The following is a 288,358-nucleotide window of genomic DNA, read 5'->3' as shown; positions in this document are numbered from 1 at the left end:
AGCTGCCAGCACTTCAGTCTCTTTGTCTGAAGTCCTCTTAGCTAGACCAGGCTCTGCCCCACTCTACTGGCAGTCAGATAGGTCCCTGAGCAGCCCTCAAGTAAGAACTAGTATATGAATACCCCAGCTCCCTCAGGCCTGGGGGGAGGGGGGGCTCTCTCTAAAGTGATTGTTCTGTGCTATCTCCAAAAAGACTCCAGTAGAATTAAGCTTAGCTGTCCACAGTACCTTTCCCTAACAACCAACTTGCCCTTTATTGGCTTCCTTCCCTTCCCTGTGTCCCTTCCCTACTTCCCCATCAGTGTTTCCTGGGATCTTGTCCCATATAGACTACTGGCACTCAGAGTCCTCTCAGAGTCTGCTTCTGAGGGAGTCAACATGAAGAAAGTTACACCTTTCCGATGCTTGGTAAACTCCAATCTCTCTGTATGATTTGCCTGTATTCAGGACATGGTTGAATTGCCATTGGCCGAAGTGGTTTAAACTCAAGCCATCAATGTATATTTACAAGCATAAAAGCTGTGATAACCACTCTGACATTGAACCAGTGTAGTTAAGCTCTTCATTTTATTCTCTACACAGTTGTTTGTATTTTAAAGATAACTCTCCAAAAAAATGTCCTTTTCAATAGATCCTGCAGATAAAGGGATAAAGGACCTCTTGCTTTAAAAACAGCTGAAAGCATGCGTGCATTTATAGAATCAATTATATAAACAGCATTAGTGTGAATGAAGCTGGAATATATTCCCACATGACAACTGAGAGTCCCACAGAAATATGTTGGATGAAAAAGTATTTACTGCGGCTTAGAGAGGCTCTCACACACGGGAGGACAAGAAATAAGATGCCTCTTAATAAGCCAATCCACAGTCTACAAACTAACTGCACCTAACGCAAGACTGTGAGTGGCAACCAGAGCCTCAAAACAAAGAGGAATCGCCAGATGGTCCTAGCATGGGAAGACCGCTGGGTCCTGCTGGTCTTATCAGTGACACCTGTTCTCCCAGCTGGGGTGCATTACTGGTGGTGTCATCTTCAAAAGCAAAGGACAGCAAACACAATCCAAAGAAGAATCAGAAATGTGGGCAGATGGGGCTGATGGCTTGATTAGCAGGTCCCTTTACTTAGGGAGCTGGACTGGCGCCATCATATCCTCTGTTTCCTGTGCTGGTGGTCCCCAGCACTCATCTTGGCAGTGACCCATCACTTGCAAAGTTGTTGCAGATGGCCAGGAACTTCCTCTCTCACTGCAATCTTCTCCCTCCCCACCTTCCACTACTCTTACCCAAAACCACAGCATCTAGGGTTCACTTAACCAGATGCCACCATTGCTTTATGGATGTCCTCAGACCTACTTGCTCTTCTACCCTAATTTCTACCATTATTTATAGAATATCAGAGTTGCAGACCTCCTTAAAATAAAATGAAAGAATTATGTGAATGTATATATACATATATATATATAAACATACACACATACTAGGCAGGTAAGTAGATAATAGAAAGAAAATAAGCAAATGCAGTAAAAACTTTAAAATTTTTTATTTTATTTTTATAGCTTTATTGAGATATAATTGACATATGACATTGCCTAAGTTAAGGGGTACAATGTGTTGGTTTGATACACTTACATATTGCAAAATGATTACATCATAGCATTAGCTAACACCTCCTGGCTAATACCTCTATCTCATCAGATAATGACCATTTCTTCTCTGTGGTGAGAACACTTAATATCTACTCTCTTAGGAACTTTCAAGTATATAATACAAAATTATTAACTCTAATCGTCATGCTGTACATTAGATTCCCAGAACTTATTAATCTATTTCTTAATCTACTTAAGGGCAGAACACTTAAAATCTTTTTTAAAAATTATTTTCCTTTACTCTTCATTTTTATTGAAGTGAGATTCACATAGCATAAAACTAACCATTTTATTTTATTTTTTTAAAATTTTTATTTATTTATTTAATTTATTTATTTGAATGAGAGAGAAAGACCCCAAGCAGGGAGGAGCGGCAGAGCGAGAGAGAGAAGCAGCCTTCCCACTGAGCAGGGGGCCCAACTTTGGGCTCCATCCCAGAGCCCTGAGATCATGGCCTGAGCTGAAGGCAGATGCTTAACCGACTGAGCCAACCAGGCACCCCAAAACTAACCATTTTAAAATGAATAATTCAGTGGCATTTAGTACTTTGACTATGTAGTGCAACCACCATCTCTATCTAGTTCAAAATGTTTCATCACCCCAAGAAGAAACCCCATACACATTAAGCAATTACTCTTAATCTTTTCCTTTTCCCAGCCTTTGGCAATCTAGGCTCTGTCTTTATAGATTAGCCTATTGTGGATATTTCATATAAATGGATTCAGTCAACATTTGTCTTTTTGTGTCTGGTTTACTTCATTTAGCATAATGTTTTTGAGGTTCATGCATGTTGTGCTACGTATCAGTACTTCAGTTTTTTTATGGTTAAATAATACTCCATTGTATACATAAATGACAATTTGTTTATCCATTCATCTGTTAAAACATCTTTGACCTGTTTCCATCTTTTGGCTGTTGTGAGTAGTGTTGTTATGAACATGGTTGCACATTTATTAGAACGCCTAAAATCTTGTTGGCTGTTAATATCTATTGGTGACTTAAAATATAATTTTATGCTTAAGCATACCCAAGCTTAGACTTCTCAGATCCATGAATAAATTCTCTTTTGTGCTTGAGCTAGATTGGGTTGAGTTTCTGTCAACTTGACAGAATCCTCACTGATACAAAACTTTAAAATATCTTTCAAAATGCATGGGGGGGAAAATCTACTCATTAAGAATATCTTTTGAAAGCAAAGCCGAATTAAATTTTCTGAAGTGCAAAACTCCCCTATCCCCAAACAACTTGAATAAGAATCTGAAATATTTCTGAATAGGAACAATGAGCTCAGCTAAGCACAGAACATTTCTGAACTGTCTGCCACCACAAGGGGATAATCATAATGCAATCTTGAACCAGAGGTTTTTGTGTGTGCCAGGTTTAAGGAAATTCAAAGCACTTTATTTGTGAAAGAATTTTAACTTTAAAAACCAGATCTTTCCTAAATCAATGGGTAATCATTTTAAGCAATTCATCTGAACAGAAGTCCCTAAATATGAATGCTACTCTTTATTTCTTCTTTTACCATTTGCTTTCTGCCACTCATCTTTCATCTCTTGTGGCCATAGGAATTTTAGTATTTTCTTTTCAAAAGGCTTCTAGGAATTGCCTTTGGTTTACTTGATGAAATCTTGCACCGCATACACTTCTTCAAAAGGACATCATTTCATCTGATTTTTGTTGAAGAAAAACCAGGTAATTGGAAAATTTATCTGCTGACAAGCGATCTTCCACTTAAAAAAATATGTCGTCACCTTCACTTCATTTTGATCTTGGGGTCCTTGACTCGGCCAATTTATTAGGATACAAATTTGGTCTGAGTTTTGTCCAGCTTCCCTCCGTGTAACTGCTGCGGTGGATCTATGGTGGGACTTGTATCTCCTTCTTGAATCTGCCATTGTCTTATTCTTCTCTCAGGGCTACTGAGGATCGAGCCAATCAAATCCCTGATTTCCAGAAATGTAATGGGGGTGCAAGACATTCTAATTCAATCGGGACTGTTCACTTGAACTGAGGTGAATCTAGAAACTATCGGTAATTTTGGAGAACCATATTTGGCTATATGGTCAGTAAACATGGTCTGGAGAGTAAAAGGAAAGAGGAAGGGAGAGACGAGAACAAAAATGAGGGGGAGGAGCAGGGAGAGAGAGGACAGGGGAGGGAGAGAAAGAGAAAGATGGTGAGGAAAGAAGGGGGTACGGGGTAGGCGGGACGGGTGAGAGAGATACTTTCTTGGTTTATATTACTGAAAAGACAGAGCAATCTGTTTTCAAGTGAGACTTAATCAAGTGGGTCAGTGATATCCCCAAGGACCTGGCTTTTTTCATCCCTTCTCTATGATAAGGTCAAAATGGTTGCCACAGCCTTCAGAGCCATATGCTTGCTTTCATCCAAAAGGAAAGAGATCCAAAATTCCCACTCAAGTCCCATCGGTCAAGCTAATTAGACTGACATAGATCACGTGTCCATCTCTAGGTCAATCACTGTGATGGGAGGGAGGTTGGGGGTCAGAAGTGAGATGGCTTGTGTCGATTGGATGAGTCTAGGTCACATGTCCCACCCCTAGAGTAGAGCCAGAGTCACAGCCCCAGATCCATACAGATCCTCATGTAGAAACCTGGAACTATTGATAAGGAGGCAGAAGGGAAGTGCATGCTGGGAAGGGAACCAATGACTGTTCATCATGTTCATTCTCTTGTTTGGCGTCTGATACTTGCAGCCGAGGGATGTTAACTAAGACATCTGACTAGAATAGTGAAGACAGAAAAACTAAAGGTGGCTTGTGGGGGTGGTATCACAGGGGCTCTTAGCTTACACAAAAGGACAATACAGCTTAAGTGGTTTGGGTGGCTCTGCTCACCATTCCACTGTCCATCTGAGATGGCCAATGTCAGTGGCTCTTCCCTTGGCCGGTCTTGGCTCTGTCTTTCCTCCAGAGGTGCGAGCATCTTGTCAAACATAATGGGATTCTAGTGAGCACGTCGTAAAAGGTGGCCCTGTGTCAGCCACTGCTTTAACTGGTAGTCAAGAAAAGGGACAGAAAGGGTGGGACGAAAAGACGCACTGAGCAGCCCTTGCTGAGAACGTCAGTCTCAAACATACCATTACCAGAGGACTTTTGAAGGTAACTTACCGAAAGGGCTTTCAAGGAACATTTGTCTAAAACACTGTTGAGAGGGGCGCCTGGGTGATTCAGATGCTGAGCGTCTGCCTTCCGCTCGGGTCATGGTCCCAGGGTCCTGGCATCCAGCCCCACATCGGGGTCCCTGCTCGGCGGGAAGCCTGCTTCTCCCTCTCCCACTCCCCCTGCTTGTGCTCCTGCTCTCACTATCTCTCTCTCTGTCAAATAAATAAATTATTAAAAATAGTAATAAAAAAATAAAACACTGTTGAGGGAAATGTTGCTGATTTATAAGAGAGGACTCCATCTTATCCAAACAGATAACTATCATCCATGTGAAGCGGGCCAGTGGGAGACAGAGAATATCACTGTGTCTAGGAACATGGCCAGTTTGATCCATATTCACCAATTATTTACATAGGTCTCAGTACTTTGCACATGGTTAAAACTTAATAAATACTGCGAAATACACATAGCTGATTTAGGCAAAAGGGCTATACCCGGTGACATAGCTTGGTGAGATAATCTGGACCTAGCGTGCTGGAATGTTTGGGGGCATTTCACGGTTGTTTGGACAGAGAAAGGTATCCTAATTTCTAAATTCCATTTCTACTATAAACTATTCTTGTGACCTGGGAAGAGTTACGTAATTTCTTTGAGTCTCAGGTTTCCCCCTGGTGGAATGGGAAGAAAAATGATTACTCTACTTGTTTTTTAGTGTTCTTAAAAATCAGTGGCCTGTGCTCTCTTGGGCAACTTCTCTATGTCTTTTAGGGCAGAATGAATGCTATACAGAAGGAAAACCATTCAGATGAAAAAAAATGTTGGTGTCTCTAGAGATACTCAGTGAATGATTTATCTTGCCTAATGCACCTTTGGATGTTAAAATATAACCCAGTACAAAAATACAACCCAACAGTAAGCACAAATTCTCCAGAACTTCACAACAGTCCTAATAAATACAGGATTTCTAGTGCTCTGTTGCCAGCTCCTAGCTTATGATCTTCAACCCCGAAAGCTCAGGAAGGGTATAAATTATGAAAAGTAGTCTGCTCTCCAGAGCAAAGCATAATGCTGAATCAAACAATGAAAGGGACATGAGGAGCTAACCACCCAGCTCTAAATTTTCCAAGCAGAAAAAGTAAATATAACGGGACATATTTGTAGTGGATTTGGATGTCATGATGTATCATGATGAGATGTAGGTTGTCCCAAGCAGAGCTCAGTTCTGGGGTTACTGAGCCTCTTCTTCTGGTGAATTTGTTTTACATGTTAAAAATCAAAAATTTATATCTTTTCTGCCTCAACCTAAGTCCTGTCCTCAGGTAATCATATGCCTCTCTCAAGAATCTGACAAAAGTGTGGCTCAGTCTGTTAAGCATCTGCCTTTGGCTCAGGTCATGATCCCAGGGGTCCTGGGATCGAGTCCTGAATTGGGCTCACAGCTCAGCAGGGAATCTGCTTCTCCCTCTCCCTCTGCTGCTCTCTCTCTGTCAAATAAATAAATAAAATTTAAAAAAATCCAACAAAATCTTATGAAGTTAACAATCTGTTTTCTATTAAAGGGACTGGTTTCATCACTTTCCATTGTTCTGAGGGATGTAGCTAAAAGTATGTATCTCCAGGGACCCAGCATGTCCTCTCTTGGTATGAACTGAGCAGAAAAGGTTGTGTATGTCTACCAGAGACACATCAAAAATGTTTTTAACAGTACTATTTTAACAGCCCCAAAGTGGAAACAGGTAGGTATTTTTTTTTATTTAAATTCAATTAGCCAACAAATGTGTCTAAGATGTAGTGTTCAATAATTCATCAGTTGCATATAACACCCAGTGCTCATCACATCCCATGCCCTCCTTAATGCCCAGCACCCAGTTGCCCCATCCCCCCATCCACTTCCCCTCCAGCAACCCTCAGTTTGTTTCCCAGACACATGAAAAAATGCTCACCATCACTTGTCATCAGGGAAATACAAATCAAAACCACAATGAGATGCCACTACACTAGTCAGAATGGCTAAAAGAAACAGGTATTTAACTCTTCAGCTTTATTCACTATTATTTTAGCATTTGAAAACTATAGGAAATTAGATTAGTTGTACAGAACCCAAGGAAAGTGACTGAGAATGTAGTTAAATGGAAAGTTTTATCTGGTTCTAGAATGACTTATACAATTTTTTTTTCTGAAAATGTAGCATTTTCAATAAACCCACATCCATGTCATGGGTAGAATTACCAGCAAATTTATTAAGAACTGACACTATTTGACAGTCACAGAAACCAAAGAGAAGGAACAGAAATCTCCCCAAGCTAACTCAAGTAAAGTTGGATTTATGTGAGGACACCAAGAAACCTCAAGGACCTCAACTGCAGGAAAAACAACTTGGCAGTGACTTCCTTTCTGTTTCCTGAGTTGCATGGTGGCTCATCGTTGCATCTTTCTGTTTATCTCATTTCTCATAAAGTATTAAAAGTAGTCTCTGCTCTCCAGAGCAAAGCCTAATGCTAAATGTTTCAGTTCATTTCTCGTTGATGCCTGACTCTCACCAATTGCTTATTAGCCAGCATATTGCCAACCAACACCAAACAATGGTTTTCCCTGAGTCTATATGACCTGCCAGCCTGGCTGATTGACTTCATTTCTCTCTCCCAGGAGCTGTTTTGTAGACACTTCATAAAAATTAATTTTCATGAATCCCTTGGTAGACAATAAATATTAATTTTCTTTCCCCCTTCAGAGGATGAACACCATTTGAGTATAAAAGAATGTTTGTTTGATAATGGACTAGTGAAGTAATATTCTTTTTCTTGCCCCCGACATATATAAGGTAGATAAAAAGTTTTAGATTGGGTGAGGCACACTTCTAGAAAAAGACTTGAGAATGGGTTAGCCTGGTGATGGGTATTAAAGAGGGCACGTTCTGCATGGAGCTCTGGGTGTTATGCACAAACAATGAATCATGGAACATTACATCAAAAACTAATGATGTGGGGCGCCTGGGTGGCTCAGTCGTTAAGCGTCTACCTTCGGCTCAGGTCATGATCCCAGGGTCCTGGGATCGAGCCCGCATCTGGCTCCCTGCTCAGTGGGGAGTCTACTTCTCCCTCTCTCACTCCCCCTGCTTGTGTTCCCTCTCTCGCTGTCTCTCTCTGTCAAATAAATAAAATCTTAAAAAAAAAAAAAGCTAATGATGTAATGTATGGTGACTAACATAACATAAAAAAAAAGACTTGAGAAATTTCCTGACTAATATGGGAAGTCTTTGAGATTGAACCAGGTCACTACTTTTTCTTATATCAACATACTCTTGTGTCCATATAAAGGTTTTTATTTTCATATCCCAAAGGTTGCAATTTATGATTTTATTATTATGGTGAAAGAAAGAGGAATGAAAAGCATTTGACCTTCAACCTCAGGTGAGGGCTTTGGTTTGCCTTTGCATGGCTCTGCCATACGTACAAATCTAAGTCTTTGATTAAGACTGAATTGAAGTGGCTCTTCCCATAAGCAGCCTGAGGTGATCTCTGAAAATGGTTTGCTATTCACCTGACCCAGAAAACCCTACAAAATCATGCAAATCAAGAGGCTCAAATCTTCATGTTCACTTTCAGAACACACGTGAAACTGCCCAGGCCATCAAGGGTATGCACATCCCAAAAGCCCCCAAGTGCCTCAAGGATGTCACTTTGCAGAAGCAATGTGCGACATTCTGTTGTGACAGTAGTGGAATCGGTAGATGTACCCAGGACAACAATGGGACTGGACACAAGGTTGGTGGCCCAAAAAGGGTGCTGAATTTTTACTGCACGTGCTTAAAAATGCAGAGTCATGCTGAACTTAAGGGTTTAAATCTAGATTCTCTGGTTACAGAGCACAGCCAGGTGAACAAAGCCTCCAAGATGCGGAGTAGAACTTTCAGAGCTCATGGTCTTCATAACCCACACAACTCTCCCTGCCACATAGAGATGATCCTTACTGAAGAAGAGCAGTAAGGACCTTCCTAAACCAGAAGAGGAGATTGCACAGAAGTAAAAGATATCCCAGAAGAAATTGAAGTAACAAAAACTATGGCCCAGGAGTAAATTGTGCATAAATAAATGCAAATAAAAGTAAAAAAAAAAAAGAAGAAGAAGAGTGAATTGAAATGGCATATAACCTAAATGCTCAGCTCTCGTGATGAGAGGCGGGTTACTATGGGAGCATGAAATAGGATGTCAGTGACCTTCAACACCTGTTCCAGAGATGACATATATGGCAATTTCCATTGGCCTACAGACTAGTTCTGTAAGGTAAATGGGTGTAAGTCTATTTGGTGAGGCTATTCACTCTGCTCCCATCCATTCTCCACCCTTCTTTTCCCTTCTCTGTGCCTGGGAGTCTGACCCTTGCTGACCAGAGCTTCTTGCAGCTGCTTCTTGTCAGGTTTTTTCAATGGGAGCCACTGGTAGTACAGCTCTTAAACCCAGGCAGTAGTGGCTAGCCTTGCACCTGATACTCTAGAAAGCATTGCATATCATAGACACACGCAAAGATACATATACATTAAAGGACACAGGGGCATCTCTGTCACTTGAGATAGAGCACCACCAATAGTGCCAACAATCTTGGAGTGTGGGACAATTCAGTGGCAGAGTTTAGTTAAAAGACCTGTGAATTAACTTGTTAAACCCTTCCCCTCTGCAGGGATACAATTGGTTTTGAAGAATGAAGTATTGATTTCTAATAGTGCTCAGTATCCATTTTCTTGTTGCTCTTTGGATGCTCCAGTTCTTGCTCTAGAAGTACTCACTATTTTAAGTATGGTATTTACAATAGTTTTGCATGGTGGCTAAGGAATATTTATTATATGTTGTGTATATGCAGTCTAGATGTCACTTGAACTCAGCACGATACCAATTCTTTACATTTGGCAACTGGATGGACATCAGATACTACAACTGTGAATAGATCTATAGATTTTTAAATATTTTTAAACGTTTTGTTAAATTTTAAGAAGTAAATACAAACTTGACTTTCATGTAGTTTGATTTAAATTTGAAATTAATTAATAATTTGCTTATTTTTAAAAATTGAATAAATTCTGAATATTCTAGAACAAAAAACTTTTGAAGCAAAATATGAAAGATAATTTAAAATTTACATTTACTTTGCAAGTTTTATGAAAATTTATTTAAATATTGAACACTTCTATTAAGGAGGGCATGTACTGCATGGAGCACTGGGTATTATACAAAAACAATGGATCGTGGATTACCACATCAAAAACTAGTGATGTACTGTATGGTGACTAACATAACATAATAAAATAAAATTAAAAGGAAAAATAAATAATTAATGAACATTTCAAGTACAATTATGTTTTATTTTTAATTCTTCAATCATTACTATCAATAAAACATAAATTATGTGAAATCTGCATTACAGAATAGTGATTTTACTAAAATTGAGACAAAAATTAATTTTGTGGAATATGTGAACAGAGTATTATGGGATAAATTCTTTATTACTCATCCAAATCTTGCTGGCCTTAGCACAAGACCAGTCATATGAAATAATAGTTTAATTTAGTTGTCTTTAATATTTTGTTTACTTTCAAGTATATATTTACATATGCTTAAATATTCATATATACCTAGACTATACATTTGCATATATTTACATATTAAATATTTGCATATTTTTTCTATTTTGTGGTGATAAAACTATATTTGTTGTTTGAGGGCAGGGGTTTGCAAACTTCTTCGTTAAGAGACAGATAGTTATTTGAGGCATTGTGGGCCAGGCAGTTCCTGTTTACAACTTCTTGACTTTCAGCTGAATGGGTGAAAGCTGCCATGGACCATATACACGAATGGGCCTAGCTGTGTTCCAACAAAACTTAACTTACAAAAACAGGTAGTGGGTTCCATTTGGCCTGCAGGTTATTTGCTGACCCCTGTGTCAGGTGAAACGGACTCTGAAATGGAGATCTGTGTGCAGGAGGCTTCTTGAGGGTACCATCAGGGGACACCTTTAGGGGAAGCAGGGTTGGCAGAAAGAGAAGTGGGATTGGGGTGAGGGAGTCGCAACAAACACCTCAGCGGATCCCATGGAGAGCTCAGCATCAGGGGTGGCCCTTTAGTATTATCCCAACTTGAGGCAAAGGAAGCTGGTCTTTGTACCTTGACATGCCCTGGGCGGGAAGGGCAAGGTGTGACCTTAGACAAGGCAGCTCCCTTAAGGAGAGAGCAATGCCTGGAGATGGGCTCAGCTGTGAGCTGTCAGTGCCTCAACCTACCAGCTGCTGAGGAGCAAGTGCCTTCATCTTAAGGAGGGATGTGATGGCTAATGGCCATGGTGCCCAGACATTTGCTCAAGCATTCTTCTGGATGTTTCTGTGAGAGGGTTTTAGGATGAGTTTAGCATTTTAATCAGTGAACTTTGAGTAGAGTGTCTTCCATAAGCACAAGGGTGGGCTTCATCGAATTAGCTGAAGTCCTCAATAGAACAAAATAGACTGATTCCCTGAGCAAGAGGGAATTCTGCCAGCAAACAGCCTTCAGACTTGAATTGCAACACTGGCTCTTCTCTGGGTCTCTAGCCTGACAGCCCACCCTACAGATTTTGGACTTGCCAATCTCCATAATCACATGAACAAATTCCTTAAAATAAATTTCTGTATACACACACACACACACACACACACCTCATTGGTTCTGTTTCTCAGGAGAATTCTGTCTACTATAAGGGATCTGGGTGATGCACCATATTAACTATGATTATCAAGGTAGGAGAACAGAACACACACAGCATGTAATCTTGCTTTGTAACATTTATATATTTAAACACATGGTCCATGGGTCTCCATTTGCACTCTTGCTCCAGTCAGCTCATGCCAGAGTCAGCTCATACCAGATCTCCATAACCAATTGCATGCATCTCTTCTCGACTCTGTGTTCAGTGACATTAGGGTGGTAGCTTGAAATTGTTATTGTGGGAGTATTTATACCAGAGAAATCAGCAAGCACTACAAATCAGGGCTATTTTTTTGTTGCCAAGCAGCTGATTGTTAAACATTTACCTGCATTTGGCTGCCTAGGTTCTACAAATATTAGAAGGAGGCTTGCCTCCATTCCAGCAGTGTCACCAGGAAGTCCCTGCTCTGGTTCCATCTCTGCTGAGCTCCTGTGACTGCATTTCCTCTCCATGACCTTCCAGAACAGAGAAGTGACCACTCCCCACTGTTGATTTTCTCTGAGTGCTTTCCCACTCCTTGATTTTTCCCTGTTCAGTAGTCCCTGCATGATAGCCTCCTCATTTGAACCATCTGAGATGAATTCTTTTTCCTGCTGGGACCTTGACTGATACAAAAGGTGGCTGGTAAAGCTGTCTCTTACTTTACACTCACCCTAAGATTCAGTGGCCATCTCCCTCTCCCCATCTCCAGTTCCACCTTTAGGATCAACAGCTGGTAAGCTGTTTCATTTTTCATCATCCTTCCTTTATACCCTGTCCATTCATCTCTCTTTGCCAAACATAGAGATGTATCTGTGCTATGGCTTAAGTCCTGATACAGACTTCCAAGACATACTCCAGTGGCATAGTGCCATAGCCTGTCATTTTGTTTTTTGGCCACCCTGGTTATTTAAAATATGTCAGTGTTGCTTAGTGAGGTTATTTTTGGAGTTCCCAAATATATAAAAAGAATACAAAAGCCAACTATCACAATTAATTGGAAACATGACATTTAGTTTCAGAAGACCAAAGTCAGAGAAATCACTTGTTCATCTGTTTGTCTCATCTCTTTATTTTAAAAATCAAAAGCTCTTGTAGTTCCAACCTGTAATGTTATATCCCAGCATGTCCTGACTTACACATTCAGTAAGCACTCCTAACAATCAGCCTGGGCTTAGGACAAGAAGTGCTGCACACAGAGCAGATCATGGAAGCTGTCTCATTGCCATGCAATAGCTCAGGAGTTTGGGATTTTTTCAAGTTGCCTCTACTTTTCCAAGTTTTGTTTTCCTAAAGTTGCATTATTGACGGTAGACAAAACAAAACTTTAGTGAGGTTTAATCAAAAGGCAACAAAGAGGAACATCTTTCTCTCATTTTCATTAGGTTTTTGCTAAGTACCCATGCTTTTTTGCTTTAAAGAAAGAGAGAAAGAAGAAGGAAGAAGGAAGGAAGGAAGGAAGGAAGGAAGGAAGGAAGGAAGGAAGGAAGGAAAGAGAGAGAGAGGAAGAAAAAACAGAGAGAGAGAAAGAAAGAAAAAGACGAAAGAAAGAAAGAAAGAAAGAAAGAAAGAAAGAAAGAAAGAAAGAAAGAAGAAAGAAAGAAAGAAAGAAAGAAAGAAAGAAAGAAAGAAAGAAAGAAAGAAAGAAAGAAAGAAAGAGAAAGAGAAAAAGAAAGAAAGAGAGGGAAAAAGAATCAGTTGGGTGGGTCTACCAAGTTGTCTCAATAGGAGGGTTGTAATATGATGTGATAGTGGGAGATATCTCACAAGTAGGTCATCGTAAGAAAAATGCATTCATATAAACAATAATAAATAATATACATTTTAAATATTAATCAAGTTCTCAGAGGAGAGAGAGGCTTTCCTTGTAGATACATACAGAAGACGAGGATGAGGAAGGAAACTGAGCTCAGAATGGCAGAGGTTGGGGGAATGAGGTATGTCTATCGGCAGGATGGGCTAGGTTATTTGCAGAAACAAACAACTTTGGTCTCAGTGACTTAAAGCATGGTTTATTTTTTACTCATGCTACATGAGCAATGGCTGTTGATCTGGCTACCAGAGTGATGCTGGGAAGGGGGAGGAGAACGTAATAAATTCTATGTTAGTTCTTTATATTTCTGTGTGGGAGTGATGCACATCTCTCCTGCCACAAAAAAACTTGAAAAGGCATGAGAAAGTTCCCTGCCATGTGCGCAAAAGATGGAGGGCCAGAAATAGGGTGACCAGGACTCCTAATTCAGTGACCTGTGGAAGATAAAGACTTAGGTGTGAGAATGGCACAAAAGTGCCCATTGCCTTTCCTTCCTTGCCTGTCCCTCTGTGAATGAAGAGAACATACAGAGATACCAGAGACTGTCTGAAAAACTTCTACAATTGATGAGCATTTCGGGGAAGGAGACACTTCAGAATATTTGTGGAACTTTCCATTTTGTAAAGGAAGTTTTTTTGTGGCTTGTTAAATGGCCACACTTGATTATGTCAAATAATTTTAAATGTATTTGAATAGTGATGAAACACAACGAGTGAGGATCATGATTTCCTGAAAATTTCGTGTAAAAACCAAGAGCAGGAAAATCCTTGCTGTGCAGTGGTTTCTGAAGTTCCCAGGGAGACGGGAAAGGAAATCTCAAAGAAAATTAGAGGGGAAATGGGGTGGCAGAGTAAAGCTCAACCAATGGATACCTCAGTCCTATGAACTGATAAACATTCATGACTTTCTCATTCTTGTAGTACTCTAAAATGGTCCACTGCCAAGGTTGGTTCTTGTCTAGGCAAAGATTATGATAATGCACCATGATAGAGCATTGTCTCCAGTCACGGATGGGATTTTCATAAGGAGAGCAGAGGTCATTACAGCGTGTCTACCACCTGGAGTTCCATATTGGACTCTACTTTGAGGCTAGTTGCAGATTCTTATTGCCTTTCATATGTCTAGTCCACTGCCCCTCCCTTCTTCCCAAGGAGGAAAAGAGCTAGAGAACTGACAAGATTAATTCGTAAATACTGATGGGTTACCAAAAAATCCAACAGTGTAAAACCATTGTCGGGGCAGTGGACATCTATTGGCTCATTTCTCCAATTTCTGTTTTAGAAACTGTTGAAAAAACTGTCTCCCGGCTCCCATTGACTGTAGCTGTTGGATGGGCAGGGGACGAAAGCTGGGCCTTAACTTTGGCCACTCATACTGTTTCTCTGGAAATTTCAAGTTTAGACTATTTAAAAAGGGGATTAAAAAGTTTTTTTATCAGAAACAATTTCAGATTTACAGAAAAGTCATAAGACAGTACAAAGGTATCTATTTGCCCCTAAATCATATGAGAGCAAGCTGTCAACATGATGCCTCCTCACCATTAAATTGTTTAGTGTTCATTTCCCTCAAATAAAGACATAGTTTTTTATAACAAAAACTAAACCATCAAAATCAGGAAATTCACAGTTCTACCATGGTCTCAGAGATGTCCTTCCTGTATAGCAAAAGGGTCCAGTTCAGAATCATTACGTCTCCTTATTAGAGATTAGACTATTTAAAGAAATTTTAAAGTGGCGTACAGTAAAACAAAGCCATATAAAAAACTATCTAGGGAAAAGTAAGTCTCCAGTTTCCCCTATTCCCCAGAGACAATCTCTGTTACCAGTGTCTTGTGCATACTGTATTACAGATAGTCTACCATACACAGCCTATGTATGTACATTGTTGAAAAGGGATGTCAAAGTTCCTCCAAGCTCAGGGAAGAAATAATATCAGAGGTAAGAATTCCTCTTTAAGAATGTTAGATATCCAAGGGCGCCTGGGTGGCTCAGTTGGTTAAGCGACTGCCTTCGGCTCAGGTCATGATCCTGGAGTCCCTGGATCGAGTCCCGCATCGGGCTCCCTGCTTGGCGGGGAGCCTGCTTCTCCCTCTGACCCTCCCCCCTCTCATGTGCTCTCTCTCTCTCATTCTCTCTGTCTCAAATAAAAAAAAAATTTTTTTTAAAGAATGTTAGATATCCAGGGGTGCCTGGGTGACTCAGTAGGTTGGGTGACTAACTCTAGGTTTCAGCTTGGGTCATGGTCAGAGGGTCATGAGATCAAGCCAGCAACAGGCTCTGCACTCTGCATGGGGTCTGCATGGGATTCTCTGCTTCTCCCCCTCTTCTCTCCCTCCCCTCTGCTCATGTGTGCTCTCTCTCTCTCAAATAAATAAATAAATAAATAAATAAAATCTTTAAAAAAAAGAAAAAGAATGTTAACTATCCATTAGGAACTTTGTTGCTTGCCATCAAGATAGAGGTTAAATAAGTTTCCAAGTGAATACATTTTCCAAGATTTTGAACATGAAAGTCTTTGATCACCTAGAAGAGATAAATTTCTTCTGTTACCAATATTAATATACTGTCAATTTAATATTTTATTTCTCTCTTTGTAGACATTAAGGATCCTTTGTTGTTTAGTTGTTTCAAATGCTTTGAATATATTTTAGGTTATTATATAAATAATAAAATAATAGTGTAAAAATTGTTTTTTAAACTGTATTGGTTGGTATATAATATTCAAAAGTAAATTTATTAAGCTGTTTTTAATATTGCAATTTAATTGTATGCAATCATATAAATGTTTTTATTTATTTATTTAAATTCAATTAATTAACATATAATGTATTACTGGTTTCAGAGGTAGAGGTCAGTGATTCATCAGCCTTATGTAATACCCAGTGCTCATTACATCATGTGCCCTCCTTAATGTCCATCACCCAGTTACCCCATCTCCTCGCCTCCCTCCCCTCCAGCAACCCTCAGTTTATTTCCTATGATTAAGAGTCTCTTGTGGTTTTTCTCCCTCTCTCATTTTGTCTTGTTTTATTTTTCCCTCCCTTCCCCTATGATCCTCTGTTTCGTTTCTTAAAATCCACATATGAGTGAGATCATATGATAACTGTCTTCTCTGATTGACTTATTTTGCTTAGCATAATACCCTCTAGTTCCATCCACATCGTTGCAAATGGCAAGATTTCTTCAAATGGCAAGATTTCTTTTTTTTGATTGCTGAGTAGTATTCTATTGTGTATATATATATACATATATATACACACACACATATATATTCTATTCTATATATATATATATATACCACATCTTTTTTTTTTGACAGAGAGAGACACAGTGAGACAGTGAGAGAGGGAACACAAGCAGGGGGATTGGGAAAGGAAGAAGCTCCCTGCCGAGCAGGGAGCCTGATGCGGGGCTCGACCCCAGGACCCTGGGATCATGACCTGAGCCAAAGGCAGACGCTTAACAACTGAGCCACCCAGGCACCCCTACACCACATCTTCTTGATCCATTCATCTGTCAATGGACATCTGGGCCCTTTCCATAGTTTGGCTGTTGTGGACATTGCTGCTATAAACATTGGGGTGCAGGTGTCCCTTCGGATCACTACATTTGTATCTTTGGGGTAAATACCCAGTAGTGCAATTGCCAGGTCGTAGGGTAGCTCTATTTTCAACTTTCTGAGGAACCTGTTTTCCAGTGTGCAACCATATAAATATTTAATTAATCTTTATTTTAATGATGAAAAATTTAAAATTCATTTCTGAATCTTAAACATAAGGCAAAGCCTCTTTTTCAGTAACATAAAAAACAGGCCTGTGACTTAAAACATGGAAACTCTGATGTGGTCATCTTATTCCATTTCCCAATGGGCTAAAGAGAGAGGCTTGTTGGCAGCAATATGAGTAAAATAAGATGTGTAGAAGAAAACAGAGATGGGCAAAGTAGAGTTTCTTAGGACTTTCTAGTTCTTTGCTCCCATTCTCTTCCTGAGAAGTGGTTACTTTCTTACCTTTGGATTCTGTGCTATGAGATCCCACAGGGTCCTTATAATAAATATCCACCCTCAGTCTTTTGAAATTGTTGCTTAAGCTAGTTTGAGTTGGTTTATGTTACATGCAACATTCCTAAGTTAATGGATAGGGGAATAGAGGTTCACTTGAATGCAAAGAAATCTGAAGGAACACAACAATTTCTGGATGGTTTCTGATATTGCTTGAGCTCTCCAAAAGAATACTGAGATTGTCCTAGCACAAGTCCAGATAACAGACACAAATGGAGGAACATATAAGTACTCAAATAATTGTTTCCAGAGTTTTTCTTTAGTCAAATAATGAGCTACTGTTTATAGATTAAACTCCTTCTTTAAGAGTTGTTCCACTTCTAACTTAAAGGTCTTTCCTAACTAATTCTTAGTTAGGAAATTTTTCCCCCCAAATTTTAAAATTGTTCATGTGCTTTATTAGCCATTATCTGCCTTGCTAATCAGCTGAACTATTTGAAATATGACAGAGTTTATTATTTCTTACTGGTCTAAGACAAAAGACACTACCAATTAATTTTAGATTTTTGTAAAAGGGGTTAAAAACTCATGAGAGGCTACTCAAGACAAAAGCGTGAACGGTGATAAAGGATAGTGACTCAATTTTAATTATTTTTTTTTAATTTGACAGAGAGAGACACAGCGAGAGAGGGAACACAAGCAAGGGGAGTGGGAGAGGGAGAAGCAGGCTCTCCGCAGAGCAGGGAGCCCGATGCGGGGCTCGATCCCAGGACCCTGGGATCACGACCTGAGCCGAAGGCAGACGCTGAATGACTGAGCCACCCAGGTGCCCTGACACAATTTTAATTTCAAAAAATTCATGAAAACAGCTCATAACCCCAAAGCTAGCATTTCTCACAACTTTCCCTAACACAATATAATTTGTTAGTCTATTTGCTTTGGCACTGTCATAGAGCATGGGGTTTTCACCTCCACATTTTGGCAAAATTTGGGCAGCGATATTTAAGGCTAGACACTGAATCTCATTCACGCTTTGTCATTTTCCCATGGGCCTGGTTCTGGCTTGCTGTTGGCAACTGCTCCTTCATAAACTTTTCAAGGAAGTGATAATGTGAACCCAGAGATGCTGAAAATAGAGTTTGTAACTCTAATGTCAGTGGGACTTGTAGAACAAAGGGTCCCAGTTGCCTTCTAAGGGGGTTTGTCTCATTTCTCATGACTCATGTCATTTCCAGAAATCCAGGAAGCTTACACTACTGAGCATTCTATTCTGCAACTTCAAGTTGCAAACACTTTGACTGTAATGTACTGTCAAGAGTTTCTTTCTTTTTTTTTTTTAAGAATATGAAGAAATTGGGACACCTGAGTGGCTCAGTCATTAAGTGGCTGCCTTCGGCTCAGGTCATGATCCTGGTGTCCTGGGATCGAGCCCTTTGTCGGGCTCCCTGCTCAGCAGGGAGCCTGCTTCTCCCTCTTCAGCTCCCCCGTTTGTGTTCCCTCTCTCACTGTCTCTCTCTGTCAAATATATAAATAAAATCTTTAGAAAAAATAAGAATATAGAGAAATAATCCACAACAGTCTCAAACTAGGGCAAAATAGTCCATAATGACTATGGCCCAGGGATGCCTGGGTGGCTCCGTCAGTTAAGCATCTGTCTTTGTCTCGGGTCATGATCCCAGGGTCTTGGGATCGAGTCCCGCATCGGGCTCCTTGCTCAGCAGGGAGGCTGCTTCTCCCTCTGCCTGCCACTCCCACTGCTTGTGCACTCTGCTCTCTCTCTCTCTGACAAATAAATAAATAAAATCTTCAAAAAAAAGATTATGGCCTAATGCCACTGTTTTTGTCTTTGTATTAGTTAGGATACAGGTAGATTAGGAAGTAACAGAACCTGAGAAAATAGTGACTTGAACAAGGAAGTATTATATTTTCTGTCACATAGATGTCTTGAAAAAAGACAGCCCATGGATGATATGGTGGTTATTCTCCACAAAGTCCTCAGAGATCCTGGCTCTTTTCAGTTCACCATACATTATTTCTGGATAATGGAGTGCAGCATTTTTTTTTTAAATTGAAGTATATTTGACACACAATGTAACATTAGTTTCAGGTGTATAACATAGTGATTGACGAGTCTCTATGTTAAACTATGCTCACCTCAAGAAGATGGAGAGAACAGACGCTGGGGAAAAAACCTTTAGTCTCACTCATAGTCACATAAAGTTCTTTGGGGAGCATGAACAGTCTTTCTCTTAATCTGACCTACTTAATGATCTCTCTGCAGTCTTGCCAGCATTTGGTGTCACTATTTTTTATTTTACACATTCTGATAGGTATGTAGTGATATCTGATTGTGGTTTTAATTTGTATTCCACTCACGGCCAATGAACTTGAACATCTTTTCTCAAGCTTGCTTGCCATATGTATGCTCTCTCCTGTGAAATGTCTGCTCATGTCTTTTGCCTATTTTCTTTCTTTCTTTCTTTCTTTCTTTCTTTCTTTCTTTCTTTCTTTCTTTCTTTCTTTCTTTCTTTCTTTCTTCCTTCCTTCCTTCCTTCTTTCCTTCCTTCCTTTCTTTTTACAGTGCCATACTGTATTTATTGAAAAAAAGCCCTTCTATAAACAGACCTGCGCAGTTCAAATCCATGTTGTTCGAGGGTCAACTATATATTCATTTCAGAGTCACTCCTTGCCCAGTGCCATCTTAAGAATATGTCAGTCAATAGCCAAACTGTGGAAAGAGCAAAGATGCCCTTCAACAGATGAATGGATAAAGAAGATGTGGTCCATAGATACAATGGAATATTACTCAACCATCAGAAAGGATGAATACCCACCATTTGCATCAACATGGATGGAACCGGAGGGGATTATGCTAAGTGAAATAAGTCAAGCAGAGAAAGACAATTATCATATGGTTTTACTCATATGTGGAACATAAGGAATAACATGGAGGACCACAGGGGAAGGAAGAAAAAACTGAAGGGGGGGAAGTCAGAGGGGGAGACGAACCATGAGAGACTATGGACTCTGGGAAACAATCTGAGGGTTTCGGGGGGGGGTGTTGGGGGGATGGGTTAGTCCTATACTGGGTGTTATACACAAATAATGAATCATGGAACACTATATCAAAAACTAATGGTGTACTGTATGGTGACTAACATAACATTAAAAAAAAAGAGATGTTGGTCACTCCTAAATTGGGGACCACTGAGCATCAGGAAGAGCCACCAGCAGATGGCAGCCCAGCTTGGAATGCAGGACACTCAGGCCCCTCCATAGGTTCCCCTCTGGCAGGTTATTCTGGGTGATGTGTTCATCCATTGGGACTGCCCTAACAAAGTACCCCGGACTTGGGGGCTTGAACAGCGGACATTTACTCTCACTGCGCTTGAGGCCTGATGGCCAACATCAAGAGGTTGGCAGTGCTGGTTTCTTCTAAGTCCTCTTTCTCTGGCATCCTTCTCCCTGTGTCTTCACGTGATCTTCCCTCTGTACATGTCTGTGTCCAAATTCCCTCTTTTTATAAGGACATCAGTTACTGTGCATGAGGGCCCACTGTAGTGACCTCTAACTTAGGTAAAGACCCTACCTCTGGATATGGCCACTTTTTGAGGTCCTGGGGGCTAGGACTTCAACATATGACTTCAGGAGCCACAGTTGGGTGCAACAGATTTTTGCCTATTTTCTAATGAGATTTTTTTTTTTTTTAACTGTAGAGTTCTAAGAATTATTTATATATCCTAGATGTTAGTCCTCTTTTGGATATGTGGTTGACTAAGTATCTTCTTTCAGTTTGTAGCTTATCTTTCCATTCTTTAAGAGCATTTTCACAGAGTAAAAAATTTTTTTTGCTGATGTAGTATTTTTTTTTCTGGCTATATTTCCTCCATTGAATTATGTTTGTACCTGTGTCCAAAATCAGCTGGGCATATTTGTGTTGATCTATTTCTGTGTTCTCTATTCTGTTCCACTAATTTATGTGTTTGTCTCTCTGCCAAGGCTATATTGTCTTGACATAGTAGCTATATAGTAAGTTTAATATACCCTTAATATAGGGTAGAGTGGTTCCTCCCACTTTGCTCTTTTTTAAAAGATTATTTTAATCATTCTAGGGCCTGTAACATTAAAATTTTTAGAATAAGTTTGTATATGTATATAGAAAACCTTTCTGGGATTTTGGGGGGTGGGAGGGATGGTGTGGCTGGGTGATAGACACTGGGGAGGGTATGTGCTATGGTGAGCGCTGTGAATTGTGCAAGACTGTTGAATCACAGATCTGTACCTCTGAAACAAATAATACAATATATGTTAAAAAAAAAAAAAGAAGAAGATAGCAGGAGGGGAAGAATGAAGGGGGGAAATCGGAGGGGGAGACGAACCATGAGAGACGATGGACTCTGAAAAACAAACTGAGCGTTCTAGAGGGAAGGGGGGTAGAAGGATGGGTTAGCCTGGTGATGGGTATTAAAGAGGGCACGTTCTGCATGGAGCACTGGGTGTTATGCACAAACAATGAATCATGGAACACTACATCAAAAACTAATGATGTAATGTATGGTGATTAACATAACAATAAAAAATTTTTTAAAAAGAAATTGCATTATGTTACACAGTGGAGGAATTCATCAACAAAAGGAAAAGGTAACCTACTGAATGAGAGATGATATTTGCAAATGATATATCTGACAAGGGGCTAATATCAAAATATAGAAAGAACTTTATAGAACTCAGCACCAAAAAAACCAATAATTGGATTAAAAATGGGCAGAGGGACGGGGAGCTAAGTTGGTGGCATAGGACTGCAGGCTTGCTTCGACCCTCAAACACAGCTAGTTAAGCAATAAATCATTCTAAATACTCGAGAAGTTGACCTGAGGACTGATAGAACAGACTGCACAACTAGAGGGAGAGAGGAGGCCACTTGGAGGAAAGTAGGAAGTGAGCAGAGTTGGTTTGGGGGAGAAATGGATGGCGGGTGCTGTACGCAGGTACCCTTGGTCACGGAGAAAGGCAAGAGAGTGGAGTGCACAGGGACAAGCCCAAGAACACTTCCCCCAAGTCATTGCCTGGGAAAATGAGTTGGGCTGAATATCATGAGTTTTTGCAACCAGTGGCGCTCAAAGACTGGAGTTTCAGAGGTCAGCAGGCTTGGATGTGATAGAGACCTGAGGGTGCTGCCTTCCTCCTGGAGCAGAGCCGGGCAAACAACCCCGGGGGACAGACTGCGATCTAAGGATCGCCTCGGTGGCATAGAGAGAGACTGTTCGTTCTTTCTGGAGCACATCTGTGAGAGGTCGCATTGCCTCTCTGGGGACAAAAGAGCCCGGGAGGGGGGCACTTCCCTCCCCCACCCCTCAGCATCGGCGCAGAGACACCTGCTGAGGGGCTAACAGGGACACTGGCTGTTCCACCCGCTTGCTTCAAACCCCATGCCCCTGTGCTTCTGGGTCAAACCCGTACCAGTCCTAGCACGGTGAGATCCTTTCCCAGAGGACCAGTGCAAGTCCCTGCCACACAAGGTCCCTGAAGTTTGGAATTCTGAAAGTCAGCAGCCTGGCTAGGGTAGAGCCTAGGGTGCACTGCACTGCTCCAGGTGGGCAAGCGACCTGGAGACAGACAGTGTAAAATCAGCAATCTGAAAACCACCTGTGACCCAGGAGGGGAGATTGTTCGTTCCTCTGAGAGGGCCTCCCTAAGAGCAGCAGGTATGCACTGCCATTGCCCTCCCCCACCCCTTAGCCCCTTAGCATAAACTAACTCAGTAAACGGCACAGGGCCAACACTGGCCTAAACTGCTTACACCAAGTCCCACCCCCTGCCTTCTGCAGGTGCTACTTTTCTTGGGCAAGTGTGCCTGAGAACCAGAGCAGTGGGCCCCTCCCCCAGAAGACCAGCACACCCCCACCCAACCATGCACCACAACTACTGATCAGAGTTCGGCAAAGCTTCAATTTTAGTGGAAATAGCATCGGTTCTCTTTTAGGAAGCAGACCAGACAACACCTAGTTAAAATTGCCATACTCTGGTCAAGGTCCTAACATTCCCCACTGCAGGCAAGGAGACACTCTGCAGAGGACTGACCTGAAGGATAGAATAGCCATAACACAGCAGCAGAATGCATGCAGCACACATCAGAGCCACTTCCTGAAGCACCAGGCCCTGGACATTACAAGACTTCATCTTCAAAAGCCATTACTCTCAGGAGCAGGAAACGTAACAGTCTTTCCCAACACACAGAAGAAGACAGACATCTAGACAAAATGCCAAGACAGAAGAATTCATCCCAAAAGAAAGAACAAGAAAAAGTCATGGCCAGGGATCTAATAAAAACAGATATAAGTAATATGCCTGATCCAGAATTTAAAGCAACAATTATAAGGATAGTAGCTGGGCTTAAGAAAAGCATAGAAGACATCAGGTAGACCCTTACTGCAGAGGTAAAAGAACTAAAAACAAATCGTGCTGAAATGAAAAATGCAATAACTGAGATTTGAAACCAACTGGATGTAATGACAATAAGGATGGAAGAAGCAGAGGAACAAATAAGTGACAAGATAGAATTATGGAAAAACTTCTAAACTCATTCTATGAGGCCAGCACTACCCTGACTCCAAAGCCAGACAAAGACTCCACTAAAAAAGAGAAATACAGGCCAACATTCCTGATGAACATGGATGCAAAAATTCTCAACAAAATACTAGGAAATCAAATCCAACAGTACATGAAAGGAATCATTCACCACGATCAAGTGGGATTTATTCCTTCATTGCAAGGATGGTTCAATATTCACAAATCAATGTGATACACCACATTCATAAAAGAAAGGATAAGAACCATATGAACCTTCCAATAAATGCAGAAAAACCATTTGACAAAGTACATCCATTCTTGATAAAAATCCTCAACAAAGTAGGGATAGAGGAAACCTACCTCAACATAATAAAGGCCATATACAAAAACCCTACAGCTAATATAATCCTCAATGGGGAAAAAACTGAGCGTTTTTCCTCTACAGTCAGGAACAAGACAGGGATGTCCATTCTCATCGCTATTATTTAATATAGTACTGGAAGTCTTAGCCTCAGCAATAGACAACAAAAAGAAATAAAAGGCATCCAAATCAGCAAGGAAGAAGTCAAACTTTCACTTTCTGCAGAAGGCATGATACTCTATGTAGAAAACCTGAAAGACCACCAAAAAATTGTTAGAACTGATACACAAATTCAGTAAAGTCACAGGATACAAAACCAACGTACAGAAATCTGTTGCATTTTTATACACCAATAATGAAGCAACAGAAAGAGAAATCAAGGAATTGATCCCATTTACAATTGCACCAAAAACCAGAAGATACCTAGGAATAAACCTAACCAAAGAGGCAAAGGATCTGTACTCAGAAAACTATAGAACACTCAGGAAAGAAATTGAGGAGGACACAAAGAAATGGAAGAACAGTCCATGCTTATGGATTGGAAGAAGAAATATTGTTAAAATATCTATACTACCCAAAGCAATCTACACATTTAATGCAATCTCTCAAAATGCCACCAGCATCTTTCATAGAGCTAGAACAAACAATCCTAGAATTTGTACGGAACCACAAAAGACCCTGAATAGCCAAAGCAATCTTGGAAAAGAAAAGCAAAGCTGGAGGCATCACAATTCTGGACTTAAAGTTATATTACAAAGCTGTAGTGATCAAGACAGTATAACCCTGGTACAAAAACAGACACAGACACATAGATCAATGGAACAGAAAGTGAACCCCAGAAATGGACCCACAGCTAAATGGTCAAATAATCTTTGACAAAGCAGGAAAGAATATCCAATGGAAAAAAAGACAGTCTCTTCAACAAATGATGTTGGGAAAACTGGACAGCGTCAGGCAGAAGAATAAAACTGAACCACTTACTTACACCATATACAAAAATAAAATCAAAATCAATGAAAGACCTAAATGTGAGACAGGAAACCATAAAAACCCTAGAGGAGAACACGGGCAGCAATCTGTTTGGCCTCGGTCATAGCAACATCTTACTAGACACATCTCCAGAGGCAAGGGAAACAAAAGCAAAAATGAACTATTGGGGCCTCATCAAGATAAAAAGCTTCTGCACAGTGAAGGAAACAATCAAAACTAAAAGACAACTTACTGGACGGGAGAAGATATTTGCAAATGACATATTGGATAAAGGACTAGTATATAAAATCTTTAAAGAACTTATCAAACTCAACACCCAAAAAGCAAATAATCCAGTTAAGAAATGGGCAGAAGACATGAATAGACATTTTTCCAAAGAAGACATAGAGACGGCTAAAAGAAACATGAAAAGATGCTCAACATCACTCATAATCAGGGAAATACAAACCAAAACCACAATGAGATACCACCTCACACCAGTCAGAATGCCTAAAATTAACAACACAGGAAACAATGGATGTTAGCGAGGATGTGGAGAAAGGGGAATCCTCCTACACAGTTGGTGGGAATGAAAACTGGGGCAGCCACTCTGAAAAACAGTATGGAGGTTCCTCAAAATTTAAAAATAGAACTATCCTATGACCCAGCAATTGCACTGCTAGGTATTTACCCAAAGGATACAAAAATATTGATTTGAAGGGATACATGAACCTGATGTTTATAGCAGCATTGTCAGCAGTAGCCAAATTATGGAAAGAGCCGAAATGCCCATTGACTGATGAATGGATAAAGAAGATGTAGTATATATATATACATATATATATATGTATATGTGTGTGTATATATATGTGTGTACATACACATATATACATGTATATATATACATGTGTATATATGTATATATGTGTGTGTATATATACACACGTATATATGTACGTGTATATGTGTATATATATATACACACACACACACACACACACATACATACACAATAGAGTATTACTCAGCCATAAAATAGAATGAAATCTTGCCATTTGCAATGGCATGGATGGATCTAGGGAGCATTATGCTAAGCAAAATAAGTCATTCAGAGAAAGACAAATACCATATGATTTCACTTGTATGTGGAATTTAAGAAACAAAACAGGTGAACCATAGGGGGGATGAAAAAGAGAGAGGCAAACCATAAAACAGATTCGTAACTATAGAGAACAAATTGAGGGTTGCTGGAGGAGAGGTGGGCGGGGATGGGTTAAATGGTGATGTGTATTAAGGATGGCACTTGTGATGAGCAGTAGGTGTTCCATGTAAGTGATGAATCACTAAATTCTACACTTGAACTAATATGACACTGTACGTTAACTAACTGGAATTTAAATAAAAACCTGAAAAAGAAAAAAAATGGGCAGAGGATTTTGAACATTTTTCTAAAGATACACAAATGGCAAACAGACACATGAAAAGATGCTCAACATCACTGATCATCAGGGAAATGCAAATCAAAACCACAATGAGATACCACCTTATACCTGTCAGAATGGTTATAGTAAAAAAGACAAGAAATAGGAGTACCTGGGTGGCTCAGTCAGTTAAGCATCTGATTTTGGCTCAGGCCATGATCCCAAGGTCTTGGCATTGAGCCCTGCTTTGGGCTCCCTGCTCAGCGGGGAGCCTGCTTCTCCCTCACCCTCTGCTGCTTCCCCTGTTTGTGCTCTCTCTGTCAAATAAATAGATTAAAAAAGATAAATAACAAATGTTGGGGAAGATGTGTAGGAAAAAAAATATGATGCACTGTTGCTGCGAATGTAAATTGGTTCAGCCACTATGGAGAACAGTATGGAGGTTCCTCAAAAAATTAAAAATAGAAATACCACATGATCCGGTAATTCCACTACTGGGCATTCACCCAAAGAAAACAAAAACACTGATTTGAAAGATATATACATCCTTATGTTTATTGCAGCATTATTTACAATAGTCAAGATGTGTAAGCAACCCAAGTGACCACTGATAGAATGCATAAAGAAGATGCACACACACACGACACAGATAGATGGACACACACACACACACACAGGAATACTACTCAGTCATAAAAAGGATGAGATCTTGCCATTTGCAACAACATGGATAGACTTCGAGGGTATTATGCTGAGATAAGTCAGACAGAAAAAGACAAATACATATGATTTCACTTATATGTGGAATCTAAAAAACAAAACAAATGAATAAAAAAACAAAAAGCAGAAACAGACCCATAAATACTGAGAGAACAAACTGATGGATGCTAGAGGGGAAGGGGGGAGGATGGGCAAAATGGGTGAAGGGGAGTGGAATACAGAGGCTTCTAATTATGGAATGAAAAAGTTGCAGGAGTAAAAGGCACACAGCATAGTGAATACAGTCAGCCGTATTATAATAGCGTTGTATGGTGACAGATGGTAGCTACGCTTGTGGTGAGCACAGCATGACATATAAACTTGTCAAATCACTATGTTTTACCCCGGAAACGAATATTATGTGTCAACTGTACTTCAGTAAAAAGGAAAAGAAATTTACATTAATCTATACATCAGTTTGGGGAAAAATTGACATCTTTACTATGTTGAGTCTTCTAATCTCTGATCATAGAATGTCTCTCCATTTACTTGTCTTCCTTGGTTTCTTTCACCGGCTTTTTGTAATTTTCAAGCATACAAATTCTTTACATGTTTTGGTAAGTGTTTACCTAAGTACTTTCTTTTCTTTGCAACAATTGTGTTTTTAATTTCAGTTTCCACATGTTCATTGTTAGTACAGTATATAGAAATGTGATTAATTCTTGTTTGCAAGACATTGTATCCTGTGATCTTGCTGAACTCATTTATTAGTTTGAGGCTTTTTCTGTTTTTGTTTTTGTAGGTTCCTTGGGATTTTCTACATCAGCAATCATATCATCTGCAGATACGAAGTTTTACTTCTTTCTTTCCAATCTGTATGTTTATTTTTATTCCTTTCTTGCAGTGGCTGGAACTTCCAGTATTGTGTTGAATAAGAGTAGTGAGAGTGAGTGGACATTGTTTGAAGGGTACCTGGGATTTGTTTATACAGATATGGTAAGACAAGCACACATGGAAATGACTGCCATGATGGAAGTTTTTGTACTCTTATTCCTTAGAAAGAGGAAGGATAGCACAGCACATTACAGAAAGGGGCCACAAAGAGGAACACTGGGGTTAGTCAGGAGGCAGAGAAAGCAGGGGAAATGTGGGCAAGAGCTTTATTTGTGGTTTCTTTATGGGAGGAATGAGTGAGGCAGAGTAAGCAGGTTTAGCATTTGCAGGTTTGAATTTCAGTAGGCTCTAGAGTATAGGGCTGTTCCTAGTTGGGTCCCTGGCCCTAGAGTGATTAGGGTAGGGGGATAGAGCCCTGAGTGTGAAAGCCCAATAAAGGAGGTGATAAGGGGGTATGGACTCTGGATTGGTAGGTTTGCATTTGAAAGGCATGCTTGCCTGCAAGTTATTTACTATCCCCAAGAATTGGCTAGCCCTGGGAGGGGCAGTTTCTCAAGGGCCAGCAAGTCTCCACTGGTCAAAGCATCAGAATACAGAAAACTTCTAAAAGACAGGGTTAAAACAAGACAGCCTTGGTTCGTTCTCAATCTCAGGAGGAAAGCATTCAGTCTTTTACTAGTTTATGTTTAGTTTTTTGTAAATGCTCTTTATCAAGTTAGGTAGTTTCTCTCTATTCCAGATCTATTATTGATTATGAATGGATGTTAGATTTTTGTCAGATACTTTATCTCATCAATTGATATGATCATATTAATTTTTCTTTAGCCTGTGAATATAGTGGATTATGTTGAGTTTGAATGAACCAGCTTTGTATACTTGAAATTAAACCCCACTGGTTACGGTGTATAATTCTTTTTATAACGTTGTTGGCTTCAATTTGCTCATTTTGAAGATTTTTACACCTAAACTCATGAGAAGGACTCTCCAGAAGCAAGCACATCTCTAATACTAACAATGCCAGTCTCTAGTTTTATTTGTACTGTCTTTGTCTGGTTTGGGTATCAAGGATACCAACAACAAACAACAAACAAATCAAATAAATGTGAACTTATGGGTCACCCAAACTACCCTCACCCTGTTTGCTGAATTTTGACAGTGGCCATTTTTTTATCCTGAGTTTTACTGTCAGCAATTATTTATTGAGATCTTCACATTCTTTGTGTGGAATATTTATTTAATGCTGCACCTGACAATGCTATTTTTTTTTCCTACCTAAAAAATATCAACTCTTTTGAGAAAAGGAGCCAGGGCTATGCATAACTTACAAACAAACTCAATTTATTTGGTATAAGCAATTATATGCCTGACTGGTAAAATGAGATTTATAATTAAAAATAGTGACTTAAAAACAGAACTCAAAAACAAAAAAACAAACCAAACTAAACCAATCAAAAAACCAAAGGGCTAAGTTTCACAGGAATCTTAAAATCAAACTCTGAGTAATCCCTACATTATGATTAAACAGTTTAAAGGAAATACGTCTTTTTCCTTGCATAAATGAAATGTGAATAATTATAAAACTGTTTATATACTGTATTCATAAACATATTAGGATTCATGGTCTTCTCAATGTTGAGTAGATAAATACTGGGAATTTCACAGATGGATCAATAGGAATGCTGCTCTATTTGGCTGAATTACCTAACAATGCCAGTGCTTTATGAAAAAAAAACAAAACAAAAACAAACCACAATTTCCTGCATTTTCCTGTTATAATGAACAATTTACATGTTCTTTTTTTCTCCTTTCAGAGACTGTTTATACACCCTTATTATCTTCATATCCCTCTGAGTTTTACATCCTTTTATTCTTGAAAAAACATACTACATTAGTAGGCTTGAATTTTCATACCAAAAATGTCAAGTTTACTATTAACCACAAACCTAGCTAAACTCCTACTGCCTTTCAGAAGCTACCATATTTATCATTTGTTCTAAGTGACCATTTTGGTTTTTATTTTCATTTATTTATATAGCACACCTAATTCTCCTCTCTAAATGGTTAATCGTTTGTAAAACCTAGACCAGATGAGATCCAGGAGTATTAAGGCCTTAAAGATGTGCTTTAATTTTAAAAGGAATTAAAATTCCTTAAACTCTATAGCAGCATATCCACACTTCTAAGCATTCCAAAAATCTGAAGGGTAGACAGAAGAATTTTCTGTTACTACAAATAGAAAAATCATTGCAGAGCTCATGAACATTTCAAATACAATCATGAGCAATGCAAAGCTGGAACTGCCTCTTCATAGAATTGTCCTCTTAAACCATGAGAGACGATGGACTCTGAAAAACAAACAGGGTTCTAGAGGGGAGGGGGATGGGAGGATGGGTCAGCCTGATGGTGGGTATTGAGGAGGGCACATTCTGCATGGAGCACTGGGTGTTGTGCACGAACAATGAATCATGGAACACTTCATCTAAAACCAATGATGTAATGTATGGGGATTAACATAAGAATAAAAAAAAAAAGAATTGTCCTCTTAGTCAAGTGTTCAGGTATTTTTTTCAGAGGTGCATAAAATGAAATAAATCAGTCCTACACAAAATAATAAAAATATTTTACACTTTTATTTACAAATTAATTTCATAAACTATAATAAACATGAACAAACAATAAAGAAAATTACTGGCTTCTATCCATTATGGCTAGAAAAATAATTTACATAGATACCTAAATCTGCCTCCTGTTTCAGAGAAATTAATGTATGGCATATATATATTTTCAAATTGTAATTCTTATTCAGACTTAAAAACTGGGCACTGCTCTATTTTTTACATAGAATTATAAACAATCTTTTAAAAAATTAGGCTAAGAGTAAGTTTCTACTAGAATGGCTGAATTGCATAAAATTCAAAAATTTTATAAATTCCGTATTTCAATTTAATTAAATTAATTATGATTAATCTGTGGAAATATACAGAACAAATCTGCCAATCATCCACAATTAGGTCAAACTGTTATATAGGGGGAGAAATTTTACAATGGTCAGAATAAGATTTTATTCTTATTCTTGAAAGATAGCTTTGTTCCCAGTAAGTATTTCCTCTATCACTTCACTATACTTTAGGAGAACACATTCCCAATCCAAAAAGAAACAACATAGAGCTATTTGACTTTTTGTTTTTTTCTTGCTTGAAACTGCTCTGTTTTATTTTTTACAGATTTGATCAACATTGACAAGGCAGGATCGATGGATCTCTTCTGTGATTCCTTTTGAATTTCACTCTCTTTTGTCTTCATTGTCTGAGTAAGTTCTTGTTCTTTTTGTTCTCTCTGCCGGGCTTTCTCCTCAAGGATTTTTTCCATAGCTTTTGTTTTCTTGAAATTAGGATCTGAAGGATCCAAATTGAACAAGTGGGAAGTATACATTGCTTGAAACCGTGCATCCTTAACATTTACCTGCAAATCCAAAACGGAAACGAATAATTAAATTAGTAAACCAAAAGGACCAGAAACGGGGCCAAATTTTGAAAGTGAGCTGTCGATCATATAAAATACAATGTGAGTGTTTTGCATTGATTCATTAGAAAACTGTTTTCCCACAGATCTTCAATGGAGTTTTTTTTTTAAAGATTTTATTTATTTATTTGACAGAGAGAGACACAGCGAGAGAGGGAACACAAGCAGGGGGAGTGGGAGAGGGAGAAGCAGGCTTCTCGCTGAGCAGGGAGCCCGATGTGGGGCTCGATCCCAGGACCCCGGGATCATGACCTGAGTCGAAGGCAGACGCTTAACGACTGAGCCACCCAGGCGCCCCTCTTCAATGGAGTTTTAAGGCCTGCTCTTGGAAGTCATTAAGTAGTTGCTGACATCAGTTTGTAGACTTTTTTGTATAGGCTCAAACTCACACATAGGAGTGAATGGCCTTTAGGAATAAGTTCTTATTAGCAAAAAGATGGAAAAGAGGGAGTGACAGAAACAAAGAGCTGTAGCAATAAAAAAAAGCATGGCCTACTGCAGTGGCCACTGTACACAGTGTATGTGTGACACGATGTGACATGAACCTGCTCTTTCTCAGTCAAGCTTGAGTATGTATATCTTTCCCATCATGAGCATCACATTGCATATGATTCTAACATTAAAAGCTAGGTATTTAAAAAAAAAAAAAAAAAAAGCAGCAAAGCCATAGCTTTGGTGCAACGAAAAAACAAGCCAATACTTCACCTGGTGCTCAACTAAACAGTGATTTGATCCACCCTGGATGAACTGGCTATTTTGGACTAAAAGATGGCAGCTTTGGCTCCACTGTGGGCCTTTCCTAAGACATTTCAGACTAACTTTGGCTGTGCTCAATGCTCATCTCCAGAGCCAACTTTAAATTCAACCCAGCTTTAAGAGGTGTCCCTGGTTACCTCAAAGTCATCCTCTAATAATTCCTTCTTTTTCATAAGCTGTTTTTTCTTCTTTTTGCTCAGATTCTGGTGCTCTACAATCTTGTTGTAATTGAAGTGTTTCTTACTCTCTTCCTCCTCATCCATCACGAGCAAAGCCATTTCAGCCTGTGGAGGGAAAAAAAAAAAATCAAATATACAACAGTGCTTTTTTTCCCCAAACTGAAGTATGGGGCACAGATAGCCCCTCTAGGAAAGGAGAACCCAGTCGCTAGTGCTCTGGGATGACATCTGTCATCCATAAACTGATTGTGGATTACCAAAACTCATAAAGAAACTCAGAGATCTTTGTAGAGCAATGAGATAAAATTTTTAGAAGCAACATCACCAAGAGCAGGAGAGGAGTGAAAATTTGTATTTAAAACCAGACCAAAGGGGCACCTGGGTGGTTCAGCCAGTTAAGCGTCTGCCTTTGGCTCGGGTCATGATCCCAGCGTCCTGGGATCGAGCCCCGCACTGGGCTCCCTGTTCGGCGGGGAGTCTGCTTCTCCCTCTCCCTCTGCCTGCCACTCCCCCTGCTTGTTTTCTCTCTCTCTGTCAAATAAATAAATAAAATCTTAAACAAAACAAAACAAAAAACCCAGACCACATTTCACTTCATGTAACTGGTTAATAGGCTATAGAAAAGAGTCCTCAAACCCCCAAATAAAAATTTCTCATTTTCACTTCGGTCTTTTCAGGCAATGACACTAAATCTAGCAAACATGTAGTATTCTGTGAAACAACCTACACTTTCCAAACATGTGCTTTAACAGCAAGGAATTTTTTTTCTTTTGCTTTTTTTGCCTTTACTTTTTCAAAATTGATACATTTCTATGAAGGCAGAATCTTAATATTTGCTTCTGAAATATGTCTGTTTCCACTAAACAGTGGAATTTTCTTCCAACCATGGGATTAAACATGAACCTTTAGGAACCAAGTAAACAACCATGTGTACGAGAGAAAATACAGAGTATACTGCCAAACCTTTGTGAATCTTTCTATACTACCACTTTAGATTATTTTTTTTAAAGATTTATTTATTTGTCAGAGAGAGAGAGAGCACGCACACATAGGCAGAGGGAGAAGCAGGCTCCCCACTGAGCAGGGAGCCCGATGCGGGATTCGATCCCAGGGCCATGGGATTATGACCTGAGCTGAAGGCAGATGCTTATTAACCAACTGAGCCACCCAGGCGTCCCTAGATTGTTCTAATTTTCTTTTACTTCCATCACTGGCACCTGCAGTTGCCTTTCTTTTAAGAACCATTTTCCACAAAAGAAAGATTTTTTTTTGCACTCCTTTACTCTATGAGCATTACTGTATGTGCAATAAATAAATGGAGGATAGAAAAGGTGCATTAGCATGCAGAGTTTAGGTGACCAGTTAGGCTCACTCCCAGGCAGTGACATGAACATTGGTCATTGGGACATTGTTGACTCCAACTCCTGCCTCAGCAAAAATACATATTAATCTGTGCCATGGATCTTTGGAGTCAGTGAAGCATAAAGGTCACTGCATTTCCAAGAAAGACTTTAATTTTGCACATTACATTTATGTTGTTTGCAATAGTAAGAGAGAAATTAGCACTTGATAACAAAAACAAAGTTTGAATTATAGGGCAGATTCAGATTGAATTAAAACTTATGGCAATATTTTCTTGTGTCTGTTGGCCATTTTTATGTCTTATTTAGAGAAATGTCTGTTCGTGTCTTCTGTCCATTTCTTGACTGGATTATTTGTTTTGTGGGTGCTAAGTTTGCTAAGTTCTTTATAGATTTTGGATACTAGCCCTTTATCTGATAAGACATTTGCAAATATCTTCTCCCATTCAGGTTTCTTTTGGTTTTGTCAACTGTTTCCTTTGCTGTGCAAAAGCTTTTTATCCTGATGAAGTCCCAAGCTCAACATCACTTGGCATCAGGGAAATACAAATCAAAACCACAATGAGATACCACCTCACACCAATCAGAATGGCTAAAATTAATAAATCAGGAAACGACAGATGTTGGAAGAGATGCAGAGAAAGGGGAACCCTCCTACACTGTTGGTGGGAATGCAAGCTGGTACAGCCACTCTGGAAAACAGTATGGAGGTTCCTCAAAAACTTGAAAATAGAGCTACCCTATGACCCAGCAATTGCACTACTGGGTATTTACCCCAAAGATACAAATGTAGGGATCCGAAGGGGCACGTGCACCCCAATGTTTATAGCAGCAATGTCCACAATAGCCAAAATATGAAAAGAGCCCAGATGTCCATTGACAGATAAATGGATAAAGATGTGGTGTATATACACATGGAATACTACTCAGCCATCAAAAAAAGAAATCTTACCATTTGCAATGAACTGGATGGAATTAGAGGGTATTATGCTAAGCAAAATAAGTCAATCAGAGAAAGACAATTATCATACGATTTCACTCATATGTGGAATTTAAGAAACAAAACAGAGGATCATAGGGGAAGGGAGGGAAAAATAAAATAAGATGAAATCAGAGAGGGAGACAAACCATAAGAGACTCTTAACTATAGGAAACAAACTGAGGGTTGCTGAGGGGAGGTGGGTGGGAGGTTGGAGTAACTGGGTGATGGGCATTAAGGAGGGCACATGATATAATGAGCACTGGGTATTATAGGCAAATGATAACTCACTAAACTCTACTTCTGAAACTAGTAATATACTATATGTTAATTAATTGAATTTAAATTTAAAAAGTAAAAAAATTTAAACTTATGGCAATATTATTTCAAGGTTTTAATAGCATTTTTTTGTCTTAGTTATAGTAAGATTTTTTTTTTTAGGATTTTATTTATTTATTTGACAGAGAGAGACACAGCGAGAGAGGGAACACAAGCAGGGGGAGTGGGAGAGGGAGAAGCAGGCTTCCCATGGAGCAGGGGGCCCCATGTGGGGCTCAATCCCAGGACCCTGAGATCATGACCTGAGCTGAAGGCAGACACTTAACTACTGAGCCACCCAGGCAACCCTATAGTAAGAATTTTTAATAGTGACTGATTTTCCTCTAAATCAAAAAGGGACATGACCTGGGTTTGAGATAAAATTTCAACTTTGTATTAGCTGGAAAAATGTCTGGTAAAAACTACACTGCTAGGAGCACCTGGGTGGCTCAGTTGGTTAAGCATTTGACTTGATTTCAGCTCAGGTCATGATCTCAGGTTGTGAGATGGAGCCCCCACATCGGGCTCCCTGTTAAGCAGGGAGTCTGCTTGAGATTCTCTCCCTCTGCCCCTCCCCTCCATGAGCACGACCTCTCTCTCTCTCATATAAATAAATCTTTTTAAAAAATCCTACATTGCTAAAACATTTAATTATGTGTTTTATAATTTATTTATAAATTTCTTTGCTAAAATCAGTTATTTTTTTATTAGGGACATTAGAAACTCATGTAGACAACTTCATTTAAATTGTACATATCAATTATCCACTAGGAATGTAGCAATGATCATGTTTTACCTTTTGTCTTTCTATTTCAGCATCTTCCACTAGAGATGTGCAATCTTTTGTAGATTTCATTGATTTTTTCTTTTCTTTTATACCTGGCACAACAAACCAACACAGAAGGGTGAAAAAATTACAAGACTATCCATGACATTCTATTTACACTAGGAAGTCAGGATTATTCCTAGGTATCTAGGAATAATCTTATAAATAAACGTAGAGAAACTAAAAGAAGTAAAAAATGTCAGTGGAGATAACTACGGGTATGAATGAAATAAATACATCTGGATACGGTGACTGAGTATTATAAAGAAGGGATTTCTTCTGAAAGTAGTGCATAATTACATCATTAAGTAAAAAAGAAAAACCATGAGATCATTTGAAAAGATACAGAGTAAGCACTGGATAAAATTCAACATCCATTCATACAATAGAACAGTATGGCTTAGTGTGTAATAAAATGCACTATCATACATTGTTGGAAAAAGAAGGGATTATTCAATAACTGGTGCTGGGAAATCTGCTTTATTCTGGGGGAAAAAATCGAGTTATAACCTCACCTCATAATGTACAGGGAAATAAAATGCAAATGGACTAAAGAGTTAAACATTAAAAAAAAAAAACAAAAAAACAAACCTATGAGAATTCCAGAAGACTAGTTACCTGATCTTAAATAGAAGAAATATTTTCTTAGAGTAAGAATAATAGAAGAAATCACAAAGAAAAAAAAAGTGATTTTAATACATAAACTCTTAAAATTCTATATATAAAAAACTCACCTGGAAAATGAAAAATTCATCTCTACAATAAGAATTTCATAGTAAAAGTTTAACAATTTTTCCTTCTCTAAAGACAAAAACTGATCTTCAATTAACTTACCAGCCCTATTATTAAGCAAAACTACTTATGGTAAAAGTGGCTCCTGATTGGTAACACTGCTTGTATCTCCGGGGACTCTGGGACTTCTGGAGACCACAAGATGTTAGAGGAGATGTTCTTGTCCTGAATGAGAGGTAGTCATGTGCAAGAGTTAAGGGCACTTGAATCTGGAGCAGTTTGCCTGGGTTTAAGTTCTAGCTATATCACACTTACGCTGTGGCAGTTTGGGCCTGTGCCCTCATTTGTAAAATGACAATTCTAATAGTAGCACCTACCTCACAGGGTTATTGTGAGGACTAAATAAATTGGTAAATGTGAAGAGCTCAGTTAATGCCTGACACATGGTGCTATAAAGTGCTTGCTATTACTACACATAAATAAGATGTCCTGGGGGGCACCTGGGTGGCTCAGCTGTTAAGCGTCTGCCTTCGGCTCAGGTCATGATCCCAGGGTCCTAGGATCGAGCCCCGCGTCAGGCTCCCTGCTCAGTGGGAAGCCTGCTTCCCCCTCTCCCACCCCCTCTGCTTGTGTTCCCTCTCTCGCTGTGTCTCTCTCTGTCAAATAAAAAAATAGAATCTTTAAAAAAAAAAAATAATATGTCCTGGGTTCCTCAGTGATCATGCTGATGCCTTATTTTTTCTTCCTTTTTCTTGTGTCTGTTGGAGCAGGAGGGGTGCAAAAGGGATTGGCATCAGGATGCTAAAGTATGAAAGACTAGTCTAATGAGTAAGACGTTTCAGAATCTACAAAGACATGTTGTATTACTCTAGAATATTATTACACAATGCCAATCTTCTCTACTGAACGCTGTCCTCTTTGGCTAAGAAACCAATGGTCTCTAAGGTAATAATGATTAATGCTTACATAGCACTTACTGTGTATCAGGCAGTAGCATTGTTCTACTCACTTTACATATACTAACTAATATAATCCTCACAACAATGCTATGAGGTAGATTCCATTATTTGTTATAATCTTCATTCTGTGGATGAGGAAACCAAAGCACAGAGAGATTAAGTAATTCTCTCAAGTTTAGTAAGTGAAGAAACCATGATTCAAACCCAAGCAGTCCAGCTCAGGCTCTCTATTGTTAATCACTAAACAACACTCCTTTTTTATCGAATGTCCTTCTCCTTTTAACAACTCTTTCTGTTTAAAATACATTTTGTCGTGAAATAATAAATAAATTCACAAAGCATATAATGGTTGAATAACTGCAGCTGATGAGGGGTAACAGGAAAAACGAAGCCTAAAAGTTGAGAGAGGCTTTAGAAACTGCTCTGTGAGCACTAAGTCCCTGCCGTACTTTTGCAGACGTGCCCAGCTGAGAGAAAATGCCAGCATACAAGTGCTGCTTAGGATCACCCTTCAGTGCTACCAAGGCATCTGTCTACACTTCCAGGAAGAAATAGTTGTAGACAGCCCTTTTTCCTAAAGTGAAAGCCTTTACTGTTCCTATATCAAATGTTTTTAAGGAAATGATATATCTACTTTCAGATTATAACTTTTTCTCTATTTTAAAATATGTGTATATTTATATATAATATCATCAAGGTTCCACTTTCTTAGGGTCTGACTTCTACACCCTAAGTTTACTTCTGCTCCTATGTTCTCAAGGCAAGAGCTCCTTTTGAAGTGAATAGACAAGTGACATATGCAGAAGATAGTTCTGTGGCAGGAAAAAAAACCAGGCTGTATATGATTAATACATAAAGGAGATAAAGATCTTCATATACAGCTGTGGGAAATAATTTCAAAGAACCCACAATGAACTGTTCCTGATTTTATAACAACCTGGTGAAAAGTCATAAAAATAAACTTGAAAGAAAGATTGTAGGAAAGGAGGAAAAAAAGAATCTCCAAAATGGTCAGGGCTAAAAATGATATCCAATTTTAACATGATGAGTATTTCTTTACTCACAAAGAATTTACTCTGCTGGTCCAAACTGTTTAGCCAGAAGATAAATAATGTGCAGAGATCTTTTCTGCACTGTTAACAAGATCATATTAAGAGGGCACATCTTAATTTCTTTTAAAAAGCATTTTTTTTTCTCTTTGGAAAGCTATTAGACCTAAGTTAGATAAAGAGTACTAGGGAAATGAAAATTCCTGTTCTGAAAGGTAATCTTTATTTTTCAGTAAATCTTTTGGCAAGTAAGAGACCACGTGTCCTGGGACTGCTGAGAAAAGGACATATGGTTGATTCTAACACACTGAATACTAACAGAGATTCCAGATCAGATATGGATTAAAAAAATAAATCTAAAAATCCTTACTGAGGCTACTATCTCTTTAAGCAAAAGATGTAACAGAATATATTTATGGAAAAAGATGTGTTGCAAAAACTTGATCTGTAAAAGGAGTATCTGTAAAGGAAGTTCCATTTTCCATTACTTGTAATGTCCGAGAAGTATTCTCATAAAAAACTTCCTCCAAAGGGTTTAGCTGAGCACTTCGTACCAGAATAGTTAAAAGAATTCACTGGAGGGCAAATGCGGTCTCAGTACTGACCAGACTGGAGTGGTAAGCCCCCTTGCAATTCACTGTTTTTTGTAGCAAGTTCCAATGCCCATAATTAGATACAGTCTGTTAATCGTCCTCTGGACCTGGGCATTCTGGCTTTGCTTGGAAATCCAGCAATTCCCCAGGTCCACCTCTTATACACATGGGTCCTGGCTCTGGCTTCGGTCTTTACAACATACTTACTTTGAGGGTGACAAAAAGTAAAGAGAGTCCATTAAGACTCAAGTTCTACCATCTACCACTGACCGTTGTACAATTCAGCTATGTTTTTTGAGCTCCAATTTACTCATCTATAAAGTGGGCTGAAGTTTAGAGGACAGGATACAAATATAAGCATTTTTAAACTGTAGACCAACATATACAAGCAATTTGATATAAGCACTCAACATACTGACTAAATGAATCAAGTATATGTAGCATATTATCAGATTTTCATGGTAGTTTATCAAATATCTAAAGTTGTCAAAGGATACATTTTAATAGGGTATATTTACATGTGATATACTTTATTTTACTCCTACTTCTTCAAAAACAAAATCTTATTAAGGAGTTTATGTGATTAGACAGACATAAACAAATTTTTCCAATACAGCTGATCCTTGAACAACACAGAAGTTAGGGGCACTGACCCCCCACAGTTAAAAATCCACATATACCTTTTGACTCCTCCAAAACATAACTACTAATAGCCTACTGTTGGCCTGAAGGCTTAATAACATAAAGAGTTGATTCATACATATTTTGTGTATTTGTTAGTATCTATTTTTACAATAAAGTAAGCTAGAGAAAAGAAAAATGTTATTAAGAAAATATAAAATACATTTACAGTACTGTACTGTATTTATCATAAAAAATCCACGTAGGATGGAACTGGAGGGTATTATGTTGAGTGAAATAAGTCAAACAGAGAAAGACATGTATCATATGATCTCACTGATATGAGGAATTCTTAATTGCAGGAAACAAACTGAGGGTTGCTGGAGTGGGGGGTGGGGTGGGAGGGATGGGGTGACTGGGTGATAGACACTGGGGAGGGTATGTGCTCTGGTAAGCGCTGTGAATTGTGCAAGACTGTTGAATCTCAGATCTGTACCTCTGAAACAAATAATGCAATATATGTTAAGAAAAAAAAAAAGAAGAAGAAGGTAGCGGGAGGGGAAGAATGAAGCGGGGGAAGTTGGAGGGGTAGACGAACCATGAGAGACGATGGACTCTGAAAAACAAACTGAGGGTTCTAGAGGGGAGGGGGGTGGAAGGATGGGTTAGCCTGGTGGTGGGTATTGAGGAGGGCACATTCTGCATGGAGCACTGGGTGTTATGCACAAACAATGAATCATGGAACACTTCATCTAAAATTAATGATGTAATGTATGGGGATTAACATAAGAATAAAAAAAAAATCCACGTAAAAGTGGATTCACGGTTCATAGTGCAGTTCATACCCATGTTATTCAAGGGTCAACTGTATTTCATTTCTAAGAAAAAAGTAACTTTTAACTCATTCTAGAAGTACATTATATTTTTGAAACTCTCATTTGTTATCAAGTTTGCAGTTTAGGAAAAAACAGAAAAAAAATATAGCAAGTTTATAGTGTAGGGGGAAAAATGAGAAAAGATTTCTAGTACTCACACTGGCTCCTAACCCAAGCCAAACACCAGGTCTGGCATTAATTAACGAACTCAATTCCTCCATAGTTTGAAGAGTATGTAAGTTTAGCTCTACGGGAATGCCAAGGGCAAAGGTGTTATAAATGTATCCAAGTCCATCTGGCTTAAAATGTCTCTGTCCTGCTCAACCATGGGGTTTGAACTATACACCCTTCCAAACACTAATGCTTTTCTTCCTATTCCACAGCTGCTCCTCAGTTTCTTCAACGTTCCCCCTACCTTCCAAGTAGTACCTTCGCCAGTATGACAGAGTAATAGTACCTTGTGTAGGCTTTACCCAACCTCGGAGCCCAATCCTGCATCCTCATCTCTTATCAATGCTTTTCACCTCCAGTTCAATGGTTTGAAATACTATTTATATGCTACTAATTCCTAAGTTTATATCTGCACTGACTTCTCAGCTGATCACCCAGACTCCTTTATAAATGTAACATAACACCTCCAACCATCTCAAAGTGATTATAACCAAAATGGACCTACTGACCTTACTTCCCACCCAAACCTATTGTTCCTACATTCCTTCCTAACTCAGTAAATGGAAGAATATTCTTCCAGAGACTCAAACCAAAAATCTAGAGTTATGCTAAATTACTTCCTTATTCAAGTAAGTCAGCAAGTCTATATCCAAAATATATCTAGAATTCCATTTACTTTTCTCCTTCCAATTCCATTACTGGCATGCCATCTAAACCAACCATCATCTCTTGCAAAGTCTGGTCTCCCAGTTCTCACCAATGCTTCAATCTGTACTCTTCACAGGAACCAGAATACATACCAGATCATGTCATGTTCTTGCTTTAAAGACCCTTCAGTGGCTTCTCACTGTCAGGAGAGCAAAATCCAAATGTGTTGCCACGACACAAAACCCTGGGTTGATTCTGTGTCCAGCCTGGCCTCATACCAAACTCCTCTGACCATGCTCCAGCCACATCAGGGTCTTTCAATTTCTCCAACATGACAATTCTTTCTCACCTCACAGCCTTTCTATCTCTTACCTCTCATTTGCAACATTCTTTATGCAGGACTCCTCATTCTACAGGTCTCAGCCAAATGTCATCACCTCAGAAGTCTTTTTTGCCTACCCTATGTCTACAGTAAGCTACTCTCCTTCCTCTCAGTTATATCCTCTATATTACCCTATTTTCTTTAAAACACTGACCATATTCTCATAATATTCTTATTTGTTTACCTGTTTAGCATGTCTTCCCTAATACCATAGACTTCTCAAGAAACATAACCTTGCTTATATTATTACTGCTCTACCTTTAGCTTAGCAGAGTGTCCAGCACCTAGTAGGTAATACTTATTGTTTGAATGAATAAACAAACATGGCAAGATACTATTTTTTGGCCCTAAATTTTATTAAAAAAATTCTCAGCCTTTTTGTTTTTCTTTTTCCTTTAAAGAAACAACTTCAGCCCAGATATAAATAATTACTCCTAGGATATACTCTGAAATCAAAAGTATATTGAAAGCAAAAAATTTTATCTATACTTTCCCTTGGAACTTTTGCTACTACCTTTCGAGGAAGCTTATTCACAATTTAAATGTGCTGATTCCAGGAAACAAGCTACCCCAAGCCATCAAAACATTTTTAACTTACTCTTTGAATCCTACCCTGAGTTCTAAAGTCTGACTAGAATGTACATGCCAAATGAAGCACTTTGGAATGAGAACAAGGAAACTATAATGCTTTGCATTTCTCCATTATAAATTTGGTTTCCTGAAATCAGAGGATAAGGCTAAAATCCATCATCTTCTAGAAATGACCACTCAGGTATGATAAAAAGCAGAATATGCTAAGTTTCCATTTCCCTTTCCAATTCCTAAGAATATGACATCCTATAATAGACTTTATTCATCTTGATCTCCTTTTCATCAATAAAATGTCAGTGCTAAAAGGCTATAAAAACCAGGAAATAATTTTGAGCAATTTTGACTTTCCTGTTGAGAACTATTCTGGCCCACTAGTCACAAGGGACAAGAAGCAGGGAAATTTCATAAAATCCTTCTCTTTACAATGCCAGCTTGGAGTTGCTCCAGGAGCAAGTCTTTTGGAGTTCATGTGTGTGGTATTTAGATCAGGGAAAGGCAAAATGCATGAAAACAAATGGAAAATGCTTACAGTAGTCTCTGCACTGACCTAAGTACGGCCTGAACCTTACCACACACATTTACACATACCAAAAAGGTAAGAATGAAAGCATTCAGGAAAGAATGAGCAGTGCATATGCAATGGAAACAAAGCTCCTTGGATATAGGAAATTGAATGCCCAGATAGTTCAGGGATCCAAGGAAAAAGGGGAGGAAGCTGGCTTTCATCTATAATGATGAAGTAGGATAAATGTAAAATGGATAAAATGGAACATAGATGTTTTTGTATATTTGAGCAGAGAAGTTTTTATACGTTATATAACACTGTAAAAATTAAAAGAAATTTATATACACATCCACGTGAACATAAACAAATTTTTCACTTTCACTTTTTCACAGCCTTCGCAAAGACCTAGAGTAGATGCATCATAAAAAAGCAGTGAAAGCACACAAGAAGCTGACTTCCTTTTTCTTTCATCCTTTCTCTCATCAATCCTTCTACAAGGATATTTCTGAGAAAGGAATCCCTGGTAAACCATTAAGTCAATCACATCACCAAAACCCTCCTAATGAAATTACCCCTTGTATGTATAGGAGGCATGCCGACCCTTCCTGAGCTGAGAGATATTTATACCCCATTGGACAGACTGCTTATAAGCCACTAAAAGAGCTACACAAATTCTAGGATTTTAAGAGAATGAGTAGTTTATATTGTTTCTACCCATGACACCTTTTTAAAAAAAATTCCAATTAAAAACTCAAATATGGGCTGGCTTACCTATTTTTGTAATTTCTTCAGCAAAGTATGGGTCATTCAAATCAACATCAGAGGGAAGTTCATCTTCACTACCCTCTTCAGCAAGAGCCTTAAAGTTGAATATAAAAATACATGTAGTTTATTACGAAGACCATGAAGGAAAATCCTATCATTTCTTTTAAATCAAATAGTTCAATCTAGAATTACACCAGTTTTTAAAATGGATTGGTTTGTAAACTCCCATCTGAGTTATTCTTTTGTTTGTTCAACAAATATTTATGGAATATTTAATAAATATAGAAAATTATGTAGGGTTTTTGGAGAAATGAAAGCTATCAGATACATGGTTTCTGTCTTTAAAAATTTTACAATTTATAAGCAAAAGCTAGACACATAAACAGACACATATGTCAGTAATAGTAGTTCAAGATAGGAAGTGCTAGAAGAGGCAAAAATGAAATGATACAGACATTCAAAAGAGAAGAACACTTTTATGTGGTTGACAGCGAAAGGAGGTGGCCTTTTCTCTCACAAAACTGAGAAATTGCAGTGACTATCAATAGTTTGAAGTAGTACATTGTGGGTTATCATTTAAATTATTTAAAATAATTTATTTGCAGGTTAAAAAAAGTGATCTTTTATTATGACAATTAAAACATATACAAAAGCAGTAAGGACAGCTTAATGAAGCTCCTGTTCTTATCACCCAATTTCAACAATTATCTTGTTTTATCTGTAATCCACCCCTGAAAACCCTTTGGCTATTTTTAAGAACTGTTGGTTAAATTTTTCCTAATTAAATTTGAACAAACGGTCTACTAAATTAGAATATTTAAATTAAAAATCAAACCTATAAAATAAATAGAACATATGAACTAAGATCATACTAACCAGACTGAGTTTTATTCCCAGGAACCTAAAAAATGAGTCATTTTAATAAAAATATTTAGAGTATATATTGCTAAACATCACCCTGCATGCTGAAAAAGACCCACCAAGCCCTAAAGAGCATTCATTTGGATATTAATATCCTTTTTAAAAAATACTTAATTATTTATTTTGGAAAGAAAGAGAGAGAACACAAGCGAGAGGGGCAAAGGGAATCTCAAGCCGATTCGGCGCTGAGCAAGGAGCCTGATGAGGGCCTCAATTTCACGACCCTGAGATCACGACCTGAGCTGAAACCAAAAGTTAGATGCTTAACCAACTGTGCCACCTAGGTGCCTGATATTAATATCCTTTTAAGAACAAGAACTAAAAATTTTTCACCAAACTCTTACAACAGATTCAGTAATAATATGATGTTTCTAACAAAGATTATGTAATACCTACATATCTAACTAAATATCTATTCACGTATTTCTTTAACTGCTTTTAGAGCTAAATTATAGCTATATCAACTTTGACACATAACCATGTATTCATTTATTAATAATTTCTCAATTTCAGGGCGCCTGGGTGGCTCAGTCGTTAAGCGTCTGCCTTCAGCTCAGGTCATGATCCCAGGGTCCTGGGATCGAGTCCCACATTGGGCTCCCTGCTTGGTGGGAAGCCTGCTTCTCCCTCTCCCACTCCCCCTGCTTGTGTTCCCTCTCTCGCTGTCTCTCTCTCTCTCTGTTGAAAAATAAATAAAATCTTTAAAAAAAAATAATAATTTCTCAATTTCAAAATTGAAGTCACAGAGAGGAAAAGGGGAAAAATATTTTTAACATGAAGGAAATTCTTGAAACTCTTCTCTATATGAAAAACTGTGGATGGAAGGGATCTGCTGGAATGCAGCACCAATCCAGCACAGAGCACTGAGTTTAGAACAAACTGGCTTTCAACAGATGTATTTTTAATGGCAATAATAAAACGAGTTGTCTTAGCCCAATGAAGGGAAAGAGTAAAAGCACAAGATAAGCTCAAAGTGCCCAGCAAATGAAAATCAAAAAGAATAGCTGCTGAAGGTCTCAGAAACAAGTGACTACTTTATTGACCCAAAAAGGACCCACTTGTAAATTTTACAATAAACTGATGGTTTAATAACTTATGAGATTATTCCATTTAGAAGATATTTTACTGCTTACCTTAGTTTTAAAAGAAGTTCTAAGGAAGAAGAGAGGCAACCTATCAATGGGGACAGGGCTCTTACCCTCTATTCTCATTTTATTATCTATTTCCAGAAACACTGACTAAAATAGAGGAGTATTAAAAATCCCTCCAGTGCATCATTCAATTTTGCAGCCCTCTATATTTACAAGCACTGAAAGTCACAGCTGTACCAAAAGCACAAGCCTCTGCAGGACAGAGAGAAATAATACTGTACAGTAGAAAGGACACTGGAGTGAGAGATCTGGATTCCGGTCTCAGCTTGGTCATTAACAAGCTGTGTAGCTGGAGATAAATCAGTTATTTTTCTACAACTATAAAGCATCAGGATTGGACTAGAACAAATCATTTAAGATTACTCAAACTGCAAAATTCTGTGATTACTGATACTATCTTAAGGCAATAACTATACTGTTAGAATGCTGAATTTTAGTGATAAGATAGAGTATTTTTAGTGGCAAAAACTGTTAAGTGGTCTCTGCTATTTCTAAGGACTCTGATGGAAAAGATGTTATCCTCAAATTATGGGAGTCAAATTAGATTTTTCAAGACAACATATTAGTGCAGAGGAAATATCCTTAATTAAAGGGATTTAATGACAAGATGTTAATAGATCCATATAATACTGAAACGTGAAAAATGCAGGTTGAGAAATGTAGAGAAAAAAATTTCACTCATGTCAAAAATTTCTATATGTAGGGGCACCTGGGTGGCACAGTTGGTTAAGTATGCGACTCTTGGTTTTGGCTCAAGTTGTGATCTCAGGGATATGAGATCGAGCCCTACGTCAGGCTTCGCACTTATTGCGGAGTCTGCTTAAGACTCTTTCTTCCTTTCCCTCTGGCCCTCCTGCTTGTGCTCTCTCTCTCAAATAAATAAATCTTAAAAAAAATTTCTGTATGTATATATCCTCAAGTAAAAAATTCTGTATGCATCTTTCTTCCTCAAAAACACAAACAGAATTGAACTGTTTTATATCTACGTATCAACTAAACTATGTATCTTATAGGTGACATACTTAAAGGTAAAATTCTAGAACATTGTAGTTAAAGTGGCTCTGGTCTTTTATTAGGATTTGTACCTCATTACATCGCTTTGCAGAAAACACTTAAGCTACTGGGTTTTTCCCTTCCTCTTTCTTAAAATTGTGATGATAACAAGGCCTATTCTACTGAGTGGTTACCTTATGAGATAATGGATGCCAAGCACCTGGTACCTTCTGATACATGGTTGTTGTTCAATAAGTATTTGCTTAAAATATCATTGATACCGGGGCGCCTGGGTGGCTCAGTTGGTTAAGCGACTGCCTTTGGCTCAGGTCATGATCCTGGAGTCCCTGGATGGAGTCCCGCATCGGGCTCCCTGCTCAGCAGGGAGTCTGCTTCTCCCTCTCCCGCTCCCCCCCTCTTGTGTTCTCTCTCAAATAAATAAATAAAATCTTTAAAAAAAAAAAATATCATTGATACCTTCTGTTTCTTCTTCAGTCTTTTTTTCTCTTTCTTCTTCTCTAAAAATTGTTCCCAAGGGGTCAATTTATCTTTTCCTTCCAATTTGTTTTTGACCATTTCTTCTGCACTTTCTTTCAGACCTAAGAAAAAACACAGAGTTCAGTTTAAAATGTTGTATCTTCATTCATTAAAAATGTAATTTACCCAAAAAAATAATTTACATATATTTACCAGAGTAACAAAATAAAATGCAACACTAAATTGTGTAATACTCCCAAATCAGAGAAATATAGGATCAACTCATATCAAAGCTATTTCCTAATAAAAAACAACAATAAACTTAACCAAACCAAAATAAATAAACAAACCTAGCAACTTGATATATAGTCAGGCCACTGAAGAAAAATCTTTTATTTAGGTTCAAATTTCATTTCTATATACTTAATTGCTTTGAGACACTAGGAAAAATCCTGGAACAAAATCTTCTCAGGATATGACTACTAATTCATTTTTGATGGCAAACAGGTAAGTAGTCTTTAACATAATTATCTCTAATTGCTTCTGTTGCCCAAATAAAAGCATTCCTTGGAAACCATAGGAGACTAACAAAAATTGATTAGTAAGGCAATCCTTGTTGAAATACCCCCGGAGGAAAGAATTCTCATAATCTCTCCTCAAGTACTATATGAGATACATCCTTATGATCAAAAGGACCACCAAGGTCAGATTCCACTTTGTATGGTTTACCTCTTTCAATGTTATTTGCTCTTTTTAAAAAAAATTTTTTTAAAGATTTTATTTATTTGAGAGAGATAGAAAGAGAGTGAGAGAGCACAAGCAGGGAGAGTGGCAGGCAGAGGGAGAAGCAGGCTCCTGCTGAGGAGGGAGCCAGCCCACCATGGGACTCGATCCCAGGACCCTGGAATCATGACCCGAGCCGAAGGCAGACGCTTAACCGACTGAGCCACCCAGGCAGGCACCCTCAATGTTATCTGCTCTTGTACTTCATCTTTAAAGGTCCTTATTTCTTATATTCTACAGTTCCTAATTTGTGTTTCTAGGTGGCTTATGTAATAACTGGACTAGATGAGTGAGAAGGAAAAAGCCCTGAGGCTGATGTATCAGTCCGTGAAGACCCTCATTACTGCCAAAGTAAGGAAATGTGATTATTGTGTTGTTACCTTTGGTAATAAAGACGTTTCTTTATTTTGTAGTATTGTTTGGACATCACAGTTTGGTTTGGGGAGGAGGCAGCTTCACTATTTATATGACATAATATTCATTTCAGAAAAACAATACTTAACGGAATGATTCAAAATGCTTTTTAAGAGAGACATGGTCAATCCAGATCATCTTCCCAGATATACTCTAAATTCTAAGGTGAAAGCAATCCTAAGGATATAACAATTTCTTTTTTACCTGATGAGTATACTGAGACTAAGAGCATTCAGCAACTTGCCTAAGAACATGCAGCAAGGAAGTCACACGACTGTAATTGCCTAGTTATCCTCTATAATATGACCAGATACATCTAAAATGCTGGTTTGACCCAGAATAAAGAAATGTATAAAGTATAAAATGAATAAAGTCAAAAGCTTTTGGTCTCAGGTTCCTTATCTGAAAAAGGAGGTTGGTCTAGATCAGAAGCATATAACCCTCCCACCCACATACACCTCTCCCCCACCCCCAAAGAAAATATTTGGTAGAAGTCCAAATATGTAACAACTAGAAGTAGTGTTTTGGGTCTTGTGCCTCAAAGAACAGCCTGAAACAGCTGGAATAGATGATCTCTAAGGTCCCTTCCTTGGCTTTTAAGCCAAGACTTAATCTTAAAATTTCTATGACTTAGAAAAGTATTAAATTATCTGCATACTCAAGGTTATGCAGATTTGTTTTTATGATGCACTGCTGGTAAGATCTCTAATTTATTGAATGCTAAATCAGAAACACAACTCTCAATTCAAAGATGTTTCTTATGAGAAAAATACAATTCTCTTTACTAAACTGTTTTTAAGAGAAATGTGACCTGTATAAAATGATGTCCAGATCTTTGACTGAATCAACAGATCAACAGCATTTAGGAAATGTAAACTGGGATCCTTACTTGGGAGAAAGCAGCAAATCCTGACAAAAGAAGTTGATTTTAAATCACAAAATAATAGGTTTATATATTATGCCTGTGGGTTAGCATACAATCAGGCCAGTCTAATTCTACATGTACAGTATTGTATTATTAGATATGATGTTTAAATAATCTTTAAGGCATTCTTGTATAATTTCCTCAAACATTAAGAAAGATTTTATTACTCCAAAATACTAAATTAATATATTTAAACTTTTTTTTTCACCAACAAGTATTCTGTTTAATTTTGATCCTTGAAACTTACTACAATGATAAGGAAAGTTCTGTATCATTGTCTCTTTCAGGTGACTAGGACATTGCTTTGATGTGTCTTAATCACTATGAACTTCTACTCCACATGTAGGGTCTGAATCTTTTTTGGGAACATGGATACCTTGAGAATTTGATAAAAGATACGGCATCTCTCCCTGAAACACTGTACTGGAAAACTTGCATACAGCATTCAGGGGTTTACGGATACTCAATGCTCATTTCGATGTAAGAATCTAAGGGTCTCAGGCAAAGAACATTTACAGGGGCACTAGAGGTCTACATGAAGATGGGGGGCCAGCTCCCATAACTTCAAAACTTATTAGCACTGACATGTGTAGATTCTACAGCAGGGTTCCTCATAACAGCACTGTTGTCATTCGGGACCAGATAATCCTTTGTTGTGAGGAATTATCCCGTACATTGTAAGGAGTTTATCAGTATGTCTGCACTATCCACTAGATGCCGATAGCCCCAGTCATAAAAATAAAAAAATGTCTCCAGATATTGCCAAATGTCCTCTTGGGAACAAAATCACCTCTAGTTGAGAACCACTGTTCTAGACAATGATTAGAAGGCATTTCTGAAAAGAAGGGCTATTTCATTATTTGCATCACATAAGTTATGTGTTATTTTATTTGGTACTTGATTATATAATGTCTTTTTCACTTTAGAGTTTTCTCCCAACTAAACCAAAGGCAGCTAAAGTCACCTTCTTTTGTATTCCATAATATTTAACATAGTGCCAGACACATAGTAAGTACTTAATAAACACTTAATTGATCTGTCTTGAAGGAAGAATTCTTATTTCAAGCCAACTGTTTGATCTTGCAAGTTTGGAACATACTCTCTCCAACAGAAAATGAATCAAATCTTTAGGATATAAATATAAATGGCCTTTATCCCAAAGTGGTGTGTGTGTGTGTGTGTGTGTGTGTGTACATGTGTGTATGTAAGAACCTACAGCTCTAGAATAATTCATGAAATATTATTTTCAGAAAATATATTTTCTTTCTTTTTCTTTTTTTTTTTTTTTTGGTATTTAGCTTGTTTGTAACAACAAAGAAAGAGTTATCTTCAGTTAAATACAGTCTGAAATTTTTTGCCTGGCTCTCACTTAAACATACCAAATGTGTATTAAGTAGAATGACAAACACATTGCAGTGAATTAACACAACACCATGATAACTTAAAAATGCTTTGTTCTCATTGTCATCATGAGGTCATTTAAATCTCTTGCCACAGATCACAGTTGTTTATGTTCTGGTTCTTAAAAATATGTCCATCCCAGAAGTCTCTTGGCATATGCACAAGAACATTCTTCAGACAGTTTCAGCCTCACTTGAGAGCAGCCACTATGTGACTAAAAAACAACTTCGTTATAGCTGTTTTTAAGTTTTGCACAAATTTGTTTTAAAAAATTGTAAGTGTATAGCCAAAGACTGCCGCATTAAATATAAATTAAATACAATAAATATAACATATTTATATATAATATATAATAAATATAACATCAATAATCCTACAAATAAGTGGTAAAAAACTCTTTCAAAGCCAACCATGAACACAGATGACTCAATGATGACAATAATTTAAGTGCAATCCATTCAGAATGATTTTGGCAGTTTGCATACATACAAAAATACTTTAAATTTGCTTTCAAAATCCACTAAAACAAAAGTATACATTTCTCCTGACCTTACTACTCATGTGAAATATTTGGAAAGTCTTCAACAGGTAGGACATGAATAACTTAACTCAACTAGGTACTGTAGTTGGTTTTGTTTATAAAAACAAAATGCATGTTTTAAGATTTCTGATATAGGCTGAACTGGCACTTTTTATTTAAGTGAGGACTTAGGGTCCATTGAGAATATTTATGAACACTTACGGCTCTATCTTTATTTATGGTTGCATGTTTAAATCAAACAGTATAACACTCAATTCCAAAAAGAGCTTTTAAAATGTAACTAACTACCACCACCACCACTGCACGGGAACTCCCAGCTTGGAATTCACTCTGGGTATAAGGGTTTTAGAGGAAAACCACCAACCATGTCCTGAGGAACACTGAGGTCAAAGGCACCCCTTCAAACTGGCCAGTTATCCCCAATGGTGTGGAGAGAGGGAAAAACACACTTACTTATGTAACAGAGGTCACAGGAATACTTGTTCCCTATGAGTAATGGTGATCTTCACCAGTGGCATTTTTTGGTGATTCAAGTGATTATGTACTTAGGATATCCTCAAAGCATACTGGTTAAGTCAACTATCAATCTTTATAATGAGAAAAATGAAGATGTGAAATGTTTTGAACTTGGTTCAGGACTTGTTCAGAACAAGAAATTGTTTAGAACATGTTCAGAATTTGGTTCATTATTTCTTATTTTAACTTCTGTAATCCCTCTCTCTTAAATTCTTACAGTACTGTGTATATTCTTTTATTCTGTACCATTTATCACAGTTGCAACTTCATAATTTGTGTGATTTTTAAAATTATTATTAACAGCTATCTACTTTATTAGCTTGCAAGCTCCATGAGGGTAGAGGCCATTCATAGCTTGTCTCCCTGAACCAGTCCCAGTGAGAGTCACCCTGGTGGCTAGTGGAGGGCCATCATATACATACCTAATAAATGTCTGTTGATAAATGAAAGGATAAACAAGTCAAATTTGTTGCCAACCTTACGGACAGAGGGCAACAATGCATGAAACTAAAAAAGTAAAATAACAACTAGTTTGAGGAACAATAGTAAACAGTAAAAATTACCAGTCAGCCAGAACCAAAATTGCTCTTCTTATTCACTTAATACTGTTAGAATACTATTATACCTACTATATGGAAACAACACAGACATCTATAATAAAGATAATAACGATGAGAGTATAGGTAAGCTACTTAGATTGGAAATGGTTTCTCACATAACATTTAATTTGGTATCTCCCAAAACATTCAATGAGGTATTCATAGAAGATACCGCTAAAGTATGTACTGAATGAATAAATGGTAATGCTTTTTGCCACTGCTGATTATCTAAAAGCTATTTCAGTGGGTAGCAACTGTTTTATATTTGTCTTGAATTTGAGCTTATACTCTAAGCTCTTCTAAATCTCCTTCTACTCTCCCTTAGAGTGACGCCTTCCATTTGTTAAGTATTTTCAATTTACTGTGAACCAAGCTGTCCTGCTTCTTAGAATTGAATGTTCTTAAAAAACTGACTTCAAATACAAGACATTTGGGCCTCATTAGGGAGCTACTGTTTTCTGTATTTGTTTGTAATTATTTGTATTTTTTTTTTGTCTTTTAAATAGTTTGTAATCACAATGTACATAATAACAAGCTGTCCTAATAACAGAGCAAAATTCTGGCTGAGTTTGATGAAGCCATTCTGCTATTTAATTTATGGCAAAGAGAAATGACAACTGTCTATCCTACTTTCAAATAGTTATTTTTGGGGCGCCTGGGTGGCTCAGTCGTTAAGCATCTGCCTTCGGCTCAGGTCATGATCCCAGGGTCCTGGGATCGAGCCCCGCATCGGGCTCCCTGCTCCGTGGGAAGCCTGCTTCTCCCTCTCCCACTCCCCCTGCTTGTGTTCCCTCTCTCGCTGTGTCTCTGTCAAATAAATAAATAAAATTAAAAAAAAAAAAAAAGAATGAGAAGTTACCACACATATCAAATAGGATTTCTAGAAGGAAAAAACAGAGAACATGAGGAAAAGACAATATTTTAAGAGAAAATGACAGAAGTTTTCAGAACTGATGAAAGATACTAATTTTTAAGACTCTGGGTATCCAATTAACTCTGCACAAGATTGAAGCTACCAAGCAAAAGTATGACTTAGATAAACCTTAATGAAACTCTAGAACATTAAAGTATTTTAAAAGTCAGGGACAAAAAACAGCCTGCAGAGCACAGCTAGTGTGTTCTTTAGTTATATTGATTTCCTCACCTGTAACTGTCAACAGGAGTCAAAGGGGGACCCTCATGAGCTCACAGTAAATTTGCCTGTCCCCAGAAAGGGGTTAAGAAGGTGATTAGCTTGGTGCATCCACAGCAACATCAGATACCTTTCCATCCCTAATCCTCAACACTTGCAGCCTCACCACCAAAATCTGCCTTATGCTTACCAGAAATAATCTCTGCCTTTTATCCCTATTCATTTTGGTCACCACAAAAAGCCCTAATCATCAGGTTCCCCCTAATCTTCCATGTTTTTATCCTCAGAAGTTAACTATACATCCACTCTTCTACCACTATTTCTCTTCCCCTCCAACTCTCTACCACTAAATTCTCTGGAACTCACAGTGCATTATCAGTAGAAACTCAATTACTGTATCTCTGAACATTTTCTTCATCTTCTTGCTCTAATTGAAACCCGGCTTTCCCCTGAAGATACTGCAAACTATAGCATTTGCAAGTGGTTTGTTGGTGTTGGAGCTTGTTTTCTTCAAAGAGCCCTCAACCGATTGTTCTGGGAGGGGGTGGGATATTTTTGGTGGTCACTTGTGCTCTTTTATCCAGTTTAAGAAGTATGGTACGGGTCCAGGGATAGACAGACTAACTAACTAATGAAACAGAGAGCCAAGCAAAAGATCCATGCAGTTTTTTTTTTTTTAAGATTTTATTTATTTATTCATGAGAGACAGAGAGAGACAGAGAGAGAGAGAGAGGGAGAAGCAGGCTCCCAAGGAGCAGGGAGCCCAATGCGGGACTTGATCCCAGGACCCTGAGATCATGACCTGAGCTGAAGGCAGACGCTTAACCATCTGAGCCACCCAGGCGCCCAGATCCATGCAGTTTTGAAATGCTGGTACATGACAGAGGTGACATGTCAGATTATTGAAGTGAGAGATGATTCAATAAATGGAACAGGATAAAAAACTCCATGTAGAAGAAGATGAAATTGGATGTCTACCTTAGATCATATAAAAAACCAACTCCTAATGAATCAAGGACTTCAATGTCAAAAACATTAAAACTTTCTACCTTTACTAGAAAATAAAGATGAATATCAGTCTCATCTGTATACAAAAGGATTTCATAGATGAAACACAGAAATCACTAATTAGAAAAGACTGGCTTAACAATACTAAAATCAACAACTTTTATTCATTAGATAAACCTCCAAGAGAGTGTATGTGGCAAGGGTTGGGGTGGGGAAGAGTTTCATATAGAAGAAGATATTTACTATCCTATGAAAGACAAAGGACTAGTATCAAAGATAAATAAAGAACTCCTAAAAGTCAGCATAAAAAGCACAAACAATATAACAGAAAAATGGCCAAAAGACATTTATGAGTATTTCACTGAGGAGGAAACATAAGGCCAATACATATATGAAGAGATATTCAATTACATTAGTGAAAAGAGAAGTGCAAATCAAGCATTGCTGGTAGGAGTGTAAACTAATGCCAACACAAAAGAATTTAGTATTTCATCTTGTAAAGTTGAACATTCACACACCCTATGGCCCAGCAATTACACTCCTTGATAGATACCTAGAAAAACTTAAACACCTACCAGAAAATGCATTGAAATGTTCATAACAGCATGATTCATCATACTAAAGGACATCCCAAATGCATATCCAACAGGAGAATGGATATATAAACTGTGGTATATACACTCAAATGAATGAGCTACAGTTACACAAAATATGGATAAATCTTAGCAATATAATGTTGAGTGAAAAAAAAAATCAGTCCCCAAAGATTTTTTAAGTATCTAAAACAAACCCACACCCCTTCCCCCATGTGAACAAAGTTAACAGCTTTAATTTATACAATTTAATAGTTTTTAATATGCTCACAAGTATGTACAACCATCACTAGTCAATTTTAGAACATTTCCTCAAAAAGACACTCTTATCTCTCTCCCCAGCAGGATACTCTCAAATACCCCCCTCCTCCAGCAACCAACAATCTATTTCCTTTCTCTATAGATTTTCTTACTCTGGATATTTCATATAAAATACGTGGTCTTTTGTGATTGACTTCTTTTACTCAGCATGAAAATTCAAGGTTCATCCACTTTGTAGCATACATCAGTACACCTCATTCCTTCTGATCCACTCACGCTTTTTATAAATGAGATGAAAATGTACAATGGAAAGCCAAGGAGTGAATACTGAAATCTGGATGATGGTTATTAACAGGTATGGGGAAGTAAGGGAGATCAAAAGGATAAAAGTAAGCTATTGTATGGTTCTAGCTTCTGTAGTGGGTTCACTTATTAATTACTAAAAATAAATAAATAAAAGGGCCAGGCTGGACCAATGATGAGAGTGTCCTAATCCAAGGATTATAATTAACTTAATTATATGAACCAGAGGTACAAAAGAATAAAGGAACAAGTTTAATAAAGTTGACTACACCATTTTTGTTCTTCAAATGGTATTATAAAGAATAAAAAGACAAATTACAAAGAACATATTTGTAAAATATAGGACTGATAGACACCAGTCCAGAATATATGAAGAACTACTATGAATCACTAAAACAAAGAATACTACATAGAAATGGTCAAAAGACTAAACAGGCATTTCACAGATGAGGAAATAAAAAGAAATGTTCTTCCTCATAAGTAATTAGGGAAATGCCTGAGCAAGCCTTTAACTTAAGTCAGGTCATATCCTTCCACTTCCCATTTCATTTACAGTAAAAGCTGAAGTCCATTCAGAGGTCTCAAAACCCTCTGTGATTTGGCCACCTCTCTACCCTCATCTTCTACTACTGTCCATTCCCTGGCTCATTCTGCTCCAGCCACTGCTGTTTTTTAAATGTTCTTGGACAAATCAGAAATGCTCCCCCTCAAGGCTTTTGCATTTATTGTTTCCTCTGCTTGAAATGCTCTTCTGCAGGGTAACAACTAGTATGTACTGTCCTTTCTATTAGGTGTTTGTACAAATGTCACTTTCTCAATGAAGCCTTTCCTGACCTATTGAAATTGCTACCTACTCTCATCCCTGAACTTCCTACTCCTCATTCAGGCTTTGTCCTTTTGTTTCCACAGACCCTAATCACCATCTGATTATTTTACCTATTTGTTTTTTTAGTTCCCTTTCTCACCTTTCTCCTAACCCCCCCACACTAAAATGTAGGGCCTCATAAACGTCTGTTCAGTGTTCTGTCTCCAGAGAACAAGAGTCTGGCACACATAGCAGGAACTTAACAAATATTTGAGAATAACACACATATTAAAACTATAATGAGATACCATTACTTACATATTCAGCAGAAACTGAAAAGCCTGATAATATCAATTAATGATGAGAATAATGAGCTTTGGGAACTCACACTACTGGTTAAAATGGCACATGCACCTGGGAAAACAATTCAGCATGACCTAGTTAAGGTAACTCTGTGAGCAGGCTCTACAACCAACAAATTCTACACATATCCAAGACATTCTCTCTATATATTCCTAGGTAAGAAGTCCTAAGAATATTCACAAAGACCTTGTTTATAACAGCAATGAACTATAATAAGTGGCAATAGAACAGACATGTGATATATCTAAAATGGAACTCTGTGTAGTAGTGAAAATTAATAGACCATATCCTTACATATTGATAACTTTCAAAAACAGAATGTTAATAGCAAAAAGCAAACAGCAGAAGAATATAGAGAGGATACTTTTTATAAAGATCAAAATTAACAAGACTGTTTAGGGATATATGTGGTAAAACAATTATATAGAAAAAGAGAATGATTAACATGAAATATAGTTTGCTTCCTCTGGTAGAGAAAGGAAGAGGGCGTAACTGGGGAGTCTCATAGGTGACTGCAGACATTGGTAAAGTTCTTTCTTAAGCTGGGTACACAGGTGTTCATTTTATTATTTTTCTTTAAACTGTATAACTCACTGTGTTTGCCTTTTGTATCTTTTGTTGCCTGCCCCCCCCCATGGTAAAGCATAAAAAAAAAAGGAGTGCTTACTCTTTGACAAGTATGTGCAAAAATGGCTTTCACCCTCCTTTTGTCATTTACTCCCCATCCAAATAATAAATACTTGAACCCAGATTTTCTGACAGCAAGCCCTCTATGCTCTTTTCATAATCACAGTAAACTATTAATGCTATCCCAAATTTCATTGTAAGTAGGTCCCAATCTATACACTGTATTTGAAAAATCCACCTATAAATCAGTGGCTTGAAATTAAGCCTGTTCTCCTCCCTGGAAGAGTTTCTGACCAAAGAAGCTGTTAATATATAAGGACAATTTGAGGCTGGAGTCCAACCAAAATGGCATTTCTAAGTCAATTAAAGAAAAAAACTTCATATTATAAAAATAAAAGGAAATGAAAAATATATCAACCTCCCTAGTATTTCAGTATTTAACAACTTTTCAAGCTAGATTTTTCTTGCTGCAATCTAAGTGTTTTCTTCCACATTTACTGGAGTTTACATATAAATAAACTATACATTCTGATTACTTCTAAAAAGATGTCACAAATAACTATTAGGAGAGCAAGAGCCTACCAACCTTCTTCCTATTATGGTAAATAAAAAAAAAAAATGGTAAGACTTATATAGGACACTGGAGTAAATGGAGGAGGCAACCAGAGAAGGAAAACAACCTGAGGGCTCTGGTTGGCCTAAGGGCTAACGGGATCAATATACTGGTTGGGAATCTCTGACAGACTATCATTTAAGGTTTACTTTTTCAACTTTTCCAGTATTTGTAATTAACTCAGAATTTATTTCATTGGCAATTGTCCTCTATTGCAACATTAAAAAAAATTACAGAATGAGAGTAATATAGAATGAAAGTAACATTAAAACTTAGGACTTCAATATTTCCACAGCTTGTAAGTAAGCACTGTTTCTATTCTTTGGAATTCTCTGGTGACAGAGTCTCCTGAGGAAATCTGTAATAGGCCAAGCATTCTTAGGTCCCAAAAGATAGAATCTTCGAATACCAACTAATAACATGCATACCCCCCAGAAGCCTGCAGTGTTCCACATTGTGCGAAATGTTTTTTTGCCTTTTCTGTTTGTTTGTTAACCTCCAGAACAGCTTATTAATCAGAAGATAGCCCTCTCTGACACTGTCACACAGGTTACCCTGGCTGCAGACCAAAATGTTCCCACATCTTGAGAAATCTGTAATAGCACATACGGGGTCATCCCCGGTAAATGCTTGTTTTTTATAAAATTTCTCCAAATTCTCAAGTAAAATTCACGGAACATCTTTATGTATCTTTGTGCACACAACAGTAAACACATGCAGATTGAGAAAAAGCACTAAATGAAGACAATGGACCCAGACTCAATTAGTAATCCAGGGAAAATACTCTAATGGGTACAGAAGTCAGACATATCAAGGTTTGAATTAGTTCTTCTAGCTCCTAGTTTTGTGATCTTGAGTAAGTCTGTGCCTCAGTTTTTTCTTCTGTACAGTGGTCTAATAACCACTTTACAGAATTGTTGGAAGAATTTAATATAAATTTTTTTGCAAAGCACCTAGCACAGTTTCTGATAGAGCACAGGCATCCAATATGTGCAAATTTCTCCTCCCACCCCTAAAGAGCATTTTAAAATGTAATTCTTCTGGATCAAAATTATACTTCCAAATAAATTACTTTTAAAAATATTTTTAAATCTCCCTACACTTCTACAGAAGGGAGCAATGGGAATCTAAAAATGAAATGTATTTTATGACAATGTAAGCTGAAATGCTTAGGAAAATCTTGGTTAAGTCCTTTGCAGACAGAATTCCCTATTTTACACAAGCCAATTCTTAGGGAAGCACATGCCTTCAAAGTACACGCTTCAACTTACCTCCAAGGCATATTATTCCAAACACCAGAGGGAACTCACCCAAGTCAAATTATTGGCACTCATCTTTTGGCATACATAGGATCAGGCTATTCCAAACTATGCCAAATAATTTTACAGGTACAGGTTTTCCATGTCACTGAATGAGCAGATTAAGCTAAGGATATATCTCTTGACAGTTCATCTGATGAGTGCTATCCCACCCACCCTCAGTGGAGATGATCCTAATGGAGAAAGTTCCCCTACAACCTCTTTCTCTAACAGATTACATCAGGAAAACAATGTCAATGTGAAATGAATAATACAGAGCCCTTCCCACACGAAGTCGGCAGATTCAGCCTGCCTAGCCACCAGTTCAAGCCACAGACATTTTACTGGCTTTATCTTGGACCTCACAGCTGAAAATTATCATTGCATTATAATCAGTGAACATTTGTCTACAATGGTCTAAAAGGGCACTGAGAAAGGCTGGCAAATGTTTCAGAGAACAAAGATATGGCATATGGTCTCACAGTGGGATTGAGTTTTGCATCAAACCAGAGATCTGCAGAAAGTACGTATGCCCTTTCCTTTATGAGGCTTCCAAAACCTGAACCTATTGTAGAAGCTAGATTTGATTTTGTGTAAAATGTTATCAGCATTTCTATTTTTTTTTTATTTAAACCTCTATCTGTAATATATTTATTTGGGAAAGAGAGAGACAGAGCGTGTGCACGCAGGAGTAGGGGGAGGGGCAGAGGGAGAGAGTCTTCAAGCAGACTCCACAAGGAGCGTGGAACCCAGTGCACGGCTGGGTCCCATGTCCCATGAGATCATGACCTGAGCTGAAACCAAGAGTCGGACACCCCTGTTATCAGCATTTCTGAGGCACCTTGATAAATTAAAAAATGTTTCCCAGTTAGCAACATGAATTAATAGAACTATTTCAAGGTATATGATAAGAGACATGGAGATGTTCTATTAGGAATTTACCTTAAGAAAATCCAATATAAGGTTATTATGTTATCCACAATAGCAAAACATTAGAAAGAGCCTAAAACACAACATCAGGGAAGTGATCCATAATTTATAAATCAGAAACACAATGGAATGTGATACAGGCATAATGATTATAAAGATTATTTACAAATACGTAAAAATAAGTATGGGAAATGAAATAAAAAAAGGAGAACTCAAAATGGGGGTCTAATCAATTATGTCTGCTTATAGAAAAGGTAATATATAGTTAAAATATGAAAGCAACCCAAGTGACCATCAATGGATAAATGGATAAGCAAAATGTGGGGTGCGTAGTAAGATACCATTCAGGTTTAAAAAGGACAGAAATTCTCACATATGGATGTGAGATCTCAACATGGATGAACCTTGAAGACATTATGCTAACTTAAGTAAGTCAATCATAAGAAGACAAATATTGTATGATTCCACTTATAAGGTACTTAGTGTGGTCAAAATTATAGAGACAGAAAGTTGAATGATGGTTGCCAGGGGCAAGGGAGGGGGGAATGAAGAGTTACTGTTTAATGGATATACGTTCAGTTTTGCAAAGATGAAAAACAGTTCTGGAGATGGATGGTGTTGATGGTTGCACAACAACATAAATATACTTAACACCACTGAACTGTGTACACCTAAAAGTGCTTAGGATGGTAAATGTCATATATATTTTATCACAATAAAAAAATCAGGAAAAAATTAATGTGTTCAAGTAGTAAATTTAAGATCATATGATTTTCCAGTTTCTAGAAGAAAAGAACAATAATGAAACCGCTGAAAGTAGTGTGAGTGGATTCTGTCAAAATAACATATGGAACATGTGTGAGAAAAATGATGGTTTGCTAGTCAGGCAGTTAGCATACAGAATGATGACATGGGACAACCTCAAATAGAATAGGCAAAAATTCTGCTTTAAAGACCAAAGAATTCACAACTTCAAACAAATCAGCATAGCTGTGGGCTGTGGGAAAATAATACATGAAACAAGCTCACTCTTCTTGGACTGACTTCAGGCAGATTATAAATCTATGGCAAAGGCAAAAAAAAGTACTACTGTCTGGAAATAGTGGCTACAGATGCAAACAGTACAACCGATGTGATGTATGGGCAGAGAAGGAAGGACTGATTAAAAAAATCATCCTAGATATTTGCAACCATCCTATGACAGCAGACCAATTAACCTGAAACTTCAAAACATATGGGCATTTTACACTTTCTGACACTATGACTGGTATAAAAATATCAATTTTAAAGCTTTTTGGAAAGCTCTTTTAAATTAAGTCTTAATATTATTGAGAGAGAAAATAATTTTTAAAATAATCCAGGAAATTTGGAGACATTTACTGGCAACTCCATGGAGAAAATGTGCTAGCAATGTTGTCAGATAACCCTAGCTGCTTTTCATTTTCATTACACATTCCACAAATGATTCAAAAAAATTTTTTTTTGCACAGTAAAAAGTTTCAGCTTATTACCTTACAAAACCCTTACAGTAAACCTGTTAACTGGATGATTCAAGGAAGGAGCACACACCTAAGTTTTAAAATTCTAGCTGTGTACATGATATGAGAGTGCACTACAAACTCATTTCCATCCCATCATCAAAATACAAAGCAAACTGCAAATTTTTTAGCTTAAAGTTCAGGTTTTCCATTTAATGCTCTCCTCTCCCCTCAACTCAAAACTTTAAACATCTGGTTACTTTATTCTTACCAAAAAAACATTTTTGTGAATGTATTTCAAATATATTTCAAACATATCCATAAGGTGGATACCTTAACAATAAATGGAAATATTGATATAGCCAAAAGTAAATAGTGAACAGGTTTTGAGATGTCTGAAAATTAAAATGTTTGAAACTGCGCTGCCTAGCAGAAAGAATGCCCAACTGATTCAAAAGCATTTTTTTTCTGAATAGAGAATAAATAATACAATGGCCATAAATACATGTTATTAATGTTTCTGTGTTTAAGCTTCCCAGTGGGACACTAAACAGAGGAATGAAGATGGAATAAAGGGTAAAAAAGGAAGGACAAAGGACAAAGCAAACACCAGAATAAACATAGAATTAGAACTGTAAAGAGTGGAAGAAAGATTAAGTTGAGTAAGGAAGAGCTGCAACCATACCTCCTGCCTCAGTGAGCTGGCTTAGATAGTTCGAGGAGTCCTTGCTGCTTCTCCTCTAACTTCCATGTCTCCTTTGAAAAAGTATCCTATAGCTCTAGGTTCCTGACAAGAGCTCCCTCAAGACATTCAGTCTCACTACTATTAGGCGCCTGGATGGCTCAGTCAGTTGAGTGTCCGCCTTTGGCTCAGGTCATCATCCCAGGGTCCTTCCTCAGCAGGGAGCCTGCTTCTCCCTCTCCCCCTCTCCCGACTCTCACGCGCGCGCTCTCTAATAAATAAAATCTTTTAAAAAAAGTAAATAAAGCTTTAAGGCCATCAGCACTAATCTCATCATGCCCTTTATCCCTATTTAAAACTGTCACAAGAAGTCTTTAACTTCCAAATCATTCTTCTAATAAGGTGGTAAACATTTCCATTTCTCACCCTTCCTAAATGAAGCCCTTCTAAAGTCAGTCATAAACACACTCATTAATATTCATTAACAGAATCCTCTTCATTCACCTGTTAGTCTGAGTCTCACTGAAACCTGGTTCTCCTCTGGGACATATATTTCTATATCCTTTTTAGGTAGTTAATTTTTCTCTCCCACAGTTTGTCTTTCTTACTACTCACTGCCACCTTCATTCCACTGGCTGGCCCTGCTCCCTAAAGCCTCCAACTTCGAATATCATGTTATGAAACCATACCACCAAAAAGCCCTTCTTATTGTAGATATCTAATGACTATAGTCTCTCCCCTCATTTCTTGAAGAACTAAGCCCTTGGCTCACTGCCACTCTTTTTGATAGTAGCCCTGTCATAATTCTTGGTGATTACAATATCTACACAGATGATCCTTCTAACACCCTGGGCCTCCCAGTTCACTGACCTCCTCTTCTCCTATCACTCTATACTCCATATCTCATCTTAGAAACTTACTCCCAGAATCATAACTAGATCATGTCATAACCCAAAATTGCAGTCCCATCATAATCTTAATTTCAAGTATCCTACTCCTCAAACACTAGCTCCAATCTTTCCATTTTATTCTAATATGCCAAGGCTAACAAGGCTAATCTTATGTCTCATAGGGACCTACAATCCATCAATCCTCTCACCTCTTCCCCATCCCTCACTCTCAATGTGCCCTCATTTTCCTCCTAACCCAACATAGATACCCTGGTCCATCATTACAATCAACCCCTTGCATATAACCTTCAATTCCCTTGCCCCTCTCTTGCTTGGTCATACTTGACAAATCTTCTAAAGCAGTTTAATCCAACTCTCTCCTTACTCCATGATTGCACATCGTTAAATATGGCTGAAGAAAAACATAATTATGTTGATTCATCTAACTTTACAAGACCATGAACTACAAGTGCACCCTTACTGCTGCTCAGCAGTACTATTAAATTTCCTTCACCACTCTCTTAAACAACTATTTCGTATCTTTGTTTTTCAGATCTCTACCTCCTCCCTCATTCCTGCTCTCACTGATGACCTTCCTGTGACACTAATACGAGCAAATAGAAGAGTACTACAAGCTCTCACTACCATTTTTATCCATTATCCTGTGATCATATTCTTTGCCTTCTCTCCTGTGACAATGGATGAAATGCCCATGTGCATGGACCAAAAGCCACTTCCTCCACTTGTGTAAAAATATTCTAACTCTTTTTGCCTACTTTAGAACATAGTTATCTGCATCATCATTTTTTCTTATCCCTGGTGGATCATTCCCAGAAGCATGCTGTTATTTTCTCCATATGAAAGAAAAATGCTCTCTTGATCTCACTTTCTCCTCCAGTTTCTTTCCCATTCCTCTGTGACCCATTATAGGAAAATGCCTCAAGATCTGTCAATCCATTAGTGCATGGTAACTTAAGAAAGGGGTAGATGCTAACTAATAAATGTAGAAGGAATGACAGAAAATCAGTATTTTGCAATGAATGGTATAACAACTTGATTCAAGCAAGGATCATCAAAGAATGCCAATGGCATCAGACAAAATGTTGGAAAATAGGACATTTACACACCCCACTCACTAACTCACCAATTACAAAAAACAAAATGTGTCTTTAATGGAAAAATCAGTCAGACTCCTCCTTAACTGAGTGAGCAAAGTTAACAGCACAAATAATGGGACAAATTAACATCAGGGACCTCATGATGTGAGGCAATGGGAAATATACAACATCATTTATGGAGAATTCTTGCCAAAAACTTTTTATCAGAATTAACTGTGAAGAAAACAGATAAATCCAGACTGTGGATATTCTATAAGCCACTACAGTAGACACTTTAAAACTGACACTGGACCATGAAAGAATTATAAAGAGCATTACTGGAATGAGTAATATATCTATTACTGCATCAATATTAAATTCCCTTAGTGTGATAACAGCACTGCACTTATGTAGATGACTGTCTTTGTTTTTGGAAGTTACATGTTGAAGTACTTTTTAGGGATGAAGTGTCACAATGCCTGCAACTTTTGAGCAAATATTTTAAGAAAAGGGAGTTGTCTGTACTCGTCTCAAATTCTACTCCTCATTCTCTCTTGAACCCACATTAATCTTATCCCTTCCATTCCACCAAAACAATTCAAAATTACTGATCTGATCATCTCCACACCAGTCATTCTTAGTCTGTATTTTATTGACCCATCTTCTCATTGAAATGCTTTCTTCACACTTGGATGTCTGAATACCCTACAGCACTGAATTTCCTCCTGTGGTTTTGGTAGTTTCTTCCCAGCCCTTTGAATATGTTTTCCTCAACTTATAAATGCTGGAGTGCTCCAAGGATCAGTTTTTGAACTTTTCTTTTCTACCTATATTCACTCTTTTGGTGTTCCTCACTTTCAGAGACATAGACAACGAAGATCCCCCAATTTAGATCTCCAGTTCTGACCTCTTTCCCAAACTCTAAATTGTATATCCAAATGTCTTCTTGATATGTCTATTTTGATATCTAATAGGCATCTTAAAATTAACATGTGTCCAAAAGAGAATCTGAGGTTCCTTTGCAAACCTATTCCACCCACAATCTTTGTTATCTTAAGAATACTGCAATAGCCTCATGACTGATTTCCTCAATTCTGTCCCTACCTCCTAACTTAATCTACTCTCAAGACAGCAGCCATGGTGATCCTGTTAAAAAATAATTCAGATCAGCTCAAAACTCCAATGGCTTATCATCTCACTCAGAGAAAAAGTTCAAGTCCTTAAAATAACCTAAAAGACCTTCATGATCTGGTTTCATGTTACCGCTCTAACCTCATCTGTTATTCTTTCCTCCACTCATTCACTATCACACTGTTCTCTTTTTGCTATTCCTTAAACAGGATAAACTACAGCTTCAGGGCCATGTACTTACTATTTCCTCTGCTCTCACACTCTTCTCTGCATGTCTCACTCCCTGACCTCTACTAGTTTCTGCTCAAATATTTTTTTTATTAGACTCATCTGTCTCCCCTTCAACTGAACATAAGATTTATGAGGTCAAGGATTTATATTTTGTTCACACTGTGTCTAGAATAGTTTCTGGCATTAAGAGGTGCCCGATAAGTATTTAAAGGAAAGCTGGGGTACTGAAGGATACTGAGGAAAAAAAAAGACCAGATATCCTTTTCACTGGCATCTATTAAACCAAAGATAACTATGAAAAAGAGGACTCTTATCATATCTAGTCTCTTTTAAGATTATAAATGAAGAAACATTTCATTATTTGTTCATATTCTGGATGGAATTTCAAAGATATTATTTATATATATCTTGTATTATCTACAACAAAAACTGTTAATTTGAACTATTAACGTAAGAGAAGTTATTTAATATATGAGATAAAACTGAATATTCTTTATTTGTATTTATGTTACAAATTCCCTAATGGGGCACATTCACTGATGAAAGCCCAACATGCATCACCTATCTATTTATCAAAGTGAGTCAGCCAGGATACCTTTTCAGCAGCACACTGAGATGGAAAATATTATTCTACAAACATTAAAATACTGAATTAGAACTTTATTTAAAAATCTTATAATTTAACATTTTTACTTATTTATAATCCTAACTAATGTGATTACATGATCACATTTCTATAAGGAACTAGAATATCAAGAGAAAGACTAGTTTAGTCTAGTTTTTACACCTATGTACCTGTTATCTGCCTCCTTTAATACTCTACTTTTAAGGAATTAAACTCCTGATGTTACAACAGTATATAATCCAATGTAAAAAGATAGGAAGTTTAAATAGTCTAAACTAAAATTCCTTTTAAAAACCAAACCAAACCGAAGCATATTCCAACAAGTGTTAGTGATTAAGGGTATTTATTTTTCTGAAGAGCTTAATATTTTGGAAATCAAGCCACAGAAAAACCGATGAACAATATAGTATAATCTCATACTGACCCTTTGTGGTTTACTGAAGTACAGCATCATAAAAGTCCTGAGGTTCAGGATAATTGTTACTGGGAACACACATTTCGTCAGACACAAATCCACCAAAATACACATATGACATGAATAATACTCTAGCTTATTTAGATACCTTTATAAATAACTCAGATTCAGCAAGAAAGATATTATCAGTGCCACTTTCCAAACAAACTGAGATCCTAAAAGATTAGCTCATTTATGTCATTTAACATGTGTAGTATATAAAAGACCCTTTACATTTATGCACACACATGCACATACAAAGTTGTGCAAAGATTCACAAATAGCAATACCCTAACTGAGGCCATCAAAAATACTATGGCTAAAGACTTACAAAACGCACTATATATCAGAATATCAATTTTCCTCCATTCAATTAGGAGTAAAAAAATATATATACAATGTTGATTGTAAGTCCATGAAACTGGCACTTCTACCCCTTGTTGGAGTCATTATAAGCTAGTACAACCCTTTTGGAAAGCAATTTGGCACGAATCGCAAGACACAAAAAGTGTTTGTGCTTTTTCTTAGTAATTCCATTTCTGGGAAGTTATCCTATAAAAATAATTCAAAATATGGAAAAAGCTATAGATTATTTATAACATCCTAGATGCTTGGCATCTGAGATTTAACATTTGAGGTTTTAACACTGGTAGTTTTAACAGCTTGTGAGAGAACCACAGGTTGATCCACAGCATATGTCAAGTTGCTATGTGAATGAGGAAGTCACATGACTAACTACAGAGTGAGCCTGACTGCCAGCATTAGCTTTTCCCTGTGGTCTGACTGCTCTCTACATACATAGATATTTCTAAAACGGAGAAGGGAGCAAATGGATGTCTTTGTTTAAAAAAATTGTTTAAAAGTAAAAGGCCCTAAAATAGCAAGTCAATTACTTAGACTTGCTAAGTAATTGATGAATGTGAAGAGTCTAAGAAAATACTGATATTTGTGGTATGAGATTGCTAAAGGCCTTCAGTCACATTTATTCCCAATGCCGTAAGTCTGTGGCAATGAAAGATTGGAAATATGATTAAGTATTCAACAACAAAGAAATGATAAATTAAATCAATCCAACTAATCATTTAGTGGCTAAATTAGGGTAGTAGAATTACAGATGATAATTTTTCATTTTCAAAATATTTTCTGTGACAATATTATATCTGGAAATTAAAGTCAAGATAAAAATGTACTGCTAAATAGAAAAGGGAACAGTTCACACAATTCATTTCATGAGGTCAGCATTACCCTGACACCAAAAACCAAGGACAAGCAAGAAGCAAAAACTACAGACAAATTCTCATCATTTAACATAGGTGTAAAAATCTTTAACAAAATATTACTAAACTGAATCTAGGAATATATAAAAAAGGTAGTATACCACAACCAAGTGAGGTTTATCCCAGGAAAACTGTATTACTTACATCTTCCAGTTATAAATACAAGTATAGCTATCACTTGTTTGTATTTTCCCTATATAACCATATTAATATAGAAAAAGGTTTGACGTGGTCCACTTGACAAAGCTGAAGTATTTGCTTAAAACTTCTCAATCAAGTTTATAATAAATCTGCCTTCTCAGTCAATTGAATACTTCAATTTAAAGTGTTTATTTAAGGGGCACCTGGGTGGTTCAGTTGGTCGGGCGTCTGCCTTCGGCTGATGTCATGATCCCAGCATCCTGGGATCAAGCCCCATGTTGGGCTCTCTGCTCAGTGGGGAGCTTGCTTCTCCCTCTCCCTCTGCCTGCAGCTCCCCCGACTTGTGCTCTCTCTCTGTCAAATAAATAAAACCTTTTTTTTTTAAGATTTATTTATTTATTTGACACATAGAGTGAGATAGTGAGAGAGAGAGAGCACAAGCAGGGGAGCGGCAGGCTCCCCTCGAAGCAAGGAGCCCGATGTGGGGCTCGATCCCAGGACCCTGGGATCATGACCTGAGCCTAAGGCAGCTGCTTAACCGACTGAGCCACTGAGGCACCCCAAAGTCTTTTTTTTTTTTAAGTGTTCATTTAAAATATCTTCATTTGGGGGCACCTGGGTGGCTGAGTCAGTTAAGTGTCCAACTGTTGATTTTGGCTCAGGTCATAAGTCATGGGATTGAGCCCTGGTAGGGCTTCGTGCTCTGCGGGGAGTCTGCTTGAGATTTTTGCTTTCCCTTTTCCTCTCCCTCTCCACCCGCCAGCGCGCATGTGCATTCCCTCTCCTCTTCTCTCGAAAATAAGTAAATAAATCTTAAAAAAAAAAACCATTCATTGAGCTCATTCTAAGATTAAACTTCAATTACAACATACTTGACGACTTAAAAGACAGCATTCAACATTCCTTAGAATCATAAAGTAAAGGACCTCAAGTAAAATATTGCTTCACAAACATCCCTGAGTGATATGGCAATACTGTCATATTGTGAGACTTACTGAAAAGGGCACCCAACCCCTTAAGGCAGCCTCTTTGATTTTTTGCTGGACAATTCTAATAATGAAAAGGATTCCTCTTTATATTATGTTGAACTCTAATTTCCTTCAACTTTGATTTACTGGCAAAAATACTGACTTCTGGGGGCACCTGGGTCGCTCAGTCGTTAAGCGTCTGCCTTCGGCTTAGGTCATTGATCCCAGGGTCCTGGGATCGAGCCCCACATCGGGCTCCCTGCTCGGTAGGAAGCCTGCTTCTCCCTCTCCCACTTCCCCTGCTTGTGTTCCCTCTCACTCTGTCTCTCTCTGTCAAATAAATAAATAAAATCTTTAAAAAAAAAAAATACTGACTTCTGATGTAGTAAGAGTAATGAAGCCTTCATTAATATATTCATTCTGCAAATACTTGAAAATAACTAGTAAGTCACTTTTTAATCTTTTTCTCTCCAGGCTAAACTGAGTTCTCCCAACCATTGTTCAGATGATAATACTACTAAATTTCATTTTTTCTTACCACCACTTCCTGCCAAAGACAAACATTTAAAACAAATGGGCTACAACATAGTACCTACAGGGGACGAGTCCACCCTAGGAAATTTATTACAATAGTCAATCAACTCTCAAATATCAAAATATGCCCCCAAATAAAAATCTATGCAAACATTTTATTCCCAGTGAAAAAACATACTAGTTGTAGGAAACAGATATAATTGAATATAAAACACTTAATTTTTAAGCAATGATATTCTTACAAGTTATCAGTATTCTTTTACCTAGAGATGAATTACAGCAAAAGAACTAAATCCTGGTCAAAAGTTTTACCTAGCTTTCAAAGATATACATGTATGTTGTACACTGGAAATGACTATAACACCATATGTTATCTATACTGAAATTTAAAAAAAAGATATACATGTATGTAAACAGCGGTCAAAACCAATATTGGTTCCAAGGGTACAAGCTGCTTTGCTTAGGTTGCTGAAAAAATGGGTGTGCTAGAAAACAATCCTCATTTATACTAGCTTTTATCTTTGCTTAGCTTTGACATGGTTTTAATTAGTATTGTACTACTCTAAAAAAAATACATGGAGCCCTTCAAGGCAGTTATAAAAATCACTTACAATACTGTATTTCTTTGACTTCACAGCAAAACTGAGATGGAAAACTATGTATTACATATTTTGTACTAGTGAAACCTTGGTAATTAAGGTCTAGTAGGAGTTATGGGAGAAAAGTTCACTTACGAATTACACATTTTAAAAAGAAGTTTAATGACTTTAGAATGCATGGTGCCTGGATTCAAGTTTGTATATCCTGAGAATACTGGAATCAAACCTAGGAAAGGTCTACCTTCATAAACGGACAGAAATAATTTGTAGTTAGTAAATCAAAGAAACCAATCAAGAATAAACTGGCAAGAGTCTAAAACACTAGTCCTTAAGTGAATTAAATGATGTATGCAAATACCATGTTAACTTCCTCACCAAAACATTCCTGGCAAATAAGATGTTTTTAGGCTTACATTTCTAAGAGTTAATGTTCTTTTCCTTTGTATCTAAAATGCACTCAACATCTTGAAATGAATAAAAACAAGTGAACATTTAATGAGTATCCAATTCTTACCTGGAACCCACTTAATTTCCATTTCCATATCATTTTCTTTGCCTTTCTTTTCTTTTTCTTGAATAACCTGCAAGAGCTGCCTGTATTTAGCAATTTGTTCTTCATCATCCTTCTGATTTTTCTTTGTTTTCCCATCTTCCACACTGACTTTATCATCACCTAATTAAAAAAATCAATTTCATTTAATACACAAAAATAACTGACTTTTAAATCTAGTATTTAAATCTCACAGTCAGTATAGCACCTTCTAAAAGATGTTGTCAGATAAAATACAACAATAGAATATCAAAATCGGACAAACTTCTTAATATTAAATGAATTAGATGAAAGCATTTGGTCTTGTTCATAATAAAAATCACTTGCAATATAAGTTAGCACTGTTTAAGCAGTATATTGGGAATCTCCCTTTTTATTAAAATTCATGTTTCAAAATAATTTTATAGACATGCAACACCTTGGACTTTCTCTTCCCTATAAACAAGACAGGAGAGACAGCATTTTATCCCTCTTTATGTCTTCCGCCATCTGCACACTGGCTTTAAAATATTATGGTCACTAAAAGGAGGCTGAATATTGTTGGGATGCGTTTGGTACATGGATTTAACTGTTTATGCTGAAGAGACAGATAAAGGAAGCTCCTCGAAATCCAAAACAAATAATAATGAGTCTTTTCCATTTGATGGTGAATAAAAGTACGCTTACTCTCAGGACCTCATTAGTACACTGAGAATGAAAGTTAGTAAATTAGAAATTAATTCAACTAATATCCCTGTGTGGAAAAATACCCACATTTCCATTTCCTAATTTTATAAAAATAATTAGAATACAAAGGAACAATATAAAATTCATGGGCAACAAACACCAAAGAAAACTAATATGTGAAAAGTTTGTTTGCTCTGTACTTCCACTGTAATTTTCCAAGTCAAAAACATAAATTGAGAACCTGGGTTTTAATGCAAAACATACAGACTTACTGAATTGACTAAACATCCCTGGTAAAGGAAAATTTAGAAGCAGCATAATGAAGACCCTCTCTTCTATAAGTTATGGCTAACTGGTCACTAAAAATGTCTAACATCATTAAGCATTTAGCTGTCAAACATTAATGTTAAGATTGTCCTCACATCTTAAAAAAGGTGACATGGAAAAAGCACTGGTTAAGTAAATGTTTTCATAGTTTTTTTCTCTAAATGAATAAAAAAATAGTCCAGGACATTCTTTCCATCCTATCACACTTTTATATTTTCACTCAAACAGCTGAAATTCATTTTTTTCCTGTTTGTGCTTTGTGCCACAAAAATAATGTTGGGTGGAATTCTGTCATGTATCCCATAATTCAATGGATAAAACATCAGGAACACATTAACAGAATGGCAATGTATTTCTTTCTATTAAAAGCTTACTTCTGAAAACATAATTAGAAGCAAGCTCCTTCCAGGTTGAAATTTTAGTGGTAAGTCTCTGATGGCCTACTTTAAATTGATTTTTTCCAGTACTAAAATTTTACTTTCTGAAGCTCTAAAATGTGGGATAACTCATGTATGTCTGTTTTTTTTCCAATTCAAGGACAATACTTTGTGAAAGCCTTAATACTATATAAGGAATGAAAAAAAATAATCCAACAGTAAGAAGCCCTGCAATGATCTTTTATAAACACCAGGAACTTCTAGTAACTCTAAGGTGTTCAAATATACTAATGTATCTATCACAGGCACTAAATTACAGATTAAAGTAAGCTGGCAATCAACTAAAATACTGAAGAAAAATGCATGCTTTTAAAACTTAATGAGTAGTATATTTCAAACAAAAAGCCATTAATTCTTAAAGTTTTAGACATAAAAATATATGATATGATATGGTGTAGTATGTTAAGCACTTTATAAACATTAACTCAATCTTTCCAACCATGAGCCAGGTACTATTATTATCCTCATTTCATAGCTATGGAAAGAAAAGCACAAGGGCTTAGGAAACCTAACCTATATAACTCTACTATGTGGTAAACTCAGGATTTGAAACCAGAGGGCCCAGATCTTAAGAATATATTGACAAATTAATACATTTTTGCCCAAATGCCAATAATGTCATTTTAAAAATCTAGGTCAGTTCTTCCAAACCAATCAAAGAAAACTGTTAACATACAGCCAATCTTCACAAGTATACATGTTCTCTTCTTTCCTTTAACCTAGAGCCGCTAATGAAGAAAAACTATGCTGAATCTTCAGAAAGTGCTAAATGACCATATAGGCATCTGAATAAAAAAATATATAGATAAATCAGTATATATATTTCAAACGCTATTTGAAAAAGGGCTTAGCTCTTCTGGGCACACTAGAAATAAAATGGTCACTGAATTGTTTGGAAAGCCAAAATGTTAACAAGCAACAGCCACTGAGACCTTAAAAGAATGAGAAGGCTTTTGTGCCCAATATAACTACCCTTGCAAATCATACTTTTTCAAAGACTATTAAATACCTAAGAAATTATGTGGTTTTATTAATATGAGATGTCTGAACAAAGAAACTAGAATGATTAAGCATGATTCTCCATTCCATGTGTAGAGCATAGTTCAAGAGTAGCACTTTATGAAAAACTCAGAAAATGATGCAGTGTCTTCAGTAGTCTAAAGAAACAATGACAGGCCAATCACAGGACGTAAGAAAGTTAAGAATTAATGGTCCTATGTTAATACTAAAGAAGAATTTTATTTAATTTGACGTTCAGGTCATAAAAATAACACACATGCAAAAGGAAAACCAGAAGACAGCTATGAAAAATATTAAGCTATAAATAAAACAATATTCACCACTGCTAATTTAAAATACTTATACCTATGCTTAACATTTATGGTATTTGTTGTCAGCACTAAACCTCTTACACAATTTTGTGTGACTGGGAATTGTATTAGATAAGGCAAATAAAGATGTGAATGTATCAGGAAGATAGCATCAAATAAAAACTGATAAGAAATTACAATCAAGCAACCATTTCCAAACAGAGCCAGACTACATAGAGAGGAAAAAGATGTTTTTTTGGTTTTATTTTTAAAAAATGAGTTATTTTAGGCAAACAGCATATACAACTAGAAAATACACCATTGATCATTTCAATCATCAAAACAAATTTTTAAATAAAACATAGGTAATTTGAAAACTTCTGTTTCCATTCATGGCAAGCTAGATATTTCAAACCAAACTTTTCACCAAGGATATAAAATTAAATGAAATATTTTTAAAATCTTCAATGGGTTTAAAAAAAGAAAAAAAAAACTTCAAAGAACTGACAAATTAGTAAAAAATTACCAAGTCAAAATCAAGGGAGCACCAGGGAGTTGATCCTGTATTCAAGATTTATTTTTCCCTGAGAACATTTACTGATCCACAGAAGAAACACAGCTATGAAACTAAACTAGTTTTGGCAGCCTGGCAGGGCCAAGAGGACAAATGTTACCAGAGAAGAGGAGATTTCAACTACTATGTCCACTTTAAGCAGGGACCCAGAAGGATATACAATTAGGGTAGAAGCCAACCAGAAGTAAACCAGCCCTCATGAAGACTTGTATCACCCACAAAGTCCAAAGAACCTGAAGCCTTAAAACTTGGAGTAATGTAGTCCTAGAATGGCCATAGTAAATGAAAGTTCTCTGATTAGATACTCATCTCAACTATCAAATTAGAACATAAAGTTAACCATGTATACAAATAAAGAAGAAATATCTTGTAAAGTAACAAAAATGAACCCAAGAAGACTTAAAATACTGAAATTATCAGACAGACTATAAAAACATGCTTATACCATTTATAGAGATAAAGATTAAAAATACCTGCAATGAATAGAAAGTTATAAAAAGTGATATTGCTGATTTGAAAAATAGCCAAATAGGACTTTTAGAAGTGAAAAATACAATAACCAAAATTAGGAACTCAATGGATAGGTGTAGCAACAGATTCAACACTGCTAAAAAGCAAATTAGTGAACTGGAAGATAGGTCAGAAGAAAACATCCAGAACACAGCAGAGAGAGACAACAGATTAAGAAATATATGAGAGTAGCAAGATGGAAGTTATAGTGGAAAGAAATAATATATATACTTAATTGGAATACCAGAAGGACAGGTTAGAAAAAATATCTGATTTAGATAATGGCTGAGAAAATTCCAAAACTGATGAAAGCTACCATGATACAAATGCAAGAAACCCAACAAACCCCAAGCACACAAGTAAGAAGAAATCTGTTCACAGTAAAACTGCAGAAAGACCAAAAAAAAAAAAAAAAAGACAAGAAAACTTCAAAAGCAATCAAAGAAAAAAGAAATCTAGACAATCTTCAAAAGAATGAAAAAAAGACAACTGATTTCTCAAAAACAACAATGAAACTACAAGTCTATAGGATATTATCATTAGTGTGGAGATGGAGAGGACTTCCCACCTACAATTTTTTTTTTTTTTGCCATGAAAGTATCTTTCACAAATGAAAGCAAAATAAGGACATTTTTATACTAAAACTCAAGAGAGTTTGACACCAACAAATACTACCAGAACTTATCAAGGATATACATAAGGTAGAAGGAAAATGACCCTAGACAGAAGTATGAGATTTAAGAAAGAATAAGGAGCAAAGAAAGTGGAGAAAATGTAGCTAAATGGAAGTAAGAGCAGTTTAAATATTAATAGCCCATAGGACTTACAAAAAATAGAATTACAATACACAGGATAGCATGAGAGGTGTTTTAAGATTCCCTGTATTTTCTAGGAGGTTAAAGATATTACCATTAGACCTTAGTAAATTAAGAATGCAAGTCATAATTTCTAGGATAATCACTAAATGAACAGAAACAGTCTACTTTTTAAACTATTTGAAGAGAAAATAGATATAAAAAATATTCAATCAATTGGGGAGCCCTGGGTGGCACAGTTGGTTAAGCATCCAGCTCTTGGTTTCAGCTCAGGTCATGTTCTCAGGGTTGTGATCTTAGGATCCTGAGGTGAAGCCCCACATTGGGCTCCACAGAGTCTGCTTGGGATTCTCTCTCCCTCTTCCTCTGCCCCTCCCGCTTGCACTCTCTATCTAAATAAATAAATAAATCTTTAAAAAAAAATGTCAATACAAAAGAAGCTTAGTTTTTTTTTAAAAAGGGGGGGTAATAGAGCATTTTACTAGTTTGTTAACAGACTGCAAAACTATATGAATCAGGACAAATCTAAAAGGCTAGGCTTTTTTGTTTGGTAATTGTTTTTATTTATTTATTTATTTATTTTTAAAGATTTTATTTATTTATTTGCTAGAGAGAGACACAGCGAGAGAGGGAACACAAGCAGGGGGAGTGGAAGAGGGAGAAGCAGGCTTCCCGCTGAGCAGGGAGCCCGATGTGGGGCTTGATCCCAGGACCCTGGGATCATGACCTGAGCCGAAGGCAGACGCTTAACGACTGAGCCACCCAGGTACCCCTGGTAACAGTTTTTAAACAAAATGTTCGTTGTTAAAGAAATTTAGGCTAAAAAAACCCTCTAAATAAAAAATTTCAAATACCGTTTGTAGGTGTATATAATACTATACATGGGAGTATGTTTTGCAGACAGCTTAAGAATTAGCTTGGCACTCCCTTTTAAGCTACCGCCAAAGACATATTTCCATTAACAAGTCTAGATTAGGCATCTAAATGCTTACAAATATAAAACAGCAAAAGATTACAAGTACCCTGTAGCTCCTCTTCTATTTCTTCTTCATCCTCACTAGAGGAAGCTAAGTAGGCTTGAAAATCCATGTCCAAAAGCTCTTCCTTTTTAAACTTCCTGTTGAGTGTTGTAATTCTTTCATGATCAGTCTCATCCCAAGTGATCTCCACCTTTCACCAATAAAACAAATAAAAATAGAAGTGTCAGTAACTCTCACTCACAAAATATTTATCACTAAGCTAAAAAAGACGTAAGCTAAACCAAATAATAAATGACATGCATAATAAAAAGTATTTTACTTATGAAAGAGGAACCATTTCTATTAACCTGTACCTTTTTCCTCCTAACTCTGCTATATGAAAACTACTCTAATATTAGGAGTAAAAACTCACCAGTGTTTCTATTAATTGTAGGGAAAAGAAAACGCACTAGCGAAAAAGTTAACATTACGAATTGACAAAAACATGTTTTTCACCTGGAGTTCTAAGTACTTCAGGAGGTCTGCAAACTACACGAAATCTATTAATAAAGCTTTCAACAAAATTTCAGTAGGCTCCCTTTTAAAAAAGATTAAGAGCCACTGATAAAAAAGGCATCTACTGGTTGGAAGTACAGTAAACCCCCATGATACAGAAATTAATCTATAACATGACTGGTTTGGTTCCTGCCCTCCATGCAGCCCCCATTCTCAGATAGGGTCTTGTCAGAAGTTTTAGCTTCATCACAGGGTGGGTCTCCTATCCTAGTTTTTTTTTTCCCTCAGGCTAATCTCCTCAGATCAGGACAACAAAATGGGCACCAATTAACCAAGGGATCTTTAAGACAGCTGTCACTACCTTACAAGTTCTAATTACAAATTATCCTTATTCTGATAATTTGCCTGAGTGATAACCATAAAACTGCTGCTGGAACTGGGACATATGTGGATAGTATGGCTGGACCCTAAGAATTCCAGAATGGCTGTCTGGACAGACTTGCCTTGGTCATTTTTCAGGCTTCAAAATAACCTGACCCTTTATTTTATGTTATTGAATCTTTTAAACTTCACTTATTGCATAATGGTGAGGTTTTACCATACTCAGTAACTAATCAATGCCACACAGTGCCCAATACAGCATGCAAGTGACAGATACAGTAGATCTCTCTACCACCAGCCTATCCTCAGAAGAGCATAGAAAAGGCAATGGGAAACCTGTGTGGTTCCTGCAGTCTATCTGTGGGCAGAAGGTTTTTTTTGTGGGGAGGAGGAGAAGAGAGAAGGTAGGCAGCTAAGTAACAAATTAATTCAAGAGAAATCTTTTGGCTGTTCATTACTAAGCAATAATGTGACATCTAATAGTCCTGAATTATTCTACTTCAATTTTTACAATTTTGGATCATATCTACAGAAAAAAATGTGTTCTTATTTAAAATTTCCACTGGTTTTAACTATGATTTGAGGTAATCTGTTACCTCCTTCCCCCACTCCCTAGGATATTAATAACTGACATATTACTTATTAAAGAATCTAACTGAATAAGAATATATGGGAAAGACAGAGGAGAAAAAAAAACATTTGCAGGTAATTGACTCAAGCTTAAAGGCATAACAAAAATCTGAAAACAGGTTCAAACAGATGTGGTAGATAAAAATGCAAATACATTTATGTCTCACTTCTATTTGTATTTGTGCATTAAAATTTTGAATACTTTCCATTTCTAAAGATGCTATACGTAAATAATACACAAGTTCTTTCCTGAAAGCAAGAATCCAGCCATATATTTTTAAAAGTTAAGAAATACCGTTGATGTTCCCATTGCAGCAGATGTAAAATATTTTGGTTTATATGCTGTTAAATCCACTTCTGAGGCTACGTCCTTGGGCTCATCATCAAAAGTAATATCATCTGGTATAAACCTAAGAAGCAAAGAAAAAATAAATTTATTTAAACATATGCTGTAGTGATAAACAACCAGAGTTTAGGTTCTCTTCTAATTAGTTATAGTTTATACATACATACCATATAAAAGTTTCTATAGTAGATGGGGCAAACAATGTTAGAAATAACGTTGGCACAAAATTTCTGAAATTCATAAACTATAAATCTGTAATTCCACTAAATTTGAGTGAACTCTGTAGGTAGAAACCCTGTGTTGGGAGTCAGTTAGTATGAGTCAAGTGCAAACACACACGGGTCCCTCATGTTTCAAAAAGACCTAGACACCTGATAGCACAGTGTTGACTTGCTATATGATATTCTGAAGATCAAACAGAATTAGTAGTGGGTAAGTGTTCTGAATGTAAAGTATCAGATATATAAGGTGTCATTGAAAATAAGGAAAAAGCTTAAGGTTGATTCTTTAAGACTAAAAAAATCTTCATAATCTTATCTTACAATATTTTTTCACAAATAATTAGCTGTTAGATGTAAATTAGCCACTGTAAATTGTATGACAATGCTTAGGCATTAGGCTAAAAATAGGGGGGAAAAGCAGAATCAAATAACCCATGGTTAATATATTTAGGCTTTGTAATTTATATAGGAGATTTTGGTTCCACACACACAAAAAGCATATGATAATTAAGGCTCATTAGGTTTACACAATATCCTTCTCCAGCTATACTTTTGCAAAGACTTACTAGAAGAAAAATATCTGAAATCAATATTTTTAAATGGTATTAATATGCATGCATTTGTATTTTGGGGCAGATGAAAATAAGTTTCTAGATAATTGGATGGCAGCAGAAAACTCAATTTTCTTTTCTGATGTTATGTTTAACAAACTAAAACAGGAAGCCCGATGTGGGACTCGATCCCGGGACTTCAGGATCATGACCTGAGCCGAAGGCAGTCGCTTAACCAACTGAGCCACCCAGGCACCCTATTTGTATTTTTCTACCAGTCCAAATGCCTTTGAAGTATGAAAGCCAGGGACTACAAAATGATGCAAATTTTTTTTTGGAAATATTTCATTTTGAGAACAAAGCCTCTCACAAACTTGGATACAAAGAACTGATTTCTATTCAAAGTGTCATAGAAGAATGGTTTACTGGGTTCAAAAGCATTAAGCTAATGATAAAATGGTATAGTAGTTCAGCTTCCCATTTCCTCAGAACTGACATTTACCACCATTTAAGGTTTTTCAGCTTTGGGCCAGTGAAGCCTGTGCATGGGGTGAAAATAATGCCCAAGTCTGAAGACAATGCCAGCAACACCATCCATTCACTGAGCATTTAGAACAGCACCATTCAATGGAACTTTGTGATGATAGCAATGTTCTGTATCTGCTATGTCCATATGGCCAGTAAGTACCTGAAATGTGTCCAGTGATGAAGCAAATGAATAAATTTAAAATTTTTAAAAATTTTAACTAGTCAGATATGACTAGTAGCTACTGTTATTAGCACAAGTCTAGAGGTACCAATTTATTAGCAAATTCCTTTGCCCCCATCTCAATGCTTTTTTTTTTTAAAAATTAATTCACCTGGTTCCTAGTTCTAAAAGAGAGTTGCAAAGGAATATCACTGCATATAACCCATTATCCTAAAAACATAGCCAATATATTTGAAATTCAGGATATAAATGTGGGGTGACTCATACACAATACTTAAGCATTTTCTCATTATAGTTTTCTTTGTTAAGAGTGATGTTCCATAGGACAGAGTTCACCTAAAGCAAAAAATCCTTTTTTACAATATGAAACAACAGAAAATACTACCAGCCTAATATCTTACTTCCTACAATCATATTGTGCTACAAGATAAAATTGGTAAAATACACACTGGATTACCTTAAATCTATGAATGAACAACTACTTTCGAATTCCAGGCCATCACAATCCTCATAAATTTTACCAGCTGTTTCAGGAGAATCACACTCTACTACTGCATAATAGTACTTGAGTCGTTTGAATTGATAATCTCTCAGTTTTTCTCTAGAAGTCCTAAAAGGTAGAAAACTCATTAAGCTTACCTATTCAGGAACGCAAACACCTATCTTCCTTTAAAAAACAAATGTTAATTATTTCAAGAAAAATATATTACAAACTGGACTTCATCCCAATCCATCTTTCCTTCATGATTTATGGGCATTAAATATTTAAGCTCAATTTATTATTTTGACAAAGCACAGACTAAGTATTTTAATTAAAATTTAGTATCTAGAAAAGGAGAGTGTAAGAATTACATATGCTTACTCATAATTTTAACTCTTGAATAGTCTTTTTGTTTTGCTATCACATATAGTCTCTCAAGTAAAACTCCTGAACAAGATCACTATATTATAAAATAAATATGCTAGGAAAGCATTAGCTCTAATTACAAAGAAATTCCTGATTTTGTAAAATGTTTATTCCAGATTTATGTGTTGTCAAGTCTAAATGGTTTTAAGTTTAATTTCATTTAATTAAACATACTCTTTGAGAGTCTTCATTGGCTGTTCTGCCACCAATCACCATTTTTATTACGTGCACATATAGCTCCACCTAGTGGTTTAAAAACTACCTTAAAATTTTTCTATACATTATGATAATAAAAAGTTATCATTATTTTTTGATTTAATCCTCAAATTAAAAAATACATATATCATGAAGGCAAACAGGGTTTCAATGCCACATATATGGAAAGCAACATCTCATGAAAAAACCAAAACTTACTAATTAAGAGCAAGGAGGCTGAGAACCCTAAATCAGTCTAATCATGGAATGTTTTTCAAAACTGCAATAATTGTTTTTGTGAATACAGAAATATGAATATACATACAAAAGGTTGTTGGAATAGTATGCCACTTCTGACAGACTTTAATCTGCTCTGCAACTTGTTTTAACCATGAAAGGCAGGCACAACATAAACTTTAGTCCCATTAAAGTGACCAGAATTCTGAGTTAGTGACATGAATTCATGAGATTTAGTTTTATTTTCTGTAACAGGTTAATACCAGTCCTTTTCAGGGGCATCTTCAGGAATACTTAATAACTCTACTGGTCCTTGAACTTGCTCTTCCTTCATTCTCTCCTTTCCAAACTCCGAAGGATATATCTAAACACAAAAAAATAAGATCAATGTAATTTATACTTTACTTTTCTTAAAACATCCAGACCCGTCAAGGTCAGGAACTCTAAGAGTTACAACTGAACTCGATGAAAGCAGGAAGGATGACTCACTTCCAAACCTACTACAGGAAGCTAAAACATCCTGAGGAATCTCCTTAAAAATAGTCATTTTGGCTGGAGAGTAACAGATGTGGAGCTTAAGAACAAAAACAGAATTATCTCCTGCATACATCAACTGGGACAAGATGGTCCTGGGATCTAAGGGAAAAATTAAGAAAAGCAAAACGAGTCTTAAGTGCTCAAGGAACTTAAAAGTAAACACATACAAACAAAATGACTAATTAGTTGACACAAAATATACAAAAATGATTAAAGAAGTATATAAAACATAAAGAAAAACAATTTTGTTTTATCTCTTAAGTCATATCATTTAGCCAATGCTTTAAGAAATACTTTAAATAGAAAAGAACTGATAATAATCTTATCACACGGTTTAGATGGTCTTGGTAAAAGAAAAAGGATTCCCTCATTGGGATTTGGTAATTTTGTATCTCGGCTACTTATGAGAAAAAATGTAACTATATTAATTTGTATTGTTTTGATACTACTGGGCTTAATATATTTTTGCTAACTAATACATGCTTTTCTGAGTTCTTTGCAATATGTAATTTATCAAATAGGGATTCGAGTTTTTCTTACTAATTTGAGTGGCAATAATAGGTTTTGATGTAAAAGTTTTAAATACATATGTAGTCACATCTGTTGATTCTGTTTTTCTCTTTTCTAACTCTAGAAATTCCTACTATCCATTTCCTGAAATATAAGATTTAACAAAAACACAATACTATTTTATTCTGTTTCTGTGGTTTGAGTTTTAATTTTTTTCCCTTACTTTATCTGGAGTTTATTTTGGACTATGATGAGGTGAAGATCTGAACTAAGCTCTTTATACAAAGACTCACTCATTTGTCCCAATACCAGGTATTCAAGCTTACTTTGGTCTATATTATAATATAAACTATTCTATTTATCTATTTCATTCCATCAATTTGTCTTTCCCTTTTTACCCAAACTTGTTAACTCTTGTAGCAATATAAAATGTTCACATGTTATATCTGACAGGGCGAATCCTTTTACACTGGTATGTTTTCCTAAAAATTTATTAGTCATTTTCACTTATTTATTCTTTTAGATGATTACTGGTAGCCTTTTTCTTTGATAGGAACTGAGATTATGCTTGAAACTACACTAAAACTATAGAATTGACATCTTTAAATACTTAAACAGAACAATAATTTAGAGCTGTTTCAGGTACCGCACTAAATACTTAGTGTAAGCTTCTTATCATTTCATCCTTACAACTACCCTAGGAAATGCTACTGTTATATCCACTTGTCAGGTGAGAGAACACATCTGAGAAATTAATAAAATGCCCAAGATCACACGGCATGCATCAGAATCAAGATTTGAATGCAGGTCTGTCATACTGCAAAGCCTAAATTCTTAATCGCTATGCTTGCTCTCCAAAAATATGGTATCTCAACATTTATTTAAGTTTTTCAAATTTATCCAGTGTTATAGTTTACTTCATATATATCATATATGTTTAAGGTAATTCTCAAGGATTTTACATTTCTGCTGCTAGTAAAAATAGATTTTTTTCTTAACTGGTTAAGAATTGAAGAATGCAATTAAAAAATATTTATTTTATTCTGTCCCTTTATTGAGCTTTATAATAGCTTTTCAATTGATTTCTTTAGGTTTTTAAAATACATAAATCACATAACCCATCAATAGCAATAATTTTACCTCTTCCTTTTATATTTATTCTACCTGTTTTGTACCTAACTGTACCAACAACTGCCAGATTATTTTCCTTAAAACTATGACTTAAAAAAAAGATTAAGCTTAAAATGTTTAGAAATATTTCAAAATGAAATCAATTCTCACCTTTACGGAAAATATAACACCCCCTTTAGGTTTAAATGAATTGAACAGAGCTAGCAAATCTTTTGCCTTTAATCTGTCCCAGTCCATGTTGCAAACTGCTAATCGATGTGTAACCTAAAAAATGAGAAAAATTAAATATTACATAATCTCTATCATTCCCATCACTTGCAAAATATACAAAAAAATGTGTCTTCTTTCCTCTCTCAAATTCTGAAATCACCAATACAGTATTTATCTAAGTAGTTTCAATATGTAAAAGAAAACTTCGGTTGAGTCACACGGTGGTAAAACCGTCAACAGATAAGCACTTTCTCTTACTAGGTTCTTAGTTCTTGAATCAGAACTTGATAATCAGCTGACTTTTTTTTTTTTTTTAAAGATTTTATTTATTTTTTAGAGAGCGAGCGAGAGAGAAACAGCATGAGAGGGGAGAGGGTCAGAGGGAGAAGCAGGCTCCCCGCTGAGCTGGGAGCCCGACGTGGGACTCGATCCCAGGACCCTGGGATCATGACCTGAGCCGAAGGCAGACGCTTAACCATCTGAGCCACCCAGGCGCCCAATCAGCAGACTTTTTTTTTTAATTTTTTTTAAAGATTTTTATTTATTTATTAGAGAGAAAGAGTACAAGTAGGCAGAGAGGCAGGCAGAGGGAGAGGGAGAAGCAGGCTCCCTACTGAGCAGGGAGCCCGATGAGGGACTCAATCCCAAGACCCTGGGATCATGACCTGAGCCGAAGGCAGCCGCTTAACCGACTGAGCCACCCAGGCGCCCCATCAGCTGACTTTTTTTTTTTTTTTAATTTATTTATTTGAGACAGAGAGAATGAGAGAGCCAGAGAGCACATGAGAGGGGGGAGGGTCAGAGGGAGAAGCAGGCTCCCCGCCGAGCAGGGAGCCCGATGCGGGACTCGATCCCAGGACTCCAGGATCATGACCTGAGCCGAAGGCAGTCGCTTAAACAACTGAGCCACCCAGGCGCCCCATCAGCTGACTTTTTAACAACCAAGTTTGTTAAGCTATTTTGCTACCCATGAATGAGTATGGAGGTTGAGTATGTTACTCTACCAGCTACAATAAGTATTTTCTAAAACTTTCATGTGACCTGGGGTACCTAGGTGGCTCAGTCGTTAAGCATCTGCCTTCGGCTCAGGTCTAGGATCGAGCCCCGCATCAGGGTTCCCACTCAGTGGGAAGCCTTCTTCCCCCTCTCCTATTCCCCCTGCTTGTGTTCCCTCTCTCACTGTCTCCCTGTCAAATAAATAAATAAAATCTTTAAAAAAAAAAAAATTTCATGTGACCTTTCTTTAACTAATCTCTATTTGCTTGGACAGACATCTAATTTATATAGCTACTTTAACTATCAAGAAGTTATTTTACATCAAAAAGTTTTAATCAGACTAATCATTATGAATATTATTTACCAATAAAGGTTTTCCCACTCAATTTAATGACATCAATTCTACCATGCATAAAAGCTACTTTTACTGTGCTTTTCACAAATAATTTATTCAAAAGTTCACCTCATCAGCCCGAGGAGCATCTTTATCTAATTCTCTCCAAGCGTGCTCAAAACCAGAGTCCTCTGGCAGTAAATCTGCCATATCTTCTTCATCTTCAGAACTAGTTTCTACATTTCCTTTACCCCTTGCAAGATCAGGGCCACTGTCACTTTCATCATCGTCACTATCCTCATCTTCATCCTCCTCATCACTTTCACTTCCATCAACATCATCAACATCATCTTCATCAGCTGAAGTTCTACCAGTGCCTGTAATTCCATCTTCAGATTCCTCATCACCTATTTCACTAGCACTTTCTGAATCTTCCTCCAGAGCATCTTTGTCAAACATCCTACCACCTGTGGAGTTTCCATAACCATCACTGTCTTTTGCCATTATTAGTGGAATCACTGCAAAAAAGATTAAAGCAGGGAGAAATTTAAAAAATGTAAACACAATTAAATTGAATCCAACTTATTTTGACCTCAAATCCAGTAAAAATATAATTTCTATGAAATAGACTAAAAAAACATAAATTCAGCAAAGTTGATGCTGAAGTTACTTAACAGAAATTTTGACATATACCCAGATCATACAAGTAGATTCACATATTCATTCAGTAATTACAGAGTGCCTGCTGTGTGCTAGGTGCTCAATAAAAATTATTGGCAAGAGAAGCTATCAGTGCCCTCAATGAACTTAATAGTCGAGAGGATAGATGGACAGATATCAAATAAAACCAATCAAATCAATACACATAAAAAGCATACAATAAAAGTCTCTAAATAAGTGTAACTGAGTTGCTACCTGAAGGATGAAGAGGAGGTATTCAAGATTAGACTAACAGATGAGGAAAATGTTCCAAACACTGAAAAAAAACAAATGCAAATATCCACGAATAGGAAAAAATTGGCAAGAATGTCTGGATTGCAGATGGCCAGGAGTCAAGTAAGAAATTAAACTGAAAGTGAGGTAGGGGCCGTGCTTCCCAAAAACCATGTAGAAGGTTTGGACTTTGTCATAAAAGCAGTGAGAAGCCACCATTATATTTTCAGAAAGAGGGACATCATCAGATTTGCACAGTGAGATCACCTTGACTCGCTATAGAAAATTGACTGGAGGGAGTCAAAAGCAGATGTGACTACAGAATTAGAAATATAGTATAAGACTCCTAGCAAGAAATGAAAGTAGCACTAAACTGTTAGAAAGAGACAGAAAGACGTGAATGGATTCACTTCAGAGTTGCAGAGTCAGGAGGTAAAATCAACAGTAATTAGTGCCAGGGCTTGTGGTATGGGACAAAGAAGTTTTAGAAATGTCAAAGATGAGTCCTAGCTTCCCAGCGTGCAGAGCTAGCTAGCTAACTGGATAGATAAACATGTGATGTTGGAAAAGAACCAGTTTGCTGTTTGGTAGAGGTAGATCATGAGTTCAGTTTTCAATATGCTGAATTTGAAGTGCCTGTGAATCGCGTAAGAGGAGATATCAAGAAGGCTGCTGGCCGTCTGAGTCTACAGCTCTGAAAAGTTGCATGCTGGAGATAAAATTTTTCACTCATTCATGTATAGTAATAACAGAAGTTGTGATGTGGATTAGATCACCTATGCAGAGCAAAATAGTAAGTTTTCTGCTAAATCTTGAACTTTGTAACTAACTATGGTTAGCGATATACGAAAAGTAAAAGACTGTTTTTACTTAAGTTGGATTTTTTAGCCCACATAACTCTGAAAAAACTCATTTTCTATTTCTAAAGCAATCATATGATTTTATTGTGGGTATATGTGTATGTTGATATACAGTATCTTACACATTTTATTCACCTTTAAGTTGGAGATTACGTTTCTGCTTACAGGCTCTGCTTGTAGAATTAAAAAATAAATTTAAAAGCTTAACACTTGGAATGAAATTCAAACTTAGTTTTTTCCTTGGTCCTATAATCTTATAATAGTCATTCATTGTCCAAATATTTATTATCTACTATGTAAAATGCATTGAGCTCAGGAAAGGGAAAAGGGAGATGGCTTGTAACATGATCTCAGGCTCCCGATGGGTTCATAAACAAAAAGAAATTGTTTACTGATTTATGAAGCTATGTTCTAAAGTAACACAGAAAGAGACATCTAAATTTGCCTGTAGAGGTATTTATAATAAGAAAAACTTCACGAAGATACCATTTGACCTGAGGCTAAATGAAAAAGAGTTCTGCTAGGAGGAAAAGAAATGGGTTTTTATTTTATCTTTAAATTTTTCATTCAAAGATAACTGGATGGTTATTTTGGTACATAATTCCCTAAGTTTGTTTTCTATGATGTACCCACATAAGAGAGTGAGGGAACATAAAAAATAACTAGCCACTGGTGTGAAAAAGCAAAAAAAAATGCATGATCATAAGTTTTGCATATGGGATCAGAAAAACGCCACCACAAAAGTGAAAGAAAGTTACTACGAGACAAGCATCAGAATTCACCTTTAAGCAATATGCTCAGAAATAACACCTTGGGGACTTAGCTTTATCTAATATTGCAATATTTCTCAAGCATCAGTCATTATTATACCATTCAATGATTTTTGCATTTCACTGTTTTTCATTAAACTGAATTTTTTTAAGTTAAAAAAATTAGCTTTGTTCTAAATATCTCTGAAGTCACAGATGTAATGTAGTGATTACATTTTTTCCTAAGATGTTGAAACAAATACATAACTATTAACATAAAAAAGTTTGAATATCATCTCACATATGCCCTGTTTTCACATATGACAATGGTACCCATACCACACTCTGGGTTGTATAATAAATTGATACACGCAAGACTTAAAAAAGATCTAGTATTTTAATATTTTTGACAACATCAAGTATATTCAGCGTATTGATTCATTCAGTAAATATTTGCTCAGAGTCCACCATGTACAAGGCTAGATAATGTGGGATTATCTCTATTCCTGGATGGTACTGCTCTAATAGTAACTGTAAACAGTACTTACCTAGCTACTTAAAAAAAAAATGCTTTATACATATAATGAATGCTCATTGCAAAAAAATTAAGAAAATATGGTTTAATTAAGAAAATAAAAATGACTAGTAATTTTTCATTCAAAGATAACTGGATGGTTGTTTTGGTACACAATTCCCTAAATTTGTTTTCTATGATGTACCCACTAATTTTTTTTAAGTAGCTAATCATACAGTTTATACTATTTTGTAACTTATTTTTAAAACTTCATATATCATAAACACGTTTGGGTATATCACAATTTATTTAATCAATTCCCTAATGATTTATGTTACTTTTAAAATTTTAAAAACAATGCTAAGATGCACATTCTTTGCACAAACGCCCAATTATTTACTTAAAATAAGTTCTTAGGGGTGCAATGCTGGGAATCAACATTTTATGACACATAATACCAAACTGCACTCTTCACATCACCTTTACCTTGTAGCACTTAAAAAGCTCTCTGCAGGGGCGCCTGGGTGGCCCAGTTGGTTAGGCGTCTACCTTCGGCTCAGGTCATGATCCCAGGGTCCTGGGATGGAGTCCGCATTGGGCTCCCTGCTCAGTGGGGAGTCTGCTTCTCCTTCTACCCCTTCTCCCTGCCTGTGATCTCTCTCTCAAATAAATAAAATCTTAAAAAAAAAAAAAAAACCTCTCTGCACAGAGTAGTTGCTGGTAACTGATGAATAATGAACAAAAGATGTTTACATATGAAGTCACTAATCCCTACTTACACATACTGCCTTTCTAGACTGTGGAACCGATGTAAACTACTGGAAGCAATATGATGCGGTAGAAAGATTTTTCAAAGACTTGAGTTCCAGGCCCAGCTCTGTGTATCCTCACATAAATCACTTTAGCATTGTTTCCTGATTAATCTATCCTAATTTCTCAAGCTTATTGAGAAATTTTAATAAAAAAAAGATATGCAAAAAGATTCTATAAAATCAATCCAAAGGATTTTATGGATATGTTTTATTAATCCAGTGCCCCAAATCAAGTGAAATTTAAGATGCTAGACTGACTTGCCTCACAAACTCATCATCAAACAAACTTTGCTGCTGTTCCTATTCTTATTTTCCAATTTCAGTAACCAAACTCCTATCCCTTTCCCTATACCTCAGTTTGCTGCCTGGTTCCACTATAAATGGAAAGAGATCCCACTCTTACCTCGTAGGCCCTGCTATCTAGAATTCTACCCACTGCCTGATACCTCCTACCTTTCAAATGTGATCTCAGCCCATCAAGTCCTCTCTGACTTTTTCCCAATGCCTATCCTCCTTGGATCTTGTAATCATGGCCAGCCTTTCGCTCATCTGAATACCAATTTTTCAGTTAACAACATAAACAACAGGCAACACCAACACTCAAAATTTCTTGCTACTGGAGGGGACACCAAATTTTAATAGCTCAGTAAACAAGTAAGCATGAACCAGAATCAGATGTTTCTTAGTTCCAAACAATCTTTTCTAGTTGTATTACCCGCTTACCCCTTCAGAGACCTTATTATCTAATCAAATGGGAATACTGATTTCTTCTGAACATATCGAACCATATCTTTGCTCAAAAAGTCCATTCTATACAGAGTGCTCTGGTCTCTCAATTTACTTTTTCCAAACCTTATGGTACTTCCCCTAAGAATTTTTCTCTGGTTACCATATCTTGAGTGACCTCTTCCTCTGAATTCCCATAGCCCTCTGCTAAACATCTTTTATGGCACTTACTATTATTTTATTATATTACAGATCTAATTTCTTCCACTTTAGATATGTGGTGTCCAGTATGTAACCTGCAGCCACATGTGGCAACTGAGCACTTATAATGTGGCTCGTCCAAATTTTATACTTGAGATTAGTATGAAAATAGAATGCAAACTATGCCATTAAAATTTAAGTTGATTACGCATTAAAACAGTTTTTTGATGTATTAGAGTATGTTAATAAAATTAATTTCACCTGTTTTTTTCACTTCTTAATGTGTCAACTAGAAAATTCAAAATTACACATTTTTTATTGGACAGTGCTGCTTTAGGCTGGTGCCACTGTAGAGTTTAGCAGGCTTTTATTTGCAATATAGGATCTTGGGAAGGGCTGAAATCAAGATCAAATCCACTCAACAAGCTATGCACCTTGCAGAGGTGCTGTGTCTGCTCAGGGGGAATAAACCTACTGCTTCACTCAAAGATGCTGTCCCTTACCAAACTGTGAACTCTAAGAGCTCTATGTATCCAAAAGGGCATCAATTTTTTTTTTTTTTAAAGATTTTATTTATTTATTTGACAGAGAGAGACACAGCTAGAGAGGGAACACAAGCAGGGGAAGTGGGAGAGGGAGAAGCAGGCTTCCCGCAGAGCAGGGAGCCCAATGCGGGGCTCGATCCCAGGACCCTGGGATCATGACCTGAGCCGAAGGCAGACGCTTAACGACTGAGCCACCCAGGCGCCTTTGGGCATAACTTTTTCTAATTTGCACAGGCATCATATAAGCTAGCAGTAGCCCCAAGATGGGGGACCATGTCTTACTCATGTTCTACCTGCCACATACTAGTTACTAAAAGTAGTTGAATGAAGGATGGATGAACACACGACTCTACTAGCCCTCTTCAGACACACCTCTTCTTACTATGTGATGACAACATATAACACTTTATCTGGTTAAAGAATATAGCTCTCACTAGTGCCTACCACAAATCAAAATCATTCATTAGCCTCAAGTTTTCCTCTCTTAGCCATTATAGCACCAAATAAAAGATTAATAATCATTTTATGGCATTTTTTTCTTTCACAGCTTTATACTCCCAAATAAGCATTTGATCATTCCCATTATACTATGAAAATACTATATATGCCTTCTTTAAAAAAAAAAAATCAGTATAAAAATAAATAATGTAATATCAAAGAACATATAATTCTTTCCAACCAACCTGATTGCATTTCTCTTCTTGTGTCAGAGTACTTGACCTTGGGAGATTTCACAATTTCAGAGGGGCCCAAGTCTCCTGTGCTTAGTTTTCCTTTGGGACATGAGTCTGTACAATGCTGAACAATGCTTTTCTTCTCTGTTGCACTTTTTTGTGTAAATTCTTCTCTGTCTTTCTTGGGACTTATTTTTGAATCTACCTTCTTAGATTTGCATGACTTTTTCATTTTCTGGATTCTGTCAGAGTTATATAAATCATTTTTATCTCCAGAATCCTTTTGATTAATTTTCTTGGTTTCTTTCTTTTTCTCCTCAACTAGATTTTTTGATTCTATTTTGTTGTTAGTCTGGGGTTTTTTCTTCTTCATTTTCTTTTGGTTCAGTGCTTTATCATCTTCATCAGATAGATCTGAATCAGAATCTGAAAGGTCATAAAAACGTTTCAAGTCCTCTGTAGTGCTGTGGTTGATGAGGCGTCCTCTTTTATCTACAGCATAATTCAATTTGAACCTTTTGTCATGAAACATTGCTCGAAATCTCTTGTCAATTTTGACTTTTCGATCCTTTTCTGGCATTTCCCAAAATCTTGGGTCTTTTGTAACCTTCTTAAACCGCTGGTCACTCATTATTTCTTGTTTGGATGCCATTTTTAAATGTCTGACTGGACAAATGCTTGAAGAAATAAAATCCTAAAAAGTAAAACAAATATTACAATAATGAAGGGTTAGTTAAAAAAGATGCTTTGGGAAAAAATGCTAATTCAGAATATATTCTAAGTTAAATAAAAGTAACACATCCAATTTCATTTCCCAAACTTATTCTGAGTCACATACAGAAAAACAAAAACTATCAGAATATCCTCTTTTGATTATAGAGCATTTGGAGAAAAAAATTTAAGACAAAACCAAGCAGAATTCCAGGGCTTTACAGAGGGAGACAAACACTTACTAGCCAATTGCACTCACTTAGAATTTCTACATTTCTTTTTGTATACCTGTGTACCTGTTACAAGTTAAAAGCTAATGTAATCAAAAGTTTCCCAAGCCTCAGTTGGTCCTATTTCTCTCTTCACATTCTGGTCCCATTCTTTCTGTTAGTCCTTACTTCATGCTTAGTCTCCTAACTAAATAGACTCAAATCAATTCAGATTCAGCTCACAAAATTCCCTCTTTAAATCCGACCATCCTTCAAAAACCATGTAAATTTTCATCCCAGTTATTAATAAACATCTCTTCTCTGTATAATTTCTTATTCTATAAGTAAGGCCCAAATGGGCTGGTTCTCCCCAAAACATAATTAGACTCTGTGTGTGTGTGTGTGTGTGAGAGAGAGAGAGAGAGAGAGAGAGATAGAGAGAGAGAGAGATTAGTATTGTTCCCTTGAAAACAGTAAGGGTTTAGCAACTCGATTTGATTTTTGCAGAGCTAAGAGTCATTGATTTTTTTTTTTTAAGATTTTATCTATCCATTTGTCAGAAAGAGAGAGAGAGAGCACACAAGTAGGGGGAGCGGCAGGCAGAGGGAGAAGGAGGCTCCCCTGCTGAGCAAGGAGGCCATGGGGCACTGGATCCCAGGACACTGGGATCATGACTGGGGCCGAAGGCAGACGCTTAACCGATGAGCCACCCAGGCGTCCCAAGAGTCATTGATTATTAAGAACAGAAAGGAACTGATCAAACAGGGTAGCAGTGTTTTGTTCTGAAAGCAAGACTTATATTTTTTTCCTTAAATTTGAAAACAATTTTTTATACGTCAAAAAAAGACACATAGGTTTCAACGATGCACTTATACACGTAAGCATTTACCCCTCTGAACAAACAGGGAACAAGGTAGCTACCATCTCATCCAACTATTAGTGACAATGCATATATATGTTTACAAGGAAAGCATTCGATAAACGTCAGATATTCAGAGAATCACCTTCCGACGCCCACCTTCAACTCCACAGCCCACTCTCCCTTCTACCCACCCTCTAAAGCGGAGAACACCAGGGTGGTCCTAGAACGGCGATCTCCTTCCTAACCCCAAACCTCAGGGCACAGCTACTGGGCTGAGGTCCCTCGACAGGACCCTAGAGAAGACCAAGGAAGTCTGAAAAACGACACTGGAATGGCAAAGAAAAGGGCGCAACCCCTCACGAATCCAAAGACCCTGTCAAAGACTGGTTCGGCACCCTCCACCGCGGTTCTTGAAACCCAAATCCACTAACCTCCTCCGAGCTCTCGCCAAGTCTCACGTGCGACACACACCCACAATTCTCCGCGTGACGCTCCGCCGTGATGGCAAGAGAACTGGGCCAAACTACTTCCCCTTTCCCCTCCGCGGCGATCTCCGGCGCAGGCGCCGGAGCCGCGGTGGCGCATGCGCAAGGTAAGTGCAGCGGCCAGGGGCGTCACCGCTGGACATGCTGGGGCTGGGCGGTTTCTGGCTCTTGTGGCGGCGACCTCCTGCAGCGGGGGTCCCAGCAAGGAACCTCCGCTTCAGGAAGGTCGCCTCCGGCGTCTCTCCCCCGGGCAGCACCTCGCCCAGAGCCCTAAATATCTTCGACCGGGATTTGAAGAGGAAACAGAAAAACTGGGCGGCCCGGCAGCCTGAGCCGATGAAGTTTGACTACCTGAAGGAGGAGGTGAGCCCGCGGGGCAGTGGGGGAGGGCGGCGCCGAGCTCTGGCGCCGGTTCGGGGGCTCCGGCCAGGTCCCAGCCGACCCCAGCTGAGTCCACCCGCCGGGTGACCTTGAGCAGCTGCACTGCCTGTCTCGGCGTCTACTGTAATCACTGAAGGGGTGGGTGAGGATATTTGTAAGGTGCTATTCATTCATTCATTCATTCATTCATTCATTCATTCATTCATTCATTCAGATATCGCTTGAGTTACAGCTCTGTCCTGGGCAGAGTAAGACCGCTACCCTCAGGAGGTTTCATTCTTGGGGGCGTCGGTGAACAAGAAATGTAATTTCAGCCAAAGAAGTAAGGTGAGGTACTAAAGTGAAGTAGTATAGTGACTGCGATGGTCAGTCAGAGAAGGCCGCTCAGGCAGACGACATGATGAGGAATTAGGCAAGCTAAGATCTGGAGGGAATAGCCTTTTAAGCAAAGTGAAGGACAAGTGAAGAGTTTCTGAGGCGGAAAGGACCTTGTTGATGCCTCCAGTGAAGCTTCGGTGAAGGAGAGAGTGGGAGAGGAGGTCAGGGAAGGCGCAGGTTATTAGGGCTGTAGATAAGAATTTTGGATTTTCTCGTCTAACTGAACTGCCCATTCAGTATGGTAATCTCTGGCCACATGTGGCTATTGAGTGCCTGAAATGTAGCTAGTCCAGTTGAGATGTGCTGGATCTGTAAAATACACTGGATTTCAGTGACTTAGTGTGAAAAAAGGATGCAAAATATTTCATTAACAGTTGTTTTTTTTTTATCTTGATTACGTGTTGAAATTGTAGTTTTGTTATATTGGGCTAAGTAAAATATGTGAAGAATAATTTCTCCTGTTCCTTTTTACTTTTTAAAAGTGGCTATTAGAAAATTAAAATGACACATATGGCTCTCATTGTTTTTCTGTCGGTCAGTTCTGTTCTAGAGGAATGTGAGCCTGTTGAATGGGTTTTTTGTTTGTTTGTTTGTTTTGAGGGGAGGGGAGAGTCAACCCTGGGGCTAGATCTCACAACCCTGAGACCATGACCTGAGCCAAAATCGAGAGTTGGTCACTTAACCGGCTGAGCCATCCAGGCGCCCCTAGCGTGTTGAATTAAGCAGTGGAGTGATAGGATCTGATATATGTTTTAGGAAAAGTAATTAAGATAAATTAAGATCTCAGATTTGTGCTTGTTTGAAAGACCTCTTCCTCTGTCCAGGTGGACTAGAAACTGAGGGTTTCTACTCTCTGGACACACAGCACCAAGTTCAGGCCTAAGTAAATGTTTCTTTGGGGATGAAGCAAAATTGAAGTTAAGTGTAGTGAACTCTTTAAAGCCGAAGCAAGAAACAGTTTTTGAGGTCTGTGCAAGCTTGGCCTGACCAGATGATGACTGTGTTCATTCTTAGGGTTCATAATGACATGTACTTAGAAGATGTATATTTCTAACCACTTTTCTCCAAGCAAAGCGTGTAGATCTGGTATACTTCTTTCCCTTCCCCCACTACCCCCCAAAGCAAATACACATATGTTCTGAACTTCCAAGTCCTAATAGAAACTCTGGGGTGTTTATGAAAGAATAGTAGAGTGTGAGGACTATTTCTCACATCTTTATTCCTGACAGATGAGGCTAGCCTAGCAAAAAGGAAGCACCTACCTTATGGCCTCTTTTAGATTGGGATGGGATTGGGGAGAACAGCATAAAGTGCAATTTCTTCAGATTTGGCTGACTTTCTAATTTGCACATGTTCCTTGGAAAAGTTGTTTACTTGTTCAGTAGTTCCACAGAATTTCTTAGGAGTCTTTATAGATAATAGAGTTTTTTTGTTTGTTTTGTTTTGTTTTAAAGATTTTATTTATTTATTTGACAGAGACAGCAAGAAAGGGAACACAAGCAGGGGGAGTGGGAGAGGGAGAAGCAGTCTTCCCGCTGAGAAGGGAGCCCAACGCAGGGCTCTATCCCAGAACCCTGGGATTATGACCTGAGCTGAAGGCAGACGCCCAACAGCTGAGCCACCCAGGTGCCCCCAAATAATAGAGTTTTAAAGTGATCTTTATACATTGATCTGTAATAAACCCTAGCTAACAATATTTTTTCACTTTCATGTATCTCATGCTAATATCTGTGGACAATAATGTATCTGTTATGCTCCTGTTGCTTCTTATCCTTGTAATCTTACATAGAACATACAATGTAAAGGCCAAATATATACATATTCATGAATATTTAGTCTTGGATTCATTAAATGGACTTCTGAAGTAATTTGCCTGAATTTGTTTCCTGGGATAGTTTAATTTATGGTGTTTATAATTTATGGTCAAATTGATATAATTTGTGGTCAAATTGAAAATGGGATAGAGAGAAGTACTTATCAACATGTTGAAACATAAGTAACATGTGGATTATTGAATATAAGAAAAAGTGTTGCTTCTCTTTTAAACCTACTCAACTTTTATACATCATTGCTGCTTGTAATCCTTCAGGTTGGAAGTCGGATTGCAGACCGTGTGTATGACATAGCCAGGTAAGTAATGATTATCATAATAAAATACAATTAACTTTTGGCTGAAGATTCAAGAGATTGAATGCTGAGAGCTTAATGTCTTGAATGGCAGAATCTGGAGGAATTTATTACCGGAATTAGTGATTTTAATCACACTCTTAAGTCTCTCCTTTTTTTTTTTTTTTATTTTTTTTATTTGAGAGAGAGAGAGCAGGAGCACAGGGAAAGGGAGAAGCAGACTCCCCACTGAGCAGGGAGCCTGATGTGGTGCTTGATCCCAGGACCCTGGGATCATGACCTGAGCCAAACACAGATGCTTAACTGACTGAGCCATCCAGGCACCCCAAGTCTCTCCTTTTTTATGTCTGGAGAGCACGTGTTCTTTTTTTATCCTTTTTGCCAAAAAAAAGAATGAATAGAAGTACAACTCATAGCTTCTCTATGAGCCTGAATGACTGATCCAGTTTCATTTGGCTAAAAGCCAGTAATGAAAACATTGCTCCAAAAATGGAGGTAAAAATTGACCAGCTGTGAATTTTTAAGATTTAATAAACCTAGCTTTAAAAGTTTAACTACAATTAAAACAGAATCTTTACTATCTCAGTGAAGGAAATCTACCTAGATTTGTTCCCCACTCAGATTATATGAGACTTCGGCCATTTTATCTTAAGTATTGTTAATGGCAGTAGGGTTCTATGACAATTACATAGAGGCAGATTTGAGAAGAGAACACTTTAATGAAGTATTAAACCCTTGGTGAATTCATTGCTGTGTATTAGGCATAACAATTTTACAAATTCAGGTTTACAGCTGTGTGGCAGGAACCACATAAATAATGGTTAAATAATGTCTTTACTGTAGAATTGTTCTGTGATGTTAGCAAATCACTTTTTTGTGCTCTTTTGTTTAAAAGACATCCATTAATTAGACCAACATGGGATGAATTTATTACATTTGTTTATAAAAAGGGGAATTTTTTTTAAATCAAAAACTCAAGTCATTTTTTAGAAATATTCTTGCTACTTAAAAGAATCTTGGAATGAATTAATTTCATATGGTAAAAAATGCCTCATTGTTATAAATAATCACCCCCATTTCGTCTGTTTTATTCCATTATTTTAAGGCTCTGAAACAAATAGCTAGTTCTGTGTACTGCAGCCATTCATTTGCCTGGATTTTAGGCCATTTATTAAAAATGAAACATTAAGTTTTCCAAATCAGTATGGGTTTTATAATCTTTTTATGTCATAGTACTGAGCAAAACATAGATCTACAGAGAGACCTGTGATTATGGCTAAAAGCATGTCTTAAACTAACATTAACTCTTTAGAACTAAATTATTAAAAATACCAGTCTAAAAAAATACAGTGTAAATGCCCTTGCACTAACATTCTATTGTTACAAAGTATAGTTTATATTGTCCACACTGATGTTTTGTTGATTCTTAAAAAAATAACCCCACAGATTATTAAATGTCTTATTTGTGGTATCTGAAGTCCATTTAATACTGTTATAATCTGGGGACTCCTGGGTGACTCAGTTGGTTAAGCGTCTGCCTTTGGCTCAGGTCATGATCCCAGGGTCCTGGGGTTGGGCTCCCTGCTCAGTGGGGAGTCTGCTTCCCCCTCTCTTTTGCCCCTCCCCCCCACTCATGTGCACTCGCTCACACTCTCTCTCTCATGAATAAATAAATCTTTTAAAAAAACTGTTATAATCTGTGGTAGTAACAACTTATAATCAACTTCTGTTGAGTATTTGTACTGTGCTAGATACTTTAAACGCGCCATTTCATAAAATTCTCTTGAGGGAGGTAGTAGCTTTTCCATTTTATAGATGGGGAAACAGATTCGGTAAGATTAAATCACTTGTCCATGGTCACAGAGCCAATAAATTACAGGCCCAGAATTCTAAATCATGTCTTTCTGATCCCAAAGCTTGTGTACTTTACCATGTCATACTGCCTATGTTCACAATCAAGATAGAGGGCATTATGTAAATAAATGGTTCTTTCTCATCACCAGTTCTCCAACTGTGTACTGGTGGTCTATATTTTTGACATAAGTTTTTAACAGAAATTGAAAAAGGACTGCCAATTTTGTTTCCAATATAAAAAATGCTATTCGTGGATAAAATTTTAAGTTTTCTTGTCATATGAAATTGGCTTACAATTAGATGTGTGAACTGGTTTTGTATGACATATATTTAGAGGAGGCAATGTAGTATGGGGGATAGTAATTCTGGGTCAAAATTCTGACTACCTGAATTCAAGTTCTGACTACTGCTTATTAGTTGAGTGACCTTGGGTTGACTTACTTTGAACACTTAGCACATTGCTTTGAACCTGCTAAGATTTCTTTTTTTTAAGATTTTATTTATTTATTTGACAGAAAGAGAGAGAGACAGTGAGAGAGGGAACACAAGCAGGGGGAGTGGGAGAGGGAGAAGCAGGCTTCCCGCTGAGCAGGGAGCCCGATGCGGGGCTCAATCCCAGGACCCCAAGATCACAACCTGAGCCGAAGGCAGATGCCCAACAACTGAGCCACCCAGGTGCCCCAAACCTGCTAAGATTTCAGTAAAAGTTAGCTACTGTTTAGTTGTTTTGTTTTGTTTTTAGTTTAACATGTTAGTATTTCATGGTATTTTACGTGATGATTTTTAAATTATCTGCTGCCTCAACAAATTTGAGAAAAAGGGATAATTAAGTTCCTGATAAGTATGCCAATATTTTCATGTTAATTTAGGTTAGCTTCTTTTCATTCTTTATTTGTATATATTATTAAATTAAAATATCCCCACTAAATTTGTTCTTTGAATCCACATCATGGAGCAACCTCATGGAAAGCCAGTTGACTGTGAGGTCCTGTGAATGTCTGGACTAGATAGACTTGCTCCTTCAATATGTTCTCTGGTAGAAACAGCTTATAAGGTGAGGCAGAAAAGGCAGATGATGTAACTTTTTGAAAGTTGTGTTCATTAAAATGTTTTTACTTAAGAAAAATTAGTTTTGAGTAGTTGTTTTGTGGACTGTGTTATTACAGACAAAACATAACTTCTGGGCGCCTGGGTGGCTCAGTTGGTTAAGCGACTGCCTTCGGCTCAGGTCATGATCCTGGAGTCCCGGGATCGAGTCCCGCATCGGGCTCCCTGCTCGGCGGGGAGTCTGCTTCTCCCTCTCCCACTCCCCCTGCTTGTGTTCCCTCTCTCGCTGTGTCTTTCTCTGTCAAATAAATAAATAAAATCTTTAAAAAAAAAAAAAAAACATAACTTCTGTGTCTATTTTTTAGAAATTTTTCCCTTGCTTTGGATGTTGGTTGTGGAAGAGGTTACATAGCACAGCATTTGAATAAGGTATATGTATTCAATGACTTAATTTGCTTTAAGAAATAAACTTGACTATTTTTACAGAAAGTCTTCCTTAATTCAGTTTGTATCATATATAGATTTTGATTATATCAAACTTACTAAATTTTTTTTAAATTGACAAACACTACAACTCGGGGCACCTTTTTTTTTCTGAAGCCTGTAGTTAAACATTCACCTGCACACCAGTTGCACTTGACTAGTTAGCAGTGACCAGGCAATAATAGGGTACCTTTTCCAAGTTGTGGACAGGGAAGTTCTTTAAGAAGGGAGTGTGCATGAAGTAGAAAGGATCAGAAGGAGGGGAAGCAGAGTAGAAAGTACTGAAGAAGTTTCTAGAAGACCACCAACAGTGCTGGACTTCAAAGAGGTCAAGTAAGGTAGGACTGAAAGCCGACACGCTGTTGTAGTTGATTAGGTCATTAATAATCTTTATAAATAGTGTTGTTAGAGCCCTGAAAGTGGGAATAGGTTACCAAGAATTGAGGAGAAAGACATTAATGAGAATTGGAGTTGTAGATTGCAAACAGAACTAGAAGGTAGTTAGAGGTGAGGAGAGATTGGGAGGCTTACGCCTGTTTCAAGGTAAGGGAAAGAGACACAGAATAAAGAGATGGAAGATTAATAGAGATGGTGATGGGTGGAGCAGAATCCTGGAGAAAAGAGCATAGTGGAAGGTGTTAATCTGGGAAAGAAATGGTGCAGTGCTCTTGGAAGGAAGAAAGAAGAGATGAAACAGGGAAAATGAAACCAGTGAGTTCCCCTTCTCCCCAAGTGTCTGTGTTTTTTAAGTCTTTCTTTACTCTTTGTAAACTCTTTGAATGAACGGCTGAAAGGCAGGAAAACTATCTAAGTCTTTTGTGGCCCAGGAATGGGGACTAGCTCTCAGCATGTTGTGCTATGGAAAAGTTAACACATAAGCCTTAATCCAGTGGAGTGAACTAAAGAGGTTGATTACTCACACCTATGTTGTGTATTTTATTAAATATAGTTAAATGTGTTAAATATAGGCATGGTTGCATGTATTTAAGTCTGTGTAACTTACTATATGTTATTGTAGCTAGTTGTTTACCATACTGGTTTTAATGCAGAAAAATACCCTTACAAAGCTGAAAGTAACTCTATGATTGCCACTTTCTAGTTTAGCAGTTTCAACAATTATTTTGTTTTGTTAGTGGTTTTTTGTTTGTTTTGTATTATCTGATTTACTTTATTCCATTGCAGGAAACTGTTGGAAAGTTTTTCCAAGTAGACATTGCAGAAAATGCTTTGGTAGGTAGCTCTATAACACTATTGATTTCTGATCTCTTGGTTTTATTTTTAGTTTTTATTTTTATTTCCTTCAAAATGAAAATAGCTTTTTTTTTTTTCTGATTATGTATAACACATATAAAGAATTAAACAGTACAGGAAATGTAAAGGGGAAAGAAAATATCATCCCTGGTTCCACCATTCAGGGGCAACCACGGGTGACATTTTGATCTCCACCCTTGCAGATGTAGAACTGTCTCCCAACATACAATTTTATACAAATGGTATAATGGTAACATGCCATGTTTTTCACAGGGTATCATTCTTTTATATCAATGAATGATATATGTGCGCACAAATTCCACCTTTTTAAAAGGCTGTATCGTATTCCAATATAAGAATATTCCATGGTGTATTTGGCTAAATTTCTATTGAAGGACAGTTCTATTTCTAGTTTCTTAATAACCAGCACTGTGAAGAACATCCTTATATAAAGCAACTTGGTACATTTGATTTATTTTTCTCCCTGGAAATAAATTCCTATACATCAGACTACTGTTAGGAGCACTGGGTGTTATACGAAAACAATGAACCATGGATCACTACATCAAAAAATAATGATGTATTGTATGGTGACTAACGTAACATAATAAAATTTAAAAAAAAAGAAAGAATAATATTATATGAAAGCACTTTTTCTCTTCTTTGGCGAGACTGGGCCATTTTTTCTGTCTTTGTAGGTTTGATAGGCAGAAAGTAGAATCTTACTGATAGTTTTATTTGCACTTTGAATGCAGCCAAATAGCTATTGATGTCTTTGGGCTATTGGTATTTCTTAATTTGTGAATTTGTAAGTAATTTTGTGATGTGCCTATACCTGCACTGTTGCCTTAGTGTGTTCTTTCTCTGGGTAGTTTTAAGAGTTTGTTTTTTTAGGGATATTAATTTCATCATTTTTGTTGTAAATATTTTCCAAAGTGTGTTGTTTACATTGTTTATGGGTTTTTAGAAGTTTTTGATTAATTTATCATCACATAGATCAGTCTTTTCCTTTACAGTTCCTGGCTTTTGAGTCACGTTTGTTTAAAGTGTTACCATCTAAGAGTATAAAAATGTTTACCCATAATTTCGTCTAGTACTTTTATGGCTTCAGTTATTCCACTGAAACTTTCAGCTTTCTGAGATTTGTTTTGGTGTGAGATAGGTATCCTATTTATATTTTTCCAAACCATTAGCCAGTTTTTGTGGCTGGTCTTAGTTCTCATTTAAGAAACACTTTTTGAGCTTCTCTGTGGCTCTGTTTTGGGTTTTTTTGTTTGTTTGTTTGTTTGTTTTTGGTAGGGATAGAAACTGCCAAGTAAATATAACATTGACTAAATTTAACAATGATTGCATTAGTAACAGATTTTCTCTGAATGTATTTTGAACTTTTATTTTTTTAACCACTAGAAAAATATCTTAGAAATGGAAATTCCTACTGTTAGTGTTTTAGCTGATGAAGAGTTCCTTCCCTTCAGAGAAAATACATTTGACCTGGTGGTTAGCAGTTTAAGGTTGGTAATCTATTTGTACTTCTTAAAAGTGTATGTTATAAATAACTTATGGTATACAGTTTTAATATTATTGAGTAAAGAAAATAGATAATGGAGTAAATTCTTAATAATTTCGTTAAAGTCACAAACCAGTTTTCTTAGTTTATAAACTGTAAGATTTCTCTGGTAAAGAATTACGAATTATATGCTCCCTAGTGGAGATGATATGCTATAGTACCTTAACTTTTTCAATTTGCTAAAGCTCATCTGTGATACAGGGGTTTTCCTCCCCAGTATACATAACTTAGTATCCATATTGATGAGGGCAGGAGTTGGAAAGAGTATACTGGCTCCAACATTCAAATATTAGAGCACTCTTATAAACTCAGTCTGGCAAGTAAGGAAAAGCTAGTAGTTCCTTCAACTTCAGTTTTTCTCCCACACAGAAATATGGTCCTTAAGGTTATATTTTCCCATTTGTGCTTCCTACCATGTCCCTGCACATTGATTACACAAACATATAAATGTTTATTGAATAGATTATAATACACGAGGCTCTGAGCTAGATGCTTTGGGGAAATAGAAAAATGAATGCAGACAGGGATCCCGTCCTCAAAGAACTCAGCATCTAATAGGGAAAAATAAAAGTCTGTGTGTAACTTTATTTCCCCTATCTTGTTGTATAGTCAGATTTTCTTTCAAAGATTCAACATGCTCTTCATGTCAGCACAGCCCTTTTGATCGCTGTTTTTAGAGTGACCAGTCACTGTGGTTCACCCAAGACTTTGCTAGTGTTAGCACTGAAAGGCCTATATCCCAGGAACGCCTCATTCCCAAACAGTTGCACTTTAGCTGTTTCCTTCAGTGAGTTTGTAATTTCTTCCATACTTTTTAAGGTATGCTTGGCAAATTTAGAAAATTATTCACATTCTATCATGAAATGAAAAACATTACAGAGAATGTTGGTCTAAGGGAAAGAGCCCTGGGCGGGGAGTTAGAATGTGAGTTTTAGCTTTTCTGCTTTCTGTTTGCAAGTACCTAATTCTGTTGCTTTCAGTTTCCCCATAAGTATGATAGAGCTTGTGATATTTCCTTCTTAATTTCTAAAGTATCTAATAATTGTTACAAAGCATCATGAAAGATAAATGTGAGCTTAACAGTATGGTTTGAAATGGGTATTCAGTGCTATCCTGGAAGTCAGCATAGGAGGATGCCACCTGTGTCAGGAAAGTATGACCAAACTCTACAGAGACTATGATTCTTGCCATCACATATCATCATGCACTGGTAGGGGGTGAGTAGAGGCAAAAAAAAAATGCAAGAGATTTCCTAAATTAAGTTCTAAATAGTATATAGTATTTATAGTACTGTAACATTTTCTCATGTCACAGAAGGAAGGTTTTCCCCTAGGAATATTTTTTGCTTTAAAACTTGTATGAAAACAATCAGTGAATTTTGATATGCAATTTTAGACTTCAAAATTAATACCTTTTTGATGGCTTTATATGAGTGATAATTATACTAATTATATGAATTAAGCTAAAATCAAAATGTTATTAATATTCTAGCTTACACTGGGTGAATGACCTTCCTAGAGCGCTTGAACAGGTAAGAAATTCTCTAATAGCCTGTATTATTTTATTATTAGAAACTTCTAAATATTTCCGTTTTTATCAGAATCTTCCAAATATTTTCCATTTTATACTTCTGATAGTTGGAAATGAAAGCAAATCAAGTATTTATCATCTTCTGTGGGCCAGATACACTTGGTGCCCTTTGGCATATTAAGAAGTACATTGAGTGACTCCCTTGCCTAGGAATTCAAGAAATCTAATTATGGAGATGTTTTAAATATTTATGAAAAGTTATACAAAATGACTTGGACAAAATGATATTAACATCACATTGATAAAAGACATTTTCTGTGTGGGTCCCTTTTCTTAATTGCCTATAAATTTTGTGTGGGTAGGAACCTATTGGTTCATATTTGTATCTTCCCTGTGCCTTATAATTAGAGAATGTGAGGTATGTTTGTTGGGTAGCATTTATCAATGAACTGGTGAAGAGTAGGTAAAAAGCACTGTGTTCAGAAGAGGGAAGGAGATCACAGTGGCTTGGAGTAGCCTAGGAGAGCTTCAAGAACAGGGAATTACTTTAGCAGGGCCTTAGAGAATAGGTCAGATTTGGGGTGGGAAGGCAGAATCACAGGATAGGTGGGAGATATGAGAGCCTCAGAAGCATGAAGGGACAGAGAGGAAGCCTCTTTGGAGATTAGTATAGTACTTGGAGATAAAGTATCTTGGGACCAGATTTAGGAAGATTTGGGTAACAGATTAAGGAATTTAGAGTTCATTCTTTATGCAATTCAGAGCTGCTGTGGAGGATTTTGAAGAGGAAAGTGACATGTTTAAAAGGCCGGCAGGCAGGATAACTACCATATCTTAAGCACACACTGTTTGCCAATCACTGTGCCCTGCTTTATATGTGCATTAAATAAATAACTCTGTAAGATGTCTTCATTTTGCTACTTGGAAAACTGATGCCAGAAGTTTTGGTTCAATTAAAGAGACTGCTTCCATCATCCAAGCATGAGAGAAACTGAAGTTAGGTGACAGTGGCAGGAGTTAACAGGAAGAGAGAGTATTTGGATGAGATACTTTGATGAGAGTAAAGGAAGAATCAACAGTTTGGTGGCTGGTTAGATCTGAAGATCAGAGACAGGGAGGAGTCCAAGCTCATCTTAAAGTTTTGAGTCTGGATGCCTGAGAGAATATTTAGTAAAAGCAGGGGAAAGAATGGTAATGATCAGATAAAGGGAATGGAAAATGGTACTTGACAGAAATATGGCAATTGGAGAGGGGAGTGGGTTTGAGAATAAGTGTGTGTGTGTTGGTTGTGTTGGGAGGGTGAGTTTGCCAAGAGACAAATTCCATGGCACAGGCAGATGAAAATGAGTTTAGAGTTCTGGGAAGATGTCCAGGCTAAAGATAGTGACTGGAAATCATCCTTGTGAAATCCACGGGAATCGATAAGCCCCTCTGAGGTAGAAAGAAGCTGCAGAGAGCTGAGGAATGAATTTTAGATCCCTGCTATATTACAGTTTGGTGACAAGGGAAGGAAGCAACACTAAAAGGGCAGAAGGGAAGAAAGTGAAGATTTTATAGTTTGCTTATATACTGTTTTGTAATTGCTTCATAATTTATTAAATATAAATTTAGGATAGATACTTTGATGAGAGAGCCTACTATGATTTGGGGTTTACTTCAGAATCTACCTTCTCCTGTAATGTTCCTTATTGTTGAGAATGGTCCATCAAATCTAGTTCCAGATGGTGGTTCTAAGAGAGTCCGTGAGTAAACATTTGTGATTCTGGAAGCCATTACAGGCACTGTTTTGCTTGAGTTATCAATTAAAAATTGCTTTCGTTTTAAAGTTGGAAAGTAAGTTAGTTACTTCTCCTTCAAGGAGACTAACGTTTGACTAGGTTAATCTTGTGAATCACAATAATTTCTGTACAAATTAGCTTTTTCTGCTAAAAAGCCACCCCAACTTAATGGTTTAAAACAGCAGTTTACTTAGCTCAGGATTTTGTGGATTGGGTGGGAGTTTGGGTTGGCCTTAGATAGGAAATCCTTCTGGCTCTGGCTTGGCTCACAGAGCCAGTGTCTGTGATCTGCTTCTAGCCTGTCTTGAAGCTGGCCTCTCAAGAATGGCCTTAGCTGGGGTGTCTGAGTGATCTCTGCTCCTCATGTGTCTCACCCCTCACTGGGCTGGCTCAGGCTTGTCCACAGCATGGTGGCAGCACAGGGACTCGTGGAAGGCCATTTCAGACTTCTCTGTGACACTGGCACACTGCCACTTGCGCTGCATTCTTTTGGCCGCAGCAGGTCACAAGGCTGTCCCAGATTCAGGGAGAGGGGAAGTATACTTCAAATTTTTAATGGGAGTTGTTTGATGGGGGTGACATTTAAAGGGCGCAGTAGAGGTTTGTGATTTTTGCAACCTACCACACTTTAAATTTTTTTCTTTCAGTATTTTTCTCATTATAAAAGTAATTTGTATCTATTATTAGAAAAGTTGAAAACATTTAACATATTTTATAGGTATTAATACTATCAATGAATTATTGTCCACCTTTATAATAATACATATGCTGCAGCAGTTTCTTTCTGACATTTGGTTGCCTTAGGTGTTACTTATTAAATTTTCTGATTATTTGACAAAATAAGAATGGTGATTGTAAAATATTGATTTAGACAGCATATATTTATTCTTTTAACATTTTTTATCCTAACTTTTTTTAGTATAAAATTTTAACTAATTTTGTTGTCTTGTATTTATCACAGATTCATTACGTTTTAAAACCAGATGGAGTATTTATTGGCGCAATGTTTGGAGGTGACACACTCTATGAACTTCGGTGTTCGTTACAGTTAGCAGAAACAGAAAGGGAAGGAGGATTTTCTCCACACGTTTCTCCTTTCACTGCTGTCAATGACTTAGGACATCTGCTTGGGAGAGCTGGCTTTAATACACTGACTGTGGTAACTATCAAGAGAGTTGATTAATTCTCATTAACCCATTGATCACACAGTTCAGAAACAACTTCTCATTAGAGATCTGTAGGTATCGATGGTATTATGAAAAGGTTTTCACAGATTTTCTCTTTTTAAATTTAGTTTGTATAAACACGTCTTGATTGATAAAGGTAGGAACATGAAATTTTTAGTATTTCTTACCTGAATATGTAGCTCAAAAAACCCAAACCTCAGTTAACAAGGAGATTGTTTTCCAAGACATACTACTCCATTAGAATTTTTAAATCCAGAGTTATATGTAATATGAGAGAGTTCAGATAATGGGGAAAAGAGGATGTACGGGAGCATTTACAGCACTACCTCTACCACCAGCCCTCAACTGAAATCGTGCTGTATGAGGCAGAAATGAAAGTATGTGCATTTATGGTCAAAGGTAGAAAATGTAGGAAAGGGGGCTATACACCATTAGGGCTAGAGAGATCTGGAAAGAGGACCTATAAGCTGTCAGAAGAAATATGGAGTCAGTACGGTACAGTGATGGTACGGGGCATAAGGTGTCTGACGGGTATAATTTGGTTCCTTGTCTTGCCCCTTTACTAGCTAGGGGAATTTGGGAGATTTACTTCACGTCTCTGAGCATTCATTTTTTTAAGAGAAATTCAAATGTTTCTCACCTCAGGTGGCTACTAGTATTAAGATAAAGGGTGTGAAGTGCCAGGACCATGGTAGATGCTCAATAAATATTTGCTCCTGCCTTCCTCTCTCCCCCTCCTCATACTCCTAGTACTTTGCCATCCAAGGCTTCCAACAGGGAGTCATCTGGACAGACAGTGGTTGCCCCTTCTAGCTCCTTTCATTAGCACAGTCACTCTAAAGGATTTTATTACTGCCTTCAGAGGTCAGTTGGGTAGACTTGCTATGATTTTCCAAACCCCTCAGGTTAAAAACACATCTCTATTCTAGAGGAAATAGGAATTTCCTGATGAAGAAAGCTTCTCATTGATCATAGGCTTAAGATTGAAATAGCCATTTAAGGAGATTTAATGTGAATATATTTCATAAAGTCAACCAACCAAGAAAAGATTGTCCCGTCCTTCCTTGTCTTGTTAGAAAGCACGGGGCATAGACCATAGTCCATGAGAGTCTCTGAAGTTGGAAAGGGGCCTCAAGAAGGGAAGAGACAGTAGGCTAGGAAATGACAGCAACCCTCAAGATTTTACAGCTGTGTCTTTTGTAAACTGCTAATGGCCTGAGTCAGCAAAACAACAGTCAGTTGTTGGCAGCTGGAAAGGGGAAAGCTCTGCTTTGTGAGGGTGCTGCTTTGTAATTAAAGCAAACACTGGCAAATACAGGCAATTGTACAAGAGGGATCACTATATTTTTCACCGTTTTTTAATTATATAAGTAATAACACAAATACATTTTGGTCGTAAACATTAAACTGTAGAGATAAATTGGCAATTTGTCATTCCTCTTTAATCCCCCAAATCTTAGTTCTCTCCTGTGAGCCACGGTTCTCAAAATTTTGTTTTTAGGACCTTGCTACACACTTAAAATTATTGAGGACCTTAGAGAGCTTTTGTTATGTGGGTTATGTCTATTAATATTAACCAAATTAGAAATTGAAACTGAATTTTAGTATTTATTAATACATTTAAAACTAACAATAGTGTACCTATTATGTGTTAACATAAAACATCTGTTTTTTATGGGGGAAGAAAGAAACTATTTTCCAAAAGAAAAAATTAGAAGAATGTCATTGCTTTACATTTTTACAAATTTCTTTAACGTATGACATAATAAAAGTGCTAAATTCTCATGCCTTCTTCTGCAGTCATAAGACTGTCTATGAGAATATCACATGTCATGTAACTTAGGAAAAATTCAGTGTACTCATGAGAGACTGAGAGGTGAAAAAGCCAAATAGCATCTTAGTATTATTTTAAGAATAGTTTTGACTTTGTGGACCCCCAAAAGTGTGTCTTCTTGTGGTTTTGTATGGTTGTAAAGTGGACTGTGCATTTTAGAAAAATTTCTGCTGGAGCCCTGGGTGGCTCAGTTGGCTAAGTGTTCGACTTGATTTTGGCTCAGGTGAGGATCTCAGGGTCGTGAGATCAAGTCCCACGTTGGGCTCTGCGCTCAGCACAGAGTCTGCTTGAGATTCTCTCTTCTCCCCCCGCTAGCACGTGCATGCTCAATAAATAAATAAAATCTTAAAATTTTCTGCTAAAAATGTTTAACCTAACATAGCACTTAAAATCCTACATTTCTGTTAGTTGGGAAATCTATTATGGAAATACCTTCTATATTCTTTTAAAAATGAACTGAATAACTCAAACATTAAGGTACAAAAATATTGGTGTGGAATCTTCTTTGTGGTTTATAAAAATTAATGATTTAATAATAAATATATACAAATTTGTTCCTTGATACATATACACTGTCTCTAATGTGGTGTATTAACATTGTATCATAATTCATTTTCTAAAAAATTCCATCCCAGAAGCTTATAAAATCAGTTACATAGGTTTAAGTTGCATACATTAGGTATATCATTTTTATACTGCAGTGGATTTTTATTTTTAAAGTGAATTCAAGATTTGCTTGTTTACATTTATATGACTTTCATAGTGAATTATTTTCAGAGTTGGTGGGCATTCTGAATGAGGCTCATTTCCTTTTAGAATAGAGTTGCCAGATAATATATTAGGAGAAAACTGCAGATATGGTCCATCTTAATTTGAATAAGGACTTTGACAAAGCTATTGTGGTATTCTTTTGATTGAGATGGAGGTAGTGCTTTTAGTTTCATTGAAAGATTGTTTTTGAAGGATATTGCTTAATGACTATTGTTTTTAATCTTATGATTTCTTTAAAAAATAGTTTCCTAAGGTAGAAAAATATAGAGAAGAAATTGACTACCCAGAGATGGTCTTATTAAAAAGAGCACATATGAACAACATGGTCATGCATATGTTAATAAGAAAAAGGAAATTTAAAAAATGTATAGATAGAATGAGATAAACAGAGCAGGTCTAAAGTGAAAAGAAGTCTCCTCCTCCTGACTTCTGATACCTGGTCCCTCTCCCCAAAGATGACCATTGTTGTGTGTATATCCTTTCAAAACAATTTTTTATCATAGACCACTATACAATTATGTCATTTAAACCTACATATGCAACAGTATATACTCTCTGTTGCTTTTATAAGCACTCTTCGGGGTTTTTTTAGTTAATAGCATACCTTTTTCTTTTTTTTTAAAGATTTTATTTATTTATTTGACAGAGAGGAGCAGAGGGAGAGGGGGAAGCAGACTCCCGGCTGAGCAGGGAGCCTGATGCGGGGCTTGATCCCCAAGACCCTGGGATCATGACCTAAGCCGAAGGCAGACGTTTAACGGACTGAGCCACCCAGGTGCCCTAGTTAATAGCGTATCTTGGAGATCTTCCCCTACAATATCGACCACATTTCCTAACAGCTGTATGGTATTTCATTAAGTAGATATACTTTAATCAGTTCTCTATTAATGGACATTTAGATTATTTACAGCTAGTTTTTTGGTTTTTCATTGTTGTTTTGTTGCTATTTCAGTGCTGTAATGTATTTTCTTTGACATAATCTTGGCACATCTGTCAGGTCAATTTCTAGCAACAGAATTGCTGGGTCAAAGAGTCTATACATTGAAATTTTGACAGATAGGGTCAGATGACTTTACAAACGTAGCATCAATTTATATGCCCCATCAACAATATAAGAATATGGCAACTCTTGCTTATACTTTGTTTTGTATCTTTAAGATTAAAAATAGTGGTCATTTTGTTTTGCATTTGTCTGGGAATTAGAATGGATTTTTTAAGATTTATTTGAGAGAGAGAATGAGTGGGGGCGAGGGGCAGAGGGAGAAGCAGACTTCCTACGGAGCAGGGAGCCTGACGTGGGACTCGATGGGACCCTGGGATCATGACCTGAGCCGAAGGCAGACACTTAACCGACTGAGCTATCCAGGCACCTCTAGAATGGATGTTTTTGATAAGTGTTCTTTGGGCTTTATACTTGATTCTGTTCAACATTAAAGTCTAAAATCAGGAGGAATAATGAACACATTAGATAAAGTTACAAAACACGGAAAGATCTAGACACTTCGAAAGTGGTTAATGCAAATAAGATGAAAGTTTAGTTACATGCAGCATTTTGATACCAAACTTGGGGGAAAAAAAGTATGTGTCCTGTATTTGGGGGCTAATTCCCAATATAGGGAATTTTTTACAGAGATCTAAAGATTAAGAATCTTTAGGAAGATTTCTCTTAGAATAGTGAATATTTATTCTGCAGTTTGACATTTTCATATATCAAGCATAAACCAGATGACATCTGTAAAGATTATTATAAAGAACATTCCTGTTTACCATGAGAAATTGGTCTGGGTAATCTCTGTGGCCCGTTTTCAAATCTGGGTCTTTTATGATGAATGTCAAATGAATATTCCTTTTTCTTTTTAAATAGGATACTGATGAAATTCAAGTTAACTATCCTGGGATGTTTGAATTGATGGAAGATTTACAAGGTAACGCACTTTAAAGAATGTTTAGTCTCCATTTGAGAGTCATATTTTGAGAGCAGACTTGATGGAAGGTACTGGGGCTAAGCACTAGGGATACATTGGTGAGGAGAAAGCAGACTGTCTTCATGGAGCTTATAAAATAAAATGGGCGAGGCAGACATCATGCAGCTGCCATAAAGATAAATGTTAAATTAGAATTGTGGTAAGTGCTACAAAGTAGGGGTGCATGGTGCTATGACTGCTTCTAAAAAGATGGTGGAACTTTCTTGAAGGGTGCATCTGAGGCAGGTAGAGCACATCAGTGACTTTCTCCAACAACAATTGGCAGCTCAGGTCCAGGCACAAGAAAGCGGGTAGTTGGGTTAGTGTGGGATTGGGGTTTATTAAAGGGATAAGTCCTAGTCGGAGAGAGTCAACGAAAGTCTTGTCTGAGGAAGTGGTAATTGTGCTCTAAAAAATGAAGATGAGTTAACTAGGTGAAGAGGGGAGGGAGGTGAGTGGCAGGCAGGGAGAGTAGCATGTGCAAAGGCTCTGTGGCAAGAAAGAGCATGGCAAGTACTGAAAGGGCATTTTGGCTAGAGTACAGGGAATAAAAAGGAGAGAATTAAATAATGAAATTGGTGAGTAAATGGGGACTGTATAGTCCCTGTTGAGATTGTCTGTATCTTAAAGCCCCTTTGAGGCATTAAATGGAGGGAGAAGGGGGAAGTCATGATATCAGATTTGCATTTTGGATAAAATGGATTGGCAGATCAGCTAGTAGGGAGACTCGTTGCTGTAAAGCTTATTGAGAAATGATGGTGGCTTGGATTAAGGATGTAATCCATTCACTTTTGAGAAAAGTGAATGGATTCTAGAGATAATTAGGATGTAAATTTGGCAGTCCTTGCTGATGGGTTACATGTGGGTGAGTGGACAGAGCTATTTCAAACATAACTGCTGAGTTTCTGGTTCACATAACCAGATAGACGGTGCCCCTTCATTGACAGAGAAAACAGTAGAAGAAGACCAAGTACAGACAGGGACACCTCTTGAGTCACGTGTGGGTATTTTGGGTTTGAAGTGCTTGTCAAATGTCTAAGAGGAGATGTCAAGTAGGTGGCTGGGTGTGTGGGTATGTTGTTTTAGAGGAGGTGATTGCCTGGTTAAAATATCATGAGTCATTTGTGAATTGGTGGTATTTGAAGCAATTGCCTGGAATGAGAGCATGAAGTGAGAAGAGAACACGGCCAAATACTGAGCCGTTAGGAACCTAATAGACGGTGACTGAGTAGAAGAAGGATGTGTCTGGACGTATTACAGATGTGATGGCAGAGGCAGAGTATTGGAGAATCATTAATGGTGGGGAGACTAAAAAATCTCAGAGGCCATGGTACTGGTGATTATTAACAGTGGTGATTATTAACCTAGGGTGGTGGCAGGACTTGGGGTACAGATGGAACCTGAATCAGGTGCCAATCCTCTGATGAATGAGAAGAGGGACTGGGAGCCTGATGTCTGTGTCTGACAGCAAGCAGGAGTGAGAGAGGATGATGGCCAAATAGTGTGGGTCTCACCTTGTTTTTGACAAGTTAGAGACAAAATGGCCTGGAAGAGGCTTTGAGGAGCAACAAGGATACAAACCCTTACCTCCCAATTCTGAAAGAGGTAAGGTACGCAGATACACACATCTGCCACAGAGTGGGCTGCTGGAGAAGTGATTTTCTCCAAGGAGAGCTTTGACTTGCCTAAGAAATTATGAGCTTTTACTTTTTATTACCCAAATGGCATAGGCAGCTTTGCTGAATGAAGGAAGCTGAAGCGATTAAAGGTGTGTTCGTTGAAACCAGAACTGTGCTTACCTAGGGGAACCTTAATCTGGATCCTGAAAAATGAAGATGATTTAAGCAAGAGGCTTATAAGACTAAATAGCTTGCAGTTATTTATAGATTTATAGCTTTTCTTAAACGCTATTGCAGTTGCTTCTCTCAGTAGTCCTCTGGTAACTATTTATCTCTGTATTACAAGTGATGAATATGAGGCCCAAAGGGAACACTTGCCTGTTAATGGCAGAATTAGGCCAAACTCTTGCCTTCTTGACTCCTGCTCTGCTAGTCTCTTACCTGACCCGACTTCTTTGGGCTGCCCATTTATAACAGTCCGTTTTACCCATCATCCAGCCTCCTCTGAGAATGGCACTTCTGTTGGCTTTACAAGGAGAAAGGTATGTAGCTGAAAACTTACTACTGTAGTCACTCTTCGTTCATTATAATTTAATACAGGATTGGCAGCTTATAGCATGTGTGCTTGAGATGACAGGGGATCAGTGATAAATCACACATTCCCCTCCCAAGCATTGCCCCAAACACTTGGCTTCCCATGACATAATCACGGAGTCCCTTCATCCAAAGACTTGAGAGATGGTGGTGGGTCGATGATGTATCATTCAGACTCTAATGATAAAAATATTTCTCAAATGCAGCATTTATTTTTATTCTGCTATATAATAAATGCTATGCTCATGATTCATTTCAAGAGAGAAGCAAGAGACTAGAAATTAGATGCATCAGTTGGAAAAGGTTACTACCCACTGATTTAAAAATATAGAACTTACTCTGTGCTGGGTGCAGTTCTGTGATATTTTCTGATACCCTAATTTTACAAATGAGCAAATAGAGACATTGAGAAGTTAGGTATCTTGTTCATGGTCACACCGGAACTGGAATTAGGATTTGAATCCAAAGTCCAATACTGCCTACTTGATCTCTGTGCATTTTTTTTTTTTATTGAAGTTAGCATAGTAAAATGCTCTAATCTTACATGTATAGTTGCTTGTATTTTTAATCACTATCCAGACAAGGATTAGAACATTTCCAGCCCCCTCAGAAGGTTACCTCATGCCACTATCCAGTTGATAACCCCTGCTTCCCCCAAGGGTTTTAAATAGGTCATCTATTTTGAGGACCTGTTGCCTAATATTTACCTTGAGAGGCTTTGCCAGTGCTTCTCTTATTTTTACTGTTAAGCCTTTTACATAAATCATATATTTTAGTCTTTGAATCTCTTATCCTTAGGAGGATTAAGAAGAATTATGTAAAGATAACTTGTAAAAGTGATATTTAACGAAGTAGATATAAACATTAAATGGTTGATTTTATATTCATTCACTTACCATTTATTGAACATCTACCATGTGCCAACTATTGAGCCAGTGATGAAAATACATAGTTCCTTATCTCAGGGAGCTTGTGCTGTAGTAGAGACATAGAGATAAAGAGAGAGACATAGGCATTTAACTGTAAAATGAGATAATTGTGTTTGAAAGTATAGGGAAAAACAGAATCCCTAAATCTGCTTAGGGTATCAGGGATGCTTTTGTAGAAGAGGCAGGACCTAAGCTAAAATGAGTTTGCCAGGAGAGTGAGTGAGTGGTACAGGTTTGGGGCATTGCCTTCCAAGCCAAGGGAATGGTCCGTGTAAAATCATGGAGATGCTTCCTTCACTTTCCTAATTAAGAAACTCTACAGTAATTCTGTATCGCTTGAATATGTAGGGTGGTGAGATGATAGGAAATGATGCAGGATAGTCCACCAGAGGCCTCTAGATTTTATCAGGTGAGCCTGGTACTGTGGGTGGAGAATTTCATGTGAAGGAGAGAGTGTCAGATCACTGTGTTAAAAAGCTCACCCTCGGGTGCCTGGGTGGCTCAGTTGGTTAAGCGACTGCCTTTGGCTCAGGTCATGATCCCAGAGTCCTGGGATCGAGTCCCGCATTGGGCTCGCAGCTCAGCAGGGAGCTCAAATAAATAAATAAATAAATAAAATCTTTGGGGCGCCTGGGTGGCTCAGTTGGTTAAGCAACTGCCTTCGGCTCAGGTCATGATCCTAGAGTCCTGGGATTGAGTCCCACATCGGGCTCCCTGCTCAGCGGGGAGTCTGTTTCTCCCTCTGATCCTCCCCCTCTCGTGCTCTCTGTCTCCCATTCTCTCTCTCAGATAAATAAATAAAAAATCTTAAAAAAAAAGCTCATCCTCCAGCATTGTTCATAAAGCATACTCTATGAGGAAGGTAAAACTAGAGCTAATATAGTTCATCTCTCTTGTTACACATGAGTAAACTGAGGCATAGAGAGAAATCAAGTAACTTGCCCAAGTGATCTAAGTGATAGAGCCAGGATTTAAGTCCAGTGTAGCAGCCTAACTCAGATCCTGAAATCTCAACCACTCTGCCTTTAAAAGGTCAGAGGCAGCTGAGATGGGAAGGAGAGTGGTCCAGGGATGAATGGGGGGGGGCGGAGCTTGGGTGACTACCTCCAGGTGTGCTTTGCCTACTGGAACATGGTGTTGCCTTCAAATTGGTTTTTGCTATTTTATATTGTTACACTTTTTTCTTGATGGTTGTAGTGTTTCTCATTTGAGCTGCCATTGTTATTAATTCACAGAAAAAAGTCCAGAATGTTGACCTAATTTTACAAAACAAGTTGTGTATCAGCTGATGAATGCATGAAAAGTTTTGGAGGCTTTCACAGTAGTTTTAAGGTAAGTTCAGTTTGTTTGTTTTTTAAAGACAGTACTCAGTATTGTTCCTCCTAAAGCATAATAGATTAGATTTTTATACAAGCAGTTGAACTTAACCTTAAAAACACTGTGAGAGTCTTAAACAGTCACTTGCTTCCTGGATTTTTCTCTTATCCCAAAGCCCAGAGCTGGTCAGAAGTTCCTAAATGTGTTTCCCAGGTGGTCTTCAGTAAAGGTCTACCATGATGCATTATGAAGTGTTCTCATTCCATTTTGAAGATGATAAACCATTTAATTAGAGTTAAGTGACATTGCCCTAGATTACTTAAGGATCCAAACTGGCATTATGATCCCAAAGTCTAGACTTTCTGTGCCACATCACACTGCTTACCACGAGGAGAAAGGAAGGTTGGTATGGTGGAATGCTTCTCTTGTGAGGCAAGCAGCAGAGTTACTGACTATAAGTGTTATGCAGTAGTACTCTTGAATTTCTGTATCAGAGAGAACATTATGCCTAATAATCTTAGTGTATCTAATACCAATTTTCTAAAAGGCATTTTAGAATTTCTAGTGTATTAAGTATTCCCCCCTCCCTCCATGTATTAAGTATTTACATTAAATAAATTAAACCTGTTTTCCACTGGTATTGCCTATATCTAAGGTGTAATAAGTCATGGCACTGAGAAAGTGAACAGAAATGAAAGCACCACAGCCATCATCAACAATAGATTTTTTCAATCCAACTCCCAGTTTACCTCTGGTCACTTGATATGGTTGATACAATGTAGGAGAATGTTTTTAAATCAGATTATGTAATGGGTCTGTAATGTTAGCTATAGAAGCCTTCAGAGATCATCTGGTCTAGCCACCTAGAAGACCCTTAGCAATTGGTCTAAGGTCATGTAGCTGCATTGTGACAGCAAGAATAAGAGCCACCTTTTTCTTCATGACAGTCTAACTCGTATATCTATTGTTCTTCATGAATTGGGGCTGTTGTATTCATAGGATGCTGGACATTGCTTTTAGTGTCAGAGATTCATTATCTTAAGGAATAGTAGGAACATTTTGGGATTGGAGAAGAGAAAAAAGTTTTACTTACTACAGCTGATTTGTTGATTGTTTTTAATAAGGCCATTGAAAACTTGGAAGATTATTATTTTTAAACTTCTGAAGAAAACTGATATTGGGAAGTTTATTGGGGCTTTTTTATGAAAGTAGAAAAACAAAAGTAAGAACTGATTTTTGGTGGTGTAGTATATAGAGAATAAATAAAGGATTTTTACTTTTGAAGTTTGTTTTGATCGTGGACTAGTTTAAAATGTGGCCTCAAAGGAATTTTAGTATATGCATAAAAAATAAAATATACAGCACTAATTGTTAATGAACAGTAGAAGAATATGAATCCTAGCTTTTAGGTATCAACTTGAAGAAAAAAGTCTAGTGATGCCTGGGTGGCTCAGTCAGTTAAGCATCTGCCTTCGGCTTAGGTCATGATCCCGGGGTCCTGGGATCGAGCCCCACATCACGCTCCTTGCTCCGTGGGGAGCCTGCTTCTCCCTCTCCCTCTGCCTGCTGTTCGCCCCTGCTTGTGCTCCCTCTCTCTGACAAATAAATAAAATCTTAAAAAAAAAAGTCTAAGAGGTCTTAGCTGCAGCAACTTCTTCCTAGAAACATCACCAAAGGCAAAGGAAGCAAGGGCAAAAATGAACTGTTGGGACTTCATCAAGATAAAAAGCTTCTGCACAGCAAAAGAAACAGTTAACAAAACCAAAAGACAACCGACAGAATGGGAGAAGATATTTGCAAATGACATATCAGATAAAGGGCTAGTATCAAAAATCTATAAAGAACTTATTAAACTCAACACCCAAAGAACAAATGATCCAATCAAGAAATGGGCAGAAGACATGAGCAGACATTTTTCCAAAGAAGACATCCAAATGGCCAACAGACACATGAAAAAGTGCTCAACATCACTCGGCATCCGGGAAATCCAAATCAAAACCTCAGTGAGATACCACCTCACACCAGTCAGAATGGCTAAAATTAACAAGTCAGGAAACGACAGATGTAGGTGGGGATGCCAACATCCTACAGTGTTGGTGGGAATGCAAGCTGGTGCAGCCACTCTGGAAAAACAGTATGGAGGTTCCTCAAAAAGTTGAAAATAGAGCTATCATACAATCCAGCAATTGCACTACTGGGTATTTAACCCAAAGATAGAAATGTTAGGATTCAAAGGGGTACATGCACCCTGATGTTTATAGCAGCAATGTCCACAATAGCCAAACTGTGGAAAGAGCCAAGATGTCCATCGACAGATGAATGCATAAAGATGTGGTATATATACACAATGGAATATTACGCAGCCATCAAAAGGAATGAAATCTTGCCATTTGCAACGACGTGGATGGAACTGGAGGGTATTATGCTGAGCGAAGTAAGTCAATCAGAGAAAGACCTGTATCGTATGACCTCACTGATAGGAGGAAAACAAACAGGGTTGCTGGAGTGGTTCGGGGTGGGAGGGATGGGGTGGCTGGGTAATGGACATTGGGGAGGGTATGTGCTATGGTGAGCACTGTGAATTGTGAAAGACTGTTGAATCACAGATCTGTACCTCTGAAACAATACATTGTATGTTAAAAAGAAAAAAAGAAGATAGCAGGAGGGGAAGAATGAAGGGGGGGAAATCGGAGGGGGAGAGGAACCATGAGAGACTATGGACTCTGAGAAACAAACTGAGGGTTCTAGAGGGGAGGGGGGTGGGGGGATGGGTTAGCCTGGTGATGGGTATTAAAGAGGGCACGTTCTACATGGAGCATTGGGTGTTACACGCAAACAATGAATCATGGAAGACTACATCAAAAACTAATGATGTAATGTATGGTGATTAACATAACATAATAATAAAAAAAAAGTCTAAATTTTATATATGTATGTATGTAGGCTTCAAGCTGGGCTTGAACTCACAGCTCACAACCCTGAGATCAAGAGTCAGATGCTTAACCAACTGAGCCACCCAGGTGCCCCAGAAGTCTAAATTTTAAAACAAAGAAAAGTGCCCCTGTAAAGAATGCACATAATTTCTTCCTAATCTGGGATTAGTAATATACTGTAAAATCTGAAAATATATCGTAGTTTTGGTACTGTCTAATGAGTCTCAGAGCCCTCTCCCAAGTTTCACGATCAGACATTTATGGCTTAGAAGGAGTGAGGCATTGTAGCAGTGCCCTGTCCTCTGAAGAGCATCTAAAAGGGGTGTAAAATGTGGCATCCTTGGAAAGGTACTTGCCAACTCCTCATGACTCACCTGGAGGGTCAGTTGCCTTGCTTTTGCCCAGCTGGCCTGCTTTAGACCACTGTTGGCAAGTAAGGCATGGGATTTGCCTCCTGAAATTTGATTTCTCTGGTCTTAATATCCAGAAGCTTCAAGTAGTTTTTGCCTTAGATCACTAAGAAGCCTAGCTACAACCTATTAGAGAATGGGGAGGGGTACACTGTTGGATGTGAAGAGGTTAAATTTGTGCTTTGAGCAGCTCAGCTATTGGCGGTTTTATCTAAAATTGCCTGTAATGTATTTTTAGGTATGGGTGAGAGTAACTGTGCTTGGAATAGAAAAGCCCTGCTGCACCGAGACACGATGCTAGCGGCCGCGGCGGTGTACAGAGGTAAGCGAGCTGGCTGTCTTTTCCACCCACGCCTCACTGAGGAATATGCGCCCTACCGTGTTTATCCCTTAACGTTGCCAGTACTTTTTCCTTTCCTGTTAAGGCATCATCAGATTTTTGTCCTTCCTTTCAGAACACAGATCCTGTAGTTCTGTATCCTTTTTCCAAACAGCCCTTAACTATATTTCTGTCAGCTTCTCAGCATTGAGGATTTTTCATGTGAGGCATTCTCAAAGTCCTCCGAATATCCCAATACCCATTTCTCTTTGGAGGACATGACTTTTATTGAGCAGATGTTTTTCTTCCTACTTCCATTTTTTTCAGATTGTAACCATTATTTGTCTTTATAGAAATGTACAGAAATGAGGATGGTTCAGTACCTGCCACATATCAGATCTATTACATGATAGGATGGAAATACCATGATTCACAGGTAATATTATTAAGACAAATCATTTTTCCTAGTGGGTTCATGTTTTCATTTACTTTTTATTTACATAGGGTGGGGTTTTTTAAAAAAAATACATGATGGCGTTAAGGGATTTCATGTAGAGCTGTATATTTATCTATTTCTAATATCTTTAATCTTTCATTATTTTCAGGCAAGACCAGCTGAAAGAGGTTCAGCAACTGTGTCATTTGGAGAGCTGGGAAAAATAAACAATCTTATGTCAAAGGGAAAAAAGTCACAATAAATACTTTATTCAATGTTAATGTAGTCCAGAATTTTCATCAGAGATGGATAACTTTCACATCTAAAATTATTACATTTTGAAGCAAGAAGCAATCTATAAGCAATGTACTATCAGATTGTAGTAATTAGAATAACCTAATCCTACATCTACATTTAGTAACCCTTTCGGTTTTATGTAGTTTCTGTTTTCATATGGATACTGTTATCTGGTGATTCGAATGTCTTATTTACAGATTCAGCCCCAAAGCAGGAAGATATTTCAGTGAAAAATCCACAAATATGTTCACATTTATAAATGCCTGACTTGATGGAAAAACATTGCCCACGCTGACATTTTGTACCTTTTTCTCCTTCTGATCTTTTACTGCCGTGAGAGGGTGAAAACAATGGAGATGAGAGGAAGGACAAGTTGGTAGATTCTCTAGAGTTCCGGATCATTTGGAATAAAAACAGTTCTTATAATGATTAGTCTAAGATACTCAAGCTAAAATTATGTCGCACTGTCATTTTTGTTGTGAAGACAGTATAGGCTTGTCTCTCCAGAGCTATTACATAGTTTTATACTTTAGAAAAGTGTGGATCTTGGGGCGCCTGGGTGGCTCAGTCGTTAAGTGTTTGCCTTCGGCTCAGGTCATGATCCCAGGGTCCTGGGATCAAGCCCCGCATCGGGCTCCCTGCTCAGCGGGAAGCCTGCTTCTCCCTCTCCCACTCCCCCTGCTTGTGTTCCCTCTCTCGCTGTGTCTCTCTCTGTCAAATAAATAAATAAAAATCTTTAAAAAGAAAAAAAGTGTGGATCTTTAAATTGACTCTTTCCTCACCTTTTTTTTTTTTTTAAAGCATCTGAATTCATTCATTTCTTTTTTACCTTCGTGATCTGGGTAGGATCCCAGGGTTTTATACCCCATGCTACCTTAGGTAAGGAGAGAACGTTTTAAAGAATTAGAGGAAAAATCCCCTGTGAAAGTATCTGCACAGTGATGAAGAGTGCTTTGTTGTTTGACTTTCCTTTGTCATTTCAGGCCTTTGGCACTCTTATTCTAATCCAGGTCCACTGTCCCATTGTCATGTAGTAGTGATCAAAATCATTTGGAAGCAGTCTAGCTCAGACAGCTTAGGATGGAGGGAAGAAGGCGGTGATGAGGAAGCGGGAAGGAGGCTGGGAAGCAAACAAGAGTGAGTGCCGACTGCTGTCTTGCATTGCTCCAGGTGGAGAAAGGGAGTTAGTGCTGGCAGCTGTCAGGTGTGTTAGAACTTCATCCTCACTGTGGAATGCCAGGTGGTGGCACTGGCTTGTCATTTATGTTGAAATAAACCCAGCAGAGACAGGTCTTTGTCAGTTCACATTGGAATGAGGCACAAAACTCACCATACTTAAAAAAAAAAAAAAAGCTGAGTTGCATCACCAGGCCGTGGAGCGTCATTGCTGTCCTTTACCTTTCACCATTTCACCAGGCACGGCCCCAGCCTCCTCTTCAGCCATAGGTAAGTTATTGCAGTCTTTGTCTCCCCCTGCCTTCCCTCCCTTGACCACACTGGCACCAAGCTCTTCCTGGGTAGGGGCTGTGTCTGCCTGTCTGTAGTGCTTTGCACATAGTAGATACTCAATTACATTTTGAATTGAATTAAATTAGGTGAAAAATGTGCCCTTTGAAAAACAAGTTACAGTTAAAAACCAAAGTTTTGTAGGAGAAAAAGAAATTACTATTCTTGATGTCTTTGAGTAGGAGATCTATCAACATTAGAAATTGGGATACTCTTTTCAGCTTTTATTTTGTTTTTAACACAAAGGAAAAGTATTTAGGAAGTAAAATTTGGTCTTCACATCTTAACAATTTTAAGGTTTTTAAGCTTAATTTTCAGAATTTGAAGGGAGAAGAGAAAAATGACAAAAAATCCTATGTGTTAAAATTGCGAACTAATGACTGAGGAACGGATAAATCCTATGGTGACTATGTTTCCTAAGGGACACGTGTTTATATGCATTGTTTTTTTTAAATTTCTTATTGTTAATGTTAATCACCATACATTACATCATTAGTTTTTGATGTAGTGTTCCATGATTCATTGTTTGTGCATAACACCCAGTGCTCCATGCAGAATGTGCCCTCTTTAATACCCATCACCAGGCTAACCCATCCTCCCACTCCCCTCCCCTCTAGAACACTGTTTGTTTTTCAGAGTCCGTCGTCTCTCATGGTTCGTCTCCCCCTCCGATTTCCCCCCCTTCATTCTTCCCCTCCTTTTTTTTTTTCTTAACATATTGCATTATTTGTTTCAGAGGTACAGATCTGTGATTCAACAGTCTTGCACAATTCACAGCACTTACCAGAGCACATACCCTCCCCAGTGTCTATCACCCAGTAACCTCATCCCTCCCACCCCCCACCACTCCAGTAACCCTGTTTGTTTCCTGAGATTAAGAATTCCTCATATCAGTGAGGTCATGAGACCTGTCTTTCTGATTGACTTACTTAGCATAACACCCTCCACTTCCATCCACGTCATTGCAAATGCAAGATCTTATTCCTTTTGATGGCTGCATAATATTCCATTGTATATATATACCACTTCTTCTTTATCCATTCATCTGTCGATGGACATCTTGGCTCTTTCCACAGTTCGGCTATTGTGGACATTGCTGCTATAAACATCGGGGTGCACGTACCCCTTCGGATCCCTACATTTGTATCTTTGGGGTAAATACCCAGTAGTGCAATTGCTGGATCATATGGTAGCTCTATTTTCAACTTTTTGAGGAACCTCCATATTGTTTTCCAGAGTGGCTGCACCACCTTGCATTCCCACCAACAGTGTAGGAGGGTACCCCTTTCTCCACATCCCTGCCAACATCTGTCATTTCCTGATTTGTTAATTTTAGCCATTCTGACAGGTGTGAGGTGATACCTCATTGAGGTTTTGATTTGGATTTCCCTGATGCCCAGCGATGTTGAGCACTTTTTCATGTGTCTGCTGGACATTTGGATGTGTTCTTTGGAAAAAATGTCTGTTCATGTCTTCTGCCCATTTCTTGATTGGATCATTTGTTCTTTGGGTGTTGAGTTTGATAAGTTCTTTATAGATTTTGGATACTAGCCCTTTATCTGATATGTCATTTGCAAATATCTTCTCCCATTCTGTCAGTTGTCTTTTGGTTTTGTTGATGTTTCCTTTGCTGTGTAAAAGCTTTTCATCTTGATGAAGTCCCAATAGTTCATTTTTGCCTTTGCTTCCCTTGCCTTTGGCAATGCTTCTAGGAAGAAGTTGCTTCGGGTGAGGTCAAAGAGGTTGCTGCCTGTGTTCTTCTTTAGGATGTTGATGGACTCCTGTCTCATATTGAGGTCTTTCAACCATTTGGAGTTTATTTTTGTGTGTGGTATAAGGCAGTGGTCCAGTTTCATTCTTCTGCATGTGGCTGTCCAATTTTCCCAGCACCATTTGTTGAAGAGACTCGCTTTTTTCCATTGGACATTCTTTCCTGCTTTGTCGAAGATTAGTTGACCATAGAGTTGAGGGTCCATTTCTGGGCTCTCTATTCTGTTCCATTGATCTGTGTGTCTGTTTTGGTGCCAGTAAAATACTCTCTTGATGATGACAGCTTTGTAATAGAGCTGGAAGTCCGGAATTGTGATGCCGCCAGCTTTGCTTTTCTTTTTCAACATTCCTCTGGCTATTCGGGGTCTTTTCTGGTTCCATACAAATTTTAGGATTGTTTGTTCCATTTCTTTGAAAAAAGGTGATGGTATTTTGATGGGGGTTGCATTGAATGTGTAGATTGCTCTAGGTAGCATTGACATCTTCACAATATTTGTTCTTCCAATCCATGAGCATGGAACGTTTTTCCATTTCTTTGTGTCTTCCTCAATTTCTTTCATGAGTATTTTATAGTTTTCTGAGTACAGATCCTTTGTCTCTTTGGTTAGATTTATTCCTAGGTATCTTACGGTTTTGGGTGCAATTGTAAATGGGATCGACTCCTTAATTTCTCTTTCTTCTGTCTTGTTGGTGTATAGAATGCCACTGATTTCTGTGCATTGATTTTATATCCTGCCACTTGACTGGATTCCTATATGAGTTCTAGCAGTTTGGGGGTGGAGTCTTTTGGGTTTTCGACATAAAGTATATCATCTGCAAAGAGTGAGAGTTTGACTTCTTTGCCGATTTGGATGCCTTTTCTTTCTTTTTGTTGTCTGATTGCTGTGGCTAGGACTTCTAATGCTATGTTGAATAGCAGTGGTGATAGTGGACATCCCTGCCACGTTCCTGACCTTAGGGGGAAAGCTCTCAGTTTTTACCCATTGAGAATGATATTTGCTGTGGGTTTTTCATAGATGGCTTTTATGATATTGAGGTATGTAGCCTCTATCCCTATACTCGGAAGAGTTTTAATCAAGAAAGGATGCTGTACTTTGTCCAATGCTTTTTCTGCATCTATTGAGAGGATCATATGATTATTCTTTCTTTTATTAATGTATCACGTTAATTGATTTGCAGATGTTGAACCAACCTTGCAGCCCAGGGAAAAATCTCACTTAGTCATGGTGAATAATCCTTTTAATGTACTGTTGGATCCTATTGGCTAGTATTTTGGTGAGAATTTTTGCTTGTTCATCAAGGATATTGGTCTGTAATTCTCCTTTTTGATGGGGTCTTTGTCTGGTTTTGGGATCAAGGTAATGCTGGCCTCATAAAATGAGTTTCAAAGTTTCCTTCCATTTCTATTCTTTGGAACAGTTTTAGAAGAATAGGTATTAATTCTTCTTGAAATGTTTGGCAGAATTCCTCTGGGAAGCCATCTGGCCCTGGGCTCTTGTTTGTTGGGAGATTTTTGATGACTGCTTCAATTTCCTTAGTGGTTATAGGTCTCTTCAGGTTTTCTATTTCTTCCTGGCTCAGTTTTGGTAGTTGATACATCTCTAGGAATGCATCCATTTCTTCCAGGTTATCTAATTTGCTGGCATAGAGTTGCTCATAATACGTTCTTATAATTGTATTTCTTTGGTGTTGGTTGTGATCTCTCCTCTTTCATTCATTTTTATATTTATTTAGGTCATTTCTCTTTTCTTTTTGATAAGTCTGGCCAGGGGTTTATCAATCTTGTTAATTCTTTCAAAGAACCAGCTCCTAGTTTCGTTGATCTGTTCTACTGTTCTTTTGGTTTCTATTTCATTGATTTCTGCTCTGATCTTTATTATTTCTCTTCTCCTGCTGGGTTTAGGCTTTATTTGCTGTTCTTTCTCCAGCTCCTTTAGGTGTAGGGTTAGGTTGTGTATTTGAGAACTTTCTTGTTTCTTGAGAAAAGCTTGTATTGCTATATACTTGCCTCTTAGGACTGCTTTTGCTGCATCCCAAAGATTTTGAACAGTTGTGTTTTCATTTTCATTGGTTTCCATGAATTTTTTTTAATTCTTCTTTAATTTCCTGGTTGACCTATTCATTCTTTAGTAGGATGCTCTTTAGCCTCCATGTATTTGAGTTCTTTCTGACTTTCCTCCTGTGATTGAGTTCTAGTTTCAAAGCATTGTGGTCTGAAAATAGGCAGGGAATGATCCCAATCTTTTGGTACCAGTTGAGACCTGATTTATGACCTAAGATGTGATCTATTCTGGAGAATGTTCCATGGGCACTAGAGAAGAATGTGTATTCCGTTGCTTTGGGATGGAATGTTCTGAATATGTCTGTGAAGTCCATTTGGTCCAATGTGTCATTTAAAGTCTTTATTTCCTTGTTGATCTTTTGCTTAGATGATCTGTCCATTTCAGTGAGGGGGGTGTTAAAATCCCCCACTATTATTGTATTGTTGTTGATGTGCTTCTTTGCTTTTGTTATAATTGCCTTATATAATTGGCTGCTCCCATGATCCTGGAGTCCCGGGATCGAGTCACACATCAGGCTCCCTGCTCAGCAGGGAGTCTGCTTCTCCCTCTGACCCTCCTCCCTCTCATGCTCTCTGTCTCTCATTCTCTCTCTCACAAATAAATAAAATCTTAAAAAAAAAATTAAAAAAATAAAATAAAAGGGTAACAACGTCCCCAGAAAATATACTCTAAACAATTCAGGAAAGACCTGAAGCCAGGGGAGAAGAAAGGGAAAGAAAGAAAAAAGAAAGAAAAAAAAGAAAAAGAAAAAAGATAAAAACAAAAACCAGAACAACAACAACAAAAAAAAAAACAGAATATGATGAAATATGATCAGGCTGGTGCATAGATCAGTGCCACACACTAGATTTTGGGTGTATTTTGGTCTGTTAGAAGAAAGTGCCTCCCAAAATTTTAAAGAAAGAAAAACTTACGTATGTACAAAAATAAGGATTGATATGATGGAGGGATGGAATATGAGTTTAAAGATGAAAATTATAAAAAATTTTATAAAAGGAATTGATAAGTTGTTTGAAGGGGGGCCTGGGTGTCTCAGTTGGTTAAGCAACTGCCTTTGGCTCAGGTCATGATCCTGGGGTCCTGGGATCGAGCCCCGCATCGGGTTCCCTGCTCAGCCGGAAGCCTGCTTCTCCCTCTCCCACTCCCCCTACTTGTGTTCCCCCTCATGCTGTCTCTCTCTCTCTGTCAATTAAATAAATAAATAAAATCTTTAAAAAAAAATAAAGTTGTTTGAAAAAAGAAAGAAGAGGATTTAAAAAAAAAAAAAAAGGAAGAGAATATGATCAGGCAGGAGAGTAGAACAAAACCATACACTAGGGATTTAGGGTATATTTTGATCTGTTAGAAGAAACTATCTCAAATTTTTAAAGAGAGAACAACTGATATATATATGCCAAAAATAAGGGTAACTACTATGAAGAGATAGAATATGACTCTAAAAATGAAAAATAAAAATGTTTTTTAAAAAAGGGATAAGATGTTGTTTGAAAAAGGGAAAAAGAAAAATTCAAAAAAAAAAAAAACCAGTTAAAAAAAATTAACTTTGAAAGGCTAAAGAATCATGGTAAAAAAGCCATGGATTCTATGTGCATTATTTCCCCAGCGCTGGAGTTCTGCCGTTCTCATTGATCGGTGAACTCGCTCTTGGCTGGCTGTTCTTGCTGATCTTCTAGGGGAGGGGCCTGTTGCCGTGGTTCCCAATGTCTTTGCTGGAGGCAGAATTGGCCTTCCCTTGCCTGTCCGGGCTAAGTAATCTGCTCAGGTTTACTCTCAGGAGCTTTTGTTCCAAGCTTTCCATACAGCTTTGGAGGATGAGAGTGAAAATGGCGGCCTCCCAATCTCCACCCTGGAGGAGCCGAGAACTCGGGGCCCTGCTCCTCAGTGAGCCCCCAGAGAAAAGCCGTCAGTCACTCCCGTCTCCCCAGTCTGCGGCCACACTCACCTGGCCTGTGACCGAGCATTTCTATCTCTGGCACCCGACTCAGTGTGGAGTCTCCAAACCCAGCAAATCCCTGCAGTGCGCTCCTGCGCCGCTCCTCCTGGGGGAGGAAGGAGACTCTCCCTGGATCTGCTGCTCTTGGGTCCCTGCTGGAGGAGCAGTGGCACGACTGTGCCCTGGATCACGGTTTATGACAACCCCGAGCTGAGAGACTGCTCCTCGGCTCCGTCTCTGCAGCTGGCTTCCCTACTCTGATACCTGGGAGCTCTGCCACACTCAGGCACCCCCGGTCTTTCTGTGACCCCGAGGGTCCTGAGACCACACTGTCCCATGAGGGTTCCACCCCCCGCTTGGCCACTGGAGCAACCTCCCTCAGCAGAGCTGAGTTCTAAAAGTTCCGATTTTGTGCTCCGTGGTTCTATCACTTGCCAGAAGCGGCCGACAGAGGACCCCTCCCCCACCGTCTATCCTCCCGAATATCGCCTCGGATTCACTTCTCCGCACGTCCTACCTTCCAGAAAGTGGTTGCTTTTCTGTTCAGAGAGTTGTTGCTCTTCTTTTCTTCAATCTCCTGTTGAGTTTGTAGGTGTTCAGAATGGTTTGATCCCTATCCAGCTAAATTCCTGGGACCAGAGGAAATCCAGGTCTCCTACTCCTCCGCCATCTTGCTCCGCCCCCTATATGCATTGTTTTTTAAAGACTGCATACAAACTTGTGAAGTGCTTATTGTTGAGGAACTAGGTATGTCTGCATCTGTCAGGTTTGAATGTCGGGTGCAGGAGATGGGCAGAAGCTAGGAAGATTTGAACTTTTCATTTTTTTATCTTTCTGTAAAATTTGAAGTTTCTTACCAAGAATATTACCTGCTTATTTCATGCTGAATATGGTTACGTGGATGGTGGGGTGGGGCTGGGGAGGAGTCTACCCTGGGCTATCTCAAAAATAAGATCATGGTTTAAAAAAATAAAGGAAAGGAAAATTAGCACAACTAATTGAGGATACTTGTTGTTTAACATGGGTGACAGTAGTAAAATTATTTTTTTAGTTAATATCTGCTTGAAGTATCTATCAAGCTTTAATTGTTTGAAACCCTCAGGCAATTCATTTTTCTGAATAGCTGTGTTTCCAAAATGATTAAGTACTCATTCTTTTTAAGCAACAATACTTTATTTTTTAATTTAAAAAACTTTATTTTTTAAAATTTATTTTTAAAAACAATTTTTTAAAATTGAAAATTTTAAAATTAATTACATTAATTTCAGGTGTACAACATAGAGATCTGACAAGTTTATGTTATGCTATGCTCACCGTAAGTGTAGCTACCATCTATCACTATACAATGCTATAGCAGTACCATGATTATGTTCCTTATGCTGTACCTTTCATCCCCATGACTTATTCTATAACTGGAGGACTGTATCTCCCACTCCCCTTTACCCATTTTGCCTACCCTTCATCCCCCTCCCCTCTGGAAACCATCTGTTCTCTGTATCTATGGGTCTGTTTATGTTTCTTTGTTTTTTTAGATTCCACTCATAGGTGAAGTCATATAGTATTAGTCTTTCTCTATCTGATTTATTTCACTTAGCATAATACCCTCTAGGTCCATCCATGTTGTTGCAAATGGCAAGAACTCATTCTTTTTTATGACTAACATTCCATTGTATATATGTATATATGTATGTGTGTGTATGGTATATATACCATCTCTTTATCCATCATCTATTGATGGACACTTGGGTTGCTTCCATATCTTGGCTATAATAAATAACACTGCAGTAGGAGCACCTGAGTGGCTCACTCAAGTGTCTGCCTTAGGATCAGGTCATGATTCTGGGGTCCTGGGATTGAGCCCCAGTCAGGCTCCCTGCTCATAGGGGAGTCTGCTTCTCCCTCTCCCTCTGCTCCTCCCCCCCGCTCCTGTGCACGTTCTCTCCCCCCCAATAAATAAAATAACACTGCAATAAACATAGGGATGCATATATTTTTTTGAATTCGTGTTTTTGTTTTCTTGGGGTAAATGCCCAGTAGTGGAATTACTGGATCATATGGTATTTTTATTTTTAATTTTCTGAGGAACTTCCATACTGTTTTCCACAGTGTCTGCACTAATTTATTCCCACTGACAATGTATTGCGGGGGGGGGGGGGGTTCCCTTTACTCCACATCCTTGCCAACAATTGTTATTTCTTACCTTTTTGACTCTAACCATTCTGATAGGTGCAGGTGATATTTCATTGTGGTTTTGATTTGTAATTCTCTGATGATGAGTGATGTTGAGCATCTTTCTCATGTGGCTCTTAGCCATCTGTATGTCTTCTTTGGAAAAATGTCTGTTTGGGTCCTCTGCCCATGTTTTAATTGGATTGTTTGGGGTTTTTTGGTGTTAAGTTGTGTAAGGTCTTTACATTTTTTGGATATTAACTCCTTATCAGATATATCATTTGTAAATGTCTTCTCCTTTTAGTGGGTTGTCTTTTCATTTTGTTGATGGTTTCCTTCTTGTGTGAGAGCTTTTTATTTTGGTGTAGTCCCAGTGGTTTATTTTTCCTTTTGTTTCCCTTGCCTGAAGAGACATATCTAGAAAAATGTTTAAGCAACAATATTTCCAAAATATGTCACATTCTTAAATAGTGTGTAGAACATAACCATTTTTTAATAACTCCACAGTTATTTTCATAAACTCAAGTTGTACTGCATTGCTTGTTCCTACACTGGCCCCAAGAATGATGTGGTTTGTCTCTTTTCCAACGCTTTATAAATTTATCTGCCAATTGTCAATTTCATCAGCTCACCAAAAATGAACTTTCTTGAATCCGTTCTACTTTCTGATGTGTAAGATTAGAATTCAGATTAGAAGGTTTCTAGGACTAGTGTGTAAGGTAGGAAAGAGGAGTGAGGTTCTGGGAAAAAGACTCTTACTTTGCAGTAAAATGCATGGGTTTTACTGGTTCCCTTAACAAATCTCCTTTGAGTTTCTTGTGCTAGGCTTTTAGTTGTTTCTCTGCTTTTAGTTGTCGGTCTACTGGGCTGTGGGCACTGGGACATCTGTTGGCTGCTGGGAGACTTTGGATTATTCCCTGGTTCTTAGCAGTATTCCTTTGGATTATTCCCTGGTTCTTAGAAGTATTCCACATTGTTGGTATGGAGAATTCCAGAAGTGGCAGTGTATATGAAAGTTTATATTTATAAAACAAAGAGTGTTGCTTTATAGAAAATTTTTGCAGGATTTGTTGAGATGGAAGCCACTCCTAGACATCAAGTATGTGATATGACCATAAAAAGTGACACAAGTGTGTAACTCATGAGATATCTATATGTGCTTTTCAAACTCTTTTAGTACCATTTTATCTATTAGGTGGAAATAGTTACAGTATGGTGTGTACTGAAGACACATACAGTTTTTATACTACACATCTGGCCCTTAAGTAAGGATGAGGTAAAAGTATTTTACCATGGATTGGATTCTGTGCAGGAAAGAAGTTAAGATTAATAGATATTTGGGGAAATGAAGGATATTTGGCACAGTGATTATTATTTTATTCCTTCATAAGTTGTTATTTTATCCTCTCGCCTAAGAAGAAATGTTTTGAGCTTGGCGGGGGGGGGGGGGGGGGCGGGTTGTGAAATTTATCTTCAGAAAACTTACCATAAGTGGGCCTGCCCCTCCAGAAAGTGGTATGATTTGGTTCTCTGCCTGGATACTTGACAGGTATTTATCTTGCTGATTTAAAAACAATTTAAAAATAATGGAAGGTAAGTGGGCACTGGTAAGTTGTTAACAAATAAGTAAATAATGCTTTGGACTTGTAGTGGTTTTAAAATCTATCCACAGATTGTGCAATATGTTCCTTTCTAAGTGGAGGAGCTTAATTTCCCTTCCTTTGAGCACGGGCTGAATTTAGTGATTCCCTTCCAATAAGTAAAATGCGGAAGAGACGGTGTGTCACTTTCTGAGAGAAGGTGATGAAAAGCATTGCTTCCACCTTGCTCGGTCCAGGATCACTCATTCTGGAAATGCCAGCGGCCATAGTGTGAGGGCCTTCAAGCAGCACTGTGGAGTGGACATAGAGGTGCAGAACGGCCAGCAGCCATGTGAGGGAGCCATATTGGAAGCAGGTCCTCCAATCCATCTAACTCACATGACCACAGTCCTGGCTGGCTGATGCAGCCTCCTGAGAGACCCGGAGCCAGAACCACACAGCTGAGCCACTCCCAAACTTCCAAAGCACAGAAAATGAGATAATAAATGTTTGTTATTTAAGATACTGTCTTTGGAGTCATTTCTTAATGTAGCAATAGATAACTAACAATACTGTCTGAGAAAAGTTGGGTTCCCCAGGTATTCCAAGTTGTTGTTACTTTAAGGATAGAACATAGCTTGCTTATTTCAAATTATGTAAAGTCAGCATAAGCTACTGATAATACATTTGTTCTCAGGGAAACCTGGAACTGCGATGCTCTTACCTTGAGGTTTGAATCCATGGTCTCTCTAAATAGAACTAACCTCCATTTCCAAGGAATACTAGGATCAGTTTTCTGGAAGCCCAACTGGGGCTAGTCCAAAATGAAACCAGAGAATTTGAGATGATTCTGACCATGAGGATTCAATAAGTTAAAAAGTACATGTGGCTTCCTCACTCCCTTCCCTTCTGCCTTAACTGTTGAGTTGCTGACAACTTATTACCAGTATGGACTGTTGACACTGTGCACTTAATTGCCAGCCTGTCAGATGAGCACGATGCTGTCGAAGTAGTTAAAGGCTCTTTTAAAGCCAGACTTGATCTTGTCTTGCTAGCCATTGCTAAAACCAGGTAAAACTAAAGTGCTTGCACTTTCAAAGTGGCACGTGTAGTCCGGACATTCTCCAGACTCCTTGCACAAGAATCTCATGCATGTGCTCAGGATGCCATCGCTAGCTCTGTCAGTGCCAGGCCTGGGAGTCAGGTGGTCTGGGTTTAGTCCTGGCCCTGCTGGTTCCTAACACTTGGGTAAACTCCCTCTCTCTGACCTCGGGGTTTTCATCTGTGAAATTACAGTTTTGGTACTCAGTGAGTCTCAAAGGAGACCCCTGGCCTGCCTTCAAGTTCCTGAGGGGTTTTTCCTTTTTTTTTTTAACAAATAATATTTTTTTATTAACATATAATGTATTATTTGTTTCAGGTGTACAGGTCTGTGATTCATCAGTCTTACACAATTCACAGTGCTCACCATAGCACATACCCTCTCCAACGTCCATCACCCAGCCACCCCATCCCTCCCACCCGCCACCACTCCAGCAACCCTCAGTTTGCCTCCTGAGATTAAGAGTCTCTTATGGTTTGTCTTGTTTCATTTTTCCCTCTCTTCCCCTATGATCCTCTGTCTTGTTTCTCAAATTCCTCATATCAGTGAGATCCTATGATACTTGTCTTTCTCTGATTGACTAATTTCACTTAGCATAATACCCTCTAGTTCCGTCCCTGTCATTGCAAATGGCAAGATTTCATTCCTTTTGATGGCTGCATAATATTCCATTGTATATATATACCACTTCTTCTTTATCCATTCATCTGTCGATGGACATCTTGGCTCTTTCCATAGTTTAGCTATTGTGGACATTGCTGCTATAAACATCGGGGTGCACATACCTCTTTGGATCCCTACATTTGTATCTTTGGGGTAAATACCCAGTAGTGCAATTGCTGGGTCATAGGGTAGCTCTATTTTCAACTTTTTGAGGAACCTTCATACTGTTTTCCAGAGAGGCTACACCAGCTTGCATTCCCACCAACAGTGTAGGAGGGTTTCCCTGAGGGGCTTTTTCAAACAGAATATTTCTACCTTCTTCCTGTTGGTTGGAAACCATAGCCATAGGGAGCTTCTGTCACTGAGGGGACTGTGGGACACCCCTTCATCATGTCATGTTGGGAAGATGGCAGTGAGCCACTGGGCGGGATGATCTCAGAAGCATTCAGCTCGGAACTAGGAAGTGGGTCCCAAGACAAGTGGATAGGATTGCTGTCCTATCTCCACAATCCCCTCTCTTCCTTCCTTCTTTGCTTCCCTCCCTCCCTCACTCCTTTCCTCCTTCCTTCTTTGTTTCTTTGTTTCTTTCTTCCTTTTTTTTGAAATCCTTTACAATATTGATTTATTTTATCCGGCTATTTTCTAAGTATTTAAATTCCAGTTAGTTAACATACAGTGTAGTATTAGTTTCAGGTATACAATACTGTGACTCAACACTTCCATACAACACCTGGTGCTCATCACAAGTGCCCTCCTTAATCCCCATCACCTATTTCACCCATCCCCCCACCCACCTCCCTTCTGGTAACCATCAGATTGTTCTCTATAGTTAAGAGTCTGTTTCTTGGTTTGCCTCTCTCTCTCTCTTTCCCCCCCTTTGCTATTTCTCAGACTCCATGTTGATGTTTGGGGACTTCTTTTCCCTTCAAAGCTATTTTGGATTTCATTAGTAAGGTGGGCACAGTGTGATTTACCTTAGGTCTCCTAGTCTTAGAAGTGGTCCAGATGCATCATTGCTGTCAGTCCCTGGGCCCCAAAGGAGGGCTCCACAGCCTTACATATTCTGCCTGGACTGCCTTTTACATTTTCCATGGAACATGCCATTTTTTCACAGTCACGGAACATTTAGCATTTAGCAAGTGTTCCTGAATCTTGCAGAAAGTTCCCAGTTATTTGTCCAGGTGACGAGGTTCTGGTTACCAGTCAGATTAGAAGAGACAGTGCTCTGGAAGACCAAGCGCAGGAATAGATATGAAGTACTTTGTGATCTCTAAGTCAGAACGCCTGCATCATTTCTTGAGAAGCCAACCAAACTTCTCAACAAAGGCAGCTTCGTTTAACCTGTACCAAAGGGTCATAGGTTGGTACAGCCCTTTCTCTAGAGTGCATTCTTGCCAGACAATGTGCCAAGCCTTTGATGTGCATTCTCAGTCATTTCATCCTCACAGCTCCTTATGAGGTAGATAGTAGTACAATTGTCCCTATTTTTCAGAGGAGGAAACAGTCTCAGGAAGACTGCTCTCCAGAGTCATATAAATGGCAGAGCCAATATGTGATTTCAATCTCATAGGTGACAAACCTAGTGCGATTAACAATTTCATTATGCTGCCTCCTCTGGGAGGGCAAAGCCTTCTAAGGGCTACCATTCTTTCGCTCTTTCTAAGTATTTAAATTCCAGTTAGTTAACATACAGTGTAATATTAGTTTCAGGTGTACAATATAGTGATTCAACCTGTCACAACCACTCTATGCTCCAACCAGCAAATTGGAACCAGGCAGGCAATTCCATCCACTGTCTCCAGAACATGCTCAGCCCTGGGCTTGAATCTGTTGCTGCAGAGCTGCCGGCCCTCAGAACTCTTCTGTGTCCCTCCCACTCTACACTCAGCCATCCTTTAAACTGAGCTTGGGATGCCTGAGTGGCTCAGTCGGTTAGGGGTCTGCCTTTGGCTTAGGTCATGATCCCGGGATCCCAGGATCAGCAGGGAGTCTGCTTCTCCCTCTGCCCCCCACCCCACCTGTGCTCTCTCTCTCAAATAAATAAAATCTTTTAAAAATTAAAAATAAATCCAGCTCAAGTTCATCTTGCTTTCTTGTCCCAGACTATCTTGAACTTTTCTCTCTCCTTTAGCACTTTATATGTTATTTCCCATCCTTGAGTTCTGCCTCTTCAGCTAAATATTCAGTTCTTTGAAGTATTGGCATTGCTCTAACCAGGGTTTCATATGCCTCGGGGAACTCCCAGATGGAGTCACTGCCAAGCAGACAATGGGATTCTATGAGCACAGCAAACAGCGGGAGACTGGAAAGACCAGCAGTCCAGTTGCACTGGGCATATTCAGCTGCAAATCCTAAGAATCAGCCACTTGTTTGGACTTCAAGGCTAGACTCTTATTCTAGTGGAATCTGGGTATCAAACAAAGCAGTTAGATACGGATAACAGGGGAAACAGGGAAGAGTTTGGTCCTAGAGAATAAAACTAGAACTATGACAGGAGGTCAAAGCAGGGCGTACAGCAGTGTTGATGGGGCATTATGCTGGAATGGTAGGTCTCAAGTCCAGGCAAGATGTCCAGCTGTTCTTAGATTCCAGACTTCCAGACTTAATGACCCAATAACTCTTTTATCAAGGAATGCTTTGTAAGACCTTGAACCTGTTTGAGGAAACATTAGCCTAGATAATAGGCATTGTATAGGCTTGTTGAATTGAATAGTTGTGGGAAAACCTACATTCAATTGTCAGAATCTACTCACCTGAAAAATTGTTTATGAACTTTTGAAGGGTAGTCCAGTGCAGTGGTTAAGAGCATGGAATCCGACCAGTTGTCCTGAATGTGTGGCCTTTGACAAGTTTCTTGACCCAGTTTCCTCTTCTGTTAAACAGGGGAGATGATAAGGCTATCCTCCTGGGAAGGTAGCTATGAAGATCAAATGAGTTGATAATATATTTGGTTAGAACAGTGCTTGGCACATAATAAGCACGAAATGTTAGCTATTATTATTCTAGACAGAATGAATTTTAGAGATGTTTTCAAGAATAAATTATTGACTTCTGTTGTGATGCTAGCTTACCATTTGTCCTACATAAAATTCCCTCTTGCCCACACAAGAAGACTGATTAATAAACAGACACTGCTTTTAAAGTCACTATCTCTTTTTAAAAAGGAGTAAATTGCACAACCTCAGACAGCTGTTCAGCCTCTATGGCAAAATTCAAATAGATCCCAGTTAAGTGAGATTTGTTCTAATGCTCTGTTAGGTGAAGACTGAATGTTTCTTTTTTAGAGGCACTTGACTTAGACATTATGTTCTGATTAATGAAATACAGGTTAGGATAACTTATTTCACACAAGGACACAATACCAAAAAAAATGTTTCTGTATCAAAACATAGGTACCAATGCTGGATAAAATTAATTGGGTGTCAAAAAAAAAACAAAAACAAAAAAAAACTAAGAATGAAAATAAACCTCACAGCCTAAGGAATAATTCTATTCTTGCCACACATGAAAAGATTTTAAAGCATTTTTCTATTCTAGACTTTTCCTTTCTTGTCTGAGAGGCTAGATTAGAATTGTAAAACTTTTGAGCTACAAGACAACAGAGAAATCTCGTTTTACAGTTGAGGAAACTGAGTTCCCCCAAGGGATGGTTTTGCCTGAGGTCTCTAGCTGGTCGAGGAGAGTCAGCACTGAAAGGTAGGTGTTCCAGAGTCTTGTCTAGGGACCTGTGGCAGGCTGACGTCCTTCATGCAACCCCAGCAGAGCTGAGGCCCAGCTGCAACACCTCCCCTAGGCTGGACTTAGAGTCGTGAAGTGTGCCAAGTGAACATTTTCAAGGTCCGTTGCACCACTAGCGCTCCCTTTAAGGGCTTTCCGTATTGAGTTCTCTGCAAAACTTGGATACCCAGCGATGAGAAGGACCTAATCACCGCTCTCACAGAGCTCACCCCTGGGCTGACTGGAGACCACCGCGAAGCTGACATAGTGTGGTTTTTTTGCAACCAACAGTATTTTGATTGAGACACTTGTGTGAAGGCGCTATACAAAATAGTGCGTGGCGATTCTCAGATAAATAGGGCAAGGATCCTGCCTTCATTTTAGTGGTACAGGTTAACACAGGTGCTCCCCTATAGTGTGCGACAGACTCTGAGAAATGCCAGGAAAGAGGTCTGACTAAAGCACGTTGAGAGCTCAGAGGAGAGAGATGATGGGCAGCCTGTGTGGGGTGGGGTGGGGATGGTATCAGGGAAGACTCTGTTAATTTTGTTGTTTATTCCACCAAATCATTGGGCACCTACTAGGTCTCAGACATCGTGCCAGGTGCTGAGATGTAATGATGAAGGAGTTGCAGCCTTTACGGGCCCTCAACTAGGGCAGAACAACAACAAAAAATACAGGATTTTTTTCAATTCTAAGTGCTGTTCGTTGTGAGTCGTATCCTAATTTTAGAGATGTTAAATTTTTGGAGAAATATGTATTTTAGAATTAATGAAATAAGATAGGAATAGATAACCCAGAGTGCTTTCTTTTTTTATTTTATTTTATTATTTTATTTATTTTATTTATTTGACGGAGACAAAGCGAGAGAGGGAACACAAGCAGGGGGAGTGGGAGAGGGAGAAGCAGGCTTCCCGCTGAGCAGGGAGCCCGACGCAGGGTTCAATCCCAGGACCCTGGGATCATGCCTTGAGCCGAAGGCAGACCCTTAACGACTGAACCACCTGGGTGCCCCCCCAGAGTGCTTTCTATGGCCCAGACAGAGTAAGTGATTACACATACCAAGTTCTTGTCTCAAGGTTTACTTCAGCGGAACCCAAACTGATAATAGGGAGTTTGACCTTCATCCTGAAGGCAATGTAGAGTCATTGAAGAGTTTTAATAGAGGGAGTGATACATCATTTCTTTTTGAAAAAGATCACTCTGAATACAGTGTGAGGAATGCCACAGGGGAGACAGAACATTTAGGTCCAGAGAGCTAAGAGTCCAGAGAGGTGGAGGCATCCCGAATGGAGGGACAGATGGTGATGAGGGTGAGTGTAGACTGAAATGTGAGGATGAGAGATCTAGGAGGTGGTAATCAGTAGGAACCCATGACTGACTGATTGGCTTGGAAGCTGGGGAGAGGATGGAGAATGCTGGATGAAATGGTCCAGGAAGAATGTATCCAGTGAGAAGTAAATACCACACAGACAGGGAACTTCCTTCCCATTGGAGCTGGCCATTAAAGACCAAGACTTCTTAGAAAACATTTTTCCTAATTACCCCCTACTGTCATTATAAATGTCGTATAGGTTTATTGTGGACGTTTGGGGAAATAGCAATTCTTAAAACCCTGAAATCCTATCAATCACCATTAAAATTTCAGTGTGTATCTCTCCAGTATTTTACTAACTACGACCTACTTAGATAACAAAAATCAAATATGCTATATCATTTGGCATCCTGCCTTTTTCACATATCGTACTGTGGGCATTTTCCTGTAAATCTTTAAAAAACATAACTTTTTAATGACAATGTATCATGTGAGTAAGGGATTTCTGTTTTGTAGGGTTATATTTTTTCAATATTTTTCTCACTATAGACAACTATAAGATGAATAGCATAAATTACCAGGAGTGGAATACTAGGTTAAAATGCATGAACATGTTTAGGGTTCTTGATAATTATTGTCAAGATGCACCCCTAGTGAAGTTGTACCAATATATATCTTCTATTAGCTGGGTAGAAGACAGCTCCAGAAAGGCAAAGATTTTGGTCTGTTTTGCACATTGTCATACCCTCAGCACCTAGAAAATACCTGGCTCCTAGTGGATATTCAACAATTACTGAATGTTTAAAAATTACAGATAAATGAAGAGTGAGTGAATGTATGTCTTACTGCACCCTCACTACACTATTTCAGTTATAATTATTTAATGGATCTTTGCCAATTTGGTAAGTGAATAATGATATATTATTGTTGTTTTCCATAATATTGCTTTGATCATCATTAAGTGTGAGATCATGTATTTTCCTGTGAAACGTGGTGGCTAGTTCTGGCATTTGATAAGATTCAAGTTCACATACACTTACTAGCTGTGCAATTTTTGAGTCTTGCAAAATGCTTCAGTAAGCCTGTTATCTCCTTTTAAAATGGAAATGATAATCATACCCCCCTTTATAGAATCACTGTGAGGAAGAATAATATAATGTATAATGCATAGTGCCTGCAAATATAATGCATAGCACAAATAAATGTTGATCATGTTTTAAATTGTTTAATTGTCTTTTCATGTCCTTTCCCCACTTTTTTCTATTTCACAGTTTATTTTAAACATTAAGGACCTTAACTCTCTGACATATTCATTCCATACAGTTTCCCACATTTCTGTCATTTTGTATATGGTGGCTTTCTTAATGTACCAAAATTGTATTTTATTTCTACTCATATCTGTACAGATTTTCTTTTGTGATAACTTTCACTGCTTTGGTGCTTAAAAAATATTTCTTCATGCTGGGATGTTAAACATTTTTCTTGATTGTTTTATTTTTTTCTAGGTTATTTCTTAATGCTTCTGTATAAAATGGTTTACTCTATCTGTTATTTATTGTAATTAGGCTAGTCTAGCCTAGGGAGTAGTTACAAATAAACTCTGAAGTACCAGTGTCTTGCACAGCAAAAATTAATTTCTCATTCAGGACGAGTCTTTAGGAATGGGGGGAGAGGGCCTCTATCTAGTGCCTCAGCGATCCATGTTCCCTCCATCTTGTGCCATCTCATCCTGTGGTTTCTAAGGTTTTCTTGACAGGAAAAGGAGGGATGGAAGAAGCACACCAGCTTTTGATTGCCTCAGCCTACAGGTGACAAATATCACATCCACTCACGGTTCATTGGGTAGTCACAGTTGGTCTAGTCACTAAACTAGTCACATGGGCCCAACCTAGCCCCTGGGGCAGCTGGGAAATTTAGGAGAGCATGTGGAAAACGTACTGATAAGCACCAAATTTCTATGCTAGAGGAAGTGAGGGAATAACCTAATTTATTTTTCCCCCTAGTCAATTGTCCCAGCCTCCCTTTTCTTTTAATTTAGAGATATTTAAAGTTAAATTTAAAGAAAAAATAACATTCCTATTCTCCAAACCCCACCTTAATAACTTAAGATTTCATCACATTTGTGTCCATTTTTTATAACAGTTTTATTTGCCATAAACTTTGCCCTTTTAAAGTGAATGATTCAGTGGTTTTTAGTGCTGCCACAGAGTCCTGCAACCATTATCAATATCTAATGTTCGAACATTTTTGTCGCCTCCAAAAGAAACACTGAACCCATTACTAGTTGCTTCTAGACTCCCCCTCTCCCAGGCCCTGGCAATAACTAATCTACTTTCTGTCTCTATGAATTTGCCTATTCTGGATATTTCTTGTAAATGGAATCACATAACATGTGACCATTTGTGACTGGCTTCTTTCACCTAGCATATGGCTTTTAATGTTCATCCACATTGTTGCAAGTATCTATACTTCATTCCTCTTTATTGTTGAATAATATTCCATAGTATGAATATACCACATTTTAAAAAATCCATTCAGAGTTGATGGACATTTGAGTTATTTACACTTTTTGGCTATTAAGGATAATGCTGCTATGAACATTTGTGTATAAATATTTGTGTAAACATGTGTTTTCAGTTCTCTTCTGTATATACTAAGAGGTAGAATTTCTATGTCATATAGTAACTATGTTTAACTTTTGAGAAACTACCAGACTGTTTTTCACACAGTGTGTTCTGATGTTGCTGGGTAGAGTGTCTATACATATCTATTAGATCTAGTTGGTTAATAGTGCTGTTCAAGTCTTCTAGTCTCTTGTGATCTTCTGCCTAGGTATTCTATCCACTACTGAAAGTGGGTATTGAACAACTATTATTGTTGAATTTTCCGTTTCTTCCTTCAATTTTGTCAGTATTTGCTTCATGAACTTTGGGTTCCTATTGTTAGATACATATATGTTTATGATTGTTATGTTTTTCTGATAAATTGGCCCTTTTTCATTATAAAATATCCTTATTTGTCTCTAAAAACAACTCTTAAAGTTTATTTTGTCTGATATTAGGATAGCTACTCTTGCTCTCTTTTGGTTCCTGTTTGCATGGCATATCTTCCTGCAATCTTTAATTTTAAACCCATTTCTGTCTTTGAATCTATGTGTGTTTCTTGTAGACAACATATAGTTGGATTTTAGGAAATCCATTAAGTCCCACCGCAGAGACAATCACAGTTGACATCTATTTTCATGTGTGCTCTTGTAGAATTTTCTAATATATTACATATATACATACTTCTCAGTTTTTATACAATGGGATCAAACTGCATAAACTACTTTGAAATATGCTTTTCCCCCCATATCACAATAGAACGTGATATTTCCATGTCAATAAATATTGATATATGGCATTTAAAATCATTCTATGTTGCCTTGACAATTCACTTTACCAGTCCATCATATTTAGGTGATTTTCACCTCTTTGTCATTATTAGTAACACAATGGAGATACCATCCTTATAACTAATTTTATGCATATTTATAGTTACTATTTAGTGTAAATGTCAAGGTGAAATTGATATAAATTAACAAACCACCCACTGCAGCTGAGGCATACCAGAGTGCCTATTTCCACACACTTTGGTTGTTTTCACGAGATCATTTCTAAATGATGCAAATGTAAAGTCCAGCCTGGAATGGGAGCAGTTTTTGCCATGATTGTCAGTTCCTGGTTGCTCAATAATTTAGCCTCCTCTTTTCTTAGTTAAATTAATAGTTTTAATTTAATGGCATCCTTTATGGACTAAAACAGTGAAAAGGCCAGTACAGAGAGAAGCTAGAAACAGAACCAGAAGGTTGTCATATTTGAGGGCAAGTAGTTTATTTGGAAAGGGAGTGGGAAAGTGAGGGAGTGGAAAAATGGAAGGGAGGAAAGTCGTTAAAAAATGGATTAGTGAGTAGGTCACCACAGTGGACTACTGCGGTTCAGTCCTGCTGGACACCTTCTGTGTGACCTTGGGCAAGTTGCTGATCTGTTCTCCGAGCCAGGATATTCTTATCTGGAAGATGTGACAATTCTTTCATCAACAGATTATTTTAGTTTGGGTTTTCCCAGAAGAAGACCCTGAGAAGAGAAGCTTTTGGAGTTTGGGGAACTATAAACACTTCAGGTACATTGTGCCTCTGGAAACGTATGTTCAGCACATGACTGTTTTCCTCCAGTTAGCTCTAGTGGAATCACTATTTTTAGTTTTATGTTTTCCTGTCAATAACAAGCTATTGTTACAATGACACATTTATTGTTGCTATGCATTGGTACCTTTTCTTATGAAAAGGATACACCTTAGAGGAGGTAAATAGTTTTTCCATATTAATCATATACAAGCAAAATACTCCATGGGGAAAGAATTCATTCTGGCCGAGTAAGGAATGAAGGGAAGATAGAAGTGGTGGGAAAACCTCCCACATGGAGCAAAATTTAATGGGAAATCCAAGATATATGTCTCCACCCCTCCTGCATTTTCTTTGCAGGTGTTTTTTTGTGGCTGTGGAATAGAGTTGGCCAAGACTATTTTTATGAACCCATTACAAACTGAAGGGGCGTTTTCTAACCTGCCAGAGGTAGGGGGTCCATCTTGGCTCTGAGCTGCATATGTGCACCGCACTGACAGTTCCGTGGCTTTGGGATTGTAGACTCTTGTAACCTTTGTACTCTCCTGAGAAAGAAACTGGCAAGGCCCGCGGGGTAAGTGGCTTGATGGGCCCACAGCAGTAGTTCCTCCCACTTAGAGTTGGAGCTTTTGGTTTGCTTGTTCCTGGCATGGAGCACACTTCTCAGTAAAGACACTGTCAGGTGGGGATTTCTGGGTGATAAAACAGGACTCTCGGTGCCTAGATTTGTGTTGAGGCCCAGAGGCTGAGAATTGACCAAAGGAGCCACTTTTTTTTTTTTTTAAAGATTTTATTTATTTATTCATGAGAGACAGAGAGAGAGAGAGAGAGGCAGAGGGAGAAGCAGGCTCCCCGCTGAGCCGGGAGCCCGATGTGGGACTTGATCCCAGGACCCTGGGATCATGACCCGAGCCGAAGGCAGACGCTTAACCATCTGAGCCACCCAGGCGCCCAGGAGCTACTTTTCTAAGCTGAGGGCCTAGGTGTTCTCTATGGATTTGCAAAGCAGTGGAGAGTGAGGGCTGGGGTATTTGAAGCCTGAAGCAGGATGGTGGAGGCAACTTTTTCTTGCAGGGAGTTTTCTGATTGCTGTTGTATTTCCCAAGGGGGATGGAGAGAGGGAGCTCAGCCATCAACTGTAACCAAAGGAGAGGGGCACAAAGGAAGCTGCGTGCAGAACTTGATCTGCCATGCCTGGAGTGTGGGGGAGAGTGAACTGGAGTGTGACAGATGCCCAGTGGGGAGAGGCCGGGGCTACCTGCCGGAGGGGAGAGAGAGAATGAGACCAACAGAGTAAGAAGGGCATTCCCTTCCTCCTCACTCGGGTCCCAGGCTAACGCAGGCAGGTCACAACCTACTGACTGCACTCAGTTCTTTCAACATACTTCTTATATTTGTTAGTCTATTTACTTTCTTGCACCTGCATTTCCTTTTGATACAGAGACTGTTTGTGAGCTAGTATCAAATACCATGATTCCGCTTTCATGCATCCGCCTCTAATGGGCTGTCCTTAGACCTGGTGGCACTTCCATGAAGAGCAGGGGCAAGAATGTGTGTTCCACAGGGACCAGATAAAGGACACAAGGATAGGGGCCAGCCTAGAGCTACCTGGAGAGGGGATATTGCATTAGTTTCCTGGAATTATATAAAAATACCCCAAGATTGGTGGCTTAAAATGACAGGTATTCATTCCTTCACAGTTCTTGAGGTCAGAAGTCTGAAATCAGGGTGTTGGCCAGACCACATTCCCTCCATATGCTCTAGGGGAGAATCCATCCCTTGCCTCTTCTGGCTTCTGGTGGCTGCGGGCATTCCTTGGCTTGTGGCTGCAATCTCTCTGGTCACATTGCCTCCTCCTCTTCTGTCTGTGTCAAGTCTCCTCTGCCTCTCTCTTATAAGAATATTTGTGATTGGATTTTTAGGTCTCCCTGGATAATCAAGGATAATCTCCCCATCTCAATAATCCATAATGTGATCACTTCTGCAAAGTTTTGTTTTTGACATAGAAGGTCACATTTATAGGCTCCAGGGATTAGGACATGGATATCCTTGGGGGGCCATTATTCAGCCTACCATAGGTACCGAGTCCCACCAGAGAGTCTATTGGATGGACTGATGGATGAGCAGGGATTTTGGGCCCAGGAGGCCTCACTCATGAAGCAGATGCTTTTCCTGGTCAGCTCTGATTTCAGTTATAACCATGGAGGGCCTTTTCCTGCAACCTCAGACTCCTGCTAGCTGTGCCCAATGTTGAGGGAAGATACAGGTCTTTGTTCTATCTCAGAGACTTCCCCAAAGCCTCTGAGAAATAGCCTGGAAGGGATGAGGGGTAGTTATTGCAGCCCAGAGCAAACCTCAGATGATGGAGGAGGTAGATGATGGGCAAGGGCCTCAGCCTCTCATCTTCAGACAGACAATTCTGGGAGATAGAGTGTAAACTTTTCAGATCTTGGTAGGACCCACCCCTATTGCCCACAGCAATGACCTCAGTAATGCACTTTTTTTATGGCTTTTCATCCTTCTCACTCCCTCACTCTGAGTTCTAGGATCACCTTCCAACTGAATTGTCAAAACACAAATCCTTGTCTCAGGCTTTGCTCTCAGGTCTCCCAAACAAAAAAAGGTTCCCAGCAGTGGAATCCCCAAGAAAGCCACAAAACTGCTCCATGGGAAATGACATGGTGAACTTCCATGCTCAGTGAGCACGTTTTGCAGGATTTCTTCTGGGCAGGTTTAGCATAATCTGTCCTAGTTCTTAAGCCACATCTCTTGCCACCCCAACTCCCTCTACCATGGAGGATCCAGAAGCAGGGAGGCTGGGGATAGGGGAGGAAAGAGCCCAAACTGACCATTTCCCCTACTCCCTTCCTCCTCACTCAGGGGTCTACTTGCTACATTCAGTTCTTTCAACATACTCCTTACATTTACCAATCCATGTACTTTGCTTGCATCTACATTTCTTTTTGAGACAGAACCGATTCATCAGTTAGTATCAAAATACTATGATTCTACTTTTAAGTATCCTCTGCTAATGGTCACACTATTCTGAAGAGTAATCAGATCATTGGGGCATGTCTATACAATAAGAAGAATACTACCTCTCAGACAATCCTGTCTTCCAAGATAAGTAGCTCAGTGCCTCAGTGAGTTTATATAACCCTTGGTAGGTGTTTTTTCCCCCTTGGTAGGTTTTTAGATTGTCTATTTATAGTAGGTAGGTTAAATATGGTTACAAATTCTTTGTTGCTACTTCCATTGAGAGATGGAGTCTAATGCTTGGCCAATAGAATGTGGCAGAAATGATATTCTGGAATTTTCTGAGGCTTGGTCTTAGGAAACCTGCAGCTTCTGCCTGGGTCCCATGACTCTGTTCATTATGTTGAAGAGATCATGACCTATAGGCACTCTGGTCATCCCTCACAGCTAAGTCCGGCCTTTCAGCCACCTTACCAAGGTGCCAGGGATCTAAAAATGTCTTGGACTCTCTAGAACAGCCTGTCCACAAGCTGGACACCAACAAGTGAATAGAAGAATCACACAGCCACTCCCTGCCTAAAATGCCTGAGAGATAATGATGGTTGTGGTAAGCCACTGAGGTCTGAGTAGTTTGTTAAGCAGCAAGAAATAACTGGAACAGCAATATGGAGGAAAGAATTTTGGAGTCGGGTCTGGACTCAAATTCTAGCTTCATTATTTATTATTATGTGATCACATTGTTGTGTGATCTTAACAAGTTACATAGCTTCTCCTAGCCTTGGTTTCCTCCTGTGGGAGACAGAGGTAGTTATATCTACTTCCAGCCCCATCATGAAGACGGAATGAGAAAAACAGAAGAGTCTGACACATAGCGGGTGTTCCACAGAGTTCCTCTTTCCTCTTCTCAGCCTCCACACCCTCTTCTCAGTGCTTCCTGGGATTCCCAGAGAAGGCCTGCAGCAAGCCGTACCACCTGCCTCTGCTTCCCGCGGGACTTTATTCTCTTCTTGATTTTTCCCAGCCACTCATGGCCGCAGCTGTTAAAACCCACCACTTAAGATGTTGGGGAAAGCACAGAATTCCCAAAGCATGCTCCTCATAAAATGACTCTGGACCCTTGTTCTAGAAAAAAAAAATAATTATACTTGACTTTTAAAAAATTTATTGACTTGAATACATACTCTGCTTTAATAAAGAACCAGGGAAGGAAATGTAGAGAGAAAAGGGAGTTACAAAGAAAACTGGATTTAAAAAAACAAAAAGCTTGTAGTCAAGGAAGCTATCAGTTTTTGTTTAAAGCTATCAGAAGCAGAAGGAATAGGGGCTCTGTGTGCTGATAGAGGAGGTGGGATTGTCATAAGCCGAAAGTAGAAGAGGCAGACAGGCGGGAGGCTCCTTTGCCCTTGGCCAGTCGTCAGGCAGGTGCATGGGTGCGGCAGGCCCCTGAGAGCACCGGCTGCCTCTGCAGCAGCTCCAGACAGGAGGCCCAGAAATGGACACTTGAATGATTCAAACACCCTAAGCCGCTCATGCTTTTAATGGCTTTGCCACATTTACTTGGCACAATTAGCAGAAATGGGAAATTGATGAGCTCACACTGCCCTTGCTCCTGTATTTCTGACAGTGCTCTGCACTACACAGCAAGCCACAGAGTCGCCCTTTCTTCCCTGCCGGCAGCTCTTTCCACAAGCTTTACCTCTAAGAAGCTCAATCTTCATCCAGACTTTGAGCCAGGACCCCCCATTTGCTTTCCATACTCCCCTCTTTGTCCTTATCCCCTCCTCTGACGTGCTCCCACTGCAGACACCTGTGGGATGTAATTCACCACTGGCCTGTTAGGCCCTGACCCGAGGTTTGGATGCCTGTTCCTTCTTTGCATGTTTGTAAATGAAAGTTCCATCAGAAGTGGAACTCTATTCACGGTAGCCAAATTATGGAAAGAGCCCAAATGTCCATCGACTGATGAATGGATAAAGAAGATGTGGGGTGTATATATATATATTGGAATATTGCCCAGCCATCAAAAAGAATGAAATCTTGCCATTTGGAACGACATGGATGGAGCTAGAGGGTATTATGCTAAGTGAATAAGTCAGAGAAAGACAAATACCATATGATTTCACTCATATGTGGAATTTAGGAAACAAAACAAATGAACATATGGGAAGGACTTGAAAAGAGGGGAAAAAACCATGAGACTCTTAACTATAGAGAACAAACAGGGTTGATGGAGGGAGGTGGGTGGGGGATGGGCTACATGGGTGATGGATATTAAGGAGGGCACTTGTGATGAGCAGGGGTGTTATATATAAGTGAGGAATCACTGAATTATACTCCTGAAATAATATTCCACTGCATGTTAACTAGAATTTAAAAAGAAATTTGAAAAGAAAAAAAAAAAGAAGTGGAAATCTCTAGTAAGTGAGGGAGTCTGTCCAGGAAATTCTAAACACTTGGACCTCAGAAAGGTGTGGATTAGTTCATGGTCAAATAAATGACTATGGCTAGTATTTGTACATGCAATGTTTATAAAGCATTTTTGAAGTTAGACTTACGTTAAGCCTCACAATTCTCCAGTGAGGTAGGAAGTAATCCCATTTTATGGGGGAAAAACTGAGGTTTAGAGAAATTGTGCCCAAAGTCATACATAGAGCTACTGAGGGACAGAGCTGGACCTCAAATCCAAGTTGTTTGGTTCTAAATTCAGTATTCTCTCACCATTTCATTCTACTTTCTGGTTACAATGAACATTATTAATTAACTCTTTTCCCGTCCCTGGGTTGGATTTTCAAGTAGGCGAGCATGACTTTTTTCCTAACATCCAGGATTTTGGCTGGAGAACTAACTGCAGGGCACTGAAGCCACACAGACTGTTATCAACTCAGCTGTCCCCATATTCCAGTCAATTTTCCATGAGCTTTTAAAGAGTATTAGAAGTTACCATTTGTGGAGTTCATGCTAGAACACCAGACCCTGTGATAGTTCCTTAACATACATTATCCCATTAATCCTTGTACCAGCTCACTGAGATCTTCCCATTTTGCAGATCAGGAGACTGAGGTTCAGAGATGTCAAATAGCTAATGAGCTATGGAGCTGAGATTCAAGCCTGACCCTTGACAGGAGTCCTGGGCCTCCTGCTCTCTCCTTGGCCACCCTACCCCCAGCCCCAGGTCCTTGCTCTCCCTGCCACAGGAGACAGGGAACCAGACTCTTCAGCTCTGTCCTCTCCCTCTATGGGTACTCCAGAGGGGATTGCCCAGGGAGAAGAGGGAGGGATGGTAGAAAGGGGTACAATGCTGGACAGACCCAGGTGGTGCTGTTCACTGCACAAGTGCTAAGGGGAGCTTTGATAGAGGGTCCCCCAGTGATGAGTGTGAGTCCATCCCCCAGCACAGCATGCCACAATGAACTTTCACTCATCAGAGCTACAATGTGGTTCACAGAATCACAGGATCATTCCTACAAGATGAAGGGTCTATTTGTAAATTTGTGTCTTTATCAGATTCTGAGGGATCTGTGTTCCTGCCCTTCCAAAACTCCCCCTCCTCCCCACTTCTGTATGTATGAAAGAGCCAAGAAACCCATTTGTCCTCTTGAGAGGGGAAAGGCTGTTATAACAACATGAAAATGGGTGGCCTTTATCCTAACTAGGGACTAGATCTCCAAGACAATAAGTTTATAAGGAAACCTCTGGTGACCAGTCTCCAGCACCTCACTCTGCCACAAGTGGTCACCACAACTAAGCAGGAAGTCTGAAATGGTTTCTGAAGACAGGTCCCAAGCTTTGTCCATTTTCCATCACAGGCCTGTGTGGGAAATCTGCAGCAGACTCTTGAGTTTGACGAGGGAATTCTTTATTTAGCGAGGATAACTTGAAGTAAAATGTTGCCATGAGCAGGTTTTCCTATGGTCCAGATCCTACCCGTAGCGATTTCTAAGCAAGAAAATCAGCACAGCAACAATTAGGCCAATGACAAATAAATCCCAGTATGGCACAAGGGTGTTGTCCAATTTCATCCATTTCCATTTCATGGTGAACTGCTGGGAGAGACATTCTGTCAAAAAAAATCCAAGCCTTCCACCCTCTCCAGAGCCATCATCACCTCCCATCCCACCATCCAAAAGTTGTTCATTGTTGTTTTCAGAGATTTGGGACCTATTTGAGACAAACTTACATTAAAAAACAGGATATCTTGGAGCAAATGCACGGTTTCCAGTTTCACGAGGGCGAAGAAAACAGGTACGTGAGCATCCGGACTCGTTTGAGCAGCCATATCATAAAATCTCCTGGCCAAGTGAATGTCCTAGAGATAGAAAAACAGCCCCTACTCATTAGGTGCAGATTCTTTAGGGGTAATTCAATGAAAGCCATTGCTTGAAATATCATTATTTATCTTTGGTAGGCCCCCTCCATTCCCACCAAGATATTCATTCAGCCCCTAACCCTTGGAACCTGTGAATGTTATGTTATACATGGCAAAGGGGACTTCGAAAATGTCATTAAGGTTACAGACCTTAAGACAGAGAGATGATCCTGGATTACCTACGCGGACTCCATAGAATCCCGCCAGCCCTTAAATACAGTTTTCTCATGGCTGAGGGCAGAAGATGAAAGTCAGATATGGCAGAAGGCTTGGGAAGGGCTCCACTAGCCATGGCTGGAGGGGCCTCTCGAGAAGAATGAGAAGGAATGCGGGCAGCCAGAAAGGAAATGGGACCCTCAGTCCGACAAGCACAGAAAACTGAATGTGCCCAACAACCCGAGGGAGCCTGGAAGTGATTCTTCCCCCAAAGCTCCCAGGAAAGAACACAGGTTGATTTTAGCCTGGGAGGCCCTACACAGAGGACCGGTCAAGCTCACCCAGACTTTTGACCCACAGAAACTGTGAGATAATGTGAGTTGTCTTAAGCCACTACATTTGTGGTGATTTGTTACAGCAGCTGTCAGAAACTAACACAAAAAGCTTTCTTGAATACCGCTGGACCAGACCTTAGATATGATTCCTGTTAAAGAGGCAGAACCTAGATACCAACAGTACAGCTCCCCAAACAAATAACAATACAGATACTAAAAAGCGTGTAAGATTCCTAGTTTTCTTCATAGTACTTATCAGACCTGAAGTTCCAGAATTTGTTTCTTCATTTGTCCTTGTCCTCAAGGACCTGGACACCCCGTTAGCCGCTCAATTCCCAGTGCTCAGTGAAGTGCCGAGTACATAGCTGGTCTCTGATAATACTTACAGAATGAATGCATAAACTATTTTAGTTCTCAGGCTGGAATTTTATTCCTCAAATGACGTACTGTATTTCTAGGGACCTTTTTACCCCCACTAAATTATGCCATGGCAGATAAAAAATTTTTTTTCTTTAATTTTCACCTACTTACACTTTGTTTTTATTTGTTTGCTTTATTTGTGCTTGTTTTCCCAAACGAAGTAATGAAAAAGCTAAATAGAGTTGCTTTTAAAGGTTGAAGGGCCTTGGGCCAGTCCCAGAATTGTACTTAGCTGGGTGCCTTTGGATTATTTTCCAGTGGATAAGAAGAGAGATTTTTCACAAACCATGGTTATCCTGTCTCTCTTTGTCTTTCTTCTATGTCTCCCAAACGTCCATTACACAGAGTGCAATTGTTGTGAACCCCTGTGGCCCCTGCTAAACCCACTTTTTGGGTGGTATTCTCTCTCAGCTCTGTTCTCCTGGTCATTTCTTAAATTTTTTCCAAAGCTTTGTGGTCCCATAAATTGATTTGTTGGAGAAAGAGGAATGTTCTTGCTTAAAAACTTAAAATGCAGGAGACTGTTCTGAACAAATCTTCCTGGCGACAGAGAAAATGGATGCTGTAAAAACTCTAATTTGTGTCTCTAATTCCAACAAATTCAGTGGGTGTTCATTTGAAAGCACCTGCAGATTATAAGGGCTGAGTCACCCCCACACATGAAAGGCACATTGACTTTAATAGGGCATCCAGGGAACAGCAGGCTTTGTCAGTATCTCAGGCATTCATTCTCATTTGAAGCAGGCAATAGTTATTAATTTATTTCTTGAGGCACAAGCATCACAATTCAGTTGCTTAGCTTATAATAAAAACTAGCAAGAAGTACCATTAAAGTGGAATGGGCTCACTCCTTGCCCCAGGGGCCTCACAATTCTCAGTGGGGGTGGGGCCGGACATGAAAGTCATTCTTTAAAATTCCCAGGGAAATTCCTGAACCCACAGGCTAATTAGGACAACTCATATAGAAGAAATTTTATTAGTAGGCTGTAGAAAAGACTCCTTGTTCTTTGATCCTTACTTAGGAAAAAAAAAAAAAAATCCAAGTTTTCAAACAAACAATTTCTTTTCAAAAGTGTTTTGATGATGGCCGAGGTTCATTCAATAAGTCCACTGCACACCCAATCCACTGATATTTAACTTTCCTGTGGTACACTTGAGCTTATTTTGCTTTAAATTCACTGACTGAGGAGATGATGTAAATGGATCTGCAGACTCTTCTTAAATAATGTGTTTCCAACTAAAATATCAGGTGTGCCAAAGTACTACCCAATGTTCACATGTTCAAAAGAGCTTCTTATAATTCAAAAATACAGAAATCTCCAGCAATTCTCTGGTTTATGAAAATCGTTCAATTACATGATGTGGGAATTTTCCAGCCCTGAATCTTTGGGTGTCATCAAAAACTTCTTATATGGGGACAGAGGTCATTTTTTGAATAATTTAATCTTGCTTTCTTACTATAAATATACCATATTCTAATAGGAGAAAACTTTGAAAACATAGAGATGAACAAATATTAAAAGCCCACCTACAATTTCATTGTACAGAGATAAGTACTGATCATATTTTATACACAACCTTCCAGCATTCCAGCATTTTTATATAGATTCATAGACACACATACTTTTAACTTAGGAATTTTTCACTTTGCATAATATTTTGTCTTTTGCTTTCTTAACAATATATTTCAAACAATATACCATGTCCTAAGATACTCCTTTGTCTATAATATTTTTATTTTTAATAGTTGCATAGTATTTCATATTAATGGATAATGCCATTATTAAATACTTCTACTGTGTGCCAGTCACCACTGTCATTTATTTAAACCTCGTGACAATTATATAGGGCAGATGATATTAACTCTACTGTAAAGGTGAAGAAACTGAGGCACAGAGAGGTTAAGTCATTTACTTAAATTCATGGGACTTGTGAGTGGCAGAGCTGAGATTCAAATCCAGGTAGTCTCCTTCTAGCCTGCTCACTTAACCACGGGGCCATAGAATACATAATGCAAAGGTATGCTACCACACGATGGTTTATAGAACATGCCTTCTATTTTGGAGAAGTTTGTTTATTTGTAGGTTTTTTTCTGTAATAAAGTTATCTACATATAATTTTTTTGTTTTGCACACTTCTGATTATTAGGTGATAAGGCATTTATTTCAAGAGAAGTCATGGCCATTTCTAAGAGCTGTGTGTTCTGTCTTGTCATATTTCTTAGAAGGCCATTCTAAATATCTAACTTGAACTTGTCCTTTCCAGAAAATAATTCTATTCTGGTATTTAAAGCTTCAGCTCTAACACTCCATAAGCGGTCAGACCAGACAAATGAGAAATGAAAATGCTTCGTGCCATAATTACTTTTATTTGTAACAGATCTATTTATAATTTATTCAGGGTGTGTGTTTTTTGTTTTCTCTGTAGGATCCCAAAAACGTGTTATCTGGTAGGTCTAACTATATACGCTGGAAACTCATTTCCAAAGGCTAATTTTCCCCCACCTTTTGTCTTAATTTAGGATAGATTTCTTAGTCATTATCTTAAAATATACATGCTTTCTTCCACTACAAAAATTGTCATGTGTTTCTTATGCTTCATGTTATAAAATCACTTTAGAATGGGACCCAGTGGTACTGATCCATCCACCTGAATTCATTGTTCCCTCGTTCACATTTTCACAGCACTTGACTTCTGTGACCTTGCACTAGTGCCATTTTAGGACATGTCTCTTCTTCTGTAGAAGACTATGAGCTCTTTGAAGGTTGTCTTGTTCTTGTATGCCTAGAACAAGGCACAGTGCCTCCTGACACAAAACAAGCACTTGATAAATATTTGAGTGAAAAAAATAAAGAACAGCAAGGCAGAGTACCAGGGTAGTTTAGAAGCAGATGCAGATATCTTTCAAATCTGGGGGCTCATTGAGGGGTTCATGGAGGACATGATATGGGAACTATTCTTTGAAAAATGCAGGGAGGGGTCTTCAATGGTCAAAACTGTGAGAGGAGATCATTCCAGCAAATGGACTGATATGACCAAAGGTCAGGAGGCTTTAGTTCAAGGTCTGTGGTTGGGGGTGGGCAGGGCAGGTAAGGAAAAGAAGTCTGGAAGATATATAGGGAAGTAGGTAGGTTAGGTCAAGGAGGGTTTTGAATGCCAGAGTAAGAAGTCGGGACTTCATTAGGCAATAAAAAGTCAATAAGATGTTTTTATTTTTGTGTTTGTTTGCTTGTGTTTTTTTGTGTATATGCATGGTTTTGGGAAGAGTGAGGTGGAGTAAAAATACCAGATTTGTATTTTATCAAAAATAACCTGGACCTGGTAGTGCTTTGTTAGATGGATTATGTATTAACTAAGGTAATGCCCTAACATCTGTAACAAGTAAACCCCCAAATTTCAACATGGGTATTCCTGGTTGGAGATGAATTTTCTTCACATGGTCACTGAGGGACCCAAACTTCTTCCACCATGTGGTTCTGCCATCCCTTCAAGCCGCTATGTATCCTGCATTCAACCAATGGAAGGGCAAAGAGACTAAGGAGAATCTCCATCTACTTCTTAGCTGCCTTAGCCCAGAGATGACACCCTTCACTTTTACATCCATCCCTTTGGTAAGAACTAGTCACATGGATGAAAGGGAGCTAGGAAATGTAGTCTCTGACTAAGAGACACATTTCAGCAACAAGTCCTCCCTGTGAATTGGGGATTAAAGTCTTTGGCAGACATGGCTTTTTCTGCTGCAGATTTAAAGGAAGAACACTAGAATGGGAGACCACTGAGAAGCCTTTACAATAAGCCGACATGAGTAGAAACTCTGGTCTGAGCCAGGAAACAGACAGAAGGAATGGGCAGGAGGGGATGGGCAACATGTTTTGTTTATGGTTAAATTTCTGAAGCACTTTTGAATCAAGCGTAAATTGAGATAGAGTTTCACAACAACTTGTGAGCTGAGTGCTTATATTTCTACATTAGTTCAGTTCCTCTCCCAGTTTTTCCTCAGGCATTATTTTGTATTCCCAGAACAATGATGCAGTCAGTCTTGGCTCACATTTTAAGTCAAGGAGCTCATTGAGCTTAATTTAAAGTCATAAATTAGGGAATGAGATGCTTCTCAGTGAAGCCATTAGGATAAGTCACCTACATCACCCTAGTCCCGATGTCCTTTCCTAAAGACAGATGAGAACAACAATGACCCATATTTTTATCTTGATTTACCAAGGGTTGATGTATATACCTTACTTCCTTCTCCCAGAGGGCTTTATGTTTACAAGACATTTTTCGATACTCAGAGAAATCCTTGTAATGATATTATTATCTTTCCCACTGGTTTGCCTGAGGATTAACTAATAAAGAGGACTGTGAAGTGCCCTGCCGAAGAAATGCTTAATTACTTGATGACTTAAATGCTGTGAAAGTCTGCTCTCCTAATTGCTTTGCTTTCATTAACCATTGCTGGAACAAGCTTTTGGCTTTTAATTATCAGCATATTCATTTTAAGGATTAGAAAAGGTGGTATCTTCTTGTTAATTTGACTATGAGATAGCAAGATTAATAAACTTGGCCCCTGGGTACTTGGTTATTATTTTTCCAATTGCAAAACAGAAGAAATTTATAAAGACAAAGAGCAATGACTCCTCATTAACTAAAAATAAAATCCCCATGTCCGGGTCTGAGTACAGCTCTGTTCTTCGGTTTTGGTTTTTGTTTTTGTTTTTACATGTAGAGACTTCCTGTAGGAAAAAATACACCTGTGACTTTGAGATACTGATCAAAATGAACTACCCATGATTTAACTGGACCTGGACAGGCAAGAACAGAAATGCACCAGAGAGAAATTTCAAAGTTTTTTCTAAGTGTTTGAAATGTATGGCTCGACAACTGCTATTTGACACTGTGAAGAAAGTGCCTGGGAGAGAGGTTTCCTCCAAGGAGGAAAACCAGACCCTCTGACACAGTGGGCCATCTGGGCTCCCGTAGACAGAGTCCTCTTTCGCACAGTTGGCCCTGTGTCCTCCCTGTCCCCAGGGTCTTAAGGCAAAACGGTCTCACTGTGGTGAGGGTAAGGCTGTCATGGGGACCAAGTCCTTGAATCACATAGGACAGGTGAGCTAATTTAAATTTAATCTGTAGAGCGGGGTCACTTTTATCCATGAAACACATACTGCTCCTGTCACCATTATTGTTACATTTTGTATGAGGTATGATGAACAAAAGCTTTAATCTTATTGAAACTTAGCAGCCACTCAAATTCTCTTCTGATCTAAACACGAATCATTGCACACACTGACTACAGAGCCCCTTCACAAAGGCTTACTGTTTTAGTTCTAAGCCTGGGGAGGGGAGGTATCATTGTCCTGTTTTACAGCTGTGGATGAAGGTTGGAAGGGAGTGGGGTGTGGCTAAATGGCATGCAAAGAAATCTTCTGACTTAGCTATTTGATCCCATTTTATAAACACAGGAAGCTTGTACCTGCTAAGAATTGGGAAGACAGACTGGATTTGGATTTGAGATCCTTTCCACTGCTTAGGGTGCTGGGGATGATGAAAAGTGATCAGCCAAAAGGCAGGCCACAGGGGGAGCTCAGGAAGGCAGGGATTTGGATTGTCGCTGCCTGAATGTGAAGCCTCTGGTTGTTGCAGGGTGTACCATTAGCAGTCAGATAGGAAATTCCCCATCAATAACTCAACTACTAGCACAACTGGAAGAAAGAAGAAATTACAGAAAAGCTGATAACCCCCTCATTACTTGGCTCTCAAAATGCAGTTGGGAGTATAAACTCTGATATGAAATATATACTTGAGCACTAAGAAAGACTTGGTGCAGGGCTCACTCTTTACCCCAAAAAACATGGGGTCAGACAGGCCTGGGTTCAAATTCTGACTCCACCACCGATAAGTTCTGCAAAATTGGCCATGGGACTTAACCTCTCCGCACTCTTGGTTTCCTGAGGCATACACTGACTCCTTATCTCGTTGAATGGTTGTGTGATTTAAATGGCATAGTATAGGGGTGCATGGGTGGTTCAGATGGTTGAGCGTCTGCCTTTGGCTCAGGTCATGGTCTCCAGGTCCTGGGATCGAGCCCCGTGTCGAGCTCCTAACTCGGCAGGGAGTCTGCTTCTCCCCCTCTTTCTGCCTCTCCCCCTGCTCGTGCTCTCTCTGTCTCTCTCTCAGATGAATAAATAAAATCTTTAAAAATAAACAAATAAATAAATGGCATAGTATATATAACACACCAAATGCCTGGCTATTGCTATCATTATTGATATTTAATATACCTTTCTCACTGTGTCAGAACTCCATGCCATCTTCTGCCTTAATTACACTTACTAAAGGATTTACCCAATATCTCCTTGTCATGTTAGCTCTCTCTCTCTTTTTTTTTAAGATTTATTTATTTATTTATTTGACAGAGAGAGACACAGTGAGAGAGGGAACACAAGCAGGGGGAGTTGGAGTGGGGGAAGCAGGCCTCCCGCGGAGCAGGGAGACTGATGCGGGGCTCGATCCCAGGACCCTGGGATCATGACCTGAGCCGAAGGCAGATGCTTAATGACTGAGCCACCCAGGTGCCCCAGCTCTCTTTCTTAATATGCTTTATCTCCTCAAGTAAAGTGTAGTCTTTGAAGGATGGAGATCTATTTTCTTAGGATACCCTAGAGTGCTCAGCACTGCATCATGTACACAGTTGGTGATTTTTAAGACATTTTTAGATTAATGTCACCTTGGTATCCAGCTCTGACCTCATTCCTACTTTCTCCTTGTTTATTGAGAGCTTGACTGTCAATGGAAATTTTAATGGAAAAAGGCCTGGAGGTGGAAGGGTGTGGGGGCAGGGCCCACTACTATTGCTGAAAAAAGCTTGAAGTTATGAGTCTAATTAGCCTAGATTAGATTAATTTCAACTCGCTAGTTACATCTTCAGGCATAAATGGAGAAAATAACTTCCTCCTCATAGGGTTCATGTTAGGGTAACTCTTATGTGTTGGGACAGGGGGAGGGACTCAGCAAATGTTGTCTTTTCCGTCCTTCCTCTACACTGATGACATCAATGAAATTAAAAACATTTACAAATTTTCCCTTCCCATACCGCTGCCATTACTAGGTTTGGATTATTACCTTTGCGATACCTAAGCCGTGTTCGTACATATAGGCCAGGTTGAACATGGCTTGTGCGCTGTGGTACTTGTCGGCTGCAATGCTGTAATGTGTGGCTGCTGTCTGGTAGTCTTTCTTAGTCCCATAGCCATAGTAATGGTAATCTCCAATTTTTACTCTAGCGAATGCATTGCCTGATAGAAATGTTAGAAAGAGAAGAAAAAGAACTCTGATGATTCATGTACAGTCCCTAGTAACTCAACCTAATGGTAATATACATTAAAAAGAAAAACAAAACACTTCAGAATCTTGGAATCAAGATTAGATATAACTTCTGGAATATAAAATATAACTCATCTTTAGCTATCTTCATTGCAGGCATAACTCCCATGATATGGTATGAATGTTCTTAAAGAATAAAAAATTGGGAATTTTACATTTTAAATTCATTTTTTGAAGGTAGGTCAACTCTTGGGAAACTGGATCCCACCCCTTTGGTTCTCAAACTTAACCCCTGAAGCTCTACTCTCCTGCATCACCCAAGTCTCACTCTTTCCTACATCAGTCCCATCAGTCATTTAAACACACTTTGGTATCTTCTGTCAACAAAAACACATCCTCTCTTTATCCCATGGTGTGCCCTTCTAACTACTTCTCACTTCTCTGCTCCCTTCACACTTTTCCAAAGTGTGTTCTATACTCACTGTCTCCAAAGCTTCACCTCCTACCCACATACTCTTCAACCCCCTCCAATCTGGCTTCGGCCCCTCTCCATGAAACTGCTACTTTCAAGGTGGTTGATAACCTCCATGCAGGTAAATCCACCAGTCACTTCCCTGTCCTCATCTTACTGGACCTCTATGCAGCCCTGGAGTCATTGGACCTATCTGCTCACACACTTTTCTCTCTTGACACCAGTGACCTTGCATCCTCTTGATTTCCCTCCTGTCTCATAGGCCTCTCCTTTCCAAATTCTTGCCTGATTCTTCCTCTACCCATCTTGTAAATATTGGAACATTAAGCGTTTATTAGTTGACTCCTTTTTTCCCTTTCTTCTCTTCCTTCTTTTCTCTTCTCTTTCCTCTCTCTACTGCTCTCCTCTATCTCAACTCTTTTTCTAGGTGATCTTGAGCAGTTCCATGCCAATCTTGATATTCACTCTTCCTGAATTTCATCTATAGTCCTGTCTCTCCCCAAGCCCCCAACTCCTCTAATTGCCTCTTTGATTTCTCTACTTGGATCTCAAAGCATGCAATAGAGATTCCTAACACCATGCTACCTACCTCCCTCAAACCAAATCAAACCAAATCATCAGTTCCATCGCAATCTCAGTGCTAGCACCATTGTTCAGGCCATAAATCTAAGTTAGTTATTCCTAGTTATTTCCCCCTCATTTCTTATTGAATCCTTCAGCAGGTCCTACCTCTAAAACACACCTGTTTGTTGCTGTCTCCTTCACCACCTAGGTCAAGCCTGGAGTACTACAATAGCCTCCAAACTGTTCTTTTATCTCCACTTTTCAATATCTTCTCCATACAACAGCCAGGATGATTTTTTAAAAAGTTTTATTTATTTATTTTTAGAGAGGAAGAAAGAGAGTGCTTGTGCAGGGGCGTGCATGCATGAGTCAGGGGAAGGAGCAGAGGGAAAGAGAGAAACTCCAACAGACTCCCCTCTGAGTGCAGAGTACCACGCAGGCCTGAGATTACAACCTGAGCTGAAATCAAGAGTTGGTCGTTTAACTGACTGAGCTGCCCAGGTGCCTCCCAGGATGATTTTTTTTTTTTAATGTAAAGTCAAATCCTGTTATTCCCCTGTTAGCCCCAAAGTGATTCATTTTGCACTTGGAATAATATCCAGACTCCCTACCTGACCTCCCAGTCATGCTTCATCTGCCTTCCGCCTCCCTGACTAGCCTCATCACATGTCACTTTCTTGATATATTCTAGCTTTCTTAATATTCCATAATACTCCTTCAACACACCAAGCTCATTCTTGCCTCAGGACCTCTGCATTGAGATCCTTCATGTTCCTCTGCCTGTCACGTTTGAACTTCCTCTGACTCTTCATGTTTGGTTTCTCGTTATCCAGGTCTCACTGCAAATGTCACTTCCCTCCTAGAGGCCTTCTCTGACTGCCTTGTCTAAAGTGTCCTCTCAGCCCCCACCCCAGGAGTTACCTATCTCATCTATCTCACCTCCATGTTTTCTTTCCTTCACAGCACATATCGCTAATTATTTGTTTACTTTCTCTCTCTCTCATGAATTTATTTTTTCTCTCTCTTAGGAGGACAAGAACTTTGAAGTTCTTGATCACTGATATCGTCCCAGACCTAGAATGGTACTTGACAAATATTTATGGAATGAATGGACAGACATGGTAGGAAACTTTTTAGAAAATGCTTTTCCCAAATGTTAAATAATTTAGGATCTTACTTTCCAACAAATTTGGATATATTCAGGAGTAGAAAAAAGTTCACGTGACTTTTTAAGATATGAGACTTTAATCTTTCAAAGGCCACTTAGGGATGACCTCTAAGGGTCCTTTTGGGGTCCATGTTCCCATTCACTAGGAAAATGTTAATTGAAAAGATGAGGGAATGCTAATCTAGGACATCCGTCTCAGGTGTGGCCAACCCCTCTAGCACGGTCTAGACTTACTTGGAAAAGGAGGAAGTGCCCTGTGTAGTATGGTCTGAGGTATATAATTAAGGGCTATAGGACTCCTTCCATCCAAAATTTTCCCCATATTTGACCAATGCAATGCCTAAAATCCTTTGGAACTGATTCCTCTAGGTACTGAAGTTCTTTTAATCTTCTAGAATCCTCTATTAAAATGTAATACCATGAGCCATCGTTAGCTCTTTCTGAGTAGAGGTATTATCATAAAATTTGTAAGCTGCTAAAGACATTGGTTAAGAGGGTTTGCTTCCCAGATGCTTCAAAAGGTACAGACAGGGCACCTGGGTGGCTCAGTCGTTAAGCGTCTGCCTTCGGCTCAGGTCATGATCCCAGGGTCCTGGGATTGAGCCCCATATCAGGCTCCCTGCTCAGCGGGGAGCCTGCTTCTCTCTCTCCCATTCCCCCTGCTTGTGTTCCCTCTCTCGCTGTGTCTCTCTCTGTCTAAAAAATAAATAAAATCTTAAAAAAAAAAAGGTACAGGCAGCTGGGGGCAAGTCCTTATAGCACTGCTACCCAAGAGAGGGGCCTGGACAGACCTTGAGAGGCAAAAAGCCCTTAAAGCCTTAATGAGAAACCCACTCCATTTCTAATTTTGCCCAAAGCTGCCCTCCATTGACCTAAAGATTCTTTCTGGGCCATAACCACAAAAGAACAGGACTTCTGGTGCATTTAAGTGGTAAGCAGGGCCTCTGAACTCCCTGAGCTGGAAGGCAGTGAACGAACAGGTTTTCCAGAGGAGTCAGTTCCACTGTAATTAAGGGGCTGACTGGGGACATATGGTGACTCTGACAGGCTCTCAGGGGGTCACTTGACAGTGGGAAGGATTCCCCCCTTGAATTTCACAGTCACAGCATGGTGACTGAGTCCTGATGGGTCAGCACTCTCTTCACACACAGCCCACTGCTGAAAGAAGCACCACCAGCGCTGATTAGATACGTTCATTATTACGTTTCCTAACCTTAAGTGAGGCACTCAGCAGCCTCATCTCCAAGGACATTCATGCCTGACCTCTCTTGTGACACATAATTATTTTTAGTGGCTTGACTTTTTTTTTATATTGGCGAATTCTGTTTTAATATTAATGTCCCCTCGCTTTCAACGTCTCCTTTCCTTGGTGCAATTTCCACACATTTCCTGGCTTGGAATAAGCCTGTATTTGCTGCAACTGAGCTGATTTGCCATAGCTGAGAGATTGGTGTTGTTTCCCTATGCCAAACAAGGTCTTTATTGCATTTTAGAAAACACACACCTTTCTTCTATAGGGAATTTCTCGCTAAAATCGCTTGGATGGCTTGCTGCCCCGTCACCGGCTCAGCTGGATCTGTGAAGGCACCCCTGTGACTTTTCCTCTCGGCTTCATATTAGTGTCAGCTGAGAATTCTTTTTTATCCCATTCACTTCGTATGGAAAGAGACGATTCGACCTTACCATGAGACACTTTTAAGAAACTTAATCGTAAATAAAAATTGCTCTTTTACTGCATGAGAGTTCCTCACATATCCAAATCCTGATCGTGAGAGCTTTGCAGCATCTGTTTGTTTTTACTAATGCCACCTGCCAGTGCTTTCCCACCAGTGTTACTGTATATTCTTCATCACATGTGAACCCTGTAAGCAGGGCACAGGGAGAGGATCTTGATATTTGACTCTGGGTTTTGTTCTGTTTTGTTTTCTGGTGCTAACATGTTAATAGTTATAATAAAGATATGAAGTTTGTAGTAATCATCAATGTGGTATTTTAAAAGAGCTATCAAGTGAGTCATAGATCCATGAATAATTTTGCCTATAAATTCATTGAGACATAGGTCACTTCTCTGATAAGTTCAGAAGAAAACTCAGCAAATGAGTGACTGAAGTCAGAACAAGAAAACTGGTTTCCTGAGTAAAACTGATGTTTCAAACAACGGCTCTGGTGCCATGGAGACCGAGCCATAGAAAAATTCCTATGGTTTACCAAACCAGGGACCTAGAGAATAACAAAAAATGCCTGGAAATGACCCCTCACCAAAGACTGACCCTAAGATTGGTACAGTTCGAAAGACCACCTAATTGATATCCTGCAGCTTTCTGCTTATATGCCCAAGAACCCAGCTGGAGCAAATCGATGACTAATAGTGGGCAGGGACCAGGTGTATGCTCATTTTTTTTGTTTGTTTGTTTTTGTTTTTTTTGTTTTGATTTTTTTTATTCTTATGTTAATCCCCATACATTACATCATTAGTTTTAGATGAAGTGTTCCATGATTCATTGTTTGTGCACAACACCCAGTGCTCCATGCAGAATGTGCCCTCCTCAATACCCACCACCAGGCTAACCCATCCTCCCACCCCTCTCCCCTCTAGAACCCTCAGTTTGTTTTTCAGAGTCTATCGTCTCTCATGGTTCGTCTACCCGGTGTATGCTCATTTTTATCTAGGTTCTGTACCTTGAATGGCAGCTCGATTCCATAGGAGAAGTGCCATTGGATACATCTTCTCTTTTTCAAGAATTTTAGCCTTTTCTAAAAAAAGGAGACATTTCATTAGGAAGGCTTAAAATACCCGTGTAGTAAAGTCATTTATGCATATGTATGATTGGGGAATTGCAGAGAATTTTAACTTATCTTACTAGATTCCAAAATGAATGCTGAATTGCTTTGAGCTACTTCATACCCCATTTCTGCAAGTAGTGCATACTGAACAAGAGAAGAATCTATATCACCATCTTTATAGGCAAAGTATGCTGTCAGGAATTTCTCAGCCCAGTGGCCTAGTTCACAGACACCTTTATAAAGCTGTACATGGAAAAAGAAATCAAGCAGACTAGTTAGCCGATATACTTCATCCCAGGCAAATGATAAATGAAGTCAATCTTCAGCTTCTGCTGGCTGGTCAGGCAAGGATTTTGGGTCTAAAACATGGTTTCTGAAAATTATTTAGGGGGAAGAGATAATACCTTTCATAGGCACAAAGATTACAAGTGTATATTTTTTGGTCTTGAGCTGAAACTTCCTGAGGCTTATTTTAAATTTACATAATAAACTCTCCTGACTTAGAGGCTATTTGGCAGGACAAGAATGTATCGACTTCTATTTTTTAAAAAAAAGGACTTTCTGGGTACTGCTGCTCTGCAAGGGTGAGTTATAAGGCCACAGCTGATGTGGAAAGGAGAGAATGAAGGGAAGACAGTGCCTGAGGGTGTAGGTGACATAACCGCGAGGGAGGTGTGCAGAGCTCTGTGGGGACAAGCGTCAACTTAGCTGAATAGCCCTTATGTAACCAAAAGAGGTTAGCCATACATAATTCATTAGGAAGCTGGCAAAGGAGCAAATCTAAAGATAGATTATTAGCTGGCAGCTTTTGAAATGAGTTTCAGAGGGGCCAGATTGCAACATGGAGGTATTTATATTGGTGCAGCGGAAGTGTTTAATAAATCAATAAAGGGCATTAAGGTCCTAAAAGCTTTCTTTTGAAAAGTACATCACTGGCTCGGGCTGAAAGGATTCACTTTCTTAGTTGTCATCCAAATCATCAAGAACCTAAGGACCTTGCTTTCTGGGAAGAAGTGGGCTACATTTTCTGGGCTCAACCAAGCCTTTCATTTCCCAAGTCACAACTCCTAGTCCCACTTAGAAGTGCCAAAATGCCCTGGCCATTTGACTGAAGGCTGAGACCGAGCCCCCTAACTGAATTCTGAGGTGAGCTCTGAACCTGATGAAAAGCCAAAAGCAAGAGAGGAGGGATCATTTCTCTTCTTCCCTTTCCCAGCCCGAGTTATGTTTACGTCACAGCTTTTCCGCCCTGGCAAATGTCCGTGTTCACACTCTGAACTGGGAGAGGCAATACCTATAAAATCAAAGGCACCAACAACTTAAGGACAGTATCACCTCCTCTCTGTGATAAATGAAGAATGCTTTAGAAACATCCCATTATTTACCTCCACAGCAGTTCTGCATGATCTTAACACTCCCGTTCCTGTCGCGTACATCTCGGCCAGGTAATAAATGGCGAGGGGCTGCCCACTCTGAGATGCCAAGTAAAAATATTTGAAGGCAAGTTTATAATCCTTCCATACTCCAGAGCCAGCTGAAAATTAAAATTATTTTGAGCCACCCCTTATTCGTTTTATATTTTATGTTATAATCTATGGGTATAATGGTCACAGTGATGCCCACTACTTTACACTTGATCTTAGCCAAAAGTAGGATGAGAAAAACCAACCAAAAGTCAAGCTGTTATAGATCCACTATTTAGAAGGGAAAGAAGTTAAGTTTGATTATAAGGAAGAATGTGGAAATTTATGTTCTTGACCTATTCAGAAACCTGAAGAAGAAAGACTCTTCAGTCTCATGAAAATATCTTCTTAATACAGCACACCTAAGGTTAATAAAAAGCAGACCAAGAGGTGGTCTCTGAGGACTAGGGACAACATCAGGACGTGGCTCACCATCCTTGTCCTTCCACACCAGGAGACCAGTAGAGCTCCTCCCAGCCGTAATTACAGAGTTTGGAGCCGGCGAACTCCAGCTCCCGGAGGCCCAGCTCAGACTCAACTCATGCTTGTAGCAAGGAGAGGCATTTAAGGCTAGGGTGGAAAATCAGCACACTCTCAGCAGCTTGTCCTGGCTCTCTCATTACCCCTTTATGAGTTGGGCACCTCTAAGGCACTTCATTTGTAAAAGGAGAGGCTTTCACTAGATGGTCCTTAACCTGTCTTCCAGCTCTCAACATTTCATAACCTTTAGAAACAGTGCCACTAAGAGCAAAGACTCTGGAGGCAAATCACTTGGGTTTGAATCCCAGTTCCACTAACTGCGTGATCTTGGGCAAGCTATTGGACCTTGATGTGCCTCAATTTGCTCATCTATAAACTGTAGGATACTCTTAGACGTGTTGAGAGGACTAAATGAGTATATACACATAAAGACTTAATAAACATTACTATTACTCTTATTCTAGAGGCTTGAGGAATCTGATAGATCCTGGGCCTGCCAATGATGCAATCTGCTGCTGCCCTAGCTCCATGTCAAAGGAAGGACTTCGGATACTCAGGTGTGTTCAGATCTCTTGGTACTCATCTTGGGCACTCCCTCTCTCAATCCCCACAGAGCATTACAAACTTTCATGGCTTTCTGAGACCTCCTACCCCAATCACTCTACCTTTGCTCTCAGAAGACAACTTGGTACCTCCTGGCTCCTTGAGGAAATTCTTACATTGTCTTTTCTCACTTGCCTCTCTCTTCCTCCCTCCAGATTTACATCTGCACCATCCTTTCCTCCAACTCTCCAGTCTTTGATAGTGAGAAATCCTTCCTCTTTATCAAGACTAAGGAGGCCTCCACCTATCTGGGTGCAATCAGATCCTAATGCCACCCAACTTTTTCTAGAACCTCTTCATCAATTATCTCATCACTCCCAAGACACATAAACCATCTCCATTGGCTGGCTCTTTTTTTTGACAAAAATTATACCCAGGTCTCTCATCATCTTAAAAAGAACTCCCTCTTGGTTCTTGGTCCACCTCATGCCACTGTTCCATCTCTCTTCTTCCATTTAAAGGCACACAACTACCAAGAATATTTTTACTCATCTACTTTCTCACCTTCTAATCATACCTCAATCCATCATATCTGGCTTCTACCCCAACCAGTCCGATGACCACACAAACATTCTCTATATTGACAAGTCTCATGGATTCTCAGCCCTTTCTTATTTGTTTGTTTGTTTTTGTTTTGTTTTGAAGAAGCAGGCTTCTCATTGCATTTCACAGGGGTGATCATTTATTCTTTCTTCAAAGTTATATCCTGTGGCTTCCTTAAGATCACTTTTCCCTCTTATGCCTCTGACCATACCTTTTCAGTCTTTTTGTGACTACTCTTTCTATGCCCATCTTTTCAATACAACACTGAGGACTACCAGATTTCTGACCATGGCTCACTGTTCCTCTCATGCTCTCCCTCTTTTTGAGTGTCTCAGCTACTTTTAACTAACTCCTGTTATGTTGATGCCTCCCAAATCTTTCTCTTCATGTCTGACTTTTCTTGTGAGTTTCATACCTGCTTTTGGGTATGCTCATTGGATATCACAAGGCACCTCAAATTCAACCTTTTCAAAAGTGAGCTTCCTGACTGTACCTCCTTGCTTCCTCCCTCAACTGGTGTCCTCTCCTTAAGTCTTCAAATTCCTCCTCCAATTGCTGCCTCAATATTCTATCTAAACCAATCACTCCAACAATTTGATCTTTGTTAAAAAAGGAGTAGACTTAATAATGCATTTGTCATTCTTGGTATAGCAGCCATATTTGTAGCACTTACAGTAGTACATGAAGCCTAATTGAAACTGTGCATTGGGCCATCCTTTCTCTGCAGCTTTCTGAAAGTATTTAAGTGCTTCAGCATAATTCTGCAAGATAATTACACTCTATTACTCAAAGGTGTATTTATAACTCCATGGTAACAATTGCCTTCCACTTAAAAAAAAAAAGAGTATAGATAGTGCTTTATGTGATTTAGGCTAATTAAAATAATATCTGAAGTATTATACATTTTATTTCATTATTATATTGGATTCTATTAGGAAATAATTATCTCATTTTCACTGTAAATTATGTCTTTTCCTACACTGACAGGTTTTGTTAAATATTGGGGGAAGGTCACTCAAAAGGCAGAGGTTACACTAAGAAGATAAATTTCTCTACCAGAAAAAATCCTCGGAGGTTGTATGATTAATAAGGTTACTTAGAATCTATAATTCTAAGATATAATTAGGGTTGTTATTCTTGTCACAGATCTGTTCTATGTCTCTTTGGCAAATATTCCACTAGATTATTATATTTTCTATTGTCAAATATGATAGTTTGGCAAACCAGATATTAAAGACTAATTCCTTTTAATTAGTCAACGATCATGAATTTTATCCTATAAATTGCTAGAAATGTGTTGAAAAGATAAAGAAATTTTTTAACTTACCACAGGAACTCCTTTTCCATAAAAGTAAAGAAGACCGAGCCCATGAAGACCAATTGCATTGCCCTGGAACAGTTTTAAAAATCCAAGTAAAGTCCCAGAAGAATTCATGATGAGGAAAATTATGACAAAATCATTCTAAATATTTAAAATGTACCCAGTAGGGGATTAAATCAAGGCAAGTTAATCAGGCAGTTGGTAAATTACTCTGTCTCTCTCTAGTTTCTCCTTTCAGACCTTCATAACCCCCTTTGACTAGAAAAGAGGGAAATGAAGGTCAAATCTTTTCTCCATTCTTTCACTCAGCATTTATTTAGTGCTTGTTTTGTGTGTGACTCCATAATAAGTGTTGGACTGAGGTAGGAGGTGAAAGTTAAAAGATGAATGAATAATGATCCCTGCCTCAGAGAGTTCACTGGCTAGTGGGCTCTGATCAACTAGGTAGCACCTCTTAAAATAGCCAAGTCAAATGTGGTAAGTCCTATAGTAGAATCAGATTCAGGAATGTTGTGGACACCTAGTTGTATGTTGTTGTGGACATCAACAGCCTAGATGAGCCTAGGGCCTGAGGGGATTGAGTTGTCAAAGGTGATTGACATTTGAGCTTGGTCTTGAGGATGTGTAGGAGCTTTCCAGAAGGAAGTCTATCCAGACACTTGTTACCTGCTTTGGTCAAAGGAGGTTGATATAAATGGCCAAATAACATTTTAGAGATTCTGTGAATTTCAATCTAGCCATTATGGACGGTAAAGCACTGTTAGCATATGTTTCTTTATTCAAATATGTTTCTTTATTCAAATTTGACTGCTTATAACATCATCAATGTCTTCTTTTCCATTTGATGTTAAATTAATTACCATTTCTTTTTCTAATTACTATTCTTAAGAGTCTAGGGAAGGGAGTTTTTAGCATGTTTTAGAATTTAACGCATGTTCAAATATATTGATATTTAGCATATCAATCCAGGATGAAGAATGAACCTTAAAAGTGACTTTCCCAACCAGGAAACTCACTTTTCTTTTTGTCTCCCATCATGTATTTCACTCTTTCGTGACTGAGTGAGGAGGCACATTTGGCCCACCTGTCATTTAGCAGACCTGTAAGTTTGTTTTACAGGTTTATAGTATTTCCTCAGGAACTCAAGTTTTGATTGAAAGCTCTCCAGATTTCTTCTTACCTCCTAAATGGAGTTATTGTGGATGCAGCCAGAGTACCTCTCAGTGATACAAGAATAGCACATAACTAGAGAAGGCATAGTTGAAAAAAATTTTCAAAACTCCAAAGTTTGAGCTTACGTATACCAAAGGGCCAGCTATTGTAAGAATTCTTAAGGATGGTCCAGCTGTATTTAAAACAGGTGGAATATAGCTGCTCTCTTCTTCCCACTTGTTCCATGACTACATCTACCTGTGGTCCTAGGACTCTTGGGATGGTCTGGTCTGGGGGTGGTAAGGCCTGCTGTGATGGTTGTGGTAAAGTCTGGTGAGTCTGTCTTCCAACTATCCTCATTTTAGGTCTTGAGACAAATGGAAGGGAAGGGAAATGAGAAGAGGGAAGGAGGAAGGGAGAAAATAGGGTACAAGTTCTAACTTTTGACTCACCAACTGCATAAGGACCAGAGGACTTATTTGTAACTTTCAGGTCAGGAGTAGCCAACTCAGATATACCTCCAGGAGCCATTCAGGTACTGTAAGAAGTACATTAATCCAGGCAATAGAGTGACAGAGACTGAGACAAAAGAGAGGGTTCCTGCCCCGTCTAAAGGCAGCAGCAACCCCTCCGCTCTCTGCTCCAGGCCGCTGTTGTCACATAGAATAGCAGCCTCATCTGGTCAGCTCTTCCCATTTTCCAAGAAAAGCTGGATGTCCAGACTTTTATATGACATTTCCTGATCTTTGTTACTTCAGTGTAGTTGACACACGGTATTACATTATTTTCAGGTGTATAGGGTAGTGATTCCACAACTCTCTATACGTTATGCTATGCTCACTGCAAGTGTAGCTACCATCTGTCACCATGTGAGATTTCCTACTCTTTGAAACACTTTCTGGGCCAAACAGAACATATGTATAGGCAATCCCCCCATATATAACTTCCACTTCAGGGCTCAGAGCTCTTGCTTAGGTTAACTGACATGAACTTAGAGAGCACATGGTCATTTATTTGTCAAACATTTAATGAACCTCTACTATGTACTAAGACCACCATCCTCCTCTAGTTGAGGAGACATGGTCTTCAGATAGTATGAGAGAAGGCACAAGGTAGAAGCAGTAAAGTTCCAGCAGTACAGACAGTGAATGGAGGGCAAGAGCAGAGGAGGGAAAATTATATGAACCAACATGGGTAGAGATGGCTTTGTGGAAGGAAGCTGTCCTCTGGGGGATGGGTAGGATTCCGAATGGGGGATTTTGGGAAGGGAAGCAAAATGACAAAAGTGTGAAGAGGAGGATGGGCCTGATGTGTTCAGAGGTGTGAAAGAGAAAAGCAGAAGGGCACTCCTGGGTGGCTCAGTTGGTTAGGTGTCCGCCTTTGGCTCAGGTCATGATCCCAGAGTCCTGGGATTGAGTCCCGCATTAGGCTCCTTGCTCAGCAGGGAACCTGCTTCTCCCTCTGCCTCTTCCTCCTGCTCCCCCTGCTTGTGCTCTCTCTCTCTCTCTGACAAATAAATAAATAAAATCTTAAAAAAAAAAAGAGAGAGAGAAAAGCAGAAGAATATGGTCCAATATGGACCAAACAGGATAACTGCTTATGTTTCTGAGTAAATAAGATAAAAGAAATCATAAAGACTGTAGCTTTGCATTCTGGTACTGATATGACTTAAAAACAAATTTAAAAACGTATGTATGGTTATAGACATTGGGGAGGGTATGTGCTGTGGTGAGTGCTGTGAGTTGTGTAAGACTGTTGAATCACAGACCTGTATCTCTGAAACAAATAATACATTATATGTTAAAAAAAAAAGAAGAAGAAGATAGTAGGAAGGGAAAAATGAAGGCGGGGAAATCGGAGGGGGAGACGAACCACGATTCTAGAGGGGAGGGGGTGGGGGGGATGGGTTAGCCTGGTGATGGGTATTAAAGAGGGCATGTTCTGCATGGAGCATGGGGTGTTATGCACAAACAATGAATCATGGAACACTACATCAAAAACTAATGATGTAATGCATGGTGATTAACATAACATAATAAAATTTTAAAAAACATGTGTGTGTGTGTGTGTGTATCTACTTTTTTTTTTTAAGTAGTAAAAGAAGAGTGTGGATATGCAGAGTGGAAGACAGAAACCCTTTACTTTGGTAGTGACCCCAAGTGAGAAATCTAATAAACCATCCAGGTGATGATAAAGGAATATATATGGTCATGTCCACCTGATGCCATTCAGAATAATTAACCTAAATATAATTTCAGATTTTCTCTGTGTAGAAAGGTTGCTCAGGTTTAGAACACAGGTAGCTCAGATCCCTGCTGGTTACACAGCCCTGAATAGCTTGGGAGCTGGGTTAATTTACACATCCAGCTTCCTGGCATTATTCCTTTGGGCTGACAAATCAGCGTTATTTGCCAGATTACAAGAGATCTTCCTCTGTTACATTACCCCACCTTCTTTTCAGTCGGCTTTCCCTTGTTATCCTAATCTAATGGTACTCCAGATAACCAGCCTGCTGAGCAAAAATTTCTTATAAATTACAAGGGAGAGGAGCCGAGTACCAGCCTTCTCAGTAATTTACACCACAATAGTAGCAGCTCTGAGGTGCTAGTCATTTATAAATAGGCTCCTAAAGCAGCGTGTGGGCTTTTAAAAACTGAGAGCAGTTGAAAATATTCCCCAATTTGAGCACATCTTTATTCCCAGTGTTGCAGTATGGGGTTGTAAGACAACACAATGCTTCCTACTGTGTAGGGTTAGAAAGTTTATCAGGGCCATTCCCCAACATTAGGCTGATGAGTGTGGCAGTGAGGTTGTTCTTAATGTACCGAAGGGATTCAGAGTAGTCTACTAAGTTTTATCAGACAGATGCCAGGCTCACTGAGCCCAGGAATCAAGACAAAAATTTTCATGGCAGGAGCCATATTAGTCCATTTTTATATTCCCTCACAGGTCCAATTAGTTCAGTCTTGGATATGCTTTGAGGTTCACGCCACCTCACAAGATAATAGCTGACACACTGTGTCTACTGTAAGCCAGGAATTATTACTTTAAGGACTTTGCAATACCAGGCCAATAAATATTAACCTATTAAATCCTGGCAACAACATTAGGAGGCAAACTTATATTCCCATTTGACAGATGGGGAAATTGAGGCACAGAGACTTGCCCATGGCCACACAGGCAGTGTGCTGCAGGGCTGGCATTTAAACCACGGATTCTGCCTCCAGAGCCATGCTCTCATCCATCTTGTCCCCATCCCCTGTCTGATGATCTGCTCGGGTCAGGGGAGTTTCTAGCCTTTGGGGGCGATCGAACTGGAAAAAACTGGGCACTTCTTATTTGTCTTTGTCCTGAACTTACCGCAGACATTGTTTGAGTTTTCCCTTCCTCTGTCCTTGTCCCTTTTATTTCCCATTTCCTGAGCTAGATGGCCTCACCTACTGCACGGGGGAGGGGAAGCTGGGACTTGTCTGGCCCCCTGCTAGCGCAGCGTATGTTGCTGCCATTTTTCATTTACTAAGAAGATAAGTGATGTCTCCCCCTCTCCCAACGCCCTATTTCATTGCCAGTGATACTCTTCTTCTACAGGACACAGAACTCCCAGGCTCATTAGCTGGGCATGGGGCTTTGGAATCAACTTTTTGGCATCAGTCTGCATGTAATAAAAGCCAAATGTTTTTCTGGGCTTACAGGAATGGGCTGAAGACATACCTTACTGGCTGCCATGGAAAAGTATTTGAAGGCAGTAGCATTATTCTGTGGCGCTGCCGCATTCCCCTCTAAATACATCTAAAAAAAAAAAAAAAAAACAAAACGAACAAACAATAAGAGGACGTAAAAAACTAAGGAATTTGTGGGTGATTAAAATATGTTTTAGAGCTACATAGACATGATGGTTGCACAACATTGTGAATGTACTAAATGTCACTGAATGATACACTTTAAGATGGTGAATTTTATGTTATTTGAATTTCACCTCAATTTTCATAAAAGGAAAAACTAAGGAAATAATCTACTACATACATTCTGGGGTGACCTTGCTGGAGGGCAAAGAAATGGACCTTGTTTGTGTTTTCTCACATTTCCTTTCATCTCAAGTTGTCTGTAGCCCTTGGGGAAGTGGTGCATTTGTCCCCATGGTTACTAATGCGAAATGGCTGCAGGCAGCCAAGGGCAGCACTTGGGAGAGTGAGTGGTCTTTGAAGGAGAGAAAAAAAAATGTGCCTCTTTAGAGGAACTGTCCACAAATTTGCTCAGCAGCCGAGGAGGATCCTCCCTTGGTAGGGGGCCCAAGGATGGAGTTTGGTCAGCCTAGAGCTGGTTCTCATTCCCAGGGTGTAGGAAGGAGGCACCTCACTGGGGGGAGGCCTATACCAGTTAGATGTTCAACTGGCCCAGATGTCTTGTTACATGGCAGAATAGGTGGTCATGGTGGTGGTAGGGGTCTCTGAACTACACTCAGCCCAGGCGCCCTGGGCCAGGTGCACTTTTCAAGGCTACTTTTGGTGCCCCAGATAAAGGCTGCTGTTGTATGGGGCTTTTTCTCGAACTGTCACCTCAAGAATACTATCCTCAGTCTGGAGTGGAATGCCTTGGTCAGCTGCTTCCATGAAAGACATTTGTCACACTCTACTGGGTTCCATTCATGGTACCATTAGTTTCTTAAGATTTTTAAGAAATGAAAAAGTACTGATCAAGATGAAGCATATACGGCCTCCTCACTGGAGGGATTCCTGGAGAAGCTGCAGTGTGGGGATGCTCTAGACTGAGTACTGCCCTCAGTGTCTTTTCACCTCCTCCTCCTGCAGGGCAGCCGCGGTGGCAGGAGCACTTACCAGTGGCAACTTGAGGCTGCACCCTGGGCCAGCCCCCCAGGGTGGTGCTCAACTGAGAGGGGGGCTCAGTGCCCCAAGGGGTGTGTGTAGGGTGGGGGTGGCCAGCTGGGACCAGCTGGTGGCCCTGAAAAACCTCCCACACACCCACACCCACACACCCCTTTGGGGTTGCAGGCTGCCCCTCCAAGAGCAGAGGCAGCAAGAGGACAAGTGTGTCTGGCACAGGTCCACGTGGGGAGAGAGGTGGGGACGGAGACCGGCATCACCTTCTGGTCCTTCAGTGGTATTGCTAACTTGCCTTCCCGACCCAGAGTCAGTACCAATCTATTTCACTTGGGAAAGACCTAAGAGTCAACTAAAGAAACACAAACTGGAGACATTAAAACCATTGGTTATCTCTCACATCTAGAATTGAGAAGGCCTGTCAACTAGCCAAAAGAGATTAATTGCCTATGTGCCATCAAACTAGATGTTGAAGTGAAAAATCTAAAGAGCTAAATATATAAATAAAAATAAATATGAGGGGGAGGAGCAAGATGGCAGAGGAGTAGGAGACCTAAATTTCGTCTGGTCCCAGGAATTCAGCTGGATAGGGATCAAAACCATTCTGAACACCTACAAACTCAACAGGAGATCAAAGAAAAGAATAGCAACAACTCTCTGAACAGAAAAGCGACCACTTTCTGGAAGGTAGGACATGCGGAGAAGTGAATCCGAGGCGATATTCGGGACGATAGACGGTGGGGGAGGGGTCCTCTGTCAGCTGCTAACAGCAAGTGATAGAGAAGTGGAGCACAAAATTGGAACTTTTAGAAGTCAGCTCCACTGAGGGACGTCGCTCCAGTGGCTAAGCAGGGGGTGGAACCCTCGCTGGGACAGTGTGGTCTCAGGACCCTCGGGGTCAAAGAAAGACTGGGGATGCCTGAGTGCGGCAGAGCTCCCAGGTATCAGAGCAGGGAAGCCAGCTGCAGAGACGGAGCCGAGGAGCAGGCTCTTAGCTTGGGGTTGCCATAAACCGTGATCCGTGGCACAGTTGGGCCACTGCTCCTCCAGCAGGGACCCAACAAGAGGCAGATCTGGGGAGACTCCCCTTCCTCCCCTGGGAGAAGTGGCACGGGAGTGCACTGCAGGGATCTGCTGGGTTTGGAGACTCCACACCGGGTGGGGTGCCAGAGATAGAAACGCTCGGCCACAGGCCGGGTGAGCATGGAGTGCGGCCGGAGACCAGGGAGACAGGAGTGATTGACTGCTTTTCTCTGGGAGTGCACTGAGGAGTGGGGCCCTGAGTTCTTGGCTCCTCTGGGGCGGAGATTGGGAGGCTGCCATTTTCACTTTTGTCCTCCTTGCAAGGAACAAAAGCTCCCGAGAGCAAACCTGAGCAGATTATTTAGCCCGGACGGGGGAAAGGGCGGGGAAATTCGGACTCCAGCAAAGACATTTGGGAACCACGGCAACAGCCCCCTCCCCCAGAAGATCAGCAAGAACAGCCAGACAAGACCAAGTTTACTGATCAATGAGAATGGCACAGTTCCAGCACTAGGGGAATACAGCACATAGAATTCATGGCTTTTTCCCCATTATTCTTAGGTCTTTTAAAATTAATTTTTTTTATTTTCTTTTTTTTCCTTTTTCTTTTTCCCTTTTTCAACCAACATCTTACCAATCCCTTTTTAAAAAAATCTTTTTTATTTTTCATTTTTAGACTCATATTCTATCCCTTCATAATAGTTAACCTTATTTTTGGTATATATGTATAAGTTTTTCTCTCTTTAAAATTTTGGGATACAGTTTCTTCTAACAGACCAAAATATACCCTAAATCTCTAGTGTATGGCTTTGTTCTAGTCTCCTGCCTGATCACATTCTCTCCAGTTTTTTGTTTTTTTTTAATCCTCTTCTTTCTTTTTTCAACCAACTTCTTATCTTAGCAATTCCTTTTATAAAATCTTTTATAATTTTCATCTTTACAGTCATATTCCATCCCTTCATCGTATTTACCCTTATTTTTGTACATATATAAGTTTTTCTTTCTTTAAAATTTTGGGAGGCACTTTCTTCTAACAGACCAAAATACACCCAGAATCTAGTGTGTGGCACAGATCTATGCACCAGCCTGATCATATTTGATCATATTCTTTTTTTTTTTTCTATTATCTTTCTTTCCCTTTCTTTCCCCCCGGTTTCAGGTCTCTTTTGATTTGTATAGTGTATATTTTTCTGGGGTGGTTGTTACCCTGTTAGCATTTTGTTCTCTCATTCATCTATTGTCCTCTGGTCAAAATGACAAGATGGAAAAAATCACCTCAAAAAAAAAGAACAAGAGGCAGTACCGACTGCCAGGGACCTAATCAATACGGACATTAGTAAGATGTTGGAACTAGAGTTCAGAATGATGATTTTAAAAATGCTAGCTGGGCTTGAAAAAAGCATGGAAGATATTAGAAAAACCCTTTCTGGAGAAATAAAAGAACTAAAATCTAACCAAGTCAAAATCAAAAAGGCTATTAATGAGGTGCAATCAAAAATGGAGGATCTAACTGCTACGATAGATGAGACAGAAGAGAGAATTAGTGATATAGGAGACCAAATGATGGAAAATAAAGAAGCTGAGAAAAAGAGAGATAAACAACTACTGGATCACTAGGGCAGAATTCGAGAGATAAGCGATACCATAAGATGAAACAATATTAAAAAAATTGGGATCCCAGAAGAAGAAGAAAGAGAGAGAGGGGCAGAAGGTACATGGGAGCAAATTATAGCAGAGAACTTCCCTAATTTGGGGAAGGAAACAGGCATCAAAATCCCGGAGGCCCAGAGAACCCCCATCAAAGTCAATAAAAATAGGTCAACACCCTGACATCTAATAGTAAAACTTACGAGTCTCAGAGACAAAGAGAGAATCCTGAAAGCAGCTCAGGAGAAGAGATCTGTAACCTACAATGGTAGAAACATTAGACTGGCAACAGACCTATCCACAGAGACCTGGCAGGCCAGAAAGGACTGGCAGGATATGTTCAGAGCACTAAATGAGAAAAATATGCAGCCAAGAATACTATATCCAGCTAGGCTGTCACTGAAAATAGAAGGAGAGATAAAAAGCTTCCAAGACAAACAAAAACTAAAGAAATTTGCAAACATGAAAACAGCCCTACAAGAAATATTGAAAGGGGTCCTCTAAGCAAAGACAGAGCCCAAAAGTAACATAGACCAAAAAGGAGCACAGACAATATACAGTAACAGTCACCTTACAGGCAATACAATGGCACTAAATTCCTATCTTTCAATAGTTACCCTGAATGTAAATGGGCTAAATGCCCCAATCAAAAGACACAGGCTATCAGATTGGATAAAAAGACAAGACCCATTGATATGCTGTCTGCAAGAGACTCATTTTAGAACCAAAGACACCCCCCGATTGAAAGTGAGGGGGTGGAAAACCATTTACCATGCAAATGGACACCAAAAGAAAGCTGGGGTGGCAATCTTTATATCAGACAAATTAGATTTTAAACCAAAGACGATGATAAGGGATGAGGAAGGACACTATATCCTACTTAAAAGGTCTATCCAACAAGAAGATCTAACAATTGTAAATATCTATGCACCTAACATGGGAGCACCCAATTATATAAGGCAATTAATAACAAAAGCAAAGAAACACATCGACAACAATACAATAATAGTGGGGGAGTTTAACAGCCCCTTCACTGAAATGGACAGATCATCCAAGCAAAAGATCAACAAGGAAGTAAAGACTTTAAATGACACACTGGACCAAATGGACTTCACAGATATATTCAGAACATTCCATCCCAAAGCAACAGAATACACATTCTTCTCTACTGCACATGGAACATTCTCCAGAATAGATCACATCTTAGGTCACAAATCAGGTGTCAACTGGTACCAAAAGACTGGGATCATTCCCTGCCTATTTTCAGACCACAATGCTTTGAAACTAGAACTCAATCACAAGAGGAAAGTCGGAAAGAACTCAAATACATGGAGGTTAGAGAGCATCCTACTAAAGAATGAATGGGTCAACCAGGAAATTAAAGAAGAATTAAAAAAATACATGGAAACCAATGAAAATGAAAACACAATTGTTCAAAATCTTTGGGATGCAGCAAAGGCAGTCCTAAGAGGAAAGTATGTAGCAATACAAGCCTTTCTCAAGAAACAAGAAAGGTCTCAAATACACAACCTAGCCCTACACCTAACAGAGCTGGAGAAAGAACAGCAAATAAAGCCTAAACCCAGCAGGAGAAGAGAAACCAAAAAGATCAGAGCAGAAATCAATGAAATAGAAATCAAAAGAACAGTAGAACAGATCAACAAAACTAGGAGCTGGTTCTCTGAAAGAATTAACAAGATTGATAAACCCCTGGCCAGACTTATCAAAAAGAAAAGAGAAATGGCCCAAATAAATAAAGTCATGAATGAAAGAGGAGAGATCACAACGAACACCAAAGAAATACAAACAATTATAAGAACACATTATGAGCAACTCTGTGGCAGCAAATTAGATAATCTGGAAGAAATGGAAGCATTCCTAGAGAAGTGTAAATTACCAAAACTGAACCAGGAAGAAATAGAAAACCTGAAGAGACCTATAACCACTAAGGAAATTGAAGCAGTCATAAAAAAATCTCCCAACAAACAAAAGCCCAGGGCCAGATGGCTTCCCAGGGAAATTCTACCAAACATTTCAAGAAGAATTAATACCCATTCTTCTGAAACTGTTCCAAAAAATAGAAATGGAAGGAAAACTTCCAAACTCGTTTTTTGAGGCCACCAGTACCTTGATCCCAAAACCAGACAAAGACCCCATCAAAAAGGAGAATTACAGACCAATATCCCTGATGAACATGGATGCAAAAATTCTCACCAAAATACTAGCCAATAGGATCCAACAGTACATTCAAAGGATTATTCAATACGACCAAGTGGGGTTTATCCCTGGGCTGCAAGGTTGGTTCAACATCTACAAATCAATCAATGTGATACAATACATTAATAAAGGAAAGAACAGAACCATATGATCCTCTCAAAAGATGCAGAAAAAGCACCTGACAAAGTACAGCATCCTTTCTTGATCAAAACTCTTCAGAGTATAGGGATAGAGGGTACATACCTCAATATCATAAAAGCCATCTATGAAAAACCTACAGTGAATATCATTCTCAATGGGGAAAAACTGAGAGCTTTCCCCCTAATGTCAGGAACACAGCAGGGATGTCCACTATCACCACTGCTATTAACATATTACTAAAAGTCCTAGCCACAGCAATCAGACAACAAAAAGAAATAAAAAGCACCTGAATCAGCAAAGAAGAAGTGAAACTCTCACTCTTTGCAGATGATATGATACTTTATGTGGAAAACCCAAAACACTCCACCCCTAAACTGCTAGAACTCATACAGGAATTCAGTCAAGTGGCAGGATATAAAATCAATGTGCAGAAATCAGTGGCATTCCTATACCAACAACAAGCAGAAGAAAGAGAAATTAAGGAGTCGATCCCATTTACAATTGCACCCAAAACCATAAGACACCTAGGAATAAATCTAACCAAAGAGGCAAAGGATCTGTACTCAGAAAACTATAAAATACTCATGAAAGAAACTGAGGAAGACACAAAGAAATGGAAAAACGTTCCATGCTCATGGATTGGAAGAACAAATATTGTGAAGATGTCAATGCTACCTAGAGCAATCTACATATTCAATGCAATCGCCCTCAAAATACCATCCATTTTTTCAAAGAAATGGAACAAATAATCCTAAAATTTGTATGGAACCAGAAAAGACCCCGCATAGCCAGAGGAATGTTGAAAAATAAAAGCAAAGCTGGCGGCATCACAATTCCGGACTTCAAGCTCTATTACAAAGCTGTCATCCTCAAGACAGTATGGTACTGGCACAAAAACAGACACAAAGATCAATGGAACAGAATAGAGAGCCCAGAAATGGACCCTCAACTCTATGGTCAACTCATCTTTGACAAGCAGGAAAGAATGTCCAATGGGAAAAAGACAGTCTCTTCAACAAATGGTGCTGGGAAAATTGGACAGCCACATGCAGAAGAATGAAACTGCACCATTTCCTTACACCACACACAAAAATAGACTCCAAATGGTTGAAAGATCTCAATGTGAGACAGGAGTCCGTCAACATCCTAAAGGAGAACACAGGCAGCAACCTCTTTGACCTCAGCCACAGTCACTGCTTCCTAGAAACATTACCAAAGGCAAGGGAGGCAAAGGCAAAAATGAACTATTGGGACTTCATCAAGATAAAAAGCTTTTGCACAGCAAAAGAAATAGTCAACAAAACTAAGAGATAACCGACAGATTGAGAGAAGATACTTGCAAATGACATATCAGATAAAGGGCTAGTATCCAAAATCGATAAAGAACTTATCAAACTCAACACCCAAAGAACAAATGATCCAATCAAGAAATGGGCAGAAGACATGAACAGACATTTTTCCAAAGAAGACATCCAAATGGCCAGCAGACACATCAAAAAGTGTTCAACATCGCTCGGCATCAGGGAAATCCAAATCAAAACCTCAATGTGATACTACCTCACACCAGTCAGAATGGTTAAAATCAACAAGTCAGGAAATGACAGATCTTGGCAGGGTTGCAGAGAAAGGGGAACCCTCTTACACTGTTGGTGGGAATGCAAGCTGGTGCAACCACTCTGGAAAACAGTATGGAGGTTCCTCAAAATTTGAAAATAGAGCTACCATATGATCCAGCAATTGCACTACTGGGTATTTACTCCAAGGATACAAATGTAGTGATCCGAAGGGGTACGTGCACCCCGATGTTTATAGCAGCAATGTCCAGAAGAGCCAAACTATGGAAAGAGCCAAGATGTCCCATTGACAGATGAATGGATAAAGAAGAAGTGGTATATATATACAATGGAATATTATGCAGCCATCAAAAGGAATGAAATCTTGCCATTTGCAATGACATCGATGGAACTGGAGGGTATTATGCTGAGCGAAATATATCAATCAGAGAAAGACATGTATCATATGATCTCACTGATATGAGGAATTCTTAATCTCAGGAAACAAACAGAGTTGCTGGAGTGGTGGGGGTGGGAGGGATGGGGTGGCTGGGTGATAGACATTGGGGAGGGTATGTGCTATGGTGAGCGCTATGAATTGTGTAAGACTGTTGAATCTCAGACCTGTACCTCTGAAACAAATAATACAGTATATGTTAAAAAAAAAAAAAAAGAAGATAGCAGGAAGGGAAAAATGAAAGGGGGGAAATCGGAGGAGGAGATGAACCATGAGAGACTATGGACTCTGAGAAACAAACTGAGAGTTCTAGAGGGGAGGGGGATGGGGGGATGGGTTAGTCTGTTGATGGGTATTAAAGAGGGCACGTACTGCATGGAGCACTGCGTGTTATATGCAAACAATGAATCATGGAACACTACATCTAAAACTAATGATGCAGGTGCCTGGGTGGCTCAGTCATTAAGCATCTGCCTTCGGCTCAGGTCATGATCCCAGGGTCCTGGGATCGAGTCCCGCATCAGGCTCCCTGCTCGGCAAGAAGTCTGCTTCTCCCTCTCCCATTCCCCCTGCTTGTGTTCCTGCTCTCGCAATCTCTCTCTCTGTCAAATAAATAAATAAAATCTTAAAAAAAAAAAAAACTAATGATGTATAGTGATTAACATAACATAACAAAATTAAAAAAAAAAAAAGATGAAGCATGTACCTTTCCAATAAATGCCATGGCATTTGCACTCCCAGCCTTTGCTGCCTTTAAGAAGTAGTATAATGCTTTCTGGAGAGAAAAGGGACAGTATTATTGACAGTCACAAACATATCCTACAAAATAGCATTTCAGACCAAACTTTATTTCATTTAACATGCATTCAAAAAGTATCTATGAAATGCGCACACTGTTTAAGGTACTATTTCAAATGCTATTTCAAACATAAACCGGAAGAGTGGGAGCTATATATGGTTCACATATATAAATTTAAAATGTGAGGGCTTGGTTTTTCGCATGTGGAAAGGCATGATGGGCATGTGGCTTTGTGGAGGACAGATGGATCCCAGCTCGAGAACTACATAGTCTATTATTTTGAAAAGTATGCTTCGATGTTGACACTATGTACTTATTTTATAAGACGGTTTGTACAATTTGGTAGAATTGGATATGTAGCTTCCTAATGTTTATAAGGCAGAGTGAATAAAACAAGACACATCTGGCTGCCTGCTGAGACCAGGTCTTTTTACAGAGGTAAACTTCAGGCCAATTCTTTCTAAATCAAAATGAAGGAGGCCAGCCAAGCCTCTGATTCTCTTTAGGTCATAACATTAATTGAAATGCTCAGTCTAGGGGCGTCTGGGTGGCGCAGTCGGTTAAGCGGCTGCCTTCGGCTCAGGTCATGATCCTGGGGTCCTGGGATTGAGTCCCTCATCAGGCTCCCTGCTCCGCAGGAAGCCTGCTTCTCCCTCTCCCTCTGCCTGCCTCTCTGCCTACTTGCTCTCTCTCTCTCTATGTCTCTGTCAAATAAAAAAAAAAAAATGCTCAGTCTAGAACATATAAGGGCTGACCTGACCCTTACGGACCATTCCCTAGGCCTCATCTTGACCTCTTAGAAGTTCTCCTCAGAAACCACATGAAGCATTAAAAGAAATCCACCACAGGAATGAGGAATGAAGACACTCTCTGAAGTGACTTTTTAGGACACAACTCTTCTGTTCTTTAAAAAGCCTTGACTAGGTTGATGTGCAAGGATCTGCTCCTCCTCAAAGAGAAGGGAAGGTTTAAGGAAGAAATGTGAGTAGTTCTTTTATATGTAAATTTATTCCAGAAATATTGCCAATTTATTTGGGAGCCACACCCTTGTTCTAAAGTCAGTCTGCCTTGTGGACATAACTAAATATAAATGCCACCAGGGCTGTACCTCACCAAACCATACACCCATGCATCCATCCACCTCTTCTAGTCTTCATTTATTCTTTCAGAAACTTGATTGAAAAGAGCTATGTATATGGTAGTATGTTAAGTTATTATAGGTGTGTCACAAATGAATAAAAAATACCATCCCTACATTTGCTGTCTACCAATACTGCTGAGAAGAAAGGCATATATGCAAATAGCAATGACAGTAGATGAGAGTTGGGAACAAAGGAACACCAAAAAGAATTAGAGAGGTATGGCATAACAATTATACATATGTGTTTTACAATCTTTGTCTTACCTAATCTTCACAACAGCACTAAAGAAGGTACTATTAATATCTGAGCCAATTTTCTGACACTCAAAGTCAAGCAGCTGGTACTAGAGTTCCATAAGCATCCTGATTCCAGTTTCCATGCACTTAGTACTCTGCCTTCACGGAGTCAAGAAAGAGACTCAAATGACAAAGGTCTCACAAAAAATGGAGAGAATTCACCAGTGCAGAGGGCATCATAGGCTGAGGAATAACATGAGTAAGGAATGGAGATAGAAATGTCCAAGGTGTGTCTAGGAAATACTAATTACTTCAGTATGGCTGAAGTAGAATACCCAAAAGCTAAGACTTGCAAGAATATGATGGGGCCATATTTTAGCAGTCTTGAATACTAGGCCAAGGCTTCTATTTTCTTTGGTAGAAAATAGAAGCTGTTGGAAATTTATGAGCGTAAGGGAATCTTAAAACAACAAATGATGTCCAAAATGTCCAGAATAACCTAAGTGTCAATTGGATAGGAGGAAATTGTAGCAATGTATGATTTATCAATCATCTATCAGTAAACAAATCAAATGTATGATTTACCAATCACATTTATCAGACCCCATTAATATAGAAACTGAAGGTATTTCTTATGAATGCCTCTTCTGAGCCAAGACCCAAATATACCTATAGGCAACTATCATGGTAACATCCATAGATTTAAATGTCTGAATCCCCTGTACTTAGCACAGTGTCTAACTGTGTATCTGGCACTTAGGAAATATTTCTGGAATGACTGCATGAGTGAGGGAATGGAAGGATAAGTTTATAAATCTCTAAAACAGGGCAACTGGATTTTAAGCTTTATAGTCGCTCATCCTGTGATTCTGTGAAATAATTTTCAAAGTCCAGTTTCAGAATTTGGCTCTCAAAATATTTGGCAATAGAAAATCTTGGGAAAAAATTGTCACTCTGAGAAACTATATTTGAATGGTTAAAAGAGAATAAGCAAATAAGAATCAGAAGAAAATAAGAATCCTGGAGTTTTCCCCATCTTTCAATATGATGATCCCATAAAGACAAAGGAATTGAAGCTTTCTCTAATTTCCCCTTCTACACCCTTCCACTTTCACGGTTTACTTGACATTTCAGTTCTCTTTTATTTGTCTTTAAGTTAACCTGCCTTTAGTGCTATTGCTTTAATTGTATGAACATTTACTAAACACTATGTGAAAGTTATCATGCACGTTACTTTGATGAGTCTTTGCTTTCAAAGAGTTAAGTATCCATTCATCCATCTGTCAATCCATCCATCTACCCATCCATCCATCTTCCCATCCATCCATCCATCTGCTGTGGTCTGCATATTTGTGTCCCTTCAAAATTCATAAGTTGAAAACCTAATACCCAAAGTGATGGTATTAGGAGGTGGGACCTTTGGAAGGTGACTGGCACAGAGCTTTCATGAATGGGATTAGTGCCTTTATAAAGGAGGCCTCAGAGAGCTAGCTCATTCTTATTGTTATGTAAGGATACAATGAGAAGTCCATAAACTAGAAGAGGGCCCTATCCAACCATGCTGACACTCTGATCTCAAACTTCTAGCCTCTGGAAATGTGAGAAATAAAAGTTTCTGTTGTTTATAAGCCACCCAGACTATGGTATTTTGGTTATAGCTGCTAAAACAGACTAAGACACCATCCATCCTTCCTTTAAATATTTATTGAGCACCTACTGTCATATTTTACTGATTCTAACATGTACCCCCACACACACTTTAATCAGGACACTTCTTACTATCAATGGCATCATATAATTTATATTGGCAGTGTTTTTTCTTTCTCAATAGAACATAAAATAAGGTATCTTATAATTGATGGTGTTGTAGATAGGATGAAATATAGTATGTCCCAGGTATTATGCAAAGTGAAATGTTATTATTTAAACACATATCTTCTTAAAACAATGAGCATGATTTTTCATTGGTTCGAGAAAATTCCTAGGTTTAATCAGTTTGTAACATTTCCCCTAGAATGAAATGCCAAGAAAATGTATTACTTTAAAAATATTTATGAATACTTCTTTTATCTCAAAATCTGTAAATCATTCTGAAAAGGGATGAAATTATCTCTTGTCTTTTTAATGAGTGTCAGGGTAGACAAAGCAGTTGCCCTTACATATCTGGTATTATGCCTCTGCTAGGTTTAATTTAATTATGCCATATCCACTTTATTTTTTTTATTAACATATAATGTATTATTTGTTTCAAGGGTAAGGTCTGTGATTCATCAGTCTTACACAATTCACAGCACTCACCATAGCACATACCTTTCCCAATGTCCATCACCCCCATCCCTCCCACCCTGCGATATCCACTTTAATAATACGCGCTCAAATACCCAGCTTTCCTAATCCAATTTATTCTGAGCCTGTATAAATTTAGGAATGCAAATTACATTAAAATATATGTGTAGAAATTCAAGATAATGTAATCTAGGATTGCATATACAATATTTTTCAATAATTAAAATTTGGTAGTGGGGGAGGGAGAGGTGAAAATGTTGCCTATAGTGATAATTCATGAGAGATTAATTTAATCAAACAATGAGAAGAAAAAAAAAGGCAAACTAGTTTTTTCCCAGTATTTTAATACTTGATTTGCTGGGCAGTAAACTGGGCATTACTTACAATTATAAAGAACCTTACACTAATAATTTTCTTTGGTGGACTGAAGCATTGGCATACTGGCTCAAGTGGTGGTTCTCAGGCTGAGGACCAACATATAATGCTTAGGATGCTATCACTCATTCATTCATTCATTCACTAAATACCAACTACCTAATATGTACCCAGTACTATCAGAGTATAGGATACACAGGAATGAGCAAGACAAACAAGAACTTACATTCCATTGTGGGGAGACAGATAGTAAACAAGTCAAGATCTATATGATTCAGGGGGTGATATGGGAAAAGGAAAATAAACACTGTGATAGGATAAGTGGTGGAGAGGAGAGATGATCAAGAAAATCCTCTCTAAGGAAGTAAGACTCAGAAAGATGAGAGGCCAGCCGTGGGAAGAGTTGTAGTAACAGCCTTTCAGAAACTAGGTTTTTCCTTTTAACTTCTCTCACTCCCATGCCACTTCAAGTTGATCCTAAGCTGTGGTAAGGTGCAAAAATGACCACAATACTTCACAGTTGTGCCTATTAAGAGAAGTCCTTTTCCCCTGCCCCTTCAATGTTGGCTGGCCTTGTAATTTGCTTTGGCCAAAAGAATGTGGTAGAAGTGATTTGTGAGTTCCAACCCTAGGCCATAAGAGACTTTCGTGCTTGTCTTCTTAGAACCCTGGGCTGCCATGTGAAAAGCTTGGGCACAGTTGGCTGGAGGAAGGGAGCATGTGGAGAGTCCTAGTCATCCTAGGTCACAGATGAGGCCATCATAAACCAGCCAGCCCTGGCCAGGACTCTACAGATGCATGAGCAAGCCTAGTCAAGATTGGTTGAGCCTGGCTGAGACCAGAAGAATTACTCAGCTGAGCCCAGCCAAAACTGCTAACCTGACAAAATCATGAATTAAATAAATGGTTGTTGTTTTAAGCCATCTAAATTGGGGAGTGGTTTATGAGGCAGCCTAAACTAACATATACAAAAGCCAATCAGTCTTTTTTTTAATGTTGAAATTTTTTAAAATTTTATTATGTTATGTTAGTCACCATATATTACATCATTAGTTTTTGATGTAGTGTTCCATGATTCATTGTTTGCGTATAACACCCAGTGCTCCATTCAATACGTGCCCTCCTTAACACCCATCACCGGGTTGACCCATTCCCCCCCCCTCCCCTCTAGAACCCTCATTTTGTTTCTCAGAGTCCATAGCCTCTCATGGTTCGTCTCCCCCTCCGATTCGCACCCCCTTCATTTTTCCCTTCCTTCTATCTTCTTCTTTTTTTTTTTTTTTTTAAACATATAATGTATTATTTGTTTCAGAAGTACAGGTCTGTGATTCAACAGTCTTACAAAAGTCACAGCGCTCACCATAGCACATACTTTCCCCAATGTCTATCACCCAGCCACCCCATCCCTCCCACCCCCCACCACTCCAGCAACCCTCAGTTTGTTTCCTGAGATTAAGAATTCCTCATATCAGTGAGATCATATGATACATGTCTTTCTCTGATTGACTTATTTCTAAGCCAATCAGTCTTAAGGTTTGAAAACTTAACTAGAGCTCTCCAGGCAGGTTTGGGTTTATTAGGTTGAGGAAAGCTGGAAGGACAAGCCTGTGCTCCCCCCAGCATGTGCCTGAACCACTCTGATGGCTTTTGGTGATATCTGGATGGGAAGCATGGAGCCCAAGCCAACCATTTGAAAGTTAGAGCTAAAGAAACCTGACGAATTATATCATTCCTTCTTTTTGCATTATAAATGAGGAAACTAGATTTTGGCTGTATCCTACCCGCCCCCTCCCCGCCAGGTTAAAAGGAAGCAAGGTTTAATGGAAAGAGCACAGGCTTTGAATGCTGAAGCCCAGATTTCAAATTCTGATTCTTAACAACATTACTAGTCAGCTGTGATACTTGAAACAATTTACTTCATCCCTACAGCCTCAGCTCCTCATCTGTAAGATAGAGATAATAAAACCTCTGTGAATGAGCCTGTAGGAGAGCCTGAATGGGCTCCTTGATGTTGCCCAAGTGCCTGGCTGTTGCCACTACAGCACCAGACCCCTTCACTGCCAGCCCTGAGATTGTACTTCATCCTCATCTGGAGGCAGCTCCCATCTGGTGTTCACAGTGGCTGGAGGTGCCCAGGAGTATTTAGCTTTGTGGAGTTTTTATGTACTCTGCAAAGATTGATGGATTTTCCCTACAGCTGAGGTTTGGGTGCCTTCGTACTCAACAGAATTTCATGTTTATGGAAAATGGGTAATTCTTCCTAGTTTATGCATCTGTTATTTAACATGAGAAACTCATTGCAGGCTGAAATCTGATACGGGAGTAATATCGTGAATCTAGAGCTTCCCATCTAAGAAGCTAGAACCTTGGTTATGAGGAGAATTAATAAAATCTGAACACCTTCAACTGAGCTGTCTTAAGATGCATGTGCTTATTTCAAGTGCTATCTGTTTTGTCACATTTTATAAAATTAACTTTGACATTTAGCCTATGTATACTGTACCTCATATAAAACATAAGTTACACTCATAAAAACAATACAAAGTGAAATGAACAGTAACAACAGATCAACTCTTTTATGTAACCACCTTATTAAAGTAGTTATTTCTATTGCTTAGCTATTGGGACTATGTTGAAATAGGGTATGTGTTCCTTTGAGGCTGTGAGCACATGGCTCCTATAAAATGGCAAGGGCTGCAAAATCATCTTTAAAAAAGAATCCCAGTTACTTCCTCAGATCTGAGGGGATCTATGGCCTTGAAACCACAATTAGACTCTAGACAAGACCTGATCCCCTGGCTCTGGTAACTTACTGAGATCTTGTGTAGGTCAAGTTTTTTGCTTTTTCCTCCACTATAAATTTGAATTGTTAATTAATCTTCTGACCTCACTGGGATAAGGTAAGGTTAAGCAAAATGATTGAAAGGAGCTTTGCAAATTTATAAAGATGTTTAATAATATTTCTAATTATATTCTAGGCAGTCTGAGGCTGGTCCTCAGACCCCTTAGCAAGAAACTCCCAGGTGGACTCTCCACAGCTGGCTTTTGGGGAGTGGGTGTGTCCAAGGCTGGCAGGTGAGGGTATCTACTTCACCTAAGCCCAGTTAGGGAGGGAAGAGGCTAGGTTCAAGGGGAACATGGAAACTCCCTGGCCCCAAATTCTCTTTCAGAAGCCTCTACTCCTTAGTATTTAGAGGTAGATAGGAAAAGTGCTTCCTCTGGTGAACTTTGTTCTTCCTCAAAAGCTAGAAAGCTGATCTGACCAAGGAAGTAGCAATGGGCTCTCCCCAGCAACTTTTCCATGCCCCCCCCTCCCTTTTTGCCTCCCTCACCCCATCCTCCCTCACCACTCTCCTCTCTACCCCACATGACTGAATCTTGAGACTGACTTACGTAGTAATCCTGATCCAGACCTTTCCTCCCAATTAGATGTAATTGTCCAAGAGATACCTAGGAATAACAATTTTTGAAAATTATTTTAGCAATAGCATTAATTTAAATGAAGAAAATAAGCCAATTATACTCAATTTGAAAAATAAATGTATAAAAATGGTGAAAAAATGAAGAAAACATTTACTTGGTGTTTTATTATAGTATACTGTTTCAGTTTGATACAGTTGGCATGTCTAAAAAAGAGGCAGAAAAAACATTCCAGGCTATATCTTTTATTGGGTAAGTGACTGATGCTGGGCATCTGGCTTCCTCAGTGGCAGGAAGCTGGCCTGCTGGTATACAGCAACACGTGGAAACATAAACCTAGCAGCCTTTACTCTTAGCTCTCAAAGGTCACACAAATGCTGTCCCATTCCCATTCTCAAAGATATAACACTTCTGAATGATGGTTAAGAGTTCATTCATACTCAACACAGGATGGTGCTTTTTTCCTACACTTAAAATCTAGGTTTTTTAAAAGTAAAATTTTTAGGAATAAATGCAAAAGAAAAAATTGCCATTACTATGACAGGTGGCTCTCCCATAGGCTATAGAAACAGGGAACAAGAAAAGAGGAGCGGATGTCTCTTCTTGTTCACATTCAGGATGGAGCATTCATTGTTAACCTTTTTAGGACTCAGACAACCAAACCCCTTGTAATTTGCATGTTCTAAAAATCCAAATTCGTCTGTATACATTACTTGTATCTGAACATCTCCTCTTTCTGCCAAAAATTTGTAGTATTGGTATATGTCCCAATCCAAAATCTCACTGTTAGAACTCAGATTTTCAGGTCTCTCAGTTAGTCTCACTTTTTCCACTGGAATACCCTCACTTTTTTCCAATTTGTCAGCAACTGTGAACAGAAACAAACCAGAGAATAGCTGGAATACACAAGGTTGCAAGAGATAACAGTCAATTTAGAGAAAACAGGCTGATTCTACTTAAATTGTGCAGAGATCTAGTCTACTAACAGAAAAAAAGACATCTACTGTTAGGAGATAGAAATTTACTGATTTTTGTTTATTTGGTTCTGAGAAAAGTGCAAGAAACCTCATTATTTTTTGCAATCCTTACAAAAATTGTATCAACATATATCAGAGCCTACTGAAGAGCTTGGCCAAGCAGGCTCAAGGAAAGAAGACAGATGTTAGGAGCAGGCAACTGACCTCTTCTACCACTGACTTTTTCTAAGATTGAAACTACAATATAAGAATAATAATTGCTCCTTAATTACTTCCTATGAATAGTCTGAAAATAAATATAAAGATAAATATGTTTGAGTAAATCTAACAGAGTATGCAGTTTGAGATATATACATATATATATAGTAATTCCAGTTTCATTAAGCATATGAAATAATCTTGTTATATATAGCATCTTAATTTAAAAAGCAGTTATTTTCCTCTTTTCTTTCTCAGATCCTAATAATGCCAAAATGTGTATTTAGATATTATTCTGACTACAGAAATTAACCATATGGACCTTACCTTATTCACTTCTTGGAAGACTCTTATTTAAAAATCTATTATGTAGTCTGGTTCAGTGATGTGTAAGATGAAATGTTACATATGATTTTGAAAATGATTCTAGAAACATATATTAATCTCATGCTCTATTCTTTGTAGACAAAGGATAGGGTAATAGAATAATGATTAACTTGAATTATTCTCAAGTGCAGTGATAGAGATTGATAGTGTATGTATCTTACATCCTTTTCTTCAGGAATTTTTAACAAACCATCCCATATACTAAGTGTTAGAATTAGAAAAACTGTTTAATATTTACTGATGCTACATTCAAATTCTCAGTTGAAGGAAAGCACAGCACAAGGACATAGGGACATATTCTGACAAAAATAAAAGATAAGCACATCCATTTAAAGCCTTTGAAAAGTAACTATTAAGAAATCAGAAGACTCTACATTGTATTAAAAGAATTATAACAAATGTTAAAAAGCATAGTCATTTAAAAAACATAAACATTCAAAAATATACCAACTGGCATTGATTTATTCTTCTAATTGCTCAGCAAGTCTATTTATCTTAAAATAAATTATGTGGATTACTCACTATAATCTGCCACCTTCTTGTAATGATTTAGGGCAACTTCACAATTCTGTAGAACATTGATTCCTGACAAATATCTGTATCCCTAAAACACAGGCATATATACTCTTAATATTCTGACAGTGTCGTATTTATAACACACCTTTTAGGCCCAGGAATTATTTAATTTACATACCAAAATCATCTGGGACATCATGCTTCCTCCAGCACTTCCAAAGGTGTAATATATCAGTGCCTAAAGTTAAAAAAAAAATCTGTATCTATATCCACCATCTAAATTTAAAGCTCAAACCAATCATTGCTTTTTTATTCCTAATCCAGCAATGAACCTTGAACTACTCCAAAATAAATTGCAAATTTTGTCCTCTTAATCTGTAAAAATGGCTGACATTTTTGGAGGGTTTAGTGAGCTCTGGAGTCTTTGAAAAGGGCACTGTATAGACATTTCATTTAATTATCACAAAATACCTATGAAGTAGATATTATCTATCATGACAAACCTGAAATATGGGACATTAAGAAACTTATGGTATTTTAACCTTAAACTTCTGACTATTGAGCTGGTGCTTTTAGCCACCACTGTCAAGTGAGCTCCTTTGCCTAAAGAGGAGACTATTCAATGTCCCTTTTTAAAAAATTCAGTTTTGTTCCAGAAAAAAATAGAATGACCTTACCTTGGCTTGATTGTATTCCATTCCTATTCCATAAGAAGACAAAAATCCTAATGCCTAAAGCCCAAAAGAAAAGGAAAACTAAATAAATCCATTTATTTCACAATTATTCTTATTTACATTGGTAAAAGATATTTTAAATGTCTGCTCCATAATAATTTGTATTGTTACTTTATTTCTTATCCTATAACAAAATGCCTTTTTACATTTTTGCTAAGTCTGTAAGAATTTGGAAAAGGTAATAGTGGGAGTTTTGTATAATACATGTAAAAATAGGCTAACATTTACTGACCTTTAGTACAAATTATAATAATAAAACATTATAAACCAATGCTTTTTATATGCTTGCTATTCTTGTCAATGGAAAACACTTTTTTCCTTCAACATTTTTAAATTTAAATTTGAATATTTTTCTTCATATTTTTATTTATTTATTTTTAAAGATTTATTTATTATGACAGAAAGAGAGAGCAAGCACACAAGCAGGGTTATTGGCAGTCAGAGGCAGAGGGAAAGGGAGAAGCAGATTCCCCTCTGAACGGGGAACCTGATGTAGGGCTCAATCCCAGGACCCTGGGACCATGACCTCAGCCGAAGGCAGACGCCTAACCGACTGAGCCACCCAGGCGCCCCTTTCTTCATGTTTTTAAGAGAAGATATGATGATCATTGAACACTACATCTAAAACTAATGATGTACTATATGTTGACTAATTGAACTTAAACTAGAAAAAAAGAAAATATGATGGATATAAAAAATCCAAACAGGAAGAACTATATTGAATAAAAGTGAAAGTCTGATCACATAGCAAGATGGTGGAATAGGCAACCCCAGATCTTGTTCCCCTATAGAGACATTGACTTAGCAACAATATACAGTCCAAAAAGTCTTTATGAGAACTCTGGAAACCAGTTAAGAAATCATAGTAACCCATAAAAACTCAAAGCAAAGAAAGAACAATCCACTGAAACAAATAAGAAAAGCCAATTTATTTAACCTGCAATTGCTCCTTCCCCAGGCCAGCACAGCTCAGTGTGATGGGGAGAAAAAGCCCAATTCAGGGCTTTTCTCTTGGGAGGGAAAGAGAAGAGTGGAACTTAGGTCCAATGTTCCAGCTTTTGGGAGGACTGCCCATGAGTCTGATTTCTGTCTTGCCTGACTCAGAGTACTAATGAAGAACCTGTATACTTTGGATTCCTGGGGGGCAGCTGAGAACAAAAGAGAGCTCAGCCACTTGTTGCAGCACTGGAGAATGTGTAGTATATCACAGAAGCCAGCACAACTTGGCACAATCAGCAGAAAGTGCTCAGCTTGTAGCTTCTCCCTTGGAAGGGAAAGAAGAGACTGGAATTAGGGCCCAATATTCTGGCTTTTGGGAAGCTGCTCAAAATACTTGTTTCTATCTCCTCTGACTTGGAGCACTGACAGAACTGGCATGCTTTAGATGCTTGGGGCCACAAGAAGAAAAGGGAACTTAGCAGCTTGTTGCAACACCAGAGAACCTGTAGTATCACCAACACACACTAAAGGGAGCAAAAGACAACAAGCTCCTGAAAAAGACCAACAAATCTCTCTAACTGGGAAATTACAAACACAAGCCCAGAGAAGGCACACACCCCAAAAATGATTTGAAAGCCCCCCAGAATCTCTAACTATGCTGATTGTGAAAGTCTTCCCTGTATAGAGCCAATCTGTAAAGATGGAGAGGTGGCTATATTTCCAAATGCATAACCACAACAAAAATTAACAAGGCACATGAAGAAACAGGTAAATATGGTGCAATCAAAGGAACATAGTAAATCTAAAAACACCCCAACCCTAAAGAAATGGAGATCTATAAATCACCATACAAAAAATCCAAAATAACTCAAAATGCTACCAAAAAAAAGCACATATAAACAACTAAACAAAATCAGGGAAAGGATGCATGAATAGAATGAGAATATCAACAAAGAGCTAGAGAAAGAAATAAAGGAAGGAAGAAAGAAAGAAAGAAAAAGAGAAAGCCTCCTTTTAAAAATTCTGGAGCTGAAGAATACAATAACTGAATTGAAAAATTCACTAGAGGGGTTCAAAAGTAGACTTGACTAAGCACAAGAAAGAATTAATGAACCAAAACACAGGTCATATGAAATTATCAAGTCAGTGGAACAAAAAGAATGAAGAAAAGTGAAAAAAATCCTAAGAGACTTATGGGAAACCATCAAGTGGACCAATATACACATTATAGGAGTCAGAAGAAGAGTGGGGGAAAGAGGCATAGTGAGCTTATTTTAAGAAATAGTGGCTGAAAATTTCCCAAATCTGAGGAAGGAAATGGGTATCCAAATTCAAGAAGTTCAATAAACTTCAACTAGGATGAACCCAAAGAGGTCCACACCAAGGTCACGATCCCAGCGTGATGGGATTGAGTCCCGCATGCAGCTCCTTGCTCAGCAGAGAGCCTGCTTCTCCCTCGGCAGCTCCCCCTGCTCCTACTCTCTCTCTCTCTCTGTCAAATAAATAAATAAAATCTAAAAAAAGAAGAATGAGAGATGAACATAATGATATGAGAAAAAATGGACTTTAAGTCAGAATATGTCACAAGAAACAAGGTAAGGACATTATATGGTAATAGGTCAATTCACCACGAAGATATAACCATTATAAATATATATGCAACAGTTGAGCACCTAAACTTATGAAGCAAACATTGACAGAACTGAAAGGAGAAATAGACAGTAACACAATAATAGTAGGAGATTTTATTTTATTTTATTTGAAGATTTTATTTATTTGAAAGAGAGAGAGAGCGTACTAGCAAAGGGGAAGGGGCAGAGGGAGAGGGAGAAGCAAACTCCCTGCTGAGCAGGACCCTGGGATCACGACCAGAGCCGAAGGCAGACGCTTAATCAATTGAACCATCCAGGCACCCAATAGTAGGAGATTTTAATGCCCCATTTTCAATAATGGATAGAACAACCTGACAGAAGCTCAATGAAGAAATAGAGGAGTTGAACAACACAATAGACTAAATAGACCTAACAGATATATAGAATACTCCATCCAACAATAATAGAATGCATATTCTTTTTAAGAACACATAGAACATTTTCCGGGATAGACCATATGTCAAGTCACAAAACAAGTATTAATAAATTTAAGAAGATTAAAATCATACCAAGTACCTTTTCTGAACATAATGGAATGAAACTAGAAATCAATAGCAAAAAGAACACTGGAAAATTCACAAAGATGTGGAAATTAAGCATCACACTCTTGAACTACCAATGGGTCACGGGAGAAATCACACGGAAATTTAGAAAATATCTTGAGGCAAATGAAAATTAAAAGGCAACATACCAAAACTTATGAGATGCAGCAAAAGCAGTACTAAGAGGAAGAGGCATAAAGCACTTCCAATCGTGAAATATGTTGGTTGTTTCAAGGAAATGCTTGTTTGAGTTGCAAGCTGAAATAGCCACTTTTTTCATGGAACACCATCTTTAGTTGAAGGAACAATGGATCAGCTATGTTCATTTAGACTGGCAGACATTTTCTTGAAAATGGACAGTAAGCCTCTCACTTCAATAAAAACTATTGAAAGTATTGTCGCCAATGATAAATTCAAGCTTTTAAGCAAAAATTAGAATTTTGGAAAGTTTATATCTGCTACCATGTATACCTTATATCTGTTTGACACCCCAATACTTAGACTTTTCACGATGGTCGTATTAACAAATGTAATTTTGATATTGTATGATGCAATGTGTCAAGTTTGGAAGACTTGAAAAACTTAGTGAACTGATATTTTCTAAATAACCAATGCATGATGTTATAAAATCCTGTCTAGGTAAAAAGAGTTTCCATTCAAAATGCAAGATAGACCAGTGATTTTAATGTAATAGAATATGAAAAGTTCATTATATGATTTCAGATTCCACACTGCAATTAACCTTTAAGAAGTTATCACTGTTGAGCTTTGATATAGAACCAAAGAAGAATATCTACAATTATCTGAAAAAGTTGTTAAAATACTCTTACATTTTCTAGGTTTATTTTCTTTTGCTATTTCGTTTTTCTTTTAGCTTTCTGAGATATGTTTTTAAGTCTCTTATTTATTAAAACATTTAAAGCTGTATATTTTCCTCTATATGTGGCTTTAGCCACATTCCTTAACTTTTATATGTAGTGTTATTGAGTTCTTAATATGTCATTTCAGTTTCTATTTTATCTTTGCTATTTGCTAAAAATTAGGAGATTGTTGAAATTTTATAGTTGAATTTTAAGCTATTTTTTGTCAGTAATTTTCAGTTTCACTGCTTCTAGTCAAAGAATGTAGTATCATTTCTATTTTTTAAAGTAAAGTAACTTTCTTCTTTGTGTGATAATTTTTTGAAAATAACTAATTTTTTTGCTTTTTAATTTTGTTTGGGATGATCTTCCATATAAATCTTGTATGTAGATGTGGTCAGGGTATGTGTTTTTGTTGTTGTTGCTGTTGTTTTGTCTGCCTGGATTCTCTTTCTGAAATCACTTTCCTTCTGTTCTGAATTCATTCGGTTCAACGTGGCTCCTCACCGCTTTCTGAATCTAGAGGGCCACATGACACAGGCTCAACCAATCAGATTATTCTCTTCCTGGATGCAGTGATTGATTAGGTGTGGTTCTTGTGAGCTAACCCAACACTTTTGCGGATATCAGTGGGAAAGAAACTGGCTTCCTTTACAGAGACTTCCAGATTTAAGGGCTAAAGATATCTAGGTTCGTTGGTGACTGTTTTTTGACTCCATGGGGTCAAGTCACTCAAAACCATCACAGAAAAAAGCGAAACAAAGAGAAAATATGTCTTGATGTCTTCATTCTGGCTTCTGGATCCAGAGTATCTAGAGGCAGCTACAACTTCACAGTTAAATGAGCCAAAAAATCGCACTTTTGTTTAAGCCAGATGGGTTGTATTTTCTGTGCTTAAAATTCAGAGAATCCTAATCAATTCAAATGGACATCTCTGTTGCTGGGAGGGAACTTCATTAAGTTAGTAGATACACAGTAAACCAAAATTAATCTCTGTATAGAAGTTGTTTAAACTGTATGGTAGTTTGGTGCTTAGCAAATCACTCCTTCTTGTACCACTTTCTGCCTTGTAGACATTTGAGGGCAGCCATTTGATACCTGGTGTTCTCTCCTACAAAGATTCCCTATTTTGCCTTCCTCAGGTGATATATTTTAGGTAATACTCATCATCTTCTGTGTTCTCTGAATTTGATCTACATCATGGATGCCTTATTTGTCATAGCCCTGTTGAAACAAAGTAGTTACAAGTTTCTAAAAAAAAAAAAAAGAAAGAAAGAAAAGAGGAGATATCCCAAAGTCAGTGAAACTGCATCACATTTTATCACTAAATTATGTGCAAAAGGAATGGCTGTCATAAGCCAAATTATCCTACTAAACACAGGAGGAATTGCCAAATACCCAAGAATAGATGAAAAACTAATGAATAATGAGAAGCTATTACGATTAAGGTGTTCAACATCAAACATTGCCAGGAACTTCTCGCTAACTTTGAACTGAACTTCCAGCTATGTGTGTTTCGATCGAAGAAAAAAATAAAAGCATAAATTTAGTCAAATTGGAAAGTGTCAGCATTAATCGTTGTAGAATGAGTCAGTAGTCTGGAAAAAATCCTGGAGGTAATCGAGGAACACTCCCTGAGGAAATGTTGCACTGCTGATTTTCTTAATGGTATGGAGAATGATATGCTGGAAGACAGTCATCAAGGAAGTGTTCTAAGTTGAAAACTAATTCAGTTAGACCCTGAATGAGAAGAATTTTGGAACACCTAAATTTATTTAACTTATATTTACTTTTGTATGTAATTAAAGAATGACATGATAGAAATTTATGTCTAAAATGTCTAAAATAGCACTTTTAATAAGAATAGAACAAAAAATCTAATAAGAAAACATTATTTTAAACTTTAATTCACATCATTTATATAATTATATAACTTATATTTTAAAAATATATAACTTACTGTCGATGGTGTCTTATAATGGATAAAATATGGGATTATCATCTCTACCACATTTTTCAGATTTCTTAGTCTAGCAACCCTATAAAATAGAGCTTGCTTAATACAGATAGTTCTTAGTGAACTCATGCTGCTTGACAAATAGTACTGCTTCATTTTATGGGATTTTTAAAAACAAACATTTTGAAAGTATGATGAGGAATCTTACCATTAAATTCACCAGCACTATGCGTGATTTGCAGAATTTTATATCCTCCAAACCCTGTGGCTCCTTTCCTGCCCTCTTTAGTTACTCAAGATTACTGACAAATTGACAGTGACATATTTATAAGTTCTCTCAGTACCCAGTGATGGAACTGGATTGGGCCAAGAAATTTGAACCCATTCCAAATAGATGCTTGCTGCACGCTGCTTCATGTGCTTCTGAGAAGTGCATTCTATCCTTTTAATTCTGAATATAAGTATCCTTGTTCCAGTTACTATGGCTGTGTAACAAATTACCCCAAAACCTGGTGGCATAAAACAACCATTTATTATGCTAAGTGTTCTGTGGGTCAAGAATGTGGTCAAAGTAGAGTGGGCATGTTTTGTCTCTGATCCACAGTATGGGGGCCTTAGTTGGAAGACTCAAAGGTTGGGGGATAGAATCATCTGAAGGATTGTTCATATGCATGTTCGGCAGTTGATGCTAGATATTGGTTGAGACCTCAGCCGAGGCTGATGGCCAGAACACCTACATGTGGCCTCTCTGGTTATATAGGTTTCCTCACGGCATGGTGGCTGAGTTCTACGAGTAAGCATCCTGAAAGAGCTAGGCAGAGCTGTATCCTTTTTATGACTTTCCCTTGGAAGTGTAGCATTACTTTCACCAAACTTTATTGTTTGAAGTAGTCAAGAATCTCCCTTAGGTAGTGGAGGGGAAATAGACTCCACTTTTTAATTATGTTGGTTAGGGTGCTGAAATAGCATATGGGACTAGAAATAGTGCTGTGGACATTTTTTAAAAATATTTATTTATTTATTTATTTATTTATTTATTTATTTATTTATTTATTTATTTTGGGGGTAAGGGGCAGAGGGAGGGGGAGAGAGAATCCCAAGCCCATGTGGGGCTCGATCCCAGGACCCTGAGATCACAAGCTGAGCTGAAACCAAGAGTCAGACACTTAACAGACTAGGCCACCCAGGCGCCTCTCCTGTGGTCATTTTTAAGAAAAAAATTGCCACAATGCTTGACAAAAGAAGAGTTTGGAGATATCCCATTTCCTCTTAGTTATTAATCATTATGAATTAATGAATTTAGGTATATTTGAGGTATTTCAGTCCATTGTGGTAATTTTTCATTTTAGTGCTCAATTTTTCCATCTTTAGTCAATAGGAGCCTATTTTGAGTTAGCTCAGTATTTTGGTCATGACCATAGTATTTTCTGACAGCTTTCTTGCTATCATATTGTATGATATGATACTTTGTATCATATCAATATGACACCTTGTATGATAAAATGTTTCAAGAGCATCTTGTACATTTCTTGTCCCACATCCAGAATTTGACATTTTCCAAGGATGCTGGTTTCTTTTTAGTTGGAGAGGACTTCTGTTTTTTGTTTTAACACAATTCCTTCTTGGGGCATGATTTAATAAATAAATTTAAATTTTAATATATTTAAAAATACATGCATATTAAAGATTAAAATTTTAATACTTCTGACGGTTTAAATATAAACATCAATGCCCTGCTCTGTTCCAGGCCACTCTTTATTCTCTTGATAAACAACCACTTTTAATTATCTTAGCTGTTTTCTTCTGATAACTTACCACCATTATGATTCTTGATAAATTGTTACTATTTGCTGTTAATTTTTATATTTCACACATTATCTATAAATTTGCTATATTATAGGTGATGATTTAGGTCATTTACATTACTTTTTCACTTTTTCTCCTTGCACCTCTTCTCGACAGAATCACAACACTAAATTTTTTGTCAGAACATAATTGTAAAAGTCTGTTTTGGTGTTCCTAATATTTTCAAAGTTCTACTCATAATTCCTGTTACCATTTTTAGAAGTTCATTACACACTCTTATGTATATTACTGATAATATATTTTTCCATGTTTTATATTAATGACAATCTGGTCTTAGCCATTCAGCTTAAGAGTTGATGAAATATTTGAAGAGCACAGGGTCATAGGCAGAATCTTGTGGCAGATTGCCAGAGACTTACTTTCACCTTGGCATCAACCCATTAGTCTACTCTTTATTTACTATCATCAAAGCCCACATTTCTATTTTTTCATCTAGTTCATGAGAACATCTTGCAAGGCTTTGTTAAATGTCTCCCTAAAATAAAGATACAAAAAGTCTGATAATTCAATCAAAACAAAATGAATAATTTCTTAAACTTTTAAGTATAATTTCAAGGACAAAGAACTATATCATTTTTAAAATTAGGGAACTGACTGCAGAGTTCAGTTCCCCAAAACATAACTCTAACATGTGGTTTATAAGTATAATTTGTGTAATCTATTTAATCCATAAATTGAAAAAAAAAAATCTTCTATGTTTCGACCAATTCCTTTTTAGTCTCAACGGTTCCCTTTTATGGAAAGTTGACCATAAGGGCTATTACAGGGTTATTATAAAAAGGGTTATTACAAATGGAAGGCATCTGGAATCCTGGTACTCCTCTAACCCTTGTAGTTTATATTTAAAATGGCTAAATTGGCTCCTTTTAAGGATCTCTTTAGTCATTATTAGATTTTTATTTTTCTTGCAACTCTTAGCAATTTTTGATTCTGCTCAACTTAGAAACTGGTTTATTTATGCAGAAAGTTTGACAGCAAACAAATATACTGACCTTTATATAAGAAAATGAATATACTGTTCTATTCAGTTGAGCTTGTATTTTAAGATACTTTCACCAAAAGTGTATGATTTTGTGCACAGCTTATCACACTTTTTGGCCTGATTCTGCTGAAGAAATTTGTGAGTTGTGGATTGTGTGGGAGTTAAATTTCCATCCTGTGACTGGGGAGGGGAGCCTTTCTCTGTATAAAGCTCATTCTAGAAAGTAAGGACTGAAACCATGACTTTAGCAGCTTTAAAACCAGCCCAAAAGGCATGTTCCCTCTCTCTTTCATTGAAAAATAACAATGGGTGATTTTGAATTAATTCTTTGGAGGGCTCAACTTCCTTCCTTTTTCCCTCCTTCCCTCCCTCCCTCCCTCCCTCCTTCCTTCCTTCCTTCCTTCCTTCCTTCCTTCCTTCCTTCCAGCACTAAAGGAAGACAAAAGACGTTATGAGCTTTCATGTAGTGAATATGCTGATTATAGTCAGTGTTGTCCTATTCCTTTACACTTGCACATTGTCACCTTACAACTTTACAAAAGCAGTTTTAGGCATTTGATCTTTCTTCGGAGAAACAGCTAGATGAAATGAGATGGATTACAGAATGATTCAAGATTAATCCAGAACAAAAAAAAAATACTTAAATCAAAAGAGAAGCTGTGTAATATTGATGACATCAGTGACACTTTCAGTGGTTTTTAAAGGTCAAGCTCTGCAAATTAGATGTTTATAAGACTTGATTCTGAACTCAACAATTGTGCTGTGGTTTGTAAGAAACTGTTATAATAGCTGGGATTTGAATGGAAAGATTTTAGCTTAGAGGATATTTTTTGTATTTCAAAGCAAATTACTCAGGTTCCATAATAACAACTTAAAAGTTAAATATTCCTTTTACTTTTTATATAGGAAATCATTGTTAAAAGAGAAAAGATTAAACATTTTTCCTTTAATTACTGCACAAGGCTTGAAAGCATCTGAGATCATTACTTATAGCTCAAATTGCATACCAAACAAAAGTGTGAATCAACCTTAATGAACAACTCAGATCCTATCTGTACCCTTAATAAAAAATAGCATTAACATCAAGATGAAATGCTCTACACAGGTAATCCTAAAATTATCGAAGTGATTATTAGGTTAATACTAAAAATGATTTTTTTTAGTGCTAATAACTACAGTCCTTCTACAAAACACCTCTAAAATTCACATCTAAAATAAATGAAAACTATGAGTAATCTTTGCCATTGAGATAGAATTATTCTAGAATTACAAAGCATGGAAAAACATGCAGTCACTCATATCCTCCTTAACATATCAATGAAAGTCATTTTTACATAATAGAATGGGTTTTCTTATAATTCACAGGAAACTTTTTGAACTGTAAAATAAGGAAGCACATGTGTCTGAATTAAATGATTTTTCTGATATCAAAGTAATACATATCCATGAATAGAAAATTTAGAGAAAAAAACCCAGTGAAGTATTTTTAAAAAGAAAATAGTTACAAATAATACCACCATTTAGAGATTATTGTGATTAAATTAAGTTTTTTTTAAAAAAATAATTTATTTATTTATGAGAGAGAGAGAGAGTGAGAGAGCACAAGCAGGGGGAGAGGGAGATGCAGGCTCCCCACTCAGCATGGAGCCCGACACAGGGCTCATCCTGGACCCCAGGATCATGACCTGAGCTGAAGGCAGATGCTTAACCAACTCAGCCACCCAGGTGCCCTGAAAGGTATAGTTTCTTTGAAAATCAACACAATGGACTCTGTTCATAACCTTAAATGCTTTTGTTGCCCTTATCAGAATTCCTTTGATTTGGAATTTTGTGGGATGAACCATTCAAGGTACATGAAAGAAATAATTATGCCTCTTTCCCTCTATCCAGCTGCCCTTTATACATGGCCTGAACTTGCATTTTCCCCTGACCCCTCAAAGCCACTTTATAATATGGGTTCATCTCTTTTTCGTTTTTCTTTGTTAACTCAGATCTTTACTAGACTTCTGGCATTCCAGGCTCTCCATTTATTACATTTCAGTATTTCTGTTCTTCCTTTTCCCCCCAGAGATAGGTGTCTTCATTCTCTTCATTCTCTTTCTATCTCTATCCCTCTCATTCTTTTTCATTGCCACTCTTAGTATACATTTCCAGCTTCTTTAGCCACAATGGAGCTGTCCTTAACAATTTCGGGCAGTATTTCTTAAGAGTGCAGGCAGGATTCCTGTAACAGGGTGGCAAAAACAGCCTGAGAAGAAAGATGGTCACCCAGCCTGTTAGCCTATTAGTTCTCTGTTAGAGAGCTGTGATCAATACGGCATGTGGCCATCCTAGTCACAGTCATTGAACTAAGCATTGTTTGTAGCATAGAATCTCTTTGACTAGTTGTTCTTATACAAGGAGACAAATCAACTATAAGCAGACTTCCTATTGGAAACAGACTTTTCTATAGGGATAATAGGGGTGACAGCAAAATTTCAGAATATAAACCAGCAATCCAGCTGTATGTAGTACCAGACCAGGGTCGTGTAGGCTCCCTGCTCATCCAGATTAACACTTTGGTCACTAGATCATGGGGAGGTCAGGAGGAGAGGGGAATCTGAGTAAGGAATAAGGGTGTCCAGGATGTCAGGGAGAACATAGGAAGTGCTTGGGACAGAGACTTTTTGCCACCTAGTATTGTAGCATTTCAATAACAGTGTAGTTGAATTTTGCATATCAGGTCAATGTCAGCCTTCCAGGTGATAAGTTTGTCCTCACTCATATCTTATCTTCTTATCCTCCTAAGACCAAACACACACATATATCAGACAGATATCCCCATTTTACAATGAGGAAATTGAGACTCAGATAGGGCAGGCCACGAGAACCAGTGGTGAAGCTGAGATGTAAAGCCAGGACTGACTGACTCCAAAGACAAAGCCATTAGGACTAAAATCGTTACACAACATTATTCATTGATGTTCTTTAATATCTATCTCTAAGGGATTGTGCAGATATTATTCAGTTCTTGCAGCAACCTTATAAAGTAGTGTGACCTTACCATCAGTTCCCTTTGCAGGTTTGGGAAACCTCAGGTTTAGAGAAGTGACACTGAAAGAATGAAGAAGTTCGGAAGCTCATTAGGTTGTAGAATCTGGATTCACATACTGTCCCCCTTTCTGATTATAGAACCCCTGTCTGCTACCACAACGTGCTACCCTAAAGTCCATAATTGTACATTTTCAAGAACACTGTCCCAACAATACCTGCTTATTTCTGCAAAGATGGCTGTGATAATACATGGCCAGTGGTCATGCATTTAGGGTTTTTCTTCCTGGCACTGGATTAGCACCCAGCCAATTACCTTCTTCTACCTGTTTCTCCTTAAAATAAATGACAAACATTTGATGGTCAATTAACTGGGATTAGAGGGTGGTCTGTGGCCATGCCATGGAACCACATTAATCCGAGTATGGGGAGTGATACTCTGACTTAGGCCCTGAAATCCATGTGTTTTATGTACCATTTATGTTAATTTAGAACTTCTTTTCTGGGAGTAGTGTTTTGACCTTGTATCAAATACTTTATTTAAATACAGACAAATAAATCTTTTATGTTGCCTGTATCCAATATTCTAGACTAGGTACAAATGTCACTTTTTCCCAGAAGCCTTCCTCACCTGCTCCAGGCAGAACCAGTTAGACTCTTTTCTGTGCCTAACATAATTTATAACTGTAGTCTACCTAAATTGTGCCACAATTATGTGTTTATATTTCAGATTGACCCAGAAGGACTATGATCTATTAATCTTTTTCTACCCATCAGCTCAGATTATGTTTGGCACATCGTGTCAACAAAACAACTGTTGACTTAATTAACTAATTAATACTCCCACTAAAAAATAAAGTATATGTTCACTAGTTTGGAAAGGAATTCAGAGATATCATTTATAGGGCTGGATATGATAGTAATATTCAGTCTGTTTTGGAACTCTGTATTTGGACAATGAAAGTTTAAAAATTCTCATGTTATATAACATTTATAAATCTGTTTTACTCCTTTGTAAATATAATATTTTATATTTAATTGCAAAAAATTCCCTGGGGTAAAAATAGTATTCAACAACTTAATTAAAATTATACAGATATTTAAGATGGTGATATTGACGGGTGCTTGTTTGGCTCAGTCAGTTGAGCATCTGACTCTTGATTTTGGCTCAGATCATGAACTCAGGGTCATGAGATCAAGCCCTGTGTCGGGCTCCTGCTTGGTGGGGAGTCCACTTGAGATTCTTTCCCTCTCCCTCCCTTGCTGCCCCTCCCCTCCTCTCTCAAATAATAAATAAGTCTTAAAAAAAAAATAAAATGGTGATGTTGATCTGTACATATTTACATGGCAAAATGTTTGTGATATATTATTGAGTAAAGAGATTAGGAAATAGCAATTAAAGTATGATCTTATTTTTGTAAAAAAAATTCTACATAGTTATGGGAAAAAATCTAGAATAATAATATTTATATCCTTTCTTTATAATGAATGACTACAAAGCTCCAGGCATGGAATGAAGTGCCTTTACACATTATTTTAATCCCCACAATAATTCCATTTAATCATTCATCATTAATTGATTCAGCATTCAGTGCATATTTCTTGTCCCAGGCACTGTGCTAAATATTAGATACAACTGTGAACAAGATGGACACAGTATCCAGTGTTTTATATATGATAAAACCTAACCCTACAGATGAAAATTAGAGAGGTTGTCCCACCCATCAGAGGTCCTCCGGGCCAGCTTCTGTTTCAACTAAGTAAACAAAGAGACTCGCGAGGCTCCCTAGGCTCCAGGTGCCATCAGTCTATTCAGGTGGATACAGCACAGGAACTACAGTTTCCCAGGGCAGAGTTAGGTCTTCCTTCTGTGTGAGTTCTTGCTGCAGTTCTTGTGCAGTTCATACAGTCCTCCAGTGGCCATTGTCTTTGGTCCCTCAGATGATGCCTCAAGGAGGTGAGATCCACACTAGGTGGGTGCAGGAGCCCCAACCCCCCAAGTAACGGTTCCACACGTATAGTGTTCAGGGTTCTCATAAGAATCACTACCACCATCAGGTATTTTGTTCATTACAGTTTGCTCCAATGCAAAGGAAGTTTTCAATCACGAGTCATTTCAATCATACGCAATGCTACCTAGAAACACACTTAACGTTTTACTCCTATTAGATTATGAGGGAAACAGAACTAAAGAGTGTACCAAAGGATTCTCATATGGAAGGGGATAGGATTTTGTTAAGGAGGTATCCAACAAGCAAGTGGCAGAATGGATTTGAACTTAAATCTTTCTGACTCCAAAGTCTAGCTCCTACGCTTTCCTCCCAGAGATACCAAAAATGATCTTTGGGAGGAGAGGTTTCAGACAACTTTTACTTTCTTCTTCATACTTTCTGAATTCTCAGACATTTTTTTGTAATGAGCATGAACTTCTTTTGTAATCAGAAATAAATGTTTTTATTAAAAAGACTAACAACATGAAAACATGCTTTTGCTATAGCATTAAGTGAAAGTAGCAAGAAACAAATGATATATGCACTTGCATTGTGATTAGGATGATGTAAAAAGAGAGATGCATGAGGAAGAAGCTAAGCAAAAATATAAAGCAGTCCTAACAATAGTTGAGTCAGAATGGTTGGCTTGTGAAGGGCTTTATTTATCTATTTACTTACTTATTTATCTATTTATTTTTCTGTTTTCCAGATTTTCTATGAAATGCTTATGTTATACTTGGAATAAAATGAAATGCATTTAGTAAAATAGAAAAGGAAATATATTTAGTTTATAAAATGTTTGAAATGTTTGAAATGTAAAAACCAGGCAAACATTATGCGAGGTCATAGACTGACTTCTGTGTTTTGTTTTTTGTATAGGTGAATATATTTAAGTAAAATTTAATTATTTTAGGGGTTTAGACTTCTTAAATTATTTCTAAACACACCCATGGACATAAGATGGGAAGCTGAATTAGAGAGCAGTTCTGTTCCATTCCTGATAGTCACCCATATAACTTGAAGAATTTGCCCAGTGCTCTTGCTTGTGTCCCCTCCCTGACACCACTATTTCAGAGTGTTACTGTAACTTCCCTAGGTCTGGGTTCACGTGGCAGAGTGGGAATACTGTTGCTAAGCTCCTTTCACATGTTATTTGTCTACAGTTATTTTAGGATATAACTATGTAAGGCTTACTTTTCTTTCAAAACTCACATTTTGGGCTTTATATGATCCTTCTTTAGCCAGGGACTCATATAACTGGATAGCTGCTGTTATGTTTTGCATGCCAAAATTTCCAAATAGCAAAGCATCAGCCATTTTCTCCATAGCTTTCAAGTTTCCCATGTCAGCTGCCTTGGCAAAGAACACGTAGGCTCTGTTTCAAAAATATGAAGGTAGAGGTTTGATTATCAAAAATGTTTTTCTGCTCCCTCCTTCACACTACTTCTCTCTAACAAGTAGAGCAAGTTGTCATTGCTACTAATGACAGTTTAGCTGAAGTCCATCACATCTATAGATCAGTAGGGTTTTTTCCAGCCCTACATTATCTAAGACTATAATTTCAGATATATCTGACAAATAGTGAAGCTGCTGAAAAGGAGAAATATATAGGATACATCATGCTTCAAGCTTATTCACCAAGTGAAAAATTGAGTCACTTGTCCTAAAATAGTGAACTCTCCCATGGCCACCCACATCATATGAGTATTTGTTTACAAAATGAACTCTGAAATATATAACAATATAATCAAAAATAATCAAAACTGGAATGTCACATCTAGAAAGCTACTATCATGAAAACAACGGTCCCTTTGTATTCTGAAATAATTGTCTAAAACAGAACATATTCCTCAGCATGCAAAGTCAGACTGTGTCGAAAACCAATAACCAAATAAAACCCAAACCCTTAGGGCTCTAAAGTCTTGACTGCCTGGTTCAAAATCTGAGAGTTTTTGAGAGCTTCAGGCAAGTTATTTAACTTCTTTGTGCCTCTTTCATCTATGGAGTGGGGATACAATAGCACTTACTTCATGGGGTTGCTGGGAAGATTCAATGAGATAATCCATGTGAAGTGCTTGGCATAGTACCTGGTACATAGCAAGCACTCAATAAATTTAGCTATTATTATTATTATTAGGACTACTGTGTAAATTCTAAAGTTTTATAGCATGGTAATTGTTCTCCTGTAATTAGTGGGTAAACGGTGTGAAAATTCAGTGATTATAAATATAGATGCCATAGGATTGCCTTACATCGCATTTTCTGAGTCCTGCTCAGAAATCACCTGGACCTGATCTTTGTAACAAGTAGTGATGGAGAGTCTTGCAAGGTCAAAACCTGTGTCAGACAGAGAGTACTTTTGGGATTTATTTTTACTTTTTATAACTTCCTTTTTGGTAGCGTAACAGAAAGCATTAACCTCTACTGGTGACCTTGACTCAAATACAAGAACAAATACACAAATCTACCATTGCTACTCAGAAGGATCAGGAGACTCAGCTTTATGTACCACCTATCTATGCTGATGCTAAAATAATTTGCTCTTGGTGGCTGGAGCAGAATAGAATGGGCTCGGACTGAATGTTATTACCATGTAGGCTTTAGGGTCCTGGATGGCAACACAGGGAATAGACTCCAGCGGGACAAAAGAAGCCAGGTGGTCAAGCAAGAAATTAACCATGGTCAGAGCAAGCTAATATTCTAGGGACCAGAAGGCAAATAAGACAGAAGGTCTAAAGGTCAATGAATGCAAATATCTGGCATTCAGAGATAGGCTTGACAACCAGACACAGACTCCCTGAAGTCATTCTGCCACATGATTTGCTGCTGCAACCACATAGCCTGCTGGGATTAGAAGGACACCCACATGGACCAGGGCAGAGAAATCCGAGATGGGCTGCAGGATCCAGCAGTATATCCATTCACTGATCCCAGGGGGCAACAAAAGGTCACAAAACCAATCCGTCTAGGTGTTTTTAATTCTAAGGGAGGGGTGGATACCTTGGTCCCCTGTCAAGAAAGTCCAAGGTGATATAAGGAATACTAGAAGCAGGACCCAGGGCTGAAGAAAGTTGTTGGGAAATTAGGTAGGATTAAGATCTGTGTTATAACCCCCAAGAGGGAAAAAGTAGGAGAAACTGGGCAACATTAGCAGATCCCCAAAAGAAAGTTCACTTAGATATCTGGATAACTTCTAAAGGACCTGGTACTGGATGCTAAGGTGGGTGCTGGGGAAGGAGGAGACTATTGGAATCTCTAGGATTCATCAGAAACTTGGTGTAGGGCAGCAGCTTATCTCCAAATCTTCTTTGCTGATGGGGAGTAATTCTTAATGACAGCTAACCCTGGTTGTCTCTGAGGCTTCTTGACTCCTGTAGACAAGTCTGTGTCTCCCTGACACATGCTTGCTTAACATCTGTACTTCTAACAGCACTGACTTGCTAAACAATTTATAGCTGAATGAGTGAATGAATGAATGGATGGATGAACGCATGAATTGGGTCAAGATGTCGATGTGGATGAGCCAAAAGGACTAGTAGCACCTCTGTCTTGTACAAGAAGTGGTGGAGCAAGGAGGACAGAGGATTGAGATGGGATTCTCTCCCATTGAATGGGAGAGAAATGATTCCTCTGTGGTCAGTAGGGTGTTCATTTTTCTTTCCCCTGGCCAGAATCTTTGAGATGGCTAGACTGGATGTAACTGGCTTAAGAGAAGAGCAGACCATCCTGATATTTGGAGGAATTTCATTCAGCTTTCCCACAAATTCCTGAAATCTCTTGTTATGAGCAGATTTGGTTTCAGTTCTCTATTAACTCGGAAGGGTCAAGGGACTCTGCTTTATGCACCCTCTCATGTACCTATGCTGCTGCAAAAATAAGCTGCTCTTGGGGCACCTGGCTGACTCAGTTGGTGGAGCATGTGACTCTTGATCTCGGGGTTGTGAGTTCAAGCCCCATGTTGGGTGTAGAGATTACTTAAAAATAAAATCTTTTTTTTTTTTTTAAAGCTGTTTTTCTGGCACTCTTGGGAAAGGATAGGCTGGGCAAGAATATCCTGAGATTGAATGACACCTAGGTGTCATGAAGGCTCCTTCACTGCTGGATAATCTGCTTTCAGGGCTGGGTTTTCTCCCCATTCTTTAAGCCAAAGAAGAAAGTACCCATCCAGGTTAAGTGGATAGTTACTTGGGAGCTTCCAAGAGTGATTTTGTCCCATTGGACTGAATCTAGGGTTTCCTTGTATTTAACAGGGCATACCCAGTGAGCCCCTCATCTTGCATTCACCTGCTATTGATAGAGCTAATCTGAAACCTCAGGGACCAGCCCCTTTCCAGAATTCCATTGTTCTTTCATCTAGCTGGGCTGGGTTGAGAATTCTCTATTCTTACTCATCCACTCAGTGAGCTTCTGAGTGAGCATACTTCCCTATCAGGCTGGATTATATTTTGGGGGTCTGATTTAACCCCATCCGCATCATGACAGCCCCCAGAGATGCTCAGCATGAGACCCAGGTTTTGCAGGGGATGGTTTCCTCTGCTCTTATAAGGAGCTTCTAATTTAACTTCCCCTAGAGAGATGACCGACTCCTTTACTTCCTTCTTCTTGTCACTTTGGAAGAATTATAGAATATTTTTGAACTTCCATTTCCTCCTCTCTAATTTGGGGATAACAATTTATGAGTCACAATATCCACTGTGAGCAATGAATGCTATTCCACACAAAAATGCCCAGAAAAATAAGTAGCACAAAGAAGGAGCTTAATAAATGGAAGTTCTTCAGAGTTGAATGCCCCTTTATTCTCTATACTTGTATGCTCTTCTGGGAAGCTTTGAGCTTTAAGAAAGAATTCAGGGAATCTGCTGCTGCCCTGTCTAGGAATGGTTACCACAGCACTGGGATGCTTCCCCCAGAGTTGCTATGCCTAATCTGTGTGCAAACAAAAGACGTCTCTTTGTTGGAGATACAGAGCCTGTTCTTTTTATTATTGCTTCAAGACACACTTGTTTTCTTCTCTCCCATATCTTCTGCTTACCATTTAGAGGACTAGACATAAAGATAACAAATGCTTATCTTCTGTTTACTATGTGTTGGGCATTGTTCTAAGAGCCTAACTGTACTATCCAGAACACAAGCAGGTTAAGTAACTTGCCCAGGGATAACACAGCCAATGAATGGTAGAATTAGGATTTGACCTCAACGAGGTTTTAATGGAGACTTGAGGGGTGACCTCATGTTGTGTCCCTCTACTGGGGGGACAAGATATTTCTGCCTCCCCTTTAGACAAAGTAGACAAGTGAAAAGAGAAATGATGAACATGGAGTGAGACCATGTGGCCACAGCTTGATTACTTCCCAGCTGTGTATTTGTGATCACCTCACTTTAACATCCTTGAATCTCTGTTCCCAATTGTTTAAAGTGGGGAAATGAAGCTCTTCTTAACTCATAAGGCTGTTCTGGGAATAAAATGGAATCACATACATGAAAGTGCTTTGAAAACCATAAAGTGCTCTAGAAATGCTGAGTTAGGCAGAATAAAGCATTCTAAAACAACCACTCTAATGCAAATAACATCTTTTATTTCATTTGAAATACCTAATAAACTCAAAACAATATTTTTGCCTGAATACTCAGATTAGTGCCTTAATTCTGCATTTCACTTAAAGTGCAGGGACCACAATTTCACATACAATTCTGTTTGTTTAGGCTGATAATTTTAGGATTCTTTAAACATCAATTGATCCTCTTAAAAACAAAAGCTTATGGGGAAATAAACTTATTTGTTATCCCAATAAGCTTTTAATGACAAACTAGATTTTGGATTGTTCTTTTTTCTCAGTCAGGAATTTAAGTTGGCTTAGGTAACTGTGGACAAAGACTTACTCTGCTTTTTGTTTTTGGCTTTTAGACTGCTGGAGAATCTTGATGCCCATCTTAAACAGCTGGTCTCCTTCATCTGTGAAATTTTTCTTTGCTTGCTTTCTTACTATATATGGACAAACAAGGAAAAATAACATTATTTTTATGTTTTATATTTTTTAAATAATGTGCTGCCTTATTAGTTTGGGTTTTGCTCATGAAGGGGTTCAGATGAGCCTCCCCAAAATGTGCCGCTTTGGCATGTGGATTATTTTGAGCTGAAGCTAATTAAGGCCAAAAAAGACTCAGGAAGAGCTTTTTACTGCCCCCTTAATTGCCTCTAAGAGTTTAGATAGAGAGCCTGGTCCAGGAAGAGAGTTATCACCAGAGATAACTATGAAGAGTATGGGCTAGGTATGGTAAGGTGAGGGGAGGTTGGCAGGGCATGTTTATTCAACTTCCTCTCTGCCCTATTGTCTCTGCATGGTATGACAATCATTTGTTTACCAAACATTTGCTCTTCCCATCTTCCTGTGAATTGTCTTCCTTCTCTTTGAAGCCCCAGACCCTTACCTCCTTCTTAGCTCAGGATGGCTTATAAGCCTCAATTGCCCATGCATATGAAATTAAATTTGTTTTCCTCCTATTGATATGTCTTATGTCAATTTAATTAATAAACCAGCCAAAAGAACCTAGAAGGATAGAAGGAAAATGCTTCCTCCTTTACACTCTCCTTATTTTTTAACTTCTGCCTTTCAAGAAGATCACCTTGCTTTTAGTCAGAAGGTGGAAGCTACCTGCAAAGACTATCCTCTTCCTGTCTTCTGTGAAAGCGTCTGTGGAGGGTGGAGGAGATAGAAAGATGCTTCTGATGGTAGGAGGGAGAGAGACGCTCCCAGTCTGGGAAAGAGATGCAAGTTTCTGCAAATACAAAGCAGGAAGCAAGGCCTCCAGGGAAAGGGGCTGTTTGGTGTACCCTAAAGAAAGGATCTTAGACACCAAGATCTCATCTCTCAGACTCCCTTGTCTGATCATGGCCCATACACCTTAGAACTATAAGATTCCAAGAGAACATGAGGATGTGAGCAATGGGCATCTAGAAAAATAGTGTGCATCTAGGACTGGAGGAGAGAATCTCCCTGAAAATTTTGCTCTGCCCAAGTCTCCTTCCTCCTCCCTGACAGCCTTTCTAAGACCTTGGGAAAACACACAGAGAGAGTACCAATAACAACTTGCCTTTTGGGATGGGGACTCAGAATTAATTTGATAGGATTTAAAGAATGTAAAGAAATAGAATTTTGCCTGCTACAATAATGATATTTCTCAAACATTTATATAACACATCACAATTTTCAAACCACTGTCATCAGTTTACAGATGTGGAAAGCTATTTGGAGGGACAGTCAGCTTTACAGCCCCCACTCTATCCCCAGGGTGCACGTGCATGCCCCCACCCCAATACTCTTCCACATCACAGCACAATGCCTCTTGAAGTCCATTATGACACTCAGTGAAACCTCTGATTAGGTGAGCCATGCCTGAAACCATTTTAAAAGATGCATTTTGAGATTTGATGCCTCATTAACAAGACCACAAAAATCTTTAAGTGGTTCCTGTTTTTCTTCTTCCTGACAAACCATCAGAGTTGTTCAATTTCTTTTTAAATTAAAAAAATGTTTTTAACTTAAAAGTTAATTTGCAATTATTTTGAATGCTTCAAGTTATCCAATCAATTCAGTAACACCAGACACTTTTAGCATCTAATTTCTGCTTTGAGTTATATGCTATCTATAGTCATGATTAAAGAGGAAAAATAATGGGATTAACCTACTAATCTGTGTTTGGAATAGCAATTGCTCCTATTACCATGCTTTCAAAGAGCAAGAATACATTTTGAAAGGTTGCCTGTGCATGCATATACATATGAGAAATGATTTGCCACTACAGATTTCTACCCATGGCTTTTATTTGTAATTTGTAATTCTTTTTTTGGCTTCCCAAATGTATTGAAATACAAGTTTTCTTTACTATCAGAGGGCTCAACGATCAGATAAAGTTACCTTGACAACACTTTAATTTCCTTTTTACGTTTAACAATTTCCAAATTGGGGGAAAGCACAGTCAGGAAATGACTTGAGGAGACTATTCTGAGCCTGATGTAAAGGACCTTCCTGAATCTGGAATCCTCTGAACAGCCAACTAGTGGATGCCTGTTGTTCTGTCCTGATAAGGGCTCAAAGCTGACTTGAGAAGTGGTGGGGATGAGCCTCAGGAGTAAAAGAGGGCAGAGTAGGTACACCAGAGCACTATTTCATACAGCAGCAGATATGGGAAGTGCTTCAACTAGATGAATTTGTATTTCAGTATTTGTCAGAGACATAATTTATAGAGTTCTTGACATGTTATTACTTCTGCAGTCTTAATTATTATTTCATGACTATCTTGGATGCTGTTTCAGGCTGAATTGTGTCCCCCCTAAATTCATATGCTGAAGTCCTATCCCCCAGTATCTCAGAATGTAACTTTATTTGGAGAGAAGGTCTTTAGAGAGGTGATTAAGTTAAAATGAGGCCATTAGGGTGGGGTCCTAATCCAACATGATTAGTGTCCTTATAAGAAGGCAGAGAGACATCAGGGGCATGCAGGCACTAAGAAAAGGCTATGTAAGGACACACTGAGAAGGTGGCCATCCATAAGCCAAGGACAGAAGCCTCAGAATGAAACCAAATTTGCTGACACTTTGATCATGGACCTCCAGCCTCCATAACTGTGAGAAAATAAATTTCTACTGATTAAGCCACCTTGCCTGTGGTATTTTATTATAATATCCTTAGCAAAGTAATACAGATGGCAACTCTGAATCTCATGGAAAACAAGCTGCTCCTTCTCCCTGCGGGAAGGGATGCACCCAACTCAGCTTCCCATGAGATCAGTGGCTACCTTTTTAAAAACAGGAAGGACTGAAGCCCCTGGGTGGCTCAGTTGGTTAAGCGGCTGCCTTCAGCTCAGGTCATGATCCCAAGATCCTGGGATTGAGCCCCACATCGGGCTCCTTGCTCAGCAGGGAGCCTGCTTCTCCCCTGCCTGCCACTCCCCCTGCTTGTGCTTGCTCTCTTCTTTGTGTGTCAAATAAATAAAATCTTAAAAACAAAACAAAACAGGAAGGACTATAATTTCTCACGGTCCCCCAATGTCTCCAGGTGCTGGACATCTGACTTTCCTAGGGAGCTGGGTACCCAAGTAGCCCACCTCTGACAAGGTCACTTTCTCATGATTATACTCTAGGTAGGCAGTTTAGTAGATAGACCTTCCATGTGTCCAGCAATCCCGGGACCCAGCTCATCTCTCTGTGAGATGATGGGAGAACTGGGATTCTGTGCCTTCTCTCCTGACCCTCCTACTATAAATTTCTCTATCAAGTCTATTCCTTAATCCCTGTCACTTGTGGAATTCATGAAGAATCCTCTTGTTGATAATGAATAGAAGCAAAGCTTTGGAACAAAAAGGGCCCACTTGCTTGTTGCAGATATTAATGAAAAAGAAAAGAGCTGGAAACAACTTATTCTCTGTCATTCATATATTTACTTGTCCATTTAATCGGTATGAATTGAATACTTACCATGTGTTAGACACAAGGCTAGATGTTGTGTTTCCAAAGATGATGGAGACGCTGTCTCAGCCTGGCAGTGGAGACAGACATGTTTACCAAAAATTACAATGCCATGTGGTAGGTACTCTGTAATAAGGCACTGTGGGAGTACAGGAGTCTTCTTGTAAGCAATAGAAATGTAATCTGATTGACTTAAGCAAAGGGAACTTACTGGGAGGCTGTTGAAAGCTCATTAAATCAATGGGGTCGGTCCGGAATCAAAGCTCTCTGGAAACTGGGAGGCTGTTGAAAGCTCAGAAAATCAATGGGGTCGGTCAGGAATCAAAGCTCTCCAGAAGCAGAGACAGATGCTGCTACAGGGATGGATTGAAATCCAATCATTTTAGGATCTTCCCCTCTTTGCTCCAGACTCCATGATGATTCTGATGGGTCTAATTAGGGAAGACAAGGCTTCTCATTACATTCCCATAAGAATGTATTCACCGGGGAACACTTAATTCCTCAAAAGGAAATTGGGATGGTGAGAAAAGTAAAATGGATGATGGACAGCCGCCAAACAGCAAATGCCCACTTAAGCACCCTACTCTCGCTAAGGGAAATAAAGAAATCTTCACAGATGAATGGACACTTTAGAGAGTTCTTGAAAGGTAGATAGGAGTTTGTCAGGCCAAGAAGACGAAACTGGCATTCCATTTGGAGGAAACAATCTACACAAATGAATCATGGGTATGAAACAATAAGAGGGGCTGGTGTGAGGACTTGAGGGTCATGTTTGGCCATGTGGTCCAGGCTGGCTGTGTGAGTAAGTGATACTGAGGAGAGTGGACAGAGGGGTGAAAAGGGAGTGGGGGAAGGGAACTTGAGGTCATTGTGAAGGTGAAGGCAAGTTTGATAGGAGAAAGAGAAGGAGAAGTGGCAGGAAGGTGGCTTTGATCAGACAATTATTTTTGAGTTTGAAATTATATTGATGAAATAGCTCTGCATGTGGCTGGTAAATGACTGATGAGAAATAGACACAAAGATTATTGGAATTGAGGAGGTCTAGCAATTAAGACAAAGTCTTCCATATGGATATTTAGCCTCTGCAGGGTACTGGTGGCCTCTAGCCATTAACTGATTGATGTGAGGGTAACAGCCTAACCCCTTGCCTATGGGAAGGGAGAAATCCTCTAGTGCAATTCACTCTTTTTTAAAAAATATTTTATTTATTTATTTCAGAGAGAGAGAGAGCAGGAGCAGGGGAGAGGGGCAGAGGGAGAGGGAGAAGCAGACTCCCTGCTGGACAGGGAGCCCGATATGTGGGGCTCAATATCAGGACCCTGAGATCATGACCTGAGCCGAAGGCAGACACTTAACCCACTGAGCCACCCAGGTGCCCGTAATTCACTCTTAAAGCCCTAAACTTCTCCTGAGACCCTATCTTAGCCCAACTCCTTCCTTTGCCCTTCCTGCATTCCTCACTCTCTTCTATGTTTCACCACAAATCATAAACAAATACCATTTAAATCATCTAAAATAACAAAAGGAAAAAGAACAATAGATTCATGATTTTGAATCTCAAATTATAGTTACCTCAAAAATGACATAAAGGATCATTGAGAGTTAAAGGAATTAAAAATTAAGCTAGGAGATGAATGTCTTTTAGTCTGACTAAAAATCAGGTGCTTTCAACATTAAAATGATAGAAAGAGATAAAAATGGGAAGTTCTTTCCCTTGCAGAAAATCTTGCCTACACAGACACTGTATCTTTCTTACTTAATTTCAATTGAATTTGATATAAACCAACTTCAGCATCTGATTTTCTGAATAATGCATCAGAAGAGCTCTTCACATTTGCCCTTATTGTGTGCCAGGAAGATACAATAAGAGATAAGGAGGGAGAATCATGATCCATTACTAAAAATAACATTCCATCTAAAAAAGCATGACTCAGCAAAGAGTTTAGTCAAATAAAGATGTGATCAACTCAAATGCACTTGGATAAGAGCATAGAGGTTTACAATAATCAAGTTTATTCACAGTGTCCCCAGATCATTGTTGTCAAACATAAATACCTCTATTGGTCGTGCTAGGAAATAGTAGACAAATTGTGTTATAAGTAGAAAAAAATTATCTCCTCAAATATACTAAGCAAAACTTGAAATAACAAGGATTCTGACTTTCAAAGGCTAATTCACTGCCTAAAACTTTTAATTTAGCAGAAAGAAATATGGTTTATAAAACAAGTGAAGCATCAAAACCAATAATTATGGTGTTAAAATAAAAGCTAACATGTATAAACCACTTAGGTACTGGGCAGTTTTTTTTTTTTTTTTTTTTTTACTGATGGTAAGAGCAAGGGGATATTATCATTCTTGTTTTACAGATGAAATGATATAGGCACAAAGAGGTTAAGTAACCTGCCCAAGGTCATATAGTTGGTACCTGGTAGGCAAGGATTCAAATGTAGGCAGTCTTGCTCATACTGCTTCTCAGAGTTACACAAAATGCAGAATTATGTGAGAAACACGAAGTTACTATCAATTACTGAAAAATTTGAAAAAAACAGGTCCAAAATACATTAAAAATTCATTGTAATTTAAGTATTTTAAACAATGGGTTGTTTATAGTTACATTTCTTTTATCAGACATTATTGAGAAATGTCTTCCATATAAATCATTTTTTCCCACTAGATGAGTCATACCCCTTTTTGACTGTTTTATGATGGAAATCTGTCTGAAAAGTATACAATATATTCGTCCACCTTCCCCAGCAGAAGATAATGAGCATGATTTAACCTGGTCTTGATGATTCAGAGCATCATTATGCACACCTGATCATACCCACTCCAGTTGGTTTGGACATGATTACTTAAGGAGACAGTGCTTGTGGGAGACCTTGGATAATGGGAAGTCCTTCAGTAATGAGTGGGAGCAAAAGGGACAAGAAAAAGATGGTGACATGCTGTATTCAAGACCCTCTGGGGGATGAGGGTGCCTGCAGTCTGGGTAGATAATTAGCTGCACTTGCTAATTTTCATCACCTTTCATTACTGTTTCCCAAAGAGTACATGAGATAATTTTAAGTGGTCACACACAAACTTTAAAATTTTGACAGTTAATATACTTAATAATTCATCTATACATTCTACTTGTCACAAGTGATACTACTTTTCATTTTTTCTCTAAAAAATTAACCATGAAATATTTCAAACATATAAAGAAATCCAGAAAACACACCTCACCATAACCCTCCTACTTCACACAATTTAACAGATGGTAACATTTTGCCTTGTTTGTTTTAGGTATCTCTCTAAGGAAACAGAATGGTACAGACACACTCAAAGCTCCTTCCAACATCCTTTCCCCTTGTTCCCTCTTCAGAGGTATCTATTATCCTGAAATTGCTATGTAGCTCTTTTACTACATATATGTATCCAGTATTATTTCTATGTTTTATATAAATAGCATCATACTATATATTCTTTTGCAACTTGCTTTTTCACTTTTTAAGATATATCTGGATATAAGTAGGCTTCATTCAATCATTTTATATATTTATAGACCAGTTTATCTATTCATTCATCCATTATTTATCCTACTCATTCCACAGATATTAGCCTTTTCCATTTCAGTGTTACCAAAACCAATTCTGCAATGAAAATCCCTGCACACATTTTCTAATACAGATGTGTGAGAATTTCTGTAGGATATATTTCTAAAAGTACATGTGCTGAGTGTAGCGTATCAAAATCTTAAATCTTAGTAGATATTACTATATTTCTTTTTTTTTTAAGATTTTATTTATTTGACAGAGGGAGACACAGAGAGAGAGGGAACACAAGCAGGGGGAGTGGGAGAGGGAGGAGCAGGTTTTCGGCGGAGCAGGGAGCCCGATGCGGGGCTCAATCCCAGGACCCTGGGATCATGACCTGAGCTGAAGGCAGACACTTAATGACTGAGCCACCCAAGCGCCCCAGTATATTTCTTTTTTTTTTTTTTTTAAGATTTTTATTTATTTATTTGATAGAGAGAGACATAGCGAGAGAGGGAACACAAGCAGGGGGAGTGGGAGAGGGAGAAGCAGGCTTCCCACCGAGCAGGGACCCTGATGAGGGCCTCCATCCCAGGACTCTGGGATCATGACCTGAGTCAAAGGCAGACGCTTAAGGACTGAGCCACCCAGGCGCCCCTATATTTCTCTTCCAAGAAGTTGTCTCAAACATATACTCCCAACAGTAATGTATAAGATTCTCATTTCCTTAAATTCTGGGTCATTCATGGGGTTATCTAACCTTTAAGTTTCGCCAGTCTGTTGTGAAATGATAAATCTTTGTTATCAAACTTGCATTTCTGCAATTACTAGTTAAATATATTTATTGGTCTTTGTTTTTTTCCTCTGCTAAGAATTGTCTATTTGTATCCTTTGTTCAGTTTTCTACTTGATTTTCCTGTTGATTTGTAGGTGTTCTCTATACAACCAAATACTAATTCTTTGTTGACTCTATTTGTTACAATATCTTCTTTTAGTCTGTGGGGCTTTTTTTTTTTCACTTTATAATTAAAAATACCTATTAAAATTTTATGAATTTATGAAAAGTTTATGAATTTTGTCATCATGGTTTTACTTTTGTCTTTTCTAAGAATTCTTTTTTATGCCAATATCATAACATTTTTTTTTCTAAAATTATTAAAGTCTTGATGTTCACATTTAGATCTTTTATCCACCCAGAAGCATGAGCTGAGAATGGGATCTGATCTTAATCTTCTTCCAAATGAGAATCAGTTGCCTGCATACAATCTGTTTGTTCTTTCCCAGTTGATTTGTAATGCCACCCCTGTCATATACCAAATTCCCCTGTATATATGGGACTGATTCTAGACTCTTGTCTTTTTTTAATCCATATGTCAATATCATATTGTTTATACAAATACCATTTTATAGTAAGAATCTACTGGGGCAAGTTCCACTTCTCATTCTAAGTCAGAAGTATCTTGGCTATCTTTAGACTTGTTTTCATATATACTTTTAAAATTAGTTTGTCAATGTTTACGAAAATCCCTTTGGGAAATTTTTAACTAATTTGGCAAGAAGTGATATCTTAGAACTTCGAGTCTTCCCATTCATAAACACAATAACTCTTTAGTTATACAGGTGTTTTTTATATTATTCAATAAAGTTTTATGCTTTTCCTCTTCTTAAACATCTTATAGATCTTTTGCTAGATTTATTCTTAGGTATCTTTTAGTGTTTATTGCTATTTTAAATAATATTTTAGTAATTTCATTTTCAGTTGTTTTTTGGTATCATATACAGAAAGGCTATTGATTTTTATATACTAATTTTTTAATTCAGCAACTTTGCCAAACTCTATTAATTCTCCTGGTTTAATAGATTTTCCTGAATTTTTCAACATAGAGACATCGTATCATTCTGGTGAATTATTCCTTTGAACACTATATGATGAAATTTTCTCCCTATTTGTGCCTTTACCTTGAAGTCTATATATTGTCTGAAATTAATATCAGATTTCTTTTTAGTATTGCCTATGATGGAATTCCCATTCACTAACTTTCATGTTTTAAGTATACCTCTTGCAAACAGCATATATTTATGACATTTTTATTTTAATCTAAGAGTTTCTGTCCTTAAACTCATATTTTCTTTTTGGGCTGCATTCAGGGCAGTATTTTCTGATCTTTCTCTAGTTCATTAATCTTTCCTTCCACAGTGTCTAATCTTCTATTTAAGTCATTAATTTAAGCTCACTTAATTTAAATGAACATTCTTTTCATTTTTCTTAATTCTATTTGATTCTTTTGCTCAGAAGCCTATTCCTTTTTCATGATGCCTTCTCTTTTTTCTTATAGTTTCTTAACCATTTAAAAATATATTTATTCCATAATTTTTTTTACATTGTTGTTCTACTGTATCAAACTTGGGGGTGCTATGCCTTATGTTATGCACATGTGTGTATATGGGTGCAGGTATATGCAAACTGACTCTCAATGGGTAGATTTTTTTTTTTTCTGAGTAGATTTTTCTTTTTAACTTGGTGCATTTTATAAAATTTTCTTGTAAGTTCACCCCCAACAAGTCTTTTTATGTAGGAATTGTGGGAATGTTTTTCTTAAGTGGTTTTGTGTTGCTTCTGTCATTTTCCAGACTTACCTTACTTTGGAAGGAAATTTTTATATGTTAACATGAACGTATTTACAAAAAAAAAAAAAAATCAGGTAATCAGGTAGCATAAATTTAAATTCAAATCTGTATAAGGTATAGGGCTGTGATGTAGGGTTTCCCAGGGAGATGTTTTTCCCTGTGAAAGCCTAAATAGAGGAAGAGTTTCCTTGATATTTGCATAAAATGGTAGATGGTTTATGTTTTTCCCTAGTCTCCCTTTCACTGCATGTACAATTCTGTAAAACTCTCAGTTATTCATAGCTCTTCATCCCAACTGCTTTGTCAAAAATCCTAATGTCTTTTTGATTTTCCCAGCCTGGGATTTAAAATCCGAGCCTCATGCTTTACCAGCTCTGATCACAGTTTGCCAAAACATCAACTCACATCCTTATTTTTCATCATTTCTAGCACCTGGGGATTTCAGTTTCCTGTGAACCCAGCTCTGCATTAGAGAGAGAGAGAGAGAAAGAGAGAGAGAGGGCTTGGCATATTTTAGGCATTATTTTTAGGTATTTGTAGCAGCAGGATTTTCATATTGGATTAGTCCACCATTTTGCTAGAATGGGAGATCTTTAGTAATTTTCTTTTAAAATCAAACTCATTTGCAAAAAACTTGTATTGATTTAAAGAAAAAATGTCAGTAATAGGAAAGGTATTAAATGGTATGCAGTTGGGGTTCCCTCGTAAGCAGACTCTAAGAGTTCAGAATGTTTATTAAGAAGTGCCCCTGGGAAGTACCCTGGGGAAAAAGTTGGATTGGGCAGAGGGAGAAGTTGTGATGCCTTGACCCCACTGGGTGCTCTGGAGCTAAAGTGTCTCTTCTAATGCATCCCAAGTTAGCCTGAGATGGTCAGGACTTCATGTTCCTGAATTGATTAGTCACTGGAAGTTGGCTGCCCCAGGGAGGAGGCGTAACTTTGGGCTATGTGGCTCTCTTTGCTCCTGAGACAGTGTCTTCACTGCTGAAGTCTATCTGTGAACTACACTTCCAGTAATTGGACAAGTATCTCATTGAAGGAGGGGAGGGGATATAAATGGCACTTCACAGTGTCCTCCACATATATTCCAAAAGTTAATAAAGTGGAATACATATGATAAACTTAGCCTAGCTGGTCAAAGACCCTAGAAGTGATAAAAAAGAATGGCAAGACTAGCTTAAAGCAAGATTCCAAAACAACCTTCTCCAACCAAGAACATGGTAGTGATCTAGTGATCTGATCTGATCACCAAAATTAATGATAATTAAATCCCCCCCCAAATGCCATAGAAGGACATAGAAGGTAGTGTTCCAGTTGCCAGCAGGAATATGCTCCATTGTTCCCAGTGCATGATTAATTATTGATCTGTCTTGCTAACAATTTATGAGACTAAATTCTGACTCAGAAAGAATTACTTGTTGAAGTTATAGTGATAAGATACCCTGAGGGAAAATGAACATGCCATTAAAAAAAAAATTGGAATGGATATGAAAGCATTGTGTTCAACTGTAAAACAATATTCAAATATACTCTAAAAATGTAAGGCTCTCTTAATTTTTTGTAGCACCTCTAGTGTAGTATATTGTAGAGAATGCTGAAATTGGAGTCAGAAGACCTGAATACATCCTAGCTCTCCATAAAAGGAATTCAACTCAATTTAATTCAGCAAATATTGATTCATATTAAGTATGTGACAGATAAAATGCTAGGCACAGATCTTGCCTTGAAGTAATGGGAGTACAAATGCTATTGGTTATTATTTGACAAATTCTAGGTAGGTGGCCAAGTGGTAGAGGACTGAAACTGGGTAAACAGTTCCTCTGTTTTCAAGATGTGGAGAAATATATTAATATTCTAGAAACAGTTTGATGTTAATCCCTTTGATTTCTCTAATAGATTATTATACATGGTTTGTGAGCCTTGAGTTAAGGAGACATGGTCACTAAGAATTAGGAAAGGTTTTTGAGAATGTGAGGTTAAATCCCATTTATCTTATCTGGAGGACTAGTAAGTCTGGGGAACAGCACTTTCATAAAACACCTATACTCCATCTTTTATGATATCCTGTGTGCAAAATGCTGAAACAGGAACGGAATGAGAGTAGAGTTGAACAAGGTTTTTACCCAGCTTGATAACCATGTGTTCATTCCACAGCTTCTAAAGTTCAAACCCTCCCTCTAGAGCAGGTTACTTCTCCATGGCATTCTCTATAATTTCTTAACTCCTGATTCCAGAGGTACTGTTCCTGGACTGTCTCACATGGACCCACAGTGAAACCAACAGCTCTTCAAGTTGTCCCAAAAGAATCTTCACTCTTGAAAAGCATTAATTAGGAATATAGATTTTTACCAACAATTTCATAGAGCAGATTGCAAAGATGATTAATTCCAAGAACAAAAACAACTTTAATGGTCATCTTAGGCATCACTGATTTTAAAATATCAATTGGGTTCCCAACTTTGGAGTTTTACTGGTTTCTTGTTAGCACAATCAATAACCATCTTTCTGGCTCCTTATGTCTGCTCTCTCCATATTTGTTCTCCCATTCTCTTTTCTTTTCACTCTTGCAAAAATAACAAAATTCTTCTCCCTGGATCTGCAGTGCAATTTCTTTCCATGTATGAATACTTAGAATCAGCTGACACCAGGTCTCTGTGAGGAGCTGGAGGTGGGGGATCAGGAAGGGATGTTTGCCTACCTTCTATCCACAAATACTTATTAAGGCATCTCCATAACATACTGTATGTACAAGGCATTCTGGTAAATAAGGTTTTATTTTCTCAACCTCATCATATGTAGATTTTTACCTGTTGATCAAGGGGTATATATAATTCTAGAGATTTATGGTAGATTATTGTGGGCTCTAAGCTCTAAACTTGGCCCTATCTTGCTAACTCCTCTAAGAAAAACTTGAGTAAAAGATTGGAAGGCATATCAAAATTTTGAGTGGCAGAAAACTAGGAGAGGATAACTGATGAATTAATTGATGTAATCGATAGGTTAGAATAGTCCAAAGTGAACACAATGAAATTTAATAGACATCAGTGTAAAATCTTATACCTAGATTCAAAAATTTAGATGGAAACATACAGATTAGGAGATATTTGGCTATGATGGTCAATTTTATCTGTCTACTTGGCTAGGCTACACTCCTGTTATTACATCGAACACTAATCTAGTTGTTGCTGTGAGAGTATCTTGTGGATGTGATTAATACCCACAAGCAGGTGACTTTAAGTAAAGGAGATAAGCTGGGTTTGCCTGATTTAATCAGTTAAAAGGTTTTAAGAATGGTACTGGGGTTTCCCTGAAGAAGAAAAAATTCAGCTCCTTCCAGAGAGTTCCAGCCTGCTCTTCTTGACAAACTCCCTTATGGATTCGGACTTGCCTAGCCAGCTCCCACAATCAAATCAGCCAGTTCCTTGTAATAAATTCTTTAATATATATCTCCTACTGGTTCTTTTTTTTTAGTTGAACCCTGACTGATACACTGGCTTAGCACTTTTAGGTGAGAAAAAGATTTCAATTTGCTCTAAGCTTGTTAAGAATCATCACTGTGAGTGGGTGCCCCAAACAACAAACAGGATCTTAGAAACAATATGCACAAGCTTCACTATTTGGGGAGGGAGGGCAACAACTCCAGTGGAGGAGTCCATAGAGGGGTTGTTCTGTCCAGCTCCCACTGCCATAATTTAATACAGACTAACACCTAAGATCACTGTTAGGAAGTGGTTCTGGTTTAATGTTAATAACTCTATAAGAAATAAATGTATTAAATAATGTCATAAGTTGTGTTTTATGATATTGTGAGCTTAGTCACAGACATCTACCTAGGAGCTGCCATAAATATCTGATGAAAGATACTAGACTAGATAACCTCCAAATTTCCCCAGTTAATTATAAGATTCTGTAATTTCACTTTTAATACCTATGCTTCTATTGTATGCTGCTAAAAGTCCTCATACTTGTAGTTCATGCTAATTTCCCTTGTCTAGAAAACCCGGTGTGTTGCATGTCTACTTATTCGTCTTTCTAGATCCACTCCATCCTGCTCTATGCCCTGGGACACTAACCCATATGGACTGCATCAGTGGGCTCCCTTCCCCTCCAGCTTCTGATTAGGTTGAAAGGCACCCGCAGGAAGTATGAAGGGAAGAGAGTAAGGCAGGGGATATTTATTCCCTGGCTTCCCAATCTGGTTTGCTGTGGGCTGGCTTTATCCCTTGTCCTGAGGTCATAGTTCTATTAGAGAGCTCTCTCCAACATACCTCTTGGTTTCTTTTCCAGTGTTCTAGTAGCCACTATTGCCTGTGACCCTTCAGGCTCAGGGGAGCTAGCGCCATTGGTGTTACTAGCCTGGGGATTACTTTGCAGTTTCCTTACATCCTGTCTACACTTTTAGAAATAGACCCTTTATTAAACTTGTCTCAAATGACTCAGTTTAAATGTGCCATTTGCTTCCTGTCAGAACTCTACTTGATACTTCAAGTTAATACACATATCAACATTTTTATGTCATATCCAGAACTCTTCAACTGAGCAGTGAAGCAGTCTTTTGGAGTAAATGTGGAGGAAAATACTCTTAAGATATTAAGATTAGAAAAATTAAAAATCTTTATCAAAGCAAGACTCTCATAAAAAAATTATCAACTAGAATCAATGAGTCCTTCCAGCTCCAAAACTAATCTCTCTCTCCTCTGGAATCCCTTAGTTCTCAATTTCTATCTGTTGCCCTTATTAGCCATGATCACCTTTCTAGATGTACTTCTGTCAGAAAGAAACATTTTCTGATTTATGTAAATCTTCAGAAATGGATATTATGATTGTTATAAGACAGGGCTTCTTAAATGTCCTTGGGACATTTAGATAGCCTGTGATGAATGCATGTACATTCTCTAGAGGTCTGGAAAACAGGAAGGCATGTCTTTGAAGTCTTAGGTATGATATCAAAATATGAATTTTGAAATCTCTTGCATACATTATAGCTGTTAGTTCTAAAATAAAGATGTTTTCAACTATTTGCTATTATTTACTTCCGTTTTAAACCTTCAAGTAAATTTGGTGCTCAGGAAATTGCATCATCTTTATCATATAGTTCCATATTTGCTCAAAGCCATATTGAGAAGCATGAGATTAAAATTTCTCGATATTGTTAGCTTACTTTTGTGAGAGGCATATGGCATAATGGCTAAAAGCTAGAGGACTTTGGCACCAGACCATCTGAGTTCAAATTCTAGTTTTCCTACTAAATAATTTCTGCGATGCTAAGCAAATTATTGCTCTGTGCTGCAGGTTTCACATCTTATCAAGTAGAGATAATATAACCTACCTTAAAATTGGGTAAAACACTTAAAACAATATGGAAAATGCTTAATTAGAGATAGCTTGTTATTTATTATTCTTAGGTGTAATATAACCACTTCCATATAAGTACTTTTTTGAAGGGTGGCACTACTTTCCCTTTTATTTTTTATCTTATTTTTAAAATTCTGGTATAATTAATATACCGTTTTATATTAGTTTCAGGTGTACAATATAGTGATTCATTTATTTACTCTTTTAGACAGCAGAAGCTCCTTCAACAATCTCTACCTATCTTACTTGCCAAATTAATCAATACTTTTCATTTCTTCTATCCAACTTACTTACTGATGTCCACAGCATACCGAATGCTTGCAGATTGTGGCATTCTCTTTAGTAAATGCTTACATTTCTGTTCCCCCACCTTGCATGCTTACCAAAGATCAGGAGTGTTTGTTCCCAAACCTATCTGTGCCAGTTTTACTGTTTATAACTATGGAATTTAACTAAAAAACATGTAATTCATCAGTCTTGCACAATTCAGAGCGCTGGGTGTTATACACAAGCAATGAATTATGGATTACTACGTCAAAAACTAATGATGTAATGGTGACTAACATAATAAAACTAACATAATAAAATAAAATTTAAAAAAATTAAAAAAATAAAGACAAGAATAATAGACCAAAAAAAAAAAAAAAAAACCCACCATGTAAACTGATTACATACAAGTGCAAAAAGAAAATGTGTTTCTATATAATGTTATTGAAAACCAGTGACAAAACTTGATAAAGGAGAGCCTTTAAAAATTATCCACTTTAATTGTACGTGAAGCATCTATAAATGACTGAGGAAAAAGTCTGCAAATATCTGGAAGGATTCTGCTCACAGATTGTTCCATAAGTGTCTTTAGTTCCTTGTTTCATTAAAAACTTGAGATGGGAGATCATGGATGATGCATTTGAGTGTGGTTTATACTACAAATGCCAATCAGTAGACCAAAGCTAAATAAAAGGCAAGTCATATTTCTATGTCAAAAAATGGTCAAATGAATGTTTCAATGTATATGATTTAGATTTAAAATAAATTTAAGATATGTATATATTTTTATAATGCCATTAAAAACTGATATCCTTAATTTTTCTCTGTCAGTTTCCCTCTCTTAAATAAGATGTTAATAAAATAGCAATTCATACATACCTATTATAAAAGAGAAAGCTTTCATGAAACAGACTTAAATGCTAGAAATGATTCCTAAATTTTATAACTGAGGGCCAGTTAACTCCTGTACATAGTAGCTATGGAAACATTGTTTATATTTTCTAGACCCTTCTTGCATCCAGAGAAGTCTATCAACTAACTGGCTATGTCTTTACTAGGAAGAGATTTAGATTGCTAGACTAGAAAAAAAAAAGGACACTATATTAATTTTGGTTTTGTTTAAAGTCTGAGGGTTCCTATTAGCAGAATAACTGATAAATGTTTTATCCACATAATTTTGGACATTTTTTTTTATCCAGGAGTCCTAATTATCAACCTTGCTTATTATCATCAGAACGAATTCTGAATCTAAAAGAAGCTAAAAAATTTAAAGCTTTTGTGTGTATGAATATTTATGACTATATTCTAAGACTTCTCAGAAAGTAGCTCTAAAATTTTATTTTAGATTACATGAAGTCATTTTTAATTTACATGGTAGAGGGAATTCTACTTAACAATGATTTTTTAGAGATTTACTTATTTATTTGAGAGAGAAAGGGAAAGAGAGTGTGGAGAGAGGGGCAGAGAATTCTCAAGTAGACTCTGTGTTGAGCCTGACCTGGTTTGATCCCAGGACCCCAAGATCATGATCTGAGCTGAAACCAAGAGTCGGACACTTAACCGACTAAGCCACCCAGGTGCCCCTACTTACAATGATTTTTATTTCTTTTTGAGAGATCTTTATTTTGAATTCCTTTTATTCTTAATTTACGTTGAATCTTCTTTTTTCCTAAGGCATTTTCTCTTTGATAGATCACTTTAATCAGTTTTCTTCGTTCCAATATGTGTGATAAAAATTGTTTGAGTTCATTCACTGATACCTACAAAGAAAAAGATTTTTGCTCATTTTTTCATGGGTAACTTTTCTTTTTCTTTCTTTTTTTTTAAAGATTTTATTTATTTATTTGACAGAGAGAGAGACAGCAAGAGAGGGAACACAAGCAGGGGGAGTGGGAGAGGGAGAGGCAGGCTTCCCGTGGAGCAGGGGATCCCAGGACCCTAGGACCATGACCTGAATCGAAGGCAGACGCTTAACGACTGAGCCACCCAGGCGCCCCTCATGGGTAACTTTTCAAAATGAAACAAGAATATGAAAATTTTATCTGTTCATGTTAAAAATACTATTTAATGCAATCACTCTAATTGCTGCTTTTTTCAAATCCAAATGATAGATGACTTACTTCACTTTAAGAATTCATATATTTTATGATAAAAACCTTTTAAACCTATTGCATTTTCATCTGAACTGCAGAGCCACACATTAAAAACTAAATGCTATAAATAAAATAAAATAGTAGGAGAATTTAACCAATTTTACCCTTCTACTGGTAAGTTGTCATGGTAATACCAATTGTGTGAGTTAAAAAAAAAAAGGAAGATGTTGGTATTCCTTACACATTACAACAAATTTATAATGGATGGATAGTATAGAAAATGTTGTGACTGTATGGAGAAAAATGTAAAAAAATGTTTCCCAAAGTACTTTCTAGAAGTTATGTAATTAATCTATTTTAACTAAGGAAAGGGATTTGGAAGGATTGTTTTTGAGTAGTAGAAAATAATGAAGATTTTAAGAGAGAAAATTGAAAAGCTTTATGGAGATACATATTCATGATTTACATATATACTTTTTCAGGGAAAATTATATTTAGAGACTGAAAAAATTCCTTTATTTGCCAACCACTACTTCCAAGAAGAGTAAAGGTTTTAATTTGTTTGCTTTTTTATACAGTATCACAATTTAAACTCCCTCTTTTCAAGAGCACTTTCTGGAATGCTTAAAATGCTTTCCTCGGTAGTAGCAAAGGCATCAGAACAGTGGTCCAGAGGTTAGAGCATGCAGGGACATGAAGTCACGTAAGGACTTAAAAAAAAAACGGGGGTGCCTGGGTGGCTCAGTCATTAGGTGTGTGCCTTTGGCTCGGGTCATGATTCCGGGGTCCTAGGATCGAGCCCCGCGTGGGGCTCCCTGCTCAGTGGGGAGCCTGCTTCTCCCTCTCCCACTCCCCCTGCTGGTGTTCCCTCTCTTGCTGTGTCTCTGTCAAATAAATAAATAAAATCTTTAAAAAACAAACAAACACTAAACCAGCTTTATTGAGATATAATTCACATACTATAATTATACATGTATAATTGTACATTTAAAGTGTACAGCTCAATGGTTTTTAGACTATTCACAGAAGTGTGTGACTAGCTCCAGTCAATTTTAGAACATTTTTATCACCTCGAGAAGAAACCATGAGTCCTTTAGTTATTAGCCTCCCTATTCTCCCATTCCCCCTACCCCAGCCTCAACAACCACTAATCTATGCTTTGTCTCAATGGATTCCCCTCTTCTGGATTTTCACATGAATGAAATCATATAGTATATGGTATAGTATATGGGTTTTTGTGACTCACTTCTTTCACTTAGCGTAACATTTTCCAGGTTGATCCATGTTGTAGTATGGCCACATAATATTCCTTACATGGATATACTACATTTTGTTCATACATTTGTCTGCTGATGGACGTTGGAGCTGTTTCCAACTTTTGGCTATTATGAATAATGGCTGCTATAAACATTCATGTACAAGTTTCTGTGTGGATATGTAAGGACTTTAAATGTGATTCTTCTTATTGAAGGGTGGCCAGATTAAGCAATTAAAAATACAAAATGCCCAGTTAAATTTGAACTTCACACAAGCAATGAATTTTTTTTAAAGTGTAAGAACGTGACCAATATTGCATGTTAACAGACAGACGCCGTGTAAAATGGCTCAAAATCAACAGGTGGGAGTTCAAGTCAGTGGCAGCTCTGCTCTGTGCTGTCATTCAGAGACTCAGGCAGGCAGACGCTAGACCAAGCTTCAGCATGTGGATTCCAAGGTATCCCTGAGCATTTGCATCTAGCAGACAGAAAGGGAAAGAGCATAGAAGATCATGTGCAGAATGGGGTTTTGTTTTGTTTCACTTGGTTTGCTTCTTTTTCTTTTCTTTAATAAGCCAGACCTGGAAGTGGCACAGGGTGGCATACATTTTCCATTGTCTGAAACTGTCACATGGCCTCACCCAAATGCACGGGGAGAATGGAAACCTAATGCAACAGAACAAAACAAAACAAAACTCTGCTGTTCTAAGAACTGGGGAGACAGCCATAAACAACAAAAAAATTCTCTGCACTCAAAAAGCTGATGTTCTGGTGGGGAAGATAATAATCAACTAATCAACTGATAAAAGCAGGGTTTTTGTTTTGTTTTGTTTTTGTTTTTAAGAGTAAAGAGGGAATTGATAAAAGTTGGTCTTATTTGGTACAGGATGGTTAGGGACAAGGTCTCTGATAACATTTGAATAGACCCCTATGTGGGTAAGGAGGGAGTTAGTCCTACAAATACCATAGGAAAGAGACTTCTGGCAGAGGGAACAGTAAAAGCAAAGGCCTGAGGTGGGAGCACACTGGTGTGAGAGTGAGATGGTGCAGCTGCAGCAGAATGGGGGAGGGGGAGTAGTAAATAAGGCAGAGGCAGCTCTGAGGCCGGCATCAGGATTCTGAACTGTGTTGTGTGTGAAGGAGAGACTCTTGGAGGGTTCTGAGTAGAAGAGTGATATTGACTGACTTAAATTTCAAAAGGATCACCCTGGCTGCTATATGTTGGAGAAAGGGTGGGAAAAGAGAGGTTCCTGAAATAAACTGGGTGAGAGTTGACGGTGGCCATGAAGTAAGAACATGGTCGGGGGAAGTGGTGATAGTGGTTGGTATCTGAATGTATTTCAGTTATTACTGGCAGGATTTTCTGTTGAAGGATTTATAATGTGTATTTTAGTTTCAAACAGCAAGCCCAATGGAAGTATGTTTCTAAACTCTAAGTTTAAAGTATGTGCTTTGGAAGTGTTTTTAAACTCCTAAGGGCCATTAAAGATTAACCATAGCTCTCCATCAGAGTGACATGATGTTCCAATAATGCCTTACCTAGCCCTCCTGTCTCTTTGCTTCCCTGTCTCCTAAAGATTCATGGCTGGATGAGTTTTTCTTAAGCATCTGTTTGAACATATCACTGCCCAATTCAGAAACCCTCAGTTCTCAGTGACAACAGGATAAAATCAAAGTTGGGTGGAGAGAATCTAATATTCTTCACAGTCTAGCCTAAAAATGTCATAGTAACCTTACTTCTTACTACTCCCACACCTACACAGACATCCACTACAGTCAAACTCTTCTACCCCCTGTTCCCCAAATAGAAGGGCTTCTTTCCTACTTCCTCGTTCTTGCTTATTCAGTTTTAATTGATCCCTCTTTCCTATTATCCTAAATATCACTCCTGTTCCCAGGCCTACCTCAAATTCCTTCTCCCCAAAGCCCTCCCATTTCACTCTCCCACAGTGATCTCCCTTCCCTCCGACTTTATGGTGTCTTCCCTTCTTGGTTAGCAGTAGCTCACTGCTCTATGGTCTCTACAGCTGAGATCATTCCATAGCATACAGTTCACGTTTTATCTGCTCAATTAATTATAGATGCTTTAGAAACTTTTTTGTATAGTTCTCATCTCAAGTAGAATGTCTTGAGTAAAGGGGATCCTAATGAATGTGTGGATTTCTTTATTTGGAGGAAATCCCCTGTTTTCTTAAAGCACAGGAAAGGTAGAAGCATCCTCTTCTAAGAGAAACTAAACTATCTGTGGGCTTGGAGAAAAGAAGGTTTGAATTAATCTTACTGTACATTTAATCTTAATTTATTTGTGGCTAGATCATGCTTTTTGTGGCTACAGGCATTTCCAAAGTAGGACCTAGTCCTATGGTACTTTGCCTGAAAGCAAAAACAAACACACAACAACAGTACTGGAGTGCAGAACACATTTTTAATAGCTTCCTGTTTAAAAGTAGGGATCCGAAGGGGTACGTGCACCCCGATGTTTATAGCAGCAATGTCCACAATAGCCAAACTGTGGAAAGAGCCAAGATGTCCATCGACAGATGAATGGATAAAGAAGATGTGGTATATATATACAATGGAATATTATGCAGCCATCAAAAGGAATGAGATCTTGCCATTTGCAACGACGTGGATGGAACTGGAGGGTATTATGTTGAGTAAAATAAGTCAAACAGAGAAAGACATGTATCATATGATCTCACTGATATGAGGAATTCTTAATTGCAGGAAACAAACTGAGGGTTGCTGGAGTGGGGGGTGGGGTGGGAGGGATGGGGTGACTGGGTGATAGACACTGGGGAGGGTATGTGCTCTGGTAAGCGCTGTGAATTGTGCAAGACTGTTGAATCTCAGATCTGTACCTCTGAAACAAATAATGCAATATATGTTAAGAAAAAAAAAAGAAGAAGAAGGTAGCGGGAGGGGAAGAATGAATCGGGGGAAATCGGAGGGGTAGACGAACCATGAGAGACGATGGACTCTGAAAAACAAACAGGGTTCTAGAGGGGAGGGGGGTGGGAGGATGGGTTAGCCTGGTGGTGGGTATTGAGGAGGGCACATTCTGCATGGAGCACTGGGTGTTATGCACAAACAATGAATCATGGAACACTTCATCTAAAACTAATGATGTAATGTATGGGGATTAACATAAGAATAAAAATAAAATAAAATAAAATAAAATAATAGCTTCCTGTTTAAAAATGTAAGCCGTCTGCTATGGCTAGAGGTTTGACTTAAGGTTTTTTACATTGTTTTGTTTGGATGGTAATTAATAAGTTTTATTCTTAAAACAACACACAAGTTTACTTTAAAAAAAATTTTTTTTAAGGTTTTTATTTATTCGACAGAGAGAGAGAGAGAGCACAAGTAGGCCGAGCAGCAGGCAGAGAGAGAGGGAGAAGCAGGCTCTCCGCTGAGCAGGGAGCCGACGCAGGGCTCGATCCCAGGACCCTGGGATCATGACCTGAGCTGAAGGTAGCCGCTTAACCGACTGAGCCACCCAGGTGCCCCACAAGTTTACTTTTTAAATATTTTGATTACTTGTTAACATATGAACAGATAACTTATTCAAAATTGTTCATCATAATTACTCATACTCCAAAATAAATGTTATAGATTTTAAAAATTTCATTTACATTTCCTTCTTATTTTCTGTTCACCACTAATTAACTATGTCTAACTGTGGGCAAGTTAATTAACCCCTCTGTGACTCAGTTTACAATAAACATAAATAGTAAATGTAAATGTAAAATGGGGTAATAATATTGCCTATATTATTGGATTGTTGTGAGGATCATATAAGTTAATATTGTGAAAACCCTTGTATATAGCAAACAATCCATAAATATCAGCTATTATTATTATATTGACTATATATGCACCCTATGTAAATAAATGTTACTATTTTTCTGTTTCAGATTCTAAACTACTAGGTCCTAGGTATTTTGGCTATTTAATTTGCTCTGTTCATCAGTGAACTAGGATGTTTCAGCCTGGGATAAGCAGAATATCTAAACACCTTTTCATTAGCAGAATATATTTTTATGATATATATTTTCTGGACTAATTTCACTTAAGGACAGTAAATAACAATTTTAGCATATCCTAGGACCCTACTGCTGCCAGAGATGCTTTTGATGCTGAATATAAGTTAGCCCCTAAATTTTCAATAACAACAACATGACTAGTGTTAATGGGACTTTAACAGCCTCCTCAAATAATTGAGAGGCAGCAGGTATGAAATAATCAAGTAATGAACCAACCTATTCTTTAAGGCTAAAAGAATCAGTGATTCATTCATTCAATACATTTACGCTGGGCATTCACTAGGAACTGGAAGGTAGAGAGGAATCTGTCTGATCTTATGGAACTTCCATTTGTCTGTGAGAAGGCAATAACCAATAAATAAATAAGTGAACAAGTTAGTATCAGGTGTCATTACATGCTATGAAGAGATTAAAACAAGGAGATGTAAAGAGTGAAATGTAGGATGAGGAGGGGTTGGTGCATAGCTCATTTAGAGTGGATGCCCAAGAAAAGCCTCACTGAAGAGGTGACTTTGGAGCCAAGAATTTAATGACAAGAAAGCAGTTCTGCATAGTTAGGCGGCAGAGCATTTCAGGCAGAGGGAACAGTAAGTACCAATGTTCTAAAGTGGGAACAAACTTGTATGCTCTAGGAATAAGGCCCAAGTAGCTGAATGAGTACGAGTTAAGGGAAGAATTGTAAAAGAGGAAGACAGAGAGAGAAGTAGGGGGTCACATCATATAGGGATATGATATGGAGTATTTTATTCAAAAGATAAGAGGAAGATACCGGAGTGTTTTAGGCGACATACTCTGATTTATATTTTAGAAAGAAAGAAAGAACATTCTGGCTGAGATGTGAGGAGCAGATTGCACAGGATTAAGAGTGGGACCAAGAAGAATGGTTCAGAGATTACTGTAGTCAACCAGGTGAGGGATGATGAGATTTGAAGTGCAGAAGTAATGGAGATAAACTACTTGGGCAAACTTAGGATATGTTTTGGAGGTAGTGCAGCTGGAGATTGGATATAGATCGGAAGTAGGGTAAGAGAAAGGACAAAGTCAAAGATAACTTCTTGTCTTTTCATGAGACTAGTTGAATGGATGGAGATTCCAGTTACAAGGATGAAGAAGAATGGGAAGCAAGGGTGAATTTTGGAGGAGGAAATCAGTCTCACCCCACCCAGACACATAACTGTATATGTGGTAATGTCTCCAAACTGTGTGACTGTCTATGAAAAACAAAAATGTTTTGGTTTTTTTGTCTAAGAGGAGTAAGTGTGAGCTGTGTTTGCTATGGAATGAGAAGTGAGTATCATTCCTTGCAAAAGAGAGATAGGTGAGAAGTTAAAGAAGGACTGGTGGGTAAGGATTCTTTGCCTGTCAGTGACTTATTTTCCCTAGGGCTCAACAAAGGCTTTCTTGCTTTCCTTAACTATCTATGTCCCTTTTTCTTTCCTGGCTCACATGCCCCAAAATAGCCACTGTTCCTTGGCATTGTGTAATACCCTAAATTCTGCTGAAAAACTTCTCTGGAAAAAGAGCACATGGAAGGTAAGAGCTCATTGAAAGCATCAGTGAGGACAATAGGAATGGCAAACTGAGAGTAGCTCAGCACCTCCTCATTAGTGGCCCTTGTCTAGGTGAAAGAATGAGGTGCTACAGGGTTGTAGAAGAGACAGCAACACAGGCTGCTGTCTTTGGTTTGGCATGGGGGAGGAACTGAATTTCCATTTTCTCCATTATATATAGATGTAGATTCCATATCCTATGTTTAGGTCACTCTATTTCCAAAGAGTATGAACATTAGTGCTCTAGGCATTATCAGAGAAAAGCCAAGTTATGGAGAAAGCCAGGAGGAAGTGGACAAAAAGAAAAGAGTTTTCTTAGGTCATTGGTTCTCAGAATATGGTCCCTGGAAATGGCAACACCAGCATCATGTGGGAGTCATAAATGCAAATTATCAGCCCCATGTGGGAGTCACAAATGCAAATTATCAGCCCCACTCAAGGTCTACAGAATCAGAAACTCTGAGGGTGAAGCCCAGCAACATGTGTTTTAACAAGTCCTTCAAGTGATTCTGATATATGCTAAAGTTTGGGAACCCTTGCCCTAGGTCATAGCGAAGAAGGTAGTCAGCTAAATTAAAGTGGAATTAAAATACATAAATAAAATTGTATAAAAATTTATATCACTCATCAGATAGTGAAAATATCTACACATATAGCAAAGATTCACATTGATGTTGTCTGGAATTATGGTTTTATTTATTTATTTTTAAGATTTTATTTATTTACTTGTCAGAGAGAGAGAGAGAGCACAAGCAGGGGGAAATGGCAGGCAGAGGGAGAAGCAGGCTCCCTGCTGAGCAAGGAGTCCCATGTGGGACTCTGGTCCAGGACCCTGGGATTATGACCTGAGCCAAAGGCAGACACTTAACTGACTGAGCCATCCAGGCATCCTTAAATTATGGTTTTAATCAGCTATTTAAGGTATATCAGGTTATTCAAGCTTTCTAGTTTGTCTTAAATAAATGTATACATATTTGGAAAAAAGAGACTGTCACTTTTGAAGTTGCAAATCTCACTGTTTTAGTAGTTTTTCTTCCTTAAAGTAAGATGCTATTTATGAGATGCTTATATTGAAGCAAAGATATTTTTAGTGATGGTCTTAGTGTTTTTCATTTTGCCTTTTTATTTTCAGTTAAGAATAAAAAACAATCTTAGAATACTTTTTCCTAATATGCCTAATTTTTTAAAAAAATTTTTTAAAAATTAAAAATTTTAGTATTTTTTTAAATTAAAAAAAAAAAGCAAATATGGCAATAGCCACCCCTAAGTTAAAAGAATAGTTATCTGTTAGAGAGAAGAAATAATTCATTCATCAGTGAAAACATTTATTTTTCTTGGAAAAGACAGTGCTAATTATTTTATTCTGTATTTGTGTATCTACCTTCTAAAGTCACCAAATGACAATAGTCCACAGCTATCCAAGGGTGATTTTTGAAATATAGGAAAATGGTAAAGTAGAAAGTAAAAGGGGAAAATAAAATAGCATTAGTGATACTAATAATATAGTGCTAGCATAACACTTCTGATAATTGATAAATGCATTATAAGGGTAGCTTTCTGAAATTAAGAGAACATTAAGAACTGATATATACTGGAATACTTAAACTCTGAATTTTTAAATGCAAGGAGCAGAAAATTGTATTTAAACACATAGCCATATTAAGTATTCATGGTAAGTTATCTATAGATTATTAAAATCAAAAGGAAACCCTAGAAAACTGTTTTTTGTCACTAATTTCAGTACTCTTTTTTCTCATAAATTTCACTAAAGTTACTGACAAATAGTTTCTGTTCTGTATCTGATACAAATATTGCTAAACAATGATATTCTTTCATTTATAAATATTTATCAAGCACTTACTATATTTGAGAGATTCTAAGGCTCTGAGATATAGAAGTGAACAAAAAATAAACAGCCTGTATTCATGGAGCTCAATATCCAGAGGGAAGTCAAATATGAACAATTATATAAATACATAGTGATATGTGATAATAAAACATTTAGAAAGTGATGAAGTATGCTATTTTATAAAGATGATTAAGAAAAGTTTTGTTTAAAATTTCTTTTGTATTGTTTTTTGAGGAAGAAACATAAGAGTACATATCTGAATAAAGTATGTACTGGGGGCAATGAGCCACCTGATTACCTGACAGATCATCCCAGGCAGAGGGAAGAGCAGGCCCTAAGGTAGGAATATACTTGAGATTCTAAACATATTATGGAGGCCAAGATGGCTGGAATGGAGTGAGTAAGGGGGAGAGTGGTCAGAGCTCAGATAAAGAGCAAAGAACAGGTCATGCAAGGTCCTGAAGGACAGGATGAAGAGTTTGACTTTGTTCTATGTATAATGGAACACATATTTTGAGGTGAACAGACTACTGTAGGATGAGAATGTAGTCAGAACCAGGGAATTGACTACCACAGTAGTCAACACAGTCTAAATGGGTGGCATTGGTGTTTGGTGGTAGAGTAGTTAAGTGATTGGATTCAGGATGTATTTTAAAGACCAAGATAGTTGGGGTGTTGGGTATGAAAGAAGTAGAAAGTGACTTTTAGCATCTGGTGGATGAAGGAGCCATTTGCTGGTATGAAAGACACCAGGGAGGAACAGGTTTGGGGTTGAGGAAAACCAAGAGGTCAGTAGTCAACATGTTGAGTGTCAGATGCCTTTTAGATATCCCCGTAGAGATGTCTAAGCCACATTTAGGCAATTTGTGTCTTGAGTTGAGGCAGTGTACGTGGTTATAGATGTTGGTAGATTGATAGAGTGGATGAGGGGGATGTAAAATCAGTCTTTAGACTCTATTTTTTCAATGAGAAAAAGAAAAATAGCAAAGTCATCAGCGAAGAGTGAGGGATAGATGTGCTGGATTTAAGGAAGACAGGAGAAAATACGAAACAGAAGCCTTAGAGATGGGGGATAATAAATTTGACTAGGGAGATATTCAGCTTTGCAGAGAAACACTGAAGGCCTAATTGAGGCTTGTGATCATGAAATTAAAATGAGACTGGTTGTGTTTATTTCAAGCCACATTTCAGCTACTCGGGTGCAGGGACCGAATAGTGGAGAACTGTATTCAGTCAGGGTTGAGGTTTCACCACTAAACTGGATGGAGTGCAAGAGGAGTAACTAAATGGAAGGTCTATATGAGGCAGTGATTTTACATGACCCTCAAACCCTTATCTGCAATTCCCAAATCCAAAAAATCTGAAACCCTAAAGCTTTTTCAGTAGTTTGGTGCTCAAATTCAGTTAGTAGGAAAACCTGTCTGGACCTGATGTGAAGTTATTTATGTTCTTTATTAACCCCATTTAATGTGAATATTCATGTTTTGCTGCATAAATAATAATATGCTTGAAAACAATGTATTTTCCCAGTCTCAGCTGGAGGTATCCTATAATATATGATATGTAGGTCTGTGTCCTATATGACATGTATGTCTGTGTGTGTAGTAGTATATTTCCACAATTAAAAAAAGCAACCCTGAATTCTGCCTCAAAGTCTTCCAATAAATTGAAGAGGAGAAGACATTTCCCAACTCATTCTATGAAGCCAGCATTACTCTGATACCAAAGCAAGACAAGGACACTACAAGAAAACTACAGACCAATATTCCTGATGAATATTGATGTAAAAATCTTCAACAGAATACTAGCAAATAGAATTCAAGAGTACATTAAAGGATTATATAGTATGACCAAGTAGGAATTATTCCTGGAATGCAAGGATGTTTCAACATAAAAATTGATCAATGTAATAACAACATTAACAGACTGAAGGGGAAAACTCCCACATGATCATCTCAATTAATGTAGAAAAAGCATTTGACAAAATTCAATACCTTTTCATGTTCAAATCACTCACAAACTAGGAATAGATAGCAACTACCTCAACATAACAAAAACCATATGTAAAAAGCCCACAGCTAACCACATTCTTAACAGTGAAAGGCTGAAAGCTTTGCCTCTAATATTAGGAACAAGGCAAGGATGTCACTCCACCATTGCTATTCAACATAGTACTAGAAGTCCTAGCCAGAGCAATTAGGCAAGAAAAAGAAATAAAAGACATCTAACTTGGAAAGGAGAAATAAAATTATCTCTGCTTACGGATGACATGATCTTATATGTAGAAAACTCTAAGATTCTACAAAAAATTTTAGAATAAATTTAGCAAAGTTGCAAGATACAATATCAACACAAACAAGTCAGTTGCATTTCTATATACTAACAATGAACAAGCCTAAAAGAAAATTAAGGAAGCAATTCCATTCAAAACAGCATCAAAAAAATAAAGCACTTAGAAATAAATTTACCAAGGAGGCATAAGACAAACATTGAAAACGACATAAGTTTGCTAAGAGAAATTAAAGAAGATAAAAATAAATAGACATCATGTGTTCACGAAGTGAAAGATTCAATATTGCTAAAATGTTAATAGTACCCAAAGTGATTACAGATTCAGTACAATTCCTATTAAAATCCCAGTGGCATTTTTTTCTTCAGAAATAGAAGAATTCTCTGAAATTCATTCGGAATCTGAGGGACTCTGACTAGCCACAACAATCTGGAGAGATAAAAACAATGTTGTAGATCTCACATTTCCTAATATCAAAATTTTTTTTACAAAGCTATAGTAATTAAGACAGTGTAGTAATGGAATAAAGACAGACATGAAACAGAACAGAGAGCTAGGCAGTAAACCTTCATATATGGTCAAATGGTCTTCAACAACAGTGCCAAGACCATTCAGTGGAGGGAAAGGACAGTCTTTTCAACCAATTTGACTGGGAAAATTGGATATCCACATATAAAAGAATAAAGTATACTATATACAAAAGTTAACTCAATGTTAATGACCTAAATGTAAGACCTGAAAGTATAAAAACTCCTAGAAGAGAACATAGAGAAAAGCTTTATGATATTGGATTTGGTGATGATTTCTTGGATATGATACCAAAAGCATAGACAAAAAAGTAAAAATAGATAAACTGTGCCACATCAAAATTTAAAGCTTCTGTGTATCAAAGGGCATTATCAAGAGAATGAAAAAGCAACACATGGAAGGGAGAAAATATTGGCAAATTATGTAGCTGATAAGTGGTCGATATCTAGAATATATAAAGAACTCTTACAATTCAACAATAAAAAGTCAAATGATTCTCTTTAAAGGGGTACCTTGGGTGGCTTTTGATTTTGGCTCAGGTCATGATCTCTAGGTTGTGAGATCGAGTCCTGTGACAGCTCTGTGCTGGGCATGGAGCCTGCTTAAGATTCTCTCTCTCCCTCTCCCTCAGCCTCTCCTCACCCTTGTGCACGCATGTACACATGCTCTCTCTCTCTCTCAAAAAATAAAAATAAAAAAAATGGGCAAAGGACTTGAATACACATTTCCCCAAAGAAGATATAAATGACCAATAAGCACATGAAAAGATGCTCAACATCACTAACCATAAGGGAAATGTAAATCAAAACCACAATGAGATAGCACCTCACACCCACTAGGATGGTTAATATAAAAAGCACCCACCAACCCAGCAACACAGAAAAATCACAAGTGTTGGTGATGATGTGGAGAAATTAGACTCTTGTGCACTTATACCTAAAAGAACTGAAAGCAGGATATCAAGATACTTGTACACCCATGTTCATAGCAGCATTATTCACAATAGCCAAAAGTTGTAAGCAACCCAGTGTCCATCATGGATAAATATATAAACAAAATGTGGCATATACATACAATAGAAAATTAGTCAGCCTTAAACAGGAAGGAAATTCTGACACATGCTACATGAGGATGAACCTTTAGGATGTTAAGCTAAGTGAAATAAGCCAGTCACAAAAAGACAAATACTGCAGGATTCTACTTATATGAGATGCTTAGAGTAATCAAATCATAGAACAGAGGGGAGCCTGGGTGGCTCAGTTGTTAAGCGTCTGCCTTCGGCTCAGATCATGATCCTAGGGTCCTGGGATCGAGCCCCGCATCAGGCTCCCTGCTCCATGGAGAGCCTGCTTCTCCCTCTCCCACTCCCCCTGCTTGTGTTCCTGCTCTCGCTGTGTCTCTCTGTCAAAAAAAAAAAAAAAAAAAAAATCAGAACAGAAACTAGAATGGTGGTTGCCAGGGGCTGGGAGGAGAGGAGAAGTGGATAGTTGTTTTGTGGGTATAGAGTTTCAGTTTTGCAAGATGAAAGAGTTCTGGAGATTGATTGTACAATACGTGTACTAAGGTGTACTAACACTAATCAACTGTACACTTAGAATAGTTATTTTATGTATATTTTACCACAATTAAACAAACAAAACCCCTTGAATTCTGGAACACATTTGTTCCCAAGGTTTTGAAAAAGGAACTGTGCTCCTGTAGTGTAGCCATCAACTCTCAGCTAACTAAGAAGGGATATGAGGATGTGAATGATGAACAGTGAAAGGGGCACATGGATTTGCGGTCCTGGTGGGACTGAAGCATTGATGGAGTAACTTGGAAAGCCCCAGGTGGTCTTCAGAGACTTGGAAGCTTAAACTTTTAATTTGGAAAAGACATAGTCCAGATTATGACCATGGGAGTAGAGAGAGGGTGTATGTAGTTACTGGAGCAAAAAAAAATCTAAATAATCGGATTGAGAAGCTAGAATTCATGCATACTGAAATCTCTGAGATCTGGAGAGAAAGGCCACTAGCCACTTCTCCATCCTCATCTCCTATTATTCTCCCAATGAAAATGTAGCAATAAGGAAAGGGAAGAATACCCACCACCCCAACTAGGACCAACATAATTGTGTTGAGGGAGAAAATGCTTGAGAGGGCTTCAGGGGAAGTTCTCAGGAGAAAACTAGATTTCAGCTACAGTGAGGGTAAAGGTAACATTTGGAGAAGTAGGACCCCAGGAGAGGTGATTAGAAAGAAAGTAAGGGTCCAGGGGATGGAGAAACCACGCATTTTATAACCAAAGTCTTGGGGAGATGGTAGTAACATGTTTAATTAAATCTGTAAACCCTTATTGTACATGCTGCATGCAAAGCATTGCATTAGAAAAGATTAAAAGATATTTTCTTGCTTCTCTGGGCTTGGAGCTAGTTTGCAGTGACATGGCTAAATGCACCAAGAATGTTGAAATCATTGGTAAATATGAGACCTATTATGGTGGCCTCCCTCAGGAGAATGGTGAAGAAAATTGAAATAAGCCAGCACACCAAGTACATTTGCTCCTTCTGTGGCAAAACCAAGATGAACAGACGAGATATGGGGATCTGGCACTGTTGTTCCTGCAGAAAAATGGAAGCTGGTGATACCTGGACCTATACCACCACTTTTGCCGTCACAGTAAAGTCCGCCATCAGACGACTGAGGGAATTGAAAGACCAGTAGAAGTTCCACCATTTGAAACACTGCTAGCCTATTACAAAAGCCTTCATTTATATAACAACAACAGCAACAAAGATACTTTCTTACCCTTTAGAAGCTCATGAAATCAAATTTAAGCAATATCAAACAGAGACTTCACAAAGCTAAAAAAAAAAATCAGAACTTTTGGAAATTCTAAATTCCAGTAACTGTATTTAGTACATGGTAGGCATTGTGTTGAATGAATGAAATTTTTAATACAAAGATCTTTTAAATCTTAATGGGCTTAGTTATTCTACTTTGTAAATTGGGGGTAGTAACTAGCTATTTAAATAACCGTTAACATCCTTTACAGAAATGTTGGGAGGAATAAAATGATGCAAAGGGATTTCACAAAGACTAAATTATCACATAACTGTAAGACATGATTATGAATACGAATTATGAATATAATGACATAAATCAAGGTACCAAAATATGTGAAAAACATCAATCTACTGGAACAAGATATTTATCTCAAAAACAAAAAGACTGTGTCTAGTTGAAATACAGAGTGCAACTGAGCACTCTTGGAACTCTGGTGAAACTGCTCAGTGCTGAGAGCTGGGCTACCTTTTCCTTGTTTTCAGAGTTTTCATTGTTGCTCTTGGTGGTGATTGTCATAATGGCCCCTCAGTGGTACACTTGAATTGCTCCCTAAAGGGGCATCAGTTACTCCCTGGTAGTACATTAGATACCTGGGGATTTATCATTTCTGTGATCATGATCATTCTTTAATACTAAAGAAAATAATACACAAAAATCCTGAAAATATTAGATCTTTACACAAGACAAAATGTCTTTAACTGTGTGTATGTGTGTGTGTGTGTGTGTGTGTGTTTAGAAGGTGCATGTTGGGGGAATAGAGGAGTAGATGACACTCTTTTTGTGAACTGTGGAGTTGTAAAGCCAGAAAGAGAAAAACTGGGAAAGAGACTCTATACTTCGGTGGGTTTAAAAAAATTACAATGTAAATAGTAATTATTATGAAAGATAATCAGAATTTACCAAGTCTACAATGGGGTTAGAGATGGGGAAAGGTGTTTTCAGCCAGATAATATCTTATTTGCAAAGGAGTCATGAAACAATATGGCACGTTTAGTGAACAGAAGTTACTTTACTCTGGCTGCAGTGTAGAGTCCTTGGTATTTTCACGTCCATTGTCTGAGCTCTATGATGTTGGTACTAAGGAAGTTTAAAAAAACAGATACTCCTTTGGAAGTTGGTGAGATATATGAGCAGTCTACCCTGACATGTTTTCTCATTTTTTTAGTACATTTTTTTTATTATGTTATGTTAATCACCATACATTATATCATTAGTTTTTGATGTAGTCTTCCATGATTCATTGTTTGCATATAACACCCAGTGCTCCATTCAGTACGTGCCCTCTTTAATACCCATCACCAGGCTAACCCATCCCCCACACCCCACCCCTCTAGACCCCCAGTTTGTTTCTCAGGATCCACAGTCTCTCATGGTTCGTCTCCCCCTCTGATTTCCCCCCCTTCATTTTTCCCTTCCTACTATCTTCTTCTTCTTCTTTTTTTTTTTTTTTACATATAATGTAATATTTGTTTCAGAGGGACAGATCTGTGATTCAACAGTCTTGCACAATTCATAGCGCTCACCATAGCACATACCCTCCCCAATGTCTATCACCCAGCCACCCCATCTCTCCCACCCCCCACCACTCCAGCAACCCTCAGTTTATTTCCCGAGATTAAGAATTCCTCATATCAGTGAGGTCATATGATACATGACTTTCTCTGACTTATTTCGCTCAGCATAATACCCTCCAATTCCATCCATATTGTTGCAAATGGCAACATTTCATTCCTTTTGATGGCTGCATAATATTCCATTGTATATATATACACCACTTCTTCTTTATCCATTCATCTGTCGATGGACATCTTGGCTCTTTCCATAGTTTGGCTATTGTGGACATTGCTGCTATAAACATCGGGGTGCATGTACCCCTTTGGATCCCTACATTTGTATCTTTGGGGTAAAGACCCAGTACCGCAATTGCTGGGTAATAGGGCAGGTCTATTTTCAACTTTTTGATGAACCTCCATACTGTTTTCCAGAGTGGCTGCACCAGCTTGCATTCCCACCAACAGTCTAGGAGGGTTCCCCTTTCTCCGCATCCTCACCAACATCTGTCGTTTCCTGACTTGTTAATTTTAGCCATTCTGACTGGTGTGAGGTGGTATCTCATTGAGGTTTTGATTTGAATTTCCCTGATGCCCAGCGATGTTGAGCACTTTTTCATGTGTCTGTTGGCCATTTGGATGTCTTCTTTGGAAAAATGTCTGTTCATGTCTTCTGCCCATTTCTTTTTTTTTTTTTTAATTCTTATGTTAATCCCCATACATTACATCATTAGTTTTAGATGAAGTGTTCCATGATTCATTGTTTGTGCATAACACTCAGTGCTCCATGCAGAATGTGCCCTCTTCAATACCCACCACCAGGCTAACCCATCTTCCCATCCCTCTCCCCTCTAGAACCCTGTTTGTTTTTCAGAGTCCATCGTCCCTCATGGTTCGTCTACCCCTCCGATTTCCCCCGATTCATTCTTCCCCTCCCGCTACCTTCTTCTTCTTTTTTTTTTCTTAACATATATTGCATTATTTGTTTCAGAGGTACAGATCTGTGATTCAACAGTCTTGCACAATTCACAGCGCTTACCAGAGCACATACCCTCCCCAGTGTCTATCACCCAGTCACCCCATCCCTCCCACCCCACCCCCCACTCCAGCAACCCTCAGTTTGTTTCCTGCAATTAAGAATTCCTCATATCAGTGAGATCATATGATACATGTCTTTCTCTGTTTGACTTATTTCACTCAACGTAATACCCTCCAGTTCCATCCATGTCATTGCAAATGGCAAGATCTCATTCCTTTTGATGGCTGCATAGTATTCCATTGTATATATATACCACCTCTTCTTTATCCATTCATCTGTCGATGGACATCTTGGCTCTTTCCACAGTTTGGCTATTGTGGACATTGCTGCTATAAACATCGGGGTGCACGTACCCTTTTGGATCCCTACTTTTGTATCTTTGGGGTAAATACCCAGTAGTGCAATTGCTGGATCATATGGTAGCTCTATTTTCAACTTTTTGAGGAACCTCCATACAGTTTTCCAGAGTGGCTGCACCAGCTTGCATTCCCACCAACAGTGGAGGAGGGTTCCCCTTTTTCTGCATCCCTGCCAACATCTGTCGTTTCCTGACTTGTTAATTTTAGCTATTCTGACTGGTGTGAGGTCGAATCTCATTGAGGTTTTGATTTGGATTTCCCTGATGCCCAGCGATGTTGAGCACTTTTTCATGTGTCTGTTGGCCATTTGGATGTCTTCTTTGGAAAAATGTCTGTTCATGTCTTCTGCCCATTTCTTGATTGGATTCTTTGTTCTTTGGGTGTTGAGTTTGATGAGTTCTTTATAGATTTTGGATACTAGCCCTTTATCTGATATGTCATTTGCAAATATCTCCCCATTCTGTCGGTTGTCTTTTGGTTTTGTTGACTGTTTACTTTGCTTTGCAAAAGCTTTTTATCTTGATGAAGTCCCAATAGTTCATTTTTGCCCTTACTTCCCTTGCCTTTGGGGATGTTTCTAGGAAGAAGTTGCTTCGGCTGAGGTCAAAGAGGTTGCTGCGTGTGTTCTCCTTTAGGATTTTGATGGACTCCTGTCTCACATTGAGGTCTTTCAACCATTTGGAGTCTATTTTTGTGTGTGGTGTAAGGAAATGGTCCAGTTTCATTCTTCTGCATGTGGCTGTCCAATTTTCCCAACACCATTTGTTGAAGAGACTGTCTTTGTTCCATTGGACATTCTTTCCTGCTTTGTCAAAGATGAGTTGACCATAGAGTTGAGGGTCCATTTCTGGGCTCTCTATTATGTTCCATTGATCTATGTGTCTGTTTTTGTGCCAGTACCATGCTGTCTTGATGATGACAGCTTTGTAATAGAGCTGGAACCCGGAACTGTGAGGCCGCCGGCTTTGCTTTTCTTTTTCAACATTCCTCTGGCTATGCGGGGTCTTTTCTGGTTCCATACAAATTTTAGGATTATTTATTCCATTTCTTTGAAAAAAGTGGATGGTATTTTGATGGGGATTGCATTGAATGTGTAGATTGCTCTAGGTAGCATTGACATCTTCACAATATCTGTTCTTCCAATCCATGAGCATGGAATGTTTTTCCATTTCTTTGTGTCTTCCTCAATTTCTTTCATGAGTATTATATAGTTTTCTGAGTACAGATCCTTTGCCTCTTTGGTTAGATTTATTCCTAGATATCTTATGGTTTGGGGTGCAATTGTAAATGGGATCGACTCCTTAATTTCTCTTTCTTCTGTCTTGTTGTTGGTGTAGAGGAATGCCACTGATTTCTGTGGATTGATTTTATATCCTGCCACTTTACTGAATTCCTGTATGAGTTCTAGCAGTTTTGGGGTGGAGTGTTTTGTGTTTTGCACATAAAGTATCATATCATCTGCAAAGAGTGAGAGTTTGACTTCTTCTTTGCCAATTTGGATGCCTTTGATTTCTTTTTGTTGTCTGATTGCTGTGGCTAGGACTTCTAATACTATGTTGAATAGCAGTGGTGATAGTGGACATCCCTGCCACGTTCCTGACCTTAGGGGGAAAGCTCTCAGTTTTTCCCCTTTGAGAATGATATTTGCTGTAGGTATTTCATAGATGGCTTTTATGATATTGAGGTATGTGCCCTCTATCCCTATACTCTGAAGAGTTTTGATCAATAAAGGATGCTGTACTTTGTCAAAAGCTTTTTCTGCATTTATTGAGAGGATCATAAGATTCTTGTTCTTTCTTTTGTTAATGTATTGTACCACATTGATTGATTTGTGGATGTTGAACCAACCTTGCAGCCCAGGGATAAATCCCACTTGGTCGTGGTGAATAATCCTTTGAATGTACTGTTGGATCCTATTGGCTAGTATTTTGGTGAGAATTTTTGCATCCATGTTCATCAGGGATATTGGTCTGTAATTCTCCTTTTTGATGGGGTCTTTGTCTGGTTTTGGGATCAAGGTAATGCTGGCCTCATAAAATGAGTTTGGAAGTTTTCCTTCCATTTCTATTTTTTGGAACAGTTTCAGAAGAATAGGTATTAATTCTCCTTGAAATGTTTGGTAGAATTCCCCTGGGAAGCCATCTGGCCCTGGGCTTTTGTTTGTTGGGAGATTTTTGATGACTGCTTCAATTTCCTTAGTGGTTATAGGTCTGTTCAGGTTTTCTGTTTCTTCCTGGTTCAGTTTTGGTAGTTGATACATCTCAAGGAATGCATCCATCTCTTCCAGGTTATCTAATTTGCTGGCATAGAGTTGCTCATAATATGTTCTTATAATTGTTTGTATTTCTTTGGTGTTGGTTGTGATCTCTCCTCTTTCATTCATGATTTTGTTGATTTGGGTCATTTCTCTTCTCTTTTTGATAAGTCTGGCCAGGGGTTTATCAATCTTGTTAATTCTTTCAAAGAACCAGCTCCTAGTTTCATTGATGTGTTCTACTGTTCTTTTAGTTTCTATTTCATTGATTTCTGTTCTGATCTTTATGATTTCTCTTCTCCTGCTGGGTTTAGGCTTTATTTGCTGTTCTTTCTCCAGCTCCTTTAGGTGTAGGGTTAGGTTGTGTACTTGAGACCTTTCTTGTTTCTTGAGAAAGCCTTGTATTGCTATATACTTTCCTCTTAGGACTGCCTTTGCTGCATCCCAAAGATTTTGAATAGTTGTTTTTCATTTTCATTGGTTTCCATGAATTTTTTTAATTCTTCTTTAATTTCCTGGTTGACCCATTCATTCCTTAGTAGGATGCTCTTTAGCCTCCATGTATTTGAGTTCTTTCTGACTTTCCTCTTGTGATTGAGTTCTAGTTTCAAAGCACTGTGGTCTGAAAATAGGCAGGGAATGATCCCTATCTTTTGGTACTGGTTGAGACCTGATTTATGACCTAGGATGTGATCTATTCTGGAGAATGTTCCATGGGCACTAGAGAAGAATGTGTATTCCGTTGCTTTGGGGTGGAATGTTCTGAATATGTCTGTGAAGTTCATTTGGTCCAGTGTGTCATTTAAAGTCTTTATTTCCTTGTTGATCTTTTGCTTAGACGATCTGTCCATTTCAGTGAGGGGGGTGTTAAAGTCCCCCACTATTATTGTATTGCTGTCGATGTGTTTCTTTGCTTTTGTTATTAATTGCCTTATATAATTGGGTGCTCCCATGTTAGGGGCATAGATATTTACAATTGTTAGATCTTCTTGTTGGATAGATCCTTTAAGTAGGATATAATGTCCTTCCTCATCTCTTATTACAGTCTTTGGTTTAAAATCTAATTTGTCTGATATAAGGATTGCCACCCCAGCTTTCTTTTGGTGTCCATTAGCATGGTAAATGGTTTTCCACCCCCTCACTTTCAATCTGGGGCTGTCTTTGGTTCTAAAATGAGTCTCTTGCAGACAGCATATCGATGGGTCTTGTTTTTTAATCCAGTCTGAGAGCCTGTGTCTTTTGATTGGGGCATTTAGCCCATTTACATTCAGGGTAACTATTGAAAGATAGGAATTTAGTGCCATTGTCTTGCTTGTAAGGTGACTGTTACCGTATATTGTCTGTGTTCCTTTCTGGTCTATGGTGCTTTGAGGGTCTCTCTTTGCTTAGAGGACCCCTTTCAAGATTTCCTGTAGGGCTGGTTTCGTGTTTGCAAATTCCTTTAGTTTTTGTTTGTCCTGGAAGCTTTTTATCTCTCCTTCAATTTTCAGTGACAGCCTAGCTGGATAGAGTATTCTTGGCTGCATATTTTTCTCATTTAGTGCTCTGAATATATCCTGCCAGTCCTTTCTGGCCTGCCAGGTCTCTGTGGATAGGTCTGTTGCCAATCTAATGTTTCTACCATTGTAGGTTACAGATCTCTTCTCCCGAGCTGCTTTCAGGATTTTCTCTTTGTCTATGAGACTCGTAAATTTTACTATTAGATGTCGGGGTGTTGACCTATTTTTACTGATTTTGAGAGGGGTTCTCTGTGCTTCCTGGATTTTGATGCCTTTTTCCTTCCCCAAATTAGGGAAGTTCTCTGCTATAATTTGCTCCATTATACCTTCTGGCCCTCTCTCTCTTTCTTCTTCTTCTGGGATCCCAATTATTCTAATGTTGTTTCGTCTTATGGTATCGGTTATCTCTCGAATTCTGCCCTCGTGATCCAGTAGTTGTTTATCTCTCTTTTTCTCAGCTTCTTTATTTTCCATCATTTTGTCTTCTATATTACTGATTCTCTCTTCTGCCTCATTTATTCTAGCACTTAGTGCCCCCATTTTTTATTGCACCTCATTAATAGCCTTTTTGATTTCTACTTGGTTGGATTTTAGTTCTTTTACTTCTCCAGAAAGGGTTTCTCTAATAACTTCCACATTTTTTTCAAGCCCAGCTAGTATCTTTAAAGTGATGATTCTGAACTTTAGATCTGACATTGTACTAATGTCCATATTCAGTAGGTCTCGGGCAGTCGGTACTACCTCTTGTTCTTTTTGTTGAGGTGATTTTTTCTGTCTTGTCATTTTGTGTAGAGGAGAATAGATTAATGAGAGAACTAAATGCTAGCAGAGTAACAACGTCCCCAGAAAATATACTCTAAACAAATCAGAAAAGACCTGAAGCAGTGGAACAAGAAACGGAAAGAGAGAAAAAAGAAAAAGAAAAAAAAGAAAAAGAAAAAGATAAAGATAAAAACAAAAACAAACAAAACAAAAGAACAACAAAAAACCAGAATGTGATCAAGTATGATCAGGCTGGTATATAGATCAGTGCCACACACTAGATTTGGGGTGTATTTTGGTCTTTTAGAAGAAAGTGCCTCCCAAAATTTTAAAGAAAGAAAAACTTATATATGTACAAAAATAAGGGTTGATATGATGAAGGGATGGAATATGACTGTAAAGATGGAAAGTATAAAAAATTTTATAAAAGGAATTGATAAGAAGTTGTTTGAAAAAAGAAAGAAGAGAATTTAAAAAAAGAAAAAAAAAGGGAGAGAATGTGATCAGGCAGGGCAATAGAAAACACCATATACTAGAGATCTAGGGTATATTTTAATCTGTTAGAAGAAATTATCTCAAAATTTTAAAGAGAGAACAACTTATATATATAAGCCAAAAATTTGGGTAACTACTATGAAGGGATAGAATATGACTCTAAAAATGAAAAATAAAAATGTTTTTTTTTTAAAAAAAGGGATTGATAAGATGTTGTTTGAAAAAGGGAAAAAGAAAAAAATAAAAAAAAAGAAAAAAAAGAAAAAAAGACAGTTAAAAAAAATTAACTTTGAAAGACTAAAGAATCATGGTAAAAAAGCCATGAATTCTATGTCCAGTATTCCCCTAGCGCTGGAGTTCTGCCGTTCTCATTGATTGGTAAACTTGGTCTTGGCTGGTTGTTCTGGCTGATCTTCTGGGGAGGGGCCTGTTGCCGTGGTTTCCAAATGTCTCAGCCGGAGGCGGAGTTGCCCCGCCCTTGCCCCCTCCCGGCTAAGTAATCTGCTCGGGTTTGCTCTCCGGGGCTTTTGATTCCTGTGACCTTTCCGTACAGCTTTGGAGGCGGAGAGTGAAAATGGCGGCCTCCCAATCTCCGCCCTGGAGGAGCCAAGAACTCGGGGCCCCGCTTCTCAGTGAGCCCCCAGAGAAAAGCCATCAGTCACTCCCCTCTCCCCGGTCTCCGGCTGTACTCCGTGCTCACCCAGCCTGTGACCGCGCATTTCTATCTCTGGCAACCGACTCCGGGTGGAGTCTCCAAACCCAGCAGATCCCTGCAGTGCACTCCCACGCGGCTCCTCCCGGGGAAGGAAGGTGAGTCTCCCCGGATCTGCCGCTTGTTGGGTCCCTGCTGGAGGAGCAGGGGCCCGACTGTGCCACAGATCACGGTTTATGGCAACCCTGAGCTGAGAGCCCGTGCCTGGGCTCTGCCTCTGCAGCCGGCTTCCCTGCTCCGTTACCTGGGAGCTCTGCCACACTCAGGTACCCCCGGTCTTTCTGTGACCCCGAGGGTCCTGAGACCACACTGTCCCGGAGGGTTCCACCCCCCGCTTAGCCACCAGAGTGACGTCCCTCAGCAGAGCAGACTTTTAAAAGTTCTGATTTTGTGCTCCGCGGCTCTATCACTTGCCAGAAGCGGCCGACGGAGGCCCCTCCCCCGCCGTCTATCCTCCCGAATATCGCCTCGGATTCACTTCTCCACACGTCCTACCTTCCAGAAAGTGGTTGCTTTTCTGATGAGAGAGTTGTTGCTCTTCTTTTCTTCGATCTTCTGTTGAGTTTGTAGGTGTTCAGAATGGTTTGATCCCTATCCAGCTGAATTCCTGAGATGAGACAAAATCCAGGTCTCCTACTCCTCCGCCATCTTGCTCCTCTTCTGCCCATTTTTTGATTGGATCATTTGTTCTTTGGGTGTTGAGTTTGATATGTTCTTTATAGATTTTGGATACTAGCCCTTTATCTGATATGTCATCTGCAAGTATCTTCTCCCATTCTGTCGGCTGTCTTTTGGTTTTGTTGACTGTTTCTTTTGCTGTGCAAAAGCTTTTTATCTTGAAGTCCCAAGAGTTCATTTTTGCCCTTGCTTCCCTTGACTTTGGGGATGTTTCTAGGAAGAAGTTGCTGGAGCTGAGGTTGAAGAGGTTGCTGCTTGTGTTCTCCTTTAGAATGGTGATGGACTCCTGTCTCACATTTAGGTCTTTTTACCATTTTGAGTCTATTTTTGTGTGTGGTGTAAGGAAATGGTCCAATTTCATTCTTCTGCATGTGGCTGTGCAATTTTCCCAACACCAATTGTTGAAGAGACTGTTTTTTCCACTGGATATTCTTTCCACCTTTGTCGAAGATTAGTTGACCATAGAGTTGAGGGCCCATTTCTGGGCTCTCTATTCTGTTCCATTGATCTATGTGTCTGTTTTTGTGCCAGTACCATACTGTCTTGATGTTTTTGTAATAGAGCTTAAAGGCTGGAATTGTGATGCCGCCAGCTTTGCTTTTCTTTTTCAAGATTCCTCTGGCTATGCGGAGTCTTTTCTGGTTCCATACAAATTTTAGGATTATTTATTCCATTTCTTTGAAAAAAAGTGGATGGTATTTTGATGGGGATTGCATTGAATGTGTAGATTGCTCTAGGTAGCATTGACATCTTCACAATATTTGTTCTTCCAATCCATGAGCATGGAACGTTTTTCCATTTCTTTGTGTCTTCCTCAATTTCTTTCATGAGTATTTTATAGTTTTCTGAGTACAGATCCTTTGTCTCTTTGGTTAGATTTATTCCTAGGTATCTTATGGTTTTGGGTGCAATTGTAAATGGGATCGACTCCTTAATTTCTCTTTCTTCTGTCTTGTTGTTGGTGTATAGGAATGCCACTGATTTCTGTGCATTGATTTTATATCCAGCCATTTGACTGAATTCCTGTATGAGTTCTAGCAGTTTTGGGGTGGAGTGTTTTGTGTTTTGCACATAAAGTATCATATCTGCAAAGAGTGAGAGTTTGACTTCTTCTTTGCCAATTTGGATGCCTTTGATTTCATTTTGTTGTCTGATTGCTGTGGCTAGGACTTCTAATACTATGTTGAATAGCAGTGGTGATAGTGGACATCCCTGCCGTGTTCTAGACCTTAGGGGAAAAGCTCTCAGTTCTTCCCCATTGAGAATGATATTTGCTGTGGGTTTTTCATAGATGGCTTTTATGATTTTGAGGTATGTACCCTCTATCCCTATACTCGGAAGAGTTTTGATCAAGAAAGGATGCTGTACTTTGTCAAATGCTTTTTCTGCATCTAATGAGGACCATATGGTTCCTGTTCTTTCTTTTATTAATGTATTGTACCACATTGATTGATTTGCGGATGTGGAACCAACCTTGCAGCCCAGAGATAAATCCCACTTGGTCGTGGTGAATGATCCTTTGAATGTACTTTTGGATTCTATTGGCTAGTATTTTGGTGAGAATTTTTGCAGCCATGTTCATCAAGGATATTGGTCTGTAATTCCCCTTTTTGATGCGGTCTTTGTCTGGTTTGGGGATCAAGGTAATGGTGGCCTCATAAAACGAGTTTGGAAGTTTTCCTTCCATTTCTATTTTTTGGAACAGTTTCAGAAGAATAGGTATTAATTCTTTTTTAAATATTTGGTAGAATTCCCCTGGGAAGCCATCTGGCCCTGGGCTTTTGTTTTTGGGAGATTTTTGATTATTGCTTCAATTTCCTTAGTGGTTATGGGTCTGTTCAGGTTTTCTATTTCTTCCTGGTTCAATTTTGGTAGTTGATACATCTCTAGGAATGCCTCCATTTCTTCCAGGTTATCTAATTTGCTGGCATAGAGTTGCTCATAATATGTTCTTAGAATTATTTGTATTTCTTTGGTGTTGGTTGTGATCTCTTCTTTCATTCATGATTTTATTTATTTGGGTCATTTCTCTTCTCTTTTTGATAAGTCTGGCCAGGGGTTTATCAATCTGTTAATTCTTTCAGAGAACCAGCTCCTAGTTTCGTTGATCTGTTCTACTGTTCTTTTGGTTTCTATTTCATTGATTTCTGCTCTGATCTTTATTTCTCGTCTCCTGCTGAGTTTAGGCTTTATTTGCTGTTCTTTCTTCAGCTCCTTTAGGTGTAGGGTTAGGTTGTACATTTGAGACCTTTCCTGTTTCTGGAGAAAGCTTGTATTGCTATATACTTGCCTCTTAGGACTGCCTTTGCTGCATCCCAAAGATTTTGAACAGTTGTGTTTTCATTTTCATTGGTTTCCATGAATTTTTTTAATTCTTCTTTAATTTCCTGGTTGACCCATTCATTCTTCAGTAGGATGCTCTTTAGCCTCCATGTATTTGAGTTCTTTCTGACTTTCCTCTTGTGATTGAGTTCTAGTTTCAAAGCACTGTGGTCTGAAAATAGGCAGGGAATGATCCCAACCTTTTGGTACTGGTTGAAACCTGATTTGTGACCTAGGATGTGATCGATTCTGGAGAATGTTCCATGTGCAGTAGAGAAGAATGTGTATTGTGTTGCTTTGGGATGGAATGTTCTGAATATATCTGTGAAGTCCATTTGGTCCAGTGTGTCACTTAAAGTCTTTACTTCCTTGTTGATCTTCTGCTTAGATGATCTATTTCAGTGAAGGGGGTGTTAAAGTTCCCCACTATTATTGTATTGTTGTTGATGTGTTTCTTTGCTTTTGTTATGAATTGCCTTATATAATTGGCCGCTCCCATGTTAGGGGCATAGATATTTACAATTGTTAGATCTTCTTGTTGGACAGACCCTTTAAGTAGGATGTAGTGTCCTTCCTCATCTCTTAATACAGTCTTTGGTTTAAAATGTAATTTGTCTGATATAAGGATTGCCTCCCCAGCTTTCTTTTGGTGTCCATTAGCATGGTAAATGGTTTTCCACCCCCTCACTTTCAATCTGGGGGTGTCTTTGGTTCTAAAATGAGTCTCTTGCAGACAGCATATCGATGGGTCTTGTTTTTTAATCCAGTCTGAGAGCCTGTGTCTTTTGATTGGGGCATTGAGCCCATTTACATTCAGGGTAACTATTGAAAGATAGGAATTTAGTGCCATTGTATTGCCTGTAAGGTGATTGTTACTGTATATAGTCTGTGTTCCTTTTTGGTCTATGTTACTTTTAGGCTCTCTCTTTGCTTAGAGGACGCCTTTCAAGATTTCTTGTTGGGCTGTTTTTGTGTTTGAAAATTCCTTTAGTTTTTGTTTGTCCTGGAAGCTTTTTATCTTTCCTTCTATTTTCAGTGACAGCCTAGCTGGATAAAGTATTCTTGGCTGCATATTTTTCTCCTTAATGCTGTTAATATATCCTGCCAGTCCTTTCTGGCCTGCCAGGTCTCTGTGGATAGGTCTGTTGCCAATCTAATGTTTCTACCATTGTAGGTTACAGATCTCTTATCCCGAGCTGCTTTCAGGATTTTCTCTTTGTCTCTGAGACTCGTAAGTTTTAATATCAGATGTTGGGGTGTTGACCTATTTTTATTGACTTTGGGGGGCATTCTCTGTGCCTCCTGGATTTTGATGCCCGTTTCCTTCCCCAAATTAGGGAAGTTCTCTGCTATAATTTGCTCCCATATACCTTCTGTCCCTCTCTCTCTTCTTCTTCTGGGATCCCAATTATTTTAATGTTGTTTCATCTTATGGTATCACTTATCTCTCGAATTCTGCCCTCATGATCCAGTAGTTGATTATCTTTCTTTTTCTCAGCTTCTTCATTTTCCAGCATTTATTCTTGTATATCACTAATTCCCTCTTCTGCATCATTTTCCTAGCAGTCAGAGCCTCCATTTTTGATTGCATCTCATTAATAGCCTTTTTGACTTGACTTGGTTAGATTTTAGTTCTTTTATTTCTCCAGTTGGTTTCTCTAATATCTTCCATGCTTTTTTCAAGCCCAGCTAGTATGTTTAAAATCATCATTCTGAACTCTAGTTCCAACATCTTACTAATGTCCATATTGATTAGGTCCCTGGCAGTCGGTACTGCCTCTTGTTCTTTTTTTTGAGGTGATTTTTTCCATCTTGTCATTTTCTCCAAAGGACAGTAGATGAATGAGAGAACAAAATGCTAACAGGGTAACAATGACCCCAGAATAATATACACTACACGAACAGAAGAGACTGGAAACCAGGGGAAAAGAAAGGGAAAGATAGAAAAAAGAGTAAAAAAAAAAGAAAAAGATAAAAAGAAACAAACAAAAAAACAGAATATGATCAAATATGATTAGGCTGGTGCATAGATCAGTGCCCCACACTAGATTTTGGGTGTATTTTGGTCTGTTAGAAGAAACTACCTCCTAACATTTTAAAGAAAAAAAACTTATATATGTACAAAAATAAGGGTAAGTACGATGAAGGGATGGAATATGACTGTAAACATGAAAAGCATAAAAGATTTTATAATAGGAATTGATAAGATAAGAAGTTGGTTGAAAAAAGGACGAAGAGGATTTAAAAAGAAAAAAGAAAGAGGGAGAGAATGTGATCAGGCAGGAGACTAGAACAGAGCTATACACTAGAGATTTAGGGTATATTTTGGTCTGTTAAAATACACTGTATCCCAAAATTTTAAAGAGAGAACAACTTATATATATATACCAAAAATAAGGTTACCTGCTATGAAGGGATAGAATATGACTCTAAAAATGAAAAAATAAAAGATTTTTTTAAAAAAGGGATTGGTAAGATGTTGGTTGAAAAAGGGAAAAAGAAAAATTCAAAAAAAAAAAAGAAAAAGAAAAAGTTAAAAAAAACTTTAACTTTGAAAGACTAAAGAATCATGGGAAAAAAGCCATGAATTCTATGTGCTGTATTCCCCTAGTGCTGGCGTTCTGCCATTCTCATTGATTGGTAAACTTGCTCTTGGCTGGTGGTTCTTGCTGATCTTTTGGGGGAGGGTCCTGTTGCCATGGTTCCCAAATGTCTTTGCCAAAGGCAGAATTGCCCCATCCTTGCCAGGTCGGGTTAAGTAATCTGTTTGGGTTTGCTCTTGGGAGCTTTTGTTCCCTGCAAGCTTTCCATACAGCTTTGGAGGACGAGAGTGAAAATGGCGGCCTCTCAATGTCTGCCCTGAAAGGGCCAAGAACTTGGCGCCCCACTCCTTAGTGAGCCCCCAGAGAAAAGCAGTCATTCCCGTCTCCCCGGTCTCCAGCTGCACTCTGTGCTCACCTGGCCTGTGACCGAGCATTTCTATCTCTGGCGCAGGAACCCGTGTGGAGTCTCCAAACCCAGCAGATCCCTGCGGTGCGCTCCCACGCCGCTCCTCCCAGGGGAGGAAGAGAAGTCTCCCCGGATCTGCCATTTGTTGGGTCCCTGCTGGAAGAGCAGTGGCCCGACTATGCCACGGATCATGGTTTATGGCAACCCCGAGCTGAGAGCCCACTCCTCGGTTCCATCTCTGCAGCCGGCTTCCCTACTCCGATGCCTGGGAGCTCTGTTGCACTCAGGCAGCCCTGGTCTTTGTGTGAACCCAAGGGTCCTGAGACCACACTGTCCCAGAGAGGGTTCCACCCCTCGCTGAGCCACTGGAGCGACATCCCTCAGCAGAACCAACTTCTAAAAGTTCTGATTTTGTGCTCCGCTGCTCTATCACTTGCCAGAAGCGGCTGATGGAAGCCCCCTTCCCCGCCGTCTATCCTCCCGAATATCACCTTGGATTCACTTCTCTGCATGTCCTACCTTCCAGAGAGTGGTCACTTTTCTGTTCAGAGAGTTGCTGCTATTCTTTTCTTTGATCTCCTGTTGAGTTCACAGGTGTTCAGCATGGTTTGATCCTTATCTAGCTGAATTCGTGGGACCAGATGAAATTTAGGTCTTCTACTCCTCTGCCGTCTTGCTCCTCCCCCTCTGTTTTCTCATTTTTGACATGAAGATAGTGCTTTTGTTTTTTCCACATTCTGAGATCTTTTAGTATAGTTTATGTATTTTTTGCTTGGCTTTACATGGGTAGGGCTAGGGTCCTTTCTGTATTTAGTATATGGGCCTCATTGATTCATGCTGGGCATTGGGGAGGATACCTATGTTCAGCGCCCTCGATCTCATGGAGCTCCTTAATTACAAAGGGTGCTTTCATATGTTATTGAGCAGGCACTGCATATCACAAGATATCAAGAGCCCACAAGGGAAAGCCAGATGACCTGATGCTTCTACTTGTCTAAGGATAAACTCTGAGCTTATGCCAAGGTCACTTCTATTTCTGCAGATAATAATCCCATTGCTGATTATGGAATGTTTTGGTTAGGGTAATGGGGAACAGCTAAATTTGGAGGAGTTTAGAAAATGTGGTGATGTAAGGAGGAATTTTTAATTTATATAAACATTTTTTCAAAGTTTACTTATTTAATTAGGATTTAAGATTTATTGATTTCTTCAATAAACATTTATTGAGTGCCTGCTATGTGTGGGACACTGTTCTAGTTGCTGGGATAATAGCAGTGATCAACACAGACAAAAACCCCTGCTCCCATGGAATTTGTATTCCAGTGGAGGGAGAATGAGAACAAACATAACAAAATATGACATGTTACACAGTGATAACTCTGAGAGGTCAAATATAGCAGGGAAGGGAGACAGACAAAAGGTATTGTGATAGGGCTTGCAATTTTAAATGGTGTGATTGCAAATTTACAGAATGGTCAGGGAAGGACCCTCCAAAAAGATGACAGTTGAGCAAAGATCTGAAGAAGGTGAGGGCAGGAAGCCACATGGTTATCTGGGTTCCAGGATGTTCCAGCCAGAAAGAGCAGAAAGGCGGGTATATGCCTGGGGTTTCTGAGGAATAGCACAGAGCCCAATGTGTCCAGAATGGTGTAAAGGAGACAGTAGTAGGAGATAATGTCAGAATAGAAATATGGGGTCAGACCACAGAGCCTAATAGGTAAGGCACTGGTTTTACTCTGTGAGATGGGATGCCATGAAAGGGTTTCAAGTAAAGGAGTGACTTGAAATGAGTTACATTTATAGGATCAATAATTGTTGCTGGGTTGAGAACAGACTGAAAATGTTGACTCCCCTACTTCCAAGATGTTAGAAGAAATCATGAAGTTAATAAAGTTTAATAAGCACCTGTGACTATAAGCCAGACTGGTTTCTGTCCTTTTTGTTTTAATATTTAGAACCTCAGGCAGTCATGGCTTATGAGAAAGCTCAGGGATAACATTCTTATCTTCTCACAGTGGAATGAGTAAGTATTTGAGTGAATGAACAAAAATTATTGATTGATTGACAACGAAGCAAAAAAAAAAAAAAAAAGAATAGAAACAACAGCCAGTATAATTACTTGATTAAGAAATTCTGAACATGCTGAATAAATACTATGTATAATGCCTATAGCCTAAATTTTGTACTAGAGAAATATAATGGTTTAGCAAAATATTTACCTGTTTGGTGGCATTTCTTTCCTTTTCCTTTTTACTAAGCTCTTCTGCTTCGATATCTACAATATACAAAAATTTTTATAAAATTGAAGATATTTTCTTTTTAACATTTCACTAAATCATTTCTTACTAAAAAACTTTCTACATAAATTTTAGAACTCTTAAGAATAATAGTGGAAAATAAATTTAAAGTTACCTGTAACATGGTACAAAATAATTCCTTCACAGATAATTTTTCAGATGTAACTTGACACCAGAGACAATCTAAATACTTTAATCAACAATCTTGAAATTGAGTTAATATGAAAGAGTTCTACAAATAATAGACTAATTACAATAGCAGAAAACTTTCTGAGCTACAACTTAATTGAAATGTATCCATGTAACTAAATGTCATTTATTAATAAAGAATATTAAAACATAGAAGGAATATAATCTTTTATATATTTATACATGGATTCATATGTCAGATACTAAAAATTAATATAGTTGAATGATACAAATATCTGAGAAATGTAGGCTAGTATGATTACATCAGGTTTTGATATTTGAGAAAATAATTTTCATAAGCATTTTTTAACAAATCTTTTTGTAAAGAATAGAACATACATATTTATACCATATAGAATACATACATAGCCATTGGTATATTTCATTTTTACAAAGACTTAAAGTTTCTTTACTTACATATTCAGAAAAATAAGTCTTTGAAAACCTGATATAATAGGGTGTCACATCATGGCATGTCTACTACATTAGTAGGACTGATAAATTTTCAATTACTAAAAAAATTATTTGATGCACTGTAAAAATGACCCTACATATTTCCTGAAGTAAAACATGCATATATGTGATATGTTCACTTTATAGACTGAAGAATTTGACTCAAGACAAATATGGATAGTCAAAATTTTGTATTTCCAAAAGTTGTGAGCTTATACTTTCAAGAGCAGGTTATGAATGTTTTAATGCTATCATTGATATATTTATTAATTTAAAATGTTTTATTCTTTCTCTCACTGATGAACTTTAGTATTTGGCCTCACAATTCTATGTCTTTTCTGTTTGCTTTGTAAGCCAGACCTTATAGAACTGATTCCAGTTGTTCGATATTTAGTCCTCTGTCAAACTAGGGAAACAATTGGCAAATTCTAAATAAATATTCAACAACTTAATGGTGACAAATGCATTAATATAAATCATTTGAAAACATTTTAAAAATTATACATATTTCATAAAATTATATATTCTACAGGATTGCTCTTTTCAGGTTCAGGATGTAAAATAAATTATGCCAGAATAAGAATGTTATTGTAAATGAAACTTCCTTTATCCCAAGTTTGCCAAATGATCATTTTGGCGCCATGGATACTCATACTCATTACCAATCAATATAGCGTAATGGTCCACCATGTGGCCTTTGAGTTAAACAGGCCTGTATGCTAGTTCTGATTTTGTATCTGTTTCATTAATTTGTTATGGTAATCTAATAAGATAATCTATGTAATGTAGTTAGTACAGTACTTAATATATATTTAGTGCTTAATAAATGTAAGCTATACATATAATTATGATTGTGATTATTATAAAGAAGGCCTACTTCCTTAAAGGATTTAAGATGCCTTCAAGATAATAATATATTTAAGTATATGTAAAGTAGTATAACATGTAAATCAGTATAATAATATATTTAAATATATGTAAATTAGTATTTTAAAAGGACCGTGGTGAAAAAGCATTATTAGAGACTTAATCAGAATTTATTAATGCTTTGTCTATAACATGACTTCTCTCTCAATTTAAGGCATTTTCTTCAAAACAAATTACTTAGCCTAATTATATTTGTGTATTAGAAATCAGACAATGTGACTAATATTATAGCTACAGTGAATGTCTAGCAATTTTTAATCTCTATTATCACAACTAGAAAAAGTAAACTGGAAAAAGCAATGTGATTTGATATATTCCCATTGTTATACTCCCCAAAGCACACAGAATAAAATTAGAGTTAGTATGCACAGAAAATACACAGAACAAGAAGTACAAAGTGTCATGTGTATTAAGCAAGAGGAGAAATTATGGATATTAAGTGGAATAACATTTGTATTATACACTGGACCAGAAAATCAAGCTGTCAGTGGCCAGATATTAACATGAAAATTACAAGGCTAAAAGCAGTTATCAAAGGTAGGGTAAGTGTAGATAAAAATGTAGATAAAAGAATTAGCGAAATGGGAGGAGGTGTAAGAATGTAACTGAAGGAACAACGTATTTAATAGCTTAAAACATAAAAAGAATATAAAAGTAGTTGGTCATTATTTCCAGCAGAATATGCACAACAACAAAAATATGTGTCTTTTCTAAACTTCAGGCTTTTAGGTTTTCACCTAAAGAAAATGAAGTTTTGATTGGCTACTGGGGAACAGATTCTGCTACCAACAGTATCTTGCACGAGGCTTTCTAGTAGGCTTTTAAATATCAATTGAGGAACACTGGTGATTGCTGGAGACCTGTTCCACTGTTTTATCACTTCCCTCTATGAGTACTGATATCAGAGGTCAGAACCAAGAGCCCAGAGGGTGTTGCCAAGAGCCAAGGAAAATAAAAGATTAGGGAACTACTCCAAGAGAGTAGAACAGGACCCTCATCAAGGAACATTGCTTACCCCTGGAGCAGAGAAAGCTGCCAACATGCACCTGGCCGGATTTCCAAATTGCCATGGACCACTGACTGTTACACATGCCTAATTCCCCTTTTTTAGACAGCGGTGTCTAGTGTAGTGTGGTTTTCTATTTCTCCAATATACACTGGGTATATGAGGGAATGGAGGATAACTTGCCTTTTTATTTCATAGGTGTCTGAAACTAAGAACTATACTCAAGGAGTCTCACTGACATCTTGACCTGATGCAGATTATGAGATCATAGATTCTGAGCCTAATGCTATGACTGGATGAGTCTCGGGCAATATTAGAAGGGGGAGAATCACGTGATGTGAATCACTGGGGCCTGAGAGTAGACTGTGGTAGACTGTAACAATGGTCTCCATAAATCACAACTACCATGTTCATACCCCTTTACAATGTGACTTTGCCTAATTCTCCCATCAAGAGATGGAGACTATTTTCCCCACTCTTTCAATGGGCTGCCCCTGTATCTTGCTTTGACTAACAGAAATGTGGCAGATGACATTGTTCAACTTCCAAGACTAGTCCTTAATTCTTTCAGCTTCTTTTACCCTCTTGGAACAATGCCCTGAGATCACCACGCCTTTAAGAAGCCAGGGGTAATAGTGGAGAAAAGAGAGAGAGAGGCCCACCTGTCTCAACTGACCACCAGCTGAGTGAAGCTTCATGAGTGAGTCCAGGTGAGACCAGCAGAAAAATCACCCAGTCAACCCACAGAGAATTATGAGAAACAATAAATCATTGTTTCAAACCACTAAGTTTTGGGTTGTTATGCAGCAGTTGATGACTGAAAACCTGTCTGCTTCTTCAGCCAACTAGGACTCCTTGGATAGAAATCTCAATTCTCAGAAGCTACATTAGACCAGTAAATAATGCCAAAATAAATAATATATAATGTACTCATAGCATTGAGAGAAGATTTAGAAGAAAGTAATATCCCAGAATATTTATTGTCTTGCTGACAATTCTTTTCAGATCCACTTTCTCATGAAAGGCTTGATATACACTAACTCCTGGCTTTACCCTTCATTTCCCCAATGTGGCTCATGTCCTTTCTTTCCAAGACATGTTTCATCTTCCTTTGAATGAACATTGGGACCTGATTAATGTGACTAAGATTCTGGGGAAAAAAAAAAAAAAGCAGCACAAAACTCCCAAAACACACAAAAAACCTCTGTGCTTTATGAAGGAATTTGCCTGGGGAGTTACAGGCAAATAAAATGTTTGCTTGTTTGTTCAAGCAACATTTACAGTGGAACTAAACAGAAGTATTTTGTTGATTCTCCCATTCTAGTTCTCTAAAATGTTGCTTCATTCTTCATTACATGTAGTAATGGTATAAAAAATACTATTTGTTCCTTTCTGACCTTTCTTTCAGACTCTGCAGTACATTGGCTTCTGTGACTTTACACTATCCTGGATATCCTTCTTCCTTTCAAACCTCTATTTTAGAGTTCCTCTTTGGTTTTTATGTCTGCTAATGATTGTGTATTTCTCAATGCTCAGTCCTCACCTCTTCTTTTTGGCATGACCTAAGGGTTGAGCTGGGTCAGCAAGGATTTTGGAACGGACAGATGGTGAATGCAGGAGGTCAGGAACTACAAAAGGATAATGTACTCATTCCTGAACAGACAGCCACTTAAGAAGTAAAGCTCTGAGAATTAAACTGTAATGACGGGAAAGCAGAATAACACAAGTCATAGGAGAACCTACAGAAGGAATCCAGGTTGGCAGAGGTGAGACAAGCGATGAGAGACAAACCTGGCAACAATAATGGTTCCAAAAACTGGGAATAAAATCATGGGAGCAGGTCAGGCCAGGGATAGAGGTGTGTAGATGAATCTAAGTCACCAGAAGTGGGTACACAATTGGGGAGATGTAGGAGTGAGAAGAGTGAGAGTTTGCACCCACAAGGTTCCATAGAAAATTCTGCCAAAGGGATTTCTGTACGGGTGAGTTTTCAGTTTCCTGTGGAAAACACAGCATAAATCAGACCCTCATCATTTCATGCCTGCATTCTGATAACAGCCTCCTAACAGATTTAATCATGATTGCTCTAATTTTAATCTAATTTACATCTACCCTCAGAATAATTTTCCCTGAGTACTGTTTCCAGCAAGGCACACATCTGCTTAAAAACCCATAAGTCCCTGTTGCTTACTGTATAAACACTAATTCCCTATGTTGACTTCCAGTTTCCTCTTCAGTCAGGCTTAAGTCCACATTTAGAAGTATTTTTCATATATCAGTAATCTGTTTCACTAGTTACTAATTACTATTCGAAAGTTTTCTTCTTTCCTTTTTAAATTTTAACAGTTTCTATTGAATGGACTAGATGTTATCTATTAAAATTTCCAATAAGAAACAACTGTGACTTTAGGACATTTATTATTTTGGCTTGTGAGATACTTAGTTTTGGACATCATCAAGCCTGATGTTCAGAAATAACATTTCATATTTCCTTACTTAGCCGTGTGACCTTGGATAAGTTATTTAACCTCTCTGAGCCTCAGTTTTCTAGAAAATGGGAATAGCAATACTATACCTATCTCTTGGAGTAGATGTGAAGACAGAATAGATTTAAAGTGTAGTGCTTGGTGTTTGTTAAATAGATGGCAGCTAAAAAATAAATGTCAGTTCCCTTCTCTTCTCCAAAGGCCTACCTTTTAAAAGCAAGTGGTATTAGCATCTGTGACAAAAGCACTTATCTTATTGAGATAAAATTAAGAAACTATATGGTGTAAACCCTGGAAGAAGAATCGCCTACTGAATTTTACCTTCTCTTTGGCTTTTTCTCATTCTGATAACTGCTGCAACCACCTTCCCTTCAAATTCCTTTCCCTGATTACTCTTACTACATCTAAAACAGACTGGAATTCTCAAAATAGAGCTAATAATCCCACAGAAGTGCAAAGAAAATATAAAAGGCATAGACAGAGTCCATTATACACTGACAGTTCTGTGGTTCTATAATACCTCAACTGCATTCTCCCTGGTCCTGTCTCACTCCTTTTTCTGGAAGAATTTCACATCTTTCTCACATGTCTGGGAAAAGTGTCATCTTTCCACTCCATAGGGTTATTCTCCTTAACACCTGGATCTCTTTGTTATCAAGGGCAAGAATACAACTTTTAACTCTGCCACTTACCTAAGGCCCTCCTATTTTTTTTTTAAGATTTATTTATTTGAGAACGAGAGAGAGAGAGAGAGAGATTGTGTGTGTGTGTATATGTGTGTGTGCACGCGTGCACGTGTGTGCACATGAGAGGGGAAGAGGGAGAGGGAGAGAGAATTCCAAGCAGATTCCTTGCTAATCATAGAGCCTGATGTGGGCTTGATCCCATGACCCTGAGATCACAACCTGAGCTGAAACCAAGAGTCAGCTGCTCAACCAACTGCACCACCCTGGCATCCCTGGCCCTCCTATTCTGATGGATACAGCTTTTCTCTTCCCCAGGCCCCTGACAGGATTGGGGTGACATACATACTATTTTCCCTCAGATAAAGCTCCATCCTCTACATACTGATCACAGCTCAGACCTCAAGAGACCCATTTCAGTTATATAATAATTTTAACACCTATAAACTAAGAATTGCCCACATAGAAGGGAGCCATTCCATTCTACTCTCAACAAGAATAATTTATAGGGGCATGTGGGTGGCTCAGTCAGTTAAGCGTCTGCCTTCGGCTTGGGTCATGATCCTGGAGTTCCGGGATCCAGCCTTGAGTTGGGCTCCCTGTTCAGTGTGGAGTCTGCTTCTCCCTCTCCCTCTGCTCCTCCCCCTGCTCGTGCTCTCTCTCTCTCTCGCTTACTCTCTCCTTCAAATAAATAAATAAAATCTTAAAAAAACAAGGATAATTTACAGTCATTACTTCTATATAATTAGACCAAATTTCGACATTATCAGTCTCTAAAGATATAAAGGAAATTATGATAAAAGAACTGTATTAATGAAAATGTTAGCATATTGTAGTAACTTAGTAGACCACTAAATACATTTTGATGTATTATATATTTGGTAATAGACTAATGACTTAGTTATATTAATATAGTAATATAGATTTTTTTTAAGATTTGAGAGAGGGAGAGAGCGTGCGGGGTTGGGGGGGGCGCAGAGGGAGAGGGAGAGAGAGTCTTAAGCAGATGGGGCTCAATCCCTGAGATCATGACCTGAGCGGAAACCAAGAGTTGGACACTTAACCAACTGCACTACCCAGGCGCCCCTACTATAGATTTTTTGAAAGTCTATAATTTAATGCTAATGTCTTGAAAGAATAAGTATTTTATAACTTTTGGTTCTCTCCTCCTCCTCAACTTCCTTCTTCAAGTACAAAGACGGCAAAATTTTAAATATGAAAGTTACTAAGGGACAGGCTAATGGTGAGTGAATAGTTCTTTAGTTTTATTTTTATGAGTTTTAATCTAATAGAGAAGGTTGAATAATTCTCAGTATTGCCAAAAGTGTTCCTTCCAGGAGTTTACGAATTACCTCCTATAGTGTGCAAGTAAAGAGCTTAACAGCAACCTTGAAGGATAGTTGGGTAATCCTACATTGTACTTGGTATAGTGCCTAACACATAAAAAGTGCTTAATAAATTTTATTTTTATTATTAATTCTTGATAAGATGAGAAATAATTAGGGAGAAGTGCAAATTACAAGTGGGAAAACATGGTAAAACGTATTTGGTAATGTTGACTGATGATTTTTCCTGGTATTTTCTTCTACCCTCTGTCCTTTTCCCCATTTAGCCAGCGAGTTGCTTATTGCTTCAGAAAAGAGAGTGATGTGGCAGAAAGAAAGGGATAAGTGTCTTCTTGGATGTTAGAAGAAAAAGAAAGGACCTATAACCTAGACAACAGAATAGATGTAGGAGAATACCTTATATATGATAGCAAGGTAATAGCAAGGCCTTCTCTGCCCTCTTTCCCAAATGAGAAAACATTCCCTGGACTAGGAGGGAGGAAAGAGCGGGAGAAATAGCAAAGACAAGTTTCTACTATAACAGCTTGAATTAGAAATTAAATTCCATTATTAAACAATTAAGAAAGTTATACTTTTTACACACTTGGGTTTGACTAAATTTTATAATGGATACATTAATTATTCAGTTAATTATAAAAAGTATGATGCAAATGAAAAATATGATTTGTCCTATAGGAATAGGGCAATAAAACTTTTAAGTTTAGAGACACATATTGAGCAATTTTAATTGAAAGGCTATAACTGTGAGGTTGGTTGTTTTCAGTTAGGGTTTTGATGAAGATTGGAAACACTTAAGCTGCTTGTTTAGTTGTCACCAGTCTGTACTGAACTGGCTGAGATGTGACTGGATAGGCAGCAAGGTGGCCTGGATATATGGCTATCACCTCTAAGGTCCCAATGTCTCCAAACTAAATCATTTTTGCTAATGTGCTGCCTCCCTAAGTCAGTTTCTCCTCTCTTATGTTCTGTCCCTGTGAAGGGGGATCATCAGTCTCCCAAGTTCCATCATATATCATTTTTTACTTCATCTTATGCTAACATCCCCATGGCCAAACATAACTTTCTTTTGTTTTTAAGTTGTAACTTCTGGTCCATTATCATTAGCCTAGTCCAGGACTTTATGACATGACTCCTAGATCCTAAAATAGCCTAGCAAGTTCCAGTTCTCCATCTATTCTGATTCCATCACTAGACTACTGCTTATGAAAAGCCCATGCCAACTGGGAGTATGGTGTCATTCCCTTATTCAGGTTTCTTTAAGTGGCTGTTTCTTACCATGTCAAGTGAAAACTGAAGAAGCAGTTGGGATGTAGTGGATTGTGCACTGGGCTTGGAGTCAGAAGAGAGGGAACCAAATTCTGACTTTACTGCTTTCTAGCTATGTGACCTTCAGCAAGTCATAAAACATCTGAACCTGTGTTTTCATCCATTCAATAAGGAGAATTATTATCTTAAACCTAGGGTGTGGTTGTGAGTGGGGAGTGGGAGCAGTTGTACTTAGAATTTAATGTGATCGTGACTATGAAAATGACTGACATGGGCCAGGCATTTAGTAATGCTTCTTTTAGTTTCCTCTGCTTAGAAATATAAGGTTCTCAATGATCTGACCCTACTTTTTTAAACCAATTTGTTTTCCATTATACTCCACTCTTATTGAAGTGGTGGTATCCTGCCACCCCATATGTACGCTCCACTCATTCTTACACCCATGTCCTTTGTCTACTTCTAATTTGGAATGTTTTCTCTTTCTTCCCTTAATATCCAAATTTTATTCAGCCTTTCAGCACATGTTTGTCATGTTTCAACACTGGGGCCTGGTGTGAGAATAGTTCCTGCCCTACAATAGATTTATAAAATGTATTTGTTAAAATGACTAAATACATTTCCCCCCTACCTGCAGGTTTTCCTAGATATTTCAGCCTTAAATAACCTCTCCCTTTTTGGAACTTCTTCAGGACTTGTGTTCTGTGTCATTCAGGTTAGCACCCAATCACATACTAAATTTTATTCTATGGATTGTAAGATCTCCAATTGCAAAGACAACTTCCCTGTTTTTTAAGTTCACCCATAGCACCCTGCATAATGTCTTAATTAAAACTGATGGTTGATTAAATACTTTTATTGTAACACAGCATATAATTCTGCTCCTGGATCTAAAATTCAACCAAACTGCTTTTTAAGTTAGTACTGAAAACTTAGAATAAAAGAATCTCAGGTTTGGAATTGTCAAATTTAATTATATAGTCACAAAAACAATTTTTTAAAACAAAATAAGGGTTTTCCTCTTCAAAAAACTTTTTATTGCTGTGCTTCAACATTGCAAAAAGTCTGAATTAAGTGGTTCTATTCATGAAGTTATATTATTTTTTTAAATCTTTATATAAGATTCTGTTTTTCATAAACAAAGATGACACGAGGGTAACATTATCATTCTTTTTTTTTTTTTTCTAGCTGCACTAATAGATTTCTCATCCATTCTGCTCCACCATTACAATATTGCAAATTTGGGAATGGGCTAACAAGTCAGGAAATGACAGATGTTGGCAGGGATGCAGAGAAAGGGGAACTCTCCTACACTGTTGGTGGGAATGCAAGCTGGTGCAGCCACTCTGGAAAACAGTATGGAGGTTCCTCAAAAAGTTGAAAATAGAGTTACCATATGACCCAGCAATTGCACTACTGGGTATTTACCCCAAAGATACAAATGTAGGGATCCGAAGGGGTACGTGCATCCTGATGTTTATAGCAGCAATGTCCACAATAACCAAACTGTGGAAAGAGCCAAGATGTCCATTGACAGATGAATGGATAAAAAACATGTGGTACATATATAAAACGGAATATTATACAGCCATCAAAAGGAATGAAATGTTGCCATTTGCAACAACGTGGATGGAACTGGAGGGTGTTATGCTGAGCGAAATAAGTCAATCAGAGAAAGACATGTATCATATGACCTCACTGATATGAGGAATTCTTAATCTCAGGAAACAAATTGAGGGTTGCTGGAGTGGTGGGGGGTGGGAGGGATGGGGTGGCTGGGTGATAGACATTGGGGAGGGTATGTGCTATGGTGAGCACTGTGAATTGTGCAGAACTGTTGAATCACAGATTTGTACCTATGAAACAAATAATGCAATATATGTTAAGAAAAAAAAAAAGAAGAAGAAGAAGAAGATAGCAGGAGAGGAAGAATGAAGGGGGAGAAATTGGAGGGGGAGACGAACCATGAGTGATGATGCACTCTGAAAAACAAACTGAGGGTTCTAGAGGGGAGGGGGGTGGGAGGATGGGTTAGCCTGGTGATGGATATTAAAGAGGGCACTTTCTGCATGGAGCACTCGGTGTTATATGCAAATAATGAATCATGGAACACTACATCAAAAACTAATGATGTGATGTATGGTGATTAACATAACATAATAATAAAAAAACAAAACAAAACAAAAAAACAGTGGTTAAATTTGGGAATGGGCTGACTGGGTTGAAGGTGCTTTTAAGTTCATGTTTGTAATGTATATGTAATTGATTGATCGAATCCAGAGAAGTAACTGATCAATTGCTTTTTGGGAACCTGATATAGATGATTTGTTTTGAGTATTATAAGAACCAGTTTCAAAGCAGGTTTAGAATTCTTGCAGCTTTTAGCTCTTATGTCTTTTCATTATCAGTGTCTCTCTGAAAGGTAAAGAAACATGAATTATCAGTGGAGCAAGATAATAGGATTCAGAAGTCTTCAATTCTAGAGTATTAATTCTCTTTGTAAATGGATGTAGTAATTGATCTTGGTGAAGGCATTTATGTTTACCATGTCTTGTCTTCTCTAGTGATCTAAATGTCTATGGCATTATATAGCATTACCTGAAATTACTACAGTATAACTTGGGGTGATTAAAAGTACTACTTAAATAATTAATGCAATGAGAATTAAAACTGACAAAAGTTTAGATATTTTATCTGGTACTACTGAGTTAATCAACCCAAGGAAATAACCATATAGAAAATCCCTTAGTTTTTGTATTTTGGTATATTTTCATAGAAATATAAAAATATATTTGTAGAATATTATGTATGTGATATAGTAGCTTTGATACTGTAAATACATGAGGTTCCAACATTTATTGAATGTGGAGATAAGACATTAGTTTATGTGTAGGAATTCTTTGTTAATCCTTATATTCTTGAGGAGTTCTGACATGCTATAAGATAAAATCCAGAATTTTAGGGTTGGAAGGGAGTCATCTCTATAATGGTGTTACATTTAATCATTTAATGGATAGACATTTATAATGTTTTCAATTACTTTGCTATTGCAAATAATACTGTAATGGATAATCTTGAACATGTTTCCTGTGAAACATATGTAAGGGTTTGCCAAAGTAAACAATAGAAATAGATTTAGTCACCTGAGAAGTAGTAGGCCCAATATAAATTTTAATAAATAGCAAATAGTCATTCCCAGAAAAACCACTCTGACTTATACTTCCACACATGGTTTATTAGAGTATGAATCTTTCCTCACCCTAACCAACATTTTTCAATTTTTGCAAATGTATTGGGACAAACTGGTGTTTCCTTTTTTTTTTTTTTAAGATTTCATTTATTTATTTGAGAGAGAGAATGCACGGGAGAGCATGCATGAGTGGGGGGGGGGGCAGAGGGAGCAGGAGAAGCAGACTCCCCTCTGAGGAGGGAGCCCCAAGTGGGGCTAGATCCCAGGACCCTGAGATCATGACCCAACCTGAAGGCACACGCTTAACCAACTGAGCCTCCTGGGCGCCCTGGGATAAACTGGTATTTCACTGTTAATTTCCATTTGCATGATTACTGGCAAGGTCACATTTAGGAGCATTTGTATTTTCCTCTCCAAGGAATGGACTGTTAGATATTTCCCCATCTTTCTATTAGCCTTTTTTTTTTTTTCTACTTTTTTTTTTCTTTTTTCTATTAGGCTTTTAAGAAAAGATCGTTAGGAGTTTTAAAATATATTCTGGATATTATTTGATTGGTGTTTATGTTATATATTTTTCAGTCTGTTGTTAGCCTTTTAACTGGTTATGGTATCCTTTGAAACAGAGTTGCTTTAAATTCAAATGTAGTCAAAACTATCTATCTTTTCCTCACTTATAACCTGTGTGTATATGTGTGTGTTTGTGTGTGTGTCTTGTTCAAGGCCTTACCAATCACTTGAATATACATTTTCCTATATTTCCTTCAGCTATTTTTATAGTTTTCCTTTTACTGTTTAAGTTTTTAATCCATCTGGGCTCAGTTTTTTTGATTGGTATGAAGTGGAATCTGATTTTTTCTAATAAATAGACAATTTGACAATAACATTCATTATAGACCCATTGCATTTAGAAACCTCCTTTCAGGTACTAAATTCTCATTTGTACATTGTTTCATTTTTAAACTCTATTTTCTTGATGCATTTGTCTATTCTTCTGGCAATACCCTAATTACTGTAGATTTATAATTGCATATTTTACTATTTGTGCAAGAACTTCTCTGTGCAGATACACAAGCACCTACCCGCACACCTTTCTTTTTCCTCTTTTAAAAACGTATCTTGGGAGGGGTGCCTGGGTGGGTCAATCAGTTAAGCGTCCAACTCTTTATTTCGGCTCAGGTCATGATCTTGGGGTTGTCGGGGATTTGTCCCCTATCCCTCTGCTCCTCTCCCTTCTCTCTCTCTTAAATAAATAAATAAATAAATATCTTTGAAAAAAATCCTATCTTGGGACTTCTAGTATAACTTCTTTCCTAGATGAATTTTAGAATAAGGTTGTCAGATTCATTTAAGAAATGTGTTGGTATTTTCACTGGATTGCATTGGATTTACCTGGCATATTTACAATATTGAGATTCACTTGGGTGTATAGCCTGAATTTATTCAGTTTTCTGTTTGATGCTCTTCAGAAAATTTTCATTCTTATTACTCATATATGCCTTGTTTAATTTTTATTAAATTTATTCCTAGCTATTTTTAAATTTCTGTTGCTACTGTGAAAGGGATTTTTTTTTCAAGTTTTTATTTAAATTCCAGTTAACATACAGTGTAATATTAGTTTTAAGTGTAGAATTTAGCTATTCACCACTTACATACAACACCCAGTGCTCATCACAACAAATGCCCTCCTTAATACCCATCACTCATTTAACCCATCCCACCGCCCACCTCTCCTCCAGCAACTCTCAGTTTGTTCTCTATAGTTGAGAGTCTGTTTTCTGGTTTACCTCTCTTTTTCTGCCCCATATGTTCATCTGGTTTGTTTCTTAAATTCCACATATAAATGAAATTATATGGTGTTTGTCCCTCTCTGGCTTATTTTGCTTAGCATAATACTCTCTAGCTCCAACCACATCATTGTAAATGCCAAGATTTCATTCTTTTTTTGTGGCTGAGTAATATTCCATTGCATATATATATCACATCTTCTTTATCCATTCATCGGTTGATGGACATCTGGGCTCTCTCCATAATTTGACTATTGTTGATTATGCCACTATAAACATTGGGGTGCATGTATCTCTTCAAGTTAGTAGTTTTTTATTCTTTGGGTAAATACCTAGTAGTGCAATTGCTGGATCATAGGGTAGTTCTATTTTTTTTTTTTAAAGATTTTATTTATTTATTTCAGAGAGAGAGACAGGGAGAGAGGTAACACAAGCAGGGGGAGTGGGAGAGGGAGAAACAGGCTTCCCGCTGAGCAGGGAGCCCAATATGGGGCTCCATCCCAGGACCCTGGGATCATGACCTGAGGCAAAGGCAGATGCTTAATGACTGAGCCACCCAGGCGCCCCAGGGTAGTTCTATTTTTAACTTTTTAAGGAAGCTTCATACTGTTTTCCAGAGTGGCTGCACCAGTTTGCATTCCCACCAACAGTCTAAGAGGGTTCCCTTGTGAAAGGGATTTTTTTTCTTTAAAGATTTTATTTATTTATTTGACAGAGACACAGTGAGAAAAGGAACACAAGCAGGGGGAGTGGGAGAGGGGGAAGCAGGCCTTCTGCTAAGCAGGGAGCCCGACGCAGGGCTTGATTCCAGGACACTGGGATCACGACCTGAGCTGAAGACAGATGCTTAATGACTGAGCCACCCAGGCACCCCGTGAAAGGGATTTTTAAAAATGAATTTGATTGCTTTATTTTTTAAAATTAGAATAGGCATTTGCTTAGATTTATCACGTTTTGAAGGTTTCTTTGATTACCACTGATTTTTAGTGTTCCTCTTGAACTCATGTTTTATTTTGCTGGATTGTATTTTCTAGTCAATATTTCAGTTAGGATTTGTGGGTGATAAATTTTCTGAATCATTCATGTTTGAAAATATCTTATTTTGCCATTACACTTGTTTTACAGTTTGTCAGATTATATAAATCTAGATTCAAAATCATTTCACCTCAGTACTTAGAAAATATTTCTCCAGTGTCTTTTTGTACCCAATATTGCTAATGAAGTTGAAGTTGACATGCTATTTTTCACCTTGTAAATAAGGTATTTTTTTTCTCTTTTTAAAAGATTTTATTTATTTACCTGAGAGAGAGCAAGAGAGAGCACAAGAAAGCACGAGAGAGCACAAAAGGAGCACAGAGGCAAAGGGAGAAGCCGACTCACTGCTAAGCAGAGAGCCTGACACGGGGCTTGATCTTAGGACCCTAGGATCATGACCTGAGCCAAAGGCAGACGCTTAACTGACTGAGACACCCAGGTGCCCCTGTATTTTTTCTCTTTAGAAGCTTTAAGGATTTTCTGATTATCCATAAAGTACTAAAATTTTACCCTCACTTTCTAGGAGTGCATCTTTTCTCCGTCTTCTTACTTAGCACTTAGTAGAACTTAATCTAAAGACTCTAAAAAAAGGTCTTTTTAAGATCTGGGAAATTTATTTATTTATTTCTTGTTCTCAGTTCTTCATTTTCTCTTTCTGGTGACCCCTATTATGTGAATTTGTAACTTTTGGATACATACCCCATGTCCTTGAACCTTTATTTCATACATGTCATTTCTCTGTCCATTTGCATTGTGCTTATAAGAGGATTTCTGTTTGATTTTTGAGCCTCTGAGTTGCTCTTCAGCTCTGTCAATGTTGGTATTCAGCTTTGAGGTTTTTATTTTTACTATCATATATTTCATTTTCAAAATAGCTCATCTTTTATGGCTATAATAACATCTCTAAATACATCTTATGATAATCATTTTATATTTTGAAGACCACAACCATCCCCTTTACTTGTTCTGTTTCCTCAGGTATTATGGTGTGGGGTGTGTGTGTTTCCATGTGTAGGCTGATGCTTTTCTTTTCTGTGGTGTCAGTTTTCCTCATGTTGGACTTGGATTTCCCCCTCTTAATCTGCCTCTGAATGCTATAACAATCACCTCAGCTTGCCACCAGTAACTTTGTGGGTGTTTCAGGATAAACTATCAGGATGTGACAGGACCTAGTTATCCAGGAATAGGTGCTCCCTCAGTATCACTAGCCATTTGCAGCAAAACTCTGCCCAAATCTGCCAAAATCTCTGCCAAAATGCCACCCCAAATCTCCCACCTCATGCCTTGTCTCCTTGTGAACTCAGATTGAGACCTAAAATGAAGTTGCTTTCCCATGAAGAGAATATCAATTTGCTTTTGCCAGGTGCCTGGGGCAGTACCAAGTACAGGACTATCTTAGATCTAGTACTAGGCTCAGGGTACCTGGGATTACCCAGGCTGTAAATCTCCAAGGAGGCTAGCCTGTGACTACAACTTCTCAGGAATGTATTTTTTTCCTTTTCCTTTACTCTTTGTTCTACTAGATGTCAAGTCTCTGCAAATCCCTGGATTTAGGAAGGGGTGGATTTACTTCTGGGCTGCCTTTATCCTAAGTGTAGAGTATTTTACGGTCCTCGGTTAATGTTGAAAAGGTCTCCTATTAGACTCCTCACCTTGGACAGGTCTTGAGAATTAGATTCTGTTCTCCTTGCTTTGTGAGGCCACTAAAGCCAAAGCCCAAATTTGTCTGGCTCAGGGTAACAGCTGCTTTGATATTCAGGTACAGGGCTGGGACCAAGGTGAGGGAAGTCCTGGCCCTGATCAGATGTTCTGGGCTTGCTTCACTGGATTCTAGCAATTCCTTACATTTTTGTCTGGTAGTTCTTTACTGTCTTCTCAACTCTTTGTTTCATTTAAGAAGTTTGTATATTTTATGCACCATTTATTTTCAGTGGGAGGGGTGGACCAAGTAACCTAGTGACCTAGCCTTTCATTACTAGAAATAAAAGTGCTGCCTTCTTTGCATATGGAGGTGGTGTTGAGGGGCATAGGAGTCAGACTGACAGGCTGAAGCTGCTGTTGTTTCCAACCAACAATCTTTTATTTTTGCTTCAGGGATCCTTCCCTTTTTCCTGAGCCTACATGTACATCATATGTAACCATATTCTCTTTTGTACATTTTGGGGCAAAAGTTTCTTCTTTTAAGTCCATTCCATCTCCTATTTTGTCTCTTAGGTATTTATAATTTCTTTTTCATCCAGGATATTCCTACTTGTTTTCTAGAGATGATGAATTGTTATTTATTTATTTATTTATTTGACAGAGAGAGAGAGAGAGCGAGAGCGCACAAGCAGGGGGAGAGGGAGAGCAGGCTCCCTGCTCCACAGGGAGCCTGATGTGGGGCTGATCCCAGGACCCTAGGATCATGACCTGAGCTAAAGGCAGACGCTTAACTGGCAGAGCCACCCATGCGCCCCAGTGAATTGTTTTTAAAAACTATCTTCTATCAGGGAAGATGAAGGGTGTATACTTTTTCCATTCTGGGAATATTCTCTTCAAGCCCAATGCTGTAATTTTGGCACCAAGTCTGTGAGGCAGACCTAAGACTTAAAGAAGTCTTAAGAAACCAGTTTTTCTTGCCTAGCGTATCTCCTTAGCTGATGAACTATATAAATACTATGTAAATGAAATTAGATGGCTACACTAAATAAATTGCAGATGCCAGTAAAATTATAAAATCAATGAAAAACTGATAAAATGCCACCGTTGGAGTTTATGTAATCATCATACTGCTAAAACAACTGGTTGAAAAATAATCAATCACCTAGCTGTTTGTTCTATACAGAAGCGAACATACGTATACTACATTTTGAAATGTTTGAATGATGGATTAAATTTTTTATTTTTCAGCTGGCTGCTTGGTAGCATGTTGAAATAGCCTGAGGCAAGTAAATATGATTATGAGGCAAAAACTTTGAGCAGTCCACTTTGTAGAACACTTAGACTTAGCATAACATACTAATACATATAAATACTAAAGACTTAGAATAACAAACAGGTGATACAGAGTGAAAACAAAACAAAACTTGATTCCCATTGGAGGATTCAGATCTTACTAAACTCTGTACTTCAGGGTTTTGAAAATCTGTAAATTTAGACAAATAAGAATGTCTGCATGATCTACCCCACAGGTTTTGGGAATGTGTTTTACAAATTTTAAAGTGTTATAAGTGCTAATTTTAAAAATTGTTGACAATATGGTGAGGGAGTTAAAAATTAACTCAATTATGAGGCCATGATGTGTAAGAAAATAAAGGTGCAATGTGCTATGAGGAAGGGCTTGGAAAAGGTGTTTTTTTTTTTTTTTTTGGAGGAAGTAGAACTTGAGATGGACCTTAAAAGATGAGCAGGATGTTGTGCTGTAGACTTATGGTGGTGATGGGGAAGAAAATGGAAGGACACTACATTCCTGCAGACAGGCCATCATTGCAGACTGTTCATCTGCCAAACAGACTGAGAAAGCCATGCAAGTGAGAGAGTTATATGTAGGTATACTGAGTATCTGATAGTTTGAATTAGTTAAAATAGAATATGTATGTAACAGAGACAAAATAGAAAGGAAGCTGGGATCTAAATGCATAGGACTTTGACTGCTGGACAATATGTTGGAGTTTTATTCTGCATAAAGTAGGTGCTTGAAAATTATGATCAAGCCTGGGGTTTAGGAATATTATTTTTGGCAGTACTGTATTGTGAATAAGAGAGAAGAGTTAGAAGTGCAGTCATGTAGATAAAAGATACTAAAATGAGACTCTAAATTGAGACATGAAAATACATAGATGGGAGAAGCACTGTGGAATTGACAGGATTTGACAAAGGAATAAAGGAATTAATAATTGTAAAGGATTTGGAGATTCTGGCTTTGCAGAATGATCCTATGGAATCAGTTTCACCACTCTGGGCCCCAGTCCTACATCTATAAAAAACATTAAATTAGATGCTACTTAGTGCATTATAACTGTATGATTATACAATTTTGAGGTTTTGTGCTTGAGTAGTGGAGCAGGGAGGGATATTAATGCCATTAATAAGAGAAGAAACACAGAAGAGGAGCTAACTTTGAGACTGAATTTAAGACTTTTGCAGACCATATACTATTCATGATCATCATGCAGCTGACCTGCACATCTAAGATCAAGAGGAAGGTCTAGGATGCAAATACATATGTAAAAGAAGCTGGGGCTTGGAAGAGAGTAAGAGACATAGAATATGAAGAACAAGAGAGCCACGCACTGAACTTTGGGCACAACATTTAAAGGGAGGGTTGAGAAAGGCAAGCCAGTGAGAGCCTAAGATTCTACATAGGTTCAGGGTGGAAAGAAGATGGTGAGTAGTGTCAAATGCTGCATAGAGGTTAAGTAGCGAGAACAGTGAGAGGCCACTGGATTAGTCATCAGTGGGTGATTGGTATTCTTTGAGACAGCAGTCTTAATGGGTGGGAAGTAGATTTTAGGATCACTCAGGAGCAGGTAGAGGGTTGTCACTGGCAGAGAGAATTCTTGGGGCAGGTATGTGACAAGAGACACATACGAACCTTTGTATGGAGAAAATGGAGTAGAATTGGGAAGAGTGTCAGAAGAAGGCAGTTCCTCAAAGCAGCCTGAGTAATGGGAAATAAGGCTGTTGCATTGGCATTAATGGGTTCAGCGGTGGTGGGGGAGGGTTATGCCTCCAGCTTGAGGGCTGCCCTACCCCCCCTGAGTGCTGTCCTACTGAATGGTTCCAAAGAGTAGTAGTAATTGTAGAAGTAGTAGTAGAATTGTAGAGTTGTAGAAACCTTTCAGATAAACCTAGGTTATCTGATCAGCTTCCTTACTGATCCATAACATAACATAGCAATCAAATTTCTCTCTAGTAGTTAACAATCCCACCATAACACACTTGCTCTCTCCTGCTTCTCTTCAAGGAAAGATGCTCCAGATACTTGCAATATATTTCCTCCCCTTTTTAGAAGTATAACGTAAAAGAACTGAAAGGAAGCAAAGGTAACTTAGAACTCCTAAATTTCACAAGTTATTCAAAACAGCACTGGTAATAGCAAGCCTATTTATGAAGCAGTAAGATATATTCTGCTTGTACTGCTTAGGCTCAGTATCCTCTGCAACAAGTCCAGGACTTGGCCTCTATGTGGCTCCTGTCTGGACCTGACAAGGAACTAGATATGGTTGCTAGACAATTGTTTTCTGAATTCTGGTTAGTTTGAGATCAATGAGCACCTTGCCTTTTTCAACTGGGATAGAGTTGCTGGGTGGGTGTCAGGGGAGAGAGTTGCTATAAACTTTGTTTCATTTTGTTTTATATTATTTTTTTTTTTCTAATTGTAGAACTTGTATGGTAATGAAGAATTACTACTAGAGAGAGATAGATAAGATAGGGAAACCTTGGATCCTGGATAATCTAGAGCCAGAATTTCTGGCAATGTCTTTTCTCTGCCTCAGTTATATACCCTATGCTACCTTAAATCAGAGGCTGGGTTGGTAGGGTGGAAAGAAAAAAAGCACACTATTGATTTTACTTTCTTTTTCTAAGCCACACTTTGGGATAAACTATTAATCTTTCCATCATCATCAACTACTTTATTCTGAGGATTTACCAAAAGGCAAAAAAAAAAAAAAAGAAAGAAAGGAAAAAATCTCAGTAACTCTTTTAGAACTTTCCTTAGGTGAATGCAGAGTCAGGAACAATCATATAGTTATGGCAGCTTCCTTCTCTCAATATTTTTATATAGGTGAAGTCAAAGTACATTGAGCATCAAGTGAAAAAAATGTATAAAAAATATGCAAGTTTGCAAGGTATATTTGAGTGAAAAAAGGCAGACCTGTTTGTTTTGCCTAGAGAACTTGGGGTAGGAAGGCAGGAAAAGAAAAAATTAAGTGGGGTTAAAACCTGATTTTGTGTATGAATCTTAGGTCTTTTTACACTAGCTTGTAAAGAAACTGTATTCTCCCCTACTAACTATGTCCTTGGGTCTCTGTAGACCTGCAATCAAGAAATTATCTGTTGAAAACTCAGGTCTGACCCTGCAAAGTGCCATAATCCAGCAAGAACTCTGTAATTATCATCACTGTCTCTACTTTCTCTCCTCCTATTCACTCACATCAATATCAGGTTTTGTCCCTGCTTCTCTGATAAAACTGTCCTGGAAAGGTAAAGATTCCCAGCTATTAAATCCGGTGGTCACTTGTTGGACCTTACCTCACTCCTGCACTCTCTCTGGCATTTGGCATTATTGGACATGCCCATCTTCTCAGCACACTCTCGCTTTGGACTCTTATGTCACTATTCTCTCTAGCCTTATTATCCACCTATTCCTCTCAGTCCCCACTGCTATTGCTATAGTTAAGTCCTCATCGTGGCATCTCACTGTGGTTTTGATTAGCATTTTCTTTTTTTAAAAAAGATTTTATTTATTTATTTGAGAGAGAGAGAGAGAGAGAGAGAGAGCACAGAGGGGGTAGGGTCAGAGGTAGAAGCAGACTCCCTGCCGAGCAGGGAGCCCAATGCGGGACTCGATCCCAGGACCTTGGGATCATGACCCGAGCCAAAGGCCGTTGCTTAACCAACTGAGCCACCCAGGCACCCTGATTAGCATTTTCTTAATGGTCAATGATGTTTAATAGATTTTCATGTATTTGATGGTCATTTTTATATAATTTCTGGAGTAACATTTATCTGATTCCATAGGTACATATTCAAGAGAAATGAAAGCATATGTCCAAACAGAAAACCTGTACCCAAATGTTTGTTGCCCATTTAAAAAACTGAGTTGTCATTTTGCTGATGAGAAGTAAAAGTTGTTTTTACATTCTGAATACTAAACCTTATTGGATATATGATTTGCAAAAATTTTCTCCTGTTTTGTGGATTGTCTTTTCAGTTTCTTGATGACGTCCTTTGAAGCATAAAAGTGCTTAATACTGATGATGCCCAGTTTATCTGTTTCTTCTTTTCTTGTGCTTTTGGTGGCATACTTAAGAAATCATTTGCCTAATCCAAGGTCACAAAGATTTATGCCTGTTTTCTTCTAAGAGATTTAAAACTTTAGCTATTATATTTAGATCTTTGACCCATTTTATATTAATTTTTGTGTATAGTGTGAGGTAGATATCTAAATTCATTTTGTTTTTTTTGCATGTGGCTCTGCAGTCTTCCCCATCATCTGTTGAAGGGATTATTTTTTCCCCTCTCAACTGAGTTGCCTTGGCATCTTTGCCAAAAATCAATTGAGCATATGAATGCGAGGATTTATTTCTGAACTCTGTGATATTCCATTGATCTATATGTCTGTCCTCATGCCAGTACCATACTGTCTTGATTACTGTAGCTTTGTAATAAATATTGAAATTGGGAAGTGTGAGTCCTCCAAATTTGCTCTTTTTGTTTAAAAATATTCATTTCTGTATTAATTTTCAGATCATTTTCTTAATTTCAGCTGGGATTTTGTATTGAATCTGTAGATAAATTTGGAGAGTATTGCTGTCTTAACATTAAGGTTTCCAATTCATGACTATGATACATATTTTCATTTATTGGAGTTTTCTTTAATTTCTTTCAACAATTATTTGTAGTTTTCAGAGTATGAGCTTTGCACTTTTGTCAAATTTATTCCTAAGTACTCTATTCTTTTTCATGCTATTCTAAATGGAACTGTTGATTTCATTTTTTTGTTTTTTCACTGTGACTATAAAGAAATATAGTTGATTTTTGTATATTGACCTTTTATTCTGCAGCCTTGCTGAACTCATTTCTTAGTTCTAATAGTTTTTTTGTGGATACATTAGGGTTTTCTATACATAAAATTATGTCTTTAATGAATACAGATAGTTTTACTTCTTCCTTTCCAGTCTTGATGTCTTTCATTCCTTGTTTTTATCTAATTGCCTTGGCTAAGCTCTCCTGTACAATGTTGAAATGCATGAATAGAAATGGTGAGAGTGTCTTGTTCCTGATCTTAGGGGGAAAGCATTCAGGTTTTCACCATTAAATACACTAGGTGTGGATTTCTTTTTTTTTAAGTACAGTTGACATTGTTAATTGATAACACACACAGTGTTACATTAGTTTCAGGTGTACAACTAAGTGATTTGACAGGTTTATATATTATGCTATGTCCACCACAAGTGTAGGTAGAGGTGTGAGTTTTGTGTTTATCAGAAACACTCTAATTTCTTTAGTGTTTTATCAGAAACACTCTAATTTGTTGAGTGTTATATCAGAAAGAGGTGTTGAATTCTGTCAAATGTCTTTCCTGTACCAATTGAGATGATTGTGTGGTCTCTTTTATTCTATTGATGTGGTAAGTTACATTAATTAATTTTCAGATATTATATCAACCTTGCATTTCTGGGTTAAATGTAAATAAATATTTCTTAGATTGAATTCATCATGAGTAAATTATTTGAAGATTGGGTAAAAATTAATTCAATAAATGGCCAGAGAAACAAGACTGGAAAATAATTTCCATATTAAGATAGTAACTAGTTAGGAATCATGGAAATTTTGGAAGTACAATTGTTATTGTGAAAAGATTAAAAAAAGACTGTAAGAATATAAATTAATGTGCTTTACCATTCTTTGAATCCTCTACTTTTCCTTTAAAATCTGGAATTAGATCTTCATAATATTCTGTATTTAACAAAATTTAACAACCTGTCTCAAATATCCCTACTCTATAAAAACTACTATAATGCTTTTCTCATAGATTTGCTCAATCTTTTCTATTTTTATCTCCCTCCCTCCCTCTATCTCACTCTCATACACATATCCTTTCCAAGTATTGTCCTAAATAAGAGTATCATTGATATCTATCCTTCTTGGATATTTTTAAGTACTTACCCGAAAATGGTATCAATTGGGAGTATAGTGATATTTCTGATCTTCTAATCAGCTTCCACCCTTACTGCTGTTAAAAAGACCCTCATAGACAACCATAAGGACAGAAAAACTTACTTTTAATTATGACCCCAAGAATGATCAATATCTCAATTAACAGGGACAAGGGCTTCATCTTCTCCTAAGCCGCTCCTCCTCACTATAATACAGGCAGAACTAGGTGGCTGACCCACAAGCTTTCTCTTTTCAAGTCTGTGTGTGTGTTGGGGGGGGGGGGGTGTCAAGATTTGGTTGCTAAGCAACCACTTCCTCACTCTTGGGCCAATGAGCTGCCAGGAAATTCCTTTCAACTGGAATGAAGGCAGCTCCTGAAGAGAGCAGACTATGGGGAGGGAAGCATATCTAGTCTGCTACTCTGGTAGGAGATAAGGGGTAGGTTTGAGATAGGTAAGAGTTGCTCTCTAAAAGGAAAGGAAGAAACCAGAAGTCCAATTCGTACATGTCCACAATAATGTTCAAATAATATTTAGAGTTGCTAGAAGTTCTTGTTCTTATTTTACTTTCAGCAGTGCAAGCTGCACTTAAATTAAAACACAATTAAGTATATGAGCCGTCCTGACAACATCCTGTACTCTAACATCTAAAGGCTATGGTGGACAAGAAACATATGGACCAGGTCTGCTTTGGTTGCCATCTGGGTGAAAATGTTTATCCTCTGTTTGAGTAAGGAACTGTTGAGGTTTTACTGGGACAAAGGCAAACAAATCCCAGTGATCAATGACTTTTTAAAAAAGGCATTTCATTACACTTTCATTAAAAGGTATTTAAAAATACCTTCACTATCTTTAACAATATGGGCATTTCATAAGTGGGTACCCTCAAGGTTAGGGCAGAAATGAAAATTAATACTTAGGTAAAAGCATAGAAATATTAAGACTATCTAAGGAATGGAGCTAGCTGAGAAAATGATGCTGAATATATATTAAACTTTTACAGCTTTACAGGTAATTACTTCAGAAAGAGACATGTTTTATTGCCTTGAATTTCCAGGTTTACTCCCTTTATTAAGTAGTTTCCCAATGCTTTAATCTCTGTTTTCCTCTTATAAGGACACTTGTAATTACATTTAGGGCCAACCATGATAATGCAGGATAATCTTCCCATCTCAAGATCCTCAGTCATATCTGCAAAGTCCCTTCTGCCAAATGAGGTAACATTCATAGATTCCAGAGATTAGCTCCTAGAAATCTTTGGGACCATTATTCAGAATAGTCCTTAGTACATTTTCCTTTCATCAAGGGAGTTCAAAATGGGATTTTCCTAACTTCTGTACTTTTAAAAAGTACCTAAATATAATTTGTTTAAACTCTTAAATATCATCTGTTAAGCATTCTCCAAATAATCTTTTTTTTTTTCATTCCCCATTTGGATCTAGATTTATTAGCATCTTTCAGCAGATGATTTTTCTTCTTACTTTTACTGAAACTGAGCTCACCGGACTTGTCTTCCCTCTACTTTCTTTTTATTTAAAAAATTTTTGAATCTCCATTCTTTTTCTAATTCGTCACAAAAGATGAAATGCCCTTTCTATATTCTACTTTTGATTCTATCTACATTTACTTTATCTTTTTCTGGTATTTCTATCTAACATTTGTCCTTCTTTTCTCTCTCTCCCTCTCTTTTTTTTTTTTTTTTGTTTCAATCTTTTGTCACCAGCCTTCTTAATTTAAACACTTTTCATTTCATGTCTCAGAAAAATTTTACCTTGGCTTTGGTATCCTTTCAACTTCTATCTCCTCTAATTATTCTTTAGCCTCTAAACATGTCAAAAAAATAGTTCACAATCACTACTTCTTGTTTCTCTCACTTCTTCAACTGTTTTTATTGTCACTGATTCACATAGACTGTAAATCCAATGGTCTTTTCTCAATTCTCATCCTAATTGATCTCTGTGAGATATCTGACATTTCTGACCACAAACATCTTCTTGAGAATATATTATTGGTTTCTCTGGAAACTGAATTGCAATTATTTTTCTAATTTCTTGAACACAATTTCTCACTCATTCCATCACTCCCTCACTCATTCATTAATTTTCGAATAGCTACTGTATGCTAAGGATGAATGGTCACTCTCCTTCAGGCATTTAATTTCATTTGTTATTTCCTCTCTTAGTCTTCACATTAACATTACGGCCTCTCCAATGTAACCCCTCTTGGTCTCATGTGCTCTTCCTTAGTTTTACCGACATCTCTGTATGAATAATGTTCATTTAAAGTTTTTCTCATTCAATAATTTTTATTGAGAACCTATTATGTGTCTGGCATTGTGCCATTCTCTGTGGGTAGTGAGCAAAAAGATATATTTCCTGTCCTCAGAAAGTTTTTAAGTCCAGAGTGAAAGATAAATATTAATAAAAGAATCACTAAAATAAATGTATAATTACAAAGTGTAAAAAATGCTTCATAGGAAAATAAATTAGCAATGAGGGCATATAAAAGAAAACTGTGGGTAGAGGTCAGGTGGGGTCAGAGTTAGGGAAGGCTTTGCCAGGGAATGATTTTTAGCCTAAACTCTGAAGAGTAAGAACGGGTCCACTAAGCAAATCGTGTCTCAGGTATAGTGGCAAACATGTGAAAAGACCACATGGTGTGAATAAGATGTGTTCAAGGAAGTTAAAATCTTTATGGTTGGTATGACTGGAACCAGGGATTGAGTGGTGGGGGTGGAGCAGAATTGGTAGGTGATGGGCACTCCATTCTTAATGATTTAGTTTTTATAAGACTGTAGTAGTCAGCTTGGGCTGCCATAATAAAATGCCATAGATTGGATGGCTTAAACAGAAGAATTTTTTTAAAGATTTTATTTATTTATTTGGCAGAGAGAGAGCAAGCAGGGGGGGGAGTGGCAGGGAGAAGGAGAGGGAGAGGGAGAAGAAGGCTTCCCCCTGAGCAGGGATCCCGATGCGAGGCTTCATCCCAGGACCCTAGGATAATGACCTGAGCTGAAGGCAGATGCTTAATGACTGAGCCACCCAGGCACCCCAACTGAATTTTTTTCTCACAGTTCTGGGGAAAAGAAGTCTATGATCAGGATGCTGATATTGTCAGTCTGGTTATGGCAAAGGCTCTCTTCCTATCTTGCAGATGGACACTTTCTCACTGTGCCTTCATATGGCAGGTGTGAGGGGTAGGTGTAGGAGGAGGGGGAAAAGATATATATATACCTTCTTCTTCTTATAAGGCCACAGTTCTACTGGATTAGGGTCCCATGCTTGTGACCTCATTTAACCTTAAGTAACTCCTAAAGACCCTATCTCCAGATATAATCACACAGCCAGCTAAGTTTTCAATATATGAATTTTGGGGGAATACAATTCAGTCCAGAGCAAAGAGCACCAAAAAGTCATTGAATAATTTACACCAGTGAGATGACACGATCACATCTGACAAGGTAACTCCAGATGCAGGGCAGAGAATGGACATATGAGGGGCAAAAGAAGACATGGGGGCAAGTTAAGAAGCTTTCTGTAATAGTCCAGTTAAATTCTTACCGAGTTTACTGCAGTGCCATTGGAAAGGAATGCAATTCAAGAGTGATACAGGAGATAAAATTGAGACGATATAGCAATTCATTTGAAATGAGAATGAAGTTGTAAGAGGTATCAGGGATGGTGTTTAGGGTTCCTAATTGTTCAACTGAAAGGGTGATGAAGCCATTCAAAGAGATAGGGGGCCCTGGAAGAAATCTAAATGTGGAGGAAAGATCATGAGTTCAGTGTGGTACATGGTAAATTCTAGGTACTTTTGAGACATTAAATATTGATATTTAATACTCTTGTATCATAACGGTATTTTGTCAGAATAATTAATACTTAATGTTGAAACAAATAGCCTCTAAATACCAATGCCTTAACATAATAAAGTTTCTTGTTTATATCACAGTCTGATGTGGTACTCCTTGGATCCCTGAGATACTCCTTCAAGCAATGATTCAGGGATCCAAGCTCCTTCCGTCTTGAGATGCTGTCTGAGATCACCATGGAAAGAAAAGAGAGAATATGGATGAGGGTACAGAGGATTTGATGGTTAGGCTTGGATGTGGCATATATCACCCTTGCCTTATAACCCACCCAGGATGCAGTCACACGTCCTATCTAACTTCAAGGGATGCTGGGAAATATACTCTTCCTATGGGTCAAGAGAGAGAAAATTGTGTTAGTGAATATCTCTGCCACATTTACTAGGTGCTAGTCACTTCACGTGTTTACTTCATCCTCACACCAATCAAAGTAGATACTATATTATTATATCCACATAATAATTAAAAAAAGCAACATATAGAGACTGAGTAACTTGCCAAGAGTCACATAGTCAATAAGGGTGAACTTATGATTTGAATCCAGATGATCTAGTTTCAGGTGCCTTTTAACATAGTACATAACATAACATAACACTGCCTCTTAAAGTTGTTATTGAATGGTAGCATGTATAGGTTGAAAACTCAAGAAGAAATTTTTGCTGAAGATAATTTTGGGGAGTCATTGGTATAACTCAGGGTTTCCCAACTTCAGCAGTGTTGAAATTTTGGGCCAGATGATTCTTTGTTGTGGGGGTTGTTCCATGTACTTTAGGATGCTTAACAGCATCCTTGACCTCTGCCCACTAGATACCAGTGGCACTCTTTTCCCAGTTGGGACAACCAAAAATGTCTCCAGACACTGCCAGTGTCCCCTGTGGGGAACTGCCCCTGGTTGAGAATCACTGTTATACCTGAACCATGAGTATGGATGAAATTATTCAAAGAAAAGGTATAAAGTGAAAAGAGACAAAGGGCTAAGGCTAAGTCTTAATGAATTCCAAAATGTAATGGCTGAAAAGGAAGACGGGCCAGTAAAGGAAATTAAAGGAATGGCCACACAGGTGGAATCTGAAAAGGGTGAGAAAAACTGAAGGAAAAGAATGCTGCAAGGGGGAATGAGAGGTTGAGTGTTAAATGCTGCTGAGAGATCCTGTAAGAGAAAGAT

The 288,358-nt window shown here is 38.2% G+C and overlaps 3 protein-coding genes across 13 annotated transcripts; 1 reads left to right on the top strand and 2 right to left on the bottom strand.

Moving 5' to 3' along the window:
• Window positions 1-30,817: 30,817 nt before the first annotated feature.
• On the bottom strand, window positions 30,818-93,707 carry ESF1 (ESF1 nucleolar pre-rRNA processing protein homolog). 2 transcript variants are annotated; one of them, XM_045885388.3, is made up of 14 exons: window positions 93,589-93,707; window positions 91,385-92,069; window positions 85,491-85,879; window positions 83,972-84,085; window positions 81,907-82,007; window positions 80,762-80,914; window positions 78,773-78,887; window positions 77,014-77,161; window positions 71,317-71,475; window positions 47,584-47,705; window positions 44,048-44,135; window positions 36,121-36,203; window positions 32,625-32,771; window positions 30,818-31,671 (listed from the first exon to the last, which is right to left on the bottom strand). In XM_045885388.3, exons 2-14 carry the CDS (start codon window positions 92,025-92,027, stop codon window positions 31,378-31,380), a joined length of 2,556 nt encoding a protein of 851 aa, XP_045741344.1. In that variant the 5' UTR covers window positions 92,028-92,069; window positions 93,589-93,707; the 3' UTR covers window positions 30,818-31,377. The 2 variants fall into 2 exon arrangements, with proteins under 2 accessions (XP_045741344.1, XP_045741345.1); XM_045885389.3 differs by lacking the exon at window positions 93,589-93,707 and adding an exon at window positions 93,349-93,568.
• A 26-nt stretch (window positions 93,708-93,733) lies between these two features.
• On the top strand, window positions 93,734-120,988 carry NDUFAF5 (NADH:ubiquinone oxidoreductase complex assembly factor 5). 10 transcript variants are annotated; one of them, XM_064572803.1, is made up of 11 exons: window positions 93,734-94,005; window positions 96,491-96,531; window positions 99,795-99,858; window positions 101,095-101,142; window positions 102,571-102,674; window positions 104,222-104,261; window positions 107,000-107,197; window positions 111,695-111,755; window positions 119,835-119,918; window positions 120,269-120,351; window positions 120,521-120,988. In XM_064572803.1, exons 1-11 carry the CDS (start codon window positions 93,784-93,786, stop codon window positions 120,611-120,613), a joined length of 1,038 nt encoding a protein of 345 aa, XP_064428873.1. In that variant the 5' UTR covers window positions 93,734-93,783; the 3' UTR covers window positions 120,614-120,988. The 10 variants fall into 10 exon arrangements, 4 of the variants coding, with proteins under 4 accessions (XP_064428873.1, XP_045741343.1, XP_064428874.1 ...); XR_010405764.1 differs by lacking the exons at window positions 120,269-120,351; window positions 120,521-120,988 and adding an exon at window positions 117,916-118,687 and having other exon boundaries at window positions 93,736-94,005; XR_010405769.1 differs by lacking the exons at window positions 119,835-119,918; window positions 120,269-120,351; window positions 120,521-120,988 and adding exons at window positions 113,163-113,955; window positions 116,172-116,197 and having other exon boundaries at window positions 93,738-94,005.
• A 28,420-nt stretch (window positions 120,989-149,408) lies between these two features.
• SEL1L2 (SEL1L2 adaptor subunit of SYVN1 ubiquitin ligase) lies at window positions 149,409-260,072 on the bottom strand. The gene is made up of 19 exons (XM_064572802.1): window positions 260,022-260,072; window positions 228,338-228,506; window positions 211,397-211,499; window positions 206,729-206,891; window positions 191,641-191,694; window positions 191,142-191,201; window positions 190,970-191,051; window positions 189,599-189,753; window positions 188,859-188,915; window positions 181,334-181,402; window positions 172,463-172,540; window positions 167,606-167,668; window positions 166,952-167,039; window positions 164,575-164,723; window positions 163,267-163,432; window positions 163,085-163,159; window positions 158,001-158,173; window positions 149,782-149,910; window positions 149,409-149,644 (listed from the first exon to the last, which is right to left on the bottom strand). The coding sequence occupies exons 3-19, from the start codon at window positions 211,444-211,446 to the stop codon at window positions 149,525-149,527; spliced, it is 1,731 nt and encodes a 576-aa protein (XP_064428872.1). The 5' UTR covers window positions 211,447-211,499; window positions 228,338-228,506; window positions 260,022-260,072; the 3' UTR covers window positions 149,409-149,524.
• Between the last annotated feature and the right edge of the window lie 28,286 nt (window positions 260,073-288,358).

Source organism: Mirounga angustirostris, unplaced genomic scaffold (assembly GCF_029215605.1).
Source record: "Mirounga angustirostris isolate CCGP_5_RB_7025 unplaced genomic scaffold, mMirAng1.0.hap1 SCAF_10, whole genome shotgun sequence".
Lineage (NCBI taxonomy): Eukaryota > Metazoa > Chordata > Mammalia > Carnivora > Phocidae > Mirounga > Mirounga angustirostris.
This window is presented reverse-complemented; position numbering and strand designations above follow the sequence as displayed.

Coding starts and splice junctions, on each gene's coding strand:
- SEL1L2 (XM_064572802.1), bottom strand. CDS start 211,446: ATGGGCATCAAGATTCTCCAGCAGTCTAAAAGCCAAAAACAAAAAGCA. Junction 149,911..158,000: donor ACGGCTTAGGTATCGCAAAG/GTAATAATCCAA, acceptor TTCTATCTCTAG/GACATTCACTTGGCCAGGAG. Junction 149,645..149,781: donor AAGATATCCTGTTTTTTAAT/GTAAGTTTGTCT, acceptor CTCTCCCAGCAG/TTCACCATGAAATGGAAATG.
- ESF1 (XM_045885388.3), bottom strand. CDS start 92,027: ATGGCATCCAAACAAGAAATAATGAGTGACCAGCGGTTTAAGAAGGTT. Junction 84,086..85,490: donor ATGCTCCTCGGGCTGATGAG/GTGAACTTTTGA, acceptor CTCATTTTTTAG/GTTACACATCGATTAGCAGT. Junction 71,476..77,013: donor AATAGAAGAGGAGCTACAGG/GTACTTGTAATC, acceptor TTTTTTAATTAG/GTGATGATAAAGTCAGTGTG.
- NDUFAF5 (XM_064572803.1), top strand. CDS start 93,784: ATGCTGGGGCTGGGCGGTTTCTGGCTCTTGTGGCGGCGACCTCCTGCA. Junction 94,006..96,490: donor TTGACTACCTGAAGGAGGAG/GTGAGCCCGCGG, acceptor GTAATCCTTCAG/GTTGGAAGTCGGATTGCAGA. Junction 101,143..102,570: donor ACATTGCAGAAAATGCTTTG/GTAGGTAGCTCT, acceptor TTTAACCACTAG/AAAAATATCTTAGAAATGGA.